Source organism: Copidosoma floridanum, unplaced genomic scaffold (assembly GCF_036245765.1).
Source record: "Copidosoma floridanum isolate Cflo_tuat_1 unplaced genomic scaffold, Cflo_Japanese_pri ptg000019l, whole genome shotgun sequence".
NCBI lineage: Eukaryota > Metazoa > Arthropoda > Insecta > Hymenoptera > Encyrtidae > Copidosoma > Copidosoma floridanum.
This window is the reverse complement of record NW_028321896.1, coordinates 11104922-11328223: the sequence shown is the minus strand read 5'-3', so window position 1 is coordinate 11328223 and position 223302 is coordinate 11104922. Positions and strand designations below refer to the sequence as shown.

General features: G+C 42.0%; 19 protein-coding genes across 29 annotated transcripts; 8 read left to right on the top strand and 11 right to left on the bottom strand.

Moving 5' to 3' along the window:
- Window positions 1-463: 463 nt before the first annotated feature.
- Window positions 464-6207, bottom strand: LOC106640996 (brahma chromatin-remodeling complex ATPase subunit). Its single transcript, XM_014355196.2, has 2 exons — window positions 4962-6207; window positions 464-4827 (listed from the first exon to the last, which is right to left on the bottom strand). Exons 1-2 carry the CDS (start codon window positions 5629-5631, stop codon window positions 758-760), a joined length of 4740 nt encoding a protein of 1579 aa, XP_014210682.2. The 5' UTR covers window positions 5632-6207; the 3' UTR covers window positions 464-757.
- Window positions 6208-7265: 1058 nt separating this feature from the next.
- LOC106640995 (brahma chromatin-remodeling complex ATPase subunit-like) lies at window positions 7266-16027 on the bottom strand. 5 transcript variants are annotated; one of them, XM_089593293.1, is made up of 5 exons: window positions 14621-16027; window positions 14320-14581; window positions 13730-14092; window positions 12569-13249; window positions 7266-12432 (listed from the first exon to the last, which is right to left on the bottom strand). In XM_089593293.1, the coding sequence occupies exons 1-5, from the start codon at window positions 14720-14722 to the stop codon at window positions 7787-7789; spliced, it is 6054 nt and encodes a 2017-aa protein (XP_089449419.1). In that variant the 5' UTR covers window positions 14723-16027; the 3' UTR covers window positions 7266-7786. The 5 variants fall into 5 exon arrangements, with proteins under 5 accessions (XP_089449419.1, XP_014210681.2, XP_089449417.1 ...); XM_014355195.2 differs by having other exon boundaries at window positions 14320-16027; XM_089593291.1 differs by having other exon boundaries at window positions 12575-13249; window positions 14320-16027.
- A 509-nt stretch (window positions 16028-16536) lies between these two features.
- Cox10 (Cytochrome c oxidase assembly factor 10) lies at window positions 16537-19135 on the top strand. Its single transcript, XM_014355197.2, has 7 exons — window positions 16537-16807; window positions 17288-17408; window positions 17482-17773; window positions 17837-18032; window positions 18095-18270; window positions 18359-18676; window positions 18755-19135. Exons 2-7 carry the CDS (start codon window positions 17334-17336, stop codon window positions 18970-18972), a joined length of 1275 nt encoding a protein of 424 aa, XP_014210683.2. The 5' UTR covers window positions 16537-16807; window positions 17288-17333; the 3' UTR covers window positions 18973-19135.
- A 57-nt stretch (window positions 19136-19192) lies between these two features.
- Dus1 (Dihydrouridine synthase 1) lies at window positions 19193-29473 on the bottom strand. Its single transcript, XM_089592960.1, has 9 exons — window positions 29278-29473; window positions 21152-21423; window positions 20787-20946; window positions 20512-20707; window positions 20201-20449; window positions 19915-20060; window positions 19733-19830; window positions 19499-19657; window positions 19193-19430 (listed from the first exon to the last, which is right to left on the bottom strand). The coding sequence occupies exons 2-9, from the start codon at window positions 21386-21388 to the stop codon at window positions 19257-19259; spliced, it is 1419 nt and encodes a 472-aa protein (XP_089449086.1). The 5' UTR covers window positions 21389-21423; window positions 29278-29473; the 3' UTR covers window positions 19193-19256.
- LOC106640976 (uncharacterized) lies at window positions 23349-27951 on the bottom strand. The gene is made up of 3 exons (XM_014355161.2): window positions 27217-27951; window positions 25712-26439; window positions 23349-25508 (listed from the first exon to the last, which is right to left on the bottom strand). The coding sequence occupies exons 2-3, from the start codon at window positions 26245-26247 to the stop codon at window positions 23852-23854; spliced, it is 2193 nt and encodes a 730-aa protein (XP_014210647.2). The 5' UTR covers window positions 26248-26439; window positions 27217-27951; the 3' UTR covers window positions 23349-23851.
- A 7205-nt stretch (window positions 29474-36678) lies between the features above and the next one.
- On the top strand, window positions 36679-39084 carry Grasp65 (Golgi reassembly-stacking protein 2). Its single transcript, XM_014355158.2, has 7 exons — window positions 36679-37019; window positions 37094-37174; window positions 37281-37484; window positions 37639-37856; window positions 37930-38014; window positions 38092-38497; window positions 38577-39084. The coding sequence occupies exons 1-7, from the start codon at window positions 36957-36959 to the stop codon at window positions 38849-38851; spliced, it is 1332 nt and encodes a 443-aa protein (XP_014210644.2). The 5' UTR covers window positions 36679-36956; the 3' UTR covers window positions 38852-39084.
- An 840-nt stretch (window positions 39085-39924) lies between these two features.
- On the bottom strand, window positions 39925-41017 carry NP15.6 (NADH dehydrogenase [ubiquinone] 1 beta subcomplex subunit NP15.6). 2 transcript variants are annotated; one of them, XM_089592749.1, is made up of 2 exons: window positions 40638-41017; window positions 39925-40583 (listed from the first exon to the last, which is right to left on the bottom strand). In XM_089592749.1, the coding sequence occupies exons 1-2, from the start codon at window positions 40689-40691 to the stop codon at window positions 40182-40184; spliced, it is 456 nt and encodes a 151-aa protein (XP_089448875.1). In that variant the 5' UTR covers window positions 40692-41017; the 3' UTR covers window positions 39925-40181. The 2 variants fall into 2 exon arrangements, with proteins under 2 accessions (XP_089448875.1, XP_014210646.2); XM_014355160.2 differs by having other exon boundaries at window positions 39925-41013.
- On the top strand, window positions 40488-42598 carry LOC106640974 (uncharacterized). Its single transcript, XM_014355159.2, has 3 exons — window positions 40488-41492; window positions 41560-41772; window positions 41834-42598. Exons 1-3 carry the CDS (start codon window positions 41327-41329, stop codon window positions 41986-41988), a joined length of 534 nt encoding a protein of 177 aa, XP_014210645.2. The 5' UTR covers window positions 40488-41326; the 3' UTR covers window positions 41989-42598.
- LOC149374539 (uncharacterized) lies at window positions 42033-43246 on the bottom strand. Its single transcript, XM_089592747.1, has 6 exons — window positions 43149-43246; window positions 42931-43054; window positions 42742-42863; window positions 42556-42677; window positions 42421-42497; window positions 42033-42347 (listed from the first exon to the last, which is right to left on the bottom strand). The coding sequence occupies exons 1-6, from the start codon at window positions 43152-43154 to the stop codon at window positions 42184-42186; spliced, it is 615 nt and encodes a 204-aa protein (XP_089448873.1). The 5' UTR covers window positions 43155-43246; the 3' UTR covers window positions 42033-42183.
- A 1296-nt stretch (window positions 43247-44542) lies between these two features.
- Window positions 44543-47087, top strand: RtcB (RtcB RNA ligase). The gene is made up of 8 exons (XM_014355179.2): window positions 44543-44732; window positions 44813-45139; window positions 45214-45340; window positions 45431-45537; window positions 45595-45754; window positions 45826-46136; window positions 46220-46384; window positions 46458-47087. The coding sequence occupies exons 1-8, from the start codon at window positions 44637-44639 to the stop codon at window positions 46683-46685; spliced, it is 1521 nt and encodes a 506-aa protein (XP_014210665.2). The 5' UTR covers window positions 44543-44636; the 3' UTR covers window positions 46686-47087.
- Window positions 47088-47404: 317 nt separating this feature from the next.
- Usp5 (ubiquitin specific protease 5) lies at window positions 47405-51210 on the bottom strand. Of its 5 annotated transcripts, none has more exons than XM_014355202.2 (14): window positions 51114-51210; window positions 50786-50998; window positions 50574-50699; window positions 50289-50477; window positions 50114-50220; window positions 49516-50040; window positions 49377-49448; window positions 49110-49305; window positions 48884-49033; window positions 48636-48811; window positions 48176-48558; window positions 47876-48106; window positions 47696-47805; window positions 47405-47628 (listed from the first exon to the last, which is right to left on the bottom strand). In XM_014355202.2, the coding sequence occupies exons 2-14, from the start codon at window positions 50879-50881 to the stop codon at window positions 47563-47565; spliced, it is 2427 nt and encodes an 808-aa protein (XP_014210688.1). In that variant the 5' UTR covers window positions 50882-50998; window positions 51114-51210; the 3' UTR covers window positions 47405-47562. The 5 variants fall into 5 exon arrangements, with proteins under 5 accessions (XP_014210688.1, XP_089448794.1, XP_023247386.1 ...); XM_089592668.1 differs by having other exon boundaries at window positions 50786-50979; XM_023391618.2 differs by lacking the exon at window positions 51114-51210 and having other exon boundaries at window positions 48194-48558; window positions 50289-50462; window positions 50550-50699; window positions 50786-51102.
- Window positions 51211-52536: 1326 nt separating this feature from the next.
- 128up (GTP-binding protein 128up) lies at window positions 52537-54634 on the top strand. The gene is made up of 3 exons (XM_014355205.2): window positions 52537-52834; window positions 53161-53180; window positions 53309-54634. The coding sequence occupies exon 3, from the start codon at window positions 53451-53453 to the stop codon at window positions 54552-54554; it is 1104 nt and encodes a 367-aa protein (XP_014210691.1). The 5' UTR covers window positions 52537-52834; window positions 53161-53180; window positions 53309-53450; the 3' UTR covers window positions 54555-54634.
- Window positions 54635-54784: 150 nt separating this feature from the next.
- Window positions 54785-180783, bottom strand: LOC106640969 (uncharacterized). The gene is made up of 15 exons (XM_089592578.1): window positions 180521-180783; window positions 155678-156603; window positions 149283-149597; window positions 148162-148445; window positions 61984-62410; window positions 61309-61597; window positions 60662-60844; window positions 60273-60569; window positions 60099-60191; window positions 59795-60019; window positions 59534-59695; window positions 59258-59464; window positions 58851-59165; window positions 57507-58773; window positions 54785-57424 (listed from the first exon to the last, which is right to left on the bottom strand). The coding sequence occupies exons 2-15, from the start codon at window positions 156331-156333 to the stop codon at window positions 56751-56753; spliced, it is 5394 nt and encodes a 1797-aa protein (XP_089448704.1). The 5' UTR covers window positions 156334-156603; window positions 180521-180783; the 3' UTR covers window positions 54785-56750.
- On the top strand, window positions 124098-135031 carry LOC106644539 (uncharacterized). The gene is made up of 5 exons (XM_014360095.2): window positions 124098-124360; window positions 126084-126177; window positions 132009-132114; window positions 132968-133380; window positions 134209-135031. The coding sequence occupies exons 1-5, from the start codon at window positions 124309-124311 to the stop codon at window positions 134612-134614; spliced, it is 1071 nt and encodes a 356-aa protein (XP_014215581.2). The 5' UTR covers window positions 124098-124308; the 3' UTR covers window positions 134615-135031.
- A 12308-nt stretch (window positions 180784-193091) lies between the features above and the next one.
- Agxt (Alanine-glyoxylate aminotransferase) lies at window positions 193092-198121 on the top strand. The gene is made up of 7 exons (XM_014360090.2): window positions 193092-193128; window positions 193368-193656; window positions 194527-194727; window positions 195153-195310; window positions 195429-195584; window positions 196826-197179; window positions 197569-198121. The coding sequence occupies exons 2-7, from the start codon at window positions 193480-193482 to the stop codon at window positions 197729-197731; spliced, it is 1209 nt and encodes a 402-aa protein (XP_014215576.2). The 5' UTR covers window positions 193092-193128; window positions 193368-193479; the 3' UTR covers window positions 197732-198121.
- LOC106644537 (INO80 complex subunit B) lies at window positions 198014-199725 on the bottom strand. Of its 2 annotated transcripts, none has more exons than XM_089592580.1 (6): window positions 199438-199725; window positions 199194-199364; window positions 198925-199111; window positions 198616-198852; window positions 198358-198533; window positions 198014-198289 (listed from the first exon to the last, which is right to left on the bottom strand). In XM_089592580.1, the coding sequence occupies exons 1-6, from the start codon at window positions 199485-199487 to the stop codon at window positions 198154-198156; spliced, it is 957 nt and encodes a 318-aa protein (XP_089448706.1). In that variant the 5' UTR covers window positions 199488-199725; the 3' UTR covers window positions 198014-198153. The 2 variants fall into 2 exon arrangements, with proteins under 2 accessions (XP_089448706.1, XP_014215578.2); XM_014360092.2 differs by having other exon boundaries at window positions 198015-198289; window positions 199194-199362; window positions 199442-199725.
- A 1824-nt stretch (window positions 199726-201549) lies between these two features.
- On the bottom strand, window positions 201550-203671 carry LOC149374538 (BTB/POZ domain-containing adapter for CUL3-mediated RhoA degradation protein 3). Its single transcript, XM_089593257.1, has 4 exons — window positions 202893-203671; window positions 202489-202801; window positions 202206-202404; window positions 201550-202040 (listed from the first exon to the last, which is right to left on the bottom strand). The coding sequence occupies exons 1-4, from the start codon at window positions 203158-203160 to the stop codon at window positions 201837-201839; spliced, it is 984 nt and encodes a 327-aa protein (XP_089449383.1). The 5' UTR covers window positions 203161-203671; the 3' UTR covers window positions 201550-201836.
- A 960-nt stretch (window positions 203672-204631) lies between these two features.
- Window positions 204632-205472, top strand: IFT20 (intraflagellar transport 20). The gene is made up of 3 exons (XM_014360088.2): window positions 204632-204847; window positions 204990-205144; window positions 205222-205472. Exons 1-3 carry the CDS (start codon window positions 204724-204726, stop codon window positions 205333-205335), a joined length of 393 nt encoding a protein of 130 aa, XP_014215574.1. The 5' UTR covers window positions 204632-204723; the 3' UTR covers window positions 205336-205472.
- Window positions 205473-205903: 431 nt separating this feature from the next.
- Window positions 205904-210350, bottom strand: LOC106644531 (putative protein phosphatase CG10417). The gene is made up of 6 exons (XM_089593227.1): window positions 210104-210350; window positions 209108-209363; window positions 208155-208992; window positions 207880-208054; window positions 207350-207805; window positions 205904-207264 (listed from the first exon to the last, which is right to left on the bottom strand). Exons 1-6 carry the CDS (start codon window positions 210212-210214, stop codon window positions 207022-207024), a joined length of 2079 nt encoding a protein of 692 aa, XP_089449353.1. The 5' UTR covers window positions 210215-210350; the 3' UTR covers window positions 205904-207021.
- Between the last annotated feature and the right edge of the window lie 12952 nt (window positions 210351-223302).

Genomic DNA, 223302 nt, shown 5'->3' with positions numbered 1-223302 from the left:
TAGAGCTTTTTTCACAAATGACGTTGTTATAGTACAGTCAGCGTCTACTTAAGAAAACATTTTTATTACGAGTCGTCAAACGAGTCTATCTTTAATTTAATGCGAGCATGTTATCAGAATAATGAACGAAATTAGCTTTTTTTAACTTTTACTTCGCTAACATTTAAAACTACAAAAATTTTGAATCAGCACCATCTGGCGATATTAATCTTCTCAGTGAGTCTCGGTAGTAGGTACTGAGGTTCTCCTTTATAAAGTCTAAAATTAAAGAGGAAAAATCAGTGAAAATGAAAATCGAGAAAATTAATTACTCACCTTGTATATTTTTTTCAATAAGCTAAAAGATGAAACAAAGTTACAACTTGGCTAAGCTATTGTTTATTTAGCATATTTTTTATCTATATATTGTTATGTTTTCTTTTTTAGTACAATATGTTGAAAGGGCAAAATAATAAGCTGTATATTCCACGATTCAAATCATATCATTTATTTTGTTCACATGATAGTATAATACAATCCACCACTTTATTAAAGTGTTCGAAAAATAGTATAAAGAAAGGAGTAATCAAACAATAGACAGTAAGACCTAAAGTGTCAATTAACGATTATCACTAAATCTAAAAGTTTTACACTCTACACCCATAGACTTTAAACAACAGCCATTTGTTGAAAAATTACACTCTTTAGTTCATTTTAGGCTCATTTCTTTAGCTTAAAGATTCTCTCATAAACATATATCCTACATTTTTGCATAGATTTATACATTATTTTCAACTATCATTATCTCCTCTTCTTCGTCAGATATAAACTTTTTGGATATTCGTTTTCTTCGTCCTCTTCCACTTCCTTCGCCTTTTCGACCTTTCAATTTAATTTTCATCCTCATACTGGGATCTGTATCAGGTCCTTCTTCCACTTCTCGAATTTCCCTTTCGTCCTCTGAAGCTTGACTCTCGGCCTCAATCCTGAGTCGTGCATTTCTAAAGACGGTTTGCAGCGTACGGGAATTTTCGTAGATTAGCGAAGCCTCTTCATTATAGATTTGTGCATTTTTACATAATTGCATGAAGTCTTTCTCCAAATCGTCCAAGTCGGTATATTTACCTTCGTCGATCTTTTGAATCAATTTGTTAATGGCAAGAGGTCTTTTGATGATTTCATAGTAGTCGGGAAATTCACGCCGAGGTGGCAAATCCATAAACGGTTCGCTCAACCGATGACCATCTGGATTGTCTGTATAGTTGATCACTATAGACAAAACTTTCTTCATTCTTTTCTTTAGCTTTGGATCAATGTGTGCTTTCCTCTTTCGTGGCATCGAGTCGTCGTCATCATCTCCCTTCCTTCTTCTCTTTCTCGTTGTCTTCTTTTTTTTATCATCTTCTTCTTCCTCTTCCAAATCGAGGCCTTCTTCTCCAATAACCTTCAGCCATTCTTTTTCGGTAAGACTATTTGTGTAGTCAACCTCTTTACGTTGTCTTGAACCTCGGCCCATTACAGACTTATCCTCATCCTCTTCATAGGCCCATTTTTCAACTTCCTCGTCATCCTTGATGAGCCATTCCGGTAATTCTGATTCATCCAACAACCTCGATTTCCTGTTGAAGCACATTTTTGCTTCTTCTCTCCTCCTTTCCAGGTCCATTTTCTGAAACTCCTCGAATTCAGTTTCACTTCTGGCGATCATCTGATTTACCGTTTCGTCATCCGGAACTTCGTTTTCCTCCTCGTCGTCTGCATCGTCTTGATGTAATATGGTTTGCAAAAACTGCTGCCTTTCCGAGCCCGTAGACTTTTGGTCAAACATACCAGCTTGAATGACCTTCTCGTCCATGTTGAGCTTGTACCTGGCAGCAGCCAAAATTCGCTCCTCCACAGAGTTTACGGTCATCAGTCGCAGTACTCTTACTTCGTTTTTCTGTCCTATGCGGTGAGCTCGATCTTGCGCTTGCAAATCTTGGTGGGGATTCCAGTCGGAGTCAAAAATAATTACAGTATCTGCCGCCTGGAGATTCAAACCAAGACCGCCAGCTCGCGTCGACAAAATGAACAGAAAATAATTAGAGGCCGGGTCATTAAACTTTTTCAACAGATCACCCCGATCTTCAGCTTTGGTTGTTCCATCTAATCTTAAATACAAAAATCCTCGATAATTCAGATAGTCCTCCATTATCGTCATTAACTGTGTCATTTGACAGAAAAGCAGTACTCTGTGACCAGTAGCTTTCAGCTTTGGTAAAATTCGATCTAACAATTCAAACTTTCCGGATGAGCGATATAAGTCGGGTCCGCTGATAAGGCTACTTCCTTGGATACCTAAATGTTCGCAATACTTTTCTTCGATAACTTGGAACATGAAGGGATGATTGCAGAGTTTTCGAAGCTGCACAATTGTGTTCATGAGAGCTTTGGTACCGCCCTTGCCACGTTTACCTTTTTCTGATCCGTCGGTCAAAAGTACACCCTTACTCTGCATGTGTTTGTAGAGCACCTTTTGCAGACCCGACATATCACATTTAATAATATATTCGACTTTGTCAGGCAGCTGAGACTCAACTTCTTTCTTGAGGCGTCTCAGCAAGAAAGGACGCAAAACTTTGTGCAGACGACGGATAATAAGGATAGTTTCTTCTTCGTTAAGTTCAACTTTTTCGCCGGTAGTGGCAAACGGTGCATTAAACCACTGCTCGAAGGTGCTACAAGATTTAAAAATAGATGGCAGTAAAAAGTTAAGTAAGGCCCAGAGTTCAGGTAACTTATTTTGCAATGGTGTGCCGGTGAGCAGTAACCGATGAGGTGCTAGATAATGTGTGTTCAAAACTTGTGTTAATTTACAGTGGTGATTCTTCATTCTGTGACCTTCATCTATAATCATATATTTCCATTGTATTTTTGCTAAGACACTTTTATCCTTGATAATATACTCATAAGTGGTCAACAAAACATTGAATTTGGTAGCGCGCATTTGTGACTGGATTGTCCTTCTACCAGCTGGAGATCCTTTGTACGAGACTACAAGGACACTTGGGGCCCACTTTTCGAACTCGAGTATCCAATTCGAGAGCGTCGACAGAGGAACAATGATAAGGAAAGGTCCGTTCACTTTCTTCTTTTCCATCAGATACGTGATGAGAGATATAGTCTGGATGGTTTTACCGAGACCCATCTCGTCGGCCAAAATACCATTGAGGTTGTTATTGAACAACGAAACCATCCATTCTAAGCCTTTGACTTGATATTCCTTTAGTTGCCCATTCACCATAATAGAAGCTTGTTCTGTGACAACTTCGTGAACAGTGTGAGCAATATTGTAGTAAGTTTGCTCCTCTGCTTTATACTCGTCGTCTTCAACTTTGGCTTTTTGTATCGTCATCTTAACATCGGTTTGGTCCGCGTCACCTGACGGCATCTTTTTCTCCTCGTCCCTTTCGTCGTCTTCGTCATCGTCTTCGTATTCGCTCTCCGATTCTATTGGCTCCCAACCAGGATGAGATTCGAGAAAAGCGCTCAATTGACTCATCAAAGGCGCTTCCTCACCAGTTAGAGTACAGCCCGTACTGATTTCAATAACGTTGACATGGTGATCATCGCCATCTCCAATATCGCCGTTATCGCCATCTTGATACCGTTTCTTCTTCTTTTTCCGTTTCTGCTCTTCTACTTGCTTCTTCCGCTGTTCCATTTTGTGCTGTTTAACCATTTCGGTAAGATTACAAATGTACTCGTCAGTTTGAGATAGAAGGAAAGCAAGACGTTTATCTTTCTTTTGGTCGATGAGCTTTCTGTAACCCTCCTCGTCCTCTGCCATGAGGCGTCGCATACGTTCTTTCTCTATCCTCTCCTGCTCCTTCTTTTGTTCTCTTTCAGCATTGGCGTGATGATTGAGTATAGCTTTATTAAGACGTGACAGCCTTGCGACATTATTCCTATGGAATTCTTTAAAATCTTTACTATGCTGTAACACTGAGCTGATGAATTCTTGATGCTTTTGGCGACGCTTTCTTTCAGCTTCCAATTTTTGCTGCTTCTCGAGTTTCTCAGTGGCACGAGCTTCTCGCAACCCTTGTCGTTTTGTGCGTTTGTAAACTTTGGCGTTCACTGCCGTTTCTAGGGTAGTGTCTTTACGAGTGCACGCCAATATTTCTGTTCTGAGCTGCCTTTGGAAATTCAATACCCTGAGCATGCCAAGCTCAATTTGAGCATGAATGCGTAAATCTTCCGGCATATTTGTAGGCATGTAATTGAGTTGCTCCACGCGAAGAGCGATTCGTGCAGCAACTCGATTCTCTCGCTCTTGCAATAGAATCAGCGGATCCAATCCGGAAGGTTTCCCTACTGGGGTGACTTTGTTGGGTTTGGAACCAGCTTGAGGTCCTTGCTGTTGTGGTCCTTGGTTCGATTTTGGAGGACCTACAAATCCAGGAACCCCTGGAGCTGTTAGTGGCATTAGAGATTGTACTACGTCCAAGGACTTTTGACCTTGCACAGCGAGTACTTGCTGCTGCGTCAGAGGCTGATTACGCGCAAGAGAGCGGTAGGCCATTATTTGCGCTCGGAGCTGCTGAACTTGTGGATTACTAAGAGATTGCTTATCACTATTGCTTGTTCCAAGCTGTTTAGCTTTCAATGCAAGGAGTTGAGAGTAACGCGGATCATCTTGCAATCCTTTATCTTCCATCGCATCAATTGCTTTCTGCAAGCCAATAAGGGTATTGTGAGCAGCTCCGGCACTTGATCCCATTTCTGATCCTGATATACCATTTTGCACTGGGCCTTGTATAACCGGGAGCGGACCTATAGTACCATTTAGAGGTTGCGGTTGATTACCTGTAAATAAAGGTTTTTATTAAAATAATGTTTTTGCAATTAAAAATTTTTTTAACAACACCAAGTAAACCTATAGCAGTTTAACGATTACTACAATTAAATCAACTAGTTTGAACTATGAAACAGTTACTTACCTATGTTTTGCGTCATCTGTGGCACATGAGCATGACTAGGGTTAGGTGAATGAGACGAAGCAATAGCACCTGGCTGTCCAGGACCAACTGGTATTGCTCCCATGGGGCCAATCTGTTGTGGTGTTATTTTCACAGGCTGAGCAGTGGCCACTGGGCCTGATGGTCCACTTGGACCCATAACTCCCATACTAGCTGGCATCTGTGAAGCTTGTGCAGTGTAGCGTTGCTGCACACTTGTCTGATGGCCAGGCGAAGCTTGCTGTAGCTGAGTCAATTGTGTCTGCTGCATCATAGGAGGAGCTCCAGTCTGTGGAGGAGGCACAAGTGGACAGGATTGGGCAGCTTCAAAGCCCTGAGATGGACTTTGAGGAAAGTGTTGGCCTGTAATACCCATACTGGGTGGCATCTGTTGTTGTACTGGGTGGGTGTAGCCCTGGACAGCCTGTTGAGATGCCGTTTGGGGTGCAACAAAGCCCGGCTGCTGGGACATTTGCAACGAAGGTCCGACAGCTTGTGGTGACTGTGACTTCGATACCGCTACCTCTGAAAAACCAGGCACGGGACTGCCGTGTTGGCTCGAAGGTGAGGTAGTCGTCTGCTGCTGGGCCGGTGGACCCATTTGATTGCTTGGAGGTGGCATCGGTGATGACTGCGGCGAGGGGTCTGACATGTTTTACGTCGGAGTGTGATGATAATCACACGCTCTTTTCCTCACTCATTCCATCACACCGAAATACACAGCGAATTATAAAAACTTTGGCTCGCATACGTCTGACTTTGTCGTCACGGTCGGACACTCAATTTGTCTTTTTTTCATTGAACTTTTGCAGCACTGCTGGTATACCATAACCATACATAAATTAACATACATGAATACTACGAACCATGAATATATGATGACGTGTGTTGTGGTTACACCACGTTATATTACACACTGGCTGGCACAGAGAGAATCAGAGAATTAGAACTCGCGAAGATTGTCAGAGTCGGACGAAGGCACCGTGTATGTGATCGCACACCCACATGCGAAGACTGCAAAGTGCAAAGCTGCAAAGTAAACCGTTTCCCGCTCACGTTGAGTTTTGATTTTTTATTACTTATCAAACTTATATATCACCTACTGCTTTACTGCCTTAATTAACACATAAATATTTAGAATTTTACTCTTTGCTTGACTGCAAGCAGGCAAAAAATAACTGCAAGTCTGCAACCAATGCCACCGCCACATCAACGATTAACCATAAAGTTCACAGCAACAAAAATCACATATATAATGCAAAGTGTATGTGTGTGTGTAACTTGATGGTGTAAAGGTGCATTTTCACGGGACGACCCGACGACGACGGAATCGCTCGAAAACTTTTCCTTTCCAATGACGTCCCTACAGCGCGGAATTTGAATTTCAAGCTCTGTACCCATTGTTTCAAAAATGACTATCGTAACCCTAAAATGATCTTATTTCTATAAAAATATTAAAGAAAATTTTTTATAGAAGTCAATTATTTCATATTGCTGAAGAATAAAAAAATTTACCTTACACAAATAAATGAAAACTAAATTGCTTACAGCGATGTTATCGTAGCACATTATCGTAGCAAAAAATTTACTCTTTTTAATAAACAAGAAAATAATTAAATCTTTAGCGAGAAGAGCTTAAAAGGTAAAAAAAAAACGATGGTTATTTAGTATTGGTAGGTGAATGTAAAAAGAAGGATAAGACTATATTGTCCTTGGACTATTGCATTAATTAGAATCAAACAAGGCTCTTTGCTTTTCCTTTTCATCCTCTGATGATTGTTACCGAAAAATTGTTTTCGTGCGGAATCACCATTTTAAGGCAATATACATAAGTAAACTTTTTTGTTATATATTTTGGCTATTGTTGCTATTATTCTACTGCTAACCCTCACGAATATAATATTCGCCCTACTAGAAATTTTCCTCGAAAAGTATCCCGGAAAATTAAAATACGCCTCACGCGTGTTTCAACTTTGATGCACACTAAGCGGACTATATTATTACGTTCAGTTTAGATTTTAAAAATACTCGCATCGTTTTTCTTATGGTCACGCTAAATCAATATTATGTTCTCATTTTATAGTTTATAACTGCTTCAAATCTCAAATTCACAGCTCTTTTTTTTGCAACAATTGCAACTGGTGTATGTGCAGCAGCAGTCGACTAGAGGGTGGAGCCGGTGAAGGATCGTGTAGTACTACTGTCGTATACATATTGGTCGTCGACCAGTGTACATAAAATGATTTTTGATAAACGAAAGTCATGTGAATCAATGAAACCCAAAAATTATGTTCATATTAATTTAATAGTTACACTTTTTAATTACATATAAGCATCTTATAGAAAATTATACATAAAATAATTACATAAAAATCTATTACATAAAAAATCGCTTTATATTCATATAAAGGAAGTGGAGGATAAAGGTCTGCAAAAAACAACAAAAGAATGTATTTAGTACGATCTATCTCATTTACTGTATATAATTATTATTATACACAATTACCATTTTCTGTGAAAGTTCTTGATTACAGACAAAATTAGAAATAGGACAATAGAAGGAAATTCAAGTCTAGAGTTTTTTTTTTTTTTCACTATAAGTGTACCTAAAATTAAAAAAATGTCTATAAACTTCCTACATTTGTATGCTTTCTTTTGTTTAAAAAATTGATTTAGCTTCATTTTTGTTTGTTTATCGACTCTCGGTGTCTCTTTTAAAACTCATGAACCATATTTACTTTACTTATAAGAAAAAATTTATCGAAATATAATTTAAAACCTTACAGATTTCTAAAGCTTATATACACTCAATGATCATCAGCATCGTCGTCGTCGTCTGAAATACACTTTTTACTGATTCTCTTTCTTCGACCGCCCCGGCCGCCACCCTCGCTCTTCCTGCCCTTTAGTTTGATCTTCATCCTGACGTTGGACTCGGCATCGGAGCCATCCTCATCCTTATTGTCGTCAGAGCCTGTGCCCTCGGCCTCGACCTTCTTTCGGGCGTTCGTGAACACAGACTGCAGGACGATCGAGTTCTCGTGGATAAGCGACGCCTCCTCGTTATAGATTTGTGCGTTTTTACAGAGCTGCATAAAGTCTTTTTCGAGCTCGTCAAGGTCCGTATACTTGCCCTCTTCGATCTTCTGGATGAGCTTGTTGATGGCCAGCGGCTTCTTTATAATATCGTAATAGTCCGGGAACTCGCGGCGCGACGGTAGCTCCATAAAGGGCTCGCTGAGCGCTCGGCCGTCACTACTATCCGTGTAGTTCACCACGCAGGAGATGATTTTTTTCATACTCCTCTTTAACTTGGGACTGATGCCTGAGCCACCTCTCCTCTTCTTTACAACGGGCTCCTCGTCCTCGTCACCCTTCTTTCTCCTTTTTCTCGTCTGTTTTTTCTTTTTATCGTCCTCCTCCTCTTCTTCGAATTCAACGCCATCATCACCAATAGCTCTCAATAATTCTTTTTCCGTGAGACTATTGGTGTAGTCGACTTCTTTACGCTGCCTCGAGCCTCGACCTAAGATTTTGTCTTCTTCCTCGTCGTAACAACATTTTTCTACTTCGTCGTCGTTTTTCACTAACCATTCAGGCAGTTCAGACTCTTCCAACAAACGGCCCTTGCGAGCTGGGCCCATTTTGGCTTCGTCTCGTCTTCTTTCCAGGTCCATTTTCTGAAACGATTCGAATTCAGTTTCACTTCTAGCAATCATGTGATTGACCGTCTCGTCATCCGGAACTTCGTTTTCCTCCTCGTCGTCTGCATCATCTTGATGCAATATGCTTTGGAGGAACTGCTGTCTCTCCGAGCCCGTAGACTTTTGGTCAAACATACCAGCTTGAATGACCTTCTCGTCCATGTTGAGCTTGTACCTGGCGGCAGCCAAGATTCGCTCCTCCACAGAGTTTACGGTCATCAGTCGCAGTACTCTTACTTCGTTTTTCTGTCCTATGCGGTGAGCTCGATCCTGCGCTTGCAAATCTTGGTGGGGATTCCAGTCGGAGTCAAAAATAATTACAGTATCTGCCGCCTGGAGATTCAAACCAAGACCGCCAGCTCGCGTCGACAAAATAAACAGAAAGAACTCGGAGCCTGGGTCGTTAAACTTTTTCAACAGATCACCCCGATCTTCAGCTTTGGTTGTTCCATCTAATCTTAAATACAGGAATCCGCGCCAATTCAGATAGTCCTCCATTATCGTCATTAGCTGCGTCATTTGACAGAACAATAGTACCCTATGAGACGTGGCTTTCAGCTTGGGTAAAATTCGATCCAGCAATTCGAATTTGCCAGACGCGCGGTACAAGAGAGGCCCGGTTATCACACCACTTCCCTGAATACCTAAATACTCACAGTATTTTTCTTCAATGTGGTGGAACATGAAGGGATGATTGCAAAGCTTTCGGAGCTGCACAATAGTGTTCATGAGAGCTTTCGCACCACCCTTGCCGCGTTTACCTTTTTCCGAGCCGTCAGTTAATAACACACCTTTACTCTGCATGTGCTTGTAGAGCACCTTTTGCAGACCCGACATATCACATTTAATAATATACTCTACTTTATCAGGCAGCTGAGACTCAACTTCCTTCTTGAGGCGTCTCAGCAAGAAAGGACGCAAAACTTTATGCAAACGGCGAATAATAAGAATCGTTTCTTCTTCGTTAAGTTCAACTTTCTCACCGGTAGTGGCGAAAGGCGCGTTAAACCACTGTTCGAACGTACTACAGGATTTGAAGATAGACGGGAGCAAGAAATTTAATAAAGCCCACAACTCGGGAAGCTTATTTTGCAAGGGCGTACCGGTAAGCAATAAACGATGAGGCGCGATATAATGAGTGTTCAACACGTGGGTTAATTTACAATGATGATTTTTCATTCTGTGACCCTCGTCAATGATCATGTACTTCCACTGGAGCTTAGCTAAGACACTTTTGTCTTTGATTATGTATTCGTACGTGGTTAATAAAACGTTAAACTTGGTGGCACGCATTTGCGACTGTATTGTTCGCCTACCGGCCGGAGATCCTTTGTACGAAACAACGACGACGCTGGGCGCCCACTTTTCGAATTCAAGTATCCAATTCGAGAGCGTCGACAGAGGAACAATGATGAGGAAAGGTCCGTTCACTTTCTTCTTTTCCATGAGGTACGTGATCAGGGCTATCGTCTGGATGGTTTTACCGAGACCCATCTCGTCGGCCAAAATACCATTGAGGTTGTTATTGAACAACGACACCATCCACTCTAAGCCTTTGACTTGATATTCTTTTAGCAGACCATTTACCATGATAGATGCCTGCTCCGTGACGCTCTCATGTACGGTATGAGCGATACTATAATACGTCTGCTCTTCAGTCTTGTACTCGTCGTCCTCTACCTTGGTCTTCTGTATGGTCTTTTTATGCTTAAACTCTTCTACGTATGATCTATCGTTTTCGTTTCCGTTTTCATTCTCTTGGCCATTTTCGTCTTCGTCGTCGTCGTCCTCTTCACTGTCAGTCTCTACAGCCTCCCAGCCCGGATGCGATTCGAGAAATGCATTCAGTTGGCTCAGGAACGGAGCTTCGTCACCACTTAAAGTACGACCAGTAGCGGTCTCCATCACCTCGACTCGGACATCTTCGCCGTCGAATCCCTCGCCATTCTCGCCTTCCATCGACAACCTCTTTTTTTTCTTCTTGCGCTTTTGTTCTTCGACTTGCTTCTTTTTTTGTTCCATCTTGTGCTGTTTGACCATCTCTGTGAGATTTCCAATATACTCATCAGTTTGAGATAAAAGGAAAGCAAGACGTTTATCTTTTTTTTGATCGATGAGCTTTCTGTAACCCTCCTCGTCCTCTGCCATGAGGCGTCGCATACGTTCTTTCTCTATCCTCTCCTGCTCCTTCTTTTGTTCTCTTTCGGCATTTACGTGATAATTCATTATGGCCTTGTTAAGCCTAGACAGCTTGGCAATATTGTTTCGATGAAACTCCTTGAGATCTTTACCATGCTGTAGCACCGACGACAGGAACTCTTGGTGCTTTTGCTTGCGCTTTCTTTCAGCTTCCAATTTTTGCTGCTTCTCAAGCTTCTCCGTGGCTCGGGATTCCCGCAGATCTTGACGTTTCACGCGCTTATAGGCCTTTAAGTTAACGCCAGTTTCCAGGGTCGTGTCTCGCCGAGTATTGGCCAGAATTTCCGATCTAAGCTGCCGTTGTAGATGCAGTACGCGCAACATGCGCAGCTCGATTTGCGCTTGGGTGCGCACCTCGTCGGACAAGTTGGGCGGCAAACTCTCAAGCTGCTGGATTCGCAAGGCGATTCTCTGCGCGACGCGAGTCTCTCGTTCATCCAGTATGCCGAGAGGATCGATGCCGACTGGCCTCGGCAGAGTTGTCACTCGATTCGTTTTGGCACCACTGGGCTGTGGTCCTTGCTGTTGAGGACTCGGCCCTTGTTGTTGAGGACCCTGCTGCGGAGGCGGTGGCATCTGGTTTGGCTGCGGACCAGCAGGACCCATCATTCGTGGCGGCCCAGCGAATCCCGGCGGCACGCCCATGACTGCATGTGGAGGTGGAGGTGGCGGTGGAGGCGGCCCGCCTGGTGGGCCAGCTGGGACCATGGGTCCAGCTTGCGTTGGATCAACCGGTCGCTGATTGATACCTTGCACGGCCATCATTTGCTGCGGGCTCAGCGGCTGGTTGCGTGATAGCGCACGATACGCCATTATTTGGGCGTGGAATTGCTGCAGCTGTTGCGGACTAAAGAGTTGATTTTCATTGCTGCCCTGTCTTGCTCTTAAAGCAAGAAGTTGCAAATAGCGAGGATCCTCCTGCAGTCCCTTCTTTTCCATTTGATTTATCACTTTTTGTATTGCATTTAAATTTTCTTGGCCTTGACCAGGTACAGGCGCCGGACCGGGCCCAGGCCCCGGACCAGGCATACTGCCAGGACTATTACCAGGCATACCAGGGCTAGACACAGGAGGGCCGTTCTGCGTGTTGGGACTGATATGCCCGGGGCCCATCGGACCTCCAGGAACGCCAGGTGCACCCATCGGCCCTCCAGGAACACCAGAACTCATGGGGCCACTAGAACCCATCGATCCACCAGGTCCAGTAGCATTCATAGATCCTCCAGGACCGATCGCATTCATGGGACTGCCCATTGTCCCCATTCCAGGACCTCCAGGAGGAACTGAGGCACCCATAGGACCCGTTGAACCCATTTGACCTGTGGCACCCATTGGACCACTAGCACCCATTGGTCCTGCTGCATTCATAGGACCAGCGGGACCTCCCGTGTTCATAGGACCAGCAGGAACTCCCGCGTTCATAGGACCAGGCCCTCCAGAACTCATTGGGCCACTGACACCGCTAGCACCCATCGGACCTCCTGGGACACCAGCACTCATTGGACTACCAGGGACTGAACTGCCCGAGCCGACCGACATTTGTTGGTTTCCTGAAAATATTACACATTACGTTTCAACCAATGTGAGAATACGTGCTGTGACGTAATCGCTAGGAAGAAGATATGAAAATATAGCCAATGTAAACCATTGGCGTTTAAAAAAAAAAAAAAAAAAAAAAAAACATACCCATACTTTGTGGTCCTTGATGCGGCCCTGCATGTGAACCTTGATGCGGACTTTGGTGCGGCCCATGGTAAGGGCTCTGATGTGGCCCTGAATGTGGACTTTGATGTGGTCCTTGCGGAGGTCCCGAGTGTGGACTTTGATGTGGTCCTTGGGGAGGTCCTCCTGGGTGTGGGCTTTGATGTGGTCCTTGAGGAGGTCCTGGATGCGGGCTTTGATGTTGTTCTTGTGTAGGTCCTGGATGCGGGCTTTGATGTGGTTCTTGGGAAGGCCCTACATGCGGACTTTGATGCGGTCCTTGTGGAAGACCTTGATAAGGACTCTGATGTGACCCTTGTGGAGGTCCTGGATGCGGGCTTTGATGTGGTGGACCTTGTGGAGCTCCAGGTTGCGGGCTTTGATGTGGGCTTTGATGAGGACCTTGGTGAGGACTCTGGTGTGGACCCTGATGATGTTGACTTTGATGATGTGGACTTTGATGTGATCCTTGATGTGGTCCTGGGTGTGGACCTTGGTGCGGACTTTGGTGTGGTCCTTGATGTGGTCCTGGGTGCGGACCTTGGTGTGGGCTTTGATGAGGTACTTGATGATGTTGACTCTGATGATGTGGACTTTGATGTGATCCTTGATGTGGCCCTGGATGTGGACCTTGGTGCGGGCTTTGGTGAGGTCCTTGATGATTTCCTTAAAATATTACACGTTATATTTCAACAAATGTAGGAAATCATCAAAGAGTGACTAAGCTTGAATAAAATTTGTTAAAAAAAAGTGGCTAAAGTTATTCAGAATACTACTAGTCTTGCCTGTAAGGTACACCTGACTGTTACTAGGTGTTAGAGCAAAAAGTGTTATTTCAATCATAGGATCTCATTTCAATATTCTTTCGGTTTAACGTTACGTATGAAATAAGTTTTATGTTATATAAAAAATAATTCTGCATTATGCATTAAAACAAAACGTCCAAATTGAAAAAGTTGTAATTTATCAAAATTTGCAACTTTGTTTACCATGCATATGCATACCATAGAATCCAATTAGAACACACACATGAAAAATTTAAGAGTTGTTTAACATAAAAAATGGGTGATTTGTGAATGGTCACACAATTTGCTCTTTTGAAAATAATAAGGCACTCCCATGAATTTGTCGCGCCTAAAAACATACCCATACTTTGTGATCCTTGATGAGGCCCTGCATGTGGACCTTGGTGAGGGCTTTGGTGGGGTCCTTGATAAGGACCTTGGTGCGGGCTTTGGTGAGGTCCTTGATGCGGCGGTTGATGAGACTGTGGATGATGAGATTGCGGGTGATGAGGAACTTGATGCGACGGGTGCTGGGTAAGGTAACTCCCTTGCTGAGGCACTCCTTGCATTTGAGAAGACTGGACATTTTCATATCCCGGTGAAGGACTGTGAGGATGATGCTGTGGCGGCATGTTTGGTGGCATTTGTTGGGGATGAGGATAATTCTGTGGTGGTTGTTGATGAGGCTGTGGTGGTGGAGGACCATATCCTTGAGGTGGTTGCCCTATGAAACAATGTTTTGTTGAAAGTTAATGATGTATTATTGCATGCTTGTATTGTTAAAAAAATGATTGAAACTCCATAAATTCTAATGTTTGGATATATTTTCAACGACTGTACGATTTTCCTTGTTAGTATAGCCTTTACATGAAACATGACACAGATAATGATGGCATTTCAATGATTTTAGCTTAAAAAGCAGCTTTGACAATAGGCAAAAAATTTACTAACCAGGATGCTGTGGAGGAAACATGGGTGGTGGTGGAGTCTGCTGAGACATGGGCTGCTGCTGGGGTGGTGGGCCCTCCTGATAGCCAGGCGCCGGACTATGAGGATGATTGGATGGCGAGGGCGCCTGCTGGGGCGGACCCATCTGGTTGGGTGGTACCTGCGGTGGCGGCATTGGTGAAGGCTGGTGTACTCCTCCTCCTCCTCCACGGCCCGACGAGGACCGTTTTGGCTTTTTGCCACCGCTACTGGCACCAGTGCCAGCCTGTGCAGCGGCGTCGAGGCTCACAGCGGCACCGACGACGCCAGCAGCGGCTGTAGCAGTGGCAGCATCCCTGCAAGGAGGAGGCGCACCTTTGTACGTAGCGCGGGCCTGTAGCTGCGTTTTACTCACTTTTCGGCTCATTAACGCTAAGACGGCTAGCTAGCTATAGCTGTTTGTCTGTCTGTCTAGATGACCGGCTAGTTAGCTGGTCCTATTAGTAAGCGCGACAAAACAACAACAACGACGACAACGACGAAGACGACGGCTTCATCGACGGTAATAGCGATAGCTTTTTCACGTCACCGGCTAGCTGAAACATTAGCGGTTGTATCACTGTGCTCCATTTGAAGGAAGCCCGTGCGCGCATTATTTTTGTCGCGGTCAGCAGTAGCAGCAGAAGCAGTAGCAGCACTGGGGCGCCGAGCTCGCGATCCATAGATGATGATGATCAGCTCAGCAGCGGAGGCGGCTCGCACACGCTCTCCATGCACACTACTCACTACCACCAATACCACTACTACCAAGTAATCTCGTTCAGTGAACAGTCCATGGGCAACGTTCACGTTCACGTTGGTTTTCCTTCACTACTGCTCCCGGCGTCCTAGCTCCTCGAGGGATTCTTACCCTCTCGATCTTCGTATGTATTTACAATGATAGATGATCTCTTTCTTTTTTCCTCTTGCCAGTATAGTATGTATGATATATCTACATTTTACATAACCTTAATTCCCCACTGGCGACGAGGCCTTCATCTACCCGAAGCTGTGCTCATCTTTAGCTAACTTTCATCTGAAGCTCCGTGTGATTGTGTGCGTGTATATATATCCTCGCACACCGACGGTCGTCGTCAATCGCCTACAACACAGCTACTATAACTATATATACAGTACATACATATCAAAAAACATAGCCGCTGCCGCGCGAACCCTCTGTATATATATAAAAATATATATATATATAATACAAGCACACAGAAACACACTGCTCCGTTTTGCAGCAGTTAACTTTCCTCGGTGATGTTTTTTTCGTTCCCCGGAGGACACAGCGTTTCAACAACAGCTCGAGTCCTGCTGCCTTCTTGGAATGCACTCAACAAACAGAGGAACCTAGCCTACGCTTTATGGCCCCAGAGAAAAGACAGAGAGGATATATTGAAAGGAGAGAGAAAAATATGTGCCAGCGCCCAGGGCCCAGAGAGAGACTTCCTTCTATACTGCTCCTCCTTCCCTTTTATTTCGGAGCAGCACGCGCTTCGGCTCTGTATATGTTAAACTTGTGTGGGGTACTTTACTTTGCGCTTTCTTTCGTTACGAGAGCGACGAGAGAGTATCCCTTGCACGAATAGCCCCGAATCAATTATCGCTTTTCCTCGTTCGCAGTTTCGCACAGTGAAATCAATCCAAAGTCGGTTTCGAACGAACGGCTCGGCTCTCGGTTCGCTGGATGCACTGCCATCAAGCGATCGAGTTTATGGGCAAGCGAGGGGTACCCAAAGGGAGGGGGGGAGGGAGGGCTGAGCGGAACGCCGCGTCGCCGCCTACTACTATACTCCTATCCTCTGCGCTGGCTGTTGTGGCGCAGAGTTTCCCTTCTCGGAGCTGTGCCTGCTTCGTGGACGACGAGGACGACGGCGCGCTGACGCTAAAAAATATAATATATATACCTATACCTGTATGTGCGATGAGGGGAGGTTGCTTTGCTTTGCGCCAAATGGCCTTATGGCTTATGACAGTCAAAAAAAAAAATTGCAACACTTCCACACACAGTTGGCGATAATATAAGCTGATGGTATATATCTGTGTCTATGAAACCATAGAAAAATACGTGGACATTCAAACAAATGTTTTCCCGTGTATTTTATACGTCATTGTCAAATTTTTCAATAGACCTCTTTTATGCCCCCCCCCCTTTTTGCAGGGGTGTGTGCTACACTACCGACAGTACCGCTAAGGATGTGGGCGCGCGCGCGCGTTTTAACCTCCAAAACTAAACTTTACTAAACTCCAAAAAAACTCAACTGCGCACGAAGTGTATATACAGATATGTAATCTTGTGTGTATATCCTAAAAAGCTTCCCATCGCGAATGCATAGACTTATTATGCAACAGCTTTTTTTTTAAAGCGCCGACGAGCGACGACCTTTTGGTGAGAGAGACCGGTGACGACGAAAACGACGACCTCGGGTCCGAGGAACCTCTCGAGCGCTATACAAGAGAATTAAAACAGGTTCGATTCGAGCTTTGCAATTTTGCAAACGCGCGTGTTCTTGACTTGACTCTAGCTTAGTATATATATACTTATTTTGTTCTGCTTGATTTGCCGTCTTTCGTGTCTTGTGTAATTTTTGTTTTTTCCTTCGAAAAAATATTTGATTATTTTTGTTAGCAGTCTCTTTAGTCTCTTATGCGTGCTAAGGATGTGTGTGTATAGACTATCATAGTGTTACACGTTAATTTTAGCTTCAATAGTGTCAAGTGTCATTGACAGAAATGGGCTTACATTGGTGACTGTTAATAATTATGCAACCTTTATAAATAACTTATAAACATTAAGGATCAGTAGCGTTATTTCTGCTAACGAAAAATTTAATAATGAACTTTAAGTTACGCGCATCTGTCGATAGGCAATTTTAGAATGACTAACTCTACCTGTCTAATGGATCATACATTTTAGGATTTACGTGTAATAATTATGCAATATTTTCAGGATGACATTCAAGGGCCGTTAAGCGTTGCTGCCTGGAAAAATTATCATGATACTTTCCTTATCATCTAAATTCAGTCGAAAACTGTCATGCTTGCCCCCATCGAAAATTGTTGCAGTCACAGTGAGTAACTTGAAAGGGGTGAAAAAATTTCTGTTAGCACAATAATTTTTCTTGTTCATTATTTCTGTTTCAGTATTCCACCAGCTCGACACAGACAAAACAAAAGATCCAGAACTCAGAATACAGAGAACCACCATGCATAACAATAGGAAAAGATTTCAAACCACCTACCTTTGTCCTAAATTCAAAGTTTGTGGTACCTCCTGATATAACCTACCCAAGTCTGGAAGATAAACAAAGCACTGATCAACCAGATAAAGATAATGAAACCAAGACTATAAAACTTTGGAAACTGGGAAACATAGAACTCGATCCTACGAAGCTCCATAAGTATTGTCTTATGTTGTCAAAAATAAGATTGACATGTAAGTATAGTCACACATCAGCATCACACAAGTCATTACTAATTTTTTTTTTTTTTCATTTAGCTCTAGTCGTTATTACCGCTATGGGTGGTTACACGCTTGCTCCAGGGCCATTTGATATTACAACATTTTTGGCATGTTCAGTTGGTACAGGGTTAGTTTCAGCAGCTGCTAATGCTGTCAATCAATCCATGGAAGTTCCTTTTGATGCTCAAATGGCACGAACAAAAAATCGAGTTCTTGTCCGCGGTTTGCTCGCGTAAGTAACTCGCGGTAATAAATATGTTTTCTTAATTAATAATATACTAAATTTTTATAAAGTCCAGAACACGCGATGTGGTTTGCGGCATTATCTGGTGCTATTGGAGTAACTCTTTTAGCATATCAAGTCAATACTTTAACAGCTATTTTAGCAGGTGCTAATTTAGTACTGTACACATCGATTTACACACCTCTCAAAAGAGTCAGTATACTAAACACATGGGTTGGCTCGATTGGTAAGTTCAATGTTTCATATAAACACGTATTTGAGGGCATCTTTCACTACAAAAAATCTATGATTTAAAAATCCTCCTATGTTTGCAGTTGGAGCAGTTCCACCTCTAATAGGTTGGGCAGGCTGTGTCGGCACTATAACGGTACCTGGTGCTTGGATAATGCCCGGCATGCTGTATGCATGGCAATTTCCACATTTTAATGCCTTGTCATGGAATTTGAAACCAGATTATTCAAAAGCTGGCTATAGAATGATGGCTGTTAGTAATCCCGATCTGTGTCGCAGGACATCTTTAAGATATACCATAGTACTCACAGCACTTTCTTACCTAGCACCAGTTTTGGACGTAACAAATTGGTGGTTTGCACTGGCATCAACGCCTTTGAATGCCTATTTTCTGTATCTTGGTTAGTATCGTTGATGAATTTAAGTTTGATTTCTGATTTTCAACTGGTTTTTTTCTGTAAAATTTCATTGTTTTTCAGCATGGGAGTTCAAAAAGCAGGGTGATGCACGAACGTCGCGAAAATTGTTTCGATTTTCATTGATCCATCTGCCAATTTTAATGACCATGATGCTCGTTTGTAAAAAAAAATGGTTTACCAATACAGATAAGAAGGATAAATCGCAAATAACTGAATTAAAGGAAAAAAGGAACCTTATTGAAGCAATAACAAGCGTGATTCAGCCGACATCTGCTTAATTCGACTTAGCCTATAGTGCAAATCTTTAATGCGATGTTTCATTGATATTTGTACATTTGTAAAAAGACAAACCCGAATGATTTTGTAAACTAATAAACAAAATCTTGTATTATAAACGACGTATGATATTGATTGTGGTGATAATAAAAGAATCTATTAAGTTTAAAAACGATTTTACTTTGACAAACAAAATTTTTTTGAAACAAATTTTTTACAACAGTGATAAAAAAATTTGTGTGAAAACATGGTCAACAGTTACTGAGAAGTATATAAATATCTCTTGTCAGCTTGTGTCTACTTGAGCTTCTTGTTTGCTATTTTTTCTTTGCAATGCAAATTCAATTGCCATTTTTCTTCGCGTCTTGGCCAAGTTTCTATGGCCCTTACAATCCAAGTTTTCGGTGAAACATTTATTTCGACAACACTGTCGACACAATTTGTATTCACACTTTGAACCCTGTAATTACAAATTTTTAAAAATTTGTTTAGGTGTTACTACAAAATGCTGATACTAAATAAACTCACCAGTGGATTTGGACAATCTATGCACAAATTTGAGCCACGTTTCGTGTGAACTCCTGCTCTATTGGGTCTTCTAGCTATGCGTCGCAATTTTTTCATGTGCTTTCGAGAAATTTCTCTACCTTCATTATCCTTATATTCTCTCTTCACAGCCGTAGTTTCCTGAATAAAAACAAAATGACTTTTATAAATAAAAGAAAAAATCTTTCATAACAAAAATCGTAAGATTCATCCAACCGTTTCATTCCGTCTTGCCTCTACTTTGTTGACATGTTCTTCCGGACTATCTCTCACGTAAGGTTGACACAACCAAGGTGGAAGTGTCAGATCGTAGTCTAAAATATTAACGCCAATTATTAGAGAAATATAAAAAAAAGTGTCCGAATGTTGCGTGATATAAACAACACGTATGTACGTACCTTCTTTTTCTCGGTGCCAAATTTTTCGACCCTCGTGATACGGCAAATACCTATCTCTCAAAGATAGTACGACATTTCGAAACGATTCCATCGTCGAGTTTTGCGCGAGATCTCTCCTTTCCTCTTCGTTCTCTGTTAAAAGAAACCTACTCTCTGGTTAAAAGCGTGACACACATTTGCCTAAACTTCGAGATTTTAATATAAAAATGTCGACACCGCTCCGTTGAAATGAATATTATCATGATTCATTTGAACCGAGGGCCGCTTACGGTAGACTGAAACCTACAGGTGCTGAAGTAATTTGAACAGATGTCCACGGATGTACGACGACGGGGCTGGATGTTCCTCCAAAATGTCCAGATACTCCAAAGCTGGTTCCCAACACGGTGGATTGATTCCTTCGAAGATGCATGGATTGTACAGATTGCCCTCGGCAGACATGACTCCTTGCACCCCGGTTTCTTCGAGACATCGCTCTACGTCCTGGACGCACTGTATGTTGCCATTCGCAAAGACCGGCACTTTAACCGCTTCTCTGAAAAATGTAAATCATTATCTTTTGGTCTTGAGAGTGCACCTACGGACGTTCGTCCTCACCTGACAGCGCGAATGTGCTCCCAAGACGCCAACCCCGTTAGTGGTCCCTTTTGTTCCCTGGTCCGGCCGTGCACCGTTAGCACGCTGGCCCCGGATTCTTCCAGCATTTTGGCGTACTCTACCGTCTTTTTGATTTCAGGAAAGACTCGCAGCTTGCACGTCACGGGAATCCGAAGTCCTCTGCTCATGTTTGAAACTAGAATCAAAGGTTTGACCATTTTTTATTATTTTTATTTTTTTTTTCCAACTGTTTGTAAATTTTTAATCTCGCTCACCGATGTTTCTCAAAAGGTCCCATTCGTCCTGCAGAAAAGCCCCGTATCTGCCTCTTTTTGCGATGGCTTGGGGACAGCCGATGTTTATGTCGACGGCGTCACAGAAAGGCTCGGCCAACTGAGCCGCCTTCAGCAAGACTTCCGGATCGTTTCCACAAAACTGAAGATACAGGGAAACAAATACATACAATTTATGATCAGAGCAAACGTTATAAACTATATTCAGTAGCAAACATTTTCTAACGTTATTTTTTTTTTACTTAAATCATTTAATTTACTTCTTCCTATAGATAGCACACTACTTCCATGTTATGGATGGAAATTAAAATAAAAAAAGAAAGAAAGAAAGAGAGAAAATCACTCACTTGCACCACGAGCGGCCGATCCTCGGGTTTGCTCGCAAGTGCTTCGGCCCGGTACTTTGGATCCCTGCAGAAGACCGAGGAGTGGAGCATCGGCGTGTAGCACAGTTGGGCGCCGTGTCTTCGGCTCAACAGTCTCCAGGCTAGTTCGCTCGCGTCCACCATCGGTGCTACGATGTAACGAGGCGAGCCCAGCACCGCTCGCCACACGTTCACCTCTTCCTTCTCCTCGACCGACATTTTCCCTCCTCTGTACGTTTTTTTTCTTTTATTTTCTAAAATGGCAAATGCAACTTGTTTTTTATTGGGGCATACAAGTCTCTCGTGGCTTTCATTAATTATTTATATTTCGTCGAGGAAAATAATACAGTTTTTCAATGTTTTGTGCAAGGAAACAAGTCAGAGTCGACATGACGACTGGTAGTGTATATGATCCGCACTGTACATCGGTGGAAATGTTTTTATGATAAATTGTAAAATTAATTTCTGAGAAAAAAAAAATACATTGCTGTAACAGGCATCGATATAACGGAGAAATTCAACGAAAATGTTGAAAAAATAATTAATGGAAGGTAAAGTATAATAGGAAGTAGCAAAAATAAATACATAATGCCAATTTTTTTTTTTGTTCGAGCTTTATTTCAAGTAATTAAGGAACAATAAAATCGTGTATAAATATAAAATTATTTAAAGTATCTTGCCTGTATCACATGGAAAACGTGTTTAATATGTATCGTTCGTTTTTTTTTTGTTTTTTTTTTTTTCAATCACTGCAGTGACATTATTTTCAATCGGATTCATGTACATCGTATTCTTGCGACTTGCGACGAGACTCAAGACTGTATGTCAACTGTTTTTTTTTTTTTTTTTTTTTTCGTACACTGTAAAAACGAACACTGCGCTTTGTAGGACCAGATTTACGTTTTTTCAAAACATTTTTCGTTTCTTCATTCTTGTTCAGTCTTGATTTTAGCAAAAAAATTAAGGCTTAAGGACGGGAATAAATTGTAAGAACGTTAGAAAAAGAAAAATACACACCCAATGACATTTTCTTTTTTAAACAATTATACAGCAAGCTCACATTATTTTTTTCTTACGCCACTCGCAAGTATGCTTATTTTTAAATTATTTTGGTAGAAAAGCTCTGCGAATATATTACGTTTTTATTCAAAATAGACGTCTGAATTTTTGTTTTCACTCGTGCAGTTTCACGTGAGTTGCGCGCTATACATTTAGTTTTTTTTTTTTTTTTTTTTAACGGCACGTTCAGTCACTCATTTATCGCGATACATCGTGATCACACAATACTGATTGTGAAGATGAGAAAACAATGTTTCGTTTGTTGATTTTTATGACACGACCCGTGTGATGCTAGGTCAAGCGAAACATGGAGAAAAACGTTTTTGTGAAATTATTCACCAATATAATATGTAAAATATTATTCTCAACGTGATAATAAAAACATAACAGATTGTCGTCGACATGAAAAATATCAAGTAACATTATAAATAAGTGTGTTGAAGAGATTATTTCGTTTAAAAGCAATAGTGTGACTTTCCTTACTACCGTCTAAAATTTGAATTTCTATAATATTTTAAAATACTACCAAACGCATCCTAAATAATCGAACCAGAGAATTTTTAATCGTCAATTTCCTTGAACCGAATTTTCGAATGTAAGTATAGAAGAATTCGTAGTAAAGTTATTCGTAAACTATTTTTTTAATTGGCACGCGAGAAGATTATTTATAAATATTAGGAAATATTCAATTAAAAGTTTTAATGTCAAAATCCTATGTATACATTTGTTTTAAAATTTTAGAATGGTAACGTTTTTCAAGTTAACGATCTTTACGTTAAATATATTATATAATTGAGTTAGTTTTTGTTAAAAATTTCATCAGTCAAAATGTGATAAATAACTTTTCGAACAATGATGCTTTTTTTTTTATGGATGTAAAACCTTGTATTCGATATCGATTAGATGAATTCAACAAGAGTAACAAGTTACACAAGTAGTCAACAATACGTTTTTTGGCGAATAAAAAAAATATATGTAATAAATGTCAAGTACACAAGAATGAGCGGATCATCAAACGTTTTAAAAAAATATCTGCAACAAGTTTTATTCGTACAATATACGTAGATATAGGGATACTTGTCTCATCTCTAATTATGATTATTCGAAGTAACGCATGAAACTGCAATTAGTTGTAACGCACGCTATATATATATATATTCTTTTTATGGATCGATTTTTCATCTACAGTTGTGTACAACTACATACTATATACGTAATTACTGCGTCATCGCGAATAAGTATGAAAAAGTATTAAAATTCTATTTTCCTCGGCATGTATACAATGTAAAAGCTCGAGTCTTGCCCGGCAAAATTGACGATTAAAAACTCTCTTGTTTACCGATACAATGTATAATAATGTGTATACGTTAAGTACCTCCTACTTGCAAAGTTCATCACTCTGACACATGTGTAGGGTACAAGTATACTTGAAAGGGGAGAAAAAAAAAACGGGAGGGAGATGACGCGACGTGCTTATGCTTCGCGTAAGCGCATACATGTATACTTATCTTTCAGTATCTCGAGTGTGCACTCGGTATATGAGATAATCACAAAAACACGGCGCGTGGCATCAGTACCCGCGCCCTTGAAAACCCGTACAGCTACAAAGGGAGGAGTGGCAAATTAAGAGCTGCTCAAGGGGGGAAAGGTGAAGTGGCTGAGCGGCGGGGACCTCGGCGAGGCGGGCTTCGACAGCTCGGACTCGGGTATGGGCGAGAGCTGGGCCGACTGGGCGAGGTGCGGACCGACCTTGAACCTCGGCCTCTTGTGCCCAAGCGATGCCCTGCGCACCCTCAAGTGGTTGGCTTGGTTGCGCTTGGCAGCCAGACCCCCGACCAGAGCCGCGGGCTCAGCCAGCACGAGCTCCGTACTTCCGAGCCTGGGACGCGCCGGCAGCGACAGAGGCGGCAACCGCGACGGCACCTGCTGGTGCAACTGCTGGACCATGGGGAGCGGCGACAAGCGTTGGTGGTCGTCCCGGGGCTCGACGCTGATCGACCTCACGGACGGCGTCTCCTCGACCGGCGCCGGGGATGGATGGGGATTGACCCGGTTTTTGCGAGCCGTGCCGCAAGCTTCGGCGCTTATGGCGCGCTGGCGGGTGTTCTTGCGGAGCCGGGCGTGCTTGCGCAAGAACGTCTGGATGCGGCGCATCGTCGTGCAGGAGCGCCGGGCGCTGATGTTCCGGTCGGCACTGCTGGCCACGCTGTTGGCGTCGACGAGGCCCTCGGCCTGGGCCTGGCGGAGCTTGCGCTGCTTGGCCTTGTCGGTGGCGGAGGGGGCTCCCATGAGGGAAAAGCAGCAGGACACGGGCGAGGGCGTCGACGGCTTCATCAGCTCGAGGGACGGACGCTCCGTGGATTGATGCTGGAGTTGGAGGCGCGGGTGGCCGTTGCCGTTGATCGCCGCCTGCTGCTGGCTCGAGGACGTCAGCTGTATCGAGGTCTCGTCGAAGCGCGAGTCGTACGAGAAGTAGAGGTGGAAGTTGCGCCGCTCCTTCTCGAGGTCGCTGCGCTGGATGGTGGTCGTCGTCGTCGTCGTTGTAGTTGTCGTCGTGGTGTTGTTGTCGCTGGGCACGCCGACCGGGCCGTTTTGGCTCTGGTGTTGGATTATCTGGGCCGTCGTAGTGCTCGATGTGTGGGTCGAGCATATGTAGATGTTGCGGGAGTCGGTGCGCGCCGCGGCCTCGGCAGGGTTGACGTTCTCACAGCAGTGGTAGCGCGGGGGTAGGCCGTGAAAGGGAGCCGCTCGATTGTTCGACTCGGACGTTTGGTTGTTGTTGGGGGCGGCAGCGGCGTTGGTTTGCTGCAGCAGGGCGTTGTTCTGCCTGTTCTGCTTGTTGCGCACGTACTCGTAGGTCGTGACCCCGAGGAAGGCGATATAGCCGTGAAAGAAGCAGAGGTGAATGAGGAGGACGGCAGCGATGGCCGATAGGATGCCGACGATCGAGATGACGATGAGGGAGCCGGTGCCGGGTAGCGGCAAACTGATCGGCAACGTGACGTTGTCCATACCGATGTCGAAGTCGGTGGCGTTGTTGGCGTCAACGTCCGGTTGCAGCTGATGGCTGTCACTGCTATTGTTGTTATTGGTGGTGTTGCTGGCTAGTAACTCGTGGTGGCGCACGAGGCAGCTGAGCTCAGCCGCGGATAGGCAGACGATCGTCAAGGCCCCGGCGATGGCCGAGACCAGGCAAACGATGAACGCTGCGTAGTTGCGGCCGCCCACGCAGTTGTTGAGCCACTTGCAGTGGTGGTCGAAACGGGTTATGCACTTGTTGCTTTCGTAAGTACAAAAAAGAAAAAAACATTCAATGAATTTCTTTTTTTTTTTTTTTTTTTTTTTTTTTTTTTTTTTTTTTTATACAAAACACCAGTTCTATGTACAAGCAGTTTGCAACGCGTTATTCAGCACACATTTTTATACATATATTTATTTACATGGTATAATGTGATTGAAAAAAAAAAAATAAATAGTGCCAACCAGAGCGAGCAGTGCTTGGTGCGCGGACCCGAGGCGTTGATGTTGCACAGGTGGCAGCGTCCATTCTCGATGACGTGCAGGTGCTTGCTGCGATCGAACTCGGGGACAGGTTTGCTGGCCGGTTGTTGACGCACCGCCGGCTCAGCAGGATCGAGGAGTACGGCCACGCAGTGCGAGACCAGGTGGACCAGGAGGGCTCCGAGCACGAAGCCGGCTACCTTTGACCGAAACTCGGGCGGCCCAAGGGGCGGAATCACAAAGGCAAAGGTCCCGAGGCAGATGGTCCCTATGCAAAGCCAGCCGAGCACCTGCTGGGGGTGCAGCGGCAACTGGAGACCGTTGATGCGCCGAAAACGGCGCTGCTCCGGTGGCCCGAGGGCCCCGACCTCCTGGAGCGAACAGTAGCGCGAGAGACGAGCGACCAACCGGTGCCGCAGAATCCTGGCGCCTGATACTGCTGTCGTTGTTGTTGCTGCTGTGGTGGCGGTGGCTTTGCTGCTGCTGAAGCGGCTTCCGCGGGTGCTCGCCTCTCGCATGCCGGAGGACGACACCCCTTGACATAGCGACGTACAGCTCGACCGAAGCTGCTACCGCTACGGCTGCCCTTCTTCCTGCTAGGACAACTGCTGACGGCCGCACCACCACCACCACCACCACCACTGCCTTAATCTTGTACCTGTAGCCTCCGGCTACCGTTACTGCCGGTCCCCGATTTCTCGTCTGCGATCCTGCAAAGATAAAATGCTTTGTCTATTAATAAGTATATCCACAAAATAAGGTGATGGTATAATATATACAGTAATTTGGTCATCTCGAGGGGTGCTCGTGTAAAACTTTGGGAAATCGTGCAACCGACGAGATCGAGAAGAACCAACCGATTTTTCTCCTTTCGAGCAAGAAGTATCAAGTGGAACGGCCCATGTTTTCGCGGTACAGTGGCGTGGAACTCGAAACACGATGTGGTAAAAAGAAATGACAAGCCGAAGGATCGCGAGTGGCCGCTTCCGTCACGCGTATCGGTGTAAGTGGAACGGGGAGGAGGATAAAGGAGTAGGCCCATATGAAGTCGAAACAAAACACCTGTACGCGTAAATTGTGGATGATTAAATATGTAGTCCCATTTGTGAAATCGATGCAACAACCGTACAGGTGTGTATATAGGTACTACTGGCGCGCGTGTCACATACAATATTCAAGACTGTAAGTACATGCTAGACACGGGGTAAAATAGTATACGGCACGGTCATTAGAACAAGAAGCATCATCGCCTACTTTTTTTTCATTTCCATTTGCCCATATAGGCACATACGTATCACACGAATTCGGAGCAACGGTGCCCGATGTTTTTACCACCCCCTCGAGAGGCTACACCATCAGCTCCTCTGTGTGTACACACTGACACCCTCCACTTCAACTCCAAAAGAAAAAAAAGAGGAAGAAAACAAAAAGATAGATAAAGTGGTGCTTAAGAAGAGACAAAAAAAAAAAAAGGATAGTCCACTTACCAGGAGCACCTTCTTTGAGTAGCATCTGCAGTCCTTTGTGCGTCCGAGTCCCCTACGCTGCCGCGCTGAACTGCACCACCGGCTTCTCACCATAACAACAACAACAACAAGACCAACAACGGCAGCAGCACAACATAAACACTCTCGGCATCATCCTCGTTACTTTCGATGGCAAACTAAAAAGCATCGGGCCTCGAACGAAGCATCCCCCGAGAAAAACCTGTACGTCTCTCGCGGAGGCTCATCGTTGTTGGTTGATGTGCGTCATTGCATATCCACGCCCCTTCGACGCGTCCCATCATCGGTACTACAGTCCACCTCCTCCTCCTCCTCCGCGAGGAGTAGAGGGTGCACGAAGACGCGCACTGGCGCTAATCGATAGTGGCATGGCAACCTCGGCCACGTCGCCTCGTTTCATTGACGACGGTACACACGAGTTGTCGTTAAGTTATTGCGAGCAATAATGGGTTGTAACCACTTGCACCCAATGTGGATCTTAAATATGCATGGGTGTCGCGCACCAACAACTGTTCTAATTTACGCCGGACGAGCAAACGGAAAATATAGGTATAAAGTAAAAAACGAATCGTCAACTTTCGGTGTACTTACTATTTCTGGTGTACGGTTGGCTGTAATTACACGGACGGAAGGCGCCTATCCCGATCGGACGAAAATTATTATTTTTATGAGTAAGACAGACGCGCCCGCGCGCTGACCTGTACATTTATCGAGGGATTGGTAGGTTGCGCGCTTTGTGTGTCGCAGCGGGCGTCCGACTTGCGACGAAAGGCTTTATTATGATGTGTGCTTTTCTTCTGCAAGCGCGCGCACGTTTTTTCAACCCCTTTCCCTGCAGGGGCTGTATAGGTATATGTGTGCCACGTGACTCTGTACACGAGTTTTGTCGTGGTACCTAATTCCATAATTCCAAGTATTTGTTTTGCGAGATGATTGTTTTCGGGACCAGCAGATGTATCACGTGAAAATATGAGGAGATATTTTCACTGTGGGTATTTTTCATAAGTACCAGGCCCGTTTATGACTTTTTTTTTTTTTTAATAGCTTTTGGGTGCAAAATAAAAGGTTGAATCACTGTTTTACCAAGTAGTCCAAACCAAATACGGGCAGACTGATATAAAAAAAATACATATACGCCGATGATACGCAATGATATACATATATGTATGTAGTCTTATCTTACTATTCTGTCAGATTGTCACCATTAGTTAGGTGTTTAGAAAACTTTAATTTTGTTTTTATTTTGTACGAACGAAAATTTCATTACCCAGTAAGGAAAGTAGTATGCAGAGCTAAGTTAAATGCTATTGATAGTTTGTAAATGACTGAAACTACAACAACTACATTACAAGACAGGACTTGTTTGGAATTTCTTTTTTTGATTCCATACCTACTTACTATAAAATTCCTTTATTAATATAAACCATTGTATTTCACTAACATCAAGAAGTTATGTACAAAACTGACAAGTAAAAAAATATCTCTAAATTCTTGTGATATTAAAAATATGTGTAATATGTACCTTATCATCAAGATATAAGCTAAGATAAGAAATTTATCGAAGTATACATACATTTTAGAAATTAACTACATCATTAAATAAATATAAATTTAAAATTAAAACAGTCAGTACTATTTTTAAACAAGACACAATTACGAGTGAGGTTCATTATAATAATGCTATCATTTAAACACATTCGATGTAGGTATAACTAAATAAGTATTATGAAACTTTGTTATGTTAATAATATCTTCCATATTATGATTAAACTTGGGAAATTTATAGGTTATATTGGGATTGTAATAAAATATCTCTAGTTTACGATTACTTTTAAAACAAATGACATGTTAAAAGGGCTGATATGTGTTTACTAATCGTTTTACACATCTACGGAGAACGTCTGTATTGAAATACGCATGTGGCGAATTTCTGTCTTTTTTTTGTCTGTGTAAAAAAAACTATATTAAAACTACGCTTGGAAAACTATACAATAAAATAGCCAAAACGCACTCGAAATAACGAATATTAAGTACTGTACTCACGTTGTAATGAGCAGTTATGTGATGTTGAAAAACCAGTGGAAAAATGTCACTCTTTTACAATTGTAAACAATTTACCAATATATATTTTGGTTGTTGACACTGACGTAAACACCCCAAGCGCAATAACGATAGGCGACCACGACCCACGTGGATGAAAAGGAGTACACTTAACGATCGCAGCGCCAGTCGTCCAGAATCTTAGGGTGTATTCCGCAAATGCTGCCAGCAGTTAAGTTACGTAGGTCGTGGTAACACCGCATGGTCGGGCAGCGCTAGCGTCAACCTGTACTAACTGTCGGTGGGTTCCGCATGTCAACAAACTTTGATATTTTTTACTGTTTTCTCTCCCATGCCATCTGATATTTCGGAGTTTGTTGACATGCGGAACCCACCGACAGTTAGTACAGGTTGACGCTAGCGCTACCCGACCATGCGGCGTTACCACGACCTACGTAACTTAACTGCTGGCAGCATTTGCGGAATACACCCATAGTCTGCAGGCTAAGTATACGTCCTTAACCGCCTTTTTCACTAACGTTTAGAATAATGATTGAGACAATCAATGATTGTATCATGAGTTTTTGTATAAAGTTCAATTTATACAAATAAGTTGGTAAATATAGGCACACATGATTAATATTTAAACATTTTAAGCTGTATAAATATATAACATAGATTCCAAATATGCATTATTACCGCTGGAATATGCTAACAAAACCAAATATCCGTCTTTCTCACCCAGCAAAATAATAGGTATCTGTATAATCCTGTATCAATTTATTGCACACATGCGAAATGTTCAATGACAGTAAACAATGACATAATTTCAAACTTTACTTTTAACTCTTCATTTCACACGTAATTTTACAATGCAATTGATAAATTATTATTCATACAAAAGTATTAATATTCTTATAGGAGGTCGATTTTCAGGCAAAAGATTATTTGTAAACTTGCCGTAAACAGCACAGCCAATGTCAACTTTTTATTTTCTATCTACACAACTAGTTGCGGCTGGTTTTAGCGTTTCAGATTTCTAAACTAATAAGTGGCCCTAAAATTCTGAAGGAAAGCTTTAGATATTTTAGGCCCTAGAGCCATTTTGTCAATTATAAACCAGCCGCAACTTATTTGACAGATACAAAATGAAAATTCAACATTTTCTGTGCTGTTTGCGGCAAGTTTACAATTTATCTATTACTCGAAAGTATACATATATAGGAGATTAATATTCGTATAAAACATACACTGCAAACTTGCCGCAAGTAGCACAAACATCGTTAATTATTTATTTTGTGTCTATTTCAAGAGTTGCGGCTGGTTTATAAGTGACTAAATGGCTCTAGGGCTAAGCTGCCTAAAGCTCTCCTTCAGAATTTCAGAAGCAATTTTTGGCCAAAAAAATCACGACCGCTAGATGGCGCTGATCCTAATGATTTTAACTACTTATAGTAGAGCCATTTAATCAATTATAAACCAGCCGCAACTAATTAAATAAATACAAAATAAAAAGATAACATTGTTTGTGCTACTTGCGGCAAGTTTGCAGTGTATGTTTTACACCAATATCGATCTCCCTTATATTTACACTTTCGGGTAATAGATAAATTGTAATTTTGCCGCAAACAGCACAAACATCGTTAATTATTTTTTTTGTATCTATTTCAAGAGTTGCGGCTGGTTTATAAGTGACTAAACGGCTCTAGGGCTAAGCTGCCTAAAGCTCTCCATCAGAATTTCAGAAGCAATTTTTGGCCAAAAAAATCACTACCGCTAGATGGCGCTGATCCAAATGATTATTACTATACTTATACTAGAGCCATTTAATCATTTATAAACCAGCCGCAACTAATTTGATAAATATAAAATAAAAAGTTAACGTTGTTTGCATTGTTTGCGTCAAGTTTACAATTCATCTATTACCCGAAAGTGTAAATATAAGGGAGGTCGATATTGGTGTAAAACATACACTGCAAACTTGCCGCAAGTAGCACAAAAAATGTAATTTTTTTATTTTGTATTTATCAAATTAGTTGCGGCTGGTTTATAATTGATTAAATGGCTCTACTATAAGTAGTTAAAATCATTAGGATCAGCGCCATCTAGCGGTCGTGATTTTTTTGGCCAAAAATTGCTTCTGAAATTCTGATGGAGAGCTTTAGGCAGCTTAGCCCTAGAGCCGTTTAATCACTTATAAACCAGCCGCAACTTATTTGACAGATACAAAATGAAAATTCAACATTTTCTGTGCTGTTTGCGGCAAGTTTACAATTTATCTATTACCCGTATGTGTAAATATAAGGGAGGTCGATATTGGTGTAAAACATACACTGCAAACTTGCCGCAAACAGCACAAACATCGTTAATTATTTATTTTGTATCTATTTCAATAGTTGCGGCTGGTTTATAAGTGATTAAACGGCTCAAGGGCTAAGCTGCCTAAAGCTCTCCATCAGAATTTCAGAAGCAATTTTTGGCCAAAAAAATCACTACCGCTAGATGGCGCTGATCCGAATGATTATTACTATACTTATACTAGAGCCATTTAATCATTTATAAACCAGCCGCAACTAATTTGATAAATACAAAATAAAAAAATAACATTGTTTGTGCTACTTGCGGCAAGTTTGCAGTGTATGTTTTACACCAATATCGACCTCCCTCATATTTACACTTTCGGGTAATAGATGAATTGTAAACTTGACGCAAACAGTGCAAACAACGTTAACTTTTTATTTTATATTTATCAAATCAGTTGCGGCTGGTTTATAAATGATTAAATGGCTCTAGTATAAGTATAGTAATAATCATTTGGATCAGCGCCATCTAGCGGTAGTGATTTTTTTGGCCAAAAATTGCTTCTGAAATTCTGATGGAGAGCTTTAGGCAGCTTAGCCCTTGAGCCGTTTAATCACTTATAAACCAGCCGCAACTATTGAAATAGATACAAAATAAATAATTAACGATGTTTGTGCTGTTTGCGGCAAGTTTGCAGTGTATGTTTTACACCAATATCGACCTCCCTTATATTTACACATTCGGGTAATAGATAAATTGTAAACTTGCCGCAAACAGCACAGAAAATGTTGAATTTTCATTTTGTATCTGTCAAATAAGTTGCGGCTGGTTTATAAGTGATTAAACGGCTCTAGGGCTAAGCTGCCTAAAGCTCTCCATCAGAATTTCAGAAGCAATTTTTGGCCAAAAAAATCACGACCGCTAGATGGCGCTGATCCTAATGATTTTAACTACTTATAGTAGAGCCATTTAATCAATTATAAACCAGCCGCAACTAATTTGATAAATACAAAATAAAAAAATAACATTTTTTGTGCTACTTGCGGCAAGTTTGCAGTGTATGTTTTACACCAATATCGACCTCCCTTATATTTACACTTTCGGGTAATAGATGAATTGTAAACTTGACGCAAACAATGCAAACAACGTTAACTTTTTATTTTATATTTATCAAATTAGTTGCGGCTGGTTTATAAATGATTAAATGGCTCTAGTATAAGTATAGTAATAATCATTTGGATCAGCGCCATCTAGCGGTAGTGATTTTTTTGGCCAAAAATTGCTTCTGAAATTCTGATGGAGAGCTTTAGGCAGCTTAGCCCTAGAGCCGTTTAATCACTTATAAACCAGCCGCAACTATTGAAATAGATACAAAATAAATAATTAACGATGTTTGTGCTGTTTGCGGCAAGTTTGCAGTGTATGTTTTACACCAATATCGACCTCCCTTATATTTACACATTCGGGTAATAGATAAATTGTAAACTTGCCGCAAACAGCACAGAAAATGTTGAATTTTCATTTTGTATCTGTCAAATAAGTTGCGGCTGGTTTATAAGTGATTAAACGGCTCTAGGGCTAAGCTGCCTAAAGCTCTCCATCAGAATTTCAGAAGCAATTTTTGGCCAAAAAAATCACGACCGCTAGATGGCGCTGATCCTAATGATTTTAACTACTTATAGTAGAGCCATTTAATCAATTATAAACCAGCCGCAACTAATTTGATAAATACAAAATAAAAAAATAACATTTTTTGTGCTACTTGCGGCAAGTTTGCAGTGTATGTTTTACACCAATATCGACCTCCCTTATATTTACACTTTCGGGTAATAGATGAATTGTAAACTTGACGCAAACAATGCAAACAACGTTAACTTTTTATTTTATATTTATCAAATTAGTTGCGGCTGGTTTATAAATGATTAAATGGCTCTAGTATAAGTATAGTAATAATCATTTGGATCAGCGCCATCTAGCGGTAGTGATTTTTTTGGCTTTTGGCCAAAAATTGCTTCTGAAATTCTGATGGAGAGCTTTAGGCAGCTTAGCCCTAGAGCCGTTTAATCACTTATAAACCAGCCGCAACTATTGAAATAGATACAAAAAAAATAATTAACGATGTTTGTGCTGTTTGAGGCAAGTTTACAATTTATCTATTACCCGAAAGTGTAAATATAAGGGAGGTCGATATTGGTGTAAAACATACACTGCAAACTTGCCGCAAGTAGCACAAACAATGTTATCTTTTTATTTTGTATTTATTTAATTAGTTGCGGCTGGTTTATAATTGATTAAATGGCTCTACTATAAGTAGTTAAAATCATTAGGATCAGCGCCATCTAGCGGTCGTGATTTTTTTGGCCAAAAATTGCTTCTGAAATTCTGAAGGAGAGCTTTAGGCAGCTTAGCCCTAGAGCCATTTAGTCACTTATAAACCAGCCGCAACTCTTGAAATAGACACAAAATAAATAATTAACGATGTTTGTGCTACTTGCGGCAAGTTTGCAGTGTATGTTTTATACGAATATTAATCTCCTATATATGTATACTTTCGAGTAATAGATAAATTGTAAACTTGACGCAAACAGTGCAAACAACGTTAACTTTTTATTTTATATTTATCAAATCAGTTGCGGCTGGTTTATAAATGATTAAATGGCTCTAGTATAAGTATAGTAATAATCATTTGGATCAGCGCCATCTAGCGGTAGTGATTTTTTTGGCCAAAAATTGCTTCTGAAATTCTGATGGAGAGCTTTAGGCAGCTTAGCCCTAGAGCCGTTTAGTCACTTATAAACCAGCCGCAACTCTTGAAATAGATACAAAAAAAATAATTAACGATGTTTGTGCTGTTTGCGGCAAAATTACAATTTATCTATTACCCGAAAGTGTAAATATAAGGGAGATCGATATTGGTGTAAAACATACACTGCAAACTTGCCGCAAGTAGCACAAACAATGTTATCTTTTTATTTTGTATTTATTTAATTAGTTGCGGCTGGTTTATAATTGATTAAATGGCTCTACTATAAGTAGTTAAAATCATTAGGATCAGCGCCATCTAGCGGTCGTGATTTTTTTGGCCAAAAATTGCTTCTGAAATTCTGAAGGAGAGCTTTAGGCAGCTTAGCCCTAGAGCCATTTAGTCACTTATAAACCAGCCGCAACTCTTGAAATAGACACAAAATAAATAATTAACGATGTTTGTGCTACTTGCGGCAAGTTTGCAGTGTATGTTTTATACGAATATTAATCTCCTATATATGTATACTTTCGAGTAATAGATAAATTGTAAACTTGCCGCAAACAGCACAGAAAATGTTGAATTTTTATTTTGTATCTGTCAAATAAGTTGCGGCTGGTTTATAATTGACAAAATGGCTCTAGGGCCTAAAATATCTAAAGCTTTCCTTCAGAATTTTAGGGCCACTTATTAGTTTAGAAATCTGAAACGCTAAAACCAGCCGCAACTAGTTGTGTAGATAGAAAATAAAAAGTTGACATTGGCTGTGCTGTTTACGGCAAGTTTACAAATAATCTTTTGCCTGAAAATCGACCTCCTATAAGAATATTAATACTTTTGTATGAATAATAATTTATCAATTGCATTGTAAAATTACGTGTGAAATGAAGAGTTAAAAGTAAAGTTTGAAATTATGTCATTGTTTACTGTCATTGAACATTTCGCATGTGTGCAATAAATTGATACAGGATTATACAGATACCTATTATTTTGCTGGGTGAGAAAGACGGATATTTGGTTTTGTTAGCATATTCCAGCGGTAATAATGCATATTTGGAATCTATGTTATATATTTATACAGCTTAAAATGTTTAAATATTAATCATGTGTGCCTATATTTACCAACTTATTTGTATAAATTGAACTTTATACAAAAACTCATGATACAATCATTGATTGTCTCAATCATTATTCTAAACGTTAGTGAAAAAGGCGGTTAAGGACGTATACTTAGCCTGCGGACTATGGGTGTATTCCGCAAATGCTGCCAGCAGTTAAGTTACGTAGGTCGTGGTAACGCCGCATGGTCGGGTAGCGCTAGCGTCAACCTGTACTAACTGTCGGTGGGTTCCGCATGTCAACAAACTTTGATATTTTTTACTATTTTCGCTCCCATGCCATCTGATATTTCGGAGTTTGTTGACATGCGGAACCCACCGACAGTTAGTACAGGTTGACGCTAGCGCCACCCGACCATGCGGCGTTACCACTACCTACGTAACTTAACTGCTGGCAGCATTTGCGGAATACACCCTTAATTGTATAGGGCTGCCAAAGCCAAACATATTCCAAGATTTGTAAGAATTTTGATCATTAAAGTAAAAGTTACAATTAAAACTGTAATATACTTAAGTAATAAGTCGATCACATCACTGAAGATGCAAAAAGCTACTAAGCGCACAGATGTTAAAAACATTTATTACTAATTATGTGGTTATGGTTCTTATTCGTAATAAAATAATGATAGAATTCAAACTTGGCGGCTCCTAGAGAATAAAAATATTTTCATTTCAATCGATCACAAAGGCCTCTACCGAATTTATATTTCCCCAAATTTCTCAAAACACACATATTGTTTTAATATTTTAAAAGTTACAAATAAACATACTTATCACCGTAATTGCAGTTTTATTTAAATACATTACTCATCGCGGAAAAACTTAAAATAAAGAATACCTTGTCATATTACTTCGCACTTTTAAAAACACTGCGATGTTCACAACCTTTTGTAGCCTTTTTAAAGCTCATAAAAAATACGCTGTGTCTATTCGCACCAAATATAAAAATAAATATAAATATAATAATAGTATAAAATAAGTAGCGCTGTCACACTGCAAACAACGGAACAACAAACAAAGTGTGCGTTGGAAGAGTTCCCATCTTTATATTAGATTTGTTCGGGATTAAGCTTGGAGCAGCTCGGAGCGCTCCTTTTTTCTATAGTCAATATATTAATATTGAATCTAATTGAATCTAAGACATTGACTATAGAAAATAGGAGCGTTCCGAGCTACTCCAAGCTTAATCCCGAACAAGTCTATTGTAGTACTATATATATCCCATCCATTTCCCATATCATTATCATATCCCATCTCACCCCCGCTCCCCGTCTTCGCCGCACTCACAAGTCTCACCGCAGTTATCGTGAGCCTTCCCTTCACGATACTCAGTTAGTACGATTTTGCCACGTAAATGTAATCGGATGCGACCTGTAGACAGAAGTTTATGCTCATCGTGTCGTGGTTATTAGTAGTGACAGGTTAGCCTTACGTTATGCTGATCGGAGTCCCGGTTGGGGTACACGAAACCTGAATATTTTTTAAAGCTACACAGGGAAATAAAGGATAAAGGAGCAAACATGGGAGGCATGCACAGTGTTGAGATACCGGGAGGTGGTACCGAGGGCTACCACGTATTGCGGGTAACTTTGCACCGATTTACATCTGTTATTAATATGGGAGTGGAGATAAATTGTCATGTTCATATATTTTGCAGGTTCAGGATGGCTCGCCAGGACAGAAGGCTGGTTTGGAAGCTTTTTTTGACTTTATCGTTGCTATGGGCAAAACGAGACTGGTAAGTTTATGACCTGGTTCTCACTCTTCTGTTTTTGTTGATTTTACTTGTGTGTGTATGCGTGTGTCACAATTTGTTGTGATTTCATTGGAAAACTGTACAACAGGATCAGGATAATGATACATTGAAGGAGATTCTTAAAACCTATGAGAACAAGGAGTTACCCATAACAATTTACAGCAGTAAAACTCAATCAGTGAGACAATCCACTATCGTGCCCAACTTGACCTGGGGTGGCCAAGGACGGCTTGGTGTCAGCATAAGGTTTTGCTCTTTCGAAGGTGCTAATGAAAATGTTTGGCATGTTTTGGTACGTTTGATTCTTCTATTTCTTTTATAAGTCATTCAAAGTTAGAGTAATCAATGCCAATGGAATAGCAGATGGAATTCTCTCAAACACTATGGATTTCGTTAGTGCGGTCATTTTCAATTAAATATTCTTAGTGGAATTTTTCGTTTTTAAGGAAGTTCATCCTTCTTCACCAGCTGAATTGGCTGGACTCCGGCCATTCTCAGACTATATTATTGGTGCAGATTCTGTTCTACACGAAAGCGAAGATTTATTTACATTAATCGAAGCTCATGAGTCGCGTCCACTCAAGTTATATGTTTACAACATAGATGAAGATTCTTGTAGAGAAGTTACCATAACTCCTAATAATACGTGGGGTGGTGAAGGAAGGTAGGTGGAAAAAATGTATCTCTTTGCTCACAAATATGAAAAATTTTACATTAATCACTTGAAAATTTTTCAGCCTTGGTTGTGGTATCGGTTATGGTTATTTGCACAGAATACCAATCAGAAACATTGTGGAAAACAAAGCGCATAATGTTGTTCCGGTAAGATTTTCTCCTGCCTTATTTTTGATTATCAAAATGGAACTAATTGAAAGCACACATTTTTCTTTAAATTCCAGACTACATCTGGTCAGAATACAGTGCCCAGTGTTTCATCTCCAACCACTACGCTTGATATACAAGGTCCAGGATTAATTTCACAAGTTTCTATACCTACTGCAGTAAATACACTGCCACAGACACCCCTGCCTCAGAATTTTCCGAATTTCAATTTACCTTCAGCAGATACTACAAAAAACATCCAATATACTTCTGTTGAACAATCAAACCCCAATGTTGTTGTTACAACGAGCATTGTTTCACCAGCCATTCCTATGTATTCACCCCAAAATCCGCCAACAAATCTTCCACCAATGTATTCCACTCAAAATCCAGCCATGAGTGTTCCAATGTACTCGCCACTGCAGTCAACTATCAGTATGCCGCAATACTCTATGGCTCAACAAAATATTGGCTATCCTTCAAGTAAGTGAAGCATTTAAATCGAGTAAAAAACGTAGATTTTTGTACAAATTAGTTAATAAATTACTCTTACTATTTGCAGCTATAGAACCAGGCACGCCAAACATTCCTGGCATGCCCATGAGTCCACCACCGTTACCATCAAACGTTCATGGTACACTATTCCAGCCAAACTACAGTTCTCCGCTACCAACACTTGCTTCAGTAAGCATATCAAATTTGAACACTCCTCAGCAGCAACCGCAATTCGTGACGACTCCTCTGGAATTACCTGGAATGCCACCTATCACGGTGAGCGCTTCAGTGCCTCAACAAAGCTCACCGTTTTATCAGCAATCTAACATCATTTCCCCATGAATGCAATAATAATTGAATACATTACATAAGGCAGGACGAGCTATTTTTCAACCGCTTTTTAAACAATTTGTACTAGTTTTATGAAAGAGAGAAAATGAGGATATTCATTTTATCAGAGATATATTGTAATTGTAAAACGCAGGTTGTTGTGCAAGCTGTTGCGTTTTTGTTGTAAATACACAAATAAGTAACTTTGTCAATAATCTTTTTATTTAAAATATTAGAAAAAAAAAAAAAAAAAAAAAAAAAAAAAAAAAGTTCCAAACAACAAAAAAATCATTTCCAAGTAAAACATGAATTTGATATTTATTTGTATGACATATGTATTGTAATGTTAACTGTATCAATTTAAGCAAGCTATTTTTATTGTTATTTATAAATAGACATTTATAGCTTAATGGTAAACACTAGACTATTAAATGTTTATTTTTTCGTTTTCATTTATCCAGCATGATTTTTATTTCTCCTAATATTTCTTGTCAGTATTTTCCGAATAAAAAATTTTCGGATATTACGATTTTAATCTTTTGTTTCAAAAACTTGAAAATAAATTTTAAATAAACAATTTATGATTAGCAATTGTCTATTGTAACAGAGTTGACTTTTTTTACCACAATAAAAAAAAAGTATTTTTACCAAATAATATAACTGACCATAAAAATGTTAGAATACGACCTAAGTGAATTAAAAACTGGTAGTGAAAGAGAATTCTAGTGACCCAGATTAAGAACTCTCTTTTCAAAGCTATAAAAAACATAAAAGAGCACATCCAACAGCATCTTTCTATTACAAAACTGGATCTTCAACAATACCTCTGATCAAAGTTTAATAAAGGTTTGAAGAATCTTTCTATATATTTTCTATAGTAAATAAACATAAATTTTGTGTTTCCATACATGTGGATATGATTGTTCATTTCCTAAATTTTTAAATATAACAGCAATTTGTATTTTGTTTTGAAAGCAACCATGTACATTGTCTCTTTAGATTAGTAGAAATTACAAATGTGTAAGTGTAAAATAAAAGAAGTTCAGTAAGTAACTAGAAATGAAAGTGAAGTAACACAAAAAATGTAAATTAAGTATTAATTCAGTGTATTTGACTCACATGATTACAAGATTATTTATTCTATTTCGATTATCAAGTAATTGAACAAACAACGTCAATGACGAAAGCCTCCACTTGTTCCTCTATCGTACAATATACAACTTTAACAAATTAGTCTTGCCACACTTGTTCTCCTCATCTTTTGAACAGCAAAAACAGCCGTCCTGGCAGTACTCATAACACACCGTACAGTAGTTATATTACGGAGCAGATGACAGATAGCTTATATGATGACATCGGTGTCCCCCAGTTCCTCGTCGGTGGGCAATTTCACCTTGGCCTCATCGATAATGTTCAATGTAATGGGTGGCAAACCAGCAGCTTCCCTTTCGCGAAGTCGCAAGTATGCTTCCCTCTGGGCCCAGTCCTTGTAACGGTTGTCGGGCATGTATATCATGACCCAGCTACCACCAATCAAGACAAGTGAGACGCCGAAGAGGTAAAACAAATGCATGAGGCGCCTGTCGATGTACTCGCTCGTGTCGTCGAAGCCGTAAGACACCCAGCATTTTTTCGGATGAGCTGGGTCTGGCTCGATGTACTGTTCCATCGAGGAGTTGGCCATGCTGGCCTGGTTGTCGCTCTTCTGGGTGCCTGAAGTGCCGACACCGCGAAGTTGGCTCAGCTGCACGCAGGTGTTGGTGCTGTGGCAGGGCTTGTTGACGTTACCGCGGGCTACCCGGCTGACATTCACCAGACTCTGAAGGGCGCGTAGTCGCACCAGGTTTGCCATCGCTGACGGACAGAGCAGCGGCCCGACTCTTGAGTTTGTGTTATGAAACTGCGCGTTCTTTTTCCCTGACGTGTGTCTCTGTCTGCGGGACTCCGGATTAAAAGCGAAGACGACGTTTCGTAAGATTCGCTTCACGTTTATCAGAACCTATATAGGCATATATGCGCGCGCGCGCAGACGACAAAAATTAAATAGATCAGATACTTGAGTATGCTTCATTAAATCACAACAAAACCCTTTTTTTCTGATACCGCTGTTGTAAACAATACGCTAGTTTCTAAGTGTGACCACATTCATTCACTGCTTCCACATTATAAATCTATTACTCAATTACAGCTGCAATAGCAATAAGTTAAATTCGTGGAAAATCGATTAAATTGGTTTTAAAGTCAACCACCAGGTGAAAAACCTGCTTTCGTTTTTACAAGTCGATTGGTAGCGTCACGCATTTTAATTATTTGACATCACAACATTGTTTTGTCAAAAATTTGTTTACCGTACCATGGAGAGTAGGATAGATAATTTATGCAGTGGAGCTCCATACTTTTTGCTAAATTAACGAAAATCAACCGAGAACTGCGGTGTACACGAACATACAACGTAATAAAGGCCAAGGGTATTTAATAGTCAGTAAAATGAAGGATAATTCGAAGAATCGTGAAAATAACACTATGACAACAAACAGTGTTGAAAGTAGCTTTGAGCAGGTATTCGATGACAGCAGAGCAGATAGAGATTCTCCAAATTTCAGTAGGATAGAGTCTGTTGCTGAAACTGGAGCTTATTGTACAAGAGATCAGTGTAAGTAGATATATCAAAAATGCTGCATTCAAAATAGTATTAAAAGAATTTCTGTTTATATTTGCAGGTGTCAAAATATTGAAAAGGTGTAAAAAATTCTTGAGAGATGCACATGTATACGAAAAACTAGAAAGCTTCTTTAAATATTTGTTAGACAATCCTGCATTGCTGATTGGTTTTACCATTGTCACGGCTATATTTATCATCCCGGTATTGTTATTTACTGCTTTTGCCATTATAAACGTTGCTGTTGCATTCACTGGTTTCATGATTATAGAAGGTAATTTAAGACTTTTCTGTCAAATACGATTTTTCTGGATTTAATGATTCATTTATTTCAGTGGTACTTCTATTGATTGGACTGACGGTTCTCTGCTGTATTCTCTTTTTTATAATATCCGGCATTATGGTCACAGCAGTATCATTCATCATTTCTGCTTTCATAACTTATTCTTCATTTGTACTGGTCAAGAATAAAATACGACCTCAACGATAGTTTGGCACTTAAAAACATTAATTTTATCGGTATTTTATGATACACGTTACTTTACATTGCATTACAAAAATCACTTTGTAAAATTGATCAAAAGAACGCATTACATTTAAGTTTTGTAAAAAATACATTTAGTTGTAAAAGCTACGCATAAAACTAGATATTCTTAAACTTAATGTAAAATATACTACTATTAGCTCAGTTATTTGCTGACAAATTCTCTTTACTTCCTTCTCTCACAATAGTTTTTGGTGGAAAAGTGGATTTGTGAATATCTTTCCACAAGGATTCTCTTAGTGATTTGAAGTTAATGTCACTTTTATAAACAATTTTTTGCAAAAAATCTTTTTTATTTGTTATATCTGATAAAAAGCGTCAAGAAAATATAGTCTAATAAGGTAAGAATCTTCGAATTGTTTAATTTTTAAAGGATACATCCTTGAAAGACATTCTCCGGAGCAGAGTAATCCCACCGCACGCAAGTGAATTCTTTATACAACTTGAGCTTTCGCCTGGGAAAAAAGTGTGATTTAATAAGCAACACACGTGTTTATAATTAAGAATACGTACTTTCCACGTTCCAAGAGCCGTTCATCCCTTATGCTTGGTTTTGCAGTTTTCAGATTTTTATGCTTTGCTTTCAAATCAACTAAAGAAACATCTAAATTTACTTTTTCCTGCTTCAGGGCTTGCTGTAATGCAAGAGAAAAGTCTTAGTTTTCAAAGATAATTGTAAACAGTACTGTTTGTACAAACCAATATATTATTTTGCTCTTCAGCTGCATGCATTTTTTTTTCAAGATTTTGCTTTTCACTTCCATATTCTTCTTTCAATGTATCCACCTCTTTGGTTAGTTCACTGATCCTTCTACTATTCTCTGGAACAAATTTGATTTATCTACTGTCTTACTATGAATAATAATTATTAATTTTCAATAGTAGTACCTTCAAATTTCTGCTGAGTTTTGTCATTCTCAAAACATATATTTGATATTCGTTGTAATTTATTTTTTATATTTATCCTATTTGCTACATATTTTCTCCTCACGGTTGCTAGATTCTCTTCATTCTAATAAATAATAGTTATTTTAACGGTAAATATTGTAATTAATGACTTGTAGGTTATAGTAATCCCTTATTCCTGTGAAAATTAATTTACTTACTGCCATTTTTACTAAACACTTTTTTTCACTAAGTAAGTATAGCGTTCAGTTTAATTTCAAAAAATTGCTAACCGCTATTCCCGATCACTATAAAAAAAAAAAAACAAATGCTTAAGGTCCAGTTTCTTATATAGGGTGTTTTCCGCAATCGTCACCAGCAAGTAATTTAAGGTTGCGCTCTACGCTACCATCAGGTCGGTAAGTCAACCATGGTGACGACGATTGCGGAAAACACCCCAAGCGGCGTTACCACCACGACCTACGTAACTTTACAGCCTCTGATTTTATCATTCTGGTAAAGAGAGCACGGTGTAAGATGTACGTAAAGTTATGTGTAGTAATTAAAGAAATTACTACTAAGTAATGCCATATGGTCGATTTTATTAAACCATGTGAATATCTCTATATTTAGAGGTCGACTTTTAAGTAGAAAATAAATTGTAAACTTGCCGCAAACAGCATAGACCACGTCAACTTTTTATTATATATCTATAAAATTAGTTGCGGCTGGTTTATAATTGATTAAATGGCTCTTATTTAAGAAGTAATAATTATTTGGATCAGCGTCATCTAGCGGTCTTTATTTTTTGGCCAAAAGTGGCTCCTAAAATTCTCAATCAGAGCATTCAGGATTAGGGCCATTTAGTCAATTATAAACCAGCCGCAACTTATGATGAAGCTATAGAATGAAAAAATAACGATACGTGTGTTTTAGGCGGCAAGTTAACAATCTATTTTTTACCAACAAATCGACCTCCTATGTGTTTGTACTTTTGAAGATAAATTTTCAAGCATAAGATAGATTGTTAACTTGCCGCCAAAAACACATGTATCGTTATTTTTTTATTTTATAGCTTCGTCATGAGTAGCGGCTGGTTTATAATTGACTAAATGGCTCTAATCCTGAATGCTCTGATTGAGAATTTTAGGAGCCACTTTTGGCCAAAAAATAGAGACCGCTAGATGGCGCTGATCCAAATAACCATTGCTATTTACAACAAAGTCTCTTTGATAATTACAAACCAGCCGCAACTAATCTTATAGATAGATAATAAAAAGTTAACGTGGTTTGTGCTATTTGCGGCAAGTTTACAATTTATTTTCTACTTAAAAGTCGACCTCTAAAAATAGAGATATTCATATGGTTTAATCAAATGGATTTGTATATCTCAAATAGTATGCAGATTAGAAAATTTTTGTAAAAAAACCATTTGATTAAAGTATAAAAGTAATGTCAGCATTAGGTATATCATAATTTAAACTTTTAATAAGTTTAACCAGAAAATATCATTATTTTTAACTGATTTTTTCATCACAAAAAAAACTTATTAAGGAGCTCTTTTCAAAAGTACACACGTATATATCTATACGTATGTGTGCACATATTTGTTGTAAACATAACCGTAGTTTACCGGTGTTTTGCTTACAACCGTACAACGTCGTTGATCACTCGTTTACCATAACAAATAGTGCAGATAAGTTGTAAAAATGGTTGTCCGTCAATATAATGAGGAGCTCAAGTACTTAGAGAAAATGAGCGATTATTGTTGGAAAATCAAAAAGGGTTTTCAACCCAACATGAAGGTTACAATCATCATTAACTTTAAAATAGTGTGCTTTTTGTATCAATTAGGTATTACCTAAAGTATCAATTTCAATTAAAGGTCGAAGGTGTGTTTTATGTCAACAACACGCTTGAAAAGTTGATGTTGGATGAGTTGAAAAATGCTTGTAGACCTGGTGCTATTGGAGGCTTCTTGCCTGGGGTTAAACAAATTGCTAATGTTGCTGCACTACCTGGTATTGTGGGCAGGTCAGTTGGCCTGCCTGATATTCACTCTGGTTATGGATTTGCCATTGGTAACATGGCAGCTTTTGACATGAATGACCCAAAGTCCATTGTATCACCTGGTGGAGTAGGTTTTGATATTAATTGTGGAGTTAGGCTGTTAAGGACAAATCTGTTTGAAAGAGATGTGTTGCCAGTTAAGGTAAAAAAAACTTTGTGCAGTTTTTAGGGAATCTTTTTAATGACCAAAATATTACATTTCATATACTCATATAGGAACAACTAGCTCAGAGTATGTTTGACCATATACCTGTAGGAGTTGGCTCTAAAGGTATTATACCGATGAATGCTAGAGACCTGGAAGAGGCATTGGAAATGGGTATGGACTGGTCCCTCAGAGAAGGTGTGTATCATTTTCAACGTTTCATAACATTAGAGCATGAAATGAATTTTTGTTCAGTATCATATTAAGATACTATATTTACAATAACAGGATACATCTGGGCTGAAGATAAAGAACATTGTGAGGAGTATGGTAGAATGTTGAATGCCGATCCATCTAAAGTCTCTACAAGAGCGAAGAAACGAGGTCTTCCCCAGGTAAAGTTTTTATTTAAATTACTTAATTAATTTCATTAAAATTATAATGCTTCTTAGTTAGGTACCTTGGGAGCAGGGAACCATTATGCTGAAATCCAAGTTGTAGATGAAATTTTCAATAAATCAGCAGCTAGTAAAATGGGTATTGAAGAAAAAGGACAAATTTGTGTGATGATTCATTCAGGAAGTCGCGGTTTTGGGCATCAAGTAGCTACTGGTAATTACAATAAAAAATTTTTGAATTGTCAACAATTGGTTCAGTTTTTAAGTTTTCATCATATTTTTCAGATGCTTTAGTTCAGATGGAAAAAGCTATGAAAAGAGATAACATTGAAACAAATGATCGGCAATTAGCTTGTGCTCATATTAACTCACAAGAAGGCCAAGATTATTTAAAAGCCATGTCAGCAGCCGCTAACTTTGCTTGGGTAAACAGAAGTTCTATGACTTTCTTGAGTAGGCAGGCATTTGCTAAACAATTCCGTATGTCACCGGATGACTTGGATATGCACGTTATTTACGATGTGTCTCATAACGTAGCTAAAATAGAAGAACATATGGTTGATGGAAAGCAAAAGACTCTTTTGGTTCACAGAAAAGTAAGTGTGCCTTCTAATGCTTTGATATAATATGCATCTATCTGAATAATCGAGATGAATAATTATCACTGTTACATTGATAGGGATCTACCAGAGCGTTTCCTCCTCACCACCCGTTGATTCCAGTCGACTACCAATTGACAGGTCAACCAGTTTTAATTGGAGGTACTATGGGTACATGTAGCTATGTACTTACAGGTACTGAACAAGGAATGAAAGAAACTTTTGGCTCAACGTGTCATGGAGCTGTGAGTTTAATGTTACAAAATTTTATTAAAATTTTTTTTTTTTTGATACTCAATAACATATTAAATTTTACAGGGCCGTGCACTATCTCGTGCAAAATCAAGAAGAAACTTGGATTATCAAGCTGTCTTGAATAAATTAGAGGACATGGGTATATCCATTCGTGTAGCTTCTCCAAAACTAGTCATGGAGGAAGCCCCAGAGTCGTACAAAAATGTGACTGATGTTGTAAATACGTGTCATGCAGCAGGAATTTCTCAAAAGTGTATTAAACTTCGACCTATAGCCGTTATCAAGGGCTGAAGAAACAAGTGTTTGAAATACAATTTTTGTAAAGCTTTTTTAAGAATACAAACAAAACACTCAGCAATCTGAGAATAATTTTTTTAATTCACTGCGTCATACTAATTAATTAAGTAATATATATTTATACAAAGAAAATAAATATTAAAAAACAATAACGTTATAAAATAAATAGGATTATGGAGGAAATAATAAGTATTTTAATTCAATATTAATTCATTGACGTTTTCAACATCTTCAGTCATCGCTGTTCAGGTAGATGTAAACGTAAAATGACGGTGATTGTTCGTGGTGAGACCAACATTATGTCCATCCCTAGGTAACTCTCATAGTAAGTTAAGACTTTTACAGATTTTTAAACAAAAATTAGTGAAAATGGTTGCACGGTGTATCACAATCCATAGACATTTGATGTAAAGTCCCTTGAGTAGAAAAATCTCAATAGCTCTACAGTTTTCAAGTATAATTAAAATCAACGTATATAGCAGTACTTTAGAAATATTGTACTTGAATATTACTATTAAGATATATCTTTGCTTACGAAAAAAAACACTTTGTCTTTTTTATATGAAAAAACGTATACATAATGAATTGTTAAACAAAATTTTATGAAATATTTTGGTTGACAATTTATTTGTTATTGATCACTATACAAAAAGTTTAATTCGTTAGTCTTATCATCCTCGCCATTCCAGCAAATATGTTATATAAAAATAAAATTTACTGCATTCAATTTCAATTTTATTTTTCAAGATATTTACATAAATTATAAAAAACAAAAAATTTTAATAAACTGGTATTTTGCATCCTTTTTTATTTTAATTTTTTTTAAAAAGCCATAAAATAATTTGTACACAACAGATGTAGTGTAATTTATTTATTCCAAACGCTGATATAAATAAATGTATCCTAATTCTTTGGGTGGATTTTCAGACAAATAGACCTGAAAAGAATTATAATTGGTATTAATATAAATAAGAAAATTGTACAAGTAAAAATGTATTATTTACCTTTTCGTCATTAAACATCACCCACTTTCCATCTTTCAATAAATGACAAACGTAATGCCCAACCATTGTTGATGTACCCATGTGAGTAATAAATCCAATCAATTTATATTCTAATGTGCAAAGACAACATATTTATTAGTATTTTTGAATTCTTGTATCGACTGATTGATTAAAACTTACTTCCACTCCCATCTCTGAATGTGGGCTGCGACGGCACAGCTGTGGCATTATCTTCCATTTCTATGCCATCAAGTTCGGATATGTGATTGAGTGCCCAATCTGCTGCACGCTCCAAATTATTATTCGTGGCTTTCAAAGCTACGGTTGCCTGTTCCCGAGTAAAGCCCATACTCATTACCATTTCTAGTGATTCTTGATTTGGTACGAAGGTTTCTGAGGAAGCGGCATCGTCTACCAATAGACATTCATGGTAAACAAATGTAACAATTACTTACAGGTTTTTAAAATATTAAAACTTACTTTTCCTTGCATCAACACCGGGGGGTACAAATTCAGTAGTGAAATCATCGTCCGAAATGTGATACATTAACCAGTTTATGGCAGTCTGCAATCCAGAATTTTGTGTGAAATATAACGATCTTTTACATGCCTCAATCGGGAATCCCATTTCGGTTAGTTCTGTTAGAATAGCCTGATCATAAACGAGAGGTGGTGACGCCACTTTAGACTCTGGCAGTAGTTCCTCGTTTTGTTGCAAACCACTACCCCTCAAGGAACTTAAATCTAAAGTGTCTGGCACTTCCATGGCAACGTCCAATTTTACGGAAGTCCAGTCTTCCTTAACAGTAAATTTCTTCAAATGGATGAAAAGAAAATCGGGAAAAGATGCTAACCTTGTATACCTAGACAAGATTATACATCATTAGAGAAAAACAAAGTTTAAAATGATAAAAAATTCGTAACGAGGTTGGGGCCTTACTTAGTGGCAGTTGTTGTACTATTCAAAGCAGTACTGTAAAACTGTTCTACAGTTTCAGTTTTGGCAAAACTTTCTATACAAGATGATAACTTAATACGAGGTCTAACAATAGTATTGAGATCTATCTTTGACTTGTCCTCTCCAGATTTGCTCTGTTCGTATGCGGCAACTTCTTCCTACACATAAATTTACTATAGATTGAATCACCATAGTAAAAATTTTTTTGTATGTATAAAATTATACCATACTTTATTCAATACCATATCCATAGGAATAGGTAAAGGCAGTAAATAATCCGGTCTATACGTGTACTTGACTTTGCCAGAGCTACACTGGTATCTTTCTTCGATTCTGAATTTAAAACCATCAGATGGATTCAGTTGATGACGACTGTTCCTCTAAAAAAAAATAAAAAATTCAAAATTTTAAATAAAGGCCGTGGCTATTAGTATTATTAAATCACATAATAATTACGTCTAAGGCATTAATTAAATGCAAAAGGAATTCCTGTGCATCCTGCTGTCGATTAGACATAAATCCTGGATGCCCACGACCAATCAAATTTTTAAACATCCTGGGAGAAATGCCTTGACGACCGTCATCATTTTTATTAGATTCATCAGGAGGCTGGGAATATTTTCCAGAAAGCAAACCATTGCCCAACTTTGCCCTGAAAATAAATTTATTTTAGCATTGTACGATTAACTTTTGCATTAAAAATTATTTTCCTATCACACTTACATTTGAGTATTGAAATCGTTGATAGGATCGTTAAAACTTTCATAAAAAATATCGTCGGCTTTTTTAACATATCTAAAATAAAAACTTGTATGATTCAAATAATATATTAAAAAACATAATTTTTTTTACAAGTACAAACCTTTCCATAAAATCTGGCATTGAGAAACATACTTGGATGACGCTATTCATGTAACAGGAATTACCTAAATTGACAAGCCCTGTATAACCAGGACCATAAAGAGGTGTTAGTTGGGTGCCTCCTTCCTGCATAACAATCCAATCGCCGAACTTTTGATTCAATTCTAATTCTAGTTCAATCATTGATTTTTCGGTCTTTTCCATATTAGCAATATTAATGCCCCAGTGAGACAAGTGAACTGCCAAATTGGGATCTTGAACCATGTCATCCTCATCGTAAGAATAAACATCAGCTTTTCCATCTCTAGAAATGGTGCCCAATTTCACAGCTAATGGATACTGAGTATTTCTATAATGCTCTACAGCATGATCGTTGCCACCAGTGCCATCGTAAAATTTACGACCGCACATAATTGAGCCATCAGTCAAGTTAAGCCACAAATTAGTAGTCAAGTCACATTTTTCACACGTCCAACCACTTGGGGGTATTTTTTTGCCATTATCCAATTGAAGAAGATCCGTATGCCTTTAAAAAAAAAACAGGACATAATAAAAGGCTGAATAAATAAACTACAAGTATTTATGAATCAAAAAATTACTTTGTAAACGCCCTAATTTCGCCATCCCACGTGCCATCTAATGCTTCTCTTTCTGCAACTTTCAAAGCAGATTCTGCTTTCAGGAGCCGATTCACTGATTCTTTTACCTATTTATTACAATCAAGCATAAAATATAGTTATTTTACTTACTAGTAATTTTTATAAAGTAACTTACTTGCTTATGAATTTGTTCATCATCATCAGAGTAAGGGATGGTTATGAATTCTGGCAATATTACAAGTGCATATTCCTCTTTATAGATGTACTTTTGTAAATTTGGATTAAAGCCACCTGGTGTTCCGATTGCTAAACGTGTAATTTTTTTATCAGGACCACCTACTGATTCTAACTGATCTTCTGGAATCTACAATATATTTAAACTTTATATTTGACATCTTTGTTGATAGAATTAATTTTGAAATAAAAATGATGTGACTAGTGATGCCTGATCCAAACAAACCTCATGCTTTGTCCTTTTAATGTGAAAGTATACATTGTGACCTGAGCGTTCGTAATACTTAAGCACGTAATCTCTACCAAAACCCAGGAATGTCGTTAGACATACATATAGGCCAGTTGAAGTTTCCTGATCAATGCAAACACAAAAATTGATCATATTTGAACAACAACATACAACTTGGATTACAAAAAAATAAAGAAAAATTCCAATACCGGAGTATCAAAGGACAAGGCACACTCATCCTTGTAGATCTTAGTATCTGGTCCTGGTATTCTAACTTTTGACAAATGATTTTTCAATTCCTCCATATCGTTCCGGACGGCGTGAAAAACAAGCTCAGCAAAATGAAGGTGCTCCTATAGCGACACTGCACTTTTTTTTTTATTTTTACAATTACTAACTTAACCTGCGAAATAAACCGGTATCTATAAATTAAAAGTCAATATTTCCGCTCAGTATCAGAGTAAACAAGAAAACAAAGTAGTGGAAGACAAGTCCATCTGTATCCTCATAGAATGACACTGAAAAACGACACTTTACCTATATCTAAATATCTTAAATTAAAAAATTTATGTGTAGAAATTATAGATGCTATAATTAAGTATATTTTTCTCTCATCTAGCTAAGCAACAGCAAAGCTTTTCACTTCCTACTTTTTTGTCTTCTTTTAGTGTGTTTCCTATGTGTAAAAGCATGCTATAGGAACTTTTGCTTCTTGATGACTAGTTTCTTACTAGTTATTTTAAAAGCCTAACACTTTAGTTGGCAGTGCTTTTACAATTTTTTTTTTTTTTTAAACGAGTGATTTCCAATCATTAAATAAAAATTACTATGTTTATTGACGAAACACAACTAATATATAGAGAGAAAATTTGACTTTCTTCTACAGAATTCCATGCAGTAAATGTGAAAAAACTAGTTGGAAAAAATTATCTTTTTGATTAAGTCAATTATTACTGTCGATTTTTTTGTCATTTAGCACATATTTGTGTCAGTCATAGCCACTAAATTTCATTTACATATCTACCTTATCTGCCTTACTTGTCAAAAATACTTCTGTGCGTTTTTTAGGAAAACTTCTACGAAGGAAAGTCTTATTGTACGTAATATCAAAAATGAACATAATGAAACTTGTATGACCTAGAACTTTTTTTTTTATTCATTTGCAAAAAACTATCTTTAATCATTATACAAAATAATGCTTTTGTACACCCTGCAGAATTTCTCACAAATTTTATACGAACCACACTTTAATGGTAAAAGGTCTTATGTATTGTAGTTTTGTAGATATGGTCGATTTTATAAGCCATGTAAAATAAGTAAAATATTTATACTTTTGAAGGTACGTTGACGTTTTATTTTACATCTATAAAATTAGTTGCGGCTGGTTTAATTGACTACATGGCTCTCGATCCTGCCCGATCACGCCCGAAGCAAAAAACCCTGCTTATGGAAAAAATGTGAAGATTTTTACACTATCGCTGTTTACCCTAGTGGAAAATACCCCATTATATGTAGGTAAGTACAGGACACTCGGTTTAGGCGATTAAAGGGAGATTCCAGCAACCACAAAAAAATGAGCCTGAACTGGACTTATATAAATATGCAGAGCGAGATAGCGCGATAGGTTTGTGTACGTTTGCGTTGTACTAACCAATTAGATAAGTAAACTTATCAGTATATAAAGTAAGCAAAAGCTATGCGGAAATGTGTTGGAGGAAGCGAATGAATATCAGAAGAAAACGTCCCTGTAAAAATTATTATTCTAAATAAGTATATGATTCTTGACCAACAGTACAAAGTGATGCGTTAATGTTAGAAAATAACGTTGTTGCCAACAAATTGTTGGTGCAAGTCGAATACTCCCGCCCTTGCCCCGTATGTGGCGTTGCGGGCGCTTCTTGCGGACAATGCGGACGAAAGCAAAGTATAGCTCGAGAACAGAGACAGACAGAGAGTCGGAAGTTGGAGGTTGGCAGAATAGCAGCAGATAGCAGTAAAGTACGATCCATGGAGTAGTTAAGTACCGTGTTCACATTTCTTTAGACACCGGGTGTCGAGAATCATCTCACTAATCTATGAATAACATGTAGATTTAACATTTTTTTTTCTTTCTTTTTTTTCTTATTAATTTAATTTGTTGGTCATTTTTTTATTACCTTCTCTTAATTTCGTTACTACTGTAAACTCAACACTTATTAACGAGTTTCGTCAAATTTTCGTGAAGAAAAAGACTGTTGGGCATCATCGGCGGTCTACAGGTAAGACAACTATCTCGCTAGGTTATAAAATATATTTTATAATCCGCAATCATCGCGCTTTATTACCAATTTTCCAATCAAGTTATAACATTAAACGTTTTAGTAGCGACGAACGTCTTTGTTGATTAGTTTATTTTTCGGTAAAATTAACAATGTATGCAAATGCTGCACGCGTACTTTCAATATGATGACAACTTTTACACCAATTAATGAGTACAAATGATTATTCATAACATGCACTACCAACTGAAGCTTACATTTATCTAACAAAACTGATTTAGGAGTGAGAAATGTTTATTAACAAGCTTGTTCTTTATTTGTTGCAGGAGCTGAAAATGGAAAAGAGGTGAGACTGAGAAGCAATTCCCTTTAGAATAATTGTTGAATTAAAACTTATATTTTTAAGACTGTAATAAAATTTTTGTAATTGAATAAAAGAAAGTTGAAGATAACATTTCAATATTTTCATTTCAGCAAACTTTCCTACACGATTGATCTTGTACATGAGGCACACATTTTTCGCCTCTAGAACAAATTTGAAATGAAGTTGGTTAAAGGTTAAATTAGACGAACACTAAACTATTTGTTACTGTTAAAGTACCTAAGAACTTTGAAAATGAGTACCATACTCGAAAAAATTGCGGACATCGAGGCCGAGATGGCGAGGACGCAAAAGAACAAAGCGACCTCGGGCCATTTGGGTCTGCTAAAAGCCAAACTTGCCAAGCTCAGACGAGAACTGATTACCCCTAAAGGCGGTGGTAGCAGCGGTGAGCAGGGCTTTGAAGTTGCCAAAACTGGCGATGCTCGCATTGGATTTGTAGGCTTTCCCTCGGTCGGGAAATCGACTCTTCTTAGTACCCTTGCTGGAGTATACTCCGAAGTAGCTGCCTATGAGTTTACAACTCTTACCACAGTTCCTGGCTGCATCAAGTATAAAGGAGCCAAGATTCAGCTTCTGGACTTGCCAGGTATTATTGAAGGTGCTAAAGATGGCAAGGGTAGAGGTAGGCAGGTCATTGCTGTTGCAAGAACCTGTAGCTTGATTTTCATTGTCTTGGATGTCTTGAAGCCCCTAGGGCACAAAAGGCTCATTGAGCACGAGTTGGAAGGCTTTGGCATAAGATTGAACAAACAGCCACCTAATATTCACTTCAGGAAGAAAGACAAGGGAGGTATTAATTTACAAACTACTTGCACACAGTCTGAACTTGATTTGGACACTGTCAGGACTATTTTATCAGAGTATAAGATTCACAATGCTGATATCACTCTCAGATATGATGCTACATCAGACGATCTGATTGATGTTATTGAAGGTAACAGAATATATATACCATGTATTTATTTGTTGAACAAAATCGATCAAATCAGCATCGAAGAGCTCGACGTTATTTATAAAATACCTCACTGCGTGCCAATATCTGCTCATCACAAGTGGAATTTCGATGATCTACTAGAGAAGATGTGGGACTACTTGAAACTTGTCCGGATTTATACCAAACCTAAAGGCCAATTACCGGATTACAATGCACCAGTAGTTTTGAACACAGATAGGCGAACTATTGAAGATTTTTGCAATAAGTTACACAGAACTATTGCCAAGGAATTCAAGTATGCTTTGGTGTGGGGCTTGTCAGTAAAGCATCAGCCACAGAAAGTTGGAAAGGATCATGTCTTGAATGATGAAGACGTTGTGCAAATCGTGAAGAAAGTGTAGTGCACCAACAAACACTTAATTCAGTGATTATTATGATTAACAAACTTTATTTTGAATAAACTATTTCAACTATTTATAAATAGCTTTAATTATTTGCTCTTGAAAAGCTGCATTTGGCTGTCATACTATTATTTTACTGATATTTTAAATTATAAGTCAATTTATTTACGGAATAAATTTATTAAGCTATCAAGATGTGTAGGGACAAAATTAACGCTTTCTACAAAACTTCCTTTGTAAATTATAATAAAACTAACGGAATTGTAAATAATAATAAAAAAAAATTTTCTGACTTATTTTTATTTGTCTTCATTTACATTTAAGGTACTTAGGTATAAAGTTTCATACAAAACAGCAGTTAATACCAGTGTTTTTTAAAATGTTAGTTTAGTGATATTACTACCAAATAAATAACTGTATGTGCAGAAAATATAACAAATTGTAGTTTATCTAAAAACTTTGATACCAATGTCAGTGTTGGAAAAACGTGTTTACCAAATGTTTTCAAAAATTTTGGAAACATTGGGATCCAAGCTTTATTGTCAATTCTCACTAGTATTATTATAAATACAATAAAACTTTCCTTTTGCAAATTAAATTTAAAAAAAAATTAATTTAATTTATAAGTGTGCGTATAACTGAGGCTCTTCATATTACAAGCAACTCCATACTAATTTTTGCAATTATTCATTAAACCTACAACAAAAAATACAATTGTATTATTTTCGAAATACGTAGTAAAAATTGTTGTCGAGAATAATGATGATTTGTACAATACTGCTGAATGAAAATGTATTTACGTTTGTATTTACTTATGTCAATTTCATCGATGAAGACGGTTTTGCTGAATATTTCTATTTTCATTTATTCATTGTAATACAATTAATGTTTACATAAGTTTTGAAATTGCACGAACAAAAAATATAAAAAAAAATTTTTATAAACGAAAGTGCTAATCTTTAGAAATACAAAGTACTTTTTGGTATACATATCCAATTATTTTCATAACAATTCATCAACCTTTAAGACATCGGCTTAAATAATATTAGGGACCTCAAATTCTGTACAAAGAAAAAAAATCAAATATCAATCGAATTATTCAAGCATAAGAGTACCTATAAATTTCGTATCGAATACTTTTGAATGCATTGAATAATAAATAAAATCATAGCACTTGATGTCTCAAAGTGAATAATTCTTAAACAATAATATAAACTAACCACGTGCGTTACACACTAGCATTAATACAAAATATAATTGCATAACTAATTACATGAAAAAAGTTACTAGAAATTATTTTTTTTTACAAACAATCTAACATACACTTTGCACATAAACAAGTGATATACTTGTCTTCGGATCACAAATATTTTTTTAATAATGGAAGAGCAATCTCATAAAAAATTTTCGTCCTTTCATCGCGTGCGTATCGCTCTTTCAATGATTGAGTACAGCTAACACGATTAATGGAACTAACAAAGTCAACGGCCAATTTGGTTCTTACATATAAAGTGTAACAGTATAAACAGCATTCATTTTCATCATACATTTTCTATACACGTTCTCGTACAGATTTCCAATTTCAAAAGGTCGAGCATCAGCTCAACAGTGTGTGTATGACCATAAATTGGAACTCATACTATCGGTTATCAATAAATTCATCAAGATAAACGAGGCAAAAAAATGTATCAAATGTTATTGGTGGCTAAAAAATAGTTATCAAAAACCTTAGAAAAGTCTTTTGAATTTTTGTGCAATTCATATAAATCAAGAACCTGATTCAATCATCAACGGGTATACGATCCCTATCATACAACGTCGCCATGTCGGTGTAGCATTTGTAAATTTGTGAAAAATTTTGATCTACATGAATAAGGAGTACGTAACGACACTATTATTATTATTTTTTTTTTAATTTTCTCGATTTTTTTTTTAACAATCAATATATAAACTGTCTGTACTCAAAAGTACTTTACATAATTAAATTATAGTACACGTAGCCAGACCATTCGCTCAAGTAATAGCTTATGTTGAAAACAAAAAAAAAATTCAAAGAATTTACTCGTTACTCTCGATAGAGTCCGACCGCGCATGCATTATTTGGTCCTTTTACACTATTATAGCACGTATTATCATTAGGAAAGTAAATAATGCCTCTTTTTGGTACCAGTAAAGTAGGCCTACTTTGATTCGGTATCATAATTTCATCTCCCAAAGAACGATGTGTGCATCGTTGCTATTCGGATCTTTAATCGAGTACGCAGACTTTTGATTTTTATCTTCCTTGTGGGCTCCAACGTGCCTCCAATTAACGTAACCTCGGCCACCCATGAGCGTGAGTACAGTTCGCCTCGGCTGATCGGCTTGTCCCTTACCGGGTGGGGGTTTTTTGTTGTTCGGTGGCTTCTGTTTATTCGTCGTCGCCGCCGTCCTGTTCTCCTGAATCGGAGTCGAGGTGTTGTTTATGGTAACAATGGGCTGCTGTAGTTCGCTGTGCTGGGGCCCGTTTCGGCTTGCTGTGCTACTGTTGCGCGACAGCTTGCCAGCCTTGAGCGACAGGTTCTCCTCCGAGCCAGACGACGTGTAGAGCGAGCTGGCGTGCGAGTCTACCGACCAATTTGACAAGTCGAGCGACCTCGGCCTCATAATCTTCATCTTCATTCTACGGTCCAAGGTGTTGACTTTGTTGGGAATGGCTAGTTCGGGATCGCTACGACGCAACGACTCGTAGACCGGGTCCACTACGGTGCCGCCCTCGTTCTCGTAATCCTTCACGTACATGAGCTCGCCATACAGACCGTACACGTCGCAGTTTTCACCGGAGCTCTGCGAGCTCGACATCGAACTCGATAGAAAACCACCGCCAGAGCCTAGAAACAATTAACAAAATTTTAATTTCATCAAAGTACAAACAATATTTTTTTTTACAGGTACATAATAAGTACGCCTTACCTAGTCCACGAGGCAACGTCTTCGAGCCTCTGTACTCGTTCTCCTTGCTGCGCTTTCGCCTCAACAACACAGGACTACTGGCGAGCTGCTGCTTGAACTTGAGCATGTTGGCCGACATGTTGGAGGACGTGGATGCATCGAGACTAACCCGGTCGCCGCGCTGCCTCGGTGCATGTCCATTTTGCTCCGAATACTTATTCCTCAGCTGCACCTGTTCCTCATCTTGCTGTTGCTGCTCATCATCCTTTGAACAGCCAATGTTGCTCCTGCTGTTCTGTATGGCAAGGAGGAAAGTGACGGGACCAAAGTGCGCGTGATACGAAATGTTGACTCGGCCACTGATGATCGGTACACCCTCGAGACGTGGCAAGGGAATCGTCAGGCTGATGCCAACGTTCGTGCCTACCCACAGCAAGCCCTTGCAGGCCATTAGAGCGGTCACCGTTACGGCCGACTGATTGTTGTTGAGAGTGTCGTTGGCCGTTGAGTTGGCGTGACTATTGTTACCGCAGTTACCGAACTTGGCTATCCGCAGTACGTTCGAGGCGATGTTGATGTCTTGCAGGTGTTTGAACGTTTCGGTGTGGTACAGGCACACGGTGCTCGAGTTTTTGAGCGCAACCCACAGACCGACGCCCGAGTGCGCCATCAGTTTGACGTTACCTACGTGCTCGTGCTGTGCGCTAAAGCTCTTTGTGTTCTCACCCGTCATGGCGTTCAGTACCCAGACCTTTTTCCCGCAAGCTGCATACACCGATGAGTTGATCGGCATGAGGCAAGACACTGGATCGGATCCCAACGTGATGACGGCCGGTTCCTTCAGATTCCACGTTCCGTCGCATTGTCGCTTGAACATGAGCAGCGAGCCCGTGCCGAGGGCCACAAAGACGTTATCGTAATGGTATTTAATCTGAATGACCGGTCCGGACACCGGATAACTGCCCAGTTCTTCCTGTTTCTCCGGCTCGGCTGCGGTGTAGAGGATGAGCTTGCGCGAATCCGTGCCCATCCAGACGAGATCGCTCGAGAGGCTTGGATGTTCGTTACTCAAGCCTTTGACGAATTCGACGGCGGCAACGCGCGTCTCTACGAGGTCGAAGGATGTGATTTGCTTGAGGGAGGTTGCCGAGGCCGTGGTCGATTGGCCAAACGCGGTGACGTGCGTCGAAACACCGTCGTCCGTGCAGACCCACAGGTAACTCTGATGTCTACCTCGTCGCCTCGTTGGTCGAGGATTTTGAGTGACGTAGTAGCAACCGCAACGCACCTAGAACGTATAAGCAATACTTTTAGTTTGAATTGAGATGGTATGCAACAATTTTCATCGACATTAGCTGTACGTACTTCGGATTGATGTTGTGAGTGGTAGACGGGCGTAGCAGTGACGAAGAGGGGCATCTTCGTCGACGGCCTCTGTTCTTGTTCCGGTACCTCCCAGGACGGTGAATTGTTGGGATCCAAAGCTAGCTGTGCGAGCCTCAGCTCGGTTACCCAGTCTTTTTTCACGAGCGGATTTTCCGTCTGGAAAGTGTACATTTGGCCCTGCTTTGTCACAAGCTGCAAGCAGCAACTGTCTGCCCAAACCATTTCCTCGTCCTTTGCCTGTATCGACGACTGTATACCCTGCAGTACTTGCTTTATCGCTTCGGGAGTCAATCCCTGTAAGAAATAATTTAAAAAGTATAAAATTAAATTTTTAAGTACAAAACAAATTGAAACGTCATCCAAAGAATATTGTTAAATAAAGTTACCTCATACGTGCCCTTCAGCTGAGCAGCCAAGTCACTGATCCTCGACATCACCTCGTAGTCGTGCATGAGATCGTTCATTTCTACGCACAAGTTATCCGCACCCGCTTGTCCACCCTCGCCACTTCTATCCGACTTGAGGCTGCCACCCTTGTTCAATCCTGCTGTTAGCAGTCGACTGAGCGTTGGAGACGTACTTGTGTCCTGTATCTAAAGTAACATCGAATTAGTATAGAACAGCCGATGACGGAGGATAATCACTCGTTGTTGATTAATTACCTCAATTTCTGACACGGGATGCGTCCATTTCAACGTAAGCCGCTCGCTGCTCGTAAAATCTTCCGCCGATCTCGGTGCTACCGAAACGCACACGACGAGATCGTTCAAAAGCAGCAGTCTTCGTCTTTTCGATTTAGTGATCATTCCGTTTTGATTGAATTCCTAAAAAGAGTACAATTAAATGATTGCAAAAATAAAAAAATAAATAAAAAAAAATAAATAAACGAGCGAGGCAAAAAGAAAAAGATTGTTGTGTCGTACCAGCTGGGTGACGTTGTCCTCCCTTATGAGGTACCTCGAGGACGAGGAAAGCGGCCGGTGGGAGAGTTTGCCCGACACGTGACGCAACATTTCCTTGAACGCCTGGAACTGCTCGGCCTCCCTCTTTCTCTCGTTGAGCATTTCTGCCAAGCTCTCCAGCTGCGTGAGAGCCAACTGTAACGACATTCTGTCATGGTGTCCGTGGGGAGTATGCTTGAGCAAGTCCTGCAAGTAAACGGCGACGATTGGCGATGGTTGGAGTGGGGATAAAAGAGAATTTTTTTATGTTAAACGATGGACTCACTTGTAAAAATAATATAAACTGCGGGAACCTTTGAACCGGCTTGACCATCAATCCGAAGAAGGACAGTCTGTCATGGGCGTTGATTTGCTTCATCTGCGCGCAAAAATCGCAAGAAAAATGTTAAAATCACAGTACAGGTATATACTTTGGAGTGCAAAAGTTGCGTCGTCGTACCTTGAAAAAGTCGGCGAGGGCGGTCTTGCGCTTGGACTCCTGCTTGGCGAGGTCCATGGCCACGGAGAAATTGTTGATGAAGCCGCTGTAGATGTCGAGAACGATGGCCTTGCTGAAACTCGCGACAAAGACGTCCCCGAGCTTCTCGTTCTCGTCCCAGGAGCGCACGCACTCGGCCAGCGCGATCCGAAAGAGCGTGTGGCACTGCAGTATTTCGGGCAACTTGAGGAACAGCGTCGTTATTTTGGTCTGGCTGAGTATCGGCGGCGACGAGTCCTCCAGTTCTTTTTTATAATCCTGTCGAGGGAACAAAGAAACAAATATTTACATACATTATCAGGAATAAAAAAAAAAATGGAGGATTGCGACGGGCAGCAACATTGACTCACGTTGACGAGCCTCTGGAGGGTGTTGACGTAGCTGTTCTCCGAGTGGACGATGGCCTCGACGATGTAGCGCCGCTTGAGCTGCTGGGCCGAGAGATTCGGCGGCGCGTCCGGCAACGAGGGCGGCGCCGTCCTACGCAGCTGCGAGCACTGGAACTGAGTTATGGCTCCGCTTTCCTCCTCAACCTGCGACCAACACCGAGATGATTATCGTTTGATCAACAGGTATGCTACACCTTAATTAATTATCGTCGATTTCTATATATTTCAAGCATTTCTGGCACAACAAAGTTTTGCCGGCACTTGAGAAATGATTGTCTACAGTTACTTTATTTTATTTTTTTTTTCTTTCAGCAACGCGCGTTCAAAGTACATTGAGCATCGAATCAATTTGGCGCGCTTCATTAGCGCCTCGGAGCGAAAGTCACGCCAATTCGAGGAGAAAAGCTCATATCCAAGTGTGCAGGACCCGGCTGATTGCAATTGAAGTCGATTGAACGTAACACCGCGTAATTGTACTTTCCATTCCCCCCTCCCTCCTCCTCTTGTATCCTCGAATTGAGCTTGTTTCTCGCTGATTGCCACAGTTGGACAAGAGTTTCTCGACTTATCGCGAAAAATCATTGGAAGGAGTAGGAACGAAATCTCACCTCGGACAGCTGAGGCATCTGGTGGGGCACCTTGAGGGGGCTCGTGAGAGAGGCAGTGTCGGAGGACGAGTCGACGTCGTACTGGTGACTGGAGCCCCGTCGCATGCTGAACCACCTGGCCAGGCCCTTTTGTCCACCCGACGAGTCCAGCGGTTCGGTTGTGGCATTGTTGCCGCCGCCGCTCCCACCGCTTCCACCACCACCGCCACCGATCCTTATGTTCTGTGCCCGCCACTTGTCGCAAAACGTCCGCGCCTTGTGCAGGGTGTTTCGCAACTGGTTGTTGCTCCTTTGGGACAGAGGATCAATGGTGTTTTATACAAGATATTTTTCGCCCCTCGATTGGGCTATACTTGATCACACCTTAAACCAAGAGCTCCTAACGATCGGCGACTCATTGCACGTATAACAATTCAATGTACAAGTTATACGATTCGCACTTTAATTTGGGATTCATGTAAAAATACTTCAACAGCTCGAAAATTGTATTTATTCATGAGAGAAAACTTGATGAAAATGGTTGCGAGTATATTCACGAGTCGATCGACTTTATCATTGCAGTTTTCATTTAAACTCCGGATATACATATAAGTATATAAGTATATGTACATTTTTTTCTCTCTTAATAGAAATAGAAAAAAAAAGAAAGCCTCTAAATGAGTGATGTATACTCACTTAATACTGATATTGCTCTTCTCGCTCTCGTCGTCGGAGGAGAGGTCGTGGTCCGAGACGGAGCACCACGACTCCTCGCTCCTGTTGGACTGGTTGGAGGGTGTCGGCCTGTTGGCTAAGTGGTGATGATGGGGATGATTGTTGTGATGGCCACTGCTGTTGCTGCTGCTACTGTTGTTGTGCGAGTGTTGTTGTTGTTGCTGTTGCTGCTGTTGTTGTTGTTGTTGTTGTTGTTGTTGTTGTTGTTGTTGTTGTTGTTGTTGGCCTCCAGCGACCCCGGCACCGAGCAGTAGGTGGTGGCTATTGTGGTGGTGATGGTTGCCACGTTGAGCCGGATTGGCCGCTGCGGTGGCAGCAGCAGCCGCGGCCTCCATTCTCGTGGCTGGGCCTACGTCGTCCCACGATCTGCACCTCGAGCGCGGCTCATCTGTAACATTATTCGTACCAACAAATTGTTACAATTAACGCCAATTGTTCCGGGTGCACGTTCTACATCACATTATAGCAGTACAGCGTGTCTAACGTTTATCATCGTTGCCGGGGATGACGATAAGTATAATACATATATACTATAACACCGTATAGTCGTTAATTTGCATGCTACATTTATACCGTGGTAAATAGATACACGCAGAAAGAGAGTGAGGACGAGGGACAACAGCTTCCGACTTTGTGTATACCTACACTATATGATTGAGTGTGTGTGTGCGTGTATAATATGGCGTGAAGCAGATACGTGGGACAGGTTGTTGTCCATAATATATTTATATCATCGCCACGTATAAGTGCTTGGGACGAGGATGTGTACATTTTAACGAGGGGACGCGAATATTTTGTCGCTCCCATGTTTCAATATCTACCAGATGATACTGGTTTTCTGTTTTTTTTTTTTTTTCTGCTCATACCAAGTAAATAATATTGCACGTAAAAAAAAAAATCGTCCATCGAGTAATCGTTCTCCAACTATATCCACATATTCAAAATGACCATGCGCTTCGATGTATAGCGAATTAGTACCGATACTTTTCGTGAGTATATTCATTGACGAAAAGAGACAGAATCGCTGAATTAATAGCTCATCCGACATTGAACCATCCACCAAATTCTCCCCTAAAATTTCGTTTTTTATACTCATTCGCACACGTGCGCGTAATATTACCGATTACCGATTACCGATTTCGTGCCCTCATGTTTATCGCCGCTCCTGCCATGCCGTTGCTTCCCCGCTCGCTGTAAAACCACAATAGCCAGGTGGCCGTGCCAGCCAACGTTTTCATTATCGCGTCGGCTTATCGGGGGCAAACAGAGTACACGCGGCCCTGGGGTGCACCGCAATTTTATTTTTTTGCGTCTCCTCGATTTTCGCACCCAAGAGAGAGACGGGGGAAACAGAGTGGAAAAAGGTGCGTTGCGAAAACAAAAAGGGGGGCAAGGAAGGATATGCGTGTCGGTTGCAGGAGAGAAGGAGGGATTAAAAAAAAAAAACGCCAACGAGCGTACCCTGATATATATACACGTATATTATATGGGTGAAGGCGCGTGGGCCGCAGGTGACGAACAGGTTTTCTAAGTAGGCGCTTTTGGCTCGCCGGACTCGGGGGCTGCTACTTACTGCGACTGTCGCACACGAAGGTATAAGGTATAGAGCTCGCAAATCACACAATGCCGGGGCGACGCGACGCATGTATATTATGGGCGTATTATCGCGCCTGACTCTATAATACGCCGATGCCGTTTTTCTTGTACTATTATTTTTATTACTGCTCCCGATGCCTATATGTGATTTTTCCTACTCTCTCTCTCTCTCTCTCTCTTTTTACTCATACATACGATTGAAACGTGCCACTTGCGTATATAAAGGTGTCGTTCGGATTAAACTGCGGAAAGTAGCTTCGAATGGCAATCATAAAAATTATGGTTTAGTTATTAGCATTTTCACGCGATTTTATTATTTAATTCCACAGGGTATGGCCACTTTGTAATATTCTAATTTGGTATGAAAGACATTTTCCGAACAATCAATAATTCATGGTGACTCGAGGGAAAGGCATTTAATTACAAAAAAAACTAATCCAAAGAGCCAATATAAATGCATATATATACGTACGTGTAGCTCGTACGTAACAGGCGCCGTGTGCATTTTCGTTTTAATCGGTGAATTAAAATTTCCCTCTTCGATGTATAAATATATCACGTTAAAACGAGCAAATATGGGTACGCGCGCGTCAAATGATTTTAATTAAAACATCGACGGTATGGTTAATCGACAGCTCGTAAAACGATTATTCCCCAAAAATACGCGCAAAAATTCCCGTATTAATAAAATCACATAAAAAATAGTATAATGTACGCACGCGTTGCACAAACAACATAATATTTATACCCAACGCAGCCAAGTAAAAAAGTAAAATTCAACGATTCGATCAGATAAATTACGCTCAAAGGGGCGTTTAGAGCGAGAGAGAGAGAGAGAGATGATATTATGCAACTGCAAAAGTCACATGCAGCCGCTTGGAGCCGTTACACCTACGGTTATTATAAAATAAGGCGCGTGACATAAGAAATATCAATAAAGAATAAGCGCCTTTTCTTACACACATACATTATACAACATATATATAACCCTCTCGCGAGAGATCTCCAATGAACGATAACAAAGTGTGGGTACGTGTATAATATGCTGCAGTGCAACTCAATCCAGCCTCTCAAACACAATTAGCAGTTGGGCGATACTTTTCTTTTCTTTTTTCTTTTTTCTTTTTTTTTTTTTTTACTCCACGCGCGCTAGGCTGAGTCTATATAATATGTGTACCTATCTACTGAGCACATTATAATACGGTTTTTTAATTTATAAAGACGCATAAATCATCGGCCCGACACTCGCTCTCTATATATACATAATGGAGGAAAAGAGACGGAGAGGCGATAACCGAGGCGAAGGAAAGAAAAAGCCGCAATACTCCCATCGGAGCTGTATATAATAAGCTAACGAGAGCCTTTGTATTTTTAGCGGATTTCTTTCGACACACGACACCTACGAGGCGCGCCATGGGATCTAGCTTTTTGCTGGTGTAGTCTAGGCTTTGAGGAATTTGAAAAAAAATAAAATAAAACAACTCGTCTTAGCTCTCGGTGTGTAAGGGCCGTGTCCGGCGTACCCGGACAGAAAAAAAAAAAAAAAAAAAAAAAAAGAAAAAAAAAGTGGACACCAGCAGTAGCTATCGCGAATTCGCAACGCGTCACGTGTGTGTTTGCTAGTATAGGGTTATATACGTGTCGACGCCAGTGAGCATAGGATATAGTGACGGAAGTTTCTATTTATAAAAGCCGGTTTCCGTTTATTGCGACAAGTCGCAAGCCTCGGCAAGTATATTATTATAGTGTATACATACACTCTCGAGCCGATCGAGCAGACCTTCTGCCATTCACTTTTTCTTTTATGTACGTCATCATTCGGAGCCACTCGCATCCATATACCTACTTGCCATTATACAGGAAGAATAATGCCGATGCTGCACTAGGGTGTGCGAAAATTTGACGAGTCCCCTGCATTACACGTTAAATGGCCCAAAATGGCCCATCTGCAGCCGCGATGTATAGAACATACCCCTGTGGTTTTTTCTTTTGGGATAATGGATCGCAAGGTGGAGCTATCGTGATTCACGCTTCCGTTTTTGAACGATAGAAACCGGATGCGGCGGTGTGTACTAACTCGTGCACGGATTTTTGAAGTATATAGCTATACGTGCCTCGCTTTTGGGCCATCGGAACGGCCATACGTTTCCTATACGGCTCGTACGCGCGTACACCGATAAGATTCGGGTGATGTGTATTTTTAGAAAATCTCCCGTATGGATGTTTCTATCCAAGCAAAGTAGGTACATCACTTTTCGATGTTGCTCTGTAGAGTTTATTTTTTCACGGGTACAGATATACATATTAGGTGTAGCAGTATTATATGCTTATGTTTTTGCTTTGAAAATTAAATGTGCACATATAACCAGGGCAAATATCTCGGAAGAGGCCGTTGTATAATCATAATTGTTTGTTGCACGAGAAATGTGATTGATCGCGGCAATAAAAGCCCGGGAATTTACGATTACGAGGCTCCATTGGAACTGGAAAAGCTCGATCAAAAGCCCAAAACGATAATAACGAAATATAGCTCGTTTTACGCGCTTTGTATTTTGTACATATTTATAAGGTGATTTCCATTTTGCGTGTTATGAACCAGTAAAAAAAAAATAAAAAAAAAAAACTATCGTGCTCCTCGAATGACGAGCACGAAAATTCCACGGACGGAAATTACCTCTCCCGAAATTATATCGTATCGAGTATGGTTTCGCGTTTGCGTACAGCTGCGCTCGGGATTCGATAATCCAAAGAGTCCTTTGTCCATTCAATAACAAAAACGACGATGATAATAATAAACAATCGATCACGTTTTCAATCGCCGGTGGTTAAATATTTGCTTGCGCAACGCGCGTGAAAATGACAGCCGCGGAAACATCTTGCCAATGAGAGACGTCCCGCACTGAGATCTTGAAACGAGAAAAAAAAAAAAAAAAAAATCACAAACCCATCAAACACTCGAGCTACCGCGTGTACAATCGCTAATAATAACAACGACGCAAATTAAGTCAACATAACAATCTAAAGCTCGTGGTGGCCGTGCAGGCGAAACAATATTGACGCGGTGCTTTCCGCGTACGGCGCTGCAATTCCTTCCTCGGTGGTCACGCGTTTTACAAACAAGTAGGTGTGGATGATAGAAAAAAAAAAAGACAGGGTATTACGACAGTGCACGGAAACTTATCAGTGAATAAAATCACACTGATTATAAAATTATGGGTTGCCCAACTATACGCTGTACCTTTGTATAATGATCGGAAGGTGATGCACGCGTTAATGCACGCGTTAAATTCAAATGATTGAACGAGGGGGGGGGGGAAGATCCACGGTACAACCGTGACACGAGCTCTTACGTGTCTGTTGAAGAAAAAAAAAAAAAAAAAAAAAATTGTTCAACCGATGATGTATCACCCCACGCAGCGTTCGCTCGTCGCTGTTGGATATATATTACCGCTTTCGCTATCATTGTGGTTTTCAAAAGCAATCGACGGCGGCGCTTCGCAAAATTGTTTTAACGCAATACTCAAAACAGTCATGTGTCATGCCTAGGTGCGAAACCAGAATATCAAGTATACGCCGATCTACCGATCTTCGAGCGAACCGTGTGTTTTCAACTCTATGAGCTTATATAAATGATATCAAGTACAGCGATGCAGGTTACTCTCGGCGATGTAACGTTGTGCAGAAAGAGTCGCGAGAGTTTAATCATCGATACGAGAGTGTATCAACAACCCGTTTTTCATTATTCCCCTTTATCGGTATATCGGTTAGACTTTACGTGCACGTGCGTGTGTATATACATACCCTGAAAAATGAGCCGTGTTTTTTTTTTTTTTCCAAACTACGACGATTCGTAAGTTTGAGGGATGAATTCAGGTGATGGCCAATCGAAAAGTACGTCCGTTCCGAAACACTGGACGTATTTAACATACCTACTCGAATCCCAGAGTATATTATACTTGAAGCTGCAATCGCAACGGAAGAAAAAAAAAAGATCGTGTAAAAAAACGAAACGAACCAAATAGAAGCCCACTCTCTTTTCAACGCGAGTAAAGATCCCGGCGAGAAAGAGAGCACGTATATAATATGTAAGTATAAGTATGTACACTTGTTACGAAACGCAAGCGCGAAATTCCAGGGGCTCGAGAACGCGTCGACCATTAACCTCGATACGAGTGGTCCTTCTTTCTCGAGGTGACGGGAAGAGAAATTGTGCGCCCCTTGGCGCTCGTGTATATATAATTGTCATAAGCCCACCTATACGCTTATACGGCCGCCGATTCGTTTGCTACAAGTATACATATACACGTTGATCCGTTAAAAGCCCGCGATCGCCGTTTTTTTTTTTTTTTTTTGTTTCAAAGGTATAAAAGCGCGTATCACCCTTTCACGATCTCTTGGCACACGTGCCCGTGCCCATATACACACTTATTTACCAGAGCGGAAAGAAAAGCAAAGCTGCGGCGCGCGAGCGTGACGCCCTTAAAAGGGCTTGCACGTTATATACTGAGGCCCACGCGCATCCATCAGCTTTTGCATGTCATTGTATCCATCCTCCATCGTGCACCGGTAAACACACATCGGGGACCTGTTGTATATACACATATCGAGGGCTATTTTCGCAAGCTCACAATGTAAAATAAGTTATACACACGAGAGCTCGGTTGTGCATGTCCGTGGACATTAGCGTTGCTTTTTTTCGCGCGTCCGCTTCGGTGGGTTACATTTATATACCTGTACAGGTTTTAATGCACAAGAGAGAGAGAGAGAGAGACTCGGCGTCTCGTTGTCGTTGGCGGTGATTGTTACGCAACGCTCGAGGAGATGCGATTGAGCGTATTTATTTTCTTCTGCCCCATAAGGCCGTTCTCGCTTTCTTCTCCCGATCCTCCGTGGGTTATACACGAGAGAGGCTTGGTTTCGCGACGCGGATGCTCCAAGGTCGCCGTCGTGGCTGTCGTTCCGAAGACGGAGAGGATGAAAGTTCGTGGGAGGAGGAGGAGGAGGAGGGACCCCTTATTTACATTACGTACGTAGCCGGTGAAATTGTTATTATCATCATCTCCCCTCTCGAGCCTTGAGGCTGTCGTTGCGATTAAAAATGGCTCGTTGTTTTGCTTCGGTCGGTAGAGAGAGAAAGAGCGAAAGGATTCAAATAATTGACACGAACGGGTGGGTTTTTTTTTTTTTTTTTTTTCTCAACGTGGGATTCCCTGCAAAAAGTTGATTGGATTGTTTTTTGCTTTTCATTCGAATTAAAACTCACGAGTATATGTACAGTGTTGGTGCCGTTGAAGGCGAAAGGTATAATAAGAAAAAAAAAAAGAGAGTCTATAGAAATTACATGTGTGACACTGCGAGAGGACAGACGAAAGCTCCGATAAATGTTACATGAAAATGTTTCTGTACGTTGCACAATGTAATAATAATGACAATACGCCATCTCCAATCGTGCAGTATACAACGTATGCGAAAAAAAAAAAAAAAAAAAAAAAGAAAACGAGAGAGATTAGATTATATGCATTGAGTCATCAAAGTTGACGGAACAACCGAGCATGAACGTATACACAATCAGTCCAATCGATAATCGTGTGCGTGTGCAAGTTCAACGACTCGTTGTATCATCGTTTTAATCAAACAAAAATAAATGATTAAACCCTCTCTTGTAGGGGTGGAACCACCAATTGGAAAAAATAGCGTTCAATGGCCCATCAAACATTATGCGAGAAAACACAATGAAGGCAAAATACGTTTATTAGTACAATTTTTGGATGCACCGGGCGACTTTCTACTCTACTTGTAGCAGAAACCACACGTACGGACGCACCTCTTTCAGACCGCGAAATTAAATGTTTTGCAGGTACAGTACCTTATATATATATATAGTAAAGCGGCTGTCGTCGCTTACGCGCTAGATTTGAAATCTTGCTAATTGCTCGCTGCATAATGTTTTAGCGACGAGGTGACGCTTGGCTTTATACACACTCGCCACTTGTTCGCGTAAAGCTCTTTGTTCGGGAAAACACAGGCCATAGTCTTTTTTTTCTTCTTTTCGTTACTCTCGCGTCACCGTACGGGGGGAAATTGCTTGGAATTCGATGTACATATACATAGAAATCAACTATAGTCGCGTGTTTATGCTCGACTCACTTTCTCATGCACACCCGAGCGAATGGTAGAACCGCGGGTGGGGTTTCAACTTTGCCGATGATGATTAAGAGTCGCTTGGACGGGACTTTTTCTCATAACTGTATGAAACGGCGTTAGAAGCAATTTGGCAAGCTGCACCCACGACGGAAAAAAAAAAAAAAAAAAAAAAAAACAATAAAAAGTACTCTACTCTCCGATTCTCCCCAGCGCCCGATAAAATTACCTGTCCCACAGGGGAAAGAGAAGAGAAGCGGTCCATCGCGATCGCCAATAATTACTCGCGTATATATATCTCTCTCGATGCGCGACGTGCAATCCCCGTTGATCGAAAGCTCGACATCGGACGGGTGATATTGCGCTGCTCGTGTGCGCGTTTGTGTCATCGATCGGTTTTCTCGCCTATACATAGAAGAGGGAGACACAACCATGCGAGGGTCCAGGGAACCATAAAACTGCGACAGAATCCAGTGTGGTAATTTTTTTTCATCTATTGGCAATGCGTGTTGGTGAATGGTGTTTGACCCCCCGAAGAAGCGTCAAGACGATTGGAATTTATGCATAGAAGTGCCGAGTCGGATGAGCCAAGATTTTCTATTAACCGCAAGGGGGTGTTTAGTACCTCGTAAAGAGCCATCGTCGTCGTAGTCGTTGTACGTACCCATACATCCATACATACATACATACATACATACATATATACACATTTATATAATATCCCAGCTAGTTTGAAAATGAATATTACGTGTGTTTTTAACAGCGAGCCATTCACGGTGCCGTACATAATAATATACGCATGTGAAAGCTTTAAAGTCACCGCCACACCAGGAACGACAGATTTTTTCCCAGTTTTATTCAACCATACTCCCATAATCAGGCGTATGTTATTAGCATTTCGCGCTTTAAGCTCGTCAAGTCGCACGCGTAGGTATACCCAACAATATATATATATAATGTACGTACACCTTGCAAAGATAGGCTCTATTGAAGGAGGGAGTGCGATTTTTAAAAACAGAGAGAAAAAAAAAAAAAAAGTAATAATTTCTTTTTGGCACCTATATATATGGTTTATACACCATACACACACGTACGTGGCGTATCACAGTGGGCAGCTATTATGCGGCGAGCTTTGCTCCGCTGCATCGCGACGCGGGAGGGAATATAGAGAGAGAGAGAGATAAGAAAGAGGAGAGACAGCTGTGTATACATAACGTATGGCCATTGAGGTTTCGGGACACGTAGTGCCGCTGGATGACGAAGCAGACGTGGCCGGCATCCCGAGCAACAGCGACCCTGGGCGAATCGAGGCAGAGGGTGCGAGCTCTATGTTCCTGTTGTACACCGCTACACTCATGTACATGCATGGTGCACGAGAAGGTGTACTACCTATATATGTTCCGCTGTATTCTTTTCTACCCATATGTTTGCAACTGCAACGGGCGAATCGACTTTTCGTTGTACCATTCGAGGAGGTCTGGGAGAAGGAAAGACGAGACGAACGGCATTTTCTCGCTTGTGTTACTACTTATACAATGTACCTACTCTACAGTACATTAATATATCTTTTGCTGTTAATTGGCAAACTCGTCATTTACTAGAGAAATGGAAATTCATTCAATTTCGCGATAATGTGTGCGAATGAAAATTTTAACTATAGGCGCCCGGTGGGACACATCAGAGTATAGGTGTATATAGGTACATCGGTAAAGTTTTTTTTTTTTTTTTTTATATTATAGTGCTCTACGTCCGGCTCCTTTTTTAATAAGGGCACTACTATGGGCACTTAGCACTTGGGAGAAGGAAGGGAAGAGGGATGGGAGGCCTCCCATCACTGGGAGGGGGGTAGGGGGAAATTAGGCAATTTTGCTGCGAGGAGGTCGCCTAAACCCTCCTCGAGGAGCATTGCGTGGTGAAAAAGCACATGTGAAATATCACAGAGGTACTTGCCCGAAAAAGTCGCACTATGGCCGGGAATTGAACCACGGTCTCCCGCGTGCCAATCCACGACATAGCCGACCGAGCCACCGCGCGCTCTCATCGGTAAAGTAATATCGGCGTAATGAGGGGATGAATATGTTTGGCATTCCGTTCCAATGCATCGAATCGCGCGCTATCAGGAAAATGCAATTAAATTTGTACGAAACGCGTGCCCCGTGCGCTTTTCAGGTCACGGGCGTCAGCGCATGCAAGGGAATCAATTATTTCCACCAAGTGTATATATATGTATGTGTATATTATATACGCGTACACGTACAACCCCGCGAGTCCTTGCCTTATTTAGAAAAAAACTTATAAAACATTCATGACATTCGTTCCTTCGAGTGATGCATGTGTACAACAAAGCGCTCGGCGGTAGATCACCAATTATCTCTTTCTTTGCACTGTTGGTCAGAGCGATTTTTCCTATTTCCCCCCCCCCCCTGTTTTCTTTACTTTTCTCGTCAATCGTCACTTCAAACACACACACACACACACACACACACACTCACTGCGCGCGGTTCATTTAATCCTCGTCAGCGTCTCTCGTGCAGAAATAAAAGTACCTTTTTACCGCCATGCACAATACACATATATAACCGAGCGTGACGTTTAACTGACGATGCACTTGTGCATTAGCGACCTTATTTTTGTTAGAAAAAAAAAAAAAAAAAAAAAAAAAAGAGCGAGAGTTTTGTCACGCGCGTATATTCATTCATGTACACACAAGTCGTGGGAAAACAATAAGTACGGAGGCTAAAATGAGGGACCAAGTAGACTCTCTAATGGGACGACTTTTAGTAATACAGAGAGAGAGAGAGAAATGGAGAACGTAATTGCGTCTCGTCGTGTATATAACTTTGCTTCCGGATGTGTGTGTGTGTTGACGTTGTCGTGGTAAGAGTTGGGTCGTGCAGCGATGAGTGAAGTTTAACGCTGTAACATGTTGAGAGTAGGTATACACACACGAAGAGGCCTTGACGCGCTCGATTGGGAAGCCAATCGACTGTGCGCTCCAGTGGTGCCGACACTCGACGCGACGTGTGACATTTCTTTTTTTTCTTCTTCTTCCGTCTCCTTGTGACGTTTTACATTCGTATTACACACATCCACGCAGTGGTGCCATTTTCATGAACCGATTGTGCCATATCAGCTGATGCTTAGACACTTAAGCTTTTCAATAAATATCTCTTGGGGGGGGGGAGAGAATCTGCAGTAGGCACAAATCTTATTGCACAAACGATTAGCCAATATCTGTCAAATGCATTATAAACTTTTTAGCGGCGTTTATATATACGTATAACGCCCCGATCCATCATTTGAAATTAAACACGCCCGTATTCGGTACAACTGCACCGCGCGATAATTAATTTTCCATTGCATATCTCTATTTTACAGTCCATCAGCATATAGGCCGAAGGGTTACTACCCATTTTATGCGCATTACCAACGATGTTGTAACGCGAACCCAACTGTTACATTTACGTCCAGACGTAACGTGTACGAAAGGAATATTTGTTTACGAAACGCACGACGGTGTAAACCTAGTTTGGAATTTTGCACTTTCGTCACTTGGCCACGATAAAAATCATAAATCGTAAAGGCATACCTCCTTTCATGCTCCATGGGCCGAAATGACACCATCTCGCTCATCAACGACCAATCGAGAGAGATAATATTAAATTCAACTCTGCACATATTATTGCACTCACAACACGACGCTACATGTACATATACATATGTATTATAATGTGCTCAAAGTTGCTCAATATATACCCTTACTCCTTGGAGAGTATAATTATCCACTGCATATACTACGTTCGAGAGAGAGGAGCAATCCGACTTCATTAAAACTAAAGCCCTTGGCTCCCCTTTCGAAACTCGTAACACACCTCGGCGAGTGTTACTCTCTTTGGCCACTGCTTTGAAAACTTGCATAATAATAATATTTAATCAGCCCGAAACGTTATAATCCTATAATTGCTCCCGAGATAAAACACCCCTAGGGGAAAGCGTAGAGTTACAATGTGTCTGATGCTCCCCATATTGTTCGGTCCTTTCGTTCGTCAATTCGCTATCTCAGCACCACAAATGTCAGTGAAAGCATGTAAAAAAAAAAAAAAAAAAACGTTAGAGACAAACTATAATGCACACGACGAGCAAACGAGACGTCTGCAATGATCACACGTGTCCTTCTCTAAATACGAAAAGGCAATGAAAACACACAAGTTTAAACGAGAGAGAAATGCTGACAATCCACACATGCATATGCACGACACCGACCTAGAAGCGAAGACGGGGATATAGGTTTATAAAAGGTGTAGGTATATTATACATAGGATGGAGTATATATACACGGGGCCGAGCCGATTTATTATAGTTTGTCGCGTCGCTGCACCCGATAAACAGACATGACTATTTCTACCGCTCTCGCTCTCTTTTGTCCGACGACTCATCGCTGACGTATGGACAACTAACTATTTGTTGAAAAACAGAAAAGAAAAAAAAAACGACGCCAACAAGGTGATGGAGAAAAAAAAGGGAGCTCTGCAGGATTGGCACTTTTCACTCTATATTACGTACCCTTCCCCCAGTGTCGGTGTATACATGGGATACGTCACGCGGAGGAGAAAGAGCCGATGGTTTATTTTCGTATTGGTTTCAAGGGTGCACACGGTATATATATATGTATGTATGTATTATTATATGCATCTGCGTCGGAGGAGAGAGAGAGAGAGAAAACACGGCGAGACTCCTTAATATACGCGGCGTCTTTCACCTCCTTTCGTCCCGTGAATTATTCGCTGCTTTCGCCACCTATACCACTGCTCCATTGATCGTTCCGCGCTTGTTTTCAGGACTGGAAAATAAATCTGTTGGGTAATCTCGGCCTTATCGGACATGTGTGTATACCTGCGACGCAGTTCTGAGCTTGGGTGTACTCACGTTACCGATCTCTTTGCTCTCCGTAATATCAAGCTCGGTATCAACCGTACCAGAGAGATAAGTCCATTCGGACGCCTTCACACCGTGGTCTCTATATACATGCACATAAAGATAAAGCACACCGTGCCTGTACCATCCACACATGTACATAAAACAGTGACAACGATGTGAGATATAATTTTTCGGGTTACCCGCTGGGCGGCGTTGATGAAAATATGGACCTTCGATTGAGCGCTCCCTCCCGCTGGCCTCCGTTTGCATCGTGTATAACACAAGCGATCCATTTAATTGATCACGTTTTCCATTACTTTAATTTGACGCGCACGCGAAAGCCCTGCCCATCTTCGTGTGTTGTACATGTATATACAGTAAGCGGGTGGCAGGAGAGAGAAAAGTAATGATACCCCCATCACTTGCACAGGAATCTTCGGAACAAAAGAAAATCACGCAAAGAGAAAGCTCTCTCATCCCTTTGGATTGGCTTTCAAAAAGCGTATACATGTACAAGTGGTGGAACGTTATATTCGCTCGTTATGAAATGGTGGTATCGAATGCAATCGTGCAGAATAAAGGCAATTGCACGCGTGTCCCTCTCGTTAAAACTAACGAATATCACAAACGTCACGAAAATTGCAAACAACCAACACGGCGATACCTGGTCATTTTCCGTGGCCAAAACGCATCATAACATCACATGCATATATATTTCTCAAATCGACCGTCCTCTTTTGTTTTTACCTAATATTCTCGTTTTTTTTTTTTTTTTTTTTTTTTTTTTTTGTGTGTGTGTAAAAATCACGCGTGCATGCGAGACGTGCTTTTGTTACGCGATGACGATTGCCCGCCTCGATCGATCGGCGCCGATTTAAGAGCGCGTGATTTCAACGGGGACTCGGACAGTTGAAAATTAGCGACGTGTGCCGACGCGCCTCTATTGACCCACTTGTTTGCTCGATCGGCGCGCTACGACGATTGGAAAAACGCGCCCGATCGATCGTTGTTGTTTACCGGGAACGCAAAATGTATATATATATATATATATATGTATGTATGTATGTATAGGTACACATCCCCGTTGCGAAATAATTGGCTCCGACACGTAATCGATTCATATACGCGGAATCGATAGCTCCGTTGTACGCGTTAATTGCCCAAGCGATGGGGATTCTTTTTTTATTTTTCAACAAAATTAATCGAGCGTTTTAACAAATAAAATTACGTAATTGTCGCTCTAATGATGTGCACCCACACACCAAATGGCTAATGAAATTGCAGCCTGATGTTCTCACACTTCTACAATGTTATGGTTGTTAAAATTTCTTTCTTTTTTTTTCACAAACACATATTAATTTGCATACGCGTAATTGCATCGGGAAAAAACGAGGTGACGATCGTTTTGGAAATCCGATGAAAAGATATAACTATATTATCTTCTAGTAATTCCAGGCGTCCCTATATATGACAGTAAATAATTCAAAAGCTTCGAGTGTAAAATAATAACGTCACCGAGTGTATTACATACACTATACACTTTATCGATCGACAGAGTGCTCCACATACGTGTACATCGAAAACTTTCCGCTCGTAAAATATACAAGACCGAGTCATCACTGGAAACCAAAGGAAAATGAAACAAAAAATGTATATGTTATATACAGTACATGTATCACGCGTAGAAACCAAAATCACACACTTTTCTTCGAGAGACAGTAAAAAAACTTGCGACAATATTCTGAACGTCCCGGCGGACGTGTAGAGATACACAGGTTCCGCGCACGCCTATCGACGCCAATGCCACATTGGGTCTCTGGACTCTCTCAGAGTCTCCCCGTCCCGATGTAACGTATGAAAAGAAGCCGAAAAGTCATCGTCGGCAAGTACAAAAAAAAAAAAAAAAAAAAAAAAAAAGAAGAAGAGGAGGGAGAGTAGTCAGCTTTCATCAGCCGGCGTCGTGTAATATACTTAAATACGTCGTATACAGGCGGTACACGCACTGCTGTGCCGATATATATAGGGTATACTATAAGCCTCGAGAGTGGAACGAACTTGACGTCGATGCACATATAACTAAACGAAGAGCTAAACGGAAGGGACACACATGAGCGGCGTGTGCGACACGAGGGGGACGGTCAACACTTATCCGTTTCCGGTTTTAGCGCATCAGCTATACACACGCGTGAATTATCTACACCGACGCTAAACGCGAACGTGTGGTACAGTAGGTATATGAAAAAAAGCTGCTTCTGGCTGCGACGAGCGGAGAAGCTGATGGGCACAACGAGCCCTAATACGCGTGTACAAACTTTTTTTTTTTTTTTTCCCCTCCCTCGCTCGAGCGTAATTGATTGGAGGCTTTATTTATCTTTATTTGTCAGGGGATGAGTAGAGATATAGCGCGCGTTGGAAGCTCGTTGTTTTGCGTAACAGGAGATGAAAGGGGAGGAGAAAAACCAAGTGGATTTATGCCTATATGCATCTCGGATGATGGACTTTAAACAGTTTTGCATACAATTATTGTATACTTCGTGAGTTTGTTTGAAAGTATACATTGTGGTGGTCGATATATTTCACAACGTAGTCTAGTTTTTCCATGCGTGATTGATTGTTTGTTGCAGGATGAGAAATCGGAATTCGATTACTGGTACAGCCATGCAAAAACGAAGAAGAAGAAGAAAAACGTGAGTGCAGAAGCAAAAAACAAAGTTATATGGATACGAGAGATAAAACGCCTCGTAATGATGGACAAAAAATAAAAAACAGAGAGCAAAGCAGTCTAAACCATCCAAATTAGACGAAACTAAAAACATGTATGAGCACCGCGTCGATTTATTTACTCCAAAAGATAAACAAACGAAGCGCTTGAAATTCATCGATTCCCCCCTCGGAAAACAATGGCAAAATCATTCCAAACAGACCTCACTTCCCTGCCTTCTTTTTACACATATTATATGTACATGCAGACAAATCGCGCTCGTTGTAAAGCCAGACGTTGCAGGATTTTCACGCGCGCGAGATTCATTTATTTATTCCACGCTTACAACGTGCGCTTTGGACTTATACCCCCCCTCCCCCGCGGTGCGCGAGACAGCTATCCGCTACGAGGAATATAATGCATATACGTATGCTGTACGCAGAGATAAATAAGATCTTTGTTTCTATAGCAGGGCGAGGAGCTCGAGTGCACCGAGATACACGCGCTGGCATCAGCCAAGGCCGGCTTTCTTCTCCGCGCGGGACAGATGGACACTTTACGACACTCATTTTGTATTATATTTATGCATGTGTGGGTGTCATCCTTAAGGTATACCCTTAAATGGTTTCAATGTGTACGCGTTTGGTTGTGTGGCGTCAATGCTTTCGTTCCAGATAGTATATATCGAGAAAATCAAAGTCATCGCTACGTATAGTCGTGTTTAGAGTAATCGACAAGCTCTGCGATATTGAGGCAAGGATTAGCTATTCATTACCCATACATAACTACCGGGATATGCATATATTATTCACATGCCACAGAAGAGCTGATACATATACGTATTATCTTTAATGGATGTTTTTTAACATCCCGATCGGTTGAGTGTACCGGTTAGTGGGAGATTTCGGTTTTTTTTTTTCTTTGTTTTTTTATGGATTCCAGTACGATGGAAGCGTGTGTATAGGTACGTGTGCACTTACGTTCAAGGCTACAGTTTATGGAAATTTATTCACTTTTTTTTTTTTTACAGAGCAAACATTCATCTGTTGACGAATAAAAGTTTCTCGTTGATTTTCGCAAAGAAATACAAAAGCATTGTACCTCGATTTCCGACGAAATATCTCGAAAGTAAGGATAAACGGAATCGGCCATCCAGCTAAACTACACACAAAACCAAGCGATTCCGATACCAACGGCGGAAGAGAGAGGGGGTAAAAAAAAAAAAAAAAAAAAAAAGTCCATGACTCTCGCAACCAACGCGCGCAATGTCAAGCAACGGCCTCAACGTCCATATACCCACACACGCGCGAGTGGTTTCTCAAGTTGCTCGAGGAAACTGGCAAAGCCAACGAAGGAAGGAGAAAAAAAAAAAAAAAAGCACGAAACGCCCCCGTGCAAATATTGCGCGAGACATTAGCACGCAAACCAGCGCGCCGGGGACCGCGATCTTTTTTTCTCCGTCAGCCTCCACTCGCGCACAAAGCCGAGGAATCCTTCACACACCGATGGGAAACGAGACGAGCCTTGGCAATTTTTGCAAAACGCTTACGCCAAAACTACATCGGTCAACTCTCGGTTTTTTCACTCTTTTGTATCCTGATCAATCGCGTATATAAATTTTTTGCCATTACTGGCAAACGAGCAGAGTGGCTTATCCAAAAGGCTTGACATAATAAATATAGACTATACTCTGCCCATTAATACACCTACATACCGGCTCGTTAACTTTGTCCGAATGATAAACGAGGCGGGGAGGGAAAAAATCAGAGTGTGCACCCGATCGAGTACGGCCGTGTCGAATATTATAAATTCCAGGCGAATGATGATGGTATCGCCGCGCGTTGTACACTTTACGTAAATTTATTGCGCAACCACGTGATACAAATATCGGCCATTACGGCGATATTTACGTCCGATCGAAATCGGAAAATTGAGCGGGGCACCAATGTGCCAGTTGTGTCACGGCTGTCGGGAAAAAGCAAAAATTCGCGCTCGCGATCCATCAATCCTATGGGGCACGGGACTACAGAGAGCAGTGGGGGAGAAAAAAAAAATTGTTCACGCAGCGGCGCGGGAGGTTTAATCACCAGGAAGTCGAAGACCGGGCCCCCGGGGGGCATAATGCACTCTCCGCGGACCCTCCCAAACAAACGATAACACGTAAGTACACGCCTTGAGCTCTGCTCTTTTTCCCTCGGCGAGGATAGGCATCGCGCTCGCATCGGCCGATAGTTTGCGCGTACACGAGCCTATAAATAGAGGAGTGCAGCGGAGGAGAGTTGATACATATACATATATACGGATGAGCGCGTTATGTCATCGGCCGCGCATGCAACAACATTCTCGCAGGAAGAGCAAGAGCGCCGATTAAAAGCGTTACAAGGCCGCGAGGCTCTGCCGTGATGCAGGAAAAAATTTAAATAAAAAAAAAACAAGGATCGTGCGTTCTACGGAGATGACGGTGTATGTATGCATGTATATGTATAACCAAATGGCGGGGAAGACAATTGCCGAGAGCCGAGGGAATTTGCATGGTAATTTTTGTGCACGCGAGTTCGGGTGTACAGCGTTTGAATGACCTCTTGGTTGGGATTTTAATTAATTTTCGGGAGCTATAGCCGGCGTTTTAATTGAAGCCCCCCCTTATGGGAGTGCGTGTGGATGTGAGGATTTTTTTTTGGTGGTTTTCCATAGATCTTCTAAAACAACTTTTTTTAAAGCAATTTGCATGGTAAACGAGCACGTATATATATACTCGCAGATGGTTTCATTAAAATTACCATTGCTTTGACGAGGAAAATAGCACGTTGGTGCTTAAAGTTTCAAAAAATCGTGTTAAAGTTAAATCGTGTGCGTAGCTACAATGCACCATACCTTATCCGATTTGTATACAGTTGATCGGTCGCACTCGATGATTTTGCCACTGCCCAATTTTCGAATCAACTCACGTGTGCGACGGAAGACAGAAGGGCAGGGTTTTTAAGGAGGGGGTAAAAAAAGAGAAGCTGCGAATAAAGGTGTTTCCCGAAACGAGCACGGAGATACATCGCAAGCTTATGGGTGTAGAGAAAGAGGCAGCCCCCGAGTATATACACCCACCTACCTGCTCAATGTAAAAGGAGGGGCTCACGAAATGCGCTGCTATAATACCTATAATGCCGCGTCGTCCACGTAGGTATGTAATACAACGTCGACGGAGATGAAAAAGGAGAACGAACGGATTTGTGCCCCCGTGATCTCGGCTGGTGGATTAACTGGGATGCAAGAGAGAAAAAAAAAAAAGTTGTTTGAATCTCCCACTGCGGCACGTCCGTGTGGGACTCGACACGTCGTATGCTCTTCATTTTGTCCCTTTTATAGCTCGATTGTAAAATTTTTATCATTTCAATAATCATTCGTAACTGCAGAGATGTGCATTATTTTATACGATAAAAAAAATGATTGGATATTAAATAGCCCAACTCCATCATCCAGGGTAATTCTCTGACATCTCCTATTTCAGTCTATTCAATGATAATATATCGGTAAATATTCTCTGACTTGATTACCGAAACGAACATGTAGTCTCGAGACCCCGAGACTCGTGGTGTATACCACATGAGTCTCTTTCTTTGCCAACTGCGCTGCGCTAATCGACACGACACAGACCTTTGCGCTTTGTGAGCTTTAATCCCTGGAAACAATTAATACCGGCAGAAAGGAACGATCGCAACGTGAATCAACGATGATTCTTTTTTTTTTTTTTTTTTTTTTTTTTTTTTCATTTTCAACGCAAGCAAAGGATATAATTGACTCACGGTAATCGATCTCTTTTTCACTGCCAGTTATACATTTTCTGGCTGCTCGCTCGATTGGCGGAACCGATTCGCTCTCGCCGATTGCAAGAGAAAGAAAAAAGAAGCCGATCCTTCGCGATGGGAACTCAATCGAAAGAAATCGCATCGACTCGATTGGAGGTATGCTACATTACGCCCAATTGCCAGTTACGAGATCAATACACTCTCTGCCCAATAAACCAAATATTATATATATGCGTAACCATATAATACACGTGGCCTTGATCCACTTGCCGAACATAATCAGCCGTTTCGTAACACCCACGAAAAAAGTAAACCCAGCAAAATTATTGCATATACCATATGCCCGCGGATTACGAGCTGCTACACGATCTCCGGCTCGTCAGTTTTGGCACACGGGCAAACGAGGGGTAAATACGAAAGGGAGCCCGCCACGGGAGAAACGGGTCAATGTTATTACGTGTGTGTTTGTGCGCCATACATATAAATATATACCTATACCTACATCGACCGGCGAAATAACACACACACACATACACGATTGGCTCGAAACGCGAAAATTGCACATCTTAGACGCGCCGGATCGGCGGTGTGTACGATTGACGCGGAAAAATGGGATGGAACGCGATACGTCTTTTCTGACGAATGGGCTCTGTGTCTCTCTCTCGTGATTTTTCTCGCGGCGCGATACAAACGACCGCGTATGACTGTCGAAACGCGGTGCAGTTCTTTTTTTTTTTTTTTTTCTCTTCCCCCCGCCCCGTTTGCCCCCTGACGATAATTTTTGCTCTCGATTATTACCGCGGCGATGATTTACTGGGGTCTTTACCTACACGCTGCAATTATCGGCCCTTGACGTCTCCCCGGTTGGCAATTTAATCGGCGCGGAGCATCGCTCGGGCGGCTCTCTTCTCCTCTTGGCTCGGCGACCGAGAAGCCAGGCAGTCTCGCGGCTGTGGCGAAATCTTCCCTCCTCTTTTCCCTCCCCGCGCGCTCGCAAAAACCGATAGCGGACGTGGAAAATCCAACCGCACCGTTCCGACGATGCAGCGGCTCGCGCAAAAGAATTACCGCCGCTTGTGATAACACTCGCTCTGCCGTTGCAGATGCGTTATACTCACGCACGGGTTGACCTTTTACACTTTGCGACAACTATTATCTGGACCGCACGCGACGACACTGTTACATGCACGTATACGCATCATGACTGCACTTTCGGATAAAGAAATCGCGTTTGCATCTCGAGGCGCGCCAACGCGTGCACTTGACACTTGCACACACACTCATTAACTATATTGCACAAAGAGCCGCGCGTGCCTATATATATATATATGTACTTGTGGGGCATGTGCAGCAACAACCTAACGATGGAAAAAAAGGAAAATCTTTTCCTTGTTGCAATTAACCAGCCGCTTCGGCGATACGCAAATCGGTTTTTATTACGCGCGCCGTGATGATTATACAGGGAGACAAAACGGTGAACTTTGCACGTTTACCTGACGATTTGATCGTTTGTTGCAGGGGATCATGAACACGTTGCAAGTAGATATCCTGCACTTGCTTTGACACCTGTACACAACACGTATATATACAGATACAGCAAAAGCACCGGCAACACCCAACGCCACTTCCTTTCCACCTCCCGCAAGCAAGCAACAAAAGGAAAAACCACACGGGACTTTTTTTTTTTTTTTTTTTTTTTTTTTTTGTCACTTGTCTTTGCGCGTGCACCTTTTCCTTTTTGTCCTTTTTGTTCCCTTCGAAAGTCAAATGACAAAAGCAGAGAGATAGAGAGAGCTCACACCTCCGGCCGAGCCCTTTTTTGACTCGGAAACTCGTTTGGAGGCACAATATATAGTGTCCTCCCCCCCCCTGTCCTTTTTTTTCCGTCCGGCTCCTTTGAAAGGGACACCAGTACACAAACACGACAACGCACAGGTAAATTTTGCGCAATGTACGAAAGGGAGCGATAAATTATCGTGAAACGGAGCCCACCGTCAGAGCAGCGTAGGGAGTAGCCCGGACCACGGCGCGGCGGACACTACTCGCTAGTCTCTCTCCTCGGCTCCGGCTTCCGCTCCCGCGACTCCGAGCGCGCGCACATATACCCACACGGTTGCGTGCACACACCACCTTCCCTCTCGCGCCCATATATATGTATGTGTAATATGTACGTGTATACGATGCCGCCTCCGCTGGCGCTCCTCCTCCTATACTTCTGATGTCGTCTTTGCTTCTCGCTCGCGCGACGAGGGACACGCATCTCTCCCCGCGAGTGCACTGGCTCTTTAACACTTGTTTCGGAATTGCAATTTGCAAACTCGTCTTGCTCCTTTTCTTGCCACCCTTTTCCTTTTCGCGTTGCCATATATATATACACCTTGCTCGGGTGCTCCTGTCGCGCGCGTGTATGTATACTATACACCCAGGGATGTTGTCATTGTTGACCAAACGATTTTTGTCCGGTTGGACATTTCACTATCATCAGTTTTCAAAGGAGGAACCATCAGCGTATCGAGCCTTTTTCTCCCCCTCTCTTCCGCACCGCGCGCCCAATTTATCGGCGCTTCCGCTGGTCGATGCGGGCCCGTCACGCCCGCATTTAGAGGCTCCCAATGATTTTCCAACGCCGAGCGCTCTCCAACAATGTATGTGTATATATACCCACCCGTGGTGTATATACAACTCGGGAGCATCCGCTCGGTGTATCTCTCCATTCCTCCTCGAAAAGCGTAATCTCTTCCTCGAAGGGGATCGTCAGCCAAGTGTCACACGATCGCTGTGCGCCCCGCATCGTGTGTCTCTGGTGGAATTAAAAAAAAAAAATAAATAAATCTCTGCAGCGTCTTCGCACCAACATCAAATAATATTTACTTGTCTACTTCGTAACGCGTACACATGTTTGCTTAACGGCAACATTTCCTTCTCTGCGCACGCCTATAAGTACCCGCTTTGGTTAGCGCCGAGTCCTCATACGCGCAGAGCCGATGCATCCACGTGTATACAAACTTTTACGTATATACAAGTATATAATATTATGTATGTACAAGTAGGTGTACAATAATGAAAGAAAAAAGGGGTGCCTCCTCGCTCTTCCCAGTTGAGCTGGTGGTCGACGTACGAGTGATCGGCACACAGGAGCAGAGGCGAAACGAGAGCTTCTCTCGCCGAGCTGATGTGTGCCGACATGACGATGCGCTCTACCATACAAACTTTTTTTTTTTTCACTTTATTCGTTCACTCAATGTATGTGCTTGCAAAGTCGTTTTTAATTTTACAGATGTACAGCCCCCCTCCCTCGCAAGGTGGTGGTGGGTGTACGTTAGTCGTTACGACCGATGCACTTTCTATAGGGTACACGAAGAGCTTATGGATAGTTCGATGGAACCACCCTCTCCCCCCAATGTACAGATCCCCTTTTTGGATAAATATACCGAATGGGAAACTGTTTTTGCGCGTACGCCTAACTTTTCTTCTTTTTTTTTTTTTTTTTGTTTTGTTGCCCAAGTACATTTTAGACTCGGCTTTCGAATGCATATACACGTATGTTACATAAAATATACATACTCACCGAGAGGCACACGAACGATAAGAATCGGGCTCGTTTCGTGTATATTTCAATTCGTCTGGCGTCTCGGTTATACGTGTATATATACATATATGTTGGGCGCGCCGTGTGCCATTCGTGGAAATTACTTTTATACATATGCATACGCGGTTTATTCACCCGAGATTCAGCAGAATCGCTTAATTGATCCTGTTATGTTTTCTGTAATACTATACCTGTACTCGTTTGGAAAAAAGAAAAAAAAAGTCTCTCGGAAAATCCATTCGCTGATATTATGTTTACACGAGCCTCTCGTTCGTAAAATTGGGGAAAAAAAATGGTGATTCACCGGTGATCAAGAAAGAAAGAGTACAACGAAACTATGAAAAAAAAAAAAGACGTCAAGCCCGCCCATCCGCTAATATAATCGACGCTCAAAAGTGGCCGTGGCTGGTCCATCGGAGGATACTCTTGGAGCTCCCCCCCTTGGCGTCAATCGTAAAATCCGTTAGCTGTTAACTACGCCATATTAAAACTGCCGTCTATTTCAACACCATCGCCATCGATCCTCGTAAAATGAAACGACGAAAGCGCGACGAGTTTATGCGGCTAAGCGTGGGCAGCTAATCATTTTTTCTTTCTTTCTTTTTTTTTTTTTTTTCTTTTTTTTTTCAATCGAGAAAACAAACAAACAGGTATGGCACACGAGGGTTTCGAGGCTCTCGTACCCATGTATAACATAGTGTTCGTCCGAGATACGATCTAATTAATAGTTGCGTACGCGAGTATATAAATACAGGTGCAAACGAGAGCACTGGTCGCTTATCTCCATGCGTATAATATATATGTACACGTACACACGTGCATGGATCATTAACCTGCACCGGGTTTCGTTTGCGAAAACATCCGTTTTTGTCGCCCATGTAAATATACATGTAATGCGCGAACACGGATACCTCGGGCTTATCAGGGTGAAAGTCCCTGTCTGTACATATATACCATATGCACGTTACGTACGATATAAAAAGAACCTGCAAGTGACGTCCCCGAGTTACAACTCTGTAAATTATATATATATATATATATAATTTATTTCGCGTTTATAATATGCGAAGGAATTCGGGCTGTTTTCCAAATCGATGGAGATCGAGGTTGCGCAAGCGGGTGTGTATTAATAAACGTCCATTATACTTTACGCTGCTCAACATAAAAAGTGGGTTAATTTTTGTCGAGACACGGGATGAGCGCACCGCGCCTATAATGTGTAAGACGTGCGTTGGAGGAGGGTAAGGTTGGCCACCGTATACCCACACGCGCCCACGCAAATAAATGCATGAGCATGCAGTGTCAAAAGCCCCCCCCCCCCCCGAATATCAAGTGACTCGTATTGTTGTGACCGAAGGTGTATATAAATATACACACACAGCAGCACCGAGTGTGTGCCTTGGGTGGCGGAGAGATATGGAGGCGGTTATCTGTTTTGGGCTGCCTCTCGGCTCCAAAATATTATCTCCTATGTATACCAAGTTAAAGAGGTTTATAAGTTATGCGATACAGTGGCCCTATAATATGTACAGGCTCGGGAGAGTGCCGTGGCGTGCAGCTGGTCGCGATGACGAAATAATGACATATAACACGCGTGCGCCCTGATTCTGTCTTTTGTTTTATCATTATGAGATATTATATTGCGCGTTTGGTTTGTGTACATATACGTGTATTATGATGATGTGTGTGCGAACGCTTTTTCACTGTTTTTATGTGCTACGAAACGGTTCACGGCGTTGAGCTTTAATTGTGTGATTTTTTTTTTTTTTTTTTTTTTTTCTTCGTACCCTGAAATAAAAACCAGCCGAGTAAAACGCGTGAAAGTAAACTCGCGGTTTGGCATTGCTAGGGTATACAAATGGCAGGAAGGCGTTTTTTTCAATTACCAAGACACGCGAGGGAGACGTTTGCCTCTCGGGATTCGATGCTGTATCTCCGGATGTATTTTACGTAATTTAATTATTCATCGGTGCAATGAGAGTTTGCACAGGGTATATATTGTTAAAGGTAATAAATAAACAGCGTGAGGTTCGTACCGTTCAATGTACCATTTTTGTGTATTTTTAGAATGAATTAAATCGGTAAAAAAAAAAAAAAAAAAAAAATCCAGCAAAAGTTAAAGAACTCGGAGAAAGAGAATAATACCCGCACCCACGAGGGAATCTTGAAACGTAAGCACTCGTCATTTATGCGCTAACCTCGTCGTGTCTGCGTGTGCAGGGTATCTTGAAAAAAAAGAAAAAGAAAAAAAAAGCGCAGTTCCTCACTCTCTACTCGCGCATCAACTCCGTTAAAGTACAAACGAGCTGGAGAAACAAGACAATGTCTTACGAAACATACCTATATCTATACCTATACGACGCTGAACAAGCTGATGGAGGAGGAGGCTCTTTTCGCTCGTACTTATATACGTGTACGAGTGAATCACCTCAACCCAGGCTACACACTTCAACTTGAAAAAAAAAAAAAAAAAAAAAAAAAAAAGATAGGCAGTTGTGTTGTACGCGTTTGAAAGAAATTCATGAGCAGCGGTATGTGTGTGTGTGTGTCTTTAAAAGCCGAAAAAGAAGAGACCGTTTTATTATACTACGGCGGGTCGCTACGTGAGCCTTGGATTTGGGCATTCTTGTGTCGAGGGGGGCTGCAAGCAGAGGAAAAAAAAAAAAAAAAAAAAAAAAAGATCGGTGAGCCCGATAATCGTGAGTCGAAATTATTGTAATTTTTTTTTTCTCCCGTAAGAGTCTCTCAGACGGAGCACGCGCGTTTGCTGCTTATCTCTTTTCGTGATTTCCGGCTGTCTTTTCTTCCTTTTCTTTTCAAACGAGGTAATCAGTTTTCTCTCCTCACCTAATTGTTGGAAATCAATTTTTTTCTCCCTTGGAATACCGATCGGCGAAATTATCAATCGACAAAGCGAAAAGAGTTTGTCACGAAATAAAAAAATGTTAATTGATCAAGTATACAACTTACACCAAAGATTAAATAACAGTTTCACGAGAAATTGCACACTATCGAAATTTAAATTGTAACTGCTGATATAAATAAATGAAAAACAAAAAATTGTGCGCCCACCGAGGTATCTGCAGAAGGCACATTGTACAGACCAGACCGCAGAGCATAAGTGGTGGCGCCTATTATACTTTTCGAGAACACTTTAGCATTTCCTGGCCATGGTAAAGGATCCAGTAAATGACTCTAGTCTCGATAACAATTATTGTATTCACGCGATTCAGTTATTGTAACAAGGAGATAGTACGGAGGTGCGCGAGAGCTTTTAAAAAAAGCTCGGGGGCAATGTGCAGCAGAAAAGACGATTAAAGTGACCTCCGCGAGGATTCGAACTCAGCCCCTGGGGTCCGGGAGTCGAGCGACTAGCCAACTGAGCCAACGAAGACTGTTAGCTTGGGCGCGTTAAATACTGTAGCCACTCGTATGACGGGTCGTATAGCTCCGAGGGGCTCTCTCCGACTCGTTCGTACTGTACTAAAGTGACAGGCCTCTGCACGGAACGTAGATAGTACCGTGGCAGAAGAATAGCGCCTGCAGTTGGTACAAGGTATATACGAAAATAATACTTAATAGGAAGCAAGAACATCATACATTGCGTGAAAAAATCGGTAACGAGGCTACAACCGATCGTGATCGGTTGACAAACGATATTTTTTCAACGCAACGTTGAGTAACTATTTGACATTAAAAAAAAAAGGTTTCCTTTTTATGTAAATACTTTTCAAAATGTTTTCCTACAGTGTCTATGATCGAATACATATCGTGTGAACCGGTGTAAAACTGTTAGTGCAACGTATGACTCACGTGTTCGGTGCTGTAACTTTCATTGATAGATAAATTTGTGAACTCACCTGAAACAAACAGAAAAAAACAAAAAAAACTTATTAGTACACAGTTAAGAACGATAAAAGTATATTTTATAAAAATCGATAAAAATTAATTGAAGGGGTTTACGGGTATGCCTGCAGATTTATGGAAAACAATTGTACTACTAGCATTTGAGTCAAGAAATAAAAACAGAAAAAAAAAAAAAAATGGAAAGACGCAAAAATCGAAAGGAGTAAATTTTCGTGCAGGCGGCCGTGGCATTCCGGGGAGCGCATCGACGCGAACCGGGTGTATACATAATATATGTATAGGAATCCCCGTAAAAATGCCGCTGTGCAGGCACATCCGTCCGTGCACTCTATACACACACAACACACAGTCAAAGAGAGCTATATATATGTATAAGCACACGAGCTGCTTCTTCTTCTTCATGTAGGTAAGAGAGGATGCATGGACTTTTTTCTTTCTTGGGCACGAACAACAAAGAGCGAGGCCTGCAGCAGAAGCAGCGGCGAAGAAGAAGCAGAGAGAGAGAGGCCAGCGAGTATACACATACAACGTATATACACCTATATCTCCTCGAGGAAAAAGAGCCAAAGAAAGAGAGAAGGAAAATTCTGTTTTATTTTAAGCTGCAGAGATCTGCTCCTCTCCCCCGTATTATACTTACAAGAGAAGAAGGCATACCTATATTCGTTTTATCTCTTCGCGCGAACGGTAAAACAGCCGTACTGGCTCACACTTACGTATATCGTGTTTACCTTATCACCCCTTATAAGTATACCTATTGTATTTGCTCGGGCAATTGCACGATCCAACAACAACATCCCCCGACGCATCACATTCAACATTAATATTTAACACCGCGACTGTTGTTCCAAAACGCCAGAGCTAGACAGGTAGGTACTGAACTAATATTCCCTCGATGATGAAGGAATAACATTGACTTTCGATACGCGGGTGCGCTCCGGCGTGTAACATTGATTGAATTCGAGGGGGTAATTGGATGCAAATTGGATTTGTCGATGATTTTGAACCGATGGTTGTTGAGTGACTCGAGGGCGCGAGAGAAAGAGGACACATTGCAGTGGTCGATAAGTTTGCTTTGGTTGGGTGTGATCTCTGTCGATCGGGTGCGGGTTTTAACTATACCATCGACGCCTCATAGTTTCGACCTTTGCCGTATGATGTAGAATAAATTGTCGAAGAAGGGACCACCTGCTTTGTAACTTTTAATTACATCTCTTTCCGGCGTCGAGCAATGACGAAACATACCCGTACACCGATAGATCGGTAAATTTTTCAATCGAAACGTGTATATATATATTATATCCTCGTGCGTATGTATTATATAATCGTGATGATGCTCATTCTGCCACAACAGCAGAAAAGATCGATGCGTGTCGGTGCGACACGTATAATACCGATACATCAAAGAATAGGTACAGAGTGCAGAAGAGGAAGAAATCGGTTTGTGTGGCCTCTGTACACAGATATACATATACCCACACATATTAGATTTATGTATGATGTGAGTCGTATTACCCAAGCAGGGAACACAATTACACGCGGGCGATCATTATCTAATAAGCGAGCCGCCCTTTTATCCGACCTGCACGAGGGATATATTCTCACGCGCTGTATACCTTATGTACATATATATACGTGTATCCAACTATATTGCTGCTCCCGCATTTGTTCCGCGGGCTCTTTTGTCTCTCTAGCTAGTTTTTTTTTATTTGTTTGTTTTGTGTTTCGTTTGTCTCTTGCCGCAGAGTACATGCACTGCAGACCACGCAGACTGAATACATACAGTGTAAATCGCGAACGCTCTTTGCTTCGATACCGTGTGCCGCCGCCACTGTAAGTACTGTACTATACATAGGCCATGCACAGTGTGGAGGGAATGGCTTTTTGCGCTTAGAAAATTAGTTGCGGACTCAAAGTATACACTGCGGTGCAGTAGCCCTACTTTTTTTTTTTTATACAGCTCTGTCTATGTGTGCAATTACGAGTGCCATTTATGTTTCACAGATGCTCGAACTAATCGTCCGAGTGCATGTATATACCTATTTGTAGTAATTGGTTTATCTCTCTCGAGTCGCTGGTTTGGTTTTTGCTCCACGGATTACAAACGACGTGTTTATTGAGCAAATTATGATGATGATTAACGACGCGTATACACACATATTCACATACACGTATATCTTTAAATAAAGCACCTTTCAATAATCACGGCAAACGATCCTCTCGTTTTGTGTAAACCAATATTATGTCCTATCGGAATCGTTAACCCGTTAATGTCACCCCTTCGATGAGAGCCTCAACTGATTGCCATTTAAAAAAAACACGTGGGTGTATAATTTTGTACTTTTGATTGACAAACAACTTTTTTAACTCACTTCCTGCGGGGGGGAGGGGGGAGAAACAACAATCGAGCATGTATGTATAATGTGTACGCATATCATACGCACCCAAAATATCGCTCTCGAGATTTATATTAGCGCGCGAGCTCGGTATCACGTATGCGCGGCGCGTTATGCAACATTAGCTTATCTCGACCCCCCCCCCCGCACCCTTTCGCCGTTTCAAAGAGAGCGAGAAGGAGAGATAGCAGCGGCAGCTCCCATAAAAACTATAATATAACCATACGCATTGTTACGATACTCGGAACTGTGTACAATTCGCGCATATGCACACGAAAAGTATCGGTATCAGTAGCAGCAGCACAACAAAAGCCTCTCTCTCTCTTAATCTTGTACATACATGCATACATTAGTTATATACTTGCAGTAGGCTGCATCGCAATAGCACGAACTGAATGTTATGAATATTATTTTCAACTAATCGTTTATCTTACAGCGAACAAAATGTTATTACAACCCACCGGTCGGGTGTACTGTCATAAGCTGTTGGTGTATGTCAACCGTGTGTATATAATAATAAGGTAAGCGGGTTCCAACGATGATGTTAAAATTGAGGAAATTTCATAATCGAATATTACAATACAGGTGTATTTCCATGGGTTTTTCAAGCCAAACGCAAGCTGCGGAACACAATATATGAATGGACTCGAATGTGGATATAACTTGATTCGTGCACGTATATAAGTACGTATAAGTATATATTATGATCTGAAGAACTGAGAGAATAGAAGGCTCGCGTTACAGATACGTCAGTCACGAGCGCATCGGTGTCAACTGCAACAGCGGCGACAGAGGCGCGCGCTTGCATTGAAAAGCTAACGTGCATGCATGCATTTATACCTATGTGCAGGCACAAAGAGACACGATACTGCTGATGTCGGAGGAGCTCATACTGCGATGCGTTTTACATACATATATAACATGGAAAATATATATATATATATATGAAGGCTGGTATGGGGGACAAGGTGAGGTATATTTATTGGAGTACACCTCGTATGGGGAAAATACAAGCTGATGGTTGCTTTACCTTTAATGTAAATGCCGTTTGTAGGGGGTGTGATTATAGAAATATGTGTGACATAGAAAGGATGAGGGGAAAAGTAATGCTCTAACAATAAAATAGCCCGTCTGGTATCTACGCATTATATGCTTTTTATCTTTCGATTCAATTGGCTTGATATCCCTGAAATTCATACGCGCATTTTACCATAATTTTTTTAATTGACATTAAGTTTAAAAGCACGGAGAAACTGATGGGATTTCCGGTAATAATAATTTGTAATCGGCGAGCACGAACATGTTACGTTGTAATTTATAAGTATTCAAAAACAATTATTTATCTGCTTCCTTTGTCACGCACTATTTTCTCCAATAAGAATATCGGCAACGACTGCTTCGTTCAAACTAACAGAGTTGTCTACAAAACATAAATATTTCTCTTTAGACGTGCAAGACGTGCAAAACATATACAGCAAACTCTGTATAAAACACTCGACTTTGGGCATCGCGAAACAACAACAAATCCACACACGACGGACGATCGTATCGGTAAAAATTCGCGCAGCGTATAGCAAAGCTTCCAAAAATAATCATTTCGATCGGTATAGACGACGACTCGCTCGGACAGCGGCCTTCGCCACCGGCACGCGCCGCGAGTCGATGTCTATATGTACACGACAGATGCGCGCTCTCTTCGGAGAGGGGCACGGGAACTCCCTCCAAAGCTCATCAAAGCTTTTTTTGAGAGTGTAATAATAGATATATTCATAGAGCAGTCGGCAGAAGAAAGCCCAGCCGGAATTGAAAAATCAGGCAGCCGAGCGTCAAGGTGTATAGTACGTGTACACGTGCCGTTTGCCGATGGGAGAGCCCCAAACGAACAGCCAGGTGTGACGAATAATACCCGCACGTTGTACAGTAGGCTGCTTTCAGGGTATCATCAGGGACGAAGACGAGAGAGGAGCCACTCTTTTTGGAAGAAAAAGAACGCGAATACTCGCACGTGGCACGGAAACCGAGTTCGTTACCTTTTGGTAAACGCCATTTCCTACTGGTACAATAATATTCAAGCGCTGATCTCGTTGTTGAGGATATATTTTTTTTATTTTACAAGTACAGCAGATATAATTTGGATAATACATGTAAATCGCCGATCTGCTCAAATTTTCCCTACAACAATGCTCGAGTAACACATTTCATTTGGTAAATTGGTTGTGAAAAAAATTAGTTTGTACAAGGCAAACAACATAATCGAGTAGGCCGTTATATGTGTGTTACATATTTCCGATAATGGATGGTTCAAAGAGCATAGCTGGTGCTCATTACCCTAAGAGCTCAAAGTGCCCCGCGATACAATTGAACGCAGGTATATATAGGAAAAGAAAAAAAGAATATAGTGGGATAATTGTAGTATAGGTAGGTAAAATAATCGATCGTGCATGTATGTGTATATATATATGTCGTATGTGCATTTAAAAGCGTATAGGTACTATCATTTGCACGAGGGGGTAAGGCACTTTGTTTAATTAATGCTGGCTATACATGTGGACACGTTTGGCTGCGAGTTTATTCAATAAATTGTTTTCACGATTACGTCGTAGGTGGCGTACACGTGCTTGTCCTTGCATTGTTGTTCGAAACGTTTTACGTGCCTGTAATTTTATCGTTTCCCGGCCAACGCAAACAACGCCAGGTATAGGTATCCATATACGTATACATATGTACGGCTAAAGCTGCATAGATTTAATTATCATCGGTGAAAAGTTCCCGCAGCAACGACACACGTTCAGTCCTGCAGTTGATCTAATTAAAAGCGCCCGCGTGTGTATCACCTATTTACATTCACGTGTGAAATGTATACTATAAAATGGAATGAAAAATTGTGAAAAAAAAAAAAAAAAGAATTTTATTTATAGGTGTATACAGGCACGCCGAGGGATGACAAAATACCGGGTGCATCGAGTATCTAGTGCTTATGTACACAGCGAAAAAAAAAAAAAAGAAAAAAAAATTCAGGTGAGCCCACAGCCGGATTTTCAAGTCTGGGCAAACAACAAAAGGGACAACGACGCTGCTCACAAGGGAGTAAGTACCACGAGGGGCAGGTGCAAGAAGAGACCGCCTCTCGTGAGCTTCTTTTGACCTAAAGACTACATACATATATGCGTGTACCTATACTGCAGTGTACAAGGATTCGCGGGATGTAAATGTAGTTGTGTGCGCGTATAGGTAGAACCTATGTGCATAAGTACGAACTTGTATATTTTTCGAGGAGAACGAGATAAGGTGTTGCTCCTTCTTTTTCTTCCTGCACGTGCTGCGTGTGTAACCTCTGCTTTGCAAGAACAATGCGGCCTTTGATTGCATTGTTCGGGACGAGGAGAGCCTGCTCGCGGTGTGTGTATATACTGTATTTACTGCGACCCAAGAGCTGTACAGGGGAAAGGAGCGGAGAAGGGGTTTTTACGATCGAGAGTTCGGAAACTGGAAATATGTGTAGGGATTGGAAGTTGTGCGGCGGGATATTCTCTAATGGCTTGATTGTTCGAGTCTGCGTTCTGTCGGTCGTCGAAGGACGACGCTGGGCGTAGGTACTTACGTGTCCTATAGGAAAATAACAACTGCCATAACGTGCCGACGATGATGCGAGGGCGGTCGACTTCGAGTCATCCAGTCGATAATCGAAGGGAGATCGAGGCATAAAGAGCTACGATGAAATCGTGCCAATTGGTACACAATGTTTTGACAAAAGTATACGAGCGTGCCCCCCCCAGTGATGATGAGATTTTTTGTTCACCAAACGCGAGAGAGTGGCATTGCTTGGCTCGTTCATTCCGATAATCTTTACAGGCCGTAAAACAATTAAAGGTTGTTCGTCCCTGCACTCGGAGGAGGCGAGCAAAGCTAATCGAATGATTTCAGCGCCGCAAGTGTACCAGAGTGCGAGTGTATTTTTATCGATGCCGTGACGGACGCCTTTGTAGATACTTGCGTATTAAAATTGACAAGCTATGTATATACATGTATGAATGGAGGGTGCCCAAGTCGAGAATCGAAGCAATTGGAGCAAATTGGTCATCCACGCGTGCCCGGGACTCTTGAAATAATGTACCTATACATCGACACTTGCCGATCCGTATAGAGTCCAAGTGTATGTTTGACCGGTTAAAACGACACGACGAATGTTTACTTGTTTTAAAACAGAGGGAAAATAATATCCCCTCGGGCAAGTGAGATATTATCCCGAGAGAGAGAGACTTGTATTTTCTCGGATAGTTGCGCAACAGCCACACTCGCACCCTTACCGCACAAAACCGAGATATCAAATTCGGGGACATTGTCTCCTGGCGTTGTTTCCGCCCTCGTAAAATCAAAGGGCGATTAGAGAGCTTCCGCGTACATGTACATATACCCATACGGGGCACGGCGGAGCGCGAAATCGACAGCCACCGAACTTTATGTCGTACACGGGCGAAAAATCGAGGGGGGAAAGGCGGTGCCCGCGACAACCGCGTGTGGACGTTTAGCTCCCAATTTATGGATCGACACGTCACGCGTTGAATTATACTCGGTGCTTACACTCCCACGCGCGAACGCGGATTCTACCCGAGGGTACCTGTATACGGTAACCTGTTCGACTTGCTGCGACGGAATTAACCCAGAAATGTTTCTCCCTCCATGTATACCCCCACCTACCTTTTGCTGCAGGTATATTGTGTATACGATTGCGTATTACGTGTACACATGTGTCTCGATTTCGACGGAATGTCGTGGTCCCTTAATGCACCGTGAACGCGACACCGATATTGCGAGAAATTGACGAATCCAGACCAGCTACCGGTACATAATGTATTTAAATGTATACCTATACGACTGGGTGTGCATATTTTTTACCGGTGCGAATCATATTTATTGGATTGTACGAGTTTTTACGTAAGATACAGGGAGCGTTCGAAAATTACCGATCGTTCGTTCCAAATTTGTTATGTGGAAACAACAGTGTACTCGTTCCCTAATCGCAGTGTAAGTTCCTCTATAACTTTGGAACGAACGATCCAAGGGACGATCGGTAATTTTCGAACGCGCCCATCTACAATGAGTCCTCGTTTGCTGTATACGTATACATATTTATAAGTAATCAGTGTTGCATGTCGATGGTTTTTCTTTTTTTTACGCGTATATATAATCGAAGATTCACGCCCCGTGACGCCCTCCTCCTTCCGTTGTTGCACCCCAGTACATAATTATACAGGCGGAGCGTCAAAAACATCATAGCTCCACAAATCGGACATTACATGTATATAGAATAAAAACCTCTCGGGGACAAATGGACCCCTAATATACATCGCGGCGCAAATTTTACGTGATCTCTCGACCGAATCGCGCGCCCCAGCTCGGTCCGCGCTACCTGTATTTTTATCATCGCGAAAACATTCGGTCCGACGCACAACTCACGCTCGAACGCGAAAATAATATGACGACAACAACGGACACGCTGCAACACACGCGCAAACGAGTAAAAGGAAACTCGAACCATATGTATACTCTCGCAGCTTACACATGCATTTGCACCTACGTATTACGTGGACGCACGGTGTAAGAGACTAGTTTCGCGTTCCAGAATCGCCCCGATAGTAAAAATAGAAAACGGAGCTTATATATACGTGTGTGTAGGATCAGTAGGAGGAGGAAGAGGTAGAAAAAAAAAAAGGTTCCCGTCAACCGGCATCGGGGAGAGATAAGCTTTCAACGGAGCTCCATCGAGTTACCCACCGCTGGAGTCGCGCGAAAGCGATACCTAGACGACGCCGGCCGGGCGTGTCCCTCGTGCCCCCCCGCAAGGGAGACCAGAAACTTCTATATTATACACATACCACGAGCAATATACGTATATCATTTGGCGCCAGGCCAAAGCACCGGGGCACAGGGTTAGTAGAACCCGTTCGAAAAACACAGGGGAGGAAGGAAGGAAGAGCGCGTCGATTCATCCCCCCCCCCCGGTTTCCAATTGAGCTGCAGCTTTCGCGATCGATCGGCGATTTCACCGTGGCGCCTGCACGCACCACCCAAGCGGAAACTTAACACCGCGCGCGCACCGACTTTTTTTTCTTCTTTCTCTTGCCGATTTTTCCCCGAGATATATGATATACACCGCGATTAATGAACGCCCCCGGAGCTGGTCGCGCGTGTCGATGCCCATTGTTCCCCGACACGGCGGGAGCAATAACCAGCCCGCGTTCCATTCAGCCGTGACCACGGGATGCGTGTGTGTGTGTGTATGAATTATGTTTCGCTCAAGGTTTCTCTCTCTCTCTCTCCGCGTCCCTCGTCGCGCGGCTGGAAATTTGCTACCCGATACCGATCTCCACCCGACGCTTTGACAGCGCGCGCACGTCTACTTGACGTTTTCTATCCGTGGTTTTTTATCCTCCACAAAAAAAAAAGGGAGGGAAGGCGGGGCACGGGAGTTTACACATAAATTAATAAGATTTGCATCTATCAGCCACAAGAAGGGGAGGGCGCGCTTTGCTCATTATGTGCTAAGCAGTTTCTCGCTGTTGAATGCCGACGATGCGTGAGCTCGAGAAACATATTGCACACATATATATGTGTGTAAGAAGTATAATTATCGAAGAACGCTTCGACTTGCACATGTATATATATACCAGAGTGGAAGTTACAACTTCCAAGGTGGGGGAGTTTTGGAAATCCGCGCAAATAAAAAACACCGAGAATATTGACATAATAGCGCTTAAGTAGCTGGTTATTATGTTTCAGTGCTGGAACGGCTGATGAAAAGAGCAAACGGGGAGTTTTTCTTTTCTATAATTTATTCTTCTCTTTTTCCATGTGCCGCGAAGAGCATTTAATAATAGCTGTTGTAGATACCAACATCGGAGAGGGCGATAATTTTCACGAGCAAAGCGTGACCTTGGGCTCTTAGTCACAAGCCGCGATCGTTAATAATAATACTTATACTCGTCGGACACGAATTCATCGAAAATCCAAGATAAATGCGGATCTTCCTTTCTACCCCCCTACAAGTATACAACCTCTATGATGCCCACCGGCCGGCGTGACGCGCTTGGCAGTGGCCCAGAGCGCCGTTGTTGGCTAGTTTTTAAAATCCAAACGCGCTCTCTTGGCTCGTTTTAGCTCGGTTCTCTCTCTCTCTCGTTGGAGCAGCGAATTTGCGTTTGGAAAATAGTACACAGAGGTATTTATGGGGCCGAGAGCTACAGGGAACTTTGTGGTATTTTCATCACCCGCTCTCGATTTAGTTTTCACGTCCGATCGGATCGGCCAATGGTTTTTCAAAGGGGATTGCCGGAGCAAACATTTACGAGTCTAGATTCCAAAGTGATGAGAAACGAGCCACGTTGCGTGGGCGTTTGGTTGATCATATCCTTGAAATCGATGCTTTTGAGGGTTCCTCCGTATAGGTACAGCTTGGATAAATCGAAAAGTCGGACAAAAAAATAATATTATATACTTGGTAATTGTTTGACTTGACAAAAAAACGCCGTTAGTAAAAGCTGTGCGTTTGCGAGCGCAATGTCCAAAGACGTCGCAACTTTCATCGATTCCCCACTAAAAACGCGCATGAAAAAAAAAAAAAAAAAAAAAAAAAAACGTAGTGCACCGCAATTGCAGCTTATCGTTGCAGCAGCAATAAAACTCGCGGGCCGTACGTATATGAAAGAGCGTATACCTGGGCAACGGCAGCGAAACGGTAAAATTTTATCACCCACCGCAGTTCCAGTCGCGTTGTTGAAATGATCGATAAATATGAAATTCGCCACACGCGCGTATACAATAAATACACGGGCAAAGAGAGAGAGAGAGAGGTGGGTTTCTCCGTGCGTGCGTCCGTCAGTCGGTGCAATTCAAATATCGCGTGAGCGCTTGTGGGCGGATTATCTGTCGCGGTGGATTTATATTAATTCGCCACTTGTGCACGCATCGAGTATAAAACAATAATTGGCCGGGGCGGTGGTGTTGTCGATTGGATCGATGGTCGCATACTTTTGGACGCTAGTGAAGAAAAACAAAAAACAACTTGACCGGTATTTGTAACTGGCACTTGTTATACTGTATACTTGACGAATCACGCGGGATAATTTTACGCGATACCAGCTCGGAAATTGTTTTTTCTTCCTCGACGCAAGTGTGTGTTCTAGGGAGTAGAAAAAGTATAAAAATAGTACGGATTTATGGGATCGGTAAAATATATATCCAAGGGCCGTTAGGTGTATATACGTGTCCTGTGGATATGTGTACAGAGGTGGGTGTTGTGGATTTCACAACGACACAATTTGTTTTCTTTTTAATTTGCATCTTTTTTTCCGCAAAATGCTGTGAATCGTAATTTCACACCAACGAATGTATGACACTTGTCCTCGAAAGCCTCGAAGAGCCGAAACGGACCCTTAGCAACAGGACCGATCCACTCCACCTGCGGAGGGAAAAAAAAAAAAAAATCTCTTCCGACACCTCGTCCTTGAGCTTTTCTCTCCTTCTCTTCAAACGCTCACATCTGCGCCAAACGGCTGGCTCTCTTTGGTGCTAATAATCGCGATGAAGAATAAGGCAAACTGGAAAGAAAAAAAAAAAAAAAAAAAAAACAGCACTGTACACGGCGGGAACTGCGGTTGCGGTGCGGAGCGAGAGAAAGAAGCCATAGAGCCGCGGCCAAACACGAATATTGCATGATTCACGATCGATCTTCTCTCTCTCTCTCTCTCTCGTTTAACTCCCTATGTATATTATGTACATTCCTATGCGCGGTGCCGCCACGCTCGAGCGCCGCCCCTCTTTTTTTTCTCCCACCTACTGGCTCTTCCGTACAATTATAAATAGTGTATATTTGGCTACGCGTTACGAAATCGCGAGCGCACTTTGTCTCGTCTCCGAGATGTATATGAATGAAAATTTTGTCGCTTAATATGCATTTCAACGCACGCGCCGATCGAGCGATACGGAGACGGTCAGTGAACTCGTCCGTGCCAGCCGTCTATCGTGCCCACTCGCAGTCACCGATGTGGAATGGACGGTCAACCAGTCTTTTTGTGGTAATTTTCTTTTTTTTTCCACTGGTTGATTTAGAAATGATATCCCTTATAGCCTAAATCAGCTGCAATTGTTTTGTGTGGCGTTGCACGAGGGCCTTGAAATACTGTACGTTGAGCACGACACGTTGGAATGCAGCGCTATATGCGAGCGAGAGGAAAGCTGGCACGAAAAAAAAGGAGTGTAAGGGACCCTCGGAATTTTGGGAAGGATTCCCGTTCGAGTTCATCACCGAGGATATGTAATATATCTCCCACCAGGTTGGATGGTTGGGGCCCAGTGTTAATTTTTTTTCCGCTCCTTTGTCGTGGGTTGGATTTATGAAGCGACGGGCTGCTTGTGTACCTAATAGTCCTCATTTTTTAATTTAATCACACTTTCATCCCAACGCATCGATGGGTTTTTAAATCGCATAGTTTTCATGCTCAAGAGAGCTCGTATATAATATATACGCCATGTGTGCACTTACAGTTATACGAGACCTTTACGCCAAATGATTGTACATTTATAAATGATCATCACCTTTATGTTTTTCAAGCGACTGAATCATCGAAAAACTCCAATACTACAGTGATAATTTTTAACGTTGTTTTGGAAACAAATGGCAAAAATAAGATTGTCGGATGTATGTTTGTTGTGAAAATTATCGAAAATGAATATTCATCCGTACAACGTTATTGAGAACCGAAAAAGAAAAAAAAAAACAATAGAGTTTATCTAAGGTCTTCAACGTATAAAAAGCTGGACACAATGAGATCATTGATGTTACAAACGAGTTGTCCAAGTCGGACTCGCACATATTGAACAACAGTCGATTTTCCTTGGAGGACAAAAGGCTGTCGCGAGGAGAAATCCCTATGATTGCATAGAGCCGACTAGGGTAATGGTAATCGACGAACACGGCGTGATTTGTGAGATTAAGGCTGATTGAGGTTGAAAAAACCGCGTACTTATGCCCCCTCAAAGAGAAGTCCTTAGAAGCAATCAATGACCATCCATTGTTTTCGGAACTTTGATGGTGCTCAGAGTGGATTGTTTATTCCATCAGCCCGTATACGAATATTATTTCAACGACTAATCAATACATGCCCTTTTGCTCTCATGGACGTCAATCATCCGATTTTTACCCTCTGAGAAGTAGGTACACTTAATTTTTTTTCTCCAGTGGCACTCGACTGCCCCCTAACATTGTTTGGCAAACAGCGTTCGACCAAGCGAATTATGGTACACGCTGGTCTCGAAAATAGACGACGTATAGTGTACTACGTACCCACTGTGCAGTAATAATTAAAAACGAGGACAATGCAATTTATCGACGAGTGCCTGTACATAAGCTATGGTCTTCCTTCTCTCTTTCGCTTTCCGGAAGTTTCCTACAACAGCCCATTGGCATACATGTACACGGACATTTACTCGCTTCCATCCTTCTCCATCTGCCCTCCTCTTGGACTTGCTTGTTTAAAGTTTTTGTTCATCTATCATGGGCGCAAACTCTACCTCGAAAAAACAACATTGAAACGTTGGGTGTTTCGTTTCTCGTTCGTTCATCTCGTAAAGGAGAATTGAATCGTTCGGAAAACCCACTTGAAATTCCCCAGGCACCTTATCGATAAATTTGCAGGAAGCACCTACAACGACAGGGAAACCAAATAATATACTCCATCCCCGGGGAACTCGAGGAAATGAGCCATAAATATAGTCCGAAAAAAGCTCCTTCCGACCCTTCCCCCCTCCACAGGAATATGAACGCACAGCAAGAAAACCCTCTCCACAGCCGTGCCTCCTCGACATGAGCTTTCCTCCCAAACACACGGTGGAGGTGCATGAAATACTTCCCGGATTACAGTTTAGCTTGCGCTGAACCAAACTCGCCAAAAGCACCCTCGATCACGAGAGATCACCGAGATTTTTGTCGGGGGAAGGGGGGACAGAGTTGTCTGCCAACTTTGGTGAATGAAATAGGAGGTGCGAGATTTCGCAAGAGTTGCCTAAAGCTAAAACTTGGTCCTCGCGCGCGTGTGAAAATTATTACGACTCCAATTAAAAAAAAAAAACAAAAAAAAAACAAAGGAGACCAGTTGTTCGAAAAAATTTGCGGGGAATCCCCGTAGAGTTGTACGATCAAACTAATGACCTTGCATGGTCCATCGATTTGAAAAGCTCAATTACTGAGCAGCGTGCAAATCTCACGATAAAAATCCATACGTATACCCACAACGAGGGAGAGAAGCCGTTTGTAGATTCAATCCTCCGGATGACGGAGACCCGCGCGTCACCTCCCCTATAACTCTCAAATTCTCAATTTGGCAACGCCGCCTCTCCTACTCGACAGCGACGAGAGGGACTCGTTTTTTTTTTTTTTTTTTTTTTTAATTTTTTATTTCTCCTTCCCCCCCGGAGCACATGTTGTGCAGGCCCTTTTTTCTCTCTCCCTCGTGTTGGCTTTCGCCACAACAGACCACTGCAAGGAAAAAGAGAGAAGGGGAGGTGATGCAAAATATTACCTCAGCTCGCGAAGCCTTTAGCGCGAGGAGGATCAGAGCCGACAAGGGCTACGGGCCTACGTTGGTGCTATTTTCGGCACTGGTCCTCGCTCGCGAGATGTAGAGGGGGGAGTTGTCGGTAACGAGGAGTATAACTTATCGGGAGAGTCCTTTACGGCCGATTTCTGTGGGGTTTAATTTTACACACGCGCCAACGCTCAAAGTGCTATTGGCATTGAAATGCCTTCTTCTGCTGCGAACATCCTCCCCATCCACCGAGAGGAGAGCCAACACTTTATTGGCTAGGCTGGAAAAAACTTGGATTGAACATGCAAAGTTTATTGCACTGGGGCACGAAAGGGAGCGGGTATTGGGGGAAAAAAAAGAAGTAAATGCTCAGCTTGTAATTGAAGCTGTGACGTCACCGAGGTATAAATTTCGTTTCATTCGGATCTCTGATCCCCGCACCCAAGTTGGCCTGCAGATGGGGCCGAGCAAAACCAATTGTATGGGTTTATTTTTAACCCAGGCCCTCCCATTCATCTCCCGGCACGGGCTCGCGAAAGCGTGTCGATTTATCTGCGATCCAGATCCTCTTGTTCGCATGCATCGCCGGATGATGACTCACGCGATCAGAGCGCGCGGCGTGTCGTCGTCGGCTCCCATTAGTCGATGGTTGGACGCGACAAAGGAAAACGCACGTGTATATATAGGTACGCGGAGCTTGGAGATTTTGCAAATCCAAGCACAGGTGCAAATTTCCGCTGCGGCGAGAGAGAGCCACCTGTTCCCCCTTGCACCGCGCACTTGGGAAAAAAATATACTCACTATACTTAAATAGGTATTACCCACAGATAAAGGAGAGAGAGTTTGCTGTACGTATACGGGCAGGGAAAATGGGACAGATGCACGCGCGTGTACAACACACACACACACACAAGCACTTTGTACTGCTGAGAGCGCATAACTATATAGTCCATATAGTGGCGCGCTACCGAGCCAAATGGAAAATAAGTTGGAATTAATTAGGCGACAGCTCGGCCGGGTTTGTTCTTATCATCGGGACCGACCAATTGAGTCTGTTCGCGCTACTGTTGCAGGAGCCGATAATTAATGGTATCCACTCATTTTCTCTCGGGTATACACTTTTTTCGTACACGAGCGTGCCGATTTAATATGGTTTTTTTTTTTTTTTCTTTTCATTCCCGATATGCAAAGGAGCCACCCATGTGACACGCATCCATGGACGTTAGTTCTGTTCCATTTAACCAAATATCCGTTCTAGTTTCCATTGCTGTATGAAAATGTTTCGCGTCCCACGAGCACCAGCGAGCGATGATGATGAGAGTCCTTGCGAGCGATCGATCTTTTTTTTGTTCCAAAGGAAAGAAGCGCCGAGTGAAAGTCATACACGCGTTGTTTTCGGATACGTCAATCCGCGAACTTTGTACCGATGGTGTTTCACCTCGTCGGAAATATCTGTTATTACGAGCGCGTATTTTCGAAGCATGTATTTATTTATAGAAACGCGCGCGCGCACGAGATAGAGAGAGCGAGGGCAGCATCGTCATTCAAGATAGAGAATGAGACGTCGTGAACAATTATTTATTTTCGAGCATACACATAATATATACCGGTATACACATGTACCGTGGAGCCGAAAGATTCCTCGCACGCGGAGCTTCGGCAATTATATTTCGGTGTACACCTACTCATTTCGAGATTTTCATTCGAAAGTTAAAATTACTCGCTCGACACGCGTCATTTTTACCACATTTTCGATTCGCAAAGAGAGAGGGGGCAAACGAAAAGTTACACACACGGAGGTAGCTAATTAGCAAGTCGTTCTTTTAGCGTGTACATAGGAGCGAGAGTGGATTTTTTTTTTTTTATTTTGGCTCTCCGGTGGCAAGCTATGCCCGATTTCGCTGCGTGTAAGCCAAAGGCGCGAGAGAGGGGGCCCTAAAAATAATCGCGACGACAAAGACGCGGGCCAATTAGCCGATGACGATCGCTGGCATCGATTTTGGATCGCTAGAGAGAGCATCCGACCGACGATTTCCTTTTCTTTCGGAGCACTGTGTACGGTGTTTTTCGAAACTATACACATGTGATATTGCACACTCTCTGCTGGCTCGATTTCACTCGGCGCCCATAGAAACCCCAGAAAGCACCGTACGGATCGGTAAGTGGTTCTGCCGATGTGTGACTTTCCTTTTTTTTTTTTTTTTTATTTCTATCCAGGTATAAAATAGTACGAATCGAATAGGTGACAGAGCGCGCAATTAGGCGAAAATAGCAGCTCCGAACTTCCGAAACTTTAATTATACCAAAAATAGACGAGTCATCTTCATCTCTTGAAAATCTCGTAGTTTCCATTGCGTTCCAAATACCCATGTATATTATGATACGTATGGTGCACCAAGTCAAAAGCGCACAAGTATATGTGCGTAGCAACATGCATTGGGTAACGAGTGTGTCGTTTAAATAGTCGCACTGCACGCAATAAAAGGCATGCCGAGGCATATTCCGGGTAAAAAGCTCGACGAGTACATAGCTATTTCCGGCGCCCGATGAAAATCACACACGCAGAGAAAGACACCACGGAGGGTATGTGTACACCTATACGTATAACTTCCACCAGCTAGGAGACATTCCGTTTCTCCGAGACCCTATTTTCGTCCCCCATTAGTTAGTATATTTATATGTATTGTAGCCCCGTTCACGTATACGAGAAGCTGTAGAGGACATCGTTTGTACAAGTTTGCGTTTTTTTTTTCTTCATTTTTTTTGTTCCCTCCTTATGTTCCAGGGTGCCAAGTTTAGTGCTCTCTGTCGTGGTAAAAAAAACTCGATGCTGGGACAAAAAGTATACACACCTCCCGCAGTGAGAGATAATCGTCGAGTAAATACAATATCGAGTGTAGAGCACATTACAATGGAGAATCGGGAGCATCAATCTCTATTTGTCCATCCGATACTGTATTTTCTGTCATTTACGGAGCACCTAATTAACCTGTGTACATGCATGTGCACTTGTAAAGTACCTTACAACATGCACTAGTTTGTGGAGTAGAGTAAAGTAGAGTGTGCGTTGTTACTGATGGGAAACCGATGTCGTTTGAAATTTCTCGCGATCTGGTGTAAAGTACGATGATCCACGGGAACGGATGTACCTATAGACCCATTTTTCCCTACTAATATGCGATTTGGACAAAAGTAGATCAGATGTGCAACATCGGGAGCTCATCTCGCGAATTTTGTTTTTTTCGTTTGTTTCATCGATACCCACACCGCCACCATTATCATTGAAACCCGCAACAAAGAAGCGGAGCTTTCGATTCTTGTGCTCCGTCCACCACTGAAAATTCGAAAAGTATCGCTATGGGGTGGACTCTCGCACACACAATACAAGCGTCCAGATTAGAAAGTAAAGCCGAACGTATAAATATATATGCGCTCCATAAATTCGTTCGTTTGGACTATATACTCCTAGGATTTGCATACAATCGCGACAGCGAGGGAGAGAAAACTTTTTCGTTATCCCTATTATAAAATTAGCCTGTACTGATACGCGTGTGCAACAACAACAACAACGAACCCGCGTACAAGTGTATACGTATGCTGGTATACACCCGTATATATATATATATTGACTGAAACATAATTCACGCCACTCGGACGTATACCTGTTTGGTGAAATCGTTTGTTTGGCGCGCGCTTTCGAGCCGATCGCGCAAAAAAACCGAGTGTGGCTCTCGAAGCGCCAATTGATCCCTTTGAACGGCCGATCGTCGCCAGAGAGCATATAAGGCGCACGCACAATAAGCATCTAATGTACACGTTTAACAGAAAAGGAGACAAGGTGACCTACAAAAGCTGCAGGGCGAATAAGCCGTTTTTTTTTTTTTTTTTTTTTTTCCTTCGTGGCATCTGGTACGTGTACAGTGGCCCCTCGGCGACGAGCAGCTGGTATAGTGTTTATCTGGTCTCGCTTCATTGTGTCACGTTCGAGAGAGCCGCCGAAAGCACTGCAGCAGCCGGCAACGCAACGAGTCCGACTCGGTGTAAAAACCGGAGGAGGAGGAGGAGGAGACCGGCACACGAGTACACGCGACGATATACATGCATTGCACCCTTCAATTTGGAGTTATCATCGCTCGCGGATCGGCACGCTATTACTTACTTATGTGCCTCCTCCGCCTTTCCCGGCGCGTGGAAAAGAGAGTCGCACGACCTAAGCAAAAGATACCCACAGCCACCGGGAGAAAGGAGGAGAGATATTTAGGTATATTTACACGCGGGTGAGAAAAAAGTCGAGTGAACTAGATAGGCTGTGCTGCTATGGTTGTACATATATAGAGAGAGAGAGAGAGTAAGGAAGAGGAGGCGCGCGATTGCCTCGTGGGGGAGAAACGAAATTGAGAGGCGCGTGCCTGTACCAATATCGTGGGTTGTTCGGGTGGATGCGAGCACTTACACATGCATCGAGCAGTTGTACAAGAGGACGGATGCACGTGTGTGTGCCCGTCCCCCCGAGGCTTGGGAATGTCTATACAGACGTACCCATCAGGTAAGTATATGTATATACTGTACGCGATGGCGCAGATGTTTTTGGAGGATCCATCCGCTCTTTCGAGAGGTTGGTTGGCTTGTTCTTGTTATTGTAGGAAGTCGAACGAAAGTTGCTCCGTACGGGACTCGATCGGTTTTGGCGTGCGTGCGAAGACGCTCTCGGCAGAGATGAAAGTCTCTTTCACGGCATCATATGTATAATATACTTATATCTACTTTTCAGCTTATACGCGTGTAACCACGCATTCAAAGCAACTTGGAACCTTTGGATGTGGAAAAATGTTATCGTATACACCCAGTAGTGTTGAGGAAAACTGCATTAACAGAGAACATACAGATTTTCACTGTCAAATGTCAACCGTCAAAGCTACGCTTGACAACGGGAAACTGGGATATATCCACGCACCTTGGCAATTTGTCCCAAAATTGGACAACACTTGTCTAAAATACAAAAAAATAAATAATAAAGACATTTCCAGCCTCGTAACGCGATACAGATTCATAAATTTAAAAAACAAGCTCTACGGATTTTCGCTTCGCCAAAGTAAGATCGACTCCGACGATAGCACTTTACTTATCCCTGCAGTGTGGGGTGAAAAAAAAATTAAGGACGTAAAAATGAAAAAAAAAAAAAAAAAAAAAAAAAAAAATTCGCGACATCGGAAACTTGTTTGCAAAAACAACGACAGAGCAGCTAGCTATATACAGTCGGCTAGTAAAATTTGTTAAGAGCAGATTCGGCACCAAAGAGCTACGAAGTGAGCTGCTTCTATATAATGTACTCTCTTCGATGTATGTAGTAACTATCCCCCGAGCGAGCGGCATGTATATATATACAAGCTCTTCTTTCCATCCGCTCTAGTGCGATGTACCCAAAGGTGGTGTATACCCACAGCGGCTCCTCTTTGCTACAGAGAAACTCTCGTGTGTGTACACGGCCCATCCGCACTCACCACATATTGTTTTGTACACGTATACTTATAAAGAGAGAGAGGGAGGGACGTGCTGGTGTATGTACCTGTAGATACTGTACAAGCCCGCGAGCAAGATCGAGTAACTTACAAAGGAGGAGGAGCAATATATAGCGGCAGCTCGACTCCCTCCCCCGAGCGAGGGGCTGCTTCAAGCACAACCCTATACACAGGTATATATTACATGCTCAGGAGGTGCAGAAGAGGATAAGAAAGCTCGGGAAAATCTCAGCTGGAGGTGCATCAGCCTCGCCTTCTTTGCACTCTTACGTACTATATAATGGTAAAGCGAGAAAATCGCGTCAGTCATCGACCTTCCCCCCTTCATGGATGCATTACAAAACACACCCGTTCCACCTCGGATTTTATTTACATGTACACGCGGCGAGCATTCAACACCACCCCCTTTCACCTTCGTGATATATAATAAGCATATAATATATAATATTTATACGAGCCCGAGCTAGCGAGTTGTCAGAGGCAGTTTCTCCGGCCCAATACACCTAATACGCGCTAATGGAGTACCCCTCATACATATTGTATAGACACAGTTCGCACTTAAAAGCGAGGCTCACAAGAGGTGTACGGTATGTAAGTATATACATATTATAGGGAGCGAAAGTACAGAAGGTTACTCTCGCTCTGGTTTTGGTCCATCGATCTCTGGTGTTTCATTTTACGGGCCGAGCCGAGAGCACGGCTATTCGTCCATTCACGGCTAAAATTAAATCATATAAATACACACGCTCGACCACCCCTTCCCCTCCCTTGGAGAAAATCAATTTAACGAACGGGAGATGTGGTTGTCGTTTTCGATGCTGCTAATGTATATACTCCTCGGTATTTGTGAACGGGACGTGTAAACATACGCGTACTAAAATGCTTTGCTTTTGTCTCGGCGGTTTCATTGTTTTTCAACGGAGGAAAAAGAGGAAAATGGCCGAGATCGTTTTGGGAGGACACTGATCGCCTGCAGATACTCCGGGCCAAACACCACCCCCCCAAGGTCATTGGCATTTCGACTCGATGCCCACACACGTACGCACGTTAAAATATTATACCGATCAAATTCTGGTGTTTACCAAGATCGTTCTGTACTCGCATCGGAAAATAATGATAAGTAACGAAATTAGCCCTCGTTATAACATAACTTCATCCTCGTGGCGATCGGTATACATGGAAATTCGGGAGCGAGCCAATCGTTTGGATGGCCCAGCCAAGAAACTACTCAGCGTGCAATTGCCCTCCCCTGGAGAAAAAAAAAAGAAAAGAAAATTTTTTTCTTTCGCTATAAGTAGTGGAGAAATCGTACGACAGAATATATTTTTTACGTAATAGGCATACACGAATATACGTATGAGAGCTAGCTATCCCTATACATTATTGTTATTATATATACCGCGCTCGCGAGTCCTTGAACGCTCCACGGTGCACGAGCGTCCGCAAAGTGCAGACCATCACGAGAGAAGAGAAGAGAAGGAGAGAGAGAGAGAGAGAGACCCAAAGCACACACACACACAGGCAGCAAGAATAGAGAAAGAGAGAGAGAGAAAAGTCCCCGCGGATCTTGAACCTTTGAATCGACGAGCTGAGCTAGAGAGCTTGCGTATACACAACGTCGCGTGGCTCGCGTTTCTCTTCCCCTCTCTCTCTCTCTTTCTCTCTCTGCGCAGTGTACTTATCTCTCTGCTTCGTCTTCTTCTTCATTCGCTCTCTTCTCTAGGAGGCTCGAGTGCGTTGCGCACAACATGTACCTATATATGTGCACATGTGTGCATATATTCTGCAACCTTACCGAAGACAGGTAAGAGAGAGAGAGAGAAAGAGTAAATGCAGATTCCTCGAGCTAACCATATGGACTTACGTAACGGAAATCGCGCGCTCCCCGATTTCTCTCGTGAATACCTTTAATCGCCATCGTATCCAGGCCGAGGGAGGGTGAAATTAATTGCAAGCGCAAGGATATATCACAAGCGGAGGGCATGCAGCTTTTTTCCAAAACTTTCGTTAGAACCGCCGATCGCCACGAGGAGTTGGTCTCTCTTCGAAACGGAAACTAAACCCGTCAAAGTTGTTATTAATGGAGCGACCGCACTTACACACATACTACCCTTGTAGACCCTGCGCCGCGAAGAACAAAACCCAATGGATATAATATAATGTACTTAATGTACTTACCTACCTATACAGTGCTCACCTCCATTGTACCTCCACGGAGGGTGAACTAGTTACGACCTCGTGACTGCTTCGGCGAGAATCCACAATTTAGCCTCCTCGACGATAACCAAAAGTGTACGCGCGTATATACACGGTTATCTACATATACCTGAGTATACCCAACTAATTTACGCCGAGGCCCAATATCGTGTATACACATGATATATCTATATACCAAAGTGCTGTGTATTTATAACTGGATCTCGAGTTTCGGCGCCCGAGCTTGATTAGAAAGGAGAAAGGTCTCTCTCTCTCTCTCTTCCATTTGCATGGTGCACAAAGATCCCCTCGCTCCGAGGAGGCTTGTATTTCGATACCCTCCTCGGGTGTGTGTTTTTTTTAATCGATCGACCTGCACGTACATATACGCAACCTGCGCCTGCATACTCGGAACGAAATCGCGTCGAGGGCCGCCAATGAGCTTTTCTCACTTCAATATGTATATATATTAAGGGGGTGAAAAATCGAGGAAACTGCGTGTAGCGTGTGCCGCATCTCGTTTGGATACTGCACAGTGTATAAGAAGTAGGTGTACGCATAGCTCTGATGAAAATCGGCGAGCTCGTTAAATTCGTAATCCGCAATGATATTTCTCGCGGCGCGAACGAGCGAGGGCCTTGTTCTCATCATTATATGTACTCATACCCTCGCTAGTTCTCCGCCGTTGTTGTTGCGTTGGATTTGCAATCGCGCGGTAATCGCGATCTCGTCGTCTCGGGTGTACATATACACGTATAACTATACGAGGAGCCCCATAATCGCGCCTGCAGTGTGGAGCTGCGGTGCTGCCTCGTCTGCAGTACATTATATGGGTAGGTAGGTACACCTATAGGTCATGCAACTATACTCTCCTCTCTCTCTCTCTCTCCCTCCCTCGTTTCTTCTTCTTCGCCTTCTCAGTCTTATGTAAAGGGGCGACATAACTGTATCTAATGCTCCGTTTCTCTCTCTCTCTCTCTGCCTCTGCATGCATACATATACACATATACTGTGTACGGAGGAGAGAAAGAGAAGCCAGTCCAAAGAGAAAGAGCTGGCTACGTCGTAGAGGAGGGACGAAAGGAAGCATACCATACAAAAAAAAAAAAAAAAAAAAAAAAAAAAATGTCCCAGAGGGCCATTTTACGCCAAATCCATTTAGGGAAACTTTTTTTTTTCTTCCTTCAGAGGACGCGGGAAAGAAAGAGAGGAGAAAATGTACAGGTATTCCCGAGTGCATGTTGTTCAGTTGAGATGCACAAGAATAGGTATATGTATAGCGCATGGTATTTAGAGCCTAAAACAATGTAGACGACAAACAGTAGGGAGGGAAGAAGAAGAAGACGGTGCGTAATATATATATACATATGCGTGTCTGACACGCGCGTACGGTACTTATATGTTTCGGGGATGGCTCCGGCATGACGAGTCCGAGTTCCCGGTAGCCCCTCACGCTTACACCACGTAGAATTTATCACCCTTTCGGAGGGGAAAACCTTTCGGCTAAGAGCGTCGTTATCTCTCCGTGGTGCGAAAATTATAATCAGCTTTGGGGAAAATTTCGTTGTTTTTTCTCTCTCTTCCAATGGACCTTCGAAGCGTCCAAATACATTACACCTATATATCTCGGGAATGTGCGTCTCGAGTTTCGCGGTTACCAAGCTGCATATACTCATCATCTTTCGTAAGCGATAAAAAAAAAGAGACATCACAAAGAATTGGATGTTCGTCACCTCATCATGGCCACCAAAAATTCATTCATTTGCACGTTGTTTTCCCCTGGGTATAGGCCCCCAATAGTTGCGCAACGCGTGGGTGGGTCTGCGTAAACGCGTTGAAAAACAAAAGGTATATAACGTTGCCGCGAGGGTCGTCGTGCATGGGCAGACACATGTATAATATTATATACCTGCGCAGAAAATTCGATTTGTTTTCGAGCGATCGCCCGTGTAATTTTCGACGAGCGAGTTGTATATATACGATCCGTGAGCAGCTGACACCGGCCCTCGCACTTTGTCGCTCCTCTACAGCAGAGAGGGACTGACTCCGGAAACCACGAGCGGAGAGAAAAAAAAAAAACACGAAGCGCGTTTCCGCTCGAAAGATACTTACCCCCTCCCCCGTACAATACAACGCTGCTGTGCTCCGAGTTGTAATGTCCCTTTGATGGGAGGAGGGCCATTGACGAAACTTCAGATACACAATTCGCTAAAAATTGTACTTTATACGAATCGATGAAACGACACGAGGAGTGGTGATGGTTAAAAAAAAAAAAAATGACCCATCAGTGCAGAGAAAGAGAGAGAGAGAGAGAGCTATGAATAGACAAGCCAAACAGAGTGCGTCCAGGAAACGCAAACAACGGCCGGAGCTTAAACGATTTTGCTCGTTCAATCACGACGACCTTGGGCATTGCGACCGTCCGATCGGCTCGTGAACCATTTGAATGCCGAGAGCTCTCCTTGTCGTTGTAATCGCGTTTTTTTTTACAAACGAGGAATATAACTAAGTGTACGTATATATATATAATATACCCGTGCAGTGCGTCCACTTGAAACATTATTGTGTTATCCAACAGTCCGTGCGGGTTTTGTCGGAATAAATATACAAATTATAATTATAAGCTTTTTGTTATCGATAACAAATCATTAGCATTCGAAGCCGCGGTTAAATTATCGTTTTCCTTTCTTCTTTGTACGTGCGAGGTATTGCAGTTGGGGGGTATACCCCGAAATGGCACCTTTTGTCCACGTAACCGTCTAATCCCTGCAATTTTTCAGCGCGACAGCTGTGTCTTAAGAAAACAAACAGTGCGAGTCGTACAGTGAGAAATTTTCTGTCGTTGTGACGGGAAATTTTTCTAGCTTTACAATAAAAGTACCTATACACCTATACTGTAAGAGTTGTATATTATATATTACAGTACGTGCGAATGTGGCAAAAAATACGGTGATTCACGCGTGCTCGGTAAGAATGTAGGTACACGTGTGTGCAGCTGTACTTGGGATCTCACGCAGTTATATATGTAAGCGTTAATCCACGTATGGCGTATCGTCCTCGAGAGTCTCGAGACCATGTTTTATGAATGTATACGTCGAAATCTCCGAAAAATCACGAGACGGAGGTTTACATTTTAAGTTTTATCCAAGGGATTTTACGCGTGGCACGCAAACCAGACTCTGAAATTAATGTTTTGTGGATGCAGTAATTTATTTTGATTTCAAATGAAAAGATAAATGTGTAAAAAGTGGCAACACGAAATTACATTGAACGTAGTAAAAGTCATTTACCGAATTAGTCCTTGTAATTGTTATTTGGCTCTGAAATAATTAAGTTAAAATATTGACTCGAAAGTGACGAATTCTACCAGCGATCGGTTTAAAACACGTTTCTTTGACAAACAAACAATATAAACTTTATACCGAAGGAAGAGAGTCACAACTAAATGAGTGAGACGATAACTTTATCAAAATTTCGTCTATTTCGTGTATGGCTCTTCTTTTGAGATCGAAAATAAAGGGTGTGCCTTGGAACAAACCGGATTTCGGACAGACCGAGCCCAATGTACAACACGACCAACCCCACAGAGTCTGAGCGATGTTGATTGTCTCCATCCCATGATTTTTCAGAGAAACTTACATGTACATGCAACGGCAATGAGTGTGCAACAAGTGATAGGGCACAAGTACACATAAATAGGAGCCGGCATATACCACGTAGTCGTACTATGTATTCTTGGATATGGCCTATATTTATATATGTTTAAATCAAACAAAACAAAAACGTAAAAGTATATATTATAGGTATACATGCAACGAGAGAAAATAAGTAAAGTGATCGGGAGGAAACGAAAGAATCGTCAACCAAGTAAGTATACAATAATATGTACGTGGCTTACACTTAATGAGGACGACTCCGTTGTGCAGATCTTCCATTCTGCGCTTCGTTCTTCTTCTCCTCCTTTTTTTGCCCTTTGTCGTCGGCACTGACACCCTATAACCGCTGCGATGCCCCACTTTGACGTCTGTTTGGTCCCCTTTCGAAGTTCAACTTCAACCCTCACTCACCATCACCACCAACACCACCACCACCACCACCAACCCGCACCGACTCTCGTGATGTTGCTTTATTTTTTACTATTATTATTATTATTCACACGTAGGAATATCCTGTGTCTCTCCCCGGCAACTTCCCTCTTTCTCCCTCGCTGTTTCCTGCAAAATTTTTATCCAAAGGGGGACCTCCCTCTTCGAACTATGCGAAACAACGAGATAAAACACACACACACGCGCGCGCGCGGAGAGTGAGCTAAGAAGGGGAAAGGAGAGCACCACCCACGCAGCGCACCTCCCGCGCTCGATCTGTCTACAGTGTATGTATAGGTGCACCACGGCGTGACAATACTCCCACACGGATCCGATTGCACCGAGAGCGCGAGTATATTATATAGGTAAGTCAGTCGGTGACGAGGTGGGTAACAACAATGCAATTATATATGTATACGTCAACGGTCCATGCAGAGGGATGCTGGGACACATGAACGCTCAAAATCACCGACGCACATTTGTTTAATTACTTGTTTTCACTTGCAGTCACTGTTTGTTTGTTTTTTTTCGATTAAAAAATCGTTACAGCTGCGGGACAAGGGTGACAGCGGGGCGACGATGGCGCGAGCCGGCAGGGCGACGGAGCCGGTGACATTGTCAGCTGCCGGGGGACGGGGATAACCAACGCGGAGTACAGCGGCAACGGGAAGAAGACGAGGAGGAGGAAGAACATGGCCGCGTGCGCCGAGAGAGACTCACGTTTCGACACTGCGAGGGACCGCCAGCCGGGTAAGCTCGGGAACCGCAGCCCGGAGAGCGCTAGCTGTATTTGTATGTGTACGTGCGTTGTGTATATATGTATTATATCGTATAGCCGCTGCAAAAGCCGGGGCTCTCTTTCCCTCTGTGCATATACATATATGCATGCTTATATCCCTCTCTCTTTCTGATTTCCTCTTTGACTCCTCGTTCGTTCGCCTGGCATGCTGTTGTCCGTTGGCCCCTTCGCTAAGCTACATGTATATGATGATGTGTGGAGGGACGGTGACCACGACAACTACGTCGAGGATATAAGTACAAAAAGAATAAAATATGAGGTATGATGCACATGGTTTCGATTTCGTTTCGGCCAATCTGCATGGGCGATCTCTGATGCGTCCGCGTGATCGGTAACTCATATATACCGAACCTCTCGTCCCTACAATTTCACCTCTTACACATGACCCGAGAGCGCGTAGTGTCGACGTTTGTTGTTTCGGAAACTTCATCAAGGCTGTGTGCACACAACAACAATGAAAAAAGTTGGGAGATCGGTAGGAAAATTATACGCGAGTTTGTGTGTGTTTTTGATGCCGATCGTGAGAACCGATTGACCTTGCGTGTCATTTGATACAGAGTTTGAGATTTTTGGGGAATTTATTACTTTCTTGACTAAGACTGAGCGCCGATCGGTTCCCGATTTTCACGATTTTTCAAGGTATCGAAGATGACGATGTGGGCGTACTTTGTTTTAGATGTTACGAAAAAGGGAGTACCCTCTAAGAGGAAATGGAAACCCAGGAAAAACACTTGAAAACTCTAACATTACATGCGGGTACAGATAAATTAATATAAGTACCAGTATCGGCACGTAACTATATTGTAATAGAACGATGCGCACGGCACAGGGAGCGCGTATAGTAATACGGCGTAGTGGTATATATCCGACATAGAAGAGCACGTAACGTAACATATATACACACAATATGGTGCTTATATATATATATACGTAGCGGGCCCAACGAGCCGTGCAGTGGTGCTCCGCCGCCGCTTGTCGTCGTCGTGCTCGCCTTGAAGCAGCTGGGGCCGTCACGCACCGCGTGGTAGAGGTACTACCTACCACTCGGGTACATGTATATATATATAGATGCACATGCCGGGGTGTACATTAGGTATAGGTGCTGATACAAGAGTGGAAGCCTGGAACTGCTGCCTGCCTGCAGTATACTTACTTTTCTTATATATAGCTACGTAACAACTTGCATAGGAAGAACCGCAAAGTAAGTAGGTATACGGTCTTATACGGCAGTCCTGGGGCAGCCGGCACGAGAGAGGAGGAAGAGAGAGAACGATAGGCACCAACATATACACGAGGGAGAGGAGAAAAGGGAGTGTACCGAGGAGGAGCGTAAAGCAGTGTATAGAGGGAAAAAAGGAAAAAAGAGCGTATATATTCCACATTCGTGTGACTGTGCGCGGAGTATTGGTGCACGGGTGCACGTGTATGAGGTGTGTATAATGCACCGTGGGTGAGTTTTGTTGTTATTTTCCGATGGTTTTACCATAATGCTACGAGGATCGATTTTTTTTATTGTTTTGTTTTCTTGCGTTTACTCCCCCGCTTGTGCTTTTGCACCTTCACTCGGCGGAGGAAAACATGTGGGGGGAAGATTGCGTCCCGATAGCAATCCCTGATGAAAATTTTGCGCGTGTTTTTGCGAAGAAAGAGAGGAGAATCCGGGTGAGATCTGTAAGAGATATTGCGCGCCCGGTGTTTTCGATCTCGGCGAGGAGGATGCGAGAGGATGTTTTTCGGGACTCGCCGGAGTTGCGCAATTCGTCCCCGTGAATTATGAGCAAAGTTGGAACGACAGAGCACAAAAACACGTGGTTGCGCTTTTCGGTGATTTTTATAATTCCATGGGCACCTTTGACTCCCCAAACGCGATGGAAAAAGGTCATTCGATATCGTTCCGATATAATTAGAGATCCAACGGGTCCAGGAATATCGTACATCATGTCTCATCGGAATGCACGCGGTAAATATATATATACTTGTCGGAATCGATTTTTCGGGAGGTGTCAAAGATCAAGCGATAATGTTTGACATTCCTATCTTGCATGATTTCAACCGATGGTCTCCGAGATCGTATTTTTACGTAACGTATTTTGGAAAACACTTTGAATACTGTCATTCGTTCGCGGCGTTTTCGGTAAATATAAATTCACGTGTACCCCAAATACATCCCAAATAAAAATGAACGGTACTCGAAATGTAAACACGCGCTCTCGTGATGTTTGGGCAATTGGTTACGTAAACGTAATAATAATGTTATGTAGGTCACAACGAGAGCGCAACCTATATATGTATTTAATTAAAATAGCCCGCGCTCTATGGAAGTAAACAAAAAGGAAAGGGAGAAGAGACGCGATCGTACATAAGTATATACTTATCTTAACAGGAAGACTGGTCCTGCCGATCGCGTAAATAATATTCACTTTTACAAAATGTTCGTGCATGCATATACTTAGGCACGTGTACAAAATGAAAGAGGGGACGGACATGCACGCACAGAGAAAAAGTAACGAGAGAGAAAAACGGAAGAGAACACGAGCGAGGGGCAAGGAGGAAGAGGAGGAAAAATAGGTACGCGTACAGATGGAGGCTGGGGAGATATTACGGCTGCTGCTGGTATTACCCATTAGAGAAACATATATACATAGCGGAGAAGAAGAAGAACTCGTGTTACGCCAAGAGACACACGCGAGGGAAACGGAAAGAGGATACGTGTATAAAGTATAACAGAGAAGCGAATGGGTAGAGGGTATTAGGGCGCAGCCGGAGAGCGCGGGTATATACTTAGTTTGTGCAGAGAATTAAAGTGTTGAAACTTTGACGCTAGAGCCGAAAGTTTAATGCAGTTGTTTCAAAAAACAAAAACATAAAAGAGAGTCAAAGCACCCAGCGGGGGCCCATTTATCCTGTCACCCGTGCGTATACACATTTATACGGGTCTGAAGTTGTTGGTTCGAGCTGTTGGGCAATTTAATTTTAATATCGACCGCAAGAAGAGTTTCGCGAGAGCCGTGCATACATTACAATGCAGCTCGCACGTGTGTGTGTGTGTGTACATGTAGACACACACATACACTAGGTTTTAATTATAAATGCGCGTACGATTGTACACGCGTGAACTTACGTGACGATGGTGGTCGATTAAGGAGATTTGGTAATGTCGTTGTTGCGCTGTAATGGTTGTGCGGTGACTCACCTCCTGCAACACACGAGAGAAATAAATTTTCGTTAATTTATGCCGCTTATAATCGAGAATATTGTATACGTGTATATATGTACGAAAGCTGTTGTTGCTGTTGTTATGTACGTTCAAATTGAATTATTAAAATGATACTTTGAAATTGGGAAATCGGTACAAATGTTTGACGATGGATATAATATACACCCATGCTCGCGTGTAACTTTCATAATTTGTGCAAATTAATTTTATTTCAGCTCAATTTTTAATCCTCGCGATACATAACATACACGTTTCAATCTAATGGTGTTACGCAACAAGTGTACAGAATGTGCTATTGGGTTACTCGACCATTTTCACGTTAACACTGATTTATTATCTTCAGTTAACACACCAAATGTTTGTAACGATAAATTTCATCCCAACCTGTTGAACCCTATATTTCTCGAGTCTCGGCTGGGCCATACAATAATCACGAATGAAACCAGTTTCTCTCCTTTGTCGAATGAAAAAAAAAAAAAAAAAAAAAAAAAATTTCTCCTCCACTTGGCAAAAAACACACGCCCACTCGCGCAAAAATCCTTGCCGAGCCAATTAATCAAATACCAAATCGATGACCAACTCCCGCGCTCGGTAAGTCCATACAATCGTGAGAACGAGAAACGTGACGAGTCCACATAAACGTTGTTCACCCGGACGTGTACTGGTATACAGTATATGCATACATTACATGTGTATACGCTGCTCCAGCCGATCCCAAAAATATCTCGCGCACGTGCTACTGTGGCACAAGCGTATATATGTATTTGTATAGGAAAAAAAAAGTCACATCCACTCACGTGCGCCCCAGACCCAATAAATAAACGGATAATATTCCAATTCCACGCGCCGTGCACCGCAGCGCCCTTTTTTTCGACGATTATTGCAACAGCGACCGCCGTGGCCGCATTAAATGCCCCTACTATCCCTCCACTCGGCTGACACTGACATTGTGCGCCACATAATGTATATGACCACACGCATATTATACACGAGCGCGTGTAAAAACACACGTAATCTTCCTGAGAATCGCATTAAGCAGTCAGAGAGGCAGTCTTTAAGCTTCGAGGGAGAAATCTTTCTTGCGGCGTTCACCCACGTGTTTCCGTGTGCAAGGCGTATACATACATTTGTTGAGGAAAAAAAAAAAACAGCACCGCCGCTGCGTGCGACGCTTGAATTAGAGGCACCCACAAAACGCGTACCCGCAGGACATGTGAATGGAGAAAGGGTTTTGGGTTTTGAGCGAAGCAACAAAAAATGAAAGAGAGAAAGGAGAACGGGAAAAGAGAGAGAGACTGATAGGACAATAAACAGTAGGGTATAATATATCGTAATATATATCATTGTGGGTGTGCGTATGCGTGTGTGTAACGTGGTGTCTTTGCGCTTCAAGAATAGATACGGGGACATGCGTGCATGGGCGGAGAGACGGAGGAAGGGCACATGAGGATTAGTGCTGTACAACCCCGTATCACGACATCCTGGAATTAAAACGAAAAGCAGAGCTGCACGGCGTGTCGGAGATCCATGACAATGGGGTATGTGCTCGTTCATGTGCTGATCAAGTTAATTTAAGAATAATAAAAATTCCTGTGTGACTTAAATATTGACGAGTTTCGCAAGTATATGAATGATTAAACAACCATCGATATGAAAATAAAAAAACAGCTTTGTTATGGTATGGTTTCATACTTGTTAAAATTCTAAAGGTAAAAAATACAGTTCAAAAAAGTTGTGTATTAACAAAGGATTGAGAGACAGAGGTATGGAGCTTTAAATTTAAAAAGTATAATAGAAAAAAAAATTTTTCTAAACCTATAGGTCATTTTCTCAGCTTTTTCACTTGAAAGTGGCTCAATGACCCCAAAGCGATACTCTGCTTGAAGCTATTTCAACTTTTATGCGATTGAAAGCACTAAAATTGCCCATCTTTGTATCTTCAACCGTGAGAGGCTCTACAAAGGAAACATAGAACTCGTGCTTGCAAAAATATGATTTCACAGAATTTTTGTTTTGGCCCACTCGTGAGCACTGCACTTTTTTAAATAAGATTTATTCTTGATGTATTTACAGAAATAATTTTTTTCAGCAAAACGAGTGACAGTGTCGTAAAATTGGATGAAAAAATTTTTAATTATTGGTGCTAAATTCTGTACCTAGTTTGAATAAAAATTGCCCCTCATTGTGATAAATCAAGTTTCCGAGAATATCGATTGTACACGACACGCAAGAATTCCAAATGACTATACATGCACCGTATTAGTGATAAACTTGACGATAAGATAATCAAACGGAGTATCCGAAATTTATTGCTATTTTCAAATACCCACTTGGCTAACCGTTTTTTAGCATATACGACCCATTAAGCCAATACTATATGCAATTTAAAACTTAATTACTCGACTATCCAGACGATATCGCTACCGATAGCACGGGTCACCTTACGAAACAATAGAAATTAAAAGGTATACTTGATGAAGGCACCAGATATAAAGAAAAAAAACAGTATGCGTATCAGCTGATGAGGTGCCATTTTCAGCAACTTGTAAAACGAACCTGTAAAGAGGAACAACTGTATGCGCTTCCATTAGAGAGCAATGAAAAGCTTCATGGCCCTAAATGCATATAATACATAAATATAGAGTTGCGGACTCCGTGACTAATAAGGTTTCCGGCTGTATAAACTTCAATTCCAAGGACGTATAGTGGGATTTCCAAGGGGTTTCCTTGTACACATAAAATTGTAATGGGAATTTTTTAATAACGCAATTGAGACATGCCCGAATGAAAATAAACATCTCGAGTGGACGAGTTTTTCAGTTCTGTACATTATAACGGTCTATTCAAATGTATAGTTGTTTTTAGCGGTTTTGATGCAAGATAGCTGCAATGCGATACGCGCGGTCATTGCAACAATGAGCACCGGTATAAAAACGAGGATGAAAGACAATGAAACCTTGACTGACGTATTGCGCATCGAGGAACATACAACAGAACAATGAGATTAAAAAAAAAAAAAATTACAATTAACGCGAGGAATAATTTTTGTGAAAGCTTTGCAAGACTATACTTTCGAAAACCAAAATTAATGCCAATGTTTGTTCAAACGAGTTCCGCAGACGATAATTCAGGTATACCCGAGAGTTAATTTCGGCGATAACTCTCGCGGCGTCTGAAAAACGGTTGGAAATTTTTAACCCGATAAATGAATAAAAAGAAACAAAACTCATTATTAAGGGTACGCTACTCGTGTCACCGTAAAAATCATTGCTCGTTTCGCGGAATGCGAGAGTATGTATGGTATATCTCGTGTATCGATGTACGAATCTGTGCAGAAGGAAAAAAAAAAAAAAAAAAAAAACTCGGTATCCAAGTTTAATGCATGCAACCAATAAATTTCTACTCATCAAACCCGTTCGCGGTATGAACACGAGTATCTTAATCATAAAAAAAGGGGTTCGGCTCGAATTCAATGCCGCAAAGCTCCTTCCATTCGGATAAGCTTATTGCCTGCGCGTATATAATATATACCCATCACCGCGTCTCTTCCAATTTATCGCGTATATACACCTCGACGTACTTGCAATAAAAAAAAAAAAAAAAAAAAAGAAAGAAAAAACTCGTGCACTTTCAGCGTCAAGGACGTTCGTCCGAAACTTTCTGTCTTTGATTTTCCCGTAACCCGTGCTATAAATTACGGGTTACGAGAGTCGGGAGCGCACAGGAAAAGAGAGATATTATATCTCGAGCGCGCAGTTCGGTCGCCAGCTGTAAAGAGAGAAGAAAAAAAAAAAAGAAAAAAAAAAAAAAGAAAGAAAAAAGGTGCCAAGCCGACCGGATACCCCAACGAGCCGACGACAACGACCACCTAGATGGGTCTACTGCAGCCGGCCGCTGGAGCTTTAAAGATGCGGGAGTGAAAAAAGAAGGAATTCTCGGAAACTAGTGGATGTCCAGGTGCGCCGTGTATACGCATATATATATATATATATATACATGTATACACTTGTAAAAGTACGCCCGTGACCCTCGCTCATATCCCCTGTTTGGAGGCCCAGCCTCCTTCCATCACTTGTGGCTCTGCTCTCTCATCTGCTCGGTTGCTCCCCTGCGTCCAATAGACACACGCACTTCCAGGCCGGGTCGAAGAGCGCGTGCTTTTATATTTTTCTTCCGCTCCTTCTCGGACGGATGGATTAGGTATATGCCCGTTTGCTTTAAATTCATTTCCACCGCGCCAGATGTCACGAGCAATACATATATAGGTGTACACGTGTTCATGTAGTGACGATGCGAAATCATGGCCCATACTTATCGAAGAGAGCCCATTGTACCCCGGCCCGACCATTTCAAGGTCTTTAGTTTGATTTATCGTCAATCGATCGTACGTAGTGGTAGAGGGGCGTTTTTGATGTTTAGTATGGTATTTGTACCCTCTACTTATATGGGGGACACTTGAAGATACCCACAACAAACAAACAAACAAACAAACAAATATACCACAGTAAATAGCCCAAAGTACAAACTGTTGGTCGATCACGCGAGTCCGTGTGAAACTGAAATCGGATACAGAGTTGCAAAAAAGAGGGACAATTTTCTGGTTGCCTTGCTAATGTCAGCGTGTAAAGGTATACAGGATACCTGCACATTATAATGATGCAAGTTGCCATTGTCCGAGAGTGCGGTGCACAATAGTGGAGGGAGGGGGCCATTATTTGTTCGCCTACAGAGAAATCCGAGGCGTTTCGGAAGTTTGCGCATTTAGCGCGCATCGGGGGCCCAATAGTCGCTACAATGCCGTATAGGTATAGAGTGTTGTTTGGCCTGTAATAAAAAGCTGGCGTGCAGTATACCCTTCCGAAGCTGACCTTACTTGCCTTTTTTTGTTTTTAGATTTATTCATCGATGCTGGGGAATCGCGCGATCGTTTTTGTCAACGTAATAATATAAGATTTTAGCACTCGTGTGTTACATTTACAATACTTTAAATTGTTAAAATGTTAATGAAATACGGCATGAGAGCTCAAAATGAGGTATATAAGTATACTCTACAAAGAGAAAGAGAATAAGTATATACAAGAGGAGCAATATAATAGGGCGACCTGTTGCACGTCCCGGCCTCTCGAGCGAAGGGGAACGAGCCCGAAAAAATCAATGCCGTCGGTAGAACAGTCAGCCTCACGACCAACCGAGTTCCTACATACCGACCGCACTCTATGCTTCCCCCGCCTATCTGTGCACAGCACCGATTACTCGAAGGCGCGCGGGTTCAGCCCGCACTGGACAGATGGCGACGCGGTAAAGTTTGAATAGATGATGAAATAGTATGCGCAGGGAAAGAAAGCTGCAGCCGGCGCGGTGTGTGTCATCCGCTTGCCTGTCTGCATCAACCAATGAATCCGCGCATTTTTCCCCTCCTGCCCCTGTAATATGCCCGCGTGACGGTATACACCTATATATACTACATAGGAAGAAGAGATCGGGAGAAGAGAAACGGAAAAATAAGAGCCGTGGTGGCGAGAAAGACGGGTAACAAACGAAACGATTGTCGTCGTCACACGGACTCTCTCGCACACTATGTATATTACAACGGAGGAGAGGAGAAGGAGGACGGAGAGGGGAGGAGAGGAGGGGAGGGGGGCATTCATACGTCCAAACGGAGCGCCAACGGCAGCGGAGCGAGTCGAGCAGACTGAAAAGAGGTCTAGATTTCAGTGCGCATCAGGGATCTCTCTAAGTCGAACATGATAAGGTGTCTTCGCCCAGCCTTGGCTCGACGACGACGACGAAGACGACTACGGCCCCAACGACGCTCTACGATTAGCTCGCTATTGTTGCCTACATCGCTGTTCGAGGTACTGCCAGCAGCCACGGCCGCATTATGACCAGCAGCAGTGCCCAGCATCAGTCGCAGCACCAGACCAAGTTTCGATGTGAGTTTTCGTAAGCGCGTGCCTACGTGTATATGTCATTGTGTCCGTCCTATAAGTATATAAAACACAAGCACCAGCAGCAGCAGCAGCAGCGCTCGAGAGAGAAGGCACGATCTTTCCGCTCGTGGCGCTGGTGTTGCGCCCCTATGTATATATAATTATTTCCATATCCATACGTATATATATATATTACGATTGGTATAGCCAGCAGCAGCTTTCTCTGTACCTATCGTAAGTAATACGAAAAAACACCCAATGCAAAAGACGAAGAGGAGATCGCGACTGCGCTTCGGCTATTTTCTTTGCGCGCGAATATAAGTATTACAATTGCGCTGATTCGAGGATCAATCGTTTGAATTACTTGTTACATTTATAAATTGGTACAATATGTAGAGGTGGCGGATGAGAAAAATCGAACGGCCGATTGGACTCTGGAGATCGGTATGAGCAGTGATCGTGTCGCGAATTATCGTTTTCGGTTCTCGCGCATGAGAGCGGCGCGCAATGACTCTCGCGTCAGGAAGCGTCTTTAAAAATAAATCGCGTATTATAGAATTCCCTCGGTTTCGGATACCCCGATATGCAGTCGCTTCGAAAAGCGAAATACTAATAAACAACATGCTTTCAGCGCTGTTTAAATATAATACGAGATTTTGCAAAATTTTGCGAGCGCGTGTACAACCTGCGAATATACGCGTCCCCGGCTCGGTGAAACAACTAGTATACGTACTATACTCGGGTCTAAATATAAAATGACTTTGTACGGTGATCTGCACGGGAATACTTGGACGCATACTCCGAAGAGTATCCTTGAATTATAAATATTTATTACTATCGAATTTCAAAGTCAATCACGCGCGGATGAGTTATCAGCACATAGTTTCACCTTCGTGAGTCACTCGACAAGTAAAGTACTTGTCCATACTTAACATCATTTACGGTAGATTAGAGTAGTATTGATAATCTTTTCGAGAACAATAAAATCGATGATTCGTCAACTTTTTCGCCTGTACCTATTAAACTAATTGTTTTTCTTTCGTATTAAATAGACTTTGCCCAATGTAAAGTAATTTTTTATACTCTCCAGTCTTTCTATACATTCATTTCACCCGTTAAAGTTACCAGTTGAGTAGAACTGGTTGAACAGTTGCAGGAGCACCATAGATTTTGTTGTTTTTAAAATTCTTATCAGCACAACCAAAACGTATATGGTGATGAAAAAAAAAAAAAAAAAAACCAATTTCAACTGCACACGCCTTAAAACGCCGTGTACTTGAAAAAACTTGGATGAACAGTTTGCGTCCAAGCTCACCTCGTCCCCGCACCTTATTCGTGGCCTCGCGCAGGGCAATGCACATATACAACAAATGCAGCGGCGGCGCCGTCGTCGTCGTTAAAAAAAAAAAAAAAAAAAAACACATTGTCACGCGGCGACAAAAACTCGGAACATCCGTCCATTATCTCCTCTCGGTTCTCCTGCAACAGCTCGTACATGTATATATGTATACTACACTTGCGTACAGAGAGAAAGAGAGATCCCGAGAGCCTCGTATACCTTATACACCACAACACACTGCAAGCGTCGTTATCATCTCGAGAGCATCGCCGGGCTATTAGTCTCTCTATAGCCTGTAAAAAGCGGCTCCCCTTCCCCCCCCCTTTTTTCCTGTATTAACGCTGCTCTCCTTAATTTTATTTTTATTTTTCTCATCTCCTGTTTCAGGGACGGAAAACCTCACCTGCCGGTTCATCCAGCTGAGAAAGGAGCACGGCAAGATGTTCACGGGACGAAAGTATTCGGCCCAGGCCGGCTGGGAGTAAGTACACACACATTCAACACATAAATCATATACATATTTATATACGAGTACACGCAAGACTTAGAAGGGGGCTGATGGGGTAAGGTCGCGCGCACGCGATTTCGCGATCATCCGAGGCTACATACACTCATTCGCTGATGACGGGAGCTACCTGTACGTATATATTATACGTATTGTTTCTATACCTAGCTCGCGTAAAAAAAAAAAAAAAAGAAAAAAGAAAATCTTCCTCGCTGTTGCTCTGATTAATTGCGACGTGTAAGTAATATAAGGTGCAGCGCTTAAAGCTACGTGATGGAGTAGTTTTATCCGCTTTGACGATTCGTTATCTCTCTGCTTTAACACGACTCGTCAGCTCGTGTGTGCAATGCCTATACACCTATACCGATAACTGACGTACGTGTCCAAGTGCGCGTAACGTGAGAACATGTGTGTTCTTTAATCAAAGCGATGACTAACACTAATACTCGTACTAATACCGTACGACTCATCGTATGGATGTATCGTATACGTATTATATGTGTACGTACAGACTTGCGAGACCGAGAAATCGTCGTGCTGGTAAGCACGTGATCGTGAAAACCCCGTCCGTCGTTCGGCGATGTACAAGTTACGGTAGGAATGACATTCCGTTTCATTAAAAATCCGTCGAGCCTGTTGAGCTCAATTTCGATCGTTTACTATCTCACATTCTTATCAACGCCGAAGCGAGCTCTCGTCCTCCTTAGGCCGAAAACTACGAAGCGCGTGTGTCCGAACAGATCGAACGACTCGATAACAGTGTCATACCATGTGGGGCACATATTTTTGTTCATCAAACATATTTTGTGCATGTAGGTATATCTCCATATGATACCTGTGACCCGTCAAACATGGTATTATGTTTATTTGCCCTATACTTGATACTCATATATTATAGGTATACGTTTATACCTATATTTATTATAAGTTTTATTATAGGTATGTCGTTTAATAACACAAATTGCTCACCAGTGTGGGTCAACAATTGTAGATATTCGAGAGTATCGTGGAACTGCAAAACACTTTTAGGCAAAGTGGGCAGCACACTCCGACGAGTAGCACCAATATTCCGCCGAAATCTATCCAAATCATGCACCGTAAACTGATACTCGTCGTTGTTTATCTCACTGCGAATTAATTTCAACGGTCGAGTCGAAATATCGTCCAATGCTTTGCGTTTCACACTATTGTTAATTTTTCGTCGATTTGCTATAGCCTCCTGCACAGGATTATGATTGTGTTTTTCTTCGTGTTCGATGAGGTCATTATGTGAGTTAAGCTTTAAAAAACTTTTGCAATTTTTTTGAGTGCAAACCCAACGCTGTACTTCGTTGCACAAAACTGTTTTGAATCTATAAGTGTATTTATTAATATATACAAGATTTCGTCCTTTCTCACTTATACGGAACTCCATTTTTCAAAAAACAACAATTAAATGAAAAGAAAGAATTAATAGATGACTGGTGAATATTTGCGTCTTCTTGCTGGCTCAGTTAACGCAGAACTGACTGACAATATAATTCTTAAGGTAGTTTGTACATACATCACTATTAAAAATTGATGTCGGTGTAATATAGATAAATACGTAAAGGCCAGCCGCAATTCGACACTGATTAAACGCTTACTTTCACTCGAACCGCAACTCGATATCAGTATACCGTGTGTAACGAGGACACGACTGTTTAAGCGTCCCATTTACGCATTACACGAGTGTCGCCTCTGCAATACGTATTATGCGCTCTTGTCCACATTTAAACGGAAAATTGATTACCACGCGCTCTGCTCGCGCTTTATAAAGCAGCGCATACGTACACACAAAATATATAATAACCCGTCGCGTTGTACACACGCAAAATTTTTCGATTACCGCTTTCAAAGAGACGCGTAATGTGTATACTTGCTCGCTGGTATGTGTGTTGGTGCTCGCTCTAAAGTATACTTACCCTGCACGCATGACCACCTGCGCCAGCGAGACGGTATACGTGATATTAATTCGCGCGAATTAATCAGCGAAGCTGCGCGTATCGGTATATTATTACCCAGGAGACACGCGTCTATTTAATGGAGGATGATTTGTACTGATGATCGTTATCTCGGCTCGTACCAGATACTCAAGCCCGTGCCTACATCCTTTCCTCGGCCAATATAATTCAACGGATGGTCAGATTCATTTTTTTTTTATTACTTTAGTGATCGCATACATTTGTTTAAAATGTTTTAATCCTCATCGCTCTGTACGTTCTCTCAGCTCCCTTGGAAAAAAAGGACGCGAAGCTTTTTTATGTAAGACGTGCGGGAATAACAATCTATATGTTGTACCATACGTAACACGAAAATACACGTATTGTAGACGTGTAAATGCAATGGGTGAAACAAAATCCATTTCACAAAACGATCCGTACTAAGTGTATACATTGTGTCATTGCTTTGCTTTTTTCCAAACGAGCCCACATGATGTAGTCGAGATCGATGGGGCCGATAGAGCGACTAAATTATTCAAACACAGTGACTTTCTGCAGGCATGTGCAGGTGATATCTGATCAACGATGAATTAAAAGTATACGTCTATAAATCGAATGAAAAACGATTCATCCCCCCAACACGTGGTATGAAAAACAAATACTGGCATACACCGCGCAATTAATTACACTTTATAGCAGCAATCATACCGACAATTAGCTCAGGTATTTTCATACACCCGTCGAAAGAGTAAAAATGTATATTGTATTGTACAGGTGTGGAAATGTTTGCTTCTCTCTCCATTGCTCTATAGCAGTGATGCCCTGCACCGAAGGGACACACCTAACTTGTTCCCTCGAAACTCTAGACAAAGTATGATGTATAGCCATGCACAAACTAACTCTCTGGGATGTACCTAGAAATATACATATATATATCATGGCACGAACCAAACCAGACCGATTCGCCGCAGCTGTTACTATACCCATATGGAGTTACGCTAAGTGTCGCGCGGTCAATCTATAAATATATACAGGAGCTGGTGTATAAAACGTCCGTGCACACAATGTAAATATTCAATAGTGCTGTACCACCGACGGGGTCACCAAGACTCGTCATCTCAGGGAGTAATTGAAAGATACATACAAATGGTGGCGCCGACGAGGCGAAATAAGCGTCGTCCATGTGACGAACGTACGAGAGTGAGAAGGAATTATCGAGTGAGAGAGAAAAAAAACGACGACAGAATCCGGACACGTCCCCCCCCGCTGCACGTATTAATCGGTTGCCCCCTCCCCCCCCTTAATTGATTCGAGGGCTATGGGAGGCGGCGTGAAATATGCCCGCACGCGCCATCGCCCAGATAAATAAGCACGAGTTGGGCAAAAGGGGGGGGGGGGAGAAACGAGCACATACAGCTCCCTTGCTGGGATGGAGGGGGGAGGGGGGGTTTTATACGCGCGAAAACAGCGACAACGACAAGGGCATAGATGGATGCACCGAAATGTTGCTGCCGATGCCATAAGCCCCGATGATCCGCTAAGCGCACAGAGGCGCGATATAATACATTGGAGTGCAGTGCTCCCCCCCCCCTCATTAGCTCGCTCAGGTTGGCGTGGTGATGTGCAATACACCCCCCGTACGGCTGAAACACGCGATAGGCTGACTTTTTTTTCCGCGCTACCCAAGTCATGGTCCTCCGTGCAGCGTCGCGATTCTCGAGATTATTCGAGATCCGGTGATAAGTACACGTATAGGTACGACGTGGCTTTCTCTCCAAGCTCTTATACATATATTATGTACCGATCAATGGAAATCGCGAGTAAAGGTGCTTGGCGAATACTCTTATCATCATCCCGTCGTGGTCGTCGTCGGTGTATTCCATTGGCAGCCTGTGGACCGATTGTAAACCACTTAATCCTTAATACACACACGTTGTACATACGCGGGCTTTCCTGGTAATCTCTCCCACCGTATCTATCCATTCATCCATCTTTATCTATATCTATCCGTCCGCTCTTCGTGCACGGCTTGCAAGCTCCACTCCATCCAGGACCGCTCCTGTATATATGCATGCAGGGACCCATTCGTTATCGTTTTCCAGGTAACACACGTGCCCCCCTCTCTTTCTCTCTTTATCGCCGTGTACAATATATATATACGTACTGCACACGATCACGGGAGCAGCAGCCTCGATTCGATCTATCTCTCTTTCGCGAGCGCGCGACTGATAATTGCGCCTATCGGTGGCTTCCCTGTGTACCACGCGATACAGGCGTTCATTATACCTTGTAGGTGGTACCTACCATGCGGAACTGGAAAAAAAAATGAATTCCGCCCACTCGAGATGTTTGTTTGCTTTTCATCAACTATAGGGCGCGAGTTTATTTGTTCATTAATTCGGCTGTTACCGATTCCACGCGTCGTGACGAATCTCTTTTGAGTACAGCTGCGCGCTGTGCTCGTTATTGACTCTGTCGAGTTACATTGCGAACAATAATAATATATAATTGGAGCTTTATGAAAAATTTACGATATTAATAATGCATACGCGTTGGCTAATCGAAGCTTTTTTTGTTCAAAGTGTTTTGATGAACACCGTGTACGGGTACAATGGGCGGGTACAACTTAAAACCTGACAGGTGTGAATTAGCTTTTCTTTGTGAACGCGTGCCGTGAAATTGATTCGGGTAGATAATCAAAGAGACGATGTAAAATTTGATGTAATAATCTCATCAAGGTAATAATGATCTGTGGATGAAGCTAAAAATATATATCCGAATAGCTGTAATTTGTAGGCGATTTTTGTTTACCGCACACAAACGTGGGCGACTAATGATAATAATATACATATACGTATTTTTCAGAAAAACAAACCCCCGCAATAACTGAACCAACGTATATGTGGTCTTTCAATCCTCGACGATTCGTGTGGTGCAAAAGAAAAGACAAGAGTGTCAAAAGAAGCTCTTACTCTTCCAATATTGACCGGCTATAATAATAAAAAAAAAACTATAATCAGCCCAAAAGATTGGGCGGGGGGGGGAGCAGATGAGAGTATGGCGTACGATTTCACGCGCCGACAGCGATTTACGCGTTTATTCCCAGCCTCAACTCTCTAATTGGCGCGCCGTAAGGACCGGTCTTTAATTGCCATTCACTTTTTCTCCATTAAATCTCGATGTAATCGAATGGGAATTGTGGGCGTGCACCTGCGTCTCATTTGCATAAGAGTGCAACTATGCGCCGTTTATCGCTTATCTTTTTTTTGTATATATTTTTTTTTTATTTCGTTCGAGCAAAAAATGAATTAGCCTCGTCGCGAGGGATCTGTTCTGCGCGTGCTTTGCATTTCAAAACAATACCTATACGATAGCGCGCTTTGGAACGCTCCAGAGAGTGACATGTACCATTGTCTCCCTCTCCCTGCCTCTTTATTTTTACTTGAATTCCTGCGTACTGTTGTACTCGGCAGGTTCTCGTTTTAACGAGGACTCTGGTATTACTTGGTTGCGTAATTATTACGACTCTAGCTCGCTCTTTCGCGATGTAAGTGGAAAAGCTGCGTTTGTATCTCTATGTAGTTCGTCGAGAGCAAAAGTTACAAGACCAAACGCACTATTGACAAAACCTATATACCTATTCTTTGTGGAGAAACGAGAAGTATTAAAATCGTTGTATTAAAAACACGGAAAAAAAAAAAAAAAAAAAAAAACAGTTGTGACGCATCGACTCGTTAACGAGGGAAAACCCGTAAAGATAATGGTCTCGGTGTATAAGCTAGTGATTGAAAGCGCAACGTGAATTTAATCTCATTTTTCTTTGTTTTATTTTTTTTCTCCATGAAGGTACATCCTCCAGCAGATGAGAGAAGAGTTCCCCAACGTTATGACCACGGACGTTCATTATCGGGTGCTCAAGAAGAAATGGTCCAACTTACTGCAGCAGTATAAAGTAAGCATGCCCTGCCCCCTCGCTCTCTCTGTTGACCGTATACTATACAATACACACACGTACACAGCCTATGCCCATTTGATCGGAGATAAGTAACCGAGGAAGAAAAAAAAAAATATATCATCGCTCCTTGATTGGCGTGCGATTGTCATAACCCGTGCCTGGAAAAACCTTCGGCAGAGACGGAGTTGCAAAATTATCAGCTCGCGATTAAAACGCATTTACACGCAGCGAACGAGACAATTAGCGCGTTTAAAAAAATTTCGCCTGCCATGCTGCCTCGGGAGTAATTTAAAAATGTGGGTCAACGAACGCTGCCAGGCCAATATATGTTATACATATCGCGCGGTCAACAGCGGCACACCGACTCCCGGTTTATCAGCGCTTCGTTAAATTTCAAATGCCCGCGTTAAAACTTACACGCGTTGTGGGTATACATTGTACGTATATAATCTGCCTCCGCGTTATTGTTGAATTTTCCACGGATGCCATTATTATTATTATTATTACTTTTTTTTTCACGTTCCCGAGTAAAAAAAGAAAGAAAGAAAGGACGCGACGGTGGATCGGTTGTACTCCAACATTTCAAAAATAACAACGCAATATTACGTATTTGTTTGATGAATAATTTATACCCAATTATTATACGAGGAGAATCGTAGCGAAAAAATGTCGGCTTAACGAGGAAGCAGGTGTACTTTGTACCGTGGGGTTGTAAACGTGGCCAGTCATAAATTACGTACTTGGGTGTATATATACATACACGTGCTCATCCTCCCGCTCGAAAAATCACGATTCGGTCGAAAAAAAAAAAAAAAAAAAAAAAGGTACCAAGCGCTAACGATGATTCAAGGAGCTGAAGAACCCCGTGCACGGCGACAAGAACAGTCCGGACGAGATATCGTGGCCATTCTACAACGCCATAGACGAGGTGCTGAGCAGCTTGGGACTGCCGCGCGGCCGACGGCGCAACAGGCTCGCCAACAACAGCGGAAACAAGGACAACAGCGCCACGGCCGCCTCGCCCGAGGGGGAGAGCTGCTACGACGAGGAGCCCGAGGACAAGGAGCACTCGGACGGCGACCTCGACCCCCAGGAGTTCCTCTGCGTCTCCGTCGCCCAGGACAGCGACGACGAGCTCAACTACGACCCCCTCGGGGACGCGAAGCCACCACTGGAGGACGAGCCCCGAGCTCCCATGGGCCGAGCAGCCGCCGGACTCCAGCCCCTCCTCTTCGACGTGGACAGGCTGTCGAGGGCCACCAGGTGAGAACTATTCCTCCCTTTCCCTACCCTACTATCGACACCTCGAGTCTCATCCACCCACAGATTATCCGAGCGCGCGATCTATGGCTTTGAATGACTCAATGCCTCTCTTGTATATGATTAACCCCCGGAACTGTGCCGTGCTCCTCTCGCGATGCCACTGCAGGAGGGTTTCACGAAATCGACACAGATATATACTTTTCGGGGGCGAGAGTAGCAAGCATCCGTGCGATCGATCGGCAGAGTCTTATTTTCGGGGCGCCGCTCTGCCTGTAAATCAAGAGACGAAACGGCGCCTCGTACGAAACGCCTGTAGGTATATTATAGTTACGACCCCGCCAAGTTCTGGGGCTGGCGACACTCTACCTCGACTCTTCGAGTGCATCTAGACCCTATGGAGTCGTATTTACCCGTTAGACCGTGAAACGTATATTATTGCACGCGGCGACGAGAAAACTATTTTACTTTCACCATCCGATCATAACTCGGCTCTTGGGTTGGGAATTTTTTACGCTCACAGTAGCGTGGAAAACACCTATAATAATTTAAACCGTGCATGTAAAAGAGTTCAAATTTGATGCGCACATTTTACCCCCCCTCCAACCAATAAAAGCAAGTGTACACACTCGACTCTAGCGTGGGGGGTACTACAGACGCAGAGAGCCACCCTACCCTCGCGTTAATCGCGCAAGACCCCGGAACAAATGCCTTCCGGCCAAACGCGCGCTCCCTCTCGGTATTTCTCACCCCACCCACGCCCCTACCGTACGGTAAAGTGCAAAAAAAAAAAAAAAAAAAAAAAAAGTAACGTAACGATACAATTTTCAGGAACTCGGGGTCGGGGTCGTTGAGGAAGCGCAGCTTGCACGGGAGCAGGGGCAGCAGCAGCGAGGAGCTACTGTCGCGGCTGCCCCGGGCGACCGAGTTGACGATAAGGCCGATCCGAGCCGGGGGTAGTGGCTCGGACCATCATCAGGCAGCGGCGCTGGAGCCCATATGCAACAACGGCCGGGAGGAGCTCGAGATATTCCAGGACGCAAAGAGGAAGAAGCGGGAAGAGGAGAGCTCGGGGCAGCCAGGGAGGAGCAGCGGCACGGGGGAACAGCGGAGCGGGCTCGAGCGGAGGGTAGACGAGTTCTTGGAGTACGCGAGGAGTAGGGACGAGGAGAACCGGGACATTCTCATGAAGATGCTCGATGCTATCGAGGACATAAGGGACGCCGTGAGGAGATGATGATCGTCGCTTGGCTGCTTATATATATATTGTATCGTATATGTATGTACATGTATGATACGTACGTGGCACGCCTGTATATACGTATTATACATGTATGCCATCCATTATTGTAATACGCCGTGACACGAGCTGCGCGCGTTACTTAACTGTAAAAACGAGCTGTGCTCTCGGGCCCGTGGCGTATTGTATTATACGTACATCCATGTGCTCGGTTCTCCCGATATGCATTATTGAGTTGCCACTATATATAAGCATGCAGTTCTCGTGCCCACATCGGTGGTGGACGCTCGATTAAATATATACATACATGTACCCATGCATGTGAATCACCTTCTTTTGTACTGTAAATTCATGTTTAAGGTACTACACGGCAAGTCCAAGGCATATATATATATATATATATATATATATATATATATATATAACCTACCTGCTGTTACTATTATTATTACCATTGTTGCAGTTGTTGTCGCGAGTACTCTATAGGCCCCACGTTGTACGGTATGGGTATAATATTATGATGTTGTGCAAAGCCTTGGGACAAATAAATAGCGATGACGACGGCGAATTGCGAATAATGACACGGCTTACCGGTAGAAATAAACACAAACAGTATATATATAAATACAAATACATTGATGTAAGATTTTTCTCCTTTTCTGTTTTTCCTGTTTCAGTCGAACGCCTCGATATTTGTGTGTAAAAGCAAAGCTGTTTACACCTTGTTGGTCCTTTTTTGGTTTTCTTTTCAAAATTTGTTTGACATGGACAACATTTGAACAAAGAATAAAAAATAAAAAAATTTCAGTTGTTAGTCAAGAGGAAATAAAAAATAAATTTCATTAAACAGGTACTTTTTCAATTGTACAAACGTATCGTCGCTAATTACCATAAAACCTCTCGTGCTTACGGAGAGCACGCGCAAAGTTCCATTACGCTAAGTTGCCTTCGAATAGTATTCTGTAGCTATAAACTAATTAACTTTCATTTTTTCTGTCATCTATTAAATTTCATCGTACGCACATAAAGTTACGAGAAGAAGAAGAAGAAAAAAGGGTATACGATTTTCAATATATAGACTTTAAGCCGTGCCAAACGATCATCTTCGAAAATCGTGTTATTGATAGTTGCATAAGTAATAAAATCATCGTAGAAAACGACGAAAATTTGCTCAAAGGAATAATGTATTCGTGAATTTGTACTTAAATCCCTGTACCAAGCTACCACCCGCACTGTCATGAAATCCGAACACAAACACAGAGTGAATCGTGTGAGACTTTGTATCAGTATCGATTCGTCGAATAAATCCATACGTTTGATAAAAAAAAAAACACCACCGAGTATTCAAGTGTAAATGTTAATTTCAAAACCCTCTCCTTCTACATGTAAAACAAGAAGCATCTGTTTGCCGCACCCCTTTTTATTACTACCAAAGGCTGCCAACAAAAAAAGCCATATAGAATAGGGAGGGGGGAAAACTGCATCCATCGGTTCGCAAAAAAAAAAAAAAAAAGGCTTTCCGTCTCTCTTTTCAAACCGATGCAATCTCCCGCCATTACCAGCGGGAAACAAAGCCAATCTAGGGAGGGAGGGGAGTAGGTCGTACTCTATGGAAATGTACAAAAGAAGCGCGCCACCGCGATATCATCTAAAAGACGTTAAACTCCGTGCCAAACGAGACTCCAGGCTTATGCCACTCTCGGCGACAACTACCACCACATTATGCCACGACACTACTGTTATACGTTAGAACAACTGTGTAATACCAAGTAACCATGATCCTCGAATGGATATTTCAAGAGCCAATACGGTTTCGGCGCTCAAGTGCGCTCTCGACGAAATGGAGCACCGTATGTCAGCGATAGAGGAGGAAAAAGGGGGGTTGGTACTGTTAGGTTGACGACATACAACTGCAGGGTATACAAATATATACCCTACCCTGTATACAGACCAATGTACATATATACGATCTGTATATGTACCCGTGCATTATACGCTTTCCAAGCAAGTATACAGTACGGGTCGTCCTGCCGCTGCAGTTCTCCTCCCCCGTTAGGCGTGGGTATATATATATGTTATACAGGTATATGCCGTCCCCCTTACTCTTACGTATATATACATACGTGCAATGTGCGCCTATAGCATACAGAGAACGCAAAGTATTTTCTTTCGTCGCGCAAACACGGGGACACAATGTACTCGGGGACGAGCCGTCGTGCATCACCCGTGCAAAGGAAGCCCGCGTTGGGAAATCGGATATATCCGGGATTCCCCTCTTTCTGCGGGTCAGCCGGGACGAGCCTCGTCGGACTTTGCGCGGCCGGAAACTCGCGGAGTGCAACCCAAACTGCGTATCTTTTTTTTTTTTTTTTTTTTTTTTTTTTTTTTCTTCTTTTCTCTCTCCGGTAAAAGCCAGTTGGCCAAACAGTGGGCACGACACGCCTGTGTTTACCGTCCATCCTCTCCATTTCCCCGAGATTGATCTTTTACGACCGACGGAGGAGTAATCAAGGCAGGGTTGCAGGGGTCGTCTAAGCCGCTCTTTTGCGGGAGATGTGCGTATCGATCGAGCGACGACCATTTCGAGATTGAATTACCGAAGAGAGAGAGAGAGAGAGCGCACCACGATATGTGACGGTGGAAAAAATTACGTTTCATCGTCCGATGAGCGGGGCGTGCGGTGTTGCGTTACGTCACGGGTTATTGGAGTCTCGAGTCAGGTGGTGATGACGCTGACTTTATTTCTGCTAAGAACAACGAGTAAGGTAAAAACCCCGTGGAAACGCGAAAAATGGACAACACATAATAGACGCTCGATTCTCCGTCGTTTGTTAATTTACATACCTTTCGTGCTAATATTTTGTAAAAGCCTGCGTAAGATCAGCCCGTGGATGTAGGTACGTAGAAAATATTTAGGACTAATTATTGAAAATTGCGTTATTTCTAATACCCGTGAAGAAAACCAGTAAATGGTCCAAAGTGTACTGTTTAGTACTGCTCGATAGAAACCACGAGGGGATAAGTAGTAATTTTGTGTATTTTACGGAGGAGAGAACGTTCGGCGGTGGAAAATGACGAAACCCGAGCTCCCTCCGATTATCATTATCATTAGTGGTAACCCGAGACCATCGCGTGCTCTCTCAAACACAGTGCACATACACCCACACAATGGGATAAAAGCTCTTACCCCCGTTCGTTCGAGTGACATTTAAAGAAAAGTATAATAGGGACAAAAACAAAAATTAATCGTACAAATTAGTCCCCCCTATGAGAATACCCATAGACAACAGAAAACACGCCCAACAGAGCCGTGTGGGTATACATTAATATGACAGTGCCGAAAACTATGTCACGCGGCGTATCGCGTTACGTCGCCCATACCCATACAGACGATGATTATAACAGCGGGGCCATACGCGCTCCCGGAGCACTGCAACCTTGAACGAGAGAAACTTGTCCGCGACAGCGGGGGCTCTCTTTCTCCCTGTATCTCACGCTCGGCGAGTAAGTATAAGTGTACAAGGAGGCCCTCTGTACCAAGGTATATGTATATCTCCGATCTCTGAAATGGCCCCGAGTGGCCGTAAGTAGGTGTACACGGGCGCCGAGAGGAAAACGCAGTAGTGTACACCACGAGCTGCCCCCCCCTCTCTCTCTTCTCTGCTTCCATAGTACCTATATACATACGAGGAAATCCACGAAAAATATCCCGTTTTTGTCCCCCATTTAAATGAAAAAAACTATTTCGAGGCACATCTTCGAGATAAGGGTTATTTTACTCGTAATTCCATGTATACTATGAGGAAAAAATTTTGAACACGGGTTTCAAGGGTGTGACTCGAAATCGTTTTTTTCATTTAAATAGGGGACACAAAAGGGATATTTTTTGTAGATCTCCTCGAATACACGCGCCCGTACCCAACGTAACACTTACGTTGTACGTCCACGTTGTAAGTATAGTACAAGAGTGAGAATTAATATATATATACGAAGCAACAAGGAGCCATCAGCCGAAATGCCGCGAACGGAATAATACACACGCGCGCGCGCGAGCGAGCGTCATAAGCCTCGATAAGTGTACTGACCCCATCGGGCAACGACTGACTCGTTGACCCCCTCTTTTTTTTTTTTTTTTTTTCTCTCTCAACCGCAGCCGTTCACGTACAACCTAATAATATTCATACACACACACATATATATATATATATACACTCGATGATCAACTCGGAGGGACGTGCACGTATATAACAACGCGCTCTCAGCAGCCATGTGTAGGTGTGAGGGTACACTGCCCGTGGCCTTTCGCTTTTTTTCTCTCTCTCTCTTGGTTTAATTACACTTTTTACGACGCTCTGCAGCAGAGTACGGCGCGCAATCAAACACACACGGATTGCGCGTTTAATAGGGAACAGGGAGAGAGAGGGAGGAAGACGAACTGCTGCCGCCACCGAGATCGAGCCGATTTTTTCCCTCCCCCCCCCCTCCACTCTTCCCTTCCTTCGCTCTCCCGTTAGAGGTATACCAGCGCAATGATACACGCACACGGGAAATTGATGGCTCTTACATGCGCGAGTGCAGGATCCAACGCCCCGGCAAAACGGCGATCGCCGACCACTGCGACTGTATACTCTTATTTTTTTTTTATTTTTTTTTTTTTCTCTCTAGGTACTTCTTCTTTTTTTGTTTCCCAACGTATCTCTAAATCACCCGCACAGCAGCGAGCCGTTCGGCTCGATACACGCTTTCAAAGTGTAATTTAAACAAAGAGAACAGAGCTGTAGTATACATATTATTATCTCCCTCGTGATGCTGATGATGTATAGAAACGTTGTAATTGACGCCCTTGTGGCCGCTCTTCTTCTTAAGCGACACACATATACGCACCGCTTGCATCATCGCGCGGCGCAACAGCCCAGCAAGTCTTTCTCTCGCTATATTTTCCTTCTCTGTGTTATACATGTTACATGTCGTCATTGTCGCCGAGAGCCACATTACGTACTCTCTTTACCCGTTGCAGCGAGAAAGATCATATTTAATATGTACTTGTACCACTCGATGCGGATATATAGCCCGTGAATTATGTACAGCCGGAGAAAGGGTATAATAATATATATATACCATCTTCGCGACGCGATATCCCGCGAGTCTCCTTTTGTTTCCTCTCCTTCATCTATGTAGCTTTTCACCCCCGCGACCACCCCCCCCCTCGTCGTTTATATATACGCGCGCCACTCGCGAGAGCTCCTATACGCACCTAAAATATCAAACGGGGAGGCTTCCACACTCCCCGATGCCTAATATTCTACAGCTCGGCTGGTGTTGACCTTCGAGAAGTCGACTTGGCGAAAAGTTGCTTCGCTGTACCTACGGCGATGCTTGTTCTAGCTGCTGGGCTCGAGAGAGAAAGATACATGTATATGCGCGGATGGAGTTTCGGAAGTTTGTGTTTGACTTTTTCGAGGACTATGGCTGTATATACGTACAAATTCATACGCTCGTCTCCTTACGCGCCCGCGGTGCGTAAGTGTATTGTATATAGGTATGTATATCTAGCAAGTACAGAAGAAGAAGAAGAAGAAGAAGCCAAGTGAGGGTCTCCGTGCGAGTACCTGTATGCTCTTCTCGAAATGACTTCCAGGACCAACAGGATTCAGCTCGAAAATTAAGGTCTGAAACGCCGCGCGCGTATACTATTTTCCCTCCAAGTGTCCCGATTTTCTTTGTGTGCAAGTATTATGTATAGGAAATTATTTGCTCGCGATTTTCAATCGCTTTTGTATATTACGTATATATAGTTACGAGCTTCTGCTAATGCTTCACCCCTTTTACAAATGAATTACCCACCGTGAACCAACGGTCAACTTATACCGCTCTAAGTGGATATTTAATTACTTAGCACTGCACGTATGACGAAGTATATAAATGTTTGTTTATAAATGTCACGCTTGATGAATGATCGGCGATAGAAGCACGTCCAAAGATCATTTTTTTTTTTTTTTTTTTTTTTTTCTTCCATCGATACAGATCTCCATTTTTCCAAGCTGTATAAATTGATAGCGGCTACAAGTGTATAATACACTGCACGCGTAGGTATAATTATGGATAAACGATTGGTCACGGTCTCGCTCGTAGACACTTTCCAAAAAGTATAATGTATACCTATACATCATCCATGTATATAAGTGTTTACTATCCGTTACGATGGACAAGCCAAAAGCCTCCATACTCGAATCAACTAATTACGCTCACAGCCGCGTACAATACAGCTGTCGTTTTAAACGTATGCGCGTGTGTGGGATGCGTTTTTTTCATGTTATTATATATACCTACTCGGTCGATTTTAGAATTTATGCAGCTGACACGATGGCAATTCGATGAGAGAGCTCCTTCGGCATAAATATCAGAAGTATAATCATTGAGGAGTAACTCAAAAGTCACAAATGAGGGCGAGGGTTGGCATGCCCGACAAATCCTTGTACGGGCTTTCGGCATGACTGATGGGTACTTATATAAAAAAAAAAAAACCATGTTAAAACATTATAACAAACAATGGTATGAACTTTACCATGTACCTTACACGCTGACATGTATAGGTAAAAGCCGTTGCCTGCACAAGAGAAAAGAGAGGGAGAAAGAGAGCAGTCGAAAAAATAGCGCGCCTTTGTCTATTGGTAAAGGGGCGACTATGTGTGTACCCTCACACGGATCGCTGAGTGGAACGGGAAACTTGTATTTCACACACACGGTTTACGGTTATATTTGGACGTAGGTTTACTTAGCGTATATATATACGCGCACACACGTGTCCGCGCGCCTCGCAGCGGGAGACACCGACTGAATTTTCGCACATAGGCCAGGTGAAAGGACCTATACAGTTGGCATGTACAAAGTGTATGGAAGCTAAATGCTTCAAAGCTCCACTATATTTGAAAGCGTATATGGGTGAATGCATAGCCTTGTATACGTGAAGTTGCAGCTTTCGCGCGAAAAGCGATAATTTGGGCTGTAGCTGCCGGCGTGCGCGATACATACGTGTGTTTTGTTTGTGGGTGACTATTTTCCCATAGACGCGTATACAGGAGAAGGAGAGCCAGCAGTCGTTGGATATTTTATATTGACCGCAGGGCGATTTCGACAAAAAAAAACTCTATTGTTTTTTTTTTTTTTTTTTTTTTTTTTTTTTTTTTTTTTTTTTAATTGTGCATTTAGATGCAAGAGGAATCTCGTAAACATAAATTGTGTAGCCGACAAGAGGCACATTGTCACATGTTTGTTTACTCGTGAAAGAGTGAGTTGGAAAAATGTCGTTTTTGATTACTTGATGAATTAAGATAAAAAGTCTTATTACCCATAAGTGCAAAATGATAAAAAAAAAAAAAACTTTTTCCAAATAAAGAGAAAAACCATAAACCATGGGTTTTTGTGAAATCGCTCGTACAGGCATACAAAACTTTGGCTCACGCACGTGGTGACTTTTATTTTCATTATTCTCTCCGCGGGTGCGTTTAGGCACATTTCTCGCGCTGCACGTGCGTTGTGTGCGTATACCTTCGCCGACGCGTTGCACAATGGGACACACGCTGTATATATATGTATACATCTGAAATCAATAATTGTTGGGGGGACCGAAAAAAGGGGAGGGGGTGCGCGCAGGGAACGACAATGGAAAATCGAAACGTGTATAAAAAGTGCCGACACGAGAGCAATTTCATTACTTCGAGATTTACGTGTCGATCCGACACCGCCAGTCGGACAATGGAAGTGGGACTGAGAGAGCGCGAAGAATGTTTATGTTGAATAATAATTTTTTCCCGCTTGATGTATGATATGTATCGCTCGTGACGTTTCGCGCGCGTCCCTCGATTTTTCATCGTGTAATTAATTACTGTTTTTCGCTTGGTGATTCATTTTATTTAATCTCGACTCGACAAACACATATACATATATATATGAATTTTACAATTTAGATTTTTTTTTCCCCGCACAGCTAATAATTTTACCATCGATCTCAAGTTGGTCCTTTGGAGGTCGGTTTTCATTAAATTAATGAATAACCAAACTCATCGCAAACCTCAAGTTTGTAAAGCCCAGTAGTCCGTAGGTACGCATACGTATATACATGTATATGTGTGTATAAAACACCTGTGCATACAGAGAAGGAATATGTACACTAACGCGAAATAACTCAAACAACCGAGCGAGCAAACATGCTCCTTTCCGGCTGTACGTATAGGTATAACTGTTCAAACTCGGTGTACTCAAGAGCTTCTGCTGGAAACCGCTTTTACTGCTGTACAGTCATTAATTACGGAAACATTGTTGAAACCCCAATTTATGGATTTGGTCGTAAGTGCGCTGGTGAGAGCAGTGTACGATATATATATAGGTATAAGGTTCTCGTAATACAGGACTTTTACTTGACACAAAAAAAAAACAACCAAGAGAAATAGTGGATTAACGCGCCAGTGCTCCCTTCGAATGTATCAAATAAATAAAAAATAAAAAAATCCATCGATCTATCGGGGGAAAATCTCAATCTGCGACACGAAAATAGGTCTAAAAGAAAGTTATGAAATCAAAGAATTCTAATTACCACGCAACGCAAGTAGCCAGCTAACTGATAAAAGATAAGTACAGAGCGATTAATAAAATCGAGAAAAAAAAAATCGGTTACAGATTTGGAGTATTTGAGATGTCCAAGTTTCACGAAATCGATCAAAGGATAATTATCCACTAGGATAATTCTTAAAAGAAAAAAAAAAAAGATGAAAGCAAAAAAATAAGAAGAGCATCGTGTCCGAATAGGAGTAAGAAAAATAAAAACGTAATGTGCCAAAATGGGCATGTCACGTAGGGATGAAACGATAAGGCAGACGAGAGTCCCCGATCATGAGAAAAGATCGGACAACCACCTTGTAAATGAGGGTGGAATATTTTCGGGGGAGTGTCCACCAACACCACCACCGCTGAGCGCGGCAATCGCACACACTATCAGAGGGCGATCGATGGCACAAGAGAAGGGGTGGGGAGGCCAATAAAAAATCCCACACAGCTCGGTGCTCGGTACGTTTCGGGGAGAAAAACATTTTCCCAATCAATCCTGCCGACAAGTCGTGCCTCGAGTGGCGTTGATGGTGGCGTATATGTTCTCTCTCCTTTTTTTTGCGCCCTTTATGCCGCAGCGAACGGAATTTTCCGTGAAACGCGACCAAGGGAGGAGGACGACAGCATCTCAACCACTGGCGCGTCTATCAATTACCCCGGAGAGGGATAGGCGTATATATATATACGCGCCACGGCGGCGTCGACGGGCGCTTGGCCGCGCGCCGATAAGACCGTACGGCGGTACCCCCGTGGCCGCCGATCCCCGAGTTCCATTAACCTTCCGACGCGCTGCATTGTCACGTCGGACGTCGCGGAGCACCGGGAGACAGATGGCCACCCCCTCGTCTACATCACTCGCTCTTATATACTAGCCATATATATGTATAGCCGCCACTCGATACCACCGCCCCTCCAATGCTCTCTTGTTTTCGTCTTTCATTCCCTTTATCCGCGTCCACTTACAAGGCTGGAGGTACCTGCTGCTTTTACGCCACTGCGAATCTCGCTCTGCTCCACGTATTCAATGGTTCAAGTACCAGGGACGGGATTACGTGCTTTCACCGGTAGCCGAGCGAAGGAAATTTGGTTGAAAAGTCCCCGATGCCTATATTAGCCGTTCGATTTCTTTATTTGCGTGTTCGTCGGTGGAACCATATCATCTGGTATTATCGGGAGACGATCCCCAATGAAAGGGGGCCAAGCACGGGATTTTCTTTTCACGTGAGAGCCGCCTTCGTCGATTTACCTGAGCGCGTAAAACGCACGTAATTGGTAAGGATTTTTCTTTTTCTTCGTTTCCTTATTTTTTATCGTACAAATGGGTATATACATGTAAGCACTTTCAATCGTCGCTCTTCTCTCTCCGTCGTACGAGAGAAAAAGGATGGAAAAAAAAAAAAGTATTGGTTGGCGCAAATTATTTAAACGCTTTCTCACGACCGAATTGAATTAAACGGGGAAAATAAACGTATATGGAAAACCAGCGGGCGATTTATCCTTCAAAAGCCCGTGAAAATTAAAGAAGGATGGCTCTTTGAAAAACCAGTCGGCATCTCGAGGTGCATCAGAGACCGCGGGCCGCGAGCGGACATCGGAGGGGAAAAATAAAAGGTAGCGCACAACTCGATTCCACTTACTTCCGTTCGTCGAAATTGGCAGAGGCGGTCCTCATCCTCGTTCTTATACTCACACCGACTACCCTGGAGTTGCGTGCTGTTTCAGCATCGTTTTGGCAATGGGGGCAAAAGAAGGAAGAAAAAAAAAATAGGGACGAAATTCTCCGCGGACCCTCCAAAGGTATAGCTCTGTATGTACGGATGGCTTTCGCATTCGGGCCGCGATTTCGGGCTGTTTTTTCGCTCGCGCGCGCTCCCTCCGCACCGGCTCGCCCCGTCGAGGATACATGCCCGGCGGAGCTCTGCCAGAAATTACTTTTCGAAAATTGTACGGACACAGGCTGTAAGTATATCTCGAGGCGCCCCCGGGTACGGTCGTCAAGGGAACTCGACTTATTCGTGCTTTTACAGACCGCGAAATTAGCCGATTCGGGGCTGATTTAACAAAAAATTTCTAGCATCTCCGGTAAAAATGGACATTAGTTTCGCGTTTACTCGCTCGGTCTGACGTCCGCAATTTATACTCGTGTGAATATCTTAAACCTGACACAGGCAGATTACAGAGCACTTTACCACCCCCTCTCAAGACTCTTTTTCTTTCTTTCTTTTTTTTTTTTTTTTTTTTTTTCCTATCCAAGTAAACTTTCTGGTTAAAAAGCCGGTCTAGCGAGATAATTCAGCCACGCCGTCTTAGGGGCTAATTCTCCTTTTCCCATCTCTCAAGTTTGTATAGTATCCTCCTCTTTCGCATTTTTCCGTAAAATCCACGAAAAAGCAAGCTGCTGTGTACTTGAATGTAAATGTACGACTTACCTCGTCATTCCTAATAACCGGGGGTATGCAAATGTACACAAATCGTATATAACACATAGTGCCGGTAAAAAATACTTGGGAGGGGGGGCCCTCCTCTCTCTTTGTAATTTCAGAAGCACCATCCAAGCATACGCACCCTACACACACACACACACGTGAGACACGCGAATTATCCGCGAACGGCGGCGCCTTTCGTTACATCTACGTAATAATAAATATACACCGCATGACTAGTATCATTTATACTTGCACGTGTCGCAGTACTTAGGCAACGGCGCAACTTGTGTAATTAATTCGCGCACGAAAACGACTGACGTGCTCTCGCGCCGTACCGAAAGCGTTTCTTCCTCCTCTTCTTTTGTCGTCGTCTCGTCAAAGACACGTTCTCTCTCTCGGGGGAAATAGCGACTCCTCTCGCTCATGCAAAAGGCTAGCGATAATACGGCAAGAGGAGGATAGGAGGCCGAAGAAGAACACAAAGAGAGAGAGAGACTCGGGGTACTCTCCGGAGGGAAAGGTTATCAGCCCCCCGAGAGCGGAGAGTGCAAGGGACGTTCCCGAGAAGACGCCCGAAGTATCTCTCTCTCCGTGGGGATGTATATACACACGCACGCGTGCAAGCGACAGCAGAGAGTAGCTTCTCCTTCGCGTGATGTATTTATGTATACCTATACGCATGCATAATATAGCCTCGGCGAGATTTATGCCTCGCGAAGATTAGCCAGCCGCCGAGGCTACAGCGTCGATGATAAGTGCACACAGTACACACGCGAGAGAGTAAATTTTTTTTTTTTTTTATTTTATATATACTAACACACGTATATATATGGGTTTACGGAATAAAATAAGATGTATCCATGTGGTGATGTATAAGCAACGGATGCCGCGTTGGGTTTTAGTCAAGTGTGAGCGCGAGTGGTGCAGTGTCCGAGGACACGGTACATTGTACCGCTGTGCCACCTCCTCTCGCTATCGTGTTATCGTGTCTTTCGCCCGCTCGCTCTTGAATTCTCCAGCTCGTCCACCTCCTTCTCCCTCTTTTTTTTTTTTGCTTTGGCGGCGATTTTTCTTGGCCGATTCCCGTGGGAGGCTACGTATGTATATATGTACGTATACCGAGGGTGAAAATCGAAAGGGCGCTGAGTGACACGGGCGGGCGAGCCGAGAACAAGGGTAAGGGAGAAATTGAAATTCGGCACGCCGCCGTCGAGAGAGACAGAGAGTTATATATCTCTTGGCAGGGATCCCGTCGAGAATCAAACGATAAGTTATTGTGGCGTTCCTCGACGATTTGCTCGATTCAGCGGAAACGACAGTCGTTTTTCCTCACCCCCCCTCAACCCTTGCTATATGCGAACTGCAGCTCCGTTGCCAAAAGTTTGTGCTTTTCGCCCTCTGTCGTTTTTGTCCGCGCAGGTTCGTCTGATCAAAAATCTAAAGGTGCGGAGGAGGATGGACCTCTCTCGCGCAAACACGTTTATGATATAATGAAACCGCGATATTGAGAGAAGCCGATATTCCGAGAAATCTAGAGTCGGGGCTACTGGCATGTATTTACGTGTACATATATATATGTAAAGAACGACAATGGCGGTAATCAGGCGCGTGTCCTTGCGTGGAGGCTACACAAACATTAATCTCCATATACATATGGGTAAGTACTGGCGAGTGTAACGTACGAAAGAAGAGAAAAGAAAGAAAGAAAGATAGGGTCGATGGGTCATCGGCGCAATGAATCTCCCCGCGATTTTTCTTATCGCGAGCGCGAGTTTCCACGAGCCGTGCCCGGCTCGCATGACTCAAACCCTCCCGTAATTCCATAACGAGATAGATCGCGCGAGCGTGCATATACGTACAAGTTGGTGGTGCATGTATTCATGCATACCATACAAGAGTGACCTGTATGTTATATATGTATTTATGATGTACGTGCGTGGGTGCTCGATATATTATACCCGCAACGAGAACAAGGTATATATATCGAATGACGCACGGGTGCCGGCCGGTAACAAAATTTATTAATCGGTCGAGTGATGGGAATGTGAAAAGAATGTCGCCCCCCCCCCCTATCGGGCACTTTTACATATGATAGGGGTTACACGCGCGAGAGCAACAACAGGCGGTCTGTTTTTCGTGTACAGCGTTATACGTGCGATTGGATCTAGCTGTAGGGCTATATAATTGGACGGGTATTAATTTACAATCGACGTGCCCGCGTTGATTTTTACCTTACGCGTTATCTTAACCGGTTGGTATAAGTATAATATATAGAGTTGAGAACAAGGTGGAGTTATTTTGTCGAATACCATAGTTTTCCACTCGTTGAAGAGGAAGAAGAGCGCCTCGGTGTAAAAAAAAAAACGTCTCTCCCCGTCGTTGTGACAGGAGAAAGTGAAAAGGAAATATATATATATGTGTATGTATGCCTACTGAAATATAACGAGTCTTAAACGGGGGAAGGCGGCGCAAAAGAGAAAAGCTGCTATAAGCGTATAAGAGGAGAGGACTTGCCGGTTTTTTGCGAGCTGCCGCCGAGTCCCTGCAGCTTTTTCCAGCCTTTTTTCCATATCATGGCGGCCTTGGTCTTACCACCGCTGCGATGCTGTTGCTTCTGATGGTGATGATGATGATGCTGCTGCTGCTGTTGCTGCTGCTGGTGGTGGTAGTGCTGGTAGTAATGTTGCTGCTGTTGTAGCAACAGCTGGTGGTGGTGATGATGGGCGAGGCAGCCGTTGCTCAGAAGCTCTGGCGTGTTGGTCCTGCCCAGGCTGCGTCTCAACGAGCCCAGGCCCGACCTACGAGCATCAAACAAATACACCACCATTACGATATAAACATGATTGTTGTTTTTCCAATCATCCGCGTCGATAGCAGTGGCTTCGAGATACAGTAAAAGGGCAACAGAGAGAGAGAGATAAGAAGGGGGTGGTATATCGGGAAGGGGTTTACATGGGCTTTTGCACCTCGGCTACTGCAGGTAAAGGTACATGTATATACGTATACGTTTTGCCCACTGGGCGGGTGGATTATCGTTGGACCGTGTACACCGGGTACCTATACACAGGAGAGGGCTAAGAATGAGGATTAGGAGAGGAAGCCGGAGGAGTCAGTCGGCCAATGGATTTACGAGCGACTGCCGCTGTACCGCTATTATACACACCACCCCGAAGCTCGTTCACAATGGCTCGCCCTTTTGCTAAGGCTCGACACGTTCAGCTCCTCCTTCCTGATTTGCTTTTGTTATTACTATTGTCTTTATTTCTGGTTGGAAGGCCATCGAGATATATAGATTCCCGGGAATATAGGGAAATGAAAATCGAGTGTTTTTTTGGCCTTTGAAGGTTTTTTGCGCGCGAGAGGTAGTGTACGTTATTCATGTCCCTTGGACGAAAGTCTCGGGTGTACTTGTATATAATATATACGCTTCGTCGAGGGGATGAAAAAAAAGGTGTCCCCTCCTCGAGATCCCGCTTTGAACTGTATACCCATCCCTGTTATTACACGGGAAAAAAGTCACGGCCCAATTGAATACAAGCTTCTTATTTGACTCGGAGTAGGGAATAATGAAAGAGACTCCCGCCAGAGAGTGACGAAACCAGCACCATCAGTCAATGTATAAAATGCATATTCACCTGTAGCTGGCGCTGGAGCTGCCGCTGAATCCGCTGTCGAGGTCGCCAACGGGCACTGAGAACAGGGTGTCGTCGGGGTGGTGGTGATGGTGCATGAGTAGGCCGTCGGTCGAGCTGTTGTTGCCCGTCACCTGGAGCTCGCAGTCGTCGTCTACCTCGTCGATCGTCTGGTCGGCTATCGTGGGCATGAGCATCGCCTCGAAGCTCAGGTTCAGCTCGCCCAGGACCTTTTGGTGCTGTGACTGCACTTGACACACCTCCTCCGCAACGAGCGAACGCCGCGAACCGTGGGACGCCGCTCGCCGACATTGACGGCTAAAAATGCACAACAACAAAATTTGTAAATTATCATGACCTTTCGTTTTCTGTCCCGTAAAAACACTCCGATTGACTCTCTTGTACCCATATTCGTATAGTTTTTTTTTTCTATGATAACAAAAAAAAAAAAAAAAAAAAAGTGACTCGGCACGCGGAGTTATTCTCTCATCCAAACACACGAAGATGGGGATAACATACAAAGCTTCGATTCATTACGGAATCACTATACGTTACAAAACCCTCGCACTATCGTCTGTTTGAAAAAAAAAAGGAAATAAGACGCGAGCCTGACTCACGCGTGCGTGCGCAAATTGAAACGATTCGAGTATATCTCTATGATGTATGAATTAAGAAAAAAAAAAACCACACATTCATCGGTTGTAGGAATACGATACATATAATTGAGCGTTTCTCCGGATGAATCACACAGCCACGGCATGATCGTCGATGATAGTATATACCGAGATGAAATTCGTGGCGAAAGTTATGTGTACCCACCCACCTACGTCTCGATTAGGCTGTGTGTACTGCTGCACCCATTAGAAAAGGGGTATACGTGGGTACTCGTTATAGGCTCGCAAATAGCGCGCATATACCTTGCTCGCGTATACAGAGGATGCAGTTACAATAATCGATTCGAATTGATTTACATCCCCGCGGATGAGTAAGGAATACGAGAAAAAGGCTCGGTTAGCGTATATATATACTATTTACGTGGATGCGCTTGACATTAACATATACCTACCACCCCTTTCAGCGAACTGGCAATAAATTGTTGTAACGTATTTATGCATGGAGTACACGGAGCATCGGCACCATCGAGAACAACCAATTGAGCACACACGCGGCATTCATTAAAAAAAAAAAAAAAAAAAAAAAATCACTCGACGATGATATTCAATATACGATTCAGTATCGCGTCGCGTCATCGTCGTCATATCGCAATCCCAACATAAATGTATAATATCATATACACAGACTCGTTCGTCCCGTCATCCTCTGCTCAATTGATTCTCACGTGTCTCGACACTACAAAACAGTTGTATACACATGCTCTTTAATATGCGTCGATTTATAAAAAACGATATAATATATCATGTACCAACACAATCAAGCCGAGAGAACGAAAAAAATGAGGTGAACCGCACAACACCAACATCCGGCGAGTGTTTATAATAGTATGGGTATGTCCGCAGGTATAATATAATTATTATACAGTGCACTTAGTTTGCAAGTAATATATAATAATAATAATAATAATAATAACAATAAATTGTGCACAAAAGGTTTCAGGGTCGACGGAGGTATGATTATACATATACCTATAAAGGCGCGTGCAGTGATTGCGAGTCGAGTCGCACGGCATGGATGGATGGCAACCCAAAGATATACATGACGACGACGACGATCTCTAAGGGATGTTGCATCATTATACCAATGCAAAACGTTTGCATGCAAGACAGATGTGTAGAACCCACGTAATGGTTTTTCGACTGCAGCGAAGCATCCGATTGCTCTATAACGAGACATCAGTCAAAGGGTCCTACGATAACAGTAATGACTCGGCGGCCGTGCAATTTAGCTCGTAGCGCGTATTTATACAATTATAAAATTTGTCCGCGTATCCAGAGGCAGCTCACTGTCTCGTATATTATGTGTGTATAAATAAGGATGCCGATGCCGATGATGATGATGATGATGTAATAACGATCTTTTCCAGACGAGGACTATACACATGTGTATGATTACCTTGTAGCGCGAAGGAATTGTTGTACATAATCGTTGCAACAGCAGCACCGGCGACGGTATCAAATTGATTTAAATTTATTGAGATTTATTCGAATCAAGTCGTACACACACGTGCTCGCAACTATATAGCATACATATGGATACTCTGCGCGCATCACGACGAGCGGCTCTCTTTGAAAGGTTCAGCGAACCCTCATGGTATATACGTGCACGAGACGACGCGTATACCGCGATCCGCGGCGAAATAACGAAAATTGCCAGTTAAAATATATTATATACATATATCGAGGAGGAGCGCGAGCACAGCCGCGCGCTTATGCGCTCTCGGTAAAATTCCCTTGCGCGCGCCGATCGGCTGATGGTACTATGTATTATATCATAACTGTATAATAAACAAAAGCCTCCCTCCCCTCTGACTATAAATGCAGCGCTCCATCCACGCGAAACGTACCGTGCCCAATCGTTGTAATGTATATGCGTCCGTACGAACAGATATACTCGCCGAGAGGGAGCCTAGCCGCCAATTTATCGGCGACGGGACTGAAATTGCGCTAATGATAAGCCCGTGGCAGCCAGCCGGCGTTTAATCATCGTGATTAGACGACGGCGGACAGGTGTCCCGAGACCTATATACCTACACACACACACACACTCCGTCCCGATCATCAGTTGGAGCAGGAGGAGGGGGGACGAGAAAAGAGGTGAGCCGAGACGGATCGGGGCCACGGGCGCCTCGCGAAAATCAATTTGTAACTTTCGTTGCTCGTTGAAAATTATACGGCGTGTGTATATCGGTATACCTTACATGTAAAAAAAAAAGATCGGCTGACCGATTTTATTCCACAACTCGTTGTTTTGCACATTACTTCCGATACCGATCTGCGGGCATTATGGCGTATTATAAACATGGCTAACGAATTTTTATCGATTAACGAGGAATCGAAAGTGAATTATGATATACGAGCGCGTCGTCGTGTCGTAAATTACCTATATTTTTTTGCATACACGAGAGAATGAAACTCGCGCCGATTTATCTCGGAGTCGCATCGAAATTCGAATATTTCCGAGAATCCAATACTATACATTCAATGCGCATAAAATAGATGGACGGTCCTTATCGTCTAATGCTCGGAATCGCCGCGCTTTAACACGTACGCGCACCGGGCAGTTCTCTCAAGGCTTGACGATTTTTCGGGGCGCTATTTGAACGAGCAAATAATGCTATAGGACCCACATTACGCCGTCTTTGGAGCCGGTTGAACACATTAATTGCGACGTCTTATCATCGGTATAATATGCATGGGTACAACGAAACGCGAACCGATTTTTTTTCCTTCGTTCTTTTATCGCGTGCGTAAAAAAGCTGCAAGCATCAGGATCAGGCGCCTACATGTATTATACTCTCGTGTGTGCTCGAAAACGAAACCCACGACCGGTGCACACGCATACACACTATGTAATTTCGGAATCGGCATCACGGCGGCGGCACGATTTCTGGCCGAAATTAAGGCGGGCCGTAAAAGGTACACGTATAGGCAGGTGGCGGAGGAGCTTCTCTCGCTCCCTCGTTCCTCGTATACCAATGTGTTTACCCAAGATGATTCTTGTTTTATTTTTTTTCTTCCACGTTATCCTTCGGTGCAGCAAACGAAGATTATTTCCTCGCCTCCGCCTCTCAACTTGTCTCGAAAACGCGCGAGCGTGATCGATACGACGGCGATGTATATTATACGGGCACAGATCGGGAAAACTGATTTAGCGTGTTGGGTATGAATATCGTAATATCGGCGCTTTTGAAATATCCTTACGATCGAGGAGAGGGAAAAAGGAGGCGTGTTCGCGCCTCTCCGGATCTCCCTCTCGCGTGTGCTGGGCTTTGTTTTCAGAGAGCCGAAAATTCGACACGGCAGCAGCTGGATGCTTTTATATATATATACGTACTTATCAGTAGGGTCTGCGCAGCTGCGCTTTTTAAGAAATATAATTTGATGAAACAGCACGAGTAGCGATGTTGGTAAGTTTTTTTTTTTTTTTTTTTGTTCCAAAGACAAAAGAAGCCACTACGAGTTAGATGGTAATGCATATGCTCGCGAATGGTAATAATAGGTAATAACAGTCCCAAAGTATTAATGCGAGAGGAGGAGTTGACTTTAACGAATAAAGTATATGGTATGGGTACTATGTTATATTGTAAAAAAGAAAGAAATAAATCAATTTCAATATTCCGCTATCCTGCATCACGTCCATTTGTGTACATTCTGCCCCGGGGCACACGGTATATAATCCAGCTCCGAGTCGATTCTCCGGTCCAATAAAAGTGTAGCTCCGTACGGAAGGTATGCATCGGAGTAGAAATTTCATAAAAAGGAAAAATAGGCGCGAAACGGATGGAAAAAAAAAAAAAAAAAAAAAAAAAAAAAAAAAAAAAAAGGACCATCATCAGCGTCAATTTTTAATCAGCTCGGCGAGAGCGAGAGTGCAAAAGGGGACAAAAAAAAGGTGGGGAGTCTAATGAAACGTCGTCAGGCCGGTGCACGCGCGAGTTGGCCTCAAGAGAGTGCGTTTCGAAACGAGCGCCAGGTGTGATCGGGAGGAGGCACCGGCAGCAGCAACAACAACAGTATAAGAGAGAAGCACCCCTACTTACACGTCCCCCAGTCTCTCTCTCTCTCTCTTACCGATCTCTGCTCTGTTGTATAGCGGGGGCTATCGCGCCCAGATCGGCTTCAATGAAAACACCGCCTCCGTAATTGCAGAGTTCAATGTGTGCCGCACGCGCACGCGTTTATGTGTATCACACGCATACACGTATACCCACATACTCGTGTATTCGTACTTAAAGGTACTTGGTACAATGTATGTCCGAGTTTCATAAACGCGGATCCAATCGAAGCCCCGTACAAGCATATACCATATCTGCTCGTTTTAATTAAATTTGACTCCTCCCTTTCTTTCTTTCTTTCTTTCTCTCTTCGTCGCGCATATTTCAGGCAACACCGGCCGAGGAGTTGTCCACTTGCTCCGTATACTCATACACAGGTCCGTGTTGTTGCAACAGCGTGTATTTACGGCTCGTTTAGATAAATGGGAGATAAGGGGCTTTGGTATACGTATATCTCTTTGCCTGTAGCTTCACCCCCTCTAGTATACGATTATATATACATACGCATATATAGGTACTGCAGGGTATCGTGTGTTTTGGTCTTTGTTTTTTTCTTCTTTATCTACTGCTAGGTTGTACCTATATATATACGTAATATAAAGTCCCGGCGAATCTTGTGTGGTTTTAGAGCTTACCGAAGCTCAACTCTCACCCGCCCTCCCCCTCAACCTTACTTCCACGTCGCGTCGGCTATTCGTATCGGTAAATTAATTGCCGGTCAATCGTCGACGGATTTGCCATTTAATGGATCTCTTGGTATACATACAAAATACAATATTTTCAGTTCCGCGAGTATGTAATGAACCGAGAGTCGTCACTCGCTCTCCCTCCTCTTCCTCCTCCACTGTTCTTCCTTGCACACGATGTATGTGATTATCAAAGCCAGCGAAACGTGATATACGTATACGCGATGCGCGCGAGTGTATGCAGGGCGTGCTATTATTAGATCGAATTACGAATAACGGATGATGACGAGGAGGAGGAGGCACTCGCGTATGTCGTCTCTCGAGTGGCCCGACTGAATCGAGGAGCCTGTAATGTCAACATAATGGAAGTGCTTGAGCCGCCGACTTGACATTGGCGTCGACTGTGCCACATACATGATGGAAGTTGAATATACGAGCGAAAATATATACGTATAGCGGTACATATTATATACAGCGAGTGTGTATGTGAATCGCGCTCGAAGATAAGGGCGCCGAGGGAATGAATGCTCGGTTTATTTTACTGGCGGACTATTGCGTGAAATCATCGGGGACGATGCGCGACGAACCGGTTTTTTCCTTTCACCGAAAAATCTGTATACTTACTCCCATCGCTCTTTGCCAGGGAAAATAATAATTTCTACAAAACTATATCGAAAACATTCGTTTGGTATCCCTTTCGATCGAGAGCTTGTATACGGGCGACAATTTTCACAGTTGTACGGTAAAAACAAAAAACATCAAAGGGGTTCCATGTAGCTCATTGGATAGCCAAGTGTCGAGAGATTAAGCGAAAAGTGCGCGTTTTAATTACATAATCTTCCGTCACTCATTCGCTCGCGCATCGTCAATTACATCACGCGCGCTAATATAATGTTACCTCCGTGTGCCAAGTACACGGTAATCCCCCGAGTCAATGACGGGACGCGTGAAAAAACGCAATGAAGAAGAAAATGGCTCACCTGAACTCGGATATCTCCTCGTAGATGTTCTCCTCGGTGCCGTACCTCGTGACGTACGTGTGCTTCTTGCTCGGGGTCTGCCTGCACTCGCGCAACTGATACGCCTGGACAGTTTGGTACGACTGGGGCACCACCGCGCCGGCCTCGGCCGCCAACATCTGCTGGTAGTCCTGGCGCGAGCCGAGCCTCACCACGGCCGACGCGGCGGGACACGCGCCAGGCGAGCGCGTCCTGCTCGGCCCTGCCTCGTAATACGCGTACGAGTAGTCCCTGGGCGCGTGCACGAGGGCCCTGTGGTGGTGGAGGGTCGGGCAGTGCCGGTCCACGGGCTTTTGCTGCGAGGTGGGGCTACACGGGCCGGCGAGGCCATTGTGCGGGGGCGGGTAGGGCGGCGGTGGTGGGAACTCGAGGTTGGCGCGCCGCGAGTGGGCCCCGCCGCTGGAGCTGGTCGAGGACGAGGAGGACGAGGTGGTCGACGAGAGGGTGGCCGACATCTCGGGGGGAGGGGCCTGGACCACGGAGGCAGCGGCGGCCGCGAGGGCCAAGGCCGTGGCGGTGGCTGCGGCTGCCGCGGCGGCTTGGGCCGTTGACGAGGAGGGGCCGGCTACGGTGGTGCCGCTGCTGCTGGTGCAGCTCAAGGTCGACGAGTTGGCCATCGCTCATCTCGAGCTGCTGACGAGGCCGAGCGGGGCGACTTTGGACGCGACTACCGACCACCGACAGGCGCCCGTCATGCTGCTCTCCTTTTCCTTCTCTCTCTCTCTCTCCTTTTTTTATTTTCTTTTTGGTTTTTCAGATGCAGCGCTCCCCACTGCGATATTGGTGTTTGGTGCTCGCTGTGCTGCCACGAATTTCGCTCGTCTTCCCGGGACTCCTTGGGCTGATCCTTTTCTCGTGCCCGTATAGTGTTTACGACTCTGGTGGACCTGTAAAAAAAAAACAACAAAAAACATAGACCTTAGAAATCGGCGGAATGCGGTCTTCAAGTTTTATGAATCGAAGGACTGTGGTATTAAATGCACCGTTGGGTAAAAGTGGACGGAAAATCCAGATAAGTATTTCGAATTTCCGAAACAGCAGGTGTGTACGAGGAGACCCCCTATTTATGGCTCTCAAGCTCGGATCATCAAAAATAACAACTAACTATGTATACATACGTGGCGCAAAATAACTCGCTCAACTTTCTTTATGCTTACAAGCGATGCGTTGGATGAGGCGGAGCACGATGATTTTGTTATTTTATGCAAATTGTACCGTGTATACTTGGGCATACGCAAGAGCACGCGCTAGCGGGGGGAAGCACGTGATGCGTGTCTGTTTTGGTTTGATTATAACAACATTAATCTTATCAGACTGTACATATAAATATCTGCAGTATCCATCCCTACTTGGGGGGAGGGGGGCGGGGCATACATACGTTGGCCCGGGTATAGATAATGTACAATATAAAGTGTATTGGTATAATATATAGGTACACACGCTCTGGGGCTCTAATCAAAGCACGAGTTGAATTTCCAATGAAAATTACGGTCCGTACTCACGGTCTCCCTCCGATATCGACGTTCGTCGTCGCAACCACCGCAACCATTATGATGATATAATTACACGTAATCACAACATCCATCCAAACGTCATCTGTCGCTGCCACTCTTTTCCTTTTTCAGAGATAATTTCGCGTCCCTGATAAACGTATAGGGTATGCTATACACATTTAATATTATGTTATCAGCTAGGTGATGAAAAAAAAAGTATCTACTAACAAGCAACTAAAAATCGTCTTTGCAAAAAAACCAAAGGGTGTAATTAGAAAAAAAAAAAAAAAAAAGAAAAAAGTTACAGGCCAATTCAAGTGGTAAGTATCGGCATTGTGATAATAATAACAATCAGAGCTCGTTACAGTACAGCGTGTGCGGGCGCCCTCGTCTCGTCGTGCGTGTCAATGTCCGTTCGCGCAGATTAATTTACCGAGAGAAAACAAAAAAAAAAAAAAAAAAAAAAACGGACAGCAGATGCTCCCCTAACATACACATAAGGGTGGGACCATCGTAACACGCGCGTACACTTGAATCGAAGAGAAGACGGAGGAGAGAGAGAGAGAACACGACGTCAAGCGCCCAAGGGGCCCGCGGCAGCTGCTGCAGATGGACAAACTTGTAACACGCGAGAGAGAGAGAGAGCCGGTGCACACACAGCACTCGGTCGCGAGTTGGTGTATAAGTATATTAGTATAACCCCCGTCGCTATAAATAAACGCGTCGTCGGCACTGCGTGTAAGTGTACAGCCATGATTTTTTTTTTTTTTCTTTTCTTTTTTCACCCCATAACACGCATTCTCGAGCTCTCCCCATCTCTCTATTCCGGCAGACGTGATCTTCAACACCCGCGACACGTGCTATTATATTTATATTGGTGGGTGTATATATATATGCAGGAAAAGAAAGACAGGATGAAGGAAGCACGGCTCCTTGAGTAAGTAAGCAGAGTCGCGCTAATGTGTGTAACACTAGCAATTGAGATGATGATGATTATGATGATGCTGTGCGCTCTATATTACATTTTCTTGGGACCACCGTAAATTTTTAAATACAGACTTACGTGTGAAAGCGTCGATGAAGGCGAGAAATAGATTAAGTGCCCAGGGGGCGAAGACGCATGGGGTATACATCGACGCGAGCGTCCACAGGGGAAACGTCGTAAAAGATTCAAGAGAGCGACAGACGTGTATTAAAAAATATTTTTTATTATTTACCGCGTACATATGTAAATAAATTGTTTTTTTTAGTATAAAAATACACGTGTATGGGGGTGAATTTGTCTGAAGTGGTATTTTCATCAATGAAATATATATACATGTGTCAGTGTCAATTTTCGCAAAGATGTAATATATTTTCCACCGAGTATAATTCAAAGTTCTTTTGTTATCTTTCACGCAAAAAAGTAAAATACACGCAATTAATAAAAATATATTCATTCCACCCCCCAAACCCACGTGTATATAGGCACTAATGAATTATCTCGCGCGCATAATTTTCTACAACATAGCTACATAATTAATAATTTAAAAAAATCACACCAGCAGGCCATCGAAATGAGAAGACTACAGCCATTAGCGTCGGGGGGGAGTGTACTGTTGGTTGGGAATTAATAAAAAGTCCCGCCCCCGCGGAGCGGCACACCGTATTGAAAATCACACAAAGGCCATCGTGACGAACGACCCCGGGATGAAAAAAAAAAAAAAAAAGGAAGAAAACAATAACGCGCCTCGAAAAAATATAAGAAAAACACCAAGCGAGAGCTCGCATTCATCACCATTTCGCCATTAAAGCACACGCGGCAACCACGGACCCAAGACCATATTATATACATGTATAGCGATGAGCCGACAGAGCTGCGAGAGAGAGGCGTGCGTCCGTCCGGACATCCCGCCTCCCGGTGCGTCGCCGCCGCCGTGCAAGCGCGTAAATCAAGCGATAAATATTCAAATTGCTTTCACGTGTTGGGGAGTAATTTTCGAAACACACTCATCGCCCGGCCGCCTCCACGTAAGCGCCGGGTGCCGCGAGTGTGCGTCGTCTCGGAGAACAAGGGAGGATGCGAAAGTGGATAAGAGTGGAATGAAAAAAAAAAAGGGAGAGAGCGGCGCTGGTCCATTACTCAAGTGAAAAGGGTTCGGAAATTATTAGCCTCTCCCGAGCTTAGCGTTACGTCACACGCGGCGTGTAAGCGGTACACACACGCGCGGGTGCCCGATGACGAGGGACGTATATATATATGTATATATTTTTTATTCCGTCATATTTTAGTCAGGCTTATTGTATCCCGATAAACCAAAGCAGCAGCCAATTTCTCTCCCACTCCGCCATTTGGCTGCTCTCTTTTCGTAACATGATAAGGGAATTTTACCGTGTGGTATCGTCAGCTCATGCAATATTCGAGTTGTACGCATACGTGACTCTTTCTCGGAGGCTGGCTACTTCTCTATGATCTATTTCTTCGCGAAAGCGTAATCATTCAGACGTCGAAGAAGCGGGACACATGGTGTTTTAAAATACAATACGTGCGCGAGTGAAGGTCATAAAAAAAAAGAAAAAAAAAACAAACACTGTTTGTGCGTTGTTACCGAAGCCGAGTTTTCTACGTTTTTTCCCCTCTAGTGCAAATATATTATATAGTCGCAACTTTGAAAAGTATAGAAATAACAGAAGCTTTCACGGGCCAGGGAGGCGAAAGCGCGTCAACGACTCGATTGTCCATACGAGGTAAGAGAATTGTTTATTTGTTTTGACCTATTTGGACATGTTTTTCGCGTCTGGTTGAAGGAGTTGAAAAGTCTTTCGAGGCTCGTGTACACTCACGAGAGTATAGCGTTTGGAAAGGAAAAAAAAAAAAAAAAAAGTACCTCTGGTGTATTGAATGTATATTAATGCTCGTCGCGTGCGCGAGCTCGATTTATCTCGGTGTTTGACTTTTCGGGATATAAAGCACTTTCTGGTGAACACGCTTGAAACAAACTTGGTGCTTTTTCACTTTGATACATGCACATGTACATATATATATATACGTTTCGTGTCGAGCCTTGGGTTTGGATATCTTTTGTTTTTTCTTCTTCTCTTCTCCAAGCCGCTACACCGTCATGAAATTATACGAGTCCCGTTTGATTTAAAAATAAATGCCTTTCTAATTGATGCTAATCGAGCTCGATCGACCGGTGTACAAAGGCACGCGCGAGAGTGTGAGAAAAAAAAAACAAAAGGCATGGCGAAGTGTACGTGCGAAAACCTCAGCTCGGGAAAAGGTCAGCGGCCACGACAACACTCTCTTGTCCCGGACGCGATCGATCACGCGAGCCGGGGTTCATTTCGCTCGGCCGAAATTCGCGTCCAAGTGTTGCTAAACTAAATTAATTTTCGAGGGGTAAGTACCTTGAACATTTTTGCAGAGTCTCCTGTGGATTTTCGGTCAAAGTTATCGGCGCCGCGGGCGCGCCCAAGTTGCGTAATGTCCTCTCCGATGGTCGAGGGTAAAAAACGCCCGGATGAATGGTTCGCCACGTACCTGCGTGTGTGGCTGATGGTATAAATATTTACACAATAATATCAATACTGATTTTCCTAATTTTGATCAAAGTGAAAGGCTCGTCGATCAAGCCGCCGCTCAAAGTAATCAATTTTCGACGCTTGCATTAATTAGCATAAGTATACTTTTGAAATTCCCAATAAAATTTACAAATATACAATACAGTCTCCACTGATGCCACCTTGAATGACAAAAACATTACTCGGATAATGCATTATCATTCCCCACAAAGTGTTGCACCGCTCCTTTCTCGATGTAATCGCGTTCCATTCAACATGTACCTGTACATGATTACTATTACAACGTAAACAGGCGCTCTCTGCTCTCTTTATTTTGTTTTCTCAAAGAGTTCCCCTAAAAGGAGGAAAGAAAAAAAAAATTAATTCGCTCGAGGCAAAGTTCAAAGAAAACATTTGCGCACAATAGGGTATATAGGTACCACACCACGGCGCAACTTCCGCAGCCGGGCAAATACGCTAAAACCGAGACAGAGAAAATAATGGGTGATAATAATAAGCATCTCGTTAATTTTTCGCGCTTACGTCAAGTACAATAACGCGGCAGCCGCTACCTTGAAGGAAGAAAAAAAAAAAAAAAAAAAAAAGCGAAAGACCAAGCGTCGGCGGCAAAAGTCGATCCATCAAAGGAGGAGGCTGCTGCTAACTCCGTTTGCGTGTAAACCCGATTAAAATCACAATGCGCCGTCCAAAGGGAGCCGGTCATTAGTACCACTAATGAAAGATCGTCTTTTCACGTGTATATACGTATATATATATTCGCGGCAGGGTTGGCGCGACAGCCGAAAAAAAAGGAAGATCGAGAAACTGTGCGAGGAAAAAAAGGAAGAAAAAAAAAAGGTAGTTGGGCAGAACCGTACGGTGCCACGCATCGGGCGTTACGTTTTCGGCGAAGCGTCGTCGTCGTTCCGCCAACACACACCAGCCCGCCTCCCTATTAATTATTTCCGAGCGTTACGCTGCCTCTGCTCCCTCCTCTCGTGTACACCTACAGCGGGACTTGAAAAGTACTCGTATACATGTATACATCCGTACATGGGGGGGCACGTAACTCGAAACGATCCTTTATAACTTTTTTTTTTTTTTACTTTTTCGAGTTTTTCCACGATCGTGTTTTCTTTTTCTTCCTTAAATTTTCGGGGGAGGTTCGAGTCACCTCAACGAGGGATATACGTATCCTCGATCGGTGGCTGCGGTGGCACATCTAACGAGCTCCCGCACTCCAATTACGTCGAGGACGGTTAACGCTCCCCGCGAGCCTCATTACGTGGGCTTACGCAAAACGGAGTTATATACACACGTATTATACACGTGCTGTACCACCCGGTCGGCTATATAGGCCTATATATGGGTACCCACTGTACTCTCTCCGGAGCTTGGCGTTTCGGCGGTGGCTATATTTAGAGGGGGACCCCCTGAGCGGTTGGAAGGAAAAAATTACGAGCGGACGTGCTCTTTGCCTTTTGTATACATGTATCTAGTCAACGCAGGTATGGCACTACTCTGTCTTTAACGGATGAGGTGGTGTGCTGTGCGGTCGTCGTTTACAGGAATATATTACATTATCGCGTCGTGTGTGATGGGACGTTGTTGTTGGCGAGTATTATAATGTGCCTCTAATGTGTTGCCTCTTTTAATTGACTGTCAGACCGAGCACGGGAGTCCTGTTTTTTTTTTTTTTTTTTTTTTTTTTTTATACAAGAACGTATGGCGTCTGGATTTGACTTTCTAATATCATGCGGATTAGTGAAATTTTTCCCTATCTCGGTATATATTAATTTATAGTAGCTCGCGATGGAATGGACTTGGTGTTTTGTTTTCAAAATATGGAGGAGGTCGGCTCGAGCGAGGAGGCTATATTTTTAAACAGCCGCTTTTTTTTAATTTTTTTTTTTATGAAATTCTGCACCAGCCGGAGCCTTGAGCGACTGATTCACCTTTCCGAGGAGAGAGAGGAAAGTTGTTCTTTGTCAAGAGGAGGAAACGGTCTTATCTCGAATTTAACGACATCTTTTGAATATGTACTTTTCGCGTGAATCACTTTTTACAAGAATCGGCGTGATGATTGACAAAACGTCACCACCGCATGAAACAGTGATGTGAAAAGTATTTAAAAAAAACACATGCAACCAAGTCATCATCCGGATGTCAATTACCGATATAACGTACCATTGATCCATCAGAAGCAGCTCGACCGGCATCAATATTCCGAGTATAATCATTATCCCCAAGTCCTATGCAGCTCTGACGTTGTGTCGCCCATGGATATACAACAATACACATATATATACACGTATAATTATGTATATAGCAGCCGAGGGAAAGTTTTGAGACGGAAGAAGAAGAGCTCGGGAAAGAGAGGAGCCCTTGTCTCGGAAACTCGACGTGGCCCTCTCTCTCGATATCCGTACGCTCTATATTGTTTCTCCCTCGCGAAGAAAACCCGGGAAGGATGAAAAGAAGCAACTATTTTCGGTGTTTTCTTCGAGTTCTCGGTTTTCTTTCTTCCTCTCTCTCTCTCTCTCTCTCTCTTTGTTTCCTTCTCCTGTAGGTGGTATACGTATTGCCGGTGGAAATGATGCGCTCTCGCGAGTGCCCCTATTATACATATATACGAGGGGTGCACGATGACGAGGTTGCAAGAGGAAACTCCAGAGTATAGATATATACATATAATAGTAGGTAAGAAGAAGAAGAAGAAGAAGAAGAAGAAAAATAAAGAGTAGCCAAGAGCGGTAGCGGCAGGAGGGGACAGTTAGTCGTTCGCAGGAATGTAATGCCAGCAAAAGAGGAGCAGCGCCGGGGAATCGGTGTATAGTAAGAGAAAAGGTCGAAGAAGAAGCGTGCCCACGCTCGCCTGGCGAGGAGGAGCGTATATGTATATGTATATATATATGTAGGAGCAGAGTAGAACAGCAGGAATGTTAGATTGTTATCTGGCCATGGGGGAGGGAGGGGCGAAGAGGGCACTTTACTTCCTCCGACGTCCGATTCTGACCGAGAGATTAACCCCGAGAGACGGCACGGGCAATGTCCCTTTTAGTGAGAGGGACGTGGAAAATTTTTGTAATTGAGACGGGAGAGCGCACTCGCTCCTTTATCTCTGCTCCGGCTATGTACTGCACTTTCGGGGAAGAATAATTGTTTTCGCGAGTGTACGTATATACCACGGAGAGCACCCCTTCCTCACCAAAATGTGTTATTTTTCTCGCGTAAGATCTCTATATTTTTTTACACTTCTCGTCATACAATAGTTTATGTGGCTGCTTACTATGCTATATACTACGGTATACTATATACAATTGATGCAGTTTAACGTTTAGAGATGCATTTTAACGTATTAATCACTTTTTTCAATTATGATAAATTATTGTGGTATCACGATTGTTTAGATTATTTGAATCCGAGCCAAGATTAAAGAAACAATATTTTAGTGTTTACGAATGTGTTTGTATTTTGTGTTGAATTTAATATAACAACAATTTACATTCCATCTTTACACAGTAGGTGTATCAGCGTAAAGAGAAAATAAATTAAAATTTTCGTTTCCAACTACACGCACACATCCAATAAATACTTCAGTAACGACAAAAAATGAGCCAAGGCGGTGTTTGATCGAGAGTACTGTTAGTTAACGACCAGATTGTATCTTAATTCTCAAGAATTCGATGGATATCAACTAAGTAGTAACCTTACAATGTATGACGATGATGAACTTGCATGTCGCTATACATACGCATTTCGGTACTCAATCGACCGCACCAATTAGTACGAGTCGCGTGTGCAACGAATGGAATTTTTTAAAATTTTTTTCTCCGTGAAAAATTTATATTTATCAGCCGCAGAAGGATAAAAGTTTTCAATCAACTCTTTGAAATGATGGGAAACAACAAAATTACAGACCAACACGTTCTCCTCTCCTCGGCACCTCTCCTCCTATAAACATTAATTAACTTTCATAACTTCACCGTCAAAGATCCAAAGAGAGCTCAACTTATCATCCGCGATCCCTGCGGCACATGAATAATTTGAAAACTCCAGCAATGATCCAATACGTAACTCAAATTTAAGAACGAGTTTAATAATCTCCTTAACGCTGCAACACAGAGGAGCTCGACGAGGAGGTTTAAGGAACACACATTCCAACAATCGATTTATCCTCTCCCCATTTTCCTACTCAACAATTATTTGGTCCAATAAGAAGTGTTGAGGAGCTACGGAGGGGGGCCTCGTTATAAGATACAACTATATACAGCTCCCTCCCCCCAGCAGTCCTTTTAAATTTCCAGTACCTACAACGATTACATGTATACTTTTTCACCCGAGATACCCATACACGCATAATTGATAAACAACAAACCAAGCAATTGATGGGTCACAGATAACAATACGTAAACAGCTAATCGTGCACCCCATCGTTTATCTCCCCTTTCTTATACACAAGTACACACAGTGATGATCTTACCCCCCCCCCAAAAAAAAAACTATCCTCTACCCCTACACTGATACATTATTTCTATTTATCTTCGTTGCTTCTCTTACCTCAAAAATTCCGAATTCTGTGTGCAAGTGCAGACGACGACACACGTTTTTTCAAAACTAATACCGACGACGACAACGGTTGGTTGGCTCAATGACACGACAGGATGACACGGGATGACAAGACACACGCGCGGAAGCGAGACAACCGCGTATAGTGAGGTGTGGTGTGCAGGCAAAGTCCAAGCAGAGGGAGAGCGCGCGCGCGTGTATATTACACAGCGGGGAAGAAAGAGAAACAGGTCCCGACCTGCACGGACTCGCAGCCCGGGTGAATCAGCTGCCGATGCTTTTGCAGCCCGGCGCGCTACCCCGAGGTCTGTGTGTATATACACGTTAACTAGCACACGGGGGAAATCTTCAGTCGGCACACAGTCATCCGGGAGTACGGAGCCGGCCAACACTATAGCCTAGTGTGTTGTGGTCGGGACTTTGCAATTTTCGACTTGCGCGTCTACACGCACCTACATTCGTTTTGGAGTCGCTGCCACGGAAACTCCTTGCTTGTATATAGGCTTTTTGAATAGAGGGCGCGCTTTTTTTTTCCCCCGTCTCTACCAATCGGAGCTTTGCAAGAACTCCACGAGTGTGTGTTTACCGAGCAGTGCGGTAACATATAGCTTTCGCGAACCGCGAGTTGCTCCGAAACAGCGACAAGACGAGCTTTCGTCCGTCCGTCAGTGTTACTCGAGGGGGAAAAGTGTGTACGTCATTGCCGTGAGTATGGCACCGAATTGTAGCAGTACCCTGGCGAGGGAGAAAACGTCGAGGAAAAGAGACAGCGCGTCGTTACGTGGACCGAGGAGTTTGGGGATAAACCGGACGAGCATCACGTGCAGGCGCTGCAAGGCGCGATTGACTTGCGACGCGAGAGTCATACGGGTTCACTTGCAGCTCTGCGTAAGCGCTAATCTCGTGACTGTGGCCAACTCCGAGGAGTTTATCAGAAGCGCGAGCGGACGATCGGCCGGTCAACGTCTCGTCCCGATTGCGACTAACGCGAGGTCGGCAACGTTGGTGGCGGTTGGCAGCGGTGCTGACGTGACCAGCTCCACTGCTAGTCCTGACAAGTTAGTTGGTTTTTTTTCTTTTTTCTATGGTACAATACTTGACTTTTTCCAAAATAATATTAACACGAAAGGATCAATACATTATTTGTGCGTTTGTCTCCGTATACAACGTTTAGAATTTGTTTATTGATGTGTACAAAATACGTACATTTTGGCTACACCAAACTATATTAACGTTTAAGGTTTATTATAAACGTTGATGGGTTTTTACGAAAAATAAAAAGGGCAAAATAAAATGGTCGAATGATACGAGTCGGCTCTGTTGATAGCGAGAGTATGATGCAACTTTTTCACGTCCATCCATCACGTCAGACCTTTCTATACTTTACATTTTGTTTTGTTATACTTTATGGATTTTACATTGTAATTGAAAGTCAATAAAAATAGATGCAGTTATACTTTAACCCTAAATTTATTTATTTTTTATATTTGTATGATTTTTTACAACTTTGTTTTGTTGTTTCAAATATGAGTAGTGTTTAAAGTTATCTAACAAAGTTTATTCATTTTAAGTACATTAAATTTAAAAAAATTAATAAATAAAAATTAAATTAAAAGCATCTACATGACTTACAAATTTATCATGATCGCGTATGTAATTATGAACTATTTTAATTTAGTCGCTGATTTTACGCACATCGAGGAAGTTGTCGAAAAAGAGAATTTTTTTAATCTAAAAACTATCTCAAATATAATTTAAAATCTTTACCTATAAAAAAAACTTGCTAACATATAAAGTAATTATAAGCCCATGATAAATGCAATGAGTCAACGATGCTACAAGTGAAAGTTTTGGCTCGAGCTTTTGAGCAGAACTTGTACTTAATGTCAAAACCACAGCACGAAAAAAAAGCGTTTATTTAAGTACATGCTTTTGAAAAGAGAGTCAATGGTTTGGCCGCCTATGTATGACGCTTCAACAGAAATTCCTTCGGTAAAATTTTCAATCAGTTTTCAATTACCGGCGCATTAACAACGATTGTTGCGGTACGACTGCTTTTTTTTTCCTGTTATATTCCTCATTCTCCTTTTTTTCTTCCTTTCTCTTTCAGAAAAAAAGGGGGATAAATGCCACGGTACGTATAACGTACAACGCACGCACACACAGATGGTTTTTTGGTTTCGCTCGACTCAGCTCTCTCCAAATTACTCTCCACCTTCTTCTCCTTCTCCCTATATACACCCTGTATTCGCAGGTAATAAGAGCAGCGTGTCGAATTCAAGCGCACAAATATACGTACATCAACGTACCCTTTCTCCCCACACATGTATAATGTAACCCAACAGTTGAACAGTATATGTGTATATGGGGTAAGTAACGTGTGCGCGCACGCACGAGTGGCTCCTTTCCGGCTGTTTCTTTTATTGAGCTTTAGCTGCTTGCTGCTACTGCACCTCCTCTTCTTTACTTTTACTTCTCTTCTTCCTCGCCTTTTACGAGACGCGTGCGTGTCCTTCCTCTCCCCCTCCCCCCCCCGCAGCTAATGGTGTCCTTTACGAATGGGATGCTCTTGGCACATACACACACACCACGTGTGTGTGTGTACCCAAAGCTCGTTTTACGCGAATCAGAGGGGTAGGTATAAAAAGTGTTGCCTTTTCACAGGTGATTTTCTTTTACGGCCCTTGTTTTCCTTCTGCATTGAGTTGGAAATGCGCCGTGACGGAATTAAACGAACGGTGTCAAACGCGCGAGCGGAAAAACTCATATATATATTTTTCTTCTTCAACAACTCTATGTATAATATATCAAAAATTTGAGCTTGTTAAAAATTATAAAAAAATTCTTTCTACCGCATCAAGTTTTCAGGGTTTCGAAAAATTCGCTGCCTTCGTAATCTCTCTTTCTCGGTAAGGGCTCCATTAATTCATCGGCTGTTGTCGGTTTTCACAACGGAGTGGGGTACTATACTTTTTTAGGCGTATAACTTGGCGACTGCCATGAAAACTAAACAATTTAGAAAAAAAAAAAAAAAAAAAAAAAAAAATTGAGACCCTTGAGCAAACAAACTCCATTCTTCGAGATTAATTCTGAAATTATGCACTCAGTTTCACGTACAACCGAGAGACTGTGTATATTCGGATTTACATGGCAGTCGCAAAAACCGGCGCAAACAACAACAGATGACACACGCGAGTCAAATGTTTAAACAAAGAGCAGCTATCGGGTGAAAGTGGAAAAGTAGAAAGTGTACCTACGAGTAAAGAAAGAAAGAAAAAAAAAAAGAGGAGCATAATTTAGACGAGTCGCACGAGTTAAAATCTCTCCGCGTTTGGTCAAAGGCCACTTTGCGGTCATTATTCAAGCCGCTCGAGTTTTTGCGGTATCTCTCCCTATACGAACGAACGAACGAAATGTACATACGTATACATCTACAGGGTAATGTAAATTAGGCACCGAAAATTTAAAACACAATCGCACATATATTTCACAGAGTCCTGACAACGCAACTTTTCCCTTTAAACACACACGCGGTGCCTTCGCTCTCGTGTATAATGTACCTATACCCAATGCATGCGCACGTGCACGTATGGGTATCGCTTTATTACAAATGTATAAAATTCGGTCCACCGCACCTATATACGTATACATGTAAACTGCTTTAGATGCATTAATGGGAATTTAAAGCCCAGCTGCAATGAGAATGACCTCGAATACGTTGTATATACTTTCAGATATGTATGCGCTGCGCGGTAGTGAGATTTCGGGCAAAGCTCATTGTAAATGGATGTAAGAATTACATACGCTCGAATGATAAATCTTATCATCGAAGAAGAACCGTTAATGGCCTCTTTTTTCCTTGAAAACGTTTCACGCGTCCCTCTCCCGCCCCTATATCTCTTTGACAAATTGCCACGATTTTAAATGCTGCATCTTCGTGCGATCTCTCGCCGTGTGCCACATAATAATAATAAATAATTTGTATCTTCAACAAACTCAGATCTGAATGATTAAAAAAAAAAAAAAAAAAAAAAAAATATTTATCAATGGGATCGTACCAAACTTGTACTGCCACCGCTATGACCGAGAAATCGCGAAAAATTAAATCGTAATAAAAATATCGCGTGCATGTTTGACAGCATAGTGTATATATATTATAACAAGAGAAGTATAAGCAGCAGCAGCACTGATGGAAGGTTGCAATGAATGATCATCATCGGCGCTGTGCATTTTGCGGCAATTTGCATTGTAATAGTCGCGCCGGCGAGAGGAGAGCGACTCCCCCTAATAAATTGCGGCAATTACATAAGCCCCGGGTGTACAGGTATATTATAATCCCACTCTCTCCCTCCCTTCCGACGAAATCCGCGAAACCTTTAATAAACATTTAATTACGGCCATGAGTCAAAACACGCAACGCTAATTAACGGCCGAAAGCACTCTCGGCGGTATCTCGGAGCGTGTGTTGCACGGTACACATTTATGTATACAGTGCATTTATATATACAATACACATGTATATATGTGTACATTATACATAGCTGCCACAGCAGAGATAGAGGAGTTTATGCGATCTACTACTCGTTAATGGGACAAAAAAGAACAGCAGTGTTGTACTTATATAGAGTGACCACCACCTTTCTCGAAGAAAAAAAAAAAATGACACCCCCAACGTGTCCAACGACAATGACTTCGTCTTTGTCCTCTGTCTCCTTCTTCTAAATAATTCCTCGCGAGGAGAGAGAATTGAAAATATATGAAGTACATATGGATATATAATGCCCGTATAATCGAGCAGCTTCCGAGGCAGCTTCTTCTTCTCCTTCCTCCCCATCTGCAATGCGCGTCCGCGTGTATTATGTGTACTCGTGTGTGCATGGGGTGTATATGCGCAATAAGCGAAGAGAAGGGGGGGGGGGTCGCGAGGAGAGAGTGAATGCAAGTGCTGCTGACCTTGCCGCGAAGGGTACTTCTAAAGGGTGAGCATGTTGGCGAGAAGGTAATCCGCGAAGCGATTGATCTGAGGAATTCTCCCTGCACACCATGGGTATATAACTCTTGCATGTACACCTATGGCCCTTATCCTCTGTATATACTTTTCTCTCACGTGCAGTTGCCACAGCGCCCATGCAGCCTCCTCCTCCTCTCAACTCCATACATGTGTGTATGTATGCCATATGGGCACTTGACTCGCAAGTACACGGTCGCTGCAGCCGTATGAGCTTCTGTTACAGAGGGTATCCCATACCTGCAATGTGTGTGTACTCTTTTACTTTGGTGAATGCAGAATTGTGCCCAACTTCACGATAATGTTTTTCCTTTATTTTCACTTTCCATGGTGTGTGGATGGGTACAGTACAACAGTACAGTACAGTACAACCTCTCGAGTTGGAGAACAACATTACGTGATTCCCTCTCGGGTTATTATTTTAATTTGCCGTTCGTACATTCGATTGTTTCGTTGGAATTTACAGTGAAACGTTACAAAGACCGCCAATTTTTACCTGCCAGCCATCATCATTTTGGAAAGGATGTTTTGAGCGTGTCGTCGCGTGTGTATGTATGCAATATATGGGAAACAAATTATCATAATTGTACACCACCAGCATCATCATTGCAAAACATTGTGGGGCTCGTTGGTTAGAATATTATTGTTGTAGGGGAAATGCACTAAAACTTATAATTCGATGTAATTAATGTGTACAAGCGCCGACGCGTGCAATAAAATATAAAATAGCTCTCCTAATGGCAACGAGGATGATGACTATACAATACATGTTTGCTCACTTTTCAGAATCATACCACTGTCGATGTAGGTGGTGCATTACCATATATACGTAAAATTATCAACGAGTAATTTAACGTGATTTAATGTGCATCCAGAATCCCACGCTTTTGAAATTTTTCTTACCGTCAATTATCCGATCGGCAGCAACAAATAATGCACTTTCAACGATTATCAATTAAAAAAATTTTGAAGAAAAAAAAGTTAAAAAATCCACAAATTCTCAGCAATTACCGTGTTAATTCTCGCGAAGCGGCAAACAAACCAGAAGTTACGTAAAATAAAAATAAAAAATGAAAGAAGAAAGTAGAAGAGCAGAAAAAAGAAAAAAAAAAGGGGGGGGATTGCAAAGAAAACACTGCTCTCTCTATTCAGTTTCGGTGCTTTCTCCGGCGCGGAACTTTGCGCTGTCACGTATAGTAGCTCGCGGTTTCTTTTCCCGCTTTTTGCCCTCTTCCTCGTCACACTGGTATACGTATATACACACGCACATGCACTCGTTGGTACTGCCGCGTGACAAAAGAAAGACTCGCAAGTGGAGAGCAGCGCAACGTTAAAATGGAGGTACATATACAACCTATACAGAAAGTCGAGGAATAAACAAAGGGAATACGAGAGGAAAAATAAACAGGGGGTGGAACGAGCAGTAGTGCCTATATATACGTATATACACAGAGTATATAATATATCTACCATCGTGTGTTTACGCGCTTGTGTATCACAATTAGCGAGTGTGCCTCCTCCTCTCAACCCTTTTTATTCCCCCCCCCACCCCCGACGCCACTCCTCGTTTTCTTATTCTTTTATTTGTGCTTTTGTTATCGTACTTACGCCGACTGAGGAAAATATACGAGCTGCTACAACCGAGGTAACAACTTCTTCTCCACTGCGCTCTATTTGTTGGGTTTTAATCGATTTCCTCGAGGCGGAAGTTTTTGAGGGGCTCGCGAGATTTTTTCACCCCTCCCCCTCGCGTTAGCGTCTTGTTTGCTCTGCTTTACTCCTCTACACTTGGCATACGCGACAGTGTACGTACGCGTGGATTCACGAATGTAGTGTGGATATATTTCTTTTGTTTTCGTTACTACGTAATATATTTTAGAGAGTGTTGTTACTTATGAGGCTCTTTTACCGTCAAGCTTGAATCAGATGGCGCCAGGGCACGTCGCGGCTGTCATGGCCGTCTTACTCACACAACATTACTTTTCAGTATTGTATGTATACAGGAAATTAAAGTGTAGTGGTAAAGCGCAATATTTGAAATTTTGAAATGAATAAGGAAGACAAGAAAGAATATTATGGAAGCTTCAAAGTTTCAGAATTGAAAAAGCTTTTAAGAGAGAAAGGAGCAAGAGTCAGTGAAAGAAAAGCAAAACTCGTGGACAGGTAAGCCATGACTTGGGAGCGGCAAAAATGTTGGTCTCCCAATTGCTTCGAGCCACTTTTTTTTATCACACTATCAGAAGGAAATTTAAATTTCACTTTCTTATCGCAGGATATTACACTGCACTTCATTTTTCCTACTATCTTTAAACGTAAATGCAAACAAAAATTGTCTGCAAACAACAGCAATCATTTACAAAGGTTATGTCTTCTGCTTTGCTCATTACACAGATAGGCTCACGAACACAATACACAACTGTAAATTTGACGGTGTGTACGTATGACAGCCGCGACGTGCCCTGGCGCCATCTGATTCAAGCTTGACGGTAAAAGAGCCTCATATACAAGTTACTCGGTAGATTGTTTTTTACCGATTTTTCCGTACCGAAATAGAGTCAGATTCGCATTGAGAGTTTTTTCATGTATCGAATATCGTTCTTGATTTTTCTCAAATTTTCTGAAGAATAAAATCATGTAGAAATTACCACGGCGTAGCTAACCTACTTTCAATATGAAGTTTGAATTTATGAGCTGTAGGTAAGTGGTGGTGGGGTCGTCGGTCGACCGGCAATTTGTAGCTTCAGATTTGTTCGGTAATCCTGTTTAATCCGGTCAGCCCTGAGCAACTCGAAGCGACTCAAAGTATTACAAATGCAGGCGTTACGTACCAATGAGTGATGCATCACTGGATTTTGCCAAAAGCTGATGGCCACCCGGAAAATTTTAAATTAAATCACCAAACTAGTGTAGGTACATGCGCAAGATGAATCGTCAAATTAATGGAAAACCATCACTTGGGAAGGACGATCGAGTTATCTTGTAGACGCATTTGGAACAGAAGAGGAAGGAACCGATCGTTACCAAATCACAAAGACGATGACGACGAGGTATGCTTACCTCCCGTCCCCGGAAATTAATAATAGACCGGTAAGTAAGTAGTGGAGAAGCCAATCACCCGATCGGGGGCGGAAGGGAGTCCGACCGAAGATCGATTCGCCCGAAGGAGTGTAAAACCCGTAAAGTTCGTGTCTACTCGACCGCGAAATCAGCGCTAAATTTCCGCTGAATCGCTCGCTCGCTCGCCGCTCCTATATACATATAGATACACACCCCCTTGTACAACAAGGGTGCACAACTCGAGTTGGGACGTACTACTATATACTATACCACACTATACTACTCCTCAACGGCCATTACAGTTGGTTGGTGGTGGTTGAGTATCAGCCGATTTCACCGAAAGGCCCGCATATAATGCCTCCTCTTTCATCAATCCACCCCCGAATCTGCACTACACCATGAGCAGCTCTCCCTTGAAATCCATCTCTACCAGCCACCTACTATATGCTGCTGGTGCTATCATTTCAAAGCCGCTCGTTCCGGGGCGCATAAATTTCAGACCCCGAAAAGCGCACTGGGTACATTATGCCGCTCTTATGTATATATAATATATACGAACCACCAACACTCTCTCTCTATATATCTTATACCGCTGTACCATCAGGAATAATATATATACACACACACACAAAGAGAGAGAATAAGAGTGAGTAAAGCGCAGCTGAGTGAGGATATATAGAGCCGAAAGCGGTGTGGCGAGAAAAATCTCTTGAGCAAACGCGTACGGAGAGAACGGAGAGTCGGGAAATTCGAGAAAAGCTTCATAGAGAAGAATAAGAAGAAGTAGAGCTGGCAGAGGTGGTGGGCCCCCCTCCTTAAGTAACGTGCGCCCAAGGATCTCCAAAGAAACGGGACGACGACCTGCAGCTGAATGAGGGGCAAACCACTGCAGCGCGCTATATAGCTGTGTGTTTTTCCTATCCCTTTTCGCAATGAGCTCTGGGGCGCCTTCCTCGTATAGTCTCTCTCTCTCTCTGTATATGTATGTATAGTTGCAGTGCTCTTGCTTGATACTCCCTTTCCTCCAGCACCGCTACTTTCATTGACAAAATTTGCATGTTTTTTAGTCTGAAAATGTAATTTGTCGCCTTGGCGCTGTTAATTTCTTCAAGACGGGGAAAGCGAGCTTATACAGTTTCAGGCAAAGACCGATGCTATATACACACAGCAGAAAAATTAATCCAAATGAAATTTGCGCAGCGCTACACCTTCCAAAAAAATCTCTTTCTTTTGCCTCTCCAATGGAAAAGTTTCCTCGCAGTTACGTTACAGCTGTGTAATATATACTCAAGGCGAAACGAAATAAACTCTAAATGATTTTTCTTTTCTACAATCAGATTTTCCACCCCAAAGATACATTCGCCAGATAGAGCCATTCGTAACGCAATATAAGTACTTTGGCGCATATACATTACACTACATGATAATAGAATATCTTGAAAGAGAGAGTGTATACGATGTGTACGCTTATAGGCACACCTACATGGTACATATCAATGAGTTAAAAACACATCACGTCACAGGCATTATATACAAGCGCTAAACTTGGCTACGTATCATAAATCACCCCACAAATTTGCCATCAATTTTAATAATTCTTCCACCGATCGATCTCTCCCTCCCTATATACTTTTTTTTTTTTTTTTTTCCTTTTAAAAGCTGCAACACTCGTAATTGCCGCTCGCAACCGAAGCATCATAAGTATAGGAGGAGCATCGGAGAAAAATCGGCACTAAACAGTAAGCAAGTAGGCACATAACAATATCACGGCAACACACCCATTGTGATGCACATACGTAAATATGGTACACACCGAGAGAAAGAGAGAAAACATTTTCGCCCGCAGCAAGCAGCGCCAAGTATGTATTTTTCCTCTCTCACTCTCGTTTAATACCGAGAAATAAAAGAGTGGCGGATGAGATGATGCTGCGGATGTGTCCGCCTCCTCCACCTTCCTCTGCTCCTTCTTCTTCTTCTTCTTCTTCTTCTTCATCACAGGCCAGGCCTTCATCTGGCACGAAGAGTGTCGTTTTCCTCCTCCGTCTTTCTCGTCCTGTTCCTACTGTTCGCTACACCCATATGCAGGGACTGTTGCTGCTTTTGATGATGCCCCGAGAGCGTGAAACGAGCTGGCTGCCAGTTTTTTTTTTTTTTATTGTTCCGTTTGCGGCGAAGGGAATTCTTTTTTCCCTCCATTTATCCGCTTCTTTTATTTCCCCTTTAAGTGGAGGCTGCTGTTGAGAGAGAGAGAGAGATCGGAGGGTTTTTAGCGGCTAGCAAGCCTACAACACGTACATATAAATAATATACGTGTAACCTTGGCGGCTCTCCCGGGGAGACGACGACAATAATTAGGATTGCAGCGGCAGGCCTGTGGGAATCCCCCTACTCCGGCTTTTTGGTGGCGTTGAATCGCGCGTGATATGCCTCCTCGGCGCCGCGTGCGTGGAAAACCCTATGGGATGCTGCTATCTCATCAAGCTTTTAATTGACGGCTCTTGACGCTGCTGCACGCGCTGGGATGTGTGTATACCAGATAAGTATATATTATTCAATGTACGCGCTTTGCTTCTTGTTCGATTCGCGATGCGTGCGTGTACACCCATTGCACGCGCGCTTGGAATCATTACTCTTTCTCTCTTGCGTTGGCGTCAAGGAGGTGCAGGATATATAATATATATATACATATTTTATTTACAATGTTAAATATGAGCGGCATCGTCGCTCATATACGTTTACCCGTACGATCCAGCGGTTGTTTATGACGTGAAATTATAGGTACTGTTACTTAATTAAATCCACGCGATGTGTATGTATATACATGTATATACCAAAGTATCGAGTGTGTGCGCGCTGTTATTCAATACCTTTCGCATTAAAAGCCTTTTCTTCGACGAGCGCGTGCACGCACGTTAATTTGTACGGGTGTATTGGTGGTGCGTTTAATGGCACTTGATTGTTAAGCAATACGTGGAGAGATTTTAGCGGCTTTTTAGTGGCGGGGGGGATTCGAAAGGATAGTATATTGTGAAGAGCATCTAATTGTACTTGCGAGTATATAGAGACAAAGAGAAACCATATGAATTTTTTTGTTTCAAATGATGAATTTTCGTATATATTATGATATAAAGTTTCGGTCATAAAATTTTTACATTGCACGGAAGAGGATACGTAAATATGATACGAACAAGAAATTCTTTTTTCGTCCAACACTTTACTATAATATTAACTTAATTTATACACGGAAACTCCATGAAAAAGCACTATACATACTTAATACACAGTATGAAATTTAATCGCGTGCGCACATAAATTATGCACGTAATCGTTGAACAAAATTTTATTGCACCACCAACAGGTGCCTAATCGTCATCGGCGTGCCTTTTAATAGAATTTTCATGGCTGTTGCCTGTACGGAATTTAAACGGCAAATTAAGCGACACTAACCGAAAAAAATAAAATAAAAGTTTCAAAAGAAACAGCAGCAGCAGTCGGTAGTAACCAAAAAATACCGAGAAGCGCAATAAAAAATTTAATGTATTCACGCGCGCGCGCGACAACGACGGCAACTGTATTTACTGTACAACAGCAGCACCTGACCGACCGCGCCGGCCGGTTCCGATAGATTTATCTGCATTCCGAGAGGCTATATAGAGTTACCTAAACTCCTTTTTTTTCTCTCTCTCTCTCTCTCTCCTCGAAATCGTTTCGACGAAATCGTCGTCGCCAAAAACAACACCCAGCACTGCAAGCTCCGTACGTCACCCGATATGTTTTTGCGCGCGTAGATACTAAAACAATGTCAATTTCACCGGATATGTCGGTACGGAGCTCACGCCGAGTCGTGCATATACAGTCCTTCGGCTGCCGCCATCAGCAACATAATGATAACGCAAATATACCCTATACCTACACATCGTGCACTTAAAACATGATACCCCGGCAACCAACACACACACATGTATCTGCAGGGAGGAAAATACATAAGAGAGCCCGGCCACTCCGGACGATTAGACAGCTGAATTCTATATACCTTTTATAGCCGAGAAAGGGGAGGAGGAGGAGGCGGAAAAAATAAACAATGGACGTTTTCTCAAAGCGATATCGCGGAAGAAGACGTCCCTCGCTACTCCTCGGCGTAAAAGTCTTTTTTTTTTTTTTTTTTTTTTTTTTTTTTTTTTTTCTCCCTCTCTCAGTCGTATTTTTTGTCAAAACTTCCGAGGAGGCAAAAGGTTTACTTTGGATGTATAAGCGCGCGCGCGTAATACAAGAAGAAGTCGGCCACAAGAGTTTTTCTCCCCTATGATAGACGAATGTGTATATGTATTATAAAGTACGCGGTACGCACCGAGTGCCAGCCACGGCGATAGCCGCACCTTGTTATATATAAACAGGCACCAACCCTATAAATGCACTTGCTTCCTCTCTACGTACAATATAAGCCAACAGTGGTGCTACTGAATAAGGGTGCACACCTATACAACTGCGCCCGATGGACAGGACACTTGTATAATATGGTATATACAAGGGTGGATGGGTACTTATTAAACGAGTGCTGAGGCGGCAGAACCTGCAGTGGTGCATATACCTACACCTATATAGTTGTGAAAAAGGGAGAGAGGGAAAAACTCTGGCAAAAGTGCTGCGCACCGTAGGTTGGTGTAGTAGTATATACCCTATACTTAAGTATATCAATATAGAAAAGAAGAAGACGAAACTGCTGCTATACTACACGACGACGACGGCGAGTCTTCTTTCTCTCGCGTTCCTGCACCTTGGCTCAGCTCTCCAGGAGAGTTGCTCTCGCGAGGGAGAGCAGTTAGAAGGAGGGAAAAGGCCTCTGTCCGAGAGAGGGAGGGAGCGAATCGCTGACCGGCCGTACATATATATGTATAAAATTTCCGTACGGAAAGAAGGATGGATAGAGAGAGAGAGGAGACCCGGAGGCCGGTGCTGCGCTCGACCGGACCCGACGAACCGGTACTACCAACGTCGGCCACTCGGCTCCTCTCCTTCGTCTCCCATCCCCCGCATACACTTATACATATACATTCGTTCTTTCTTTCTTTCGCTGCCTCGTTCGCTCGCGGAGGAACGCACCACGAAAATTCCATCTTTCTCTTATACTTATATACACACTCGTCCTGCAGCTCTGCCTGCCCGTTCATACCCCTCTCTCTCTCTTCCACCCGCTCTTTTGCTGATGCTGCCGTCGCTCCTGCAACATCGGGACCTTAAGAGGGACCAGCTGTGTGTGCCGCGTCTACGGTATGTATATACATATATATATAACCACACATGTGCGGAGAAGATGAAGGAGGAGGTGGAATGATGCAGTGCACGGCTGCTGCAGCATGAGAGAACGAGAGACTATACGGCAAATTCGCGTCTTTCATTTTGCCCCGATTTATGGCCGATTTATTGCCCTCCACCCCCCGAACGATTTCGCGAGCGAGCCTGCCTTCAATGACGCACATTCTGTATACAACGTGTATAATATATTATATACAATACATCCTATAGGTATACATACTGCGTGTGTGTTTTTGCAAATCCACACTGTTTGTTTGTTTCTATTGGTTCCGTTGCCGAGGAGGAAACACGTGTGTGTGCACAAGGGCTATCGGTGGATTTTTGCAATTTTACAAGCATTTGAGTTCCCTAATGGGCTATACCCCCCCCCCCCTTTTTTTTTCCCCGATCGTCGTGTCGGTGATGTTTAGGGGGTGCGAAGGGATTTATCGGGGTGACGCAGGTTGACGTTAATGCATTGCCAAAGAGAGAGAGAGAAGGGGGAGGGGCAAAGGGGATCCATCCGCTGTAGCCTGCGTGATTAAGCACAAGCGAAAGGGAGGAGGAGGGTGCAATTGAAACCGGGTGACGCGGATTTCGGGATTTTCGGAGTATACGGAGATAGAGCCGCGTTGATCAATCCGAGCGTAAGCTAATTACAGTTTCGGCGTGTTTATTCGGAAGGCCCGTGTGTAGCCCATATACCGCTCGCTTGATCGGAATTGTTTAAGTGGACGATCGCTACAACACCACCGGCGAACTTGGTGCACCGGCGTCGTCGTCGTCGTTCGGGTAAATCCATTCAACTTCTTAATGAATGCGTGGCGCGGAAGCCCAACCGTGGATGGAATGGTTACTTACTTTGAACTAAACTATATTGTTTACCGGATGACTGTTGGGCCACGACTGGGAGGGGTGGGGTGTTCAATATTTGAAGCGGGATTTTGCATGTTAAAACAGCTGGTTCGAAGAAAACGCTTATTGGGACGCTGTTTTTTTGCTGAACGTGTGTATTATCAACAAAGCATTTTTTGTTCTTTTACATACTTAATGGCGGCGTTTTCTGTACCGTGTCAATAAACCTCGCAATAAACGTTGATAAAATAAAGCCTTGATGGCCAAACAATTAATTTTCAATATGTAGGATAAAAAAGCTCGAAGCGGAGCTTCTTACTGGAAAGCCTTGGAAAATCAGAGCAACGATTACAAACAGACCTTCGAATGTTTTGAAAGCAAACGCCGTTGCATCAACGGTACATAACAAGACTTTCTTTTCAAGCCACACGTATGAATACACGAACGGAACTGTCACTTTAACAATCGTTCAAAAATGTGTCGATAAATAGGCGCGCACTCGAAATCTTGTTCTGTAAGTGTTCCCTGAAACAACAAATTCCCCCCCCCCCCCAACCATGTTGGAATGGAACACTTTTCAGATCCGCAACGCACATCTGTTGTGCTCCCCCTTTCTCCCATAAAAAAAGACCTCTTGTTATCTTTGAACGAAAGTGCTTGCATCTGCTGCTATAACGACTCTCGAGCTCCTTAAAAATTTTGGAAAAACAATTTTAAATACGCGTTTCTTAAAAAAAAAATTTTTGAAATAACCTCTTAAAAAGCCCTACGCGCTCCACACCTGTTTTACCACATTTTCATCGACTCTTTGTCCAACGAACTCGCGATCGTTAGACGATCCCGTACATGCTACGTGCACTCCCCTGGTACTCTTTAACGTACATAAAAATCGGTACGCTTTGAAGCTGAATTGTAGGAGGGGGGGGGGGGAAGAAACCCTTGATTCCCCTTAAAAAGAAAAACTGAGAGAAAAAGAATCACGTATACCTGAATCCACTCCGAAACCAGAGAAGAGCCCCCAGTCAGGTTCTCAAGGGCGGATGAAGGGAGGGTTGAAAGGCAATAAAGCCCGGAAGCAGAGGCGGCTCAGCAACAGTCGAGGATGCTGTCAACGTACTTGTGCGGTGTACGCGATCCTCATCAGCGTCGCGAGAGAAAAAACAGGAGACGATCGCACGTCGCCTCTCGTCGGTTTGTATCTCTCGGTCACGAGCGGGTGTATTTACTTGTGCGAGTGACAAGTGGCCCGCGCTTTCTCCGACGATGCTCCCTCTTTTTCTCTCGAGCAACCGCTTCACGCGAACTGAGCTGGAGAATTCATTTTTTTAAATGACTCGTTAATCACATACACAGGATGGTGCGCGGTGGCAGCGACATCAATGCCATCGATTTGTTTTTGTGCACCAACTGCACAATCGAACGGAACACCACTTTCGGCGCACACAAACTGTTATACCGATTTACGCACGCAGAGTGCAAAAAAAAAGAACCAAACAAAAACCAACCAACAAGTTGAGTGTTGCGTCGCACGCACTTTCGTACGCAAGTATTAATCACACAACTTTAAAATCAAACAATCATAAGTAATGGGGGTGTAGCACTGGGTATACAACACTCACTGGACGATGCATAAAAAAAACTCCAACGTATATGCAGCAGAGAGTAGTTAACTTTCGAAAATTCAATCACAATAAACTGTCACCGAACGAACGAAACAACCGACGCTCACTCGCGAACTGTACTTGTGTATACTTAACTCCAAAAAAACAATAAACGACGAAAGTATAATATTACCCTCGTGAGTACTATGCGAATATAAACTACATTGAAATTCACATGGAGAACACGAAACGACAACGACGTCGAGGGGGAATAAAAAAGTAGCACAGGAGAAATGTGAGAACCGACAGCAACGCGGCTCCGCTGAAGACTAAACCCGAGAGCGACGAGCGTGCACTCTCTCCGCTGGTGTGCGGCGCGCGGCGGCTTCGCTCTCCCTCGCACGAATGCTATATTCGCGTGTATAATCGCTCTTGTGGCACGTACTGTATACAATATATTATATTAAAAAACGTTGGTTGGATTTCATTTTTTTGGCTTGTTTTACCGTAAAAAGTAGTTACTATCGTTATGAATACCGAATGAAATATAATTACAAATTCTTAACTGTTAACGTAGAGAAGGCTGCGCGTAAACAAGTGATTCGAGAAAGTAAGATCGTTATGGTCAAGGATGAGTATACGAATAACATGTCTTTTCAATTTATGATCTAAATTGTTATAATAATCAAATTATTTTCTCATACAATCGTGCCCTGTATGTATAAGCAACGGGATTGCACTTTTGCACAAATTTCAAAAGTGTATAGATTCTCATCGAAGTTGACTATGAATCATATACTGTTGGTTGACCGTTATATATGTATACACCAAAAAAAAAATAGCCTCGAACGGAATAGGAGTACTTTACACATAGGCAAAAGAGGGACGAAAGCGAAGGAAAAAAAAAAGAACAAGGGACCACCAGCAGCTCCTCCGATCTTAAGCGTTCCTTTAGCGCGCGTATGATTATACCCGGTAATGCTTTACACTTATATACCTACAGGTAAGAAAAGACACAGGAGGTCTTACAGTCGTTTAATCTTACCTATATACGTGGAGCTTACACCCTCGGTATGGATTTCCAATTTTTTGCGAGTACATACATATACATAACAATGCACGCAGTACAGGGCATCGGTTCTCGCGCGTCGGCACGGTACAATGCCAATGGCGCACTGCGGGAGTCATCCCTGTAAAAGACCAGGGGGGGTCTTTTCCCACTGGCTGACTTGGAGGGCGATTTTCTTTGATGTACGTTACGAGAAAAGAAGTTTGTTTAAGAAAGAACTGCATGCCCGTGCGTTACAGAGTGCGGCACGAGAGCATGAATTAAAAAAACAAAATAACGATCCTGCGTTCGAATTCGTTATTATTATTATGTGGGTTGGAAAAATCATTACGTTGGACTCACTTTCATTGTATTATCTTTAAGCAAAAGTAACAGTTTCACCAAAATTACAAATTTAAATATTGTACCACCTTTTTATTTTACTATTACTTTCAAACCAGAATATTCTTTTGACAAACGAAACTTTTTAATTCGAAACTTTTATTCAACTCGAGTGATGCTACCATACCAACTGTACTGTGTTGCTTCTTTTCTGCGTCAACGTAAACTTTCGGGCAAAATTATGCACCGACGACGTATTTTTGCACGGGGGAACAATGCAAGGAGATGCACACGACGTTTTCATTTCAAAGTTCATACAACTTATTTCTACACCCCCCTGTATACCTACCCATATAAATACCTGTACATGTACACTCACTCGTACAAGCAACTTTGAGAAATGAGCGCAGAAAACATTACCTCGCTTCTGTATACATGCATACAACTTTCGAACTTTTCTCGCACACTATACGAAATACATTCATATATACGTACCCATCCACCGAGTAGTCGTCGATATAAAAACAATCTTCTCCATCCAGCATCGAAAATATAAGTATATGTATGGAAAGAGAAGGAGGAAAGAAAGATTCCCCGAAAAAAGAAACTCCCCGGATCCCACTCTCAATTATTGCGTCACAGTCGGGAGAGACAGAGAAAACAATTTGGCCTTGGTTCTCCCGCTACCGGCGCACCAGACGGAACGAATTATTATTACCGAAAGCCGATAATCAGCTTTCGGCCGCCACTACCGCGTGACCCCTCCCCGTCATCGTTCTTCCCCCCACGATCGGCCACTCGGAGCCGTCGAAATTAAAAATAAGCCCCGGAGAGACGCGCGTCCTCTTGTTCTCGTTGATTAGCGCGTCAGACGCCTCGCTACGCGACGGAGAGATGAATTAGACGGAATTACTTTTATCGCTCCTTCCGCGAGTAAAAAATCCCACCGACTCCGAGGGGCCAAGCAAGATATACAAGTTATGTAGTCGAGCAGATGTCGCTTGACTTGCGCGTGTGCGTATATTCACACTGCCGGTGTTACGTAATCTCTCGCGGCGGAGGAGAGCGTGAAAAAAGGAAGAGCGCGTCGTTACTTTCAGGGGGGGCTATGGGGAATAGAAGGGGGGCACTTGGCTACTTATTCTTCGGGAGAAAGCTGCGCATTAGCGCGCGCCGTGCCGCGACTCTATACGCTTATTTGCTCTCCTACGTATATGTATATACCTGTGCGCAGGCAGTGCGCAAAGAGATGTAACACACTCGTATAATGGGCTACGTCGAGCATTGTTTTCGCGCTCGCGCCAAATTACGGGAAAACGTGGGTGGCTGTACATACACGTACACGCGTACAACGCGCGCGCGCGCACACCTTCTCTTTTGCTTGTTTTTTTTTTTTTTTTTTTTTTTTTTCCTCCGACTCGTTAGTCCCCCTTTGGCCTCCCTTTGTTCCTCGATTCTTGCGCTCCCTCCACCCACGCGGCCCGGACGCTTATTCGTCCTTTTCACTTTTTCTGTTCGCCACACGCGCTCCTTCCCGGCTTATTAACGAAGAGAAAAGGATGACGATGAAAGGGCGAGAAGAGAGCAGGCGACGACTTATGAAAATAGAAATTATGCTAACCACGAGACCCCCCTTTTTTTCGTATAGCTGTCCAACATAATTATATGCGGGTGCCCCAATGAATAAATAATAAACGATCGGCGTATAGAGCGACGAAATCGGTAACGTGGCGCACTCTTTGTTTTTTAGATCGCGCGGCGCATCGGGCACGTGGGAATCTTTGATTATTTTTAATTGGCCGCGCGTATATCCGTGCAGTTGTTTTCCAGGCGCGAGATATGCACAGTAGGTACGGGAGGGGAGAACTCCCGATGTATATTTATTCATTCGCGATCGTTGCGCCGAAAGCCCTTTCCTCGCCCACGTTATTTACACGCGTATGGGGTTACTCCGCCCGACAAATTGGCCGTGCGCCGCAATTACGGAAATTTCGCTTGCATCCTTTTTTGCATCCGCAAGGTAATCGTTGTTATTTGAATTTATTGCACAGCTCGGGGAATCGGTTGTTCAGGTCTAAATTGATAATCGCGCAAAGCACGACCGATCGATGGGTGTAAAAAGCCATCGCAGGAATAAACAAAAAAGGGGAAAAGTTTTCACGCGTGACATATATTAATTTGTTTGCTTTACATTCTTTGGTGATTTAAGAGTAACTGAAAACTACTGACTATGCCTCTTCTTTGCCTCCCGTTCGCCTGCAACACACCTTGTTTCTCACATTGCACGTATGGTATATGTATCGATAAGGGGCAAATTAATTTCCATGCCCCGATGCGTTGTGTTAATCTTTTTTGATGGGGAAAATAAAAATAAAAAGAAATCGCCCCATCAGTCATAAGCCCAGCGATTCGAGCTAACGACGAAACGAGCAACATCATTAGCCGGACGCTTCGTGCGGAAGAAAAAACGAAGTACAAGGAATATTTGTATCCCTCGTTATAGCAGCACGTGCGAGAGCGGGCTGTTGAAATATCGGGCCGTGCATATATGCATACGAATTAGCATCGGAGCGAAGGTTGCACCGAAATGTGCAATAAAATCACTTTTCCCTCTCGCCGATTCTCATACGTATACATAAATCTCTGATTTCGAGGGCGGACCGATTGCGGTGCTCGAAGGAGATCCCGACGCGGGTCGAGTTGAAATTGCGCGGTGCTTGGAATGGCAGCGTATCGAGTGGTAATTATCGGATGGTAATGACGCGCGCTCTGAGTTGCGCGCTTTTCGGTGAAAGGTCAGAGAGAGAGAGAGAGAGAGTAGTGATGTATACATGTTCGAGGAAAGGTGGGCGAGCAAGTATCGCGAAAGGCCAGCCGAAACGTTAAATTGAAAAGTGAACTTTCCCACCCCTCCCTCCCTGTTTGCAGGCGGTACTTGTCTTTCATCCTTATAAACCTGTACTCCCTGATAGCTTGGGTAAGGTCGATCGAGCAAGTTTTAAATATTTAAGCAAAGACTTCAAAATTTGGAAAATAACGAGTCGAACTTATAAAATCTTCTACGTACAATATACTTATTATGTATAAATTACCCCCTTTTTTTTCACACATATATATATATATGTGTACACATGTTGTATGGAAAAAGGATCGCGTGATCGGCGGTCTGCGCTCGTTTTTCGGGGCGTCCCGTCCAATATCCGTGCGCATAATACTCTGTATGGCATCATGATCGGCACATGCGGCGAACACCCAGGAAGCCACGTATATGCACGCGCGTGCGTCTATATAGGTGCACTTGAAATTTGTCGGGATTTATGGAGGCTCGGCTCTTGTGATACCATGATTTAAAGATGCAGGCATCCGTCGTAATGGTAGTGGTGGCTCCCCGAGGTATACAGTTTTTTAAGCAGCAGATGCACGAGCGGTAAAAAATAATTTATCCTCTCCCGTGTACACCAATATACGCGCGTAAGTACATCTCTGCACATTGTATACTACATGAGCGTTTATTGTACATGTCCGAAATTATACGTGATGTCGTAAAATCAAGTGTGGCTTCTTCCGGCGTTATTTGGTACACGTGATTGGGTTTTGTTTTTCCCCCGAGTCTCGCTAACAATCATCTCTCGGGGATTCATCACTTTTGATGTATGTATACACGTGCGCAGGAGTGTAAGAACGGAAATCTTTGTCGCAATATGATCTTGAACGGCACGAGGGATAATCGAGCCCAAGGTCGGAGAAGATGGATGTATTATACGATATTCACGAGGTGTGGTTGCAGCGCGCCTTCGTTTCTCCTCTACCTTTTCCTTTTTTTTTATCGATGTCCATACACCTAATTAACGAGACGGACAAGTCGATCGCAAATAAGACATTTTTCGTTACCATGTGACGATCTAAACATTAAAACGCCGCGTTGAAATTACACCCATCGGTATATAATACGGCCGCTCTGCGGTGCTCCTTTTTTCGTCGGATGCATAATTCATCGACTCGGTATATGGATGAAAAAAAAAGTCTCCCTCCCGGCCCGCGACGGAAGATTCGACAAAGTTGCATGTACAACGACCTACGAGTAAAAATCTCGGTTCCACATGATGCACGCGATAACGGCTCTGCGTCGCCGATAAACCATATCTCGAAATGCCACAGCATATATGGAACACCACCACGCGTGCGCGCGAGAAAGGAGATAAAACCCGTCGTCCGGGCCATCAAACTTTTCGTGGAGCGAGAGGGGAGGGGAAAAAAACAGGGAAAGGTCGATTCCCTCCGAAAAGCACGAGCGATAAACACCGCGTCATCCCGTCCCCTTTCGGAGCTGATGTATGTACTTAACTCCCTCTCCAGTGTATAAGTGCAGAGGCGGGAAAAATAAGCACCGAGCGGCCCGTGAAAAGCCGAAAAAGCCCTGCTCGCAGGTAGGACATTTCAATTCGACCGAGCTCAAGTCTATATAATATATGTTACACACCTTTACCTTTGGCTCGGGTGTTTTTCGCCGCTCCTTTACAATATACCTCCCGCTGCTCGTCCTCGCGCGGAAGCGCTTCACCACCGCTCACTTTTTCCCCTCTCAACTCGTGCAATAATTGTTCTCTAACGACTGCCGCGAAGGATTATTACCCCCCACGATTATCCCGCTCCTTTTTTTCCAGCCGCCTCGATCGTTCCGGGAAGTATCTCTCTCCCCGTTGTGTTTTTCGTGCCGAATCGCGACGATCCGCGGGCTGACACCGTCTCGACGGTTCATCCCTCCGCCGTTGGACGATTTTTCGTTTTCCCGAGACTTATACATTATAATATATGCACTGCATCACACCAGTACACGTTGCGATTCCGCGAGGGAAAAATAAATTACGAGCACGTTGCAGCGGCAGTCGATTCACCGAGGGAGAAGCGACTCGTGTCCTAATTGCCGAGGGAAACTACCCGATTATATCCGCCCCCTTGCAACTGTATCGCGACCCCCGGAGACCGGCCAACATCACTTACTGCTCCCTCTCTCTCTCTCTCGTGTGTAGTGTGTATACTACATCGGAATGGAAGAGGCCGGGAAGAAAGACGTACGAGTGCCGAGTGGAGAAAAAAAGGAAAATCGAGCGGCAAACGCTGCACCTCGGCGTCATCCCCCATACCTATACACTTTTAAACGAGCGCTTCTGCACCAATTCCGGCTCTTATTTCCAAATGGAGCTGTAGTGTGGGTGTCTTCTCTACTTCCTCGTTTCGTTCAAGTACACCCGTGTATGGATCTCGGGTAAAGTGATTGGACCGTAACTCTATGTATACATTGTGTATAGCTTTTTCGGAAGCGAGGGGGAAAGATGGACTTGTGCGAATGAGAAGGGAAAAAAGAGTGGCCCGAAACACTAGTGCTCTATAGAAAAGGTGGGGTATAGGCCCATATAGGCGTCATGTGTATATGTATGTACATCATACCTGGGTTTACAAGCGGCTAGGAGACGGAGATGGAAAACAACGAGATATATCGGATGACGCCGGGGTGGAACTTGACCCTCCTCCACCTCTTATTGCCCGTCTTTTCTATCCCCGATGTATATATAAGAGAGGGAGAGCGCGGCTTTGTCCTCTTTGTGTCCCACACCGGCGAAATGATTTCGATCGTCTTTTTTTTTTTTTTTTTTTTCATCTTCCTCTCTTAGTGTGTATGACACAATAGGTATCGAGAGGCTATAACGAGCGAGGGCGTATAGGTAGGGTACATATGTGTATATTATTAATGGTGTGCAATATGGGGCTACTTTGCGATGTAAGGCGATCCCGATCTTTATAGGTGTCTCTTTGTACTTGTAAAAAATACAATAGTTTTCTAGGGGTGTCTCGTACTTTTAAAGTTTTATTATTCTCGCGTAACGTTACAATATTGGATATTTTTTAGTTAACATATCAGCATCGCGATTAATTAATTAATTTTCCGACGGTATACATACATGTTTATCATTCTCGGAATATATATAATGAGTTATTGCGCTCCCACGGGTTTGTTGTACATGGTGTATGTTTTTGTTTTTTCAAGTGGCATCATAATATATATAATAGCTACGGTGTTCCGCTTTTATACACGTTCAACACGCGCATGCTGCGTTGTACACATCATAACGTGTACATCCAAGTTCATATATAATATATATCGAGCGTATAATTAAAAACTTCATCATCATCGCGATCGCTCAACTTTTTCGAGTGCGTATGGGTATTTTTTTTTTTTTTAATTTTCCTCTCGTATTTCAAGGGTGTGCCCTATTATTTTTTCATTATCGTGCAGCCGTGTACAACATTAATTTTTAACCACATACCTATACATACATTGATTCTACGAGAGTTGCTTTTTGTTAGGCAAACAAGCCCAATTAAAAATTAATTATATCTCATCCCTACACACCGCACGTTTGCGGCGTTATTATAAAGCAAAAAAAAAAAAAAAAAAAAAAAGAAAATACACTTCCTGGCGAACAAACAAACAAAAACAAAAAAATGACGCTGATATAGTTGCACCCGCACGCGAGATTCTCAAAACGACGCAAATAAACGCGGGAAGCACGCGCAAAAGAAGAGAAAAATAAAACAACAACCCCCGTAGTACACACACAGGTTCCACGAATCGCGACGCAAAGGCGCGAGCGATTATTCAAAAAAACGCCACCCCCCACCTTCGCGTGTACACGTTATGCATCCGTCAAAAAAAACTCGCGCGCGTCCCTCCCTCACCCTCGCATTACACGCGCAGTTTCGCGTCGACGTAAAATTTTCGGGTGTATTATTTCGAGCGTCGGTCGGTCGGTAGGTACACTCTCTGTGTGTGTGTATTGGCAGCCGTTTCCTCTGTACCGAAGTGTGTAAGTATGTACGTGCAGCAACATCACGCCCGTCTTATTCCTTTTACCGCTAACCATCCCGTGTGTTTCGAAAATAAACGCCCCCCCCCCCCTCGTATATATAAGATATATATACGTACAGGCACCCCCGTTCGAGAGCCCCTCGCTCAAGGTATACACCCGTGCGCATTACGTGCGCCCTATGTGCCGTGTACGCAGGAATTATCGAGCTCGTTTTCGAGGAGGCAAAGGCTTACGCTTGCTTCGGCGCTACGCGCTGTACACACCAAGGGGATTTTTAAAGCCGCAGCGAGGTATTTTGTCTCTCGGCCGTGGAAATCAATCTTACCCGTTGAGCGTCTAAATCCGCGCGCGTATATATACCTGTATAAGGAGCTTGCACGTAAAAGCTGTCGGGGGAGTATATAGGTATATTATACGCGGCGAAGGAATAACGGGCCGTTTTTCGGGGAAAATCGAGAGTACGCGCGGCTGTATGCACGCGCTGTTGGAAAATTCATAGGGCCGAATGATTTATTGATGATCGGCCTCTCGCTGGGTGTACACTTACCGTGGTTGTTGTTTCGGCTTTCCGACCGAGTTTATTGTTTTTCTATATATATGGCGATTTTCTCCGATTTTCCTCTTATATGCATGTATACTGTTTTTGTCTTATATACGATTACCGGTTTGTTTTCTAAATGCATATAACATATACGCGTGATCGGTTTTTCGCTTCGGGGCTTGTTATATATTTCTCCAATGACGCTGGATATATCGCATGTGCTTGTACCTGTACAACGAACAGCTCAATTTTCTAAATCGCACGTGCCCAAATAAAACGTTTATATAGGACACGAACGTGTACCACCGTGTACATAATATGTATATTATGTGCCGATCGATTGAAACGTGTGAAATCGACAAGCCACGCTCTGCACTTAAAAATACGAAAATAAATATAGTTATACATACACCTGGTGGATAATATTTGCACGTGTACAATATATATAAATCACGTTGTGCTTGTGATTATTCTGTTACGTACGCTTATTCAACTTAATCGATACACGAGGATTCGAGAGAGAGAGAGAGACCGCATATCGGAGTCGCAAAAATAATCAAATAAAAACCAATTGGTATATACGGCGCTTTTATGCGTATAAATACGCGTGCGCGCGTGCGTTCACCCATTACGGAATTGAAAAAAGAAAAGAAAGAAAGCAGCGACCACCGCAGCCTCGCGCACGCGTTACACGTACACCACAACTATGTGCATCACGAGCAAAAAAAAAAAAACAAAAAAAAACCCAAATCGATCCCGTAAGCCGGTACATGTAGGCACAGTGAAAAAGGAAGAAAGATCCAAGCCTCCAGCATCGATCCACCACCGCGGGGAGTCTCTGGCGAGCAACGGAGAGAGACCTCCTTAAAAGATCTCCGCTGGTCTCGAATTCTCTTCCGCGATGAGGAGAGAGGAGAGAGAGAGAGAGACCGGAGATCTATTTCGTTTTAAATAATTTTAACACTGTGTGCTCAACGTATTATATGGATGGGAAAAAAAAAACCACCGGTATACAGCCGTCGCGTCGTTGTCATATGTACATATAAGGTACCTACGTATATTAGAGCGCGCGTCATGCTGGGATCGGCAAGATTTTTCGAAAAGAGATACGTCTACCTATACCAAACAACTATGTACCTACACACAATATACCCATACTATACTTGACCGACAATGCAACAGGTGGTCGTACCTCGTATATATAGGTACTACACGCACGACGAACCGAAAAGGTGTATAACGCACTGGCTCGTCGCCTGGCCGAAGCGAAAGAGCTTTGCTTTCGTGACAAATCAGCCGGAATGATTAATCGGTGATTTTTTTTTTTTTTTTTTTTTTCTATTTCGCGGGGCTTCTCCTCTCGTCGTTAATCACCTGGAAATCGTCTTCTCGAGCACGCGTGCAACCGATCCCTCTCTCTCCACTTACCATTATCCGATCTTCGAGTTACTGCAGTATAAACCACTCTCCTACACACGCTAGCCGGAAAATTCGATTTTCTACCGGCCAGTATATATATGTATACATGTACGTCGTATGGAGCTCTTTTCGCAACTCCCCGCGCTACCACCGGCACCGGAGATTTATAGGATATGGGTTTTTTTTCCCCTTTTCCGAGAGCGCCACGCCGGTCCAACCGTTCGATCGCGAGATTTCTTTCCCGTGGATGCATGGATGTATATATGTTCTTAGGGCTACTGATAAATATGTTTACGCGTTTCCGGGAACGAGCAGGGAGAGACTGTGCACTTGCAGGTAATGGGGTTTGATGTCGCGAACGGGTCTTTTATGTGTGCGCCGTGATATCTCGCAACGCGAATGGGGAGACTCAATTTGAGTGGAAAAGGTTTTTTCGTTCGACTCGGTATTTTGTTTTTTATTAAAAAGATTCCAAGAAAACAGGGATGTAATGGTTTATGTAATAATAATACATACTTATTAGTTTGTACAACGAGTAAGGAAATATGCAACTCATATTTACAATTTTTGACTTTGCTCAGTGATAATATTTTTTTCGCCTTTGACTTGATAAGAGCTGTCAATGTGCAGTCGAAACGTTATCGACACTAAATGAAAAAAAAAAGTAAAAAATTTTGAATAGAGCATTGCCCTTCAGTTTAATATTGTTTTCTTATGTATTTTTTTGTCATTTCATACGTTAAGGTTTATTGGGTGTGTAATTTCGATAATTATGTTAGGTATGAGCGTGAAATATAGGTAGGAAAAAATCAGTTGATGTTACAAAATGATTGATTTTTACTGGTATTGATTCGGTGTTTATTGTTGCGCAACTTACCGAATCAATATAATATACATGCATATATAACAAGTTGATCTCACGATAAAGTTTATTCGAGTAATCGCAAAAACAAGATGAGAATTAAAAGTGTGTTCTATTACACACAGTTATACCTATATATGTACGTATCATAATTAAAAATATGTCTCTTTCGGCGTAAAGAGGTAAGTGTATTATGCGTTTATTTCACTGGCACCGCGTTGGAAGAAAAGGGGTGGGGGATGTGTGTATAAGATACGAATCCAACGTATATAAAATACGAATAAAGTTTTATTCAAATTTTGTTTGATAAATTTATCAAACCCTTGGTGATAAATCTGGATGAAGTTACAATCCTTCTTCTGCCGAGTGTATTTTTGCAGTCCCGAACACAGGTATACAAGGTAAACAAAAAAAATAATTCATAACGAAACACCACGATGGAGCTACCAAATGACATTTTTGGAAAGAAAAAAAAAGGAAAAATCGACTGATTTCGTCTACTCGAGGAAAATTCGTTAGTCTCAAAAGTATGATCGCGTACACCACTTTTGGACCCGGATGTGAGTGTTTTATAATCACCAACAACGAGTCTTTATACGTATACTTGACAGCTCCACGTATACTCAAGATATCCGACGATTCGCATCGTAAACACTACCGCTGGAATCAAGTTATCATTCGCGTATACAAAGTACATTTTATCACGTGAAAAAAAAAAAAAAAAAAAAAAGACGCGCCAGTCACTATATTTGTATTTGCCAGATGATTAAGCTCCACCTCTTCGTCGGCCCAAGGTTATCGCTCTTTCGCGTCGCACATAAAATAATATGTGTACCAATTGGTTGAGATCGCGTTTAGTCGAACCGATGCAGCCATCGGAGCATCTGCAATTTCAACTGTTTCGCAAACACCTGTACGTTCCGAGAAAAATTTTCCACTTACCCTCAGCCCCCAGTTTCGATGAACTCGTCTCGGGAAATATATTGTATCTATCAATGAAAGCTCGAAAAAAAAAATCTTATACTACTTCCCCCCGTTCGTTACATCGACCCGAACAATCTCCGCTATAAATCTGAACGCATAGTAAATAACACTCGAGCCAGTGGCATTAATAACAAAAATGTAAACAAGTGCCTCTTGACGATTCAACAGATCGAACGCACCGAACTTGAGCAGCCCCGCAAGTAAAAGCCATATCGGAAGATCATCACCATCGGCATCGGCAGTGAATAAGAGGTCGTCGACGACAACAGCACCGGCAACCATGTTGAGGAGTGCTGCGGTGCGGCTGGTGGTGCAGGAGCCGGACAAGGAGCTGCTCAAGCCGATCCAGCTGCCGCAGAGGATATTAACGGGCGCGGGACCGAGCAATTGTTCTCAGCGGGTGCTGCGGGCGCTTCACCAGCAACTTCTGGGTCACATGCATCCCGAGATCTTTCAGGTATAAATGTTACAATCTATACACCACACATACACAAAAGCAGTAGCATGCCTGTGCAACAATGCTCGGCGACGCTGTCGCGCTTATATTTTCCCTCCTCCTCGTTCCTTTTTTTTTTTTTTTTTTTTTTTTTTCTTTCTCCATCTCTTTGACCGTATCCTTGTCCCGTGTGCATACCGATTTCCTTTTCCCATCAGCCAGACATGCACACGCATACGGTATATATTATACCCCCCACTGCACGTGTATCTCACGCGTTCTTTCATTCTCTCCGAGAAGTCGCGCTTGACCTATACCTATATGCTACCTATGCATTTTCCGAATTTCTCATCTTTCTCTCTTCTTCTTTTCTCTTCTAAAAATGTACGAGTCCCGATCGCTGAAAATCGGAAGTTGTTTGTTACCGATCAATGTATGTCCAAAATCGGTGCGCCGCGAGTTTCACACATGTTATATTTATACCAAACCCATATTGATCACCGATTTTTGAAGAACTTGCTTCCGGCTCCATGACTAAAGGACATCCGCCTTCATTTATCACCGTATTTATAACATGTGTATGCGTCCATCGGCGTCTATATAATTATGATGGGGTCTCTTAACGGAACCACGTTACATATAACAAGAGGTGCGACAAATAATGTATTTTTTCTCTTCCCTCGGCCCCTAATGCTCAAATATACCACCGCCAGTACAACGAGCCCTTCCGAGAAAAATTAAGATGGTAATCGTACAGTCACGCAGTTTAGCACATCAGAGTCAAGGGAAAAGGAAGTACCTCCTGTATAATGTACACACAATCGGCATAAATACCAAGTGTCTCTCTCTCTCTCTCTAATAATAACATGCAGGTGTATGACGATTTTACAGCTGATGGACGAAATAAAGGCCGGTCTGCGTTACGCCTTCCAGACGTCGAACGCGCTGACTCTGGCCATAAGCGCTTCCGGTCACGCCGGCACCGAGGCGGCCATTGGCAACGTGCTCGAGCGCGGGGAAAGGATTCTCATTGTCAAGGCTGGACTGTGGGGCAAACGCGCGGCGGATATGGCCGATCGGCTCGGCATTCACGTGCGTATATATATAATACATTGTTTGCCCATCTAACGACACATGACATACACCTATCTTTACCTGCAGTGCACGGAGTAAAACAATACCTCTTGTTTTGATGACTTTTACGCGCACATTTAAATGCACAGACGCGCGTGTACAATATAACATACGACTCTCCGTCGTTGTGCAAGCGAACATTCATTTTATTCTTCACTCCCGAGTTGTAAAATTGTATTAGCCTTCAAGACCAAATTATTAATTTTAAATAAATGGTCAGAGGATGTTTTTCCATTTGTTCCCATTTTACATCGTTATGATATTATGGAGCTTGAAAAAAAAACCACTTGCACCCATGCTATTTTTGTTTCCCCCGCGTCAAAAGAGAAGAATTGTTGTTTTAAAAAGCTTGTTACGCGCTTCATTGACTATTTTGTCCACAGGTCGACTTTTTAGAACCCAAGTTGGGCGTCGCCTTCACGCTTGCGGAGCTCGAGGAAGCCATGAAACGCCACAAGCCCAATGCCGTCTTCGTGACGCACGCCGAGTCCTCTACCGGTCTCAAGCAGCCCTTGGAGGAGATCGGCAGCTTGGTCCACAGGTAAGTCAATTATTTCTCACCAAAGTGGCACAAAACTGAAAAAAAAAGGAAAAAAAAAAGGAGGGGACTGATTGTAATTTGTTTTGTTTTTTTTTTTCATTTCGACGCTCACCAACAGGTACGGTGGCCTGCTGATCGTGGACACGGTAGCGTCCCTCGGCGCGGAGCCGTTTTTTGCCGACGCCTGGGGTGTCGACGTCGTCTACACCGGCAGCCAAAAGGTCCTCGGCGCACCTCCCGGCCTCGCTCCCATAAGCTTCAGCCCATTGGCCCAGTAAGTACATATACAAGTACTATTGCGCACTTCCGTCGGGAACTGCTGAGGTATGAATATAATAGGCAGTGCGCATAATACAACGCGTGTATATACTTTTGACGCTATGCGCAGTCAAACGGCTTTGAATGCAAATGGCCTTTCCGCTGCTTTGGCCGTGGTAATTGAATTTTAGATTTCGGACGAGACAAAAACGTCGTCGAGCACACAAACCGAAACGTTATGATTACCTTTTAAAGTGCAAGGAGAGTGTAAAAAACTAAAGGTGATTAGCCTATGGAAAATAGTTGCGCGAACATTGGAAATTAAAGTTCCATGCGCGGAGTTTAACGCAGAGTTGCGGTAAAAAAAGTGTCGTTTTGTCGAAACGTTTCTCATGCGCCACTGAACGCGAACCTTGCGTGCAAAAGGTGCATTATGAATCCATCGTCAATTGAACATTGAAACCGTCAGTCAAAAGGACAAGTGCAGGGTACTACTACGAACGACGAAGACGAGGGTTCTTTGAAACTTTATTGCATGGAGTACAAGGTGTATTTCGAGTATACGTACCCATGTAGAGGGAAAAAGTCGGGGATAAAGAGAAACTCGGGCAGACGAGCTGCAGGGGTGAAACGTCTTCATGCAAATTTTCAATTACAAAGGCCCGCTGCTCTCGGGAACGGCATACACGTGTACATACTAGGTTGTACTTCTTGTGCATAATATAGACATAGGGGCGTCCCTCCTCGTTGTCGTGCGGAATATCAATTCGGGGACACGTCATGTATATCGCGCGGAAAGTCTTTTGCCGGCATCAGGAGTTTAACTCCCTACTTAACTACTCACTTATATACAACGATCCGTATATACGTGCGGCAGAGCGCACGTGACTCACGAGTATATAATATATATACATACCCAAGTCACGCCGATTTACTTGCAACCAAGTGTACGTACGCATACACACTTACTCGCTTCTTGTTCTCCCTCTTCCTTTATTTAGACTCGGCGAATGTTGGCGATGGTGTGCGCATACTTGTTATGGGTTGGGTACGGTATGTGGTGGCCTTTAGCGTATATACCCATGACGATTTCACCGCGCCAACTGTGCCGATCGGTATGCGCGACCCGCCGATTTTCATATAATACGTGCATGCGAGAATACACACAATGCAGGCTGACGTGTCTCGTTTTTACTAAACAATGGGCAGATCGAGCCATCCAATTGCTGCCATGAAATAATTTCCGAAATTTTCCAGGAAAAAGATTTTGAGCCGCAAGTCAGCGGTGCCGGTGTATTACTGGGACATGACGCTGTTGGGCCGCTACTGGAACTGCTTCGGGGCCAACAACGGGCCACGGCTGTATCATCACACGATCTGCCCGACTCTGGTATACGGTCTGCGCGAGGCCCTGGCCCAACTCGCCGAGGAAGGACTACCGGCTTCCTGGGCTCGCCACGCGGCCGTCACCGACAAGTTCCACGAGGGTCTGCGTAAACGCGGTTACGGCTTCTTCATCGACGACCCGCAGCACAGGTTGCGCACGATTAGCTCGATACTCCTGCCGAGCGGAGTTGACGCCTCGATCGTCATTCGGTACGCCATGGAGAGGTACGCTTTTTTTTTTTTTTTTTTTTTCCCCAATCATATTTTATACGAGTTGTTTGTTTTCACTGCGCGTATACTTGCTTGTATATATTTTGCGAGCGATGTACAATGCTTTTTCTTTCTTACGCTCTTTCATTTGCAATTGTAAATAGAACTCCGAGTTTTGTCGCGCGGGGACTATATTTTTGCGCGCTCAAGTATACGTTAGCCTGTGGCAGACGCTCAATACTTTTGCGGTTAAACTTTACGCGTTGCAAATATTAATGTAATACGGCTTTTGAAATTGACTTTCATTAGCTTTACTTTCTTGTTTTGATGACTGATTGAAAAAGTACATTGACGTATGGGGTGTCCAAATAAGTACCAATGAAAAAACTATTTACTCCTTTCAGATACAACGTAGAAATAAGTGGTGGATTGGGACCAACGGCTGGGAAAATCGTCCGCATCGGTTTGATGGGAGTAAACGCCACGCCCGGACACGTGGACTTGGTTCTCCGTGCACTTGATGATGGAATAAGATACGCCAGAGCTCAAATTAAATCAAATTTATAACTCTTGAACTATAGTTCCTCAATTTATTTTTGGTTCCATAAACTAGCTCGCCTAATGAACTTAACGAATACGCTTTAAATATGAAATTTTATTATTTACGATTTACCTATGATGGTTTTATTAGTCAGAATAATTAATTTTACAGATATTACGCTAGTGAGTAAGTTACTCAAAGTCAAATCTACTACTTGATATTAGTTAGTATTACCAACTATTTTTAGATTGTCAATTTATTTAATATTACCTTTATCTCATTAAGTCAGAGAAAGTATTTTCTCACATACGAATAATTGATAAACCACAATAAATTATTTTCACGTAATTATTAATTATACCAATAGGTGTTCCCATGTATTTGTCATGCCTAATTATTTACAAAAATAAAGCTAATTTATACACAATATTAAATAAAGTTCTTATATTTACGCTACGATCCTAGCCAAATTTTCTTTCATACACACCAAACTGCATAGCGGTATTCCAGTTTTTGCACAGCAATATCGCTTTAGATTAGAACATGTTGGATTACCACATAAAACAGGTTTAGGTGGATCCTTACTGAAAACACAATTTTCTAATGAATTACGGAACTGTCAACGAAATGAATAATATTTTGGGAATCTTACGCTTTTGCGGCTTGAAGAGGAAATCGTTCTCCAACTGGCAGAGATATTGTACTACCTTCCAAAGTTATCTTATACATTATGAGTGGAACCTGACGTTTACTTGAAGTTTTGCTCTTTGTTACGATTTTTGAAGATTTCGTTTCTTGTTTTTTTAGCAGCCTCTCCATAGTTTTTTTCTGCAAATTATTCATGTATTACGAATCAACTGTGCAGTTACACAATAAATGAGGAAGGCTAAAACAGATGCGATTTTTTTACCTTATCTTTTTCCCTTTTTTCGTCAGCAAGTTGCTTACGTTTCAATGACTTTAAAGCAGCTTTTTGAATGGCTTCTGCAGTCATGACTTTTTCTTTGTAACCAGTAGGCAAAGACATCAGCTGTTGTTCCATACCAGCATTGGGCTCTGTGTCTGACTTGCGTTCAAACATTGCCCTCTGTCTAGCAGTCATCAACTTGGGATCCTTGGGCTTGATCTTTTTAAGTTCATCATCAACCTGAGAGTTTCGTTTTTCATTAATAATAACGAAAATACGTGACGAATTTCATATATTTTAATATAATCTTACTTCTTCCAATTTGCCAGATTCAATAGCATCAAGCCACCTTTCCTCCTCACTGCTTGTACCACTGTCTTTGCCTTTATTTGTTTTAATCACTTTTTTCTTAATCGATGCTTTTGGTGAAAGACTGTTACTCGTACTTGGCAAAGTTGAATTGGCAATTTTGAAAACTTTCTCTTTTGTTTTGTCCGAGCTGCAAAATAATTTATAAAAAATAAGTATTTTAGAAAAACATTTGGCAGCAAATAATTATTTACTTCCTGAAACAACTATACCTTCTGTCTTCTTCTTTTTTCAATCGAACTTTGAAAGTCTTTCTTAGGTCTGTATCACCCGAAATATCAATGTAGCTTTCTTCATCGTGGGTTGATTTCTTCCTCTTGTGCTTTTTATGTTTGTGCTTCTTATGCCTCTTTTGAGGTATTGAACTGACAAAGTTATCAACTGTTGGGGTAGAAATGGGATATTTTAATCGGAAAATAAGGTTGGAGAACGTTTTTTTTCAAAATCCAAGAATATTTACCTATATTGATTTCCTCTTCTGAGCTAACTTCTTTGGTTTTACCCATTTTTTACTGAAATCAAACAATTCTTTGCGTTCCTCTCAAGAGAACATGAGTACAAGTTGAGTTAACCTAGTTTCGAGAATTTATCGTTTTTACGCAGCTAGGTGCTTTGTTAAACGATTAAATAATGATCACCAATTATTTTTTATTTTATTACGAACGTTTTCGTATCTTATGATCACTGTTTATCGCATCGGCATGAATCATAACCTCAAAACTTCAGCCGTATTGACTCATTTGACTGAACGGACCCTCCAAACTCGCCGATTGACTGACGGACGCGGGACGACGGACTCGGAAATCTGCCGAATGAGTAGGTACTTATTTTTTTATGCGATGATTCAGTTTTTGTTTCAGAAAAACTTAGGTTTTCTTATGGTATTAATGCAAAGCAAAGAAGCAGTCAAGCTACAAATTATTAGTCCAAGTAGTCATTTTTTTGTGATACAATTTCATTTTATTTCATGACTGCACCTTATTTATTGAATTGAATTTACTCAAAACTCAAATACATAATCATATAACTTTTACAGTTGAGGATGAGCGTTATGTCACAAAATTTCTAATTGCAAACAATTTTCGATACATACATCTCGTTCGTTGATACACATTGCGTAATCGACTATTTTAATTGAATAATCTAAGTTTGAAAATTCATTGCACTTTACAATTGAACTGTTCAAGTTTAATAATAACAGTTTTAATTAAAACTGTATGTTCCTATTTTATATAATTATTATTATATACATCATTTGGGAATTTTAATGACACCTAAGAATCATTCAAACCAGTCTGTCTTTCTTAAAAATTGATAAACATATAAAGTATACGTAATGTAATTTATTAATAGCCTATTTTAAAAAATTCATGATATTCTGTGAGTAAGATGTTTGAAATTGTTAATTATATACCAAAATGTAGTGAAATGAAGTTTATTAAAAACTTATGTTACCTTTAATAAAACATTATTAAAAGATTTTAAGTGAGTTATTTGAATTTAGCAAAATGCACATTATATTTGATCAATTAATAAGTAAAAATTACGACATTGAAAGTGTAAGTAATTAAAAATTGAAATACACCAATCAGCTTAATGTCGATCAAACGTCGGCAGTTGTGTCTCAAATCAATAAAGAACTTGAATGTATTATTTATTTAATATAATTTGTAATGCTATTTGTCAATGATTTATTATAAAGAAATCAATTACAAATGTAAATAAGTCATACTTTCAACAGACAAGTTTCAGTCAATACCGTATTTACAAAACAAAAGTTTGAGCTTTGCTTACACTTATTAATACTACTTAGATACTACAAAATTACGGGTATGGTTTGATTCGTTTTTCATTATATCTGTAGCCCAGAAAAATTGATCAAATAATAGTAATAATTCCATTAAAATGGCATCTGTATTTCATTTTTAGACTATGTTTTTAAAGTTTGGCACGTAAAATTAGTTGACAGTCATAGTTTATACAGAAATCGATACAAAAGATTTTTTACTTAATTAATTTACTTTATGGGGATTTAACCCATTTTCTAAGCTCGGCACAAACATAAGATACAAATCAAGACTTAAGCCCATGGCCGCTAGATCTCAAGTCTGTCACTCTGCCGTCCGACCTACGTGGACGGATTATAAAGTTGATTGGAATAATTACTAGATTGTCATTCTTAAACATACTTTGATAAAATTATGATTCGAACTTCAATAAATATTTTTTGTACAGAAGATTATTCATTGTTTAAGTTTCGTACTCTATTCGTAGTTGATTCGATAGTTTATACTTCTCGTAATCTATAGATATTTAACTAAAAATAAATAAAGGTCTAAAATAAAATATTATGATTTTATTTTTTCAACTAAGGCGTTTCCTTTAACTTTGGTCGTTCATTTACCGCGTTCGTGTTAGGGAAAATATCGTTTAAAACTCGTGCACATTTAACAACCAGGACCCTCACATGCTTCAATTAGCCCAATAAAGATTTCACACTAATTACGTAGATTTTTTTGAGTCATTACCTATTTGACGATTATGAATCAGCGATTGCTGATTAAAAAAAAAAAAAACATTTTCCATCGAGGTATTCAACAAATTGTTGTGAAAGTCGTTTAAAGTACCGATGTTAATAAACTATAATGTAAAAAATTGTTTATAAGAATAAGAGTTCAAAGCATTGGATCTAAAAGCTTAGATAGAACCAAGTAAAAAATTTATACTTGTGAAAAATTTAATAAATTGTCAGTTCTTCTCTGAAGACATTATCATATGAGCTATTTAATGTTTGCTCGAGCCTTAAGAAAGTGCCTCACGTCACGAATAACTGGGTAAGTGGGCATCAGGGTGGGTCAGTTTGTGTTTTGCTTGTTGGTACGAAGTCGATTGAGACCAGAGCGCTCACCCTCCTCCTCGTCAGATGTACAGGTCGGTGCCCCACTTACTGCACCCTTTGATGAAGTAGCCTGCATTAGCTCTGGATTAGGTCCATTTCGATTTTCATAGAGTAAAATGTTCAAGGTTTCCTCGTAAATGCGCGCTTCTGGAAATTCAACCTGTAAAAAGGTCAATCAGCATAAAATTTGCCTAAAGTAACAATTGAGTATCAATTCAATGTTAGATTAAAACTGTTGTTTAGTTCAAAGAAGATCTATTTACATAAAGTTACATCTACGATATGAAATTGTAAGTACCAAAGCAAAAAAACCTTTTAAGCTTACCTTTGTGTGTTTTTTATCAGTTGTGTACACTATAGAATGACAGCAAACCTCAGCCACTTTACGCCCATGCCCATAAAATGTCCAGCAACAAATTTCACTAGAGCCTATAACATCTTTAATAAATAGAACTCTACCACTAAATCTAAGAGACATTTTGTCAAAGAGTTCGATGTTTTTCAAAAGATTGTCGTCAGACGTACTGAAAAATAATTAAAAAATGTTATAATTACGTGTTACAATAACGTATTTGTACAATTTTAAAGTAATGCAGAGTTAATCTTACGTTGTGTATGAATATTTATTATTATGTCTGTTAACAAGTAATTTGACCACAGGCTTTGTAGTACTGCTTATAAGCAACTGTTCCTCACTTTGAGAGGTTATAAGTGGCACCCTGCATATGGGATCAGTTTCTTTTTCTTTCCTCTTGAGTGCCTGTTCACAGGATTCAGCCAGTTCACTGATACAATAATACTTGGCTTCAGCAAGGAGCTCCACTATTTCTTTGGCACTTTCTGGCAAAGGGACTGTGCCATCCCTCAAGAAGTTCAATATAGTCCCAAAATGTTTACCACAGCGATCAATTAGTATCCATCCTGAAACAGTAACCATTCAGCATTGGATTAATGCTAGTACTTCATTTGATGTAAACACCGCTTATAAATACTTGTATAATCAGTTCCTTACCTTCAGAGTCTGTGAGCACCTCCATCCTACCACTGAACATGGCACGTAGCATTGTATCATGCTTCCTGAGGGTGCTAATGGTAGTGTAATGCAAGGAACCACCAATATTGAGTTTAACGTACTCGGAGGGACACTTGTTCCCAGCCTGATTGCCAGACATGATGAGCGACTTGACAGGCAACTCAACTGGTTCAATGATGCAAGCCGAGGCTGCAGCTGCAGCTGCTGGCGACGACGAGTTGGCTTTGTCGAGCTCGAAATCCAACATTTAATCCATTTACGAGAGATAACAGTAAATATACGAAACGATGCGATCACGAAGAGGACGAGGAGGGTTTTTATGAAAAGAGGGTCAGCCACTTTGTGGGAGAGACTACTGTCGTTGCACTTTTAGTTTCGTTGTTGCAGCTCAGGTCACCTGGATCACTCCCATTTTTTTTACTCCTGGCACTTGGTTTCTATTCCTCTACTTCAAAAACACTACTTGAAGTTTAACTCCCGCGAAGTGAATTGGCTAAGGAAAAAAGTTAACGTAAGAAGGTAGATAGAACTTATAACACCTCAAATGTCACGGAACACACTTTCATGCCTCGTATATCATTATTCTAGTTACAAATAATTGTTTGAGCATTCGGTTGTTCTCTTTTCATGCTCGTCGTTCCAAGTACACAAAAAAAAAGTTGGTTACTATAAACACCCTAATAAATAAGAATTACTTAAGTAGGGGTTATCGTAACCAGAGGGGAGCTCTTGTTTATGGCTTACAAGACGTACAAGATTAAATATCCATCAGAGATATATCAGGCTCCCCCGCTGCCCCCTTCCCAGTAGGCAACGAGAGAGAGGGCACGCTGATAGCGCGCAATAATTTGAAATAAAGTCAAAATCGATCATCAATCGTATATTAAGTGTAGCATAAGTATAGTTATCATGTAATAATGCCATATAGTCGATTTTATTAAACCAAGTAAGTAGAATGTCTATACTTTTGGAGGTCGATTTTCGGGTAAAAGACAAATTGTAAACTTGCCGCAAACAGCACAAACGATGTTAACTTTATATTTTATATCTGTTTAATTAGTTGCGGCTGGTTTATATGTGATAACATGGCTCTACTGTAAATACTAATAATTATTCGGATCAGCGCCATCTAGCAGTCTTCATTTTTTCGCGTTTTCGCCAAAAGTGGCTCCTAAAATTCTGAATCAGAGCTTTAGCTAGAGCCATTAAATCAATTATAAACCAGCCGCAACGAATATACTAGATATAAAATGAAAATTAATTGTTGTCGGTGCTATTTGTTGCAAGTGCTCAATTCGTCTTTTACCCGAAAATCGATCTCCAAAAGTATAGACATTCTGCTTAAATGATTTAATAAAATGATAAAATCGACTATATGGCACTACTTAGTAGTGATAACTACATTACTACACATAACTTCACGTATATTTTACACCGTGCTTTCTTTACCAGAATGACAAAATCCAAAGTAAATATATGTATAAATAATGTTTATATATATATATATATATATATATCTTTCCCACGTAACGATGTAACAATTTATAAGCTGTATACTTGAGTAAATAAAATGCCTGCTTTGCAACTTAAGTGCGCGCTTCCGTACGTGTTTTTGTGCACTCATACTTTTTCTTGTGCGTGCTTATTATGCGTTTTTATAGAGATGTCGGTATTTTCTCACGCGCGTGTGCGCTTATTTTCCATCCCCCTGTCGACGCTTCTGTTTTGAAATAAAGAAAAGCTTAGCAACGGGTAATGTACGACATTGCATCTACAAGCAAATGTTGCATCCTCGCAAGTTGCGGTGGGTATGGCAGATTCTTTGAAGAATTACGGTCTTTTCCTCGACGATGTGTCCAAGATCCGCGTACTCGAGCCCGAGGTCGCCACGCAGACCGAAAAATTGCGCGACGAGTGCCAGAATTTCGTGACAAGTGAGTAAAAAATTGCGCTCTTATTATACTTGCGTGTACGTAAGTACTCGATTGTACTAAATGAAGATCGATATTTCGTTACCTACTTTTTACATGAATCAGAGGATCACTGAGATGATTTTTGTTTTGTTTTGTTATGTAGAGATCGGCGATTTTCACAAAGTAGCCGAGGATTTCATCAGGGTAATGAGTAATTTGGCGGATTCGGTCGAGAGAGAAAAAATGCGGACCATAGGTATTCGCAATCTACTGCATTCCGTTACAAAAGAACACGAAGCGGAAAAACAACAGCTGGAGGTAAAGACAGCCAATAGTAACAATAATTTAAAAATGGTAAGGGAACGAAAATTAAAACGCGTTGATTTTGTCTTTAGGCGCTTGTACTTGAGAAATCAATGGAACTGGAAAGATTACGAGTCGAGTATGAATCGCTGAAGAAAATTGAAATGGAGCAACTGGAAATGATTGAACATCTAACGTCTAATTGAATTATTACATTTATGCGTAACTTTTTTATGATTAGCTTTTGTCGGGAAAGATCATTTTTATGTGTTATACACAAAAGTTGTTAATGTGGTGACTGGCTGGAAATAACTGTTTATTATAAATAAAAAATCAAAATAGATCATACATGTAGTTTAAATAAAAGCGTTCATTCAGGCACACAACGGTAAGATTAACTTTTATTTGTTTCATTGGTATGTATTTAAAAGCTTTTTCAACAACAAAATCCGAAAATTAATGTTTTAAAAAATGATAATGAGAAATATCCAAAGAAATAAGACGCATTAGTAGAATACTTTTTATTTTCGCACAAAATTTACAAAAACCTTATAGAGACGTCTGTGGTATCAGAATTCAAAATAATAAAAAATGTATAACTACAATATTTTGCTTTCCTTATTGATCATACATATAATACTAAAAAAAAAAAAATTCGTTTAGTACGATTATTTGTTCTATTCTAAGATAAAAACGTTTTAGATCCTAAATGTAAAGCACATCTGAACTTGTCATTTTGGATGAAATTTTTCCAGATTTATCTTTAAACTCCTCTTATAATTTCAGTCAAAAATTAAACTAAACAGTGAAACATGCACTTCATTCTAATAAGAAATAAAATGGTAACATGTTTGATAAATAAATCAGTATCGAAGCAAAAAACTTTGTCTTTACAGTGGAGTGTCTGTCAAAATTTTGATTTTTAATTTTGCCAGGTCTTGAAATTTGGTTCTGCCTCAATTACTTTTGGTAATAAAAATGTTTCAACTTTTTCATAACGTAAAGATACTTCTTTTTTTTTCTATTGGCGAGGCGTTCATTTTCCGCTTTTTATGCAGCAAAACAACAAAATATAGATTGCTTTTCATATTGCAAAATCTTTTTACACAATTTTTAATATCGATCGTTGTTTGGTTCTTGATAATATAGAGATGTGTTACAACAACGTGACCAGGAGTTCAAAAATAAACTTTATTTCATACAATAAAAATAATAAATGGTCTTATTTTTTTCCAAATTACAAGTACAAAGTCTACAAGCTAATTTTATAAATATTTACATGTTTATACCTAAAATAGCGATACTTAAAGGTAAAAAATTATTTTTTGAAAGAAATCGATTTTTCTTTATAATTTTAATGACAAAATAATTAAATAATTATAGTACCATGAGGATGCAAACGTAAATTTACATTTCAGTAACAGTACGGTTTATGTGATTTTCAGTAAAATTGTATCTTGATATTTGTGGAGCAAACGAGATATATTGTAAGTTTCGATTCAAAAATTAAAAACAATACTCATAAGAGTATGAAATAATTTTTAACACTTACTTGCCTTATTTGTAGTTTTATCTTAAGTTGAATTTTTTTTTTATATGCTAACAGATGATTAGAAAGCCAAAAATACTTAAATAAACTACATTTTGACAATTCAATGTAAATTACATGTAGTGAACAATAAATCGAGACAAACGAATTTAAATTAAATTATTTTACAAAAATATATTCTCATATGCTCCAAAATTCCATCACCATTATTCAACGCTGATACATTTTTTTACATATAAAACTATAATAACGGACAATAATCGCTATGAACGTAAAGTAAAATCCACAGCTTTACAAGTTTTACAAAAATTCACATTCAATGCAACAGCTTTCATCAAATTTTTCAGCACTCATTCATTTTCATACGCTTATTATTATCCACCGCATTGTTTTCGACAGTATCTCCATCTCCGTTGTTTTCTGTGCAAGGCGATGCTGGCCTCTTCTTATTTTCTAGCACGGCATCTTCTGTGGAGCTTGCCTCTTTCTCTAACTGCAACGATTTAAATTTTACGATTATCGCGGTCATATTATCGCATCCTGTACCATCTCCAAGAGTGTTAGGCGCTAGGCAATCATCAAAGAGCTGGAAGAAGGGTAAGCTTATAAGTACTTTGTTAAAGTGTGTGAAAAAAAAAAGATAAAATAAAAAAAATATTAATTTAACAAACCTCTTCGCATATTTTTGAAAGAGTTTTGTCTGGCTGGTTTATACGCTCACGTACAAAAGTAATGACTTTCTGACTTGACATAGAGTTCCATATACCATCGCACGCTAATACCATGAATTCATCCTTTTCGCGATCTATTGTAATAGTCTGAATGTCAGGCAATGCTGATATCATTTGTTCTTGCGCAGGTAGATCTTTGCTCTTTTTGTAAGCATGGTCACCGAGTGCTCTTGATAGATTAAGTCCACCATTAACTCGGCCGTCACTTGTCACTTTACCACCAGCCTTGACAATGCGATCCATCTCGATTTGGTCTTCAGGTTTGTGGTCAAAACTCAGTTCAACAGCTTCCCCATTTCTGCAGAGAACACATCGAGAGTCACCTGCATTAGCTACATACAATTCGTTACCTTTAAGAACAGCTACTACAGCTGTACACCCGCTGTCAGCTCCAGGCTGTAAAATAATTTCTCTGATTAGTGACACTAAAAAGGAATAAAATATAGATTTACTGGCATTTTAATACAAACTTCATCATTAGGTTCCCTAATATCCACTTCATCATCCTCATCCTCGTCGTCATCTTCTTCCTCGTCAACTGGTATATCTTGTACATCTTCATCTTCAGCGAGTTCATCGTTTTCGTCATTTTCACTTTCTGCCGAATCATCTTCACCATCAGGATCGTCTTCTTCGTCATCATAGCTGAAAAAAAAGAACGGTTAAGTTAAATGGCTTAGTTATTAACTATTTTGTGAGATTAAAAGTATTAATGCAATTCGAAATAATTGAATCACAACTGTACCTCACGTCTGTATTTTCATAATTATCGTCATCGCTATCACTGTCAGAGGAGTCAGAGTTAATAAAGTTTTTATACAGTTCTTTATTCTGATTGCTTTTAAATCCACTGCTACTGATATTCTCCAGCTGTTCGGCCTCGCCATTCTCAAGTGGTACAGCAGAACAACTGCTACTACACTCATTGTCGTTGACACTTTTACTGCTATCAGCAGTTTCAACATTATTTGTTTCTCCATTAACTTCAGCTTCGCTGGGAACAGAAGCTGAGTTTGTGACTTTACTAGGTGATACCCTTTCGTTGGCATCTTCAGAACTATCTGGCATTTCTGAAACTTTTGCTTTTACTGGTTTTGAGTCTGCTGATGAATCGACTTGAGATGCGGAAGCAGCATCACCATTGCTTGTGGTTGAATCAAGTTCCTGATCAGCTTCACTACTGTTGGGGGCTTCAATTTTATTTTGAGAGCCAGATGATGACGCTAATTCACATTGTTGGCTAGAACTGCTAACATTTGAATCGTTATTTTCCGATCGTCTGCTGGAGCCATCACTAGAAGAAGAACCAACTCCAGATGAAGAAGAAGATCCAGTTCCAGAGGATGAACAAGCATTTGAGGAACCAGCTACACATGGTCTTTTACTTAAGGATCCAGTGATGCCTGAAGAACTGGCTCCAGATGAAGATGCTTCTCCAGTGTCTTTGTTATCTCGTAAATAAGCCAAATGTGGCGATTTCTTAATTATATGGTCTTCGATTTCTGTTTTGTATTTGGATAAGACTTCTTCAATTGGCATACTTGCTTCCATACGTAATCTAGCAACATTATCTTCTTCATTTTCTGAAAAGAAAAAACATAAATACATTTATAACACAAATACAAGCAAACACGTTTATGAAAAAATTGAGATGATTCTTTTTTTAATACATTTAAAATAATAAGATTAAAATATTACCAGAATCGTTCTGGTCATCTTTAGCAAATGCTTTTAAAACTTTGATTACTTCTGGTGTTGTCAAGGAAGCATCAAAACCCAAAAAGGTATCGATCAAGGCTTGCTTGATATCACCTCTCTTGTATGCATCTGTATTCTTTAAAAATTGTGGTAACTGTTGGGAACAGTATGTAGAAACTTCGTCTCCACCATGACCATCGTAAACAGCAAACAACGACGTTTCTTCATCAAAGTCTATGCAGCAATTGTGAGCATCCTAAAAAAAAAATATGCTTATAAATCTATTTGCACACATAATGAAGTGCAATTAACAAAGTGGGCATGTGATAATTTCACGGCAGTTATTGATTATTTGTCCAAGTGTAGAACATATCTTTGTTACTTAATGTTAATCTGGTTAAATAGATACTAATTTCAACAATGCACACTGTAAAAGTGTCATTATTATCAACAATATTATAACTCAACTTTTAGCTCTGCACTCAATGATGAATTATATTGAATGAATTTTGCGAATCACGATAAATGCAGGTATTTGTAATGATAACATGAAAAAGTGCAACAGTGAGTGGTTGGAAAATCCCAGCAGGAGCTGCACCCACGCTTTTACAGCATCTTCATTGAAAAGCCAAGAGACGTTGGTTGTGAAGAAAAGGAGAAAAAAAAAAAAAACAAGATATTCGAAACAAATTGTCAACTCAAGATTTACTGACAGAGGTGTCGTAAAAGTTAGCTCAAAGGTACTTTTTGAGCACCTAGTGCATCCCTAGTGCCACCCTAAAAAGGAGCACAGCCGCTCCGAAAAAGAGAGGTTAAGTTTATCCGGCATGCCCAAAATTGGAATCCCTCCAAAAGTGCAAGTCGTAGCAAAGCGCATCCCAGCCAACCTGAGCACGAGAAGCACCAAAAGAAGGGTGCCGTGGGTCGGCGTACGACGGGCCAGGAAGGAGAAACGAGAAAAAGAGCAGAAGCGAGTGTGTGCGAGAGATTCCTTACCTCCTGGCTCATGCGCCAGCCCTGCATGGAGCTCGCCCCGTAGGCGACGCGATTACCTTCCTCATCGCTAGACACTTTTTCGACGGAAGGCGTGGACAGGTAGACCCCCATCGTTATTTCCTCGCTGTGAGAGCTTTATGGCTCACAGCTCTTTACGTTAAGAGCAGCGGAACCGTGACCCGTGACACAACTATATTCTATTCGACCGCACCGGCTGGGTTATGCACTGCACTGCACTGTGCGTGTGCAATTCTTCGGCGGAGTACGCGAGAGTACGCTACGACGCGCGCGCGCGCTCTTTTTTTTTTTTTTTTTTTTTTTTTTTAAGTAAGTAAGTATTAACCTAAGAAATGTAAGAACTGCACGAATTTGCTTGCGGAAGGCACGTCAGCGAGTTGCTGGACCGCGGTGGCGCGATGCGTGATGAGAACAATCTGAAATGTGCATTTTAAGAAGTAAATTAAGTTTATATTATCGATGACAATGAGACGATTGTTTAGGTTGATTTGACCAACGTAATGATTTCCGATGAAATACAATGGTTGTTTTTGAACAATGAAAAACCTTATGAGAAGCTGCTCGAGCAAGATGTTACAAATGCTTATTAGCTCCATATTAAGTTGGTGATGGGTAAAGAAATTGTCATCGTAGATATAAGTATATAAGTAGATAACTTTATTGAATTTTTTAAGTATATCGTTTGAAGTTTCGATTCAACAGATTTGGCGATAATTAGTCGCTATAGGTTTTGATTTTAGTTTTGGGAATGTTTGCAAAAGAGCATTTCATAGTTCCAGTGGTGCATTGCATGTTTGCGTTGCATAACTTTTTGCATTTAATTAATTATACGCACGTAAAGTGATCAATATAAATAAATGTGAGTAAGTATCTCTAAAGTTATTTTCCAGAATTCGAAAAGTACTGCGTTTGCAAGTTAATTAGTTGTAATGATTTATAACGTAATTACAGTCATTAGTAACGTTATGTGGTTACTGTAGCAACATTCAAACCTCGCGGTTTTATGATCACGTGACCACGTCATCGCGCTTGCGCAGTGCGTGACGATAGATGATAGGCGCCTAAATTTAAATGAAAAGAATGAAAAATAAAAAAAATTCTGTTTATACTTTATTAGTTAAAAAAGAAAAGTTACACAAACTTTAATATTGTATAACACTCATTTAAATTAATTTATACAAATAAAATGACAAAATTGTTTAAGAACATCGATGCAAAATAAGAGTTTAAGATGTATTAAAAACAGTTTTTTTATCTTATCATGTTCGTCTTGCTACTATGATAGTATTACTTATCGTTAGCAGCTAGTCACCAAGAGAAGGTAGTCCTGGACTCATAGTATTATGCTGCAGAATCTCATAATTATTCAATTTAATCACTTTGATAATACATAGCGTTACAAACACATACAACACGTACAGCTTATCTCCACCATCAAATACATCATCGAATATTTCCACCATCACGAGAACCTATATCCGTAAATTTAAGCCACGAGTTCCGTAAAAGCTTCTTTTTTTTTCCTCGTTCGTACATAAAAGCGGCCTTAGCTCATGGATCGTTCCATACATATATCCATAAAGCACTATTTTTAACCGTTTTTTTTTTTTTTTTTTTTTTTTTGCATCTCTTCGCGTGCTCCCGAGTAAAGGCGTTTTTTTTTTTTTTAATTCTCCACTTCCATTGGCAATAACGTGTAGCACGATAGAAGGGGTAGTTTTTTTTTTCCCACTGACGTGTATAAAGTACATGCCGGACTTTGCGTGCACGACGCGAGTTTGTCTGGATTCTTCATTTTGCGCTGAATCGCTTCATGGACGCGAAGTTTTTTTTTTTTTTTTTTTTTTTTTTTTTTTTTTATTCCCGATTGGGTGTGTAGATGGAGTGTACCGTTTCCTTTCTTTCTTCCTCTGGCGGTGGTTGATTAATTGAAAGTTTTCCGTCTCCCGGACACTGTTTACCTTCTTTTATTTCCTCGTTTTTTCCCTCCCAAGTTCTTCGTTGGAGATTGATTTTCTTTGATGTGCTTCAAAATACATATAAATTGAATTTTTACCGGTTTATCTTCAATATTCTTGGGTGGACTGTGGGGGTAGTAATTGGGTCACGCATATCGTATAATAACCAGAAAATTACCTTGCAGCTCCACTTTCAAAAAAAAAAAATTTTTTAGAATCAATAGTATATTTACTACAACAGTTCGAAGTAAACAATCTTTTGAAACAATGTTTATATTTTTTTGCATCGAGAATATTTTCTTGCATGGGACGAATATTTTCTCAAAGTAAGAAAATAGTAAATAACAATAATTTCTTGAATCTTAGATGTTTATTTTCAGAGTTGAATCGCAAAACCCTTTTTTACTTGTAACGAAATGTGTTGCATAGATATGTATGTAAAGGTATATCTCATTTTTATTTATAAAGTCTGAAAAAAAATCTTGTTTATAAATAAAAAAATTACACTTTTTTCGGACAAGATGGATATGTACCTCCTCAAAAAATTCAAAACGCCCACTCTTGTACGTAGAACTAAAACTGCGCTCTCCGAATTAAAAATTTCTCATGCATGACCTTCTAAAAAATGACTATTCAGCACAAAAGACATAAAAGCGTAAAACAGATGGAAGCTTAAAACTGCGCCCATAACAATAAAAGTTTCGCCCGCCCAGCATGGAATTGCAAATGTCGTTATTTTACCGAATGTGATTCGAAAGTTGGGAAGGACTCGTTGAATAAATGTTCCCGAGTTTGAAAAGACATTTTACGCACTGGAAATTTTCACACGCACAATAACAGCGTGGCTGAGATGAAATTTCCGTAAAACGCACCACGGAGTTCGTAGGTCGATTTAACTTATTTTTGTTGCACTTTGCATATACGCATTATGGGAGTGCACGCAGCAGCGCTACATTTTCACGCGTTCGGATGGTACAGGGCGCCATAAATAAGTATAATACACCACTGCGTAATCTTAAAATATTTTTTTTCGAGGAGTCGCGTTAGGGAATACATTACCTTTAGTCCTCCGAGATCGATTTTAATACCACCACTGGAACTTTGGTTTTTCCGTTGAATTTCATTACCAAAAGGAAATCCCAGTTTTTATTCATCATTTTTATGACTAATACATTATTTAAAACCAACAGTAAAAGTCATATGTACTGCCAACCGTGTAAGAATACCGATTTTCACTACATGAAATCGACATGGTATTTCCAACACGGAGGCGCGTGGACGTTGATAAAAAACAAAATTCAACCTCTGCTGTGAAAAGTCCAAGAAGACCAATCGAACTTTTCTCCCCCTAGCAAATGAAAAAAAAAGAAAAAAAAAAAACAAACCAAGAGACTCGCTTTCTCATGCACATAAAAGAAAACACGGCAGCACCAGCGGGGCATCGGCTGAAATAGTTATTAACTTGCATGAATAGAAATAGAAATACGAAAGAGAAAAAAAAAAAAAAAAGGGAGAAGCGCAGCGGGCAATCTAAAGGGTGAAGAGCCAACGGAGGAAAAAAGAGAGCGCCGACCTACACCCTGATGGTCGTATACACGGAACATTCCGTCGAAATTTGCAGTATCACGTGCTGTGATTCAATATCGTGTACGTAACAGTTAAACTACATGTGCACAAGCAAATCAAAAGCACATGTAAATGTTTACTCCACTACTACTTGGTTTATACATCACAGTGGAACTGAAGCGCCATTCTGTAAATAATTTTTCTTGTTTCTAATTATTGTACTGACGACATATAGATAGATAACGTTAAAAAGTTTTGAAACATAAACTTTGACCAATAGTTTGTTGTCAATCGCAATTACAAGTTTCACTGGACTGACAACTCGGAGTTTTCCTCTCTCAAGTAGTAATATCCGCGTATGGTCAGACATACCTGTAAAGTACTTATACGCACACATGCGAACAGTGGTGCTGCAACAGAGAGAAGACACCTCACCTTTGGTCGAGTATTAAAGCGTACGTGTGTAAAATAAGGAGTATCGAAGGAAAGGGGTGGCGGTGTGCTGTGATACTGTTATATTCCGCGTACATGTGTAAATCCACAAAAGTGGTTGTTTTAAAACTTTTCCAAAGCTCACGATAAAACCATTTTCTCGTGAATCTCTTGTTCATCCATTTTTTGCTTGTACCTTCGAGCCTTTTTTTTTTTTTTAAATCATCCGAATAAACAGGGGTTATCGATAATCTTAAAAATTTAATAAAAAATTTTTTTGCAATATCTTTGTTTTTTCTTACTTGGCGCTCTATACATCAAAAAATTTTTTTTTTTTTTTCACAGATTTTCTTATTCTGCACTCCGTGTACACGTGTGTATATACATGTATACCTATATAGTGAGAAAATAGGAGTATCAACTGGCCCGCCACGGTGGTGTGCTTATCGATTCGGTGGTGGCGGCGGTGGCCCTCGACATTCCATCTAGCTTCCTCGCTCTTATGTATAATATTATACTTTCCCTTCGCCCTCCCCCCCCAACCAAATGTCTGCCTTTTGAGTGTATTACCATCACTCTGTTGCTTTTTGGGTTGAATTTGCAAACACGTGCCAGGTTACATGTAAATTGGAGAAATTTTTTTTTCTGGTTTTTCGAGAGCTCGAAGAGAATTTTTTTTTATCCATTTACGGGTCCACTTTTGAGGTGCCGCAATCGATGCGGTCCATATCTCCCTATTTACAATGTAAGCACCTTTCGCGTGTAGTTTTAATAAAATCTTGAAAAATGTGTTTGATCGCAGAAGTAAAGTAGATTCGTGTCTCTCGGTTCCTTTTTCGGTAAAAACATCGCGCTGCGGAAGTAATTTGGATTTCAAAAGTTAGACTTACAAAGTGTAGGAAATACGGTACAGGTATGCACCACTTTATTTTCACGAAATTACATTTACGTCACATTAACTTTGACTTTGATTAATTTCGTTTGTTTTCTTGGAGAAAATTTTAGCAATTCGAGGCTCTTGCAGCGTAAGCAACGTGTTTATTTGCACAACAACTACAAAGTAATTATAATAATGCCGAACTTTGACTCTTGGCAAAAGTAATATCGCGGCAGTAGCGAAAGTTTATCCTCAAAAGGAGAAATCTCGAAAGTAACATTCACCGGTGGCACGAGAGGTGTATTTTCAAAGAGAATACGAAATCTCCCCAGTACCCCTTATATCCCTCGCTCATCTTCCACCGCTTCCATTTTCATATTTTCCCCGAAAGTCCCCTACTTTTTTTTTTATCCCGTGCCTCATATACACCAATTTGTATTCCAACGTTTCCTGAACCCATGTTCCTTATTACCCACAATGCCCAGAAAAACGTTTCCATTTTTTTTTTTTTTTTTTTTTTTTCGCAAACACGTGACAATAGTTCATAAAGAATTTATTGGTCGAACAGAAAGCTAATTTTCCTCTCTTTCTCTCGTCCTCTTCTCTCCTCCTCTGTTGACATTTCCTCCGCTTGGCATATAAATAAATCAATACTTGATCCCATTGTGCTGTTTGCCGTTGCTTTCGTTAATCATTCTTTTTTTTTGTTTATTTAAAATGAGTTCGTTACGAAGTTGACGGAAAATAGTTACTGTTTTATAAAACTGCCAATATATAAAGTATAAATAAACGTAAAAAAAAAAAAAAATTCCCGAAGAAACGTGTTACCATGCAAACCGACCATAGTGGGAGGTTCAATTCGATATAGTATTCTATATTTTATTCCGGCAAAAAAAAAGTAAAATAAAAAAAAATACTGAAAAATTACATCTAGATAGTGGAAGTGATGTTTTAATATATTCAAATTGATTTCTAAATACGATGTTTAAGAAGACATAAAAAAAAAAGGAAACAGTTTATTCAACTTGCGTGAAAACTGGGGCGTGTTTGGAAATTCAACCTAAGAATCAACAAAGTGATAACGCACTCAAATATGGGTTTGATTGAGGGGATCAAGAGACGAAATCACTTGGATGGAGATAAAACAAAACTGTACAGATCCTACCTAATCGCCCCAGTGATTAGCTCATCCCTCTCCCGTACAAACGATTTCAGTGTTTGTAGCCAATGTAATGAAAAAAGTTTCGAAGCCACAGCCACGTAAATTACGTGCCATACAAGACAACATGTACAGAACGCATCTAGAGCAGGTATATAATTTTTGCATAATTCATGGGGAAACCCAAAATAGACGAGGATCCAAAGTTCACGAAGGAGTTACGAAAATTCACACGCGGAGGGTGGGAGGGTGCAATGAATGTAAGCCGTTTGCGGCAGCTGAACTAACCCGTAGGAATTATGTAGGTCAGCAAAACCGGTACACAAAACAATAGAGCCGCGCACCCGCAGCCGTACGAGGAGGGGAAAAAAAAGGTTCAAAAACACGGTCCACTTCCCCGACAACTACACGAAAAAACAGCGGGTGTCCCCGTCTCTTTTAATTACACATATCTTTCCTCGTCGCGACACACTAGGTACATTTGGTGAAGCACATCGCCCTTACCCCTCGTAATTTTAACACAAACGCACGTCCTTCCCCGGTATAAAGATGTTCACAGCTGGAACTCCCCCTCTTGACCCCCAAGACGCGAAGAACGAAGCGAACGCTTTGAAAGAAGAGAAGCGGAGCGCACACACGCGCGAGCTCTAAAGCTATACGGGAGAAGGAGAGAGAGAGGAAGTTGCGTTTGTTCCCCGAGATTTCTTTTTCCCCGAGTCCTACACGAGTGCTCTCTAATTATCTCCGTCCCTCGGCGCGAAAGACGCTCGTGTATGTATACGTACAGAACCGAGCAGGGGCACGCGCTTCAAGTTTCCACGGCGAAGAGTTAGAGTACATATATATATACATTACACGAGACAGCTTGAATTGCCCTCCTCGCGGTGCATGCGATGCTCATCCCGTCTTGTTTTACTTTTTGCAATTTGTGAGCGAGACGACGCGCGTCTTCGTTTGTAAGCGATCGCGTACTTTTCACGTGTTTGCCCCTCTGGAGTTTTTGTTGGGGTGTACGAACGAACTTTTTCACTAGCCCGATTTTCGAGGGGTTTCAGCGCGCGTGGGCGTTCCGGTGGCCCCTCATTGATCTCGTGAAGGGAATTTTAATTTTTCCTTTCCCCCCGCAAAGTCTCTGGTGGCCGAGCAGTGGCCGAGTATCTTGGAGGAACGCAAGGTATTTTCCACAGCTTTTTCAAAATTTTCAATCCCCGAAACTGTCAACTTTAGACGAGCAGTGGATCCGCCTTCCCCGAAAACCTCGTGTTTTTCCAAAGAGAAGCAATTCTACCGTCATCCGTTAACATTTTGGATTTTCATTTGGCTTTTTATCGACGTATCCGTAAAAAGACTCAAGAGGTCGACGATTTTACGGGCTTTCCACAACTGCGCGTGGATGCAATCCTGCACGTGGCTCACATGTGAGGGGGGGGGATATATCGTGTATACGTAACCCTAAGCTGTTTTTACTTTTACCGCCTCCCTCTGATAGCTTTACCTTTTTGACATCGGCATCCGTCTTATGCCCTTAATCAAGTACACGAACGTGTTTGTGGAGAGACAAGCAAGGCGCGATGCGCCATTTTCGGTCGAGCGAACGAGTTCCCCGGAAATCCGTCTTATTCCCGTGAAAAAAGAAAGACACCTCGTTCGTCATCCCTCGAAGCGGGTTTAAATTGTATCTTGTTTCTTTAATCAAGTTCACGACTACAAACATTTTTTATCAAAACAAAACAACCAAAATTAACATAACGCTAACTTTAAGAAACTGTTTCATCTCTTCGGAGTCATTCATCAGCACGATCAAGGTATTCTGCAATTCAGAAGTATCAATTTTCATCTAGAAAAAGAAGTATTAGAGAACGTTAGTGGCATACAAATATTTTAATTAATGATCAGTGATTATTACGAAAATCATTAAATAATTCTAGTATGATTGTCTGTCAAATCATGCATGTATTAGATGAACTGAATGCATAAAAATGATCGTTCTTCCTCGAGTAGAAATTTTTATGTTTTACCGAAATGAGAATGTCATATATAATACATTGTAAGGCCACCATCACACGTAACAGCGCAATGTATAAAATATTTTTATGCTTGCAGAGCCCAAAGATTTTAATTCAAGGACTATCTTGTGTACAAATATACAAATAAAGCTGTTTTTCTTCTTATGGACCAAATAATCAAGTATATAATCACTTTCATACGCAGCACAAGACAAACTTGACTTTTTATGCTAATAATTATTTTTACCCTGTCAAATAGTAATGTAATGCGTCCAACTACTTTTATTTTTAAATAAAAGCCACTGTGTACTGATAATGCCTGAAAACGATCTCGGTGATCCCTTTTAAAATGTACAATTAAATAATATTAAATGTTTTGTTCAGAGATTTTTTTAAAGTCAAAAAAATGTATCCAGTTGCTAACTAAAAGTTTTGTTTCATTACCCTTGATTTAAAGACTTCTATCTGATTAAAACATATTTTTACCATCGCCAAATAGATTTTCATGGTATCAAAAAGTTTATTAAGCACGTGGTATGGATTGAAAAAAAAAATTGCAAAAATTTGGGTGCGCACGACCGCGCTTGAGCCAGGTATTAGCTGTCCTGTCATCCCTAGTAGTTGTTATTACAATCTTCTAACACCCTAGTGGGAGGCTCCTGGCTCAGTTTCCCTATCCTACTTTCTAGCTGACTTTTCAACCCTCAATGTGCTACTTATGATTCTACCTTAGATCTAGGATTAACTCTACCTTATTTCTATTTTTCTTATTCTATCTTACAACTATTTTTTTATTCTACGTTATTTCTAATTATTATTCTAATTATTCTACCTTAAGATCTACTCTTATTGTTCTACCTTACATCTAGTCTTACTACTCTACCTTAAATCTACGATTTTTAATTCTACATTAAAATCTATTTGCTTACTGACTAAGGCTTATAGATTAATTAATTTCTACCCAACACCGCTTAAAAAACTACGTCGAAGGTTGGTCTCGAACCCTGACCTCCTGGCAACTCAATATCTGATAGCTAAAGCTTTCATACGCACTTAACCACGCAGCTACTGAGCTCTTAATGCCAGGCTTGTTTAATAGTACATTTCAATCATTAGTTTGGTATAGATAACAAAATGCCTGTAAGTGAGATACGTGTGTATGTGTTAATTGCTTGGCGTATCGGTAAGTATATCTATATGCCCGACCAACTTGACTGTAATCGGTTATACAGATATACTGTTATCATGCTAGGCCCACATAGTTATCAAATTTCTCGTAGGAGGGCGCCGTTTTTTCAACGCGATTAAGGCCCAGCTGACACATAATGATGTGCAAACGTAGCCGTGGGTGTTTGCTTAAAATAATTACAACGTATCATCTTATAATATTGTATCACACTGGAAGAAAAGTGGCAACAAAAAGCCAACGCGATGTTAAAAGCGTCGCATTTTAGATGATAAGTTTTATCTTCTACGCCTCCTTGTGTAAGAAAAACAAAGCGTTTACGTGAGTAACATTGAAGCTAATGTGCAGCTGAATAGAATTAAAAGCGTATGACGTGCGCTATTGAATGACAAATGAGCGGATATTTCGTATTTATTTGTTAAAGAAAATGAATCTTTGATCTCCAACTGAAAATTTACCAAAAACTGGCGCCTCTCGTGTTTTGTTGGTATAGCAAGTGCATTTGTCGGTCAGCTGGATCCCTCCGTGTGTTGAGTATACCTATACATACATAATTATTATTATATGTTATCATAACAACTCGCCGCGACGCTGCGCTGGTATATAGATATACAAAACTCGATGGAAATCTGACCGACCGACTGAAAAATGCTAATGATACTAATTACCAGATCAGATTATGTTCATCACTAATTATTTTTCCACACTATAGATGGCATATAAGCTTTGCTTTGATGAGTATAAGCTCACTTGTAAAATAATAAAAAGCGTTGTTCTGCACACAGGATATTGTATTGTGGTCGTTGTGAACGATGTCGGTTAATCAAGTCCGAAAGAGGCTGTTTCGAATCAAATGTACGTGTATGTGTATACACGACGAGGCTTGAGCACGTGTCCATTGTAACGTGTACTTACGCGCCTCCGCTGTCCATCCGTACCTACATATTTATATCATCATCATCATCATCGATAGGAAGTTGAAGGTTTGAAGATCAGTCAAATGTGCGTATTGTGTAAATACAATCAGATGTATCTTCCCCATCTACTACATCGTAATCCATAGGCTCGAGAGGGTTCACGCACAATTAAATACGTAAAAGAGGTGCCACTTTTTTCTGTTTCTTCGTTTATTTGTTTCTCGTTAATTCAATTACTTTTATCTTTTTTTTTTCTCATCATCAAAGTAGTCAATTTTTTTTTTCGTCTCGTCTATACATGCGTTTTTCTAAACAATCACGAGATGATACGGTTTACAATATATGGCGTCTCCCAAGTTTCTACTAATACACAAAATTAATATATGATAATAATTCAGATAGGATTTAATTATTCGTGCACTCCGATAGGGTATCTCTTTTGATGAACGTCAAACTAAAATTATTTTTCCAACAAATAATCAGATATTTTGTTTAATAAATTCAAACTGCAGTTTCAATTGACAAATACTGACGAGCAATTCGTGTTTTTCTGAAAATTGTCCAGTACTGCTCGTAAAAAGATATTCCGTATGGTTATCCTGCCAGTGGAATCGGTATCTATTTCAAGAATGTGTGGAATCTGCAACAAAGTCAAACAGATAGTTTGTATACTCGCTCAAGACTCTATCGCTCGGACAACGAAAAATTTATCCGTGACAAGAAAAAACAATTAGGATTCTTTCATGACAAGCTTATCTCCAGGTATTCACTAATAACACGCATAAATGGGAGAACAAGATAAACAGCATGTCTAGATCTCTATATTACTGTTGTATAACTCTTTCATATTTTAATTATTTATTTGCGTTGAAGTACAGTATCAATTGTATAAATTATACCAATTTAATCAACCTTGCATATAAAATATAACTCCTATTCTGTTGAAAATTGTCCAAATTAAATTATTCTAATATTTCAACTACTCGCTGTTACATTTAATCATATTTAAAGGTGTAAAAAATAAAATGCATAATTCCACAACAAGGTCAAACACGCATTTATTGATACCGACAATAACTTGTATACTAAAGAATTTCTCGTCAAACAATACATTTCATTATTTTCTACCTCTTTATGATGGTAAAATACCTTGAAGCAACCAACTCGGATTATTTGTCCTTGAAGATCATTTCTGCGCTGATCAAAAGCCAGATTAGTTGCCCTTAATCCTTTCTTTTCATCCCAAGTTCCAAAATGACTTTTAATCAATTCTCGATCCCTTGCAATTTGGTAAACTTCGCTAAGCTCTCGAGCATTTATACCCGTAATTTTCTGCACTACGAGAAATAGGCAGTTGAAAGGAATGTAGTTGTTGGAGAAAAATTCATCAGCTTTTGTTTTTCACTCAAAAAAATCATCCATTGAATGTTGTCCGTTACAAACCACAAGGATATTTCCTAATACCTATATATATATATATATATATATATATATATATATATATATATATATATACGCGTACATCTCACGAGCTGGTGCAGCAGTGCAGGGAGCTGGAGCACTCGAAACGCGAAAAAAAAAAAAAAAAGAAAAAAAAAATGTAGGAAAAAGAGAGAGAGGAGGCGCCGACGCGTGGCTTATGTACCCCATGGCGCGGAGAAAAGACGCTGAAACATATATATCCCGACGCACGTGTGGCGTTGAGAAAAGAGACAATCTCAGCGTGCACGGAGCCGACTCTCTCCCTCCCCGCGACTGTCAAATTCCACCCTAATACATATATGCATGTAGCCTTGGGATGATCCCCCTGCCCCTCGCGCGCGACGGTATATATATACACACACGTAATTTTTGAGGCCCCCCCCCCTCGGATGTTACTCTCACACCGTGTGTCCCGAGCTCCCCTCTTTATCTTCTTTTTAGCCTCGTCCGCGTTAGGTATCTATATACGCACACGGGGCACGGCGCGTATGAAATATACAGGAGAAGCGACAAAGCCACTCCAGCGCGAAATGGAACGGCACGCTGCTGTTGGGGGTGGGAAGAAAAAGAATACAAACAAATAAACAGAGTAGCCCATACGGTACCAATACTGCACTGATGCGCGCTGATAGTGCCATTATTATCGGCATCCCCGAAACAACTTTGTTTCGGGGGACAATTATTGCGGGATGTACAATAGTGCAAAAAAAAAGCTCGTGGATCTGCCGAGTAATTTACGTGTGTACCCTAGAGGAGGCTGTTGCGTAGCGAAACAAGGACCTTTGCTCGCGTTAGTCGTTAAAGTCCATTGTGCACAGTGGCCGAGTACATAAATATATGTATGCAGGTTGGAAGATAAACGAAGATTGCGCTCGTGAAAAATGCACGCCCGCGTTACATGGGCAGAGGGCACGGGGGTTGCTTCAATTTCTACGGGGTTGAGGAGGCAAACAACCCGAGATGACAAATCGCCAAACAGAGGGGTGCGTTTATATACCTATTTTTTTTTTTTTTTTTTTTTTTTTTTTTTTTTTTTTTTTTAATATTCACGCTGTGCAATGTATATACTTGCATGCTCGGGGAGAAAGAAGTGCGTATCAAGCAAAGTACACGGGGATCAGGGTGACAAGGAAGGAAGGAAGGAAGGAAGGAAGGTTTATCAGAATCTCGTATACATGGTGGATCTCACACGGACTATTCGCCAAAGTGGATATGGCCGGGGCTTTACGTACAAGTGTCTTTATACATACCGTACCACCTATGGATACGCGCGGCGGCTTTTGAAGTCGTTCCCTGGGATAATATCGGCGAAAGCAGGTGGCGAGAGTGCAGGGGCGTCTGCCTCCGGAGATGATGTACCTACCACCCTGTGGAAGCGCGGGACGAGGAAAAATGAAGGGAGCTCGCGGAAAAATAAGGTGTCGCGGAGAAATTCACGGAGCCCTTTACACTGACTTTCTTGGATGTAAAAAGGGCTTTTCCTTCTTTCCTATGTACATTCTTTGCTCTCCCGTGTAATAACGGAGAGAATAAGGGGGAAAAAAGGTTTTTAAGCGTCGCAAGCTGAGGGGCGAGCTCGTGAAAAGATTCGAGGGATA

Excerpts from the sequence above, each read along its gene's own strand:
- LOC106640974 (XM_014355159.2), top strand. The coding sequence starts at position 41,327 with ATGAAGGATAATTCGAAGAATCGTGAAAATAACACTATGACAACAAAC. Across the intron at positions 41,493-41,559 it reads TTATTGTACAAGAGATCAGT|GTGTCAAAATATTGAAAAGG; the intron begins GTAAGTAGATAT and ends TTATATTTGCAG. Across the intron at positions 41,773-41,833 it reads TGGTTTCATGATTATAGAAG|TGGTACTTCTATTGATTGGA; the intron begins GTAATTTAAGAC and ends CATTTATTTCAG.
- LOC106640995 (XM_014355195.2), bottom strand. The coding sequence starts at position 14,722 with ATGAGCCGAAAAGTGAGTAAAACGCAGCTACAGGCCCGCGCTACGTAC. Across the intron at positions 14,093-14,319 it reads GTTTCCTCCACAGCATCCTG|GGCAACCACCTCAAGGATAT; the intron begins GTTAGTAAATTT and ends ATTGTTTCATAG. Across the intron at positions 13,250-13,729 it reads TCAAGGATCACAAAGTATGG|GAAATCATCAAGGACCTCAC; the intron begins GTATGTTTTTAG and ends TAATATTTTAAG.
- Grasp65 (XM_014355158.2), top strand. The coding sequence starts at position 36,957 with ATGGGAGGCATGCACAGTGTTGAGATACCGGGAGGTGGTACCGAGGGC. Across the intron at positions 37,175-37,280 it reads CTATGGGCAAAACGAGACTG|GATCAGGATAATGATACATT; the intron begins GTAAGTTTATGA and ends ACTGTACAACAG. Across the intron at positions 37,857-37,929 it reads ACGTGGGGTGGTGAAGGAAG|CCTTGGTTGTGGTATCGGTT; the intron begins GTAGGTGGAAAA and ends AAAATTTTTCAG.
- Agxt (XM_014360090.2), top strand. The coding sequence starts at position 193,480 with ATGTTGAGGAGTGCTGCGGTGCGGCTGGTGGTGCAGGAGCCGGACAAG. Across the intron at positions 193,657-194,526 it reads TGCATCCCGAGATCTTTCAG|CTGATGGACGAAATAAAGGC; the intron begins GTATAAATGTTA and ends ACGATTTTACAG. Across the intron at positions 195,311-195,428 it reads ATCGGCAGCTTGGTCCACAG|GTACGGTGGCCTGCTGATCG; the intron begins GTAAGTCAATTA and ends GCTCACCAACAG.
- LOC106644537 (XM_089592580.1), bottom strand. The coding sequence starts at position 199,487 with ATGGGTAAAACCAAAGAAGTTAGCTCAGAAGAGGAAATCAATATAGGT. Across the intron at positions 199,112-199,193 it reads AAAAAAGAAGAAGACAGAAG|CTCGGACAAAACAAAAGAGA; the intron begins GTATAGTTGTTT and ends ATTATTTTGCAG. Across the intron at positions 198,853-198,924 it reads AATCTGGCAAATTGGAAGAA|GTTGATGATGAACTTAAAAA; the intron begins GTAAGATTATAT and ends CGAAACTCTCAG.
- LOC106640996 (XM_014355196.2), bottom strand. The coding sequence starts at position 5,631 with ATGTCAGACCCCTCGCCGCAGTCATCACCGATGCCACCTCCAAGCAAT. Across the intron at positions 4,828-4,961 it reads ACAGATGACGCAAAACATAG|GTAATCAACCGCAACCTCTA; the intron begins GTAAGTAACTGT and ends CTTTATTTACAG.
- LOC106644539 (XM_014360095.2), top strand. The coding sequence starts at position 124,309 with ATGACCAGCAGCAGTGCCCAGCATCAGTCGCAGCACCAGACCAAGTTT. Across the intron at positions 126,178-132,008 it reads TCGGCCCAGGCCGGCTGGGA|GTACATCCTCCAGCAGATGA; the intron begins GTAAGTACACAC and ends TTCTCCATGAAG. Across the intron at positions 132,115-132,967 it reads ACTTACTGCAGCAGTATAAA|GAGCTGAAGAACCCCGTGCA; the intron begins GTAAGCATGCCC and ends CGATGATTCAAG.
- IFT20 (XM_014360088.2), top strand. The coding sequence starts at position 204,724 with ATGGCAGATTCTTTGAAGAATTACGGTCTTTTCCTCGACGATGTGTCC. Across the intron at positions 204,848-204,989 it reads GTGCCAGAATTTCGTGACAA|AGATCGGCGATTTTCACAAA; the intron begins GTGAGTAAAAAA and ends TTTGTTATGTAG. Across the intron at positions 205,145-205,221 it reads CGGAAAAACAACAGCTGGAG|GCGCTTGTACTTGAGAAATC; the intron begins GTAAAGACAGCC and ends TTTTGTCTTTAG.
- LOC149374538 (XM_089593257.1), bottom strand. The coding sequence starts at position 203,160 with ATGTTGGATTTCGAGCTCGACAAAGCCAACTCGTCGTCGCCAGCAGCT. Across the intron at positions 202,802-202,892 it reads GGTGCTCACAGACTCTGAAG|GATGGATACTAATTGATCGC; the intron begins GTAAGGAACTGA and ends TTACTGTTTCAG. Across the intron at positions 202,405-202,488 it reads AATAAATATTCATACACAAC|TACGTCTGACGACAATCTTT; the intron begins GTAAGATTAACT and ends ATTATTTTTCAG.
- RtcB (XM_014355179.2), top strand. The coding sequence starts at position 44,637 with ATGGTTGTCCGTCAATATAATGAGGAGCTCAAGTACTTAGAGAAAATG. Across the intron at positions 44,733-44,812 it reads GTTTTCAACCCAACATGAAG|GTCGAAGGTGTGTTTTATGT; the intron begins GTTACAATCATC and ends TTTCAATTAAAG. Across the intron at positions 45,341-45,430 it reads GGACTGGTCCCTCAGAGAAG|GATACATCTGGGCTGAAGAT; the intron begins GTGTGTATCATT and ends TTACAATAACAG.
- Cox10 (XM_014355197.2), top strand. The coding sequence starts at position 17,334 with ATGATACTTTCCTTATCATCTAAATTCAGTCGAAAACTGTCATGCTTG. Across the intron at positions 17,774-17,836 it reads GTCAAAAATAAGATTGACAT|CTCTAGTCGTTATTACCGCT; the intron begins GTAAGTATAGTC and ends TTTTTCATTTAG. Across the intron at positions 18,033-18,094 it reads CTTGTCCGCGGTTTGCTCGC|TCCAGAACACGCGATGTGGT; the intron begins GTAAGTAACTCG and ends ATTTTTATAAAG.
- NP15.6 (XM_014355160.2), bottom strand. The coding sequence starts at position 40,691 with ATGGCAAACCTGGTGCGACTACGCGCCCTTCAGAGTCTGGTGAATGTC.
- 128up (XM_014355205.2), top strand. The coding sequence starts at position 53,451 with ATGAGTACCATACTCGAAAAAATTGCGGACATCGAGGCCGAGATGGCG.
- LOC106640976 (XM_014355161.2), bottom strand. The coding sequence starts at position 26,247 with ATGCGAGAGGCGAGCACCCGCGGAAGCCGCTTCAGCAGCAGCAAAGCC. Across the intron at positions 25,509-25,711 it reads ACCAAGCACTGCTCGCTCTG|CAACAAGTGCATAACCCGTT; the intron begins GTTGGCACTATT and ends TACTTACGAAAG.
- LOC106640969 (XM_089592578.1), bottom strand. The coding sequence starts at position 156,333 with ATGGCCAACTCGTCGACCTTGAGCTGCACCAGCAGCAGCGGCACCACC. Across the intron at positions 60,192-60,272 it reads CCCTCGCCGACTTTTTCAAG|ATGAAGCAAATCAACGCCCA; the intron begins GTACGACGACGC and ends TTTTGCGCGCAG. Across the intron at positions 60,020-60,098 it reads AGTTTATATTATTTTTACAA|GACTTGCTCAAGCATACTCC; the intron begins GTGAGTCCATCG and ends GTTTACTTGCAG.
- Usp5 (XM_014355202.2), bottom strand. The coding sequence starts at position 50,881 with ATGGAGGAATTGAAAAATCATTTGTCAAAAGTTAGAATACCAGGACCA. Across the intron at positions 48,107-48,175 it reads CGGTGTTGATGCAAGGAAAA|ACGATGCCGCTTCCTCAGAA; the intron begins GTAAGTTTTAAT and ends GTCTATTGGTAG. Across the intron at positions 47,629-47,695 it reads TGATGTTTAATGACGAAAAG|GTCTATTTGTCTGAAAATCC; the intron begins GTAAATAATACA and ends AATTCTTTTCAG.
- LOC106644531 (XM_089593227.1), bottom strand. The coding sequence starts at position 210,214 with ATGGGGGTCTACCTGTCCACGCCTTCCGTCGAAAAAGTGTCTAGCGAT. Across the intron at positions 209,364-210,103 it reads GCTGGCGCATGAGCCAGGAG|GATGCTCACAATTGCTGCAT; the intron begins GTAAGGAATCTC and ends TTTTTTTTTTAG. Across the intron at positions 208,993-209,107 it reads AGATGACCAGAACGATTCTG|AAAATGAAGAAGATAATGTT; the intron begins GTAATATTTTAA and ends TTTTCTTTTCAG.
- Dus1 (XM_089592960.1), bottom strand. The coding sequence starts at position 21,388 with ATGTCGGTCGAGGAGAAGGAAGAGGTGAACGTGTGGCGAGCGGTGCTG. Across the intron at positions 20,947-21,151 it reads ATCGGCCGCTCGTGGTGCAA|TTTTGTGGAAACGATCCGGA; the intron begins GTGAGTGATTTT and ends CTGTATCTTCAG. Across the intron at positions 19,431-19,498 it reads TAGATTGTCCAAATCCACTG|GGTTCAAAGTGTGAATACAA; the intron begins GTGAGTTTATTT and ends TTGTAATTACAG.
- LOC149374539 (XM_089592747.1), bottom strand. Across the intron at positions 42,864-42,930 it reads AACTCAGCAGAAATTTGAAG|AGAATAGTAGAAGGATCAGT; the intron begins GTACTACTATTG and ends AATTTGTTCCAG. Across the intron at positions 42,348-42,420 it reads GGAGAATGTCTTTCAAGGAT|ATATAACAAATAAAAAAGAT; the intron begins GTATCCTTTAAA and ends GCTTTTTATCAG.